This window comes from Quercus robur, chromosome 8 (genome assembly GCF_932294415.1).
Source record: "Quercus robur chromosome 8, dhQueRobu3.1, whole genome shotgun sequence".
NCBI lineage: Eukaryota > Viridiplantae > Streptophyta > Magnoliopsida > Fagales > Fagaceae > Quercus > Quercus robur.
In genome coordinates this window covers 50,774,160-51,062,517 of record NC_065541.1, presented here as the reverse complement: position 1 = coordinate 51,062,517, position 288,358 = coordinate 50,774,160, and the positions used below count along the sequence as shown (strand labels likewise).

The following is a 288,358-nucleotide window of genomic DNA, read 5'->3' as shown; positions in this document are numbered from 1 at the left end:
TGTTGTGTGGGAAAGATGTGTATGGTTTTTGATTACTATGTCTTAATCTTGAAGTCACATGTTTTTAAATGTTGGACTTGAACTTTTAGAGAAAGGCATAAATAACCATCTCACCACTGTTCACTAACCAATCATGAACACCTTAGTGCATATCATAAGATTTTGTGCTCAAGAAAGTGTAGCACATGCACAAAAAGAACATAAGGTGAAGCCTCGGTAAAAGTGCTTAATCCTTAAAATCTAATTGGTGTGTACTATTAGGCTTGATGCCAAACTCACATAAACTTAAAATTGGAATGTATATTATGAGGCATAAATACAAGAAACTTACATGATTGCAAGCTTATGATCTAGGAGATGTGGGAGTTATATGATGTAACTCTTTAGGTGATAGTCTCTTTTAAATTTTTTGTGATGAATTTTGTAGACTTTGTGATTGATTTCTATTCACATATCACCTCACATGTATCTCAAGTCTTTGCTAGTCGCACACACTACACGAGTTACTCTTTGCTAAACATTGTACATGTTATTGTGTGTGTTTATGGTCTGACCAACCAAGTTTTTGCAATCACTTTGAATTATGTGCAAACTAAATTTGTTGCTTGAAAATTTGTGGAGAATGCAAAATTTTGTTTTTGGGAATATTGGGCTTAAAATTCTTGTTTGGAAAATCATATCATCTCATACTCATGAATTTTTGTTCTTAAATTTTAATGCTTTGAGTTAAATCAACTTGTTTTTCAAAAATTGTGTTTTTCCTGAAAAATATGGTGAGCCTCTGCCTGATTCAATCGGTCCATTCTGTTTTTCGACCGATCGAAATTTTTAAAATTTTAAAATTTTTGAGAAAGGGAGTCTCTGTCTGTTTCGACCGGTCGAGGCTGATTTTCGACCGATCGAAACTCGTGAATCAGGTTTTTCAAAAAGGCAGAATTGGACTTTTTCAAACATCTTTTTCAAATAGTTCTTTTCTTTTTCTCTCTCCGCGTTGGTTCTTGGCTCCACTAGTCAATTTTTGTCGTTTTCTTTCAAGATTTTTGCAAGATTTTTGTCCTTAGAAGCCAGTAAAACCCTTTTGCCCTTTTTTTTCAAGTTTATTTCTTGTTTTCATGCATTTGTCATGCATTCTCATGGGTATTTTCGGCATCTTAAAAATTATTGGGGTTTTTTATGATTCAAGCCTATTCTTGTGTAATTGATCAATGGGTTTTTGTGCCATGATGTTATATTGATGTTCCCTATAGTTTAATTTGATCAATTTTGTGGTTTATGAAAAATTGGAAATTCTACGGTTTTGAATTTGATCCGAATTGGGGATTTTGTCATATTGGCTTCTCCAATTGATGTATTTGGTCATTATTTTTGTTATTATATCATGTGTAATGATCAATTCGTCAATTTTTTAAATTTATCAAGTGGTTTCTATATTTTGGGATTTTTATGTTAAAAACCTTAATGTGCAAGCCAATTTTGTAATTTGAACCTTTTTGACTTAATTCACTGCGTTAGCACATGCATCATATAGATTTTGATTCTTTTTTTTATTTTTATGCTAACTTGCAGTCTGCCCTTGGTTTTGGTTTGTGGTTTTTTGTTCTTTCGCTCTGTGTTTTGATCCTTATCTTAGCACCATGCCTAGGAAAACTAGAGCTCATAGGACCACTTCCACTTCCTCTGAGTCTCCACCTAGAGTAGAGCTGTTTAAGAATGATAAGTGTAGAGAAGCCTATGACACCTTAAACTGTAGGCGTAAGATCTGGTCTGAGTGAGCTGTTGTGTTAGATGTGAAAGTTCAAAAACGTGTACAAAAACACTTTTGAACGTTTAGACCCCCAAAAACCAATTTAATCAACACACGCAATATGTTAAACAACTAGTGTGCGGAAACTTAACATATGCTATAACATGGAATTGATTAAACAACTATCTAAGCCACAACAAAATAAACCACAGCAGATAATGTAAAGGCAGAGATAGAGAGGAAGGAAGATGCAAACACAGCGATAACACCAGATATGTTATCGAAGAGGAAACCGAAGACCTCGGCGAAAAACCTCTCCGCCGCCCTCCAAGCGGTAATCAATCCACTAGAAAATACAGTTGGGATACAAGGACAGCAATAGACCCTTCAAGCCTAATCTACCCAATGCACCTAAGCCCTCCAAGCTTCTTGCTCCAACGAGGTTGCGCCGAACCTTTTTCTTTTCTAGCTTTCCGGATTCCGCTACTACACCGTAGCATCAACCAATGAATATTGGCTCCTTCCTAACTGCTTCCCAGAACTCCAAACGACTGTCTCACAGAGATGATAATGGTGAGAACCAGGTTTGGTATAAAGCCTCTCAAGGATTTGACAATGGAGAGGAAGAGAGTGAGGGATTTTGATGAGACTCTAAGGTAGAGATTGTGGGTGAAACAATCTGGTTTTTCTTTAGGGTTTCTCTCTCAAAATTCTCTCTGGAAGCTCTCTTTCAATCGTGGGTTAAAAGGGTATTTATACTAGAGTGAAGAGGAATGCGAAACGTCAGGTTTTTCCAAAACAGGGGTGGCTCGCGGCTTGACCTCGCGGCTTGACTAAGTCGCGAGTTCCAGTCGCGAGTTAACCGTATGGCCAGTTGTCCTGTTTTGTCCTGTAGTGCTCCAGCTAGCATGACTGTTCATCTTCCAGCATGCTTGGCACGTGTGCATCTTCTGGCGGGTTGAAGCCGCGAGGCCAGCCGCGAGTCCCAGCCGCGACACTCTGTTTTCTTGCACACTCTTGAGCAATCTTCACACTATCTCACTCACTACCCTTACAACAATCCCACCTAAATACAGGGTTACTAAATGCTGAATTACAAGCAAATTTGGCACGGAATAAAGCCAATTAGATGGTTGAATAAATTCAACCTTACAATCTCCCCCTTTGGCTATTCCGTGACAAAACCCTAAAACAGACTCTAGACTTAACATGTGAGTTGGGAACAATTGATCAAAACTCACTCACACCTAATTCTAGAAGCTGTGAAGCACTTGAATCATATGAATATAAACTCCTGAAACACAACAATACACCATGATCATTGTCAGCAGAAAATTATAAATGCATATGAAACAGGCAATATGAGATCAAGCAAAGATGGAGTTAATAAACAAATCATGGCTTGATCAACCAAGTGAACACCACAAGGTAGTGATCACAGTGTTCATTCACACTTGGAATGAACACAAGGACATACAAGTTAACAAGCACAAAGCAAGACACTTGTATGTTCAACACTCAACCAATGCATAGCTCACATGGCATATGCATCTAGGAACAATCCTACAAGGGCACAAGAGTGACAGTACAACAATCACAATGCAGAACATTTAGATTAAAGTACTGATTTCAACATAGCATAAAGGCTGCACTTAAGCATGGTACAAACCACAAGGCCTACAAACTATGCATAAAACATAAACCCTAAAAGCTTACAAAAGCATATGGGTACAAATCAGAATATCCGAATAACAGTTTTACAAAACATAATATATCAACTTGAAGAGAAGAAGGAAACAAAAATAAAGACACTCCCCCTTAGATAGTGACACTCCCCCTTAGGGTAATATCCTCCCCCTTTTTGTCACGAATAGCTAAAGACTCTCGTCTAACTTTCGTTGAATCTCATCTAGCTGATTTTCCATAGCCTCGAGGCGCATTTGGACATGGTTGTTTGTGGAGTAAAGAAGTGCCACAAGCTCATCAACGCGTTTCTGAATATGCTCAAGGACACTACCAACTCTGTCAGTATGAGAAGCAGTTTGTGCTTGCGGAATATCAGCCGGTGAAGTATCAGGAACATCACGTGATGCAGATGTGGTATGTGCAGGTGTCTCTGAGTCAGGGGCAGATGGATCAAACGGAGAGATGTGAGCACGTCTTGGTGATTTGGAGGAGTGACTTCTGCTTGCTTGAAGAGTGAATAATGAAATGGGACGTTGACGAGTCAACATTTTACCATCTGCAGGAGGAGTAATGCCTGCATTAAGAATGAGTTTCATGACGAGACTACAAAATGGAATGATTCCTCGAGCTGTAGATCGACACGCGGTCTTCCTCAAGTTGTAGTAGATGTGAGCACATATATCAATGGGGGCTCCGGTAATGAGATCACACAGAAATATAGCTCTCCCAAGATTGATGAATGTAGTGTTGGACAGTGGGTAGAGATTGGTGAACATGATCAACTTCAGTGTGGTCAACTCAGGTGCAAACTTTGCGGTGCTGATGGAAGTTCCTGCACTAGACACCTCATGATCGTGTCCTAGGATTTGTAGAATTTCCCCAACCTCTGGATTTCGTTCATCATAGGGAGTTAAATTCACATTTTGAGGTCTGGTGATGCCGAGAAGATCTGCGATGGAGTCCGGGGTAACACTAAACTCTGTTCCTCTGACCCAGAAAACGAGGACAGGTCCAAGATCAGATGCATTGGAGAAGCATTCTTTGACTAGCTCATCCATTGGATCATCAAAGTTTCCGAACAAGTTTGCCCAGTCTCGTTTCTCAAAGATTCGAGGGATGAAAGTAGTCCCTAAGGTGTTGAACTCTACTACCCGCTCCACTATAGTTGTTGACTTGTCAAACACATTTGAGTAGGCATGTGAGTTCAGGGGAACTCTGAATCTATCCTCATTGGGATCTTGAGATGCTTGAGATGAAAGACGAGTCCTTTTAGCAACTGGGGTTGCTGGTTCGTCAGAAACAATGTCTTTACCCCTGGAAGATCGACGAGACATCTGCAAGAGAACAGGCCAACAGAAAAGAACCAAGCAACAATACCCCACAAAAGATTGTCAACAAGATTCAGTATAAACAATATTTCAATATAAAAACCCAGACTGAAAATAGTGCAGACCCAACCAATCCTTCCAACAAAACACAGAAGCACAAACTAATACGTGCATCAAACTTGGTGAAAGTGCACCAAGACAAAGAAAGACATCACAACTGACATTGAGACAGGTTAACATGACCATGATATGCAATAGGAAACAGCATTTGAATCATTTTGAACAGATAACATAAAACACTCCATCAGAGACATGAGCATGGGGAAAATATTTCAATCATGAAGAAACCAAACATCCACACATCAATATTCAGGCAAGAGTAATGAGTAAGTCACATAAACACCAAACCCATTTCAGAAAAGATTCTCAGATTCAATAATCAGCAAAAAAAAATCAGAACAATGAAAAACACATTGACTGCTCAGCATGAAAACGGGTGAGAACAATATCAAAACAGGATACTCCATACCCATTACACATAGAGATAAGAATAACGAACACAATACCAGTCCAAACAGTAACATAAATATGCAGGGAAAAGAAACTGAGATTGAGAAAGCAAAACCCATACCTTTTCTTGATGATTTGGAGAAGAAACGAAGCACCAAAGGGGTTTGAAAAATGGATTCACGAAGAGTTTTGGGAGAAAACAACAGTTTTAAGAGAAGATGAACAGTTACAAAAGTTCGAGGGAAAACTGAAAGAGGTTTGAAAACTGCTCCTGTTTCTGCAAAACACGTGATTTTCGCGACTGCATTAAGTCGCCACACAGTCGCCAGCTCAAGCCGCCAAAGCACTCAAGAGGAAAATTTTGAAAAATTTTTCTAAGTGTTTTTCGCGACTGGAAGGTCTACCCGCGAGTGAGTCGCGAGTTGAGCCGCGAAAATCTCTGAGTGAATCTCGCGACTGGACCTTCCACTCGCGAACAAGTTGCCAAAACTGACCAGCGAAGATGCGACTGAGGCTCGCGACTTGACACACCCGCGACTGAGCCGCCAAAACAGGGCAAAACTGTATTTTTGAAATTTTCAGATTTTTCAGCAAAACACTTTCCAAAAACACCTAAAACACTCAAAAATCTTTTTGTGCTTGAATTAACAAAGATTGAGCATGTGAAAACACATTTTATCAAGTACAATCACACAAATGAATATGGCATTTATCGAACATAAACTTGTGTGTTATGTGTGGATATCAACAATGAGATAGTCCTTTGTCTAATGTGAAACTTCAATGATCAATTCAACCAAGGCATACACAATTAGCACTAGATCATGTGACCAATCTCAATTATAGAAATATGAATATATGACTTCCCACACAACTTGATAACATAACTTGGAGCCTTTCATTTGACTCCACTTTCAGCTATAACATTTGATCTTTTGAGGCAATCATCTCTCATTGTGAGAGGGATAGACAACACTTTTCTTTGAAGAACAGGCCTTTGGCCTTTTTGAAAGAAATTTCACTTTTGATATAAGGTCGCTTACCCTTTTTCCTAGTCAAATACTAGAATGTGCGACAGGCTTTTGCAGCTCAATATCTCTTTTTATTTGGAGATTTACATTTAGTGAGCTCTTTTTAGCAAAAAAAATAAAAAGTGGGAAGAGATATAGACACAAGTCTATGCATGTTTCAAGATCAACATAACCATTCACTAATCATTCATGACAAGTTCGAAGATCTATTTACAACAATCACATAGATTTCAAGATTTTTCCCATGGTGATATGAGTGCATGAAAACAAGCAATGCTCGAAAATGCACAAAGCCATTAGCACAAAGGTACAAGGCAAAACGAGTCTTAAGACAAAACTCAACAAAGTCAATCAAGCTTTTTGATTTTCAAATTTTTATGTAATTTTTGGATTTTTGACTCAAGAAACAAAAAGATTGATAAAACACAATTAAGAAATATTCACAAACAAACAACCAAAATAAAAAAACAACAAGCATACCAAACAAACATAGTCACAAAGCATAGGAAGTATTAATGCATGGACATGTTGTAATGCTTATGCATGAGTACCCCTTTTCACCCACACGTCACTTGCGTTTGGGGTGATTTCCTTAAAGGATTGGGTACGGGAGTTAGGGCTTTCAAACCTTCGTGAGAAGCTTTCCAAGCAGTTGGTGAATGCACCAATCATCTTCATCACGTCCATCATTCCGGGATCTCCATTTTGCTCTCTAAGTTGATCCCCTGCCCAAGTTCTCCTATCAATTCTTGGTCCTCCTGACCTTTGAGGAGTAGCACTGTTCTTTGCTCTCAGCTTTTGGCAATTCGGTCGAGTGTGCCCTTGAAGTCCGCAATAATGGCACACATACATTCCTCTAGGACCTCTTTGTGGTCGAGGACGTGACATGGGACGAGACTCAGACCTGCCCACATACTGATTACGATGATTCAGCATCCGTTGGTCCACCACATTCTTCTTCTCCTCCACCTTGAGCTTCACACCAGTAGAGTCAGCTACAACTGGATCTTTGGCTTTGACAAACTTCACTTCTTTGGTGACATTTCCAGTTGAACTACTTTCTCCGCTATATCCCAGTCCGGATTTGTCTGAGAAGCTCTTTTGAGAAGATATAACATCGTCTAGCTTCTTGGTGGTGACCCTCTCTATTTTTGCATTTGCTTGAACAACCTCACTTTCAAGAAATCTTACTTTAGTGTAAGCTTCGGAGAGCTCACCATTCAAGGTTTCAATCTCGCATTTGGCCTCCCTATACCGGATTAGGAGACTTTTGTAGTCCTCCTCAGCCTTCTTCATCTTTCTCACAGCAGCCTTGGCCACCCTTGTGTATTCACCAGATTTCTCCAAAAGTGAGTTGTAATTTTCTTGAAGAGTTGCAGTGCTTTCTTCTTCTTCAGCTTCCGATTCTTCAACAATTCCTAGTGAGTCATCCTCACTATGTTCTCCAAGGTCTTGAACAAGCACATTCAATTCATCCGAAGACTCAACATGAGCAATAGTCATGAAAGCGGAGTAGTTCCCTTCTCCATCACAGCTCTCTTCAGATTCTGAGTCGGATGAGTCTGAATCACTCAAGGTCGTGGCATACACCTTGCCTTTCGATTTCAAATAATTAGGACATTCCTTCTTGAAGTGTCCATGCCCGTTGCATTCAAAACAAACGACACCTTGTGTGGATTGGGATTCTTTTCCATCTTTCCTTTGGAAATCCCTCTTCTCCCTTCCAGAATTTTGGAATTTTCTCTTATCATCAAATTTTCCACTGTTTTTGAATTTCAAAAACTTTCTGAAATTTTTAACAAGATAGGCTACATCCTTGTCAACCATATCTTCTCCTGACGAGCCCTGATCTTCCACCTTCTCATTAACGGTCTTTAGAGCAAGGGATTTACCCTTCCGTTGATTTGGCAGCGACATCTCATAGGTCTGTAGAGATCCAACCAGCTCCTGTACCTTGATGTCGTCAAGATCCTTGCTCTCTTCAATGGTTGTCACTTTGGCACGGAAGCTTTCCGGCAATGATCGGAGGATCTTCCTTACAATCTTAGAGTCCTCCATCTTCTCCCCCAAGTTAAACTTGCTGACAACCACTTCATTTAGCTTCCCATAGAACGAGTCGAAAGACTCATCCTCACTCATCTTGAGCTCCTCAAACCGAGTGGTCAGCATTTGTAACTTGGTATCTTTCACCTTCTTCGTGCCTTCATAAGTTGTTTCCAGAATCTCCCATGCATCTTTGGCAATAGTAATGTGTGAAATCCTGTGAAATTCATCTGGAGACACACCACAGAAAATAGCATTTAGTGCTTTACTGTTAGCATTAGATGCAGTAAGTGCTGCCTTATCCCATGTGGATTTGGCTGCTTCAGGTTTGGTCCAACCCATCTCAACAGCATCCCACACGGATTCATCAATAGAGCATAAAAAGGCTCTCATACGAACCTTCCAAAATGCATAATTACTTCCATCAAAATATGGAGGTGCATTAAGGGATTGAGACCTATCCATCTCAAAAGAAAGGGAGTCAAGGATCACACAATGGTAATGAAACCAAACAGATGTGTACCCGCTCTGATACCAATTGAAAATTCAAAAACGTGTACAAAAACACTTTTGAACGTTTAGACCCCCAAAAACCAATTTAATCAACACACGCAATATGTTAAACAACTAGTGTGCGGAAACTTAACATATGCTATAACATGGAATTGATTAAACAACTATCTAAGCCACAACAAAATAAACCACAGCAGATAATGTAAAGGCAGAGATAGAGAGGAAGGAAGATGCAAACACAGCGATAACACCAGATATGTTATCGAAGAGGAAACCGAAGACCTCGGCGAAAAACCTCTCCGCCGCCCTCCAAGCGGTAATCAATCCACTAGAAAATACAGTTGGGATACAAGGACAGCAATAGACCCTCCAAGCCTAATCTACCCAATGCACCTAAGCCCTCCAAGCTTCTTGCTCCAACGAGGTTGCGCCGAACCTTTTTCTTTTCTAGCTTTCCGGATTCCGCTACTACACCGTAGCATCAACCAATGAATATTGGCTCCTTCCTAACTGCTTCCCAGAACTCCAAACGACTGTCTCACAGAGATGATAATGGTGAGAACCAGGTTTGGTATAAAGCCTCTCAAGGATTTGACAATGGAGAGGAAGAGAGTGAGGGATTTTGATGAGACTCTAAGGTAGAGATTGTGGGTGAAACAATCTGGTTTTTCTTTAGGGTTTCTCTCTCAAAATTCTCTCTGGAAGCTCTCTTTCAATCGTGGGTTAAAAGGGTATTTATACTAGAGTGAAGAGGAATGCGAAACGTCAGGTTTTTCCAAAACAGGGGTGGGTCGCGGCTTGACCTCGCGGCTTGACTAAGTCGCGAGTTCCAGTCGCGAGTTAACCGTATGGCCAGTTGTCCTGTTTTGTCCTGTAGTGCTCCAGCTAGCATGACTGTTCATCTTCCAACATGCTTGGCACGTGTGCATCTTCTGGCGGGTTGAAGCCGCGAGGCCAGCCGCGAGTCCCAGCCGCGACACTCTGTTTTCTTGCACACTCTTGAGCAATCTTCGCACTATCTCACTCACTACCCTTACAACAATCCCACCTAAATACAGGGTTACTAAATGCTGAATTACAAGCAAATTTGGCACGGAATAAAGCCAATTAGATGGTTGAATAAATTCAACCTTACAAGATGCACTTGATCCAGCCATTAGGGCCAATTTTGAGTCTAGGGGTTGGTTGCCTCTCGTAGAGATAGATCATCCACCCCCGACCGCCCTGATTAGAGAGTTCTACTCGAACCTCTCTTGCCACATCTATGATTCCAACACCCTTGTTAGGAGTTGGATACGAGGTGTAGAGTTCACCATTACCCCTCGGGTAGTGGCTGAGACTCTTGGGGTGCCAGTTGTTCGGGATGCTGACTATCCCTATGATGAGTCACCCTCTTTAGATGTTGTCATGTCTTACATCACTGGGTCATCTATCCAGTGGGGTTCTGATCCTCGAATCACGTCCGCTGAGCTTACCGAGACTACCTATCTCTTCTTTAGGATTGCGTGTCATTCCTTGTGGTCTATCTCTCACTTCCACACCATCCCTTTAGAGCGATGTGTTTTTTTGTACGCCTTTGCTTCTGGAGCGTCCATCAGTTTTCCTCACTTGTTCCTTCATTCTTTGAACGAGGTTCATAGGAGTTCTGCCGTAGGACATGCACTGATTCATCCTATTTTCATTCATAGGATTCTGCTCTACTTAGGTCTAGATGGTTTTCCGTCAGGTGAGCCTGTTCATGTGATAGCTCCCATAGGTGCCACCTTTCTTCGTCAAAGGGCTGCTCAGTTGAGAGTTCCTCCTTCTCGTCCTAGAGGTGCGTCATCTAGTAGTGTTCCCCCTCCTCCCTCTTCTACAGGTACAGCTGCTGCTGATACTGATGCTGCTATTCCTCCACCGACTGTTTGGGATGATTTCGACATTCATCGCACGTTGGATCATGTCTTGACCGTTCAGGCGGCTCAAGGACAGATTTTGGTGGACGTACTTGATGAGATCCGTGCCTTGCGTGCGGAGTTGGCGCAGTTTAGACCACCTCCCTTTTGATGATGGATATCTTGTTTACCCTTTGGCATTCCGTCACAAAAAGGGGGAGTACTTGTAGGTTTTTGTTTTCAGGGGGAGACTGTTTGTTTTTGGTTGGAGCTTGTGGAGTTTTAGATTGTATCTAAGTGCTTCACTGTGTACTTAACTTTTTTAGCTCTTACCTTGTTTTTGATGGGATATTCATGTTAGGGGGAGTTTGATGTTTTTGTTGGTACTTTATTTGTTTCTTGTTTCAAACTGCTTATTGATTTATATTTATGAGTTATTCATTGATATATGTCTTTATTTGTGTGTTGTTTGAAATCAAGAAGTTATTTTGTTTACTTGTATTATTTCCACACATGCGGTTATGCATTTTGTTTAGTGTTTCAGGAAATATACAGGTTGATTCAATTGAGCTGCTGTCTACACTTGCAACTGATGGATAGTAGTTAGGATTGAATTTGGTTTATGAGCATTATTTTGTAAAGGGTTTTTTATTTTGTAAACTTTGAGCTTCTAAGTTATGTTTTGTCACGGATTGCCAAAGGGGGAGTTTGTTAGGTTCTAAAGTTTAGGACTTTATGTATTTAGAACTCTAATTTGTATTGTTGGCAAACCATGATCAAAATAATGTGTTTAGAAGTGTTTAAAGCTAGCTCAAAGTTGTATGTCAATGTAAAGTTGGAATTGAGTTTAATGCAGGAAGCACTGTGGCTTTCGGCCTAACTCGATCGATCGAAGTTTAGGCTCGACCGATCGAAGCTCGGGCAGATCGCTTTTCTACAGAATTTTCCAACTCAGCTCTAGTTGTTTTAAAACGTTTTTAGAGTTTCTTATTTGTCCTAAGTATAAAAGGCAAACCCTAGCCACGTTTTAGTGTTGCTCATATTGCGGTTTGTGTAAATCTCTTGTAAAATCTAGAGGAGCTTTCTTTTACACAAACTTAGGGTTTTCAAGGAGGAGATATTTTCTACACCTTGATGATCAATTCAGTTGCTGCCATTAAAACTTAAAGAATACACAAGCGGGGTGCTTGTAGCTGGTGGGAATCCAAGAAAGAAGGAGTCCGTGGATTCGGAGCTTGCACGTGGTCGTGTCAGTAAGTTCTACTGGTTGGTTGCATTAGGAAGTCAAGCGGGGGTGCTTGTAAGTCCTTTTGTATGAATTTCGATTCTTTCAAGATAGTGGATTCAAGTTTACCTTGAGGATAGCTAGGTCAAATCCTCCCTAGGTTTTTACCTATTTGGTTTCCTGGGTGATTATATCGTGTGTTATTTATTTTCCGCTGCTTTGCATGATTTGATCTTTATTATTGTGATAACCTAGATTTGTTTAATTGGACTAAGTAACAACTTGGCTAATTACCTAGGTTTAATCAATTGTTTTAAGGGGTCTAAAAACTGTCAAATTATATAATGTGCTTATGGTTTATGCCACTTTAACAATAATTTAAAAATGTCATTATTTTTCACGTGAAATCACATGAATAAACTATTTATAAAACAAAGTTCAGTTATAAAATTAGTTGTAACCTTAAGTTACAACCTTACGCAATATCATTTTATAAAAAGTGAATTTTGACAAATCCACTATTGGATTACAACTTCTTTTTATATCCTCCAAGCTTACAAAATTTTTAGAAAATTTAAGATCAATAGTTATGTCATTAATAAATTGCAAATTTTTGTAATTTAAAATTATGCATAAAATATAAACTTATAGATCATAGAGTAAATGATATCCAATTGACACAAAATTCGACATATGTATTAAGAGCATAAAAATCATGTAATTCAACAGTTAGATTTTTAAAATATATAGTAATGTTTATTTTATTAAATAAGGTTGTACCCTTATGTTACAACCAATTTTGTAACTAAATTTGAATTTTTTAGCTAAAATTTGTCCTTATTTATATATACTTTAACAAGAATTACCGAAAAATCACATGATAACATCACATGAATAAATATATATATATATATATATATATATATATATTTTAACAAGAATTGCCAAAAAATCACATGATAACATCACATGAATAAATAAATATATATATATATATATATATATATTTAACAAGAATTACCAAAAAATCACATGAAAACATCACATGAATAAATATATATACTTTAACAAGAAGTACTAAAAGAATTATAAGAAGAAGTATTAAAAGAATGTTAATTTTCTTTGTCACAAACCTAATGCCTGATAAGTTAACTATTAAAATCAAAAGTTTAGAGACTAAGAGCATTATTATTGGTGGTGCTAAAAAGTCATATTACTATTTTTAGCACCGCCAATATTAAAAAGCATGCTACAATGGTGGAGGGAAAGCCAAAAAATTTAGTTTTTGAGCTATAGTGCACAGCCAAAGATGGTTGTGCACGGTAGCTAAGAAGGTAAAAAATAATAATAATAATAATAATAATAATAACATTCTAATAAAAGTTATATTATTTTATTGTATTGGTGGTGGTGATTGTTGTTTATTATAGTAGATATATTATTTTATTGTGTTGTTTATATTATTTTATTGTGTTAAAAGTTAAAATAAAACCACTGATGTTGGATGTTTTGTAAAGTGAGGTAGTAAAATAAATAAAATAACTTTTTGTGGTACCAAATTGCTAAATTTATGACTCCACCAATGTGGATGCTCTAAAGAATGTTTGCTTTAGGTTGTTTTCTTACCAGGAGAAGCAAGATTTGTTTGGCTCAATGGGTCCTAAAACTATTAAGTTATTGTCTGCATGTAATTTTAAATCAGTTGTTGTTGTCAAAAACCTTATAGCTCAATTAGCATCTTTTTTTTTTTCAACGAAAACGTTAGAGATGAAGTACCCCTCCCTCGTTGTAACTATCAAATTATTAACAACAAAAAAAATAATATAATAGTTGACTCTTTATTATTAGATCAATCATATTGTAGAGTGATTATTGGTGATATATGATCGCATAAACTCCCCTTCTTCGTCCATTCCAAACATACCATCTAAAATTTCTAAAAAATTGATTTAATTTATTTGATTGTTTGATTATTTGACAAAGGAAAATTACATATTATGGAATCAATTGGTTTTTTATTTGTATTGATAGTTATTAAAGATAAAGGGTTGTTTCCCATGATTTCCCACTTCAATTATAATTAGGCAAAAGTGCAAAACTGACCCTCTAAGTTTTTCTAGAATTCATTTCAGTCTTTTAACTTTACTTTTGATTTAAGGTCTTTCCGTCAACTTTTGTAAAAAAAAAATTTATAAAAAAATTTTCGGAAAATATTTTTCAATCATTAATTGGATTTATTAATTTCAAATTTTTGAAGAAAAATTAAAAATTTGGACAATTAACTACAACATATGGCAAAAATTGATAGAAATGCCTTAATTGAATAAGCTTGAAACTAAGAAGATTGAAATAAACGAAAACAAAATTAGAGAACTAAAATAAACGAAAACAAAGTTAGAAGATTGAAATAAATTTTGGTGAAATATAGAAGGTGAGTTTTGCATTTTAGCTTTATAATTAATATTTTTATTGTGAAAATAGATATAATTTTTTTTAATATAGAAACTTCATAATCAATTTTTTTGGGGGATTTTATTTCCATTTTAACTTACAAATTTTAAACTTTTTTAAGAAAATGACAATTTGCCCCAACTGAAAATCCATTACAAATAATAAAATTCTAACGCAATTTAAATATAATTTACTTAATTTTAAACTTTTCAATCAGATACTCTAATTAATACAAATAAATAACTTTTTTTTCTTTTTATCTTGAAATTATTATCTAAACCAATTTAAATTCTTAGATAGAAAATTTCTTATTTTTCTTAGGTAGAAAAATTAAGAAATTGACGTAACCATAAGATAACATAATTTTTATTTTCTCTATCCCATCTTCAAGGTAGGCTATTAAATTTATCTTCAATTCATGTTGTTCATTTTAGAATAATAGTTAAATGATTAAATTCTCCATTTATTAATAATTTCCATTTCAGATAATTGGTAATCTATCAGACCTCATTTCAAACAATTTTCATTTCGAAATTATTTTGTGTGTGCACGCATGCTCATATATTTCTTGTTTTGTTTTCCTAATTAAAAGAGTCAAAAATCCAAATAGAGAGTGCTATTCTCACCTTGACAAGTTTGGAATTTGGCTCTAGAAAGAATCCCATCTCTGTGTTCTGAATCATTAGAACGGTTGCTGCCCTTTTGAGCTCATTAGCCATCATATATTCTAGACGATAAAAGGCTCCGATACCGGTTGATACTAAATGGAAGAACGAATCAGACGTAGCCAACTTCTACTATTGATAAAATGACCCTAGAATCCATTAAGGATCATTGAATCCACAAGGGAAAAGACAGACTCCCAAAAAATTATATGGATGTTGGTTTCCAGGCCCAAGTTACCACTCTCATGGAGGCTATTACATTGACATTCATACTAGAAATCGTAGATATGGGAATTAAATAAAAATTAATAAAGTGAAAGTTACTAGATAATAATTAAATTCTTGTGCTTGGAAACCATCAAAATCAAGAACAAAACTTGGATTGTTTGCTGGCTTTCTTGTTCTCCTTCCTATGATGCTTTTCCAAATAGCAAAATCCTAAGTTTCCATATATATCTAGTGGCAAACGATTTTCTGAACATGTGATGTGGAATCACTGTTTCATGTTGGAACTTGGAAGCTATTTCTGCCACAAACTTACTTCACTGGACAAAAAATTATTGTCATCACATAAAATTCATTCCTTTTTTTTATGAATGCTTTATGTACAATCTTGCAGGACATCATGCAAGATCTTCATGTGGCAACGGATGGTTTTACTTATGAAGCTGAGGTTTTGAGAGAATGGTTTGAAAGTGGACATGACACTTCACCAATAACAAATTTGAACCTTGAGCACTGCAATCTTGTACCCAATTATGCTCTTCGTTCAGCCATTCAGGTCAGGAGTGGCAACAAAAACATTGAAATCTGTAAACTCTTTCTTACGGGTTTAAATATTTTTTTGTACTTTTTCTTCTGATTGGCAAGATTGGACCAAGAATTACCCCCCATCTTCCACCTCCACCATATACCACCTGTTCCAACCCACGGGTGCATTTTGTATTTCATTATTTTTTATGTAAAAAAATAAATAGATCAATACATTTTTCATCTTTATTGAATCATTGGCTCTGCTGTAGCATAATAATGCATCATGTTGTATTACATAATGGTATTTCAACTCAAAAGTTCTGGTTATAGGTTTACACCTAAAAAAATGCAAAGATGACAAGAGCCTTATAATTAGTGTCGCCTGGTGCATATGTACGAGTACATTTAAAGATAATTACAATTATATATATATGTGTGTGTGTGTGTGTGATTTAGAATCTAATTGGATTTAGTGTGCATTTGTTTGCACTTTTAGGAGCTGAAAACGCGCATATTAGAAAAAGCTGAAGAAAAATTGCGTTTGGCTCAGCCCAAAACGCAACTTTTTGATAAAAGTTGCGTTTTGGGCTCAGGCAAAAATCGCATCCAAAACGCACAAAATTTATGGACCTCCTGAGGTCCATAAATCAAAACGCGCATACTGTTACCATTGGGCTGATGATGAATTACGAAAATACCCATAACAATTCTTCTCTCACGCCTGGAGCCTCACGCCCCTCATCTGATCTCTCTGCTCTCCCTTTGCATGAAGCTCCTCTCACGCCTCCCATCTCAAGCATAATCAAAATATAAACTCAAAAACATAATCTTAAAATTAATCAAACCACAACAATAAAAGCAAAAAAATTCTTGCTCTCATAAAACTGATATAATTTAAACAACAAATCTAAAATCAAAACAACAACAACAACAGCAGATCAAGAACAGAAAAAAAAAAATTAGAACAACAATAAATGATCAAGAAAAAAAAAAAAAAAAAAAAGCCGATATGACCCCTGGTTGCATGCACTCCGCAATGAGGAGGAGGAGCAGCGGTGGCGATGTGGTGGAGCAAAGACAATTTCTCCTCTCTCCATGCGTGTCTGTGTCTGTGTGTGTTTGAACTTTGAAGATAATGACACCAAAAAGGCAAGCAAGATTATGGAATCAAGTATCACAGAGAGAGCTAGAGAATTTATGGAATCAAGTAGGAAAAAAAAAAAAAAAGAGAGAAGAAAATGAGAGAGCCGGAGAGCTTCTGGAATCAAGTGGAAGTAAAGGAAAAAAAAGAAGAAGAAAGAATGAGGAGCTTCTCGAAAGTGGAAGTAAAGAAAAAGAAAAATGAGAGGATGTGGACAATGGTATACGTGAGTGGTGGACAAAATGCAAGAGGAAAAAAAAAAAAAAAAAGGTAAAGGAAACATATAGATGAAATAAAGGCAAAGAATTAGAAATCACAATTTAAAAATATTACCACAATATTTTCACAATATTTTCACAATAAACTTTAAGTAATTAGCCAATATTGATGAGTAAAAATATAATTTCAGTGATGGGTTCAAATTAGAATTAGTAACAACTTTCCATATAAGATTTTGTTATGATTCTTGTGAAAGTATTGCAAAAAATATTGTGGATGTAACACTTTTTGTTGAAAAATATAATTGTTGAGAATGAATAGAAAAAGAAAAAATAAATATTAAAAAAGAATAAATTTGATTACAAAATAAAAATTAAAAAAGTGGGTAGGTAAAAGATAAATGTCACTGTTGATTGTCCAAACAATACAAAAATATGTCTAACCTGCTGGAGATACTCTTATATATACATTGTCCTTTTTGGTAATTTATCCTTCAAACTGCCACTTTTATAAGTGCTAGCCAAACACTCAGTTTTTTCAAAAAGCACTTTTTAACAGCTTTTACCAAACACTCAGCTTTTTGAAAATGCACTTTTTCATTATGCACTTTTTGAAAACTCCACTTTTTCATTATGCACTTTTACAAAAAGCTAAACCAAACTCACCCTTAGATTCTTCGGTTTTTGCACCCAATAATTCACTTATCACAAAAATTAAAAAACCAGATGGAACACATGGCGCAAAATTGAACTCCAATTAAAATTCAATATAGAATCTAATTGAATTTAGACTCTTTAATTTTTGCACCTAATAATTCACTTGGCACACAAATTTAAAAATTAGATGAGACACATAGCGCAAAATTATACTCTAATTTAGAATTTAATTGGATTTTATCATTGTGGGGTCCAATAGTTTATGGGTCCGGCCCACACGCTTATGGGAAGCCCACCGGTCCTAAACTGAAGGAGGCCAGGGCCCACGCTCGAAACTAGGAAACATAAAAAGTGGCCCGAAGACACAGCCGAGGACGGTTTCGTCCTCGGCAGGTCCAAAACCTCAGGGATAGGAATGGAACACGAGTAAGCTAGAAAGATCAGAAAATATCCTGGGGAAGTTGTCTTTAATACCCTTCCCTGACATGACACTGCCCCTAGCAGAGCCGGGATCTTAGGCTTTATGGATCATCTCCAGCAATTTTGGGATTAGACTGATGGGACAGATATCTGTCCTGGAAAGATCGACCCTACACGTGGACGAAGGACAACGAACGTAGGCTAGTATAAAAGAGAATGTTATGTGACCAAAAAGGGGGATCTCCCATCTAGCTTCTGGAGAAAGACTTGATGAAAGAGAATGCCTGGATAATATACGCCGGACCCCACCTAAAAACCCACCGACGGGTGACCGGAGACAGTACCATCGCTCCTCGGACATAATCCGAGGAGCCAAATCCTCCTAGATACAAGATTGAAGGGCCTGAATATCCAGCCCAAAGCTCTTTCTCATATTGGTTCACCTATAGTCCGGCCCGAAATGTCGCCCTGTGATCCAACGCTGGCCTTGAAAGCCCACTCTCTACAAATATTATTGTGAGGGACTTTCCGTGTGCGAGCCCAACATCGTTGTTGGGCCGTTAAAGATTTTGTGCCCTTACAATTGGCGCCGTCTGTGGGAAAGGCTTGCGCGTTGGCACGGATGGCGCATGAGTCAGCTCTCCAGCAAGCAGAGGTTCACGAGGTTTTCCCATCTCCGGCGACGTACAGTTGTTGCTCCGCCATAAGCCTCTGCTAGGGGCTACGCCTTGCTCTGCCAACGGAGCGGACAGCTCTAGGGGCTTGCGGCCTCGAGCCAACTCCTCCCTCCCTGGCCTAGGGGCTGACCTTCGAAAAATAAATCAGTATAGAGAAAAGACTACTTAAAAAGAAATCTTACAAGTAATGGACAGAACCAAGGCCTTGCATGGTCCTCGGACCCAAGCCTATGGGAAAACCAAGTACAAAAAAGAAATCTTACAAGTAATGGACAGAACCAAGGCCTTGCATGGTCCTCGGACCCAAGCCTATGGGGAAACCAAGTACAAAAAAGAAATCTTACAAGTAATGGACAGAACCAAGGCCTTGCATGGTCCTCGGACCCAAGCCTATGGGGAAACCAAGTAAAAAAAAAAAAAAAAAAAAAAAAAGAAATCTTACAAGTAATGGACAGAACCTAAGGCTTGCATGGTCCTCGGACTCAAGCTAAAAGGGAAAACCAAGTACTGGTGCAGACATTGGTCTTGGACAGAACCTAAGGCTTGCATGGTCCTCGGACTCAAGCTAAAAGGGAAAACCAAGTACTGGTGCAGACAGTGGTCTTGGACAGAACCTAAGGCTTGCATGGTCCTCGGACTCAAGCTAAAAGGGAAAACCAAGTACTGGTGCAGACATTGGTCTTGGACAGAACCTAAGGCTTGCATGGTCCTCGGAATCAAGCTAAAAGGGAAAACCAAGTACTGGTGCAGACATTGGTCTTGGACAGAACCTAAGGCTTGCATGGTCCTTGGACTCAAGCTAAAAGGGAAAACCAAGTACTGGTGCAGACATTGGTCTCGGACAGAACCTAAGGCTTGCATGGTCCTCGGACTCAAGCTAAAAGGGAAAACCAAGTACCGATAAAGACACAAGTATCGGACTCAAGCCTAAGGGAAAAATCAGGTACATGAAGTAAAACGCATAAGTCCTGAACAAAACTCAGGTTTTGCAAAGTCCTCGGACTCAGGCTTCTTGGGAAATCAACTGCCTGAATGAAGAAATTTCTCGGCTTAAACACTGGAAAAGGTTAAGGCTCGCGCATCATGGAGATGGCAGAATAACCTAATGATCGTCAACCTAAGGAGGCCATTCATCCGGTGGGTAACATGTCCTCGGATAACTACTTCTTACACCTTATCGAGCATTTAACACCCATCACGGCTAATTTTAAGATAAGTCTCATTCCTCACTGGTCGGATTGTTATGTTGAATAGTAATTTTGTTAAAGTTATCGTGGCATCTTTTTATCAACGATTACTTTGGCCTTAGTTATTATTGATTCAAATGCTATACTATTATGCCGAGCAGCGCTTTCACATTTGTTAGAATATAGAAACACGACATACGAAATAGAGTAACACTAACTTTTATTGATATGAAAAATTGTTACAACGTACAAGAAAGGGCTTAAACAAGCCTATACAAAAAATGAACTGCTAAAACAGTAACAACATCCGTAATTCAAATAAGTAAACCATCAGGTGTCTTCTGAACTCGCCTTCAAAGTCTCTCTGAAATCTATGCCTCAGTGCTGCTCATATCAGGAGAAGAACCTTATACAAAAATAATGAAGGAGAAGGAAGAAGAATTGGAACACCTGGAAGCACTTCAGCAAGCTCTTGTCACTGAAGAATGCAAGGGAAAAAGAAGATGGAGGACATGAGCGGGAAGGAGGAGAAGAAGAGGGAAGCAATGAAAAGAAAGTAAAAGGAGCAAAAGAGGGAGAAGGGGAGCCTTATTAGGTATGCTCATGAGAGAGCAGATGGAGATGACAAGGGAGGTTTTCGACTCAGTCACACCAGAAATGGGGTGTGACGAGTCCCTGCTTCGGATTTTGGCTAAAAGAATGGGGAGGCAAATCTTAAGCCTCCGCCATCCTTGCCCCGACCGAGCCATCTCGAGTTTTGTTAGGACATGGCGTTTCTGGGAAAGGAAGGATTTGTTCATGGTGGATTACTATGAGAGAGGTATTATTGAATAGGGAGTAACCGGATGGAGGAAGTGGATTCTGGGAAGAACGTGAGGGATTCGGATATGAAGAAGTCACCCTCTGTCTTCTCTCTTTATATAGGGGACGAAGAGGAGGGCATGTAACGCACTCAGATCCCCAGGGAAATCCAGAGCATAATGCGCCGCTTCGTTCTCCTACACCATCAGTAACCGTTGTATCTAGGAGGTCTCGTAAATGGGAAGATATTAAAGACACGCTGCAGATAACCATGCGGCATAACGGCAACATACGCAAATCCAGGAAAAACGGCTCGTAGACCGGTACGTTCCTTGGGGAGGGGAAGAGTCGCCAGTGTTGATCAAGATCCGAAGAAAATGAACGGCAATAAGGGCTTGACATCATCAAAATCCACCTGTCCTACCATGACGTTGGACAGCAGGATCTTGAGGGGCTAATGTGGGGTCCAATAGTTTATGGGTCCGGCCCACACGCTTATGGGAAGCCCACCGGTCCTAAACTGAAGGAGGCCAGGGCCCACGCTCGAAACTAGGAAACATAAAAAGTGGCCCGAAGACACAGCCGAGGACGGTTTCGTCCTCGGCAGGTCCAAAACCTCAGGGATAGGAATGGAACACGAGTAAGCTAGAAAGATCAGAAAATATCCTGGGGAAGTTGTCTTTAATACCCTTCCCTGACATGACACTGCCCCTAGCAGAGCCGGGATCTTAGGCTTTATGGATCATCTCCAGCAATTTTGGGATTAGACTGATGGGACAGATATCTGTCCTGGAAAGATCGACCCTACACGTGGACGAAGGACAACGAACGTAGGCTAGTATAAAAGAGAATGTTATGTGACCAAAAAGGGGGATCTCCCATCTAGCTTCTGGAGAAAGACTTGATGAAAGAGAATGCCTGGATAATATACGCCGGACCCCACCTAAAAACCCACCGACGGGTGACCGGAGACAGCACCATCGCTCCTCGGACATGATCCGAGGAGCCAAATCCTCCTAGATACAAGATTGAAGGGACTGAATATCCAGCCCAAAGCTCTTTCTCATATTGGTTCACCTATAGTCCGGCCCGAAATGTCGCCCTGTGATCCAACGCTGGCCTTGAAAGCCCACTCTCTACAAATATTATTGTGAGGGACTTTCCGTGTGCGAGCCCAACATCGTTGTTGGGCCGTTAAAGATTTTGTGCCCTTACAATCATAATTATACATTTTTTTAGAAGAGATTCAAATTATACATAGTATTAACTTACACTTTTTTAAAATCATACACTTCTAAAATATGAAATGTTTTCTCATTATAAATATATATATATATATATATATATATATACCCAATAATTTATTTGCCACAAAAATTAAAAACTTAGATGGACATGTGGCGAAAAATTGAATTTCAGTTGAAATCCAATTTAGAATCTAATTGTATTTGGACTCTTCGATTTTTACACTTAATAATTCACTTGGCACAAAATTAAAAATTAAATGGAACATATGGAGTAAAATTGAGAATCCAATTAAAATCTAATTGGATTTTCTTTGAATTTTGCCTATTAATATATACTAGTATTATGCTCGGGCAATGCACAGCTTAATAAAAAAAATTATATATAAATTTTATAAAAAAATTTTTTGATAATATAATTAAATTTAATAACAAATAAAATAGTAAAAATATTTTAAAAATTATGGGAAGTTTTAAATTTCTAAAAGCCCTCAGTAGTAAAATTGTAATTTGTTTACATATATATGTAAGAGCCTGAAAAGGCTAAGCCTACTTAGAATAGTGGAATTATATTTTACAAGCCTAGTGCAATTAATTTATTAGAGTATGGGTAATTCGCTAGGTCAACTTTAATGCTCTTTTATGGTCCAACTGTTAGGTTAGTGAAGATAGGGCTAAAAGAATTGTAAGAAGAAGTACTAAATGTGGAAATAACACTTCCTCGGGTCTAGCCAAGGAGGCAATGTTCATAAAAAGATTTCAAGTCCTAATACAGGGTGGTGCTCCACAGTTTCTATGTTCTTTTTCTGATTCTTTGTTCCCCTATTTGGAGGGGTTTCCTTTCATTATATAGTACTTTAAATTGCATCCTAGCCCTTACAGCCAAGGTCTTTCCTTTGGCTGCTTGTTCCATTAGGGTTGTGCTAAAGGTGGTAATATGTGCTGCAAACTGTGAGGCTACTGTTCAGGGGTCATTCCTTTATTAATGTGGCCACCTAAATTGGTAAAGTGCATTAAATGCAGAGGTGATGGTTTCCTTATCTAGGTACTTCCTTTCTTCTTTGCTCACACATCTCTTCCACCTTCTTTGGTTTCTTGTCTTCTAGTACTATCCGCTTGTTTGGTAATTCTCGAGAAACACTCGCTCCTCAGGCTCCTCGGGAGGTCAGCCTCTTCATCTTTCCTCCTCAAGTTCTAATCCATGGGTCAAGCTAGGGTTGATACGTAAGTTGGCCTTTTTCCCTCCTCGGGCTGGGCCCACAATTTCCATTCCGTCCTCGGCCTCACCCCACCCACAATATATAAATATATATATATATATATATATATATATATATATATTTATTTATTTATTTATTTATTTATATGGCACTTAAAAAATCTTTCCATCATACTTGCTAACATGTATGGTAGTAAAAGTGCCAACCATATATAAATTTCTTGCATATATAACTAAAAACAAATTCCATAAATTACAAAAATATAAGTATTAGAGTTTCTAGACTGCAATGTAAATGTAAAATTTTACATAAATTATTTTAATGTTGCCATAAGTGAGGAAATAATCAGCATAGTCAATTAAGAACACCAAATCAAAGATGAATTGCATTATCTAAATTTTTTTATTAAAAAAATCATAGAATTTATGCTATAATTGAACTATGTTAGTATCTAGACCTTCTAGGGTCTATACCACACTCAAAATAATTTCAATAATAGATAAATAAAGGTACATAAGGAGAAAATATATATTGTATTGCAATATAAATGTAAAAGTTTAAATATGTAATACATACTTGCAAGAAGAACAGAGATTGTAGGCAGAAGAATATAAGAATAAAGAAAAAGAACTATATTGTAGGTATTCATTATGAATTATTTGAGATATATGTTCAGTCCACATTGAAGAAGTTGATATGAACAAAAAATCTAATGTTAGTTGAATAGAATTTTATAAAAGACCTTTTTTAAGTGTACTACATTGCTATTAGGTTGTTGTTTTCTTTTTACACGTAGTATTATATGTTTTTTAAAATTGTTGTTTTCTGTTTACGTGTAGTAATATAATTATAGGAGAAAAAGATAAGAAAAAAATTTCTCCCTATTTAAATTTTAAAAAAAAATCTAAAACGTGTAGTTGTGTACTACTTCTCAAAAAATAAATAAAACGTGTATTAAAAATCTGTTAGATTTTTAATTTATAAGAATTGTAGGGTCACGTTCCTCGACGAACCGCAGTAGTGTTGGGTTCGCACGTGAATGGGCCCAAACAATATCATTTGTAGATAGTGGATTCGAAAAGCTAGGCCCTAGTTACCCAGCGGTGGGTTTTTGTGGTGTTCATATGTGATTAAAGTGCCTTCACCTTTGTAGTCTTTCTTTTGGAGGCGGACTGGAAGCCCTTCCTCCTTGGCCAGTCTTCCAGCCCCCTTCTCCAGATTACTTATTTTTTCTTTTATACTAGCCTGCGTTCACTTTCCTTCGTCCACGTGTAGGGTCAACCTTTCCAAGACTGATACTTGTCCCGTCAGTCCAAGTCCAAAGTTGTTGGGAGTGGTTGATAAAGCTAAAGGATAAGGCTCTGTTAGGCGCAGAGCTATGCATGGGGAAGGTAGTAAGGGCAGCCTTTCCTAGATATTTTAGATTTCCTTTCAAGTATGTCCCTTTACCGTTTTGCCCCTCCTCTTGGTGGATCTTTGGGTCAGCCGAGGACTGCACTGTCCTCGGCTGCTTCTCCGAGCCAATTGGGCCTTATTATTCTTGAGCTCGGGCCATGACCTTTTTTCGGCTTAGGCCTTTGGACTCCCCATCAGCAAGTGGGCCTGGCCCATCAATTATTGGGCCCCACAATAGCCCCTCAAAACCCTGCTGTCCGATATCCTGGTTGGAGAGGAGGGTTTTGATAATACTGAGCATTTATTATGCCTCATTTAATTCGGCCCTTGACTAACGCTGGCGACTCTTCACCTGACCAAGGAATGTACCGGTCTGCGAGAGATTCCCCTTAATTTGCGCATGATGCTCTTATGCCGTTTGGTTATACGAAGCGCGTCTTTAATACCTTCCTTTTACGAGACTTCCCAGATTCAACGGTTTTTGATGGCGTGGGGGAACGAAACGGACGCATTCATGTGTGCAGATCTTCTTGGAGATCTGAACACATTAAGCATTCTCCTCTTCGTCCCCTATATAAAGAGAAGAAACAAGAGTTGTTTCTCCCACAGATGAATCCCTTTAATCCCACCAAAATTTAAAAACCTCAGATTCCTTCCTGAGTTTACTTTTACACTCCGGTCATACTTTAACCCGAAATATATTCTCCATAGAAATAAGCAATGAAAAAACCATTCCCCTCCCAAAAACACCGTGTTCTAATGAAGCTCGAAATGGCTCGGTCAGGACAAGGATGGCGGAGACTCAAAATTTGTCTCGCCTTTCTTTCAGCCAAAATCCGAAGCAGGGACTCGTCACGTCACACTTTCGACGTGACTGAGCCGAGGACACACATCGTCATTACTACCCGCTCTCTCATGAGCATACCTAATATGGCCCCAGTGTGTTAGGAGTCAGGACTGGGGCAGGGACTAAGTGCCCCTGCTTCTTCCTCTCTTCGTTCACTGGCGCCTCCCTTTGCCTCTCTTTCTTCCTTCTCACCTTTTCCCTCTTCTTCTCCTCCTTCTTTTACTCATGTCCTCCATCTTCCTCATTCATCTCCTCCATCTTCCTCATGTCCTCCATCTTCTTCATTCATCTCCTCCATCTTCCTCATTCATCTCCTCCATCTTCTTCTTCTTCCTTGCCCTTCATTTTCTTCTTCCTTCTCCTTCAACTTTTTCTAAAGGAAGTCCTTTTCTCAATATGAGCAATACTGAGGCAGAGATTGGAGAGACTTTGAAGACGAGTTTAAAAGGCACTTGACTGTTTACTTATCTGTATTGCGAACATTATTGTTGTTTCGGCAGTTTACCTTTTGTATAGGCTTGTTTAAGCCCCTATTTGTACGTTGTAATAATTTTTCATATTAATAAAAATTGTTGTTAGTTTACTTCGTGTGTTCTGTTTCTATGTTCTTACAAGTTTACAAGCGCTGCTCGGCCCAATAATACAGCATTTGAACCAATGACAACTAAGACCAAAACACTTGCTAATAAAAAGATGTCATCATAACTTTAATAAAATTATTTGACATAGCAATGCTGACCAGTGAGGGACGAAACTCACCTTAAAATTAGCCGAGATGAGGACTAAGTGCTCGATACGGTATAGGAAGTAACTATCCGAGGACATGTCACCCGTCAAATGAACAGTTTCCTTAAGCTAATGATCATTGGGTCATTTCGCCATCTCCTTAACACACTGGCCTTAACCTTTTACAGTATTTGAGCTGTGAACCTTCCCCATCCGAGTAGTTGGTTTCCCCATAGGCTTGAGTCCGAGGACCATGCAAGTCCTAGGTTTTGTCCAAAACTTATGTTTTTTCTTTTGTGTACTTGGTTTCCCCATAGGCATGAGTCCGAGGACCATGCAAGTCCTAGGTTCTGTCCAAAACTTTTTGAGTTCAGATTCTCCCTTTCTTCAGGTATTTCACGAGGCGCCGAGCAGGGGTTGTCCTCGGCAACGGCTATTTCTCGGCGTGGGCCATAGTCCCTGGGCCCTTATGCAGAGCGGGCCTGGGCCGCGAAGTCACTAAGCCCACGAATTAAAAGATATCTCTACAGCCTTTGGCCACGCGGTACTCTCTGACGTCCCAATGTTCGAGGTGCGGCTTTACGAGGCTTCTTTAATCTTGTGGTTGCAGTTGACGTTGGAAGTTGAGCCAGAACCATTTTGTCTGTAGTGTCCCTTGGGATGCTGCGTGAATTAACTGCCACCACCTTATTCCCTTAAATAAATGGGAGAGATAGTTGCTTTCCCTACACACAACTCCTTCAGCTTCCTCCCAAATCACAGCTCCTATACTCAGTGCTGTCCTCCCTTAGTATAACATGTTTGAGGCGAGGGTTGGGAAGAAGGAACTCTCTCCGCCACGGAAGCGCCGTGCCCTCCTGAGACTCAAAATAGTGAGGTATGGGCACAGGAAGCATAAGTTCAAGAGAATACTCCATTTCGATCGAGGGGAAAGGGTGTCTCTCCCTCTTTTAGTCAAAATCCAAAGCAGGTTCTGCTCATGCCATAATTTTGGTGTGTCAGAAGATAGATTCTCCGCCATCAGCGCCTCTGCCTTGGGGCAGGCAAATATTTAGAGAAAGCCCCTCAACTTCCAGCTCCCTGCACCTTTCCTTCAGCGGTGTCAGGCTCAAGTTGGGTTTCTTTTGTTGCCTGAGTTATGGGCATGTAAAAGCCTTGAGGAAGAACAAGGTCTTGGAGCAGTAGCCAACCTCTCCTCTGATCCACCTCCTCGGCTTTATCTTATTCTCTTGTATCTTTCTTTCCTTTTGGTTATGTAGTGAGCTCTGACATAAGCTGATTCCAGCTTTTCATTGTACGCTGTACTATTTCTTTGTTTTAGTAAAAATGGAAATTTATTTACTTGTTTTGAATACTATTCTTTTGGCAACACCACTTTGTGAATGGGTGTGCTCCATGTGTTTGTTTCTCCTCGGCGACATTTAAAGCAAGAAACCTTGAAACACAATCCAACTAATTCTAATTTGCCGACACTACCAGGCACAATAATAATAACAATTCATAGTAAGTTGAACTTAGGAAACTAACCGAGATAACGGTTGAACGTTCTGTAATAAGTGCGAGAATACTGTTTGAGAACGACAAATTCTAAATAATTCATCCGAGAGGGTGACCGAGCATCGAATGACTTCGCTTATGCTTATGGAAACATGTTGCTCCATTCCGTACTAATCCCTTTGGTGTTGAGGATTCGAGGGCAAACTAGAGAATCCATGTAGTTCAGGAATTAACCCAATTGTTAATGGAGAGTTTTCCTCGGGGAGATCCTCAGGTCCACGTAACGTAGTTTTCCCTTTTAGGTAGTTGGTTTCCCCAAAGGCTTGGGTCCGAGGACCATACAAGGCCTTGGTTCTGTCCAAAACTTGTACTCTCTTTTGTAAGTAGTTGGTTTCCCCAGAGGCTTGGGTCCGAGGACCATACAAGGCCTTGGTTCTGTCCAAAACTTGTACTCTCTTTTGTAAGTAGTTGGTTTCCCCAGAGGCTTGGGTCCGAGGACCATACAAGGCCTTGGTTCTGTCCAAAACTTGTATTCTCTTTTGTAAGTAGTTGGTTTCCCCAGAGGCTTGGGTCCGAGGACCATACAAGGCCTTGGTTCTGTCCAAAACTTGTATTTTTCTTGTAAGTAGTTGGTTTCCCCAGAGGCTTGGGTCCGAGGACCATACAAGGCCTTGGTTCTGTCCAAAACTAGTATTTTTCTTGTAAGTAGTTGGTTTCCCCAGAGGCTCGGGTCCGAGGACCATACAAGGCCTTGGTTCTGTCCAAAACTTGTATTCTCTTTTGTAAGTAGTTGGTTTCCCCAGAGGCTTGGGTCCGAGGACCATACAAGGCCTTGGTTCTGTCCAAAACTTGTATTTTTCTTGTAAGTAGTTGGTTTCCCCAGAGGCTTGGGTCCGAGGACCATACAAGGCCTTGATTCTGTCCAAAACTTGTATTTTTCTTGTAAGTAGTTGGTTTCCCCAGAGGCTTGGGTCCGAGGACCATACAAGGCCTTGGTTCTGTCCAAAACTTGTATTCTCTTTTGTAAGTAGTTGGTTTCCCCAGAGGCTTGGGTCCGAGGACCATACAAGGCCTTGGTTCTGTCCAAAACTTGTATTCTCTTTTGTAAGTAGTTGGTTTCCCCAAAGGCTTGGGTCCGAGGACCATACAAGGCCTTGGTTCTATCCAAAACTTGTATTTTTCTTGTAAGTAGTTGGTTTCCCCAGAGGCTTGGGTCCGAGGACCATACAAGGCCTTGGTTCTGTCCAAAACTTGTATTCTCTTTTGTAAGTAGTTGGTTTCCCCAGAGGCTTGGGTCCGAGGACCATACAAGGCCTTGGTTCTGTCCAAAACTTGTATTTTTCTTTATTTATTTATTTTCCGAAGGTTAGCTCCTCGAACAAGGTGGGGGAAGCTAGCCTGATGTTTGAAGCTCCTAGACTTGTCCATGCCATTGACACTGCGAGGCGTAGCCCCTAGTGGGAACTTATGTTGGCATATCAACACTGTGTCGCCGGTCACAAAGGCATCCTCATAGACCCTTGTTCGACAGAAGCTCAACTTCACCACCGCTCGAGCTAACGCGCAAGCCTTCCCCACAGACGGCGCCAATTGTAGGGTCACGTTCCTCGACGAACCGCAGTAGTGTTGGGTTCGCACGTGAATGGGCCCAAACAATATCATTTGTAGATAGTGGATTCGAAAAGCTAGGCCCTAGTTACCCAGCGGTGGGTTTTTGTGGTGTTCATATGTGATTAAAGTGCCTTCACCTTTGTAGTCTTTCTTCTGGAGGCAGACTGGAAGCCCTTCCTCCTTGGCCAGTCTTCCAGCCCCCTTCTCCAGATTACTTATTTTTTCTTTTATACTAGCCTGCGTTCACTTTCCTTCGTCCACGTGTAGGGTCAACCTTTCCAAGACTGATACTTGTCCCGTCAGTCCAAGTCCAAAGTTGTTGGGAGTGGTTGATAAAGCTAAAGGATAAGGCTCTGTTAGGCGCAGAGCTATGCATGGGGAAGGTAGTAAGGGCAGCCTTTCCTAGATATTTTAGATTTCCTTTCAAGTATGTCCCTTTACCGTTTTGCCCCTCCACTTGGTGGATCTTTGGGTCAGCCGAGGACTGCACTGTCCTCGGCTGCTTCTCCGAGCCAATTGGGCCTTATTATTCTTGAGCTCGGGCCATGACCTTTTTTCGGCTTAGGCCTTTGGACTCCCCATCAGCAAGTGGGCCTGGCCCATCAATTATTGGGCCCCACAAGAATATATATATATATATATATTAATTATTAATTATCATTCTATTACAATTTCAAAAAAAAAAAGTGTACTACTTCTTTTTATGTGTGCTTTTGTTTTTGTTATTAAACGTTTGGGTTTAAGATTTGTTTGTTGCTGTTTGTTTTTAATTAAGATTTTTTTCAACTTATATATTTGTATTTATAGGAAAATAAAAATTATATCTATTTTTTAAAAATCTAATAAAATTTCTGCAATTATAACTATTTTAAAAAAAATCTAAATCTAAAACGTGTAAGATTTTTTTTTTTTCTTTTTTTTTAATTAAGATCTTTTTTTTTTTCAACTTATATATCATAATAAGAAAAGAATTAGATGAAGAATTTAGATTGTAATTAAATTATGATTTTTATCCAAAAAAAAATTATGATTTTTATTGACTTAGAAATTATAGGAGAATAAAAAATTATATCTATTTTAAAAAAAAATCTAATAAATTTCTGCAATTTAATGAAGCCACTTGACGCAACCACGGCTTCTAAGCCCAACTTTTATTATATAGTATACTAGTCGTTAAATCATGCTATACACGGAAACCTACCTATTTGTGAGATAGACTAAAATAATTTTTTAAAATCTTAAATCGATTAAGAAATTACACCATTGCATGATTTGCTCTTGTATGACTTCAATTTGTGTTACAATTTGATGAATAAGCTATTGTTTGAACGTGCAATGGCTTACAAAAAATTTGTCAAACAGTTTCAGATACTGCAAAATAAAACTCAAAAATTTAGATATTAAAACTTCTAAAAGACCAAAAAGTATTAAAGAATCAAATGATTCACTGATTAAAAATTATTGAAACAAAACAAAATATATATAACTGAACAATAGAGAAATATAAGAGAAAAAAGAGTTAAATTCAAAGTTTTACTTTTTATATATAAAAAATTATTAAAGTTATGACTTACTATAGTTTTTTTTTTTTTTTAATGTACAGTTTCTGAATAAAGTTGTGTAAACTAATATCCAGTTTCTTATCAGTGTTCCAATTTTGTCTATTATAATTTATACTTTAAGAAAGATGACAAAAAATATACCCATTCTCTTGTTGTATACTTGTATCTAAACCATGATATATAAAAGAATATAGCTTTTGATTAAAAAAAAAAAAACAAAATTAACACAATTGAACAATTTCAATTGTATTACTCCTACTTTTTTCCGCCTTGCCGAATATGCAATTGTATTACTTTAATTCATCTTTAATGTGACCTATAACGTACAGATAGTGATGAGACCTGTGGAAGTGTGGAGTCCCATAACGATTAAGTAGACTAGTAAAAATATTGGGCTCTGCATTGTTTTTATAGTGTTTATGATTAATCTTGTAAATTTGGAGATAAATTATTAACATTTGAGTTTGAGTTTAAGTTCGACTTGTTAGAGAGATGAAGTTTCACTCCTTGTTAAGTTTGGACTAAACAAAAATAATTTTGTTTAAAAAAATAACAATAATGATGTGGCAAGCTCTAGAGAGGTCAATAAAAAATCAAAAGTTTCGGTTTTATATATATATATATATATATAGAATAGATGATATGATATGATATAGAGTGGTAATTTAACAGACACAAGCTCAAATTTATTGTGAATCTCTCAATCATCCCCTTTTTTTAACCTCTTCAAAAACATGAAATTTGATATATAATTATGAACGTTGATATGCATTTACGAATCATGTTTGTAAGTAAAAGTGTAAAACTATCCATCTCCCGTTAAAAAACAAAAATCAATAGGCAAGATTCTATCGGAAGGTCTAAATTAGAGGTTTTATTTTATTTTATTTTATTTTTTAAATGTTGTAGTAAGATTTTATTAGAAGGTGCAAAGAAAGGATTTTTTTTTTTTTAGAGAATCCTTATAGAGACTCTTATTTTAAATTAATAATATATTCTCCTTATTATTATTTTTTTTTTCTTTTCCAACAATTTATGAGTATTATTTCAAACCCCAGCAACTTATGGTTAGATATACATCTTGAATAAATCTAATTCCTTTCGTGCTTGTATGTGATTTTTTTTTCCCTTTAACAAATATCAATATTGGACTTTAATGTGAGTGATTATTTGGTCTCTATAATTTCGTTTTGATCAATTAACCTCGTGTTACAGGTATACGACAAATCAAACAATGTCATCCATCAAATAAAAATAAAAAAACAAACAAACCATGTTTGAGCAATTGTGTTAAACCTAATTGATTTAATTATATGATGTGCACATGCACGGTTTATGCCACTTTAGCAATAATTGAAAAATGTTATTATTATCACATGAATAAATTATTTACAAGACAAAATTTAATTATAAAATTAGTTGTATCCTTAAACTACAACCTTACTCAATATCTTTTTATTGGAGGTGAAGTTTGACAAATCTATCATTAAATTACATCTTCTAGAAAATTAAAGATGATCAATAGTGTTATGTCATCAATAAATTGTTTAAATTGCAAGTTTTTATAGTTTAAAATTTTGCATAAAATATAAGTTTATAGATCATATAGTTAATAATATTTGATTGACAGAAAATTTGACATATGTATTAAAAGTGTAAAGAATATACAATTAAATGGTTAGATTTTTAAAATATGTAGTAATATTCATTTTATTAAGTAAGATTGTAGTCTTAGGCTATAACCAATTTTGTAACTGAACTTTGTCCTTATTTATATATGCTTTGACAATAATTACTAAAAGAATCACATTACATCACATGAATTATAAGAAGTACTAAAAGAATTATTTATACTTTAACAACAAGTTCTAAAAGAATTATAAGAAGAAGTATTAAAAGAATGTTAATTTGCTAAAATCAATAATTTAGAGACTGAAGAATGTCTGCTTTAGGTTGTTTTCTTACTGGGAGAAGCAAGATTTGTTTGGTTCAATGGGCCTAAAATTATTAAGTCATTGTCGATGTGTTATTTTAAATCAGTTGTCATTGTCAAAAACTTTATAGCTCAACTAGCACATTTTGATATTTCAACAAAGACCTCAAATCTCTCTCCCTCGTTATAACTATCAAATTATTAAAAAAATTAGTTGACCCTTTATTATTAGACCAATTGGTCATATTGTAGAGTGATTCTTGGTGATGTATGATCTCATCACCTCCCCTTCTTCGTCCATTCCAAACATACCATCTAAAATTTGATTTAATTTATTTGATTGTTTGATTATTTCTAAAAGTTTGATTTAATTTATTTGATTATTAGACCAAAGGAAATTACATATTATGGAATCAATTGGTTTTTATATGCATTGATTGTTTATATATATATATATATATATATACAGCATTGATATATAGTTATTAAAGATAAAGGGTTGTTTCTCATGATTTCTCATTTCAATTACACCACTACGCACCCTTGGCGCGATAGTCGCTACATAAGTAAAAGTGCTTATGAAGTGTGGAGGGCCAAGAGTCTGGATTCAAGTCTCCAGAAAGAAGATTCACACACATATATACTTAGATTAAGCCAAAGTAGAATTCTATCTTGTATAAAAAATAATAATAATAATAATAATAATAATAAAATAATTAGATTAAAGTGCAAAACTAACCCTCTAAGTTTCTTCAAAATTCATTTCAGTCTTCTAACTTTACTTTTGTTCATTTCAGTTATCTAAGTTTCAAGTTTATTCAATTAAGGTCTAGCAAGTCGCCAAAGGAGGTACACGTGTGAAACATGCAGAGGAGCTGAAGAGTCACGCCAACTGGAGCACTACAGGAAAAAACTTCCAGTCTGGCCAGGTAGTTAGCTCACGACTCAGTCAAGTCGTGAGGTCAAGTCATCAAACCACTCTGTTTGGGAAAAGCTGACCTTTCGCATTCCAAACACACACCAGTATAAATAACCCTTATACCCACGATTGTAGAGAGTTTTCAGAGAGAATTTTGAGATAGAAACCTTTGAAAAAAACAAGATTAACTCATCCACAATCTTTATCCTTTGATTCTCTAAATTCCTCTACTCTCACCCTCTCCATTGTTACATCCTTGAAAGGTATATTTAGCCAAATCATTTTCTCACCATACCCATATCTGTGAGAAGGTTATTTGGTACTTGGGAAGCAGTTAGGAAGAGACCAATTAATATTTGTTGATACTATAGGCTATAACGGAATCTGGTAAGCTAGAGAAGACAAAGGTTCGGCGTAATCTCGTTGGAGCAAGAAACTTGGAGGGCTTAGGTACACTGGGTAAATTAGGCTTGGAGGGTCTTCTGCTGTTCATGTATCCCAACTTCATTCTCTAGTGGATTATTGACTGCTTGGAGGGCGGTGGAGAGGTTTTATGCCGAAAACTTCGGTTTCCTCTTCGATAACACATTGTTGTGTTGTCTTTGTATTTGCATCTCTCTTCCCTTAATCTTTGCCATTTAATTTCTGCTATGGTTGTGATTTTATTTGGTTTAGATTGTTTTATCAATTCTGTTTTAGCTTATTTTCATATTTCGCACATACATTGTTTGATAATAAGATTGAATTGGTAATTTGTAATTTGAGGGTCTAAACATTCAAGGTGTTTTACACATTATTTGAACATTCAGGATCAGACCAATAGCCGCGTTTAAAACGTGGCTATAAGTGAAAGCTATAGCCGCATTTAAAACATGGCTATAGGACATGCTTTAGCCGCGTTTTCTAAATGTAGCTATAGAGGCCATTTATAGCTGTGTTTGAAACACGGCTATAGGTGACAACTATAGCCATGCTTTTTAAATGTGGCTATATCTGTCACCTATAGCCGCGTTTTTAAACGCGGCCATAACCCCCTAAATATTTTTTGAATTTGTCTATAGCCGCGTTTGCGGCTATAGTTTTTTTTTTTTTTTTTAGGCCAAATGGCAAATGCATTTACAAACGCTACTATAAAAAACCTGTCACACACACAATTCCAACTTATTATTCCTGCAAAATTCCGGCTTGTTGCATGCAACAAAATAACAAGCCGAAATTTCAAAGGAATATCAAGTTGGAATTTTCTCAAACTTGTCACAATTTCAATCAATCTTTAAGGAATACGGGAAAATTATCAATCTTTAAGGAATATGCAATTCAATACAGCAAGAAAATGAAGGAAAGTTTAGGGTCCATTTGACACAAAAAAGATGCAGTAAGCATCAACACATGAATCAGAGGTGAGAGCTTGATGAGAAGGATAAGAGACAGGTAAGAGTCTGAGAGAGTTTTGTCTTTGATAAAGAGAGAATGAGTGTGAAACAATAGAGGGGTGAGATCAGGCTTTGAGAGATGGAGGTTGATGTGCTATTGGAAAGGCTAGGGTTGAAAATTTTTAGTTTAGTATTTATACAAAGCCTAAAGCCGCGTTTTTAACCTGCGACTATAGGCAAAATCTAAAGCCGCGTTTAAGAAATGCAGCACCATCCCAAACTAAAGCCGCATTTTAAACACACGGCTTCAGACCAAATTTAAAGCCGCATTTTAAACACGCGGCTTCAAACCATATTTAAAGCCGCATCTATAAAAAACAGCTTTTGGCTAGCTAGAGTCGTATTTTATAAACGTAGCCATAGTTAAGATTAAATAAAAAATAAAAAATTGTTTGTCAAAAAAAAAAAGGAAATAGCCGCATCTATAAAACGCAGCTTTTGGCTAGCTAGAGTCGTATTTTATAAACGTAGCCATAGTTAAGATTAAAAATAAATAAAAAATTGTTTGCCAAAAAAAAAATGAAATAGGAAGGTCCTATAGCCGCGTGTTTTAAATGCGGCCATAGCTCCACCCCCAAAAATGCGGCTATAGCTCAAGAAAACACAGCTTTAGACGCGTTCTATGCCCACATGTTTAAAAACGCGGCTTTAGTCCTTCTGTGGCCGTGTTTTTACAAACTCGGACTAAAAAAATGCAGCCTAAGAGCCGCGTGTTTTGTAGTGGGTCTAAATAAGAGGTTTTATTTTATTTTATTAATGTTGTAGTAAGATTTTATTAGAAGGTGCAAAGAAAGGGTGTTTTTAGAGAATCCTTATGGCGACTCTTATTTTAAATGAAAAATATATTCTCCTTATAATTTTTTTCTTTTCCAACAATTTATAAGTATCATTTCAAACCCAGCAACTTATGGTTAGATATACATCTTGAATAAATCTAATTCCTTTAGTGTGTGTATATGCGGGTTTTTTTTTTTTTTTTTTTTTTGCCCTTTGACATATATCACTATTGGACTTTAATGCGAGTCTCTAAAATTTTGATTTGATCAATTAACCTCATGTAATTGTACAACAGGTTTACGAAAAATCAAACCATGTGTGAGCGTGCATTTGTGTTAAACTTAATTGATTTAATTATATGATGATATGCACATGGTTTGTGCCACTTTAGCAGTAATTTTAAAATGTCATTATTATCACGTGAGTAAATTATTTATATATGTTTTAACAAGAATTACTGAAAGAATCACATCTCATCGCATGAATAAATTATTTATGTTTTAACAAGAAGTACTAAAAGAATGTTTGCTTTGTCACAAACCTAATGTCTGATAAGTTAACCTCTTTTTTTTTTTTCTTTTTTTTTTTGAGAGTCAAAAGTCCAATAAGTTAACTATTAAAATTAAAAGTTTAGGGGCAAAAGAATGTTTTCTTTAGGTTCTTTTCTTTCTTATAGGGAGAAGGAAGATTTGTTTGGCTCAATGGGTCCCAAAATTATTAACTTGTTGTCGATGTGTTATTTTAAGATTTCTAAAAAATTGATTTAATTTATTTGATTATTTGACAAAAGGAAATTAATATTATGGTATCAACTGGTTTTTATTTGCATTGATAATTATTAAAGATAAAGGGCTGTTTCTCTTTCTTTCTTTCTTTTTAATGGAAAGGGTTGTTTTTCATGATTTCTCACTTCAATTATAAGTAATATTTTTATGGAAAAGATGTATCTTTTTTTAATATATAAACTTCATAATCTCTTTTTTTTGGAGGGGGGCCGGGGGAAGGGGATTTACTTCCATTATAATTTTAAACTTTTTGAAGAAATGGACAATTTGCTAGCTCAAATTGAAAATCCATTAAAAATAATAAAATTCTAATACAAGTTAAATATAATTTACTTAATTTTAAACTTTGCTATCAGATACTCTAACTAATATATATATATATATATATACCTTTTCTTTTCTTTTCTTTTTGAAAGTATTATCTAAACCGATTTAAATTCTTAGATAAAAATATTCTATCATTGCATGATATTAATTAATTTCATATTATGTCTTCTTCTTTTTTTAATTTACATTCATTTTGTTAAATGATCCACGGATCACACAAGCTAGTTATCTAAAAATTGTCTTTCCACATGGTAGAAAAATTAACAATTCACTCTCTCAACTTCAAATTTCAAATTATTTATTTATAAATGTAAGGATTGTGATAGAGTGATACTGAAAAAGAAGAAGCTGAAGTGTTAGGTTCTAAAGATTTAGGTTTAAATGTTTAGAATAATGTTTTTAGTATGTTGGCAAACCGAGAACAAAACATGTCTAGTCTAGGTCTCTAGGCAATGCTTAAAAGTAGTTGTTTCAAGGTTCAAGTCCAGCTTATTGCAGAAAAAGGAAATGTGGTTCTGCCTTGCTCGACTGATCGAGAATTAGGTTCGACCGATCGAAAATTGTAGGTCCAATTTTTCTGTAGAATTTTTAAACAGGCCCAAGCCCGCAAAAACGTTTTGGGTTTCATCTAAACTTCTCCACATATAAAAGGGAAACCCTAGCTACGTTTTTTAGATTTTTTTTAGAAAGACTTGTATGTTACTCTTTGTGAGATCTAAGAGGTTTTGTACCTTCTAATTACACAAGAATCTACCAGAGCAAAATCTACAATCAAGCATAGGTAGAACATAGTGCTGCATCAAGATCATTACTGATAATGATCTGAAACCTTTGAGTGGGATCTCAAAGTCACAAGCAAGGCGGCTTGTGTTGGTGTAAATCCAAGAAGAGATAGAGTCTGTAGATTCGGAGCTTGCACATGGTCATGTCAATAAGTTACTACTGGAGGTAGCAATAGATTTAAGGTTAAATCTGATTGTAAAAACTTCAATTCACTAATAGTAGATTTGTTTACCTTGAGAATATCCAGGTCAAATCATCTCCAAGTTTTTACCTTGAAACGATTCATTTCATCGGTTTTCCTAGCTCATCATATTGTGGTGTTATTTACTTTTCCGCATTTGTGCATGATATGATATTGCCTATTTAACCTAGATCTAAATAATAAACCTGAATAATCACTTGGTTAATACACTAGGTTAAACAATCTAGTTTAAGGGGTCTAAACGAATAAAGTGTCAATATTTATACTAGACGTACTACTCTATTGGCTAAGCAAAACAAAATTAACATATTGCACAACAATAGCAACGTTACTGACCTAGGACTTTCTATAAGACAATATATTGAGGTATTTTTTTGTAAAAAGAAAAAAAAAAAAAAAAAAAAAGACAAATCTACACAACCTTTAAGGCTTTAATTCTTGGTATAAATACAACAACACATGGAAGGAACGGACCTAGAGAAAGTAAATACAGGCAAAACGAGAGAGAGAGAGAACAAAACATCAACAAATCCAGCCAGTTGATTGACATTGAAAGATGGTTAGAATTGGAACTCATCACAGCCCAAGAATTCATTTTTTATATTGAGGTTTTGTTTGATATCATTTTCGTAAAACAGAATTTTTCTTTGACTTTTATCAGAACCATATCTTTGAATTAAGCTATTCAACCATAATAGTGGGACAGTATTTATTTTTTCCGAATTTTTCACTTTTTTTTTTTTTTTTTTTTTGGTGTGTTATCGATCTTTCTAGATATGCATAACCTCATCTTGTCCTCATTAACAGGATTTTTTTTTTTTTTTTTTTTTGATAGGAAAAAATATAAAAAATTTGGACCATTAATTTCGTTATTTGATGTAACTACCATATTAATCTTTCCTCAAAATCATGTCAACCACGCTGCGCTGCATGCCACCCAAATCCCCATTATTGGTAAATTAATGGTGTTGTCATCATCTTTCAGCTGTGGGAAAAAAGAATTATCCAACATAACATAAGTCCTTATCAAAACCAATTAAATTAAGAATTAGGGAAGCGTAAAGAGCTTTGGAACTTAATTGATACCTCATTAATGGTCTGGGTTCAAATCCCCATCTTCTTCATTGTTGTAACAATTGAATTTAAAAAAAAAAAAATTACTCCCTCCGTCCCACTTTTTATATCCTGTTTGAAAAGTCAAACTTTTTAAGGGAACATCATTTATTGTCCTGTCTACCTTTTAAAAATGTACAAGTTTCCAAAACCACCCTTAAAAAAATTTATCAAAAGATTGAATTAGTAAATTACTAGGGGTATAATAGGAACATTAGTAAATTAATGACTTTTATTTTTAGAAATAGAACAATATTTTGAGATATCTCAAAATGGAATAGAGGTAAAAAAAAAAAAGTGGGACGGTGAAAGTAATTAATTATGAAAGCAAATTATTGGTGTTTATGAAAGCTTTGTGTAAGATATATATTCCTATAGGATTATACTTCTGAAAGCAAATTATTGGTGTTTATGAAAGCTTGGTGTAAGATATATATTCCTATAGGATTATACTTCTGACTTCTGACCGAGCATATAGGTTTGAAAATTGATAGAAGCGGTCAGTACAAACTAGCAGACTTGAACAAAAGGAGCTTATAAGACCTAAACAAAAACGTGAATTTTGCACAAAATTGGAGAGAGAGAGAGAGAGAGAGAGAGGTCGGTACAATGTACAAAATACTTGACAAGTCAAAGAATAAGTACTTCTCTTAATTGAATTTTAAGTAAATTTGACATTTTTCCTCAAACTTTGATTTTTGTTTCAAGATCGTTTATATATTTCATTTTAGTCCCACACTTTGAAAATATTTTTAAAAGGTCGATGTCATCAACGGGTGAATAGAAACAAAATTCATGTAACTCTAGTCATTTAGATAACATGAAGTCAGGTGAGGAGCTAGGATTTTTTGTTTGGAGGGGCCAAATTGTGGTACTAATATATTAGTTAAGAATTAAGACAAACCATCATACACATGCGTAAATACACATACACATACACATATATAAACCTTAATATTTTTTTTGAGAAAAATAAACCTTGATATTTTGATACCAAAAGTATGTCATAATTTGTAAATATATAAAACTATCAACTTTGACATATGTATATTTGCTAGATAATATTTTTAGGAGAACTCATCATCTTTTAAACTTCAATGAGTATATAAAAGTTGTCTAGTTTAATATTAAACACATACAAAAAAAAAAAAAAAAAAAAAAAAAAAAAAAAAAAAGGAATTTGAGAAAACAAAAACTACCTTATAGGTATAACTACTAGGCCAAATTGAAAAAATTTATTGTTTTTTAAGAGTATCATTGGACTAACTTGAATATTTTTGGGGGAGGGGGGATAAAAGAGTTTTTTTTTTTTTTTTTTTTTTGGGAGGGGCCATGGCCCCCCAAGCTTAGTTGTAGCTCTGCGCCTGTGTGAAGCTTACAATATGCCAAGGAATCTGAAATTTAGAAAAGAGTTTTTTTAAAAAACAAAAGGAAAAAAAAAAAAAAAAAAAAACCCTAATAATTAACAAACGATGTGCACGTGCTACTCAAGTCAATAAACAAATTAGGAAGAAATCAAAAATCCATATGCTTTGCTTGACAAAACAAAATGGGACCTTTTGAGTTTTCACAAGGGGGAAAATTAGGAAATTAAAAATCAGTGGTTTGTTAGCCGAAATTAGGGAGTTGAGGTTGATTAGTGGTGACAAATCGAGAAGGGATTTTGCTCTTCCTTTAAATTTTGATATGGTGAAACATTGCAAATTGTTAGATTCATATTTTCTATGTAATTAGCTAATCTTTTAACAAAACGCAATTTACTTGTAATTAGGTAGATCTAAGTTGGATTTAATGTATCAAGAAGTATGTTGTTCAAACATATCAAGTGATATCATTAAAGACATGAAGTTTAATCCAAAAAATAAGTAAAGAAAAGTTGTTTCATTAAAGCTCAACACTAGCTGCTATCGAAGATTAATGTCGAAGCTCGACACAAGCTCGATCTATCGAGAATTACGACTTTAGATTTCTTAGATCTAAATTTTGGCCCATGATGACTTGAATAATTAAGGTTTCCCTTTTTACAACTTTAGTTATATATAAGGCCTATTTTAAAAGTCATCAAGTATAGAAACAAAAACCTAGAACTCATATACTCTGTATGAAACTACTATGTTTGTATGTCTTAGGGTTTTGTAACCAAGTGCTTCCTAATATTCATCATTTATGAAATGAAAAATTTTGCAACCATCAACAATCAATCAAGTTACTAGAGTTAGTCACGTATTGAGATCCATGCGAAGGAATTAGTCACATATTGGAGATTTGTGCATAGCAAAGAAGTCTACTATAAGATCAAGTTCAATTGCATATTGAAGTAAATGTTCAACTGTAGGTTGGTATTTTGGAATAGGCCAAGGTGATGATAAGATTCCTTATACTTGTAACTGCTTGATTTTTTTTATCAGTGGATTTTAGGGAGTAATAATCTTAAATTCACCTAGTGGGGTTTTTGTCTTGCGATAGGTTTTCCCATTTGTCAACAAACCACCGTATTAATTTATTTTCCACTGCTTTTTAGTTATTTGGTGATTTATTAGTGCCTCCACGATTTGCATGTGATTTGACCTAATTAATCAACTTGGGTAATCAAATTAATTAATCGAGGTCCATATATTTTAACCCAACACAAATCAAGAAGGAATTAGGGTTTTTTTTTTTTTTTTTTTTCAAAAAGTTGTTGGACCAAAAGTTTCGCGTTAAATAGCTCTTAAGGTTGATGTGTAAACTATATATATATATATATATATATAAAAGAACAAAATTAAACATTAATATTATGAAGAGAAAGATGGCAACAGAATTCATCAAGAAACTTTGCCAAAACCACAAAGTGTTTCTGCCTCTCCAATTGCTATACACTAGACAGGATTTTACACCCCACCCCCCCAAAAAACACAAAGATCACCTACCGTGGTGTTGAAGTGCTGATTTGAAACTAAGCAAAATCTTCAAGAAGCCTTGAAGTAGTCAAGAGATTAGTTTGGTTTTCGGCATATTGACTTGTGGCATCGAATAGCTATGAAGACACAATGCTAGAGACGACAGTGGAAAGCATGAGCAGGAAGCTTACATGTAGGGAATTAAAGGCTTGTAACTGAGTTGGTAACGCAACAATTTAATAGTTGTAAAATCCCAAATTTAGTTCTGTCTTTCCTCTATTAAACTCTTATATAAAAATCACAACCTTAACTTAATCAAACCAACTTCATAAAACCCAGTTAAGATAATCATTCATGCTTTCCCAAACAAATGAAAAGGAAAAAACACGAAGACAAAACCCCAGTAGTTGCTTTCAGATGACGATGATATAATATGAAGCCTAATTCAACAGGAATACTTTAACATCCACTTGTGCAAAATTATAGCTACCCCCACCAGAAGATAAGCTTTCAGCAAAGTAATTTGCAGTTTTTATATCTTGCTGAAAATGATCTAAATTGTTAGCACCGTGTTGACCACTATTTTTCATCATATGACTAAAAATTACATAACAAACTACCGCAGTAAGATGTCCATGCATTTTTTTTTTCCATAATTTAAGAAATAATAAAATTTAACCCCAAGAGATAGCATAATTAGTAGGGGTGTGTGAGAGAGAGAGAGCTCTCATTTGGGTGATGCATGGATCATCGCTCACCCTGTGTTATTTACCTTTGAAAACAACGAGTGAGTTTAATTATTAATTTATATAGTTAATAAGTGACTAAACTACAAACATGTTGGTTGGCCTACCGGTAAGGGCTGGGCCAAAATGCCTCAGGCATGAGTTCAAGTTCCCCTACTAACTGCACATTGCAGCTCCTATCGTCAAATTAGGCGGCCATATTTTAATATGACTCAATTTATAACCTATATTCTAACAATTTTACCAATCATTCTCATTTTTAATTGCCAGTGGGAAGGCAAGTGGAGCAATCGAAGGCTCAGCAGCGTGTGATTCCTAGCCACAAACATTGAAAGGGAACCTTCATGGTAGTTTTATAGTTTTACTACAAGAAATATGGGCTTATACACATTGCCTCTCCTTGAATTGATGTTTCAATTAATTGCCAACCAAGACTGAATGTGACTTTCAACGAATTTAGTCTTTGTCGAGAAAAAAAAAACTGAGGAAAAAACAATCAAGAACAGTACCAATTTCAGAATAAGATATTTGCAAATTAAAATTTTACTTTTGATTGTTTTTATTCTTGGGGGCAGAGCTTGGTCCAAGTCTGGGTGAAAATATTCAGAGAAAGTAATAATAATACCTGTTTCATAAAAATGTACTACTTTCCAAGACTTCATTCATACTTTCTTCTTTCTTTTGCTTGAAGACTTCATTTATACTATTGTCAAAGAAAAAAAGGGTAATTGATGTGTTTGTCTCTTTCCCTAACATCATTATAGCTAGAGTTCAACTGAAATGGCCTAAACCGCGTTTTACAATTAATGCTCGTTACCATATTGGACCAGTCTTCCTGGTACACTGCTTATGGATGATTTTTTTAATTTTTATTTTTTCCCTGCTGTTTGCTTACCCATGATATTTTTTTTTATCCATAAGTAAAAGATTATGATTTATAGGAAACACTTATCGACATCTACAATTCAATTTTATTCTATAAAATTAAACTAATCAAATGTCTATAATAGTTCGTGTGTTGAAAATGAAAGATAACATGTTGGCATGGAAATTAATTTAAAGTTGTCACTTGTCAATCCAGTTTGCCTGCGTAAAATATCTCCACCTAAATTCACTTGGATGAGCAAAGACATGACCCACAACATGGGGTCCAAATCCGATAGACTCTGTACATCTAAAAGAATATAATTAAATACATTTTGTAGAGGTTTTATCTTTCTAGTTTTGGTACCTTTGTTGAGATTTGATTTGATGGGCGGTGACCGGCAGTCCCTGTTATGTGAAATAAAAAACCTCTATCGCACTATGCTAATAAAAAAAAATCATAAGGGTTTAAATTCAATGAATAACCCTTCTCTCTCTCTCTCTCTCTCTCTCTCTCTCTCTCTCTCTCTCTCTCTATATATATATATATATATATATATAGTTGTAGGGTCGCAATTCAGGGCCTAGGCCCAACAGGTATGGAATTCTGGCCCAAGGAGCTCAAAACAATGAATTTATAGAGAGTGGGCTACCGAACTAGGCCTTAACGAAATGTATATTAGTTAATATTGGGTCATACAACAATTGAAAATAAGAAAATCTCTTTCATGTCCATTTGATATACGGTCCGAGGAGATGTGGAGGATGCATCTCTATCCCTGCTCAAAGGCTATGGTTCTCACCCTATTCTTCTATTCTAAGTTCCTGTTTTTTCCTCTCCTTCTTCATGGGGACTCTCCTCTCTTATATAGCCCCCTTGAAGTCATCAGGGTCTTACATTTGTTGATCATCTGAACCTTCACTTGAGTGCCCGTCCCATCGGACATCTCCCCCATCTTTCTGTGAGTTGTGGTAGCCAAAGCAACACTGTTCACAAGTCCTCTCCACATTAATGCGGCTAGAAAAGTAGTTGTCATGCATTTAATGTGACAGTTGTAGCCTCTCCCTTAGCATCCTACACTTTCTTCCCTCTTACGGGCTTGTGGGACTCATCCTTGTTACTAATGCTCGTACGAGTGGATCTTTATAACAGGCAAAGTGCATGTTTGAGCCATATTTGGTATGTCCGAGGAGACATTTCTCCTCGGACCGCCTTTTAAATATTTTTGGGCCCATAAGAATTGGGCCGGGAGCCCTTTTGGCACCCACACCTTCTCCTCGGACGTGGTCGAACTTTTATATGTGACCCAAGGCCCATTATATGATCTTGGGCCTTTGCCCCTACAATAGCATTTGTTAATTAACTAATTTATGAAAATTTTGACACCACTTTTTGACATCCGTTAATTTAAATATAAAAAGTTATTAAAAATAATTAATTTAAATATTTCTTAAACCAATGTCCTTAAAACATCCGTTAACTTTTCTCATTTATATTAGGAATCAAAGGTTTTGGTATGTCAAATTTTTCTATCCACCATTTGTTGTATGTCTTGACCTTGCTATTGTATGTCTTAAGTCTTAACTTTCACTCCCAAGCTCTCTCTTTTCTCTCCCAAGGATCCACCCCCTCTTCTCCGTTGTGTTCCAAGGAATTTCATATCCTAAATATAGTCCATATGTGCAAACATGCGAGTTTACTTTTTTTTTCTTTTTTTTCTTTTTTATAATAAATCAAGACTACATGGAATTACAAGTGACATCAAAATGATTATTTTTACATCCATCGATAAGGACTGTTTGGATACAATAATAAAATATTAGGAACCAAACTAACACAATTGAAACGTTATGAATTATTTTAAAACATTAGGACAAAGAATAGGGACCAAAAATAATAATTAAACATAAAATTAATTAAAGGGCATGATATGTTAGCATTTAATTCTAGGCTTAATTTAACTTTTGTCATAAATTGAATCATCAACATTATCGCTAAATGTGTTTGGGTGACCATGACTCTGCATCAATCAAAGTATCTCAGCTCAGGTTTAGTATATTTATTTTTTGCTAACAATAATTGGGAGGGAATTTGAGCCCAGATTTTTTTTTTTTTTTCAAAAGAATTGGACAATATTATTAAACTAGAAGACTCTTGGCATATCTTGGGTCTAGTAATCAACTTTATAAAATTAAATAATAATAAAATTGATGTATTTTTTTTATTGGTAAGTTAACCCATAGGTTGTAGGCTGGTTGCTGCTGCTGCTTTTTTTTTTTTTTTTTGGGGTATGACTTGAGGGATCCACTCTTGGGTGTCATGACTTGTTTTTTCACAATTAACCATATAAAAGAATTAACCAACCAAGTAAAAGGAAAAAATTATCAATTAAGTACAGAGTCAGAGAGATTATGAAGCGTTTGATAATGTTGTAATATTGTTTGTATTTTTTAGAAATACGATAAGTGAAAAAGTATGTAAAAATACGTGTAATATTGTTTAAACACTAAAAACCGTTGTTTAAAATACCTTACCAAACACCCCTAAAATACCTTAATTCAAAATACATTCTTCAAAATACTCGTTACCCACTTTTACCCTCCTGCTGTTCAGTTCTGTTCACACTTTTATGTACCACAATTGACTCCACAAAGAAACTAAGCCACAAAATAATAGATAAATAATGTCAAAAACGTAAAGCTACATTTTTATTTTTTTATGTAAAAACACCTCTTCCAGAGCACCTGACAGTTAACTCTTGGTTTGAAAAACCAACACAAAAAAAAAAAAAAAAAAAAAAAAAAAAAAAAAAAAAAAAAAAAAAAACAGTTAACACTTAACACTTCAATATATCTCACTGTTTTTTTAATTTCTCTCTTCATTCTAATTGATAATTTTAAAATCCAACCCTTTAGTACTTTCTATCTGTATTTTTTTCCCTTTTTTTTTTTTTACCAATATCTGTATTTATTATTCTCATCCTCTTTGTAGTCCTTATTCTTCTTCTTCTTTTCTGTTCATACTTTTTTTCCCTCCTGGTTTTTTTTTAAAAAAAAAAAATTAATCTTGAACTTGCTGCATTATTATATTATTTTCATTGATGATGAAACTCCTCTAAATGCCATAGAATAAGTAAATTGTAGCTGTTTACAAGTCATCCATTTTGATCCAATCTTCTGTTAATAAATAGGGCGAAAAAACCTATCTTAAGCTCATGAAACACAGGCAAGAGACTACCCCAGATAATGCATAAATGTATATATTTTTTTAGAGACCATAATCTGATTATATTAAGAAGAATTGTATTAGCAGTTAGCACAAGTTGGGTCTAATTAAATATTATATCAGCACAGTTCGTACTTTGTACACAATACACAAATACTAACACAAATAACCTGCGAGCAAGTGGCATATTTATACATGGGAAGGATTATAAAGAGATGCTACATCTACAACATTCTTACAACATTTTTACAACAAATCACAGGTGATTAGTTGTTATTGGTTCAAATTTAAAACTAACACTAAAATTACTTTTTTGCTCTAACAATAACAACCAGTAACAACCTGTCACTTAGGATTTGTTGTAAAAATGTTATATACATACCATTTCTCATATATATATATATATATATATATATATATATATATATATTGATGGGTGGAAAGGATTATATTATATATAAAATACTTGACGTGATATTATAAGTTTGTCTTTATTATTTAAACAAAAATGTGAATTATAAACCTGAATTATAGAGCTATGTTAGTAATTATCATGTCAACTTGCATACAAAACCCTAAACAGATAATCTTAATCTTTATTTTATACATGTTATTAATTTATATATGGAAATGTCCTCCAATTCGAGACCGCTGATACTGTTGACCTAGCCGGACAGAACAGCTAAATTCAACGATGATATCAATATCACCTGGATCTTAATTCACGGTGGCGATTTGATTTTTGTGTTTTGACCATTGAGGTGGACATGCTGTAAGGTGACGATTATAATTATATTTATATAATTGAAGAAAATTCTTCTCATGGAATATTAACAATAGGATATTCCTCTAAGAGCAGGATATCCACCAAACTCCAAAATAAATTATGAAAAATTTAGGCCATCAGCATTGAGCTTCCTCACATGGTGTTTATACATACATACATATATATATATATATATATATATATATATATTAATCACATAGTTAAGATCAACTCTAATTTCATCATGGTAAAAAAATAAAAGCATGAACTCTATATGTCATGTCACAAATGTAACCACATAAATTCGTATTCTTATTTTGTAAAAGGACACGTTATATGTTTATATTGTACTATCAAATATGAATATATATAAACTCTAGTCTAAGAAAAAATATATTATTTTTGTTAGATAAAAATGTGTATCATGTACTCATGTTTTCACATTAGTATTACAATTGCATTACCTTGAATGACACTCGTGGAAATTACGGTAATGAAAAATACGAATACGACTGAAGTATGGTATAGTCTTTCCGTACTAAAGTTGGTGTGGATATAATTAGGTAGCCAAACGCTGTAATTAACACATTGGTGCTATCATGACATTTGGAAGAAAGCAACCAATGGGTGTACAAGTGTACAACAAAGAAACGAAGAAGTTGTGAAAAGTAAGTTGCTCTCTGTTTGAGATTGTGACTTTACATATACAGAGAGAGAGAGAGACAGAGAGAGATCATATTCTTTTTATCCCAAATTATATGTCCTTAATTTGAAGGAGATTACCTTTTCTTTCTCTCAAAAAAAAAAATTTGAAGGAGAACAATTATTAATAGATCGATAAATGAAGATTGTGTTGAATTTCATTTAATTTATATTAGAAATTTTATGAATATTGTTATCCTGAGAGAAAGAATGGTACAGGAAATTCAAAAGTAAAAACTACTTTTTCTTCTTCTTTTAATCAAAGTAGCTAGAGATGTACCTTGATATATATATCCCAATCAGAAAAATAAAATATTTAAGAACAAAAAGAAAAATAATATATATGAATAAATACAATGAATTTTTTTTTTTTTTTTTTGAGAGAAAGATGATAAATAAATACAATGGATTCAAACGCACATATCTAAACCTTGACTCATTAAGGGTTCAAATTATAAAGTTGGTAAATAGAATAAACAGAAAATCAATATATTTATGTCACTTAGATGACAATATAACAATAATTTTAACATAAAGAACACGAAATTTTGTTTTTTTAAAAAGTACTACTTGACTATCAAGTTCCAATTAAAAATGTTAAAGAGGTGCTAACCAGTTGAGTTACAGAACTCTCAACATTTTTATAATTATAATTAGACTTACTCTTTGATGTTGTTAAATATCGAGCTTTAACATTTTTGTTTCATCAAGAAAACTTGTGATATAAATTTAAATAATGTTTAATTGATATCGATAATATCATATCCACATATTAATAAGGTATAAATCTATTCATGAATTTCATCAACATAATTTTTATTTTTATTTTTATTTTTATAATGTACCTTAGCTGGAGATGGTAAATTATTGGGTAATTAGTAGTTAAACTTTTTTTATAGAAGAATTAGTAGTTATACTTTGGCTGACAATACACTATAGAGCATTTATAATTTTCTCTTAAAAATATGCACCAATATTTATGAATTTAAAATTTATTATTTTTAACTTCTTGACCTTAATATTGAGTTTTTTTATTTTTTAAGTTGGTGGTGCTAACTATAAAAAGAGGATATTATAGGATATTTAAAAAAGTAAACATAAAAGAGGAAATTATAGGGTATTTGAAAAGTGAGGATTAGCATTTTCTATATACTTTGGTAATTTTGGCAATTGCGTAAGACCCCTAAGAAAGAAAACTCTTATAACATAAAATTTTCTGTTTAACAATTTAATTAAAGTAAAACATATCTTCATAGTTGACAGTTGCATTTACATTTTCTTTTTGGAAAGTGATCATATATAGCTAAAAATTGAATAAACCTATATAGAATTTCTCTCTTATCCCATTAAAATTAAAATAGGCTTTCATCATTTTCCCAAATAAAGAAAATAGGATTTCAAATATTTTCTTCCCCCCCCCCCCCCCATCCCATCTCTTTGAAAATAACTCGTGCAACTTGCCACTGTCAAACCACATATTCTCTCTAGTCTTTCTCTCTAAAATTATATCTTGATAATCAATCACCATCAAGTCACTATTTTTCTCTCATCCTTAAACTTATTTAGTTATTCTTATTCAGTTATTCTATTATTAATATGATTTTAAGTAAATTAATTTGTGCTTGTGATGGTTGACGTCATGGTTGTCAAAATACCGATCTAAATCTTACGATCTTACAATTTTACAATCCCATCTACCCAAAATAATCTAGATTTTTCAAGAATCTTTGCGATTGTTTAGAATCGATAGAATCGTACAATTCTGACGATCCCAAATAATCTTGATTTCTTGTAATCTTTTTTAACTTGACAAAAAACTCAGTTTGACCTAAATGAAAAATAACATTCCAATAGAATGTTACGTTTTAAGGTTTTTGGCTTCTTTAAATGATGCTTACAAATGAATGCAGTGATGTATGGTAATTACATCAAATTTATGCAAATTTTTGGTTTTTTATGATTGAATGTATAATCTATGTAATTATTTAACATACTAATGTGATTTTTTTTCACAAATAATATAGGATCTTATGATCCATGATCCAATCCTACAGTCCATGATCCTACCTACCTCCCACGATCTTACATAAGATCCCAATTTTGACAACCTTAATTGACATTATATATTGGGTGATTCTATTGTTATGTGAAAATACAATACCGTGTCTAATGAATCAAATTCTATTAATCTACACTTTGAAATTTTATTTTATTATACTCAAATAGAATTTTATATTTTAGTGAGGTTTCTTATTCTGATATTGATGATGTAGATTTATTTTAAGAATTAAAAGTTCTTATAAATAAAAGAAAATTGTAATCGACGTACTAAATTATAAACGTAGATTGTATTATTTTTCTAATGTATAAATCACTTACATAATTTTATTAAAAATACACGTTAGAGTTGCTTTTATAATGTTTTTCAAGATTAAAATCAATAAATCTTACTTAAAATCAAATGTCATAAAAACATAAAGATGATTAACCATATTATCAACAAAAAAGAAATGTAAACAAAACTTACGTACAAAAGTTTAATTACAAATTTTATATCTAAAAAAGCCAAAAAAATGTATTTAAAAAAATCTATAATTTGTAAATTTAAATAAAAGTTATTTAATAGATATCATATACGAAAATACCTCACATTATAAACTTCAAAATTCAAATCTGATCGTGGTCTTGAATCTTGATAAGTTTTTTATTTTTTTAACAATAGAATTTTAACTTGTGATTTATCTTTTTTGAAAATTTGTTGCCTTTTTTTTTATTTTAATTATTCGATAAGAAACTTTATTAGTTTGGCACTTCAACTAAACCGAACCACTCAGGACCCATTTGATACGTGTGTTTAAATAACAGTTTTTAGTTTTTTTGAAAATATATGTTGATAAAAAAAATGTATAAAAATAAGTATAATATTGTATTGAAAACATGTTATTGAAATGATGTACTAAATAGAAACTTAATCTCAATAAAAATAAGTTGATAGGTATTGTCCTTTTTGACATTTTTCACTCACCAATCACGCTAATCACTCTCATCAAAGTTATCATCATTTTGGTCCATTTGTCTTTTTATAGGAAGTGAGGTATAACGTAAAGCACGTGAGGACACCCTCATGCAAGTTGCACTCCAAATGGTGATTTACAATTTGGTTTGTAGGATCACATATGTAAAGTAGTGAGTTGTGAAGGGTGATGCCTATTCAAAGAAGCTTCTTCTTGAAGGAAGAGAACTAAAAAGCAAGGAAAGTAACGTGGTTTTAAAAGAAAGAGAGAACAGTTGGACTATGGACCCGCTATTGAATTGTTAATGTAACTTTGGAGAGTTGTTGTTTTATATTTTATTTGTGAAAGACAATCTCATTGTTGTGATGGTACAATCATTTTTTAGTTCAAGACAATCCAGGCTTTTGGCTCTCTCAAATCTCTCAATCACATATCTACTATACACATAACACACCTCACTGACCAACCCCACCAGCCCTCTTTTTTGTTCTTTTCAAAGTTTTGATTTTTCTCTTTGAGTTTGAGATTCATAGCATCTACCCCAGAAAATCTTGGTGAGAAGGATAGGGTTGAAACCCAAATCCAAGATCATATAGATTGGGTTTCAGGGAAAGGGGGAGTTTTTATTGGGTGAGATTGTTTTCAGTTATGCTCTAAAGAGGGTTGGATTTGGTTTGTGAGTGTTCTAGAGAGAGAGAATTGAATTGGGTGGTAGGGGTTTTTCGGTGTTCTTAGTACCTAAGTTGAGGAATTTGGAGACATTAAGAGTTGAATTTGGTCTGTTTGAGCTGTAGAGGGAGAAGGTTGAATTGGGTTGTTTGAGATTTTTGCTATTTCTATTATCAAGTTACTGAATTAAAGATTGGGTTTTTATTTATGGTTTTTTTGTTTTTAGAGAGAGAAAGCGTTACAAAGTTGTAGTTTACTGTTGGATTTTCAGTTTAGAGAGAGAGAAAGTTGAATTGGGTAATTTCAGATATTGCTTATTAAGTTCCATAATTGGAAAGAGAAAAAGTTGAATTGGGTTGTTCAATCTAGAAAAGAAAAGAAGTTTTCATAAGGTGGAAGAGTTCTACAGTAGTTACTAGCATGGCTATGGTGAGTCCTGTGTCTGCAATCACCCAAAGGACCCATACCATTAGAGTGCAAATGGCAAGTAGGCAAGAAATTGAAGGAGACTCAGTGGTGAGCAGAATTGAAGATATAATATATGTTGCAGTAGCAAAAGATGTGAAGGATAGTAAATCTACCTTGGTATGGACATTACAGAAATCAGGAGGGAAGAAAGTTTGCATCATTCATGTTCATCAGCCTGCACAGATGATACCCTTGAGTAAGTCTGCAGCATAAATATGCTTATTTTCATGCACACACAACACAAGTGTATGGTTTGCCTCCTCCTGAATGTTTTTGTAGAATTTGCAGGTAGTATAATGTTTTAAACTGGTTTTCAGATTGGGCCTTGAATTGAATTTTTTATGGGAGAGAAATTTTGGACCAAAAAAAAATTGGCCATAGCTGAGGAGGTTCTAAAATTTGGTTAACAATTTCTGAAAAATTGATCAATCTTAATTTTCTAGGAATTGTCTGTAATTTTAAACTCATAAACTGATGATTTGATTGAATTTGGCTAAATCTTTTATATGCATTTACTTAGTTGGATTTGAGTTTGATGATCATACTGTCTTGCAGTTTCCAGCATCTTTTTTAAGGGCTTTTAGCTCCTCTAGAACTTAATATATAGTATTTGTTTTTCTTGATTTTATAGTGGGAACAAAGTTTCCAGCAAGCTCAATGAAAGAACAGGAAGTCGAGGCGTACAGAGAAATTGAAAGGCAACTTATGCAGAAGACCCTTGATGAATATCTTCTTATCTGCCGCCGAATGGGGGTATAATATGTCTTCTGTCTCTTTCTGTCCAAATGTATTGGAAGGTTTTTGAATTGTTTTGCCTTTGTGAATAGTTTGTATTCTAAAATTGAATAACTTTATAAGTTCTTTCATGAATTGGGTAAGAAGACTGAAGCTAAATGTTTTGGATGACAGTTATTAGAATGGGTATACATGATAGGATATAAATATTAAAGTAGTGTTACCTAATAGTTCCTGAACCTCTTTAACAGCAGGATTCATGATCCTAATATCTTGGGGATCATATTGAAATGTTGGATTGAAGCAGTTGTTGCACTTTCTGGTTTGTATTGAATTTGGGAACATTTTAATGTAGGTACGGGCTGAGAAAGTAAATATAGAAATGGATAACATCGAAAAAGGAATAGTGGAACTCATCTGCAAGCATGGAATCAGGAAGCTTGTCATGGGAGCAGCTGCAGACAAACACTATTCAAGGTACAAACCACTTAGGAACTGTTTTGATGTGCTTAATCATGATGTTAATTTAGTTTTCTGTACATCCATTGTGGATCTCACAAGATAAAGCAATTGGGAAATTCTGATGGATGCGCTTTATTATTTTTGTTCATTCAGCGTACGGTGATGTTATGGGTCCCAACTGTATTTGCTTTCTGCAGAACATACCAGGGTGACTGAAAAGAGAATTTAAGTAGCCTATTCAAAATCATTTAAGCATATGAATAAATAATTAATAAACAGTATTGTCAGCAACAATCAGTACACCATGCAATTAGACATGCCTTTCTAGATATCCTTCTTTAAGGGGTTGACTTTGATTGTAGCCTCTGCCAACTACTTGTTAATATTCTTTTCAATGAAGTACTATTATTACTTTTGTTTCCAACTTGTGGAATTTAACACCTCCCCACCCCAAAAAAAAACTCAATAAGTACCATACTCTTTGGTATTCACCATTTTGTTTGATGATGTTAGTGAATTCAGCATATTGTTAGTTGTAAGTAATCTGAATCAAGGATCCTCTGATTTGAATCTTGCATGTACGCCTGTATAACTAGATTTTTACCTTACTGCCTGAAATTGCAGGAGAATGATGGACCTCAAGTCTAAGAAAGCCATTTACGTACGCCAACAAGCACCTGCATACTGTCACATTCAATTTGTCTGCAAGGGGAACCTTATCCACAACAGGTTTGCTCAAAATTTGTATTTACATTTGCAATGCTGATCTGTGCTGATATGTTGAGAAAATATGTGATTAGATGAAGAATGTATTCCCAGGGGAGCAGCTTTTATGTTTTTTTAATGACGTATGGGTTATATTTCTGCCTACAAAATGCTTGATCAGCTATTTATCAGGGACATTGCAAATTGCATACTTTAAACTGCTATAAAAGCTTTGCTTGTCAGTGGCTTTAAAATTTTGGATTGTCACTTGATTTTGATGATTTTTCTACAGAAGTGAACTAAACTCATCTAAGCCACTCCCAATATGATAACTAATACAAGTACCATGTCAAAACAGGGAAGGTAATTTACATGGAGCTGATGTCGAGGTTGCTTCTCCTTTGTTTCAAGTGAGTCCAAACAATGAAACTGGACAACCAAACCATTTGAGATCACAATCTGTTACAGTGGTGCCCACTACTCGGGTAGCACTCAGTAATCCAGCTCAAGATCTTTTCAGAAGAGTAAGGTCTGTCAATATTCAGACATTTGGTTTTTCCCCAATTAACACTGAAGGGCTTTCAGCTCCAGAAAGCAATTTGGATGCAGATGGGGATTCCTGTGAATCAGACAGGTTATCTGGAAGCAGTCCTCATCAGGGTTCGGATTACTCAAGCTTTTCTAGTGAGGTAGCTCCTGTTCCGTATGTGGGAACTGAGGGAAGTGAGAATGGATTAGAATTAAGTGAACTCCATCAGTATAAAGAGGATCTTCATCAGTCTTCCCCTCCCAGTGTACTGGTACGTGCTAACATTTTTGTAGGACATTCACATTAATGTTATGGATGGACCAAGTTTATGTTTTAAGTTGTAAGTTTGGATTTTGTAAGAAACATTTTACCTTTCTCTTTAGTCAAGCAAGTATATCATTGACCAAAATATAGGAATGGGTTTTAACTTTTAATGATTGACGGATTCTTGCAGGATGGAAGTATAGATGATACTTTTTATGACCAACTTGAACAAGCCATGGCGGAGGCCAGAAATGCAAAGCGAGAAGCATTTCAAGAGACTGTCAAGCGTGGGAAAGCTGAAAAGGATGCCATTGATTCCATACGGCGGGTATTTATCTTATATCCTTGGTACTTATTTATTACTATCCATTATGGAGCTGATTTTGTTTATGTGGATTGGGGGAAAACAAAAACAAAAAACCCTGAAATTCAGTTATATGTTACAGCCTCATAGGTACAAATTAACATATTAAAGAAAGGTGATGCTTACGTCCTATGGAGTGGAATTGTCAACATACTACGCACCTTGTACTGACTATCACATACCTTAAGTCCTTTAACCATATATAGGATAAGAAGACCAAGAAAAGTTAAGTGGGCTGAGTGTATGGACATTCCTCCCTATTAACATTGGTTCTTAATGATAAAGTTAGTTTGATCTTGTTTAAATGCTTCCATGATGGTCCAACTAAGAGGTGGAGCATATATAACACTATCTAGACCAATGTTTTTAGATTATGCAAAGGAATTGGGCGTCATTTTCAATTGTATTGAGTTGCTTATATGGATATCTCAGAGTGTAAACTTAAAAAATCTCATTATCCTATGCAAATTGCCAATTATGCAATTTACAGGCTAAAGCATCAGAAATCTTTTATTTTGAGGCATTGAAGCAAAGGAAAGAAATGGAGCAAGCACTAGCAAAAGAAAAGGAAGAACTTGAAAAGGTTAATAACCTGTGTTCCGAAGTCAAGGAAGAACTTGAAATTGCCCTTGATCAGAAATCATCAATGGAGAGGCAAATTGCAGAATCTGAGCAGATGGTAAAGGAGTTGGAGCAGAAGATTATCTCTGCTGTGGAACTCTTGCAAAATTATAAGAAAGAGAGAGATGAGTTGCAGACAGAGAGAGACATTGCACTTAAAGAAGCTGAGGAGCTGAGGAAGAAACAAGGAGAAGCCTCAAGCACACACATGCCTCAGTTCTTCTCTGAGTTTTCTTTCTCAGAACTTGACGAAGCAACTAGAAACTTCGATCCATCCCTGAAGATTGGAGAAGGGGGATATGGGAACATTTATAAAGGTGTCCTGCGTCACACCCAAGTGGCTATAAAAATGCTACACTCTCATAGCTTGCAAGGCCCATCAGAATTTCAGCAGGAGGTAAGATGGTTTGAATTCTGTGTATTTATTTTAGATGAATTAAATGTGTACATCATGTTTTTATTAGGATGATTGTATGTTTTGTTGTCTGGAAGAGTTGAAAATCTAAATCTTCACCATGAGTGTAACTGCTATTCCCAAGGCTATTAGTACATCAAATACTAGGAGTCTAGGACCCAAGTGGTATGTTCTTGTAATTTCATTTAATAAATTTGTTTGCTACATTATGAACTGGATAAATGGCTTAAGCAAATATTAATTTTATGGAGTGTAATCAATAGGTGTTGGCTCAAATGAAATTGTACCCGTTTAGATGAATGCATGTTATGAAGGTTTGTTGACCTAAATTATATTACTCTTAATTTGGTTTGGCTTCTCTCATCATTTTTTATTCCTCATCTTCATAAATTAATTAAGTGTACTTGAACATGTACCATTTTTTAGTCGAATACAATCTAAAATCATTCATTAGTTACTACTTTTGTAACGACTTGAGAAAAGCACTAGCCACATCTATGCTTACAACCCAAAAGGACGGGTCAGTTTACAATTTGGACTCTTCGTAATCACTCATAAACCCAATATTCACCTAGTAAACATCCAATGTAGGACTCAACACACACTCGAACAGTCCAGTCCAATCCAATTTTCACAATTTGATGCAGCATTAAACGATGTTTTGATAATGGCACAAAATTGTTTGTATATTTATAATATATAAAAATCTGAGCTTATTTAGAAAATAAGAATTGGATAGGAAGAAATTTGTTTACTCAATTTCCTTCTTCATTTTTTTTTTTTTTTGGCTAAATTCTGTAGTAGGTAATTTTTCTACAACTTCAAAAAAAAAAAAAAAAATGTAAATTAAATTGATTGCAAGTTTGGCGTTGTGTGACATTGGTTGGTTCTATTTCAGGTTGATGTATTGAGTAAGTTGAGGCATCCCAATCTAGTTACACTCATTGGAGCTTGCCCAGATGCTTGGGCTCTTATTTATGAGTACCTCCCAAATGGAAGCGTTGAAGATCGCCTCAGCTGCAAGGACAATAGTCCCCCATTATCATGGCAAATTCGAATACGCATTGCTGCAGAGTTGTGCTCCGCCCTCATCTTTCTTCATTCATGTAAACCAAACAGCATAATCCATGGAGACTTAAAACCGGCCAACATTCTCCTTGATGCTAACTTTGTTAGCAAACTTAGTGACTTTGGAATCTGTCGTTTATTATCTCAAGATGAAAGTTTAAACAACAACTCAACGCGGTATTGGAAAACTGACCCAAAGGGCACTTTTGCATATATGGATCCTGAGTTCCTTTCCACAGCAGAGCTTACTCCAAAGTCAGATGTTTATTCATTTGGAATTATATTATTACGATTGTTGACCGGTAGGTCAGCCTTGGGGATAACAAAGGAAGTTCAATATGCGTTAGATTCTGGAAATTTGAAAGTCCTTTTGGATCCTTTGGCTGGGGATTGGCCATTTGTGCAGGCAGAACAGTTGGCTCGTTTGGCATTGAGGTGTTGTGAGATTAACCGAAGGAGCCGGCCAGACCTTGGCTCAGACGTCTGGAGGGTGCTTGAACCAATGAGGGCTTCATGTGGAGGTTCATCTTCATTTCGGTTGGGTTCTGAAGAGCATTTCCAACCTCCTCCATATTTTATTTGCCCCATTTTCCACGTAGGTTCTTCTTTCCTAATATTTTCCAATATATCTTTTAGACTGAATTAACTTTTGTGACTGCATCCTCCTAAACCTTTAGTCTGTGAGAAATATAGCAATGACCTGAATGTTTTATCAAGGAAACTATTCATGCATGATCTTTATTTACTGGATTTTGTTGTCATATATTTTGCAAACTTGCAGGAAGTCATGCAAGATCCACATGTGGCAGCAGATGGTTTTACTTATGAAGCAGAGGCTTTGAGAGGATGGCTGGACAGTGGACATGATACTTCACCAATGACAAATGTGAAGCTTGAACACTGTAATCTTGTCCCCAACCATGCTCTTCGTTCTGCCATTCAAGAGTGGCTGCAACAGCATTGAAAAATCTAAAGTTTCCTTTCTTCTTGGTACTACATATTGTTCATACTTCTTTAAAAAAAAAATACTATTCCGTATTTCTTTCATTGGTTTTTTTTTTTTTTTTTTTTTTTTTTGGGGGGGTTGAATCTTGAGAGTTAGCAACCACGTAAAATCAATCCTGTTGTATATAAAATACAACTTTGTATTTGCAAAATGTTTTGATCTCATTGTATAGAAACAGTATCTCATATCACCTTTATATGAGGATAATATTATCTTTCATTTTGTAATAGTTTCTTACTAATACAGGCCAAGATCAGGAAAATATTGAAAAGATGTGGGGTTTGCCTCTGGCTTTTACATAGCTGAGATGGCCAAGATCTCTCTCTCTCTCTCTCTTTGCATTGTGCTTAGGACTAAGTTGCCAAGATCAAAATGCTTGAGTTGTTACAATATTTAGTGAGCCTGACTCTTTGATTGGGTAATATGATCAGGTAGCTAGCACAATCCTATTTTCATGTTTGTTCATATCTTGAATCCCTTCTCCAAACTTCAGTAGGTATTCTGACAGGATACTTATATCACCTCATGTATCCATCACTTACAGAGAAAATTTTTTTGATGATTTGATAGTTAAAACAAAAGAAAAGGAAATTGTTCTAGCTAGTAATGGTACTCTATTTCCATATGGCCAGCAGTGAGTCTGTGTAAGAAAATGAACATTTGATTAGGTCATTGCACTCTATATATCTATTACTAGTATATGCTAATTTAGTATATCTATTTTTTAATATCTTTTCTATTAGCCTGCTGGTAAAACATTAATGAAGAATTTTCTAGCAGAATAAATTGGTAGTGTATCATTGAACAGAAATCTTACCACATGATTATATATGAAAAATCAACTTCTTCACTATCTAGTATCTGCATGACCAAATTAAATTTTTCTTAAGTTATATATATGGCAAAGCAGAGTGTGACACCCTCGCAAGGACACGTTATTTTAGAGAAAGTGGTGTTGCTACCTATCCGAAACAGCTTCAAGAACTTGAGCAAGCTAATGGGGGAAGACAATTTTGATAATGAGATTTCTCAAATCCAAAATGACCTCAACAAGATGCTATAAGATGAAAAAAAATGTTATGGCAACGACGCGCACTAGAGTCTAGAGTCTAGAGTCCAATGGCTTAGAGAGGGGATCGGAACACCAAGTTCTTCCATTTCAAAACAAGTCAAAGTAAGCATAGAATTGAAATCAAGTCCATAAGCTTAAATTTTTTTTAACTGATATTAGGCTCGTGTTTGGACTTGGCTTTATGTGATGCTTGGAACGAAGAATAACGTTGTTTGGGGGGCAGACTTGACAAAATTAGACTGTGGCCCGGTAACATGCCCGAACTTGAATGGAGAATATGGGTATGGATAGAAATTTTTGGGCCCATGAGAAAATGGTCAATCTGTACTTGGCCTGTTGACAACATTTTGTAAATGTGTTTCGCACTCACTTCTTTTACCCAATTTTTTTTTTCTTTCTTTCTTTTCTTCTAACAAACACTTGCTGATTCTTTATTCATGAGATCGAGGCCTGAAGTTTTCAGTGTAATGAACCTTTGTATAAAGTTAAAATTTTATATATTATTTAACTTTTTATTTTGAGTAACTTTGTTTATTTATTCTCTTATTTGTATTGAAAGGAAGAAAAATACATTATTATCAAGTTTCTTATTTATTTTGAATTTTTTTTTTTTTACACGTGAAAAAAATATGAGTCATACCGAGTTTATCTAACTCGCAAAATACTAGGTAAGGGTCAAAAGTTTTGCAATTCATTTCGACACAAACCCTTTATGATCCCAACCCCACGGCATCAAATTCAAACCTAATTAACCTGACTTGTTTTTTAGGTTTTCTAGATAAGTTTCACTGGATGGGAAGTTGGTGTTTGATGGTCGGAGCTTAAGCTATTGTAATGAGGAATTTGGCCATGGCTTGTGGTGCTAGTGGTGGTGGTGGTGATTTGTTTATAGCTTATTAAGGTTGTGTTGTGGTTTGACCATGTTTTGTTGTGTTGTCTAGTGGTTTACATGTATGTATAAATATATATATATATATATATATATATATATATACAAAGTATTATCAAGTGGTTTTGTTGTAGCTGATTTGTGGTGAGTTCCTAAGACTTGGTTGTGGCTCACGGCGGGGGTGGGGGTAGTGGTGTGATTTCAGGACTTGGTTGTGACTTATCAAACTTCAAACTAGGCTTAGACTTTTATCTTGTGTTTGGATAGATGACGAGATTTACACTCCTATCATTTAAAATTCCATCAGTCACAAGTTTTATTGGTTTTTTTTTTTTTTTTTTTGAGAAAGAAGTTTTATTGGTTAGATAATGGATGTAATATATATAGAAAATATGAAATGATTAGTATTGTAAAACGGTTTGGATATTGTTTTTAGAAACCAGTATTATGAGCATATTCAATATTACCTTTCTATTCATTGAGGAATTAATGTTCGAGAGGCTTGGGAAATCAAGACTAGCGAAGTCATACACTCTATCAAATAGGTTTAGGATATTGGTTAGGCTTGCCCAGATAACATGTCTTCGTACTTTTCAATGGAGTAAAAGGGGCAAAATTTGCTTAATAGTACTTTTTTAGAAAATAATTGGGTGAATAACATATATTTGAAGTTATTTAGTTAATTAGACTGTTTTTGGAAGTCAAGTTTAGCAAATTTGAGTTTGGGCTGGAAGTCGAGTTTGACAAACTCGACTTCCGAGCAATATTGATGCATCCTGCATGGTCTTGCTTGGAAGTTGAGTTTGACAAACTCGACTTCCAGCCCAAACTCTAGTTTGCCAAACTTGACTTCCAAAAACAGTCTAACTAACTAAATAACTTATTTTGTGTACTGCTTTCCTAAAATTTTTCTAAAAACATACTATTTGGCAAATTTTTCCGAGTAAAAGGACTCAGGTAGGTGAAGCATCTAGCTTAGGGGAACACAATGAAATTTAGTAATTCAAATGATGAAAGGAAGTCAAGGATGGAGTCAGGACATGGAATTAGGGAGGCAGCTTTGTTGCTGGCTACACGCGGCAGCTCCGGCCTCCAAATTTGTTGTTTAGCCAATGAGGGTCTTTTTTTCCTTTTTTTTTTAGTGTCTTTGATGCACACCATTGGATAAGGATCAAATTATTTTGTTTAAAAATTTTTAAAGGATCATCGGGTTGTTTATTTTGAGTAAAATTGGTTGATTGGCTTTTTTTCTTAATAATATTTTTGCTATTGGTAATTTTTGTTGTTGGACTAATTTTTAAGGACTTGCATATTTTGTTTTAAATTTTAGATCTGTAAATTTTTTATAGCCTTTAAAAAGATAAAAATGCTACAACTACAAACATTTTGAACCTACCACTAATATTACTTTTTTACTCCAACAATAACAACCAGTAACAACCTGCCACTTAAGATTTGTTATGAAAATATTGCGGGCATAGCATTTCTCTTTTATATATGGTTAATGGTTATTGTTATGTAAAAAAGTGATGTCAATGGTGGGTCAGATGCAAACTAATAAGAATTTACTACCTCAAAGTTTTAAAAATATTGTAGAAATGTTTGTGGCTATAGCATTACTCTCATAAAAATTAATGATATTTTTAAGAAAGACAAAGTGTAATTTTATAGAACAAAATTGCTAAAATTAATACATACATACATATATATATATATATACACACTAATAATTAAAAAATAATAATTGGCAGCGCCATTGCTCCCCATTGTCCAAGAGTGGCTCTGTCCTTGGAATTAATGGTCCTTGGACCAAATCGCCAAAAGGTTTGAGCTGAAGACTACCTAGTACCTACATCAAGACCCTAATCATATAGACTGAAACAATGAGTGATCACAAGCCTAATTTATTTGTGACTCTTTCAAGTTATACATATCAGACATTGCTCCAAAGGCTTGGTAATGTTTTGAAGCCCAAAATATATATATATATATATATATATATATATATATATATATATAGGGTTAGAATCAAGTTATATATGGTGTAACTCTTTTTATTATTACATAAGTCTATAACTTTTATTGAATTAATATTTTAAAATTTTCACCATTACATTATATATTTTTATTGTTCCTAATATGCATGCCAAATTTTAGGTGAATTGGATGTTATTTACCATCAAATCTATAAACTCATGTGTGTATGCCCAAATCTCGGTTAATGGACTAACTGTTTTGTTAGGCTCACAATTTACTTGTTTTAGTGGGTGTATGGATATCCTACAATGGTAAGCTCCTAAGGGCAAAAATCCTCACTGAAAGTGTAATTAATTGGACCTACCGAGCAGTCTTGCTCTTAGGTTCTTCTCTTACTTTCTCACTCTTTGGCTCCTCTCCCTCCAGTGTCTAACCCCCTTCCTCTCCCACTCTTTCCCTATTTATAACATTCCTTAGTGCCCCAGCAATGATTTACTTTTAGTAATTTTCATGCAGGTGGGGCCCATTAGGATTATTCTTGATGAATTAGGGCCCCACTTTGGAAATAGGGATTCAATCTTTGGGACTTGCATCAGACATCGAACGTTGCTCGGCGACAATATCATCTAAGGCATTACCGAGATACCCCAAAGTGGACCCCGAGCAAAGTCGGACCCCCAAGGTCTAAACAGTCCACGGCTCAAGCTATCGAGCAACATAGATGGGGCCCACTGAGGAACCATTATCTAACCCATAACATATGAGCCTACTAATAATGGGCAGATAACCGTACAATAGCCCCCCTTGATTCTTTCCCATGCCTCGGGAATAGAATCAAGGATTCTCATCAAATCACCAGTCATTTCTCGGGGATACCAATCGTCAATCATTAATTACAGACAAGACAGCCTGTGCTTTTGATACACAGGGTGACAGTTTGTCTCATCAGATGACCATCATTATCTAACGGTTCATGTATCGAGGCCACGTATGCAATGGTTACAAAAAAAAAGGATTAATGCTTTTCCCGCCTAAAATTCATTTAATGCTTCCTTGATTCTCCCCCCTATAAATTGTAGCTTTCCCCTTCGCAGATCATTTCTTACTTCTTTCTTCTCTCTCAATGTTCATAGTTCCCAAGCACACACCTCCTCCCTGAGATCATCGTCCTTAGTACTTGCTATAAGTTCTTCATTCTCTACCTTGTTTTTAAGTTCCCCTCATCTTTTCTGATATCGAAAATGGGTTTTTCACAACTTCTTAGGACCGAGGCTGCTTTAGCTACCTTTAAGGCTAGATTTAATATCCCCTTAGATGTAGACATAGCATACTGCCATAAGGGCAGTATAGAAAATAGTATGCATCCCCATGTAGTTTTTTTTCCCTTTAATGGCTATATTAGAGGGCAGGATTAGATTTCCATTGGATCTCTTGCTGCTTAGAACACTTAGGTTTTATAGCCTTTGCCCTGACCAACTTCCACCAAACTTCTATAGAGTGGTAAGTTGCATAAGTCAACTCAACAACCTGTACGGTCTATACCTCGACCACCATGACATCAATTTTATGTATAGTATGTGTGGTAACTTTAGGTCAGGGTATTAACTTAAAGGCTGAGATACCATGGTTTGGCTAATATCGTGCCTCCCCGACTCCAACAGGAACTCAATGGGAGAGTACGTCAAAGTGAGTGGCAACTGACTTACCAGAGAACTAACTTGCCCGACCTTACAACGGGAGATTGGTCGATATCTTTTTTCCTTTTTTTTTTTTTTTTTTTGCATGGGAGATGTTATTGTTCAGTATCATTATTTCATTTTTTTTTTTTTTGGCAAATACCTGTGTTCCCCTTCACCCGCGCAAATACAAAGCACTTCAAGCCAGATCCCAACGCCATACACGCTCGGGACTTAAATTTCATGCTGTGCTCCAAGATCTTTGTGTACAAGGACGGTCAACTGAAGGCGTCCCACCTCATTCTCGAGTGCACCCCTTCATATACAAGCTACCAAGATCCTGGACAGGCACTGACCGTTAGTAGTCCATTGCTTTCCTATCTCAACATTCGGCTCCGCGGCTTTCTCCTGCGAGGATTAACTCTCAGCGAGGCTCAAAGGCTCGATCCTCGACAAATTAGGGAAGGTTCTTTACTTCCTATTAAGGACGGCTCAACGAACCAAGTATTCCACAGCCAAGCCGAACACATTCCTGTCGAGCAACGGGCCTCAGTTGCTCTCATCCCTACTGCCAACCCCATTCCCATTGACGAGACAGCGTCTGAAGAGTCTGACACCAAGATGGTAGTCTGGAAAAGAATGACCACCAACCGCTTTCTACCCAGAGGATAGCCGGCCCCCTAACAACAACCTTTTCCTCCTGCTCCCTGTGGACGCAAAAAGCCACGAGATCATTCTGAATCCACCGAGCACCCTAATGATGTGCCACCAAACCATTCTCCAGTTCCTACTATCGTTCCTCTGATCATCCAAAAGACACCTTCTGACCTGAGGCCTACTAAATTGATGGGCTCTAACACTGCTTCCTCCTCTACACCCCCTTCTCCGGGTTGGCAGAGTGTCTTTATGTTGGGTGACCACCCATTTCCAAGGGACTCCTACATCCGAAACTGGGCTAGTGGACAGGGTGGTTGGATAGCAGCCCAGGCAGGCGCTTTTACTGCTCAATGTCATGCAGTACTTCACCGAGGGTAGCGATAAGATTATCTCCCTTAGGTTAAAGTGGCATACTATTGTGGTAAACTCCAATTTCCCTCTTTTTATTTACTTTCACATTATGTACATTTCTACTTCTAACTTGGTTTTCCTTTTCCCTTTGCTTCAATTTTATTAGGCTACTCAGAAGACCCACATGCTGGAAGGATGGCTCAAGAATGCCATGGAAGAGGCTAAAAATGAGAAGGCTCTCAAGGAAGTGTTTGAGGCCACTTTGCAAGATCAGATTGCCACACTGTCAACTGCTAAGAGAAGGGCAACAGAGGTCGAAAGGGCCCACGCATTGACCGAGAAAAGGGTAGCTAATTAAATTGGAGAGGAAGCTGGTTAATACCGAGGTGAAGCTCGTCCAGGCTGAAAGTGTTAACTCTGCGAGGGAAAAAGAGGTTGTCGACCTAAAGGCTGTCGTGAAGGAGAGCGAGAATAAGTTCTACGACATAGGGTTTACTAACGTCGAAAACTCAAGTGAGCCCATCATGATTAAGTAGCTCTTGAGTGTTCATAGGTTCCTTGGTGTTTGGGTGTTCTCCCTCTTTTGCCATAGTGCTAGGAGTTTCAGACTTCTTGTAACTTGAACTGTCTTGTAAGTCGAATATGGGATTGTGACGTTGCAGCAGCGGAGTATCTTCTATGCTTACGGGCTTCAGTACCATAATGGGAGTGATGGGCTTGGAACTGGAGCTACTAGCTTGAGTGTCAGCCTTAGGTTTTCTTTGCAACCTTCCTTCAGATCTTGACCAAATTCTCCCCTAATGACTAGCTTGGTCAAGTTAATCAAAGCTAATTCCCCATCCACATCAATCAATCAATCAAACAAACACACACAACATGCAATGCAATTTTGACAGGGACCGACCTAAGGGTAGGTTCTAAGTCATTACGTTGTAGGGTGGGTTTGTTGTTTCATTGTTTTCCATAGCTAGGACGTTACACCTCCCAACTTGTAATGTAATGAACATTGCGTTGGTCTAAACGGCATGATTTATCCTTTACAATCAACAGGAAATGATCCAGTGACTTTAGGCTATGAGTTGGTGAATTCACCACTAGGTACTCGAATCTAATGAAGACCGGTAATCCATGGTTACTACCACCACAAGTTGTTGAGAAAGGTGCATACATATTGTTTTGATGACACACACTATAACAATTAGGCAAACCTTTTAACAAACAATACACACAACAAAATATCATACAACAAAGTATCATACAACATCTCAACAAATATAAATAAACAAACAAGCAACAATATTATGCAAGAACATGCAAAACTAGGGTACATATTTGGTCACTTAAGTCTAATACGAAACTTAGCCCTGTAAGAGATCAGGGAAAATTCCTATTTGGTGCTCTTAAAAAAGAGATTTTGGTACTTTTAGGACACCTCTCTTTTTGGGTAAGTGGTGTGAAGTTGCCACTTATTTTTTATACAAAAAAAAAAAAAAAAAAAAAAAAAAAAAAAAAAAACTAAATAAAACTTTGCATGGCTGAATTGTTTCATTTCATTGATTGAATAAAAGAAAATACATGTTTGAAAAATTGAAAATTATATGGCTTTGGGTCCTAGTTACAAACTACCAAATAATTACATGGCTTTTAATCCTAGTTACAGTCTATCCAAAATAAAGCAAAGATAAGACCTAAGTCTACCTATCCAAATATACTAAATTCAGAGGCTAGGTTACGGAATGGAAAGGTGTTAGGCATCTATTCCGCCCAGATAGAGTCTGGTCTTCTAGACTCTTGTGACCAATGTATCCTTTTATGCATGCTATGAATGATATATTGCACATGTGAAATAAACTAAATCACAAATTTATAAATAAACTAAATCACAAATTTATTTATGAATGTATCATCTTCTTTGTTAAAAAATTCAGATCTATTGTTGTGAATAAAAAAAATTAAACTTGGTTTTTAAAAAAATCAGATCTGTTTTTGTTGGGTAAAAAAAAAAAAAAGTGGTTTTAGAGAGAAAATTTAGATCTGTTTTTATTTAATTAAAACAACGTCTTTTAATTTTTTTTTTTTTTAAAGATTAGATCTGTTTTTAAGAACTTAAAAAAAAAAAATAGTTTTTGATTTGTAAAAGATCAGATTTGTTTTATATGTTCAAAAAATATAAAAAAGATTGCTTGAGAAGAGGATTTCATTCATGAAATAAATTTATGCTACATGTATTAACTAAAACAAACACAACAAATACAACCATTCATAATATTTTCCTTTATTTCAAAATCTACTAAAAAAAATAGATCTATATCTAAGGAAGATACAAATCAGTTTTTAATTTAAGAAAATTTCAGATATGCATCAGTTTTTTATTTAAGAAAAATTCAGATCTGTGTAAGGTTGAATTTATTCAACCATCTAATTGGCTTTATTCCGTGCCAAATTTGCTTGTAATTCAGCATTTAGTAACCCTGTATTTAGGTGGGTTTGTTGTAAGGGTAGTGAGTGAGATAGAGTGAAGATTGCTCAAGAGTGTGCAAGAAAACAGAGACTCGCGGCTGGGACTCGCGGGTGACTCGCGGCTGCAAGCCGCCAAAAGCAGCACACGTGCCAAGCATGCTGGAAGATGAACAGTCATGCTAGCTGGAGCACTACAAGACAAAACAGGACAACTGGCCATACGGTTAACTCGCGACTGGATCTCGCGACTTAGTCAAACCGCGAGCCACCCCTGTTTTGTAAAACCTGACGTTTCACATTCCTCTCCCACTCCAGTATAAATACCCCTTTTACCCACGATTGAAAGAGAGCTTCCAGAGAGAATTTTGAGAGAGAAACCCTAAAGAAAAACAAGATTGTTTCACCCACAATCTATACATTAGAGTCTCTTCAAATTTCTCAACTCTCTTCCTCTCCATTGTCAAATCCTTGAGAGGTATTATACCAAACCTGGTTCTCACCATCATCATCACTGTGAGACAGTTGTTTGGATTTCTGGGAAGCAGTTAGGAAGGAACCAATCTTCATTGGTTGATGCTATGGTCTAGTAGCGGAATCCGGGAAGCTAGAAAAGAAAAAGGTTCGGCGCAACCTCGTTGGAGCAAGAAGCTTGGAGGGCTTAGGTGCACTGGGTAGATTAGGCTTGGAGGGTCTATTGCTGTCCTTGTATCCCAACTGTATTTTCTAGTGGATTGTTTACCGCTTGGAGGGCGGCGGAGAGGTTTTACGCCGAGGGCTTCGGTTTCCTCTTCGATAACACATCGCATGTTGTCTTTGTGTTTGCATCTTCCTTCCTCTCTATCTTTGCCTTTTTATTATCTGCTGTGGATTATATTTTGTTTTGGTTTAGATAGTTTTTAACCAATTTCGTATTATAGCATATGTTAAGTTTCCGCACACTAGTTGTTTGACATATTGCTTGAATTGGTTAAGTTGTAATTTGGGGGTCTAAACGTTCAAAGGTGTTTTGTACACGTTTTTGAACTTTCAATCTGCTTCTAAGAAAAATGCAGATTTGTTTTCATTTTAAGAAAAATTTAGATCTACATCTAAGGAAAATGCAGATCCCTTTTTATTTTAAGAAAAGTTCAGATCTACATCTAAGGAAGATGCAGATTCGTTTTAATTTTGCATATCCTTGAAATTAAGGAAGAGATCACAAAAATAATAAAAGAATCAAGAACATGCTTTAACAATATAAATTAACAACTCATGTTATGGATACTTGAAACAACCAAACTAAAAATATATATACAAACATGCATCATCACTACAAGAGAAGCATAAAGAAAAGAAAAGGGTAATCGGAAACAACCTCTTGCATGGAGCATTTCTTGTTCTTGAGAGGATGTTTTAGGGTTCAAAAAAATTTATGCAATTATCTTTGAAACCTAAAAACCCTAGTTTAAGAGAGAATACCAGAAAGGGGGTGAGAAATTTGAGAGTGTGAAAATGTGTCTCTCCTAGAGTGTCAAAGAGTGTACTCTCAGAGCGTAAAAGAGTGTGCTGAATTTTTGAGATATAGTCTCTATTTATAGAGGTTGGAATGCTTAAAAAATAAGCAACAATGGGTAGAATGCAAATCGGGACGCGTCTTTCTGCAAAAAAGTCGAAAAGGATATGCCTTATCGGCACCCGAAGTGAGTTAGGCCAAAGCCCAAAAAGGGGCCATTCGGCACTTTGAAAGTGCCGTTCGGCACTCCAAAAGTGCTGATTGCACTTTCGTGTTCAAGTGCGTTTTGGACTCCCTTTTTAGGTTTTCTTGAGCCGAGCCTTGCACTTAGACGTGTTTTCAATCCGTATTCTAAGATTTTCATCTCTTTTTTGGATAATTCAAGTCTCTTCAGCAACAATTATCTTGTAGATAAATTCTCTAAAATAAATCTAGATAAAGTTCAAATTATCAACAATTTTATTGTTATCCAATTATCCATTTTATTCCTATGCAAGCAATCCTATTTTAAACACTAATTGTCAACCAATCACAAAATTATCTAATTAATTTTAATTGTTTAACCAATCACAATTAATTTAAATTAATCATGCGTGGTTGACTCTACCTAGACACAATGCATGCTGATCGTGCAAATTTGATCATGTGATATCTTTCGATCTGACGGTCCAATTTGAAAACCGGACATACCGTTGCGACCGTTAGAATCTCAAGATCATTTTTATGATATGCAATGAATGAATTAATGAATGTAATGCAATCATGATTTTTTGGAGTACATGGAAGGTCATTCTAGTTATTCTCCTTAATTAAATCATGGGTGCAAAATCGAGTGTCTACAAGTACTTCATAAATATACAATACAATTGATGCGAGGAGAGTTGAATACATCATTCTTCAAAGTTTGACATATTCAATGGTAATATTTTTTTAAAATTTTTTACATTCCATGGTCGGGGAAGTGGTCTCTCTTCCATATCTTCCAAGTAATATACTCCTACTCCAACAATTGCAATAACTCTATACAGCTTCCCATCGTTCAGATCCCGAGCACCACTCACTGTCCTACGCAGCACCAAGTCTCCAACATGGAATTCTCTTAATCTCACCCATTTGTCATACCTTTGAGCCATCTTTTGCTAATAGTTTGCTAACCGGACAGTTGCCATCTCACGATGTTCTTCCAGCAGATCCAACTGCTTTGTCATTAGCTCATCATTAACGGCTGGAGAGAAATCTGAGACTCTCATGCTGGACAAGCTTATTTCCATAGGTATGACTGCTTCAACTCCATAGGTCAGGGAATAGGGGGTTTCACCAATTGATCTCCACAGCATTTGTTTAGTAGGCCTGTAGCACATTCGGCAATTCCTTGGTCCACTTGCCCTTTACTCCTTCTAACCTCTTCTTCAGTCCGCTCACAATTGCTTTATTTGTCGCCTCAGCTTGACCATTACTCTACAGATATGCCAGGGTCAAGTATCTGTTCTTAATTCCAAGATCACCGTAATACTTATAAAAAGCCTTACTATCAAACTGCAATCCATTATCTAACACCAAAGATTTCGGCACCCCAAGTCTCATCACTATGTTCTTCTAGATAAACTTCTTGACATCTACGTCTCGAATATTGGCCAATGCTTAAGCCTCAATCCATTTAGTAAAATAATCCACGGTTACCAAAAACAAACCTTTTGTTTCTAGTTGCTCAGGGAAATGGCCCAATGATGTCTAGGCCCCATTGTGTAAAAGGCCACGGATTGCTGATTGGATTTAAGCCTACTGGTTGATGTATGACCGAGGCATGCTTCTGGTATTGCTCACATCTTTTCACATATTCGGCAACATCCCTCTGCATATTTGGCCACCAAAATCCTTGGGTCATCGCTCAGTGAGCCAATGACCGGCCCCCAACATGTTGTTGCATATCCCCTCATGTAGTTCAATCAGAAGATCGTTAATTTTGTAGGGTTGAAAGGCACAATAAATAGGAACCTCTAAATGACCTCTTGTATAACCTCTGGTCTCAGGACAACCATAACCGCACAGCAACTCTGCGCACCCTATCAGCTTCCTTGCTTTCACTCAATAGACGATCTTCGACCAGAAATTCTATGATCGAATCCATCCAGCTTGATCCGAGCGTTGAAATGACCGAGACCCCCATTTGCGAGTAAATGCTAGACTCGTGTAACACCTTTATTGTGATCAACTGAAGAATTTCATTATCTAGGGAGGATGCCAATTTTGCTAAAGAGTTGGCATGTCTATTCTGTCCTTAGGAGATTTGGACTACTTTTGCCTTCTGAAACTTTCCCATCATCTGACCTACAAACCTTAAATATTCGAACATCCAAGAATCCTTAGCCTCAAAACTTCCCTCAACCTGACTAACTACTAACCGAGAATCCGAGTATATCTCCACATCGGTCGCTTCTAGCTTATGTGCAGCTCTAAGTCCCGCAATAAGTGCCTTATTCTTGACTTCATTGTTCAATGCTCGGAAACCTAGTCTCAAAGAATGTTCCAGCTTTACTCCCTCCAATGACACGATTACGATACCAATTCCCGCGCCCCTAATATTGGACGCACCATCAACAAACACCCTCCACGGCTGAGCTACAACATCATAAATCTCGCTGAGGCCCCCTTCAAGGGGAGTGAATTCTGCAATGAAATTGGCGAGCACCTGTCCCTTGATCGAGCTTTTGGGCTTGTATCAGATGTCAAATGACCCAAGTCTGGCTCCCCACTTGGCTATTCGTCCTGTAAAGTTAGATCTCTTAAGTAAAAATTGTAGGGGGGTACTCCATTAATACATACACAGTGTGTGCCTGGAAATAATGGGGCAACTTCCTGGTGGCATGGACTAATGCCAGTACGAGCTTCTTTAAAGGCAGGTATATGGTTTCTGCATCAACCAACACTTTATTGATGTAATTCTTCAACAATACTGCGTTCATGGCATGCTTGGATACTATGAGATACATATATAAATCCTCCCTTGGATCTGGGCATGATAATATTGTGAGCTCACTAAATACTTCTTCAGATCCTAAAAGGCCTCCTCGCATTCCTTTGTCCATTGGAACCCCTTCCATTTCTTCAACAACTGATAAAAAGGGCGGCATCTATTCGCCGACTTCAACACAAATTGGTTTAACGTAGCTATCATCCCGTTCAACTTTTGCATATCCTTTGGGTTGCTCGATGGCTTGAGTCACTTTATAGCACTTATCTGGTCGGGGTTCACTTCTATCCCTCGATGAGTATTCATATACCCTAGAAACTTTCTAGCCCCCACACCGAAGGCACACTTGTCAGCATTAAGACATAGCTTATGTCGCCGGAGTATTTCAAATACCTCTGCCAAATCGTCTATATGTCTTCGGTTTTCCCGACTCTTCACAACCAAGTCGTCTATGTACACCTCCATTGTGCTTTCAATCTTATCCCTGAACATCCTAGTCATCATCCTTTGATAAGTAGCCCCCACGTTCTTAAGGCTGAAAGGCATTACCATGTGATGGTAATTGACTTCAGGGGTTATAAAGGATGTCTTCTCTTGATTCTTAGCTGCTAGCATAATTTGATGATAGCCTTGGAAAGCATCCAAAAAGCTCATCCTCGAATGCCCGCACGTTACATCTACTAACTGATCAATCTTCGGGACCGGGAAAGGATCCTTAGGGCATGCTTGATTAAGATTGGTAAAATCTACACAAACCCGCCACTTGCCATTCTTCTTCTTAACCACCATGGTGTTAGATAATCATTCTAGGGAAAAGACCTCCCGAATTACCCTAGCTTGCTTCAGCCTTTCTACCTCTTGCTTTATAGCTTCAACATTTTGCTTAGCCGACCTCCTCAGTTTTTGCTTCTTAGGGGAAAAGGACGGGTCTACGTTGAGCTTATGAGTAATAAACTCTAGATCCGCCCCGGGAACATCATACGGGCTTCCGGAAAAAATGTCCACATTCTGTATCGAGGTTTACAACAGAACCACCCGATCTTCTTGCCCCATGCTCGCACCTATTTGGAAACTCCTATTCTCGTATGGAAGTATGCTTACTTTAATCAGTTCCTCGGCACTATCAGCCCTTCTGCCCTTCACGGGCTCCTGTAATTGCTATGGCAGGTCTTGCTCAGCTGACTTTTTCTATTTAATCTCCCGATTGACAACTGCTACCAAACATTGTCTTGCTACCTACTGATCTCCTCTTACCACGGCGATCCCCTATTCAGTGTGAAACTTCATCTTTACATGCAAGGTAGATGGTATAGCCCCCATAGCGTGGATCTAGGGCCAACCAAGAATCGTAGTGTACAGAGAGAAGGAATTCACCACGATGAAATTTACCATCACTTCTTTCCCTTTTGTATTAATGGGTAAGGAGACCTGTCATTCTAGGATCACCCCTCTTCCATCGAATCCCACTAATGGGGTGTCATACTTAGTCAAGTTCTCCGTTTTTAACCCTAACTGCTTGTACAAGTCGGGGTACATCACTTCAGCCCCATTTCCCTAATCTACTAATACTCTCTTCACTACAAAGCTCCCAATTCTGGCAGTGAATACAAGAGTGTCATCATGTAGCTGGGTCGTTTCCTCCAAGTCCTCGTCTCCAAACTCAATTGGCCCTCGGTTCAACCTTAGCTTCTTCCTAGGCCGAGTGTCTCCCTCGAAATCCTCCACTAAAACCACACTTAAAATCCCCTTGCGTCAACTTAAATTTGTACCCATTGAAGTCGCATGTATCACTTCGATAACCCCTAACGACGGTGGGAGCGTGTTCCCCTAGGTTCTCGAGGCCTGCCCCGTAGCGTTGCCCTCAGGCACGACCACAAACTCCTTGAAATGCTCAAATTTCACCAATTGCTCCAAATGATCCTTGAATACCCTACATTGTTTGGTAGTATGTCCCTTCTCCCGATGGTATGTGCAATACAAGTTCTAATTCATTCTGGCGGGGTCACCTCCCATCTTGCTCGGCCACCGGAAGTATGGTTCGTTTTTTATTCGCTCCAAAATCTTATGAACAAGCTCTTTAAACACCACTTTAATCTCCCCAATTCGAACATTAGGCTCTTGAATTCTCAATTCCCTTTTGTGTAAGCTCGACACCTCCTCGACACCAGCTCGATCTATTGAGCTTTACGAATTTAGAATTTCCAAATCTAAATTTCAGCCCATATTAATGTATTTGTTTAGGTTTTCTTTTCTCACAACCCTAGACATAAATAAGACTTATTTTAAAAACCATCATACATGGAAACAGAAACCAAGAGCTTTATTTTCTCTGTGAGAAGCTACTGCGTTTGTACGCCATAGGGTTATGTAACCAAGTGCTTCCTAATCTTCATTGTTAATGAAGCGAAGAACTTTGCAGCCAACAACATCCACTCAAGTTGCAGAAGTTAGTCATGTACTGAGATCCATGCAAAAGGGTTAGTCACAGATTCAAGATTTGTGCATCAAAAGAAAGAAGGCTACTACAAGATCAAGTCCAATTGGGTATTGGAGCAAGGGTTCAACTGTAAATTGATATTTCGAGATTGACCAGGGTAGTGGTAAGATTCCTTATACTTGTAACTGCTTGATTGTTGATTAGTAGATTCTTAGGAGTAGTGACCTTAAAATCACCTAGTGGAGTTTTTGCCTTGCGAGAGGTTTTCTCCATTTGTCAATAAATCACCGTGTCAATTTAATTTCCGCTAGTTTAATTGGTGATTTGTTGGTGCCTCTACGATTTGCATGCAATTTAACCTAATTAATTAACTTGGATAATTAAATTAATTAACCAATGTCAAGCTTTCCTAACCCAACAAGAAGAATTAGTTACTTAATTGATTTCTGAAATTTCAATATTTTGTGAATATGAAAAATATAATGGAATAATGTAATCAAACAATTGTTTCATTAAAATATTCTTTCAAATGAATTTTTTTTTTAACCTTAATGTAAAAATCGCATAACGTGACCTTTTTTTTTTTTTGAAATGGCATAACGTGACCTTTAAATTTTATATACATATTTTTTTTTGTTTTTGAGAAAAATTTTATATACATATATAGTTATTAATGGTCCACCCAACATGTTGATAAAGCCTAGTTGTTGGGTCCGGAAGGTCTAAGTTGAAACATTGAAATTTTACCTAAAAAAATATAAATAAATAAAAAACTTTGAAATATGGGTTCCTGTTGACTGTACCAAAATATATCTATATCAAAGACTAATATATCATCATACCAAGTCCATCAATTATAACATGAAAATAAAAAAATAAAAAAATTAACAACTCTATCTGACGTTTACCAGATCAAAGAAAAGAATCATATTCACTCTAATATTTTTTTTTTTTTTTTGTGATAATAACACTATGAAACAGAAAAAACTTTTTGTTGAATTGTTAGGCTCCTTGACTTTTTACTCAACATGACAATATAAAAATACCCCTTGTAAATAAACATGCTGTTTTTATAGAATTAATAATTAACTAAACTTATTTTATCATATTGACAGTGTCAATTCTATGAAAATTTAAAAAACTGTTTGACTGGTCTACTTACTATACATTATTGATGTTTTTAACTCCACTGAAGTCGACCTATTGAAAATCTAGAACCATACGTACTCTTGTTCAAAGCTTTCAACGCGGATGCCTTGATATTCTCAAACGCCCAAAGGTCAAAAAAATAAAACTTCAAGCAGTTAGATTCAGCGAAAGCAAAGAAAAATTTCAGCACTCCGAATTATGACTTTGAATAATAGCCATGCCAAATAATTACTGTATTCCTAGTACTTAGTTTGTACTTTTTTTTTCTTTTTTTTTTCTAGGTAATTGTTTATGCAGGAGCAGGGCTCGAACCCCTGAGCTGAAGGTCACTAAAAAAACCGGGTATCACGTGTGTGTTTATATATATATATATATATATATATATATAATTTGATTTAGTTATAACAGTGGGATTTGTAGCTTAATGGCACTTGATTTCGTTGTAACATTTAGCTCGGGGTTCTATCCCCCGCATTTACCAAGCAAAAAAACAAAATGGAACAAATGAGATTTGAACTTAACTCTCCTCCTGAATTAAAGTGGACAATGCACCGTTTATAAACTTATTAGTTATAAGATTCTTGACTATTTTATATTACTTCAAAAAAGTAAAAATCCAATAGATTAACAAGAAATTTACTTTAAAAGTATTTTTGTTTTTAATAATCCTTTTTCAATGTAAGTTTGGATGAGATTATTTTGATTATTACGTAAAATATGGTTATACCTTGCAAAATGCAATGCTTTAAAAAGCTGCACATTCTCTCTTGGAATGAATATAAACCGATTAAATTCATCTAAACTTTGCTTTAATTATTTTGATTTGGATTCTTTTTCCCCAAAGAATTTTTTCATTTTGGAAAACAATAAAAAGACTGGTGTTTAAAAGCCTATCAGCTTATCAATACGCGGCTGGACTCCAAGTAACTGAGTTACTGTTCATTTGTTAGTTTTGCTCGACAACATGTTGAGCAATGATGATTTTAGTGATGTTTAGTTATAATTTTGACTAAACGTTATTTTAGCCCCCCAAAAAAAAGCGTTATTTTAGCAAGCCTGACAAGAGCGATTTTTTTTTTTTTTTTTTTTGAGAGAGACTGACAAGAGTTATCTTATATAGCTACAAATCTCTCTTAGAATGAAAATACCTAAACTTATATTGTATATAATATGCGTACAAATTTCTCCTGCAATGAAAATATCTAAACTTTTTGGTGAAATTAACCTACTATTTTTTCTTTAAAAATAATGTAAATTGAATGTACAGAATTGTGGACATCCCTTAAAAAATTGTATACATTGTCCACATTTTTTTTCCCAAAAATTGCACATCTTAAATCTAGAAAATTATGTGCATTTTTTATTATATTCTTGATTGAAAATTTATGTGCGTAGGATTTTTTGTTTTGTTCCCCAAATAATTTTTGTCTTTTTGGAAAAAAATGAAAAGACTGTATTTTTTATGCCTATCAGCTTATCAATACGTGGCTAGAGTCCAACTATGGTACAAAAACGTGTGAGTCACTCACACGTGCGATTCCACAATTTAAAAAAAGAAATTCTGGTCACGCATGTGTTTTTGTGTGTGGATGGATAGCCTTGGACCATGAAAAAGATGTACTCTGTGTCGACCCTACCTTTATAGCACTTCCGTATGCTTTGGGAAAAATAATAATACTCACGTGCGGTCAGTTCTATTTAAACTCAAACACGTGTCAAGGAATATTAGCTGATATCACAGACACTATGACAATATTTGGAATTAAGCGAAAGTATTAGTTGACCTTTGGAATAATAACCAATAAAATATTGACGCGTGGTAACGGTAAGGTAAGCTTAGCGTAATCTAAGGTCAGTGCAACAAAGTTAATGTTTTTAAGTGTAATTAATTATTCATTTCAAAACCCAAAAAAAAAAAGTGTAATTAATTATTCGCCGTCTTATCTGTACGGGTGCATACGGAGCATTTAAACCTGTTCAGACAGTAACCGGTTACCTTTGAACAAAGAATAAATTTTAAACCCACGCGCTCTTTCTCTCTCTCCTTCACCCACTACAATAGTGCAAAAGTGGACAATGCTTATCGGTTACCATATGGGATATGGCCACTTGCATTATCACTTTTTTTATCTCTCTTTCTAATATAGCAAAATTAATAATAATAAACTCTCCGTTTCACACTTTTTTTTTTCTATTTTATTTTGAGATGTCCCAAAATATTATCTTGTTTCTAAAAATAAAAGTTATTAATTTACTAATATTTCTATTATACCCCTATTAATTTATCAATTCAATTTTTTGATAAATTTTTTTAGGAGTAGTTTTGGAAACTTATATATTTTTAAAAGATAATAAGATAATAAATAATGTTCTCTTAAAAAATTTAACTTTTTAAACAAGATAAAAAAAAGTGAGACGAAAGGAGTAATAATAATAATTAGCATCTTTTCGCATATTCTATACTCATACAAAATTTTTCTAATTTTTATTTTATTTAAAGAACCGAAAGATATCCACTAAAATAATACAATATTTAAGCGAAATGAATAATATAAAAAATATTACTACCTTTTAAATAACCAAATTTTCGTTTTTCTTATATTTCATAATATTGCTGCTCTTCTTCTTTCTTGCTTTCCCCTTTTTGCCTTTGAGTAGTTCATAGAATTTCATACTTTGTGTTTTATTTGGGATCTATTTATTTTGCTGAAACTGAAAACTTTTTGTTAAAAGTACTGTAGATAAAGGTAAAAGTTAGTTGAAATAGTATAGTAAGACCCATAAATAGTACCAAAAAATACAGTGGAACCCATGAATAGTAGCAAAAATAAGCTGAATGGTAAAATAAATTGGCAAAAATAATCTATGCCAAACAGACACTTCGTTTGCGTTTGGCATTGGCTTAAAAAGCCAAATTTTTATACTATTTAGCTTATTTTCGCTACAATTTATGAGTCACATTGCATTTTTTGGTACTATTTCATAGGTCCCATTGTACTATTTTAGCTACCTTTTAACTTTATTTACAATACTTTTAACAAAAAAATTTCAGTTTTAGCTAAATAAGCTATTCCCAAACGGACTCAATATATTTAGAAATTATGAAAAGTTTGAAGATAGAGATAATAATGTGAATGTAGAATAACCTGAAAGTGACCCATAAGAGAAAATGAAACAAATAAATAATTATAAAAAATAATTTCATGGTCATTATAGTTCTATTATATATTAAATATAACATTATATTATTATTTCCCTTTTTCACTGTATTATTAGGTTTTTTTTAATAATAAAAAAAGTTGTTATGAATTATGTAGTAAAGATATGCTAGGGTTATTTGCTCATGCCTACTTTAACGATCTTCCATCTACATTTATGTTTATTCAATAACCAATCTCTTCAAGATATTAGTTAAATTATCTTGTTAAATTTGCCTCCCTGATTTGAAGGTTATCCTGTGAATATTAGGAATGGTCCCAGATCCTAGTGGGAGTAAATTGACATGAATGCACTTCAATATCAAGAGAGTTGACTCAATTAGTTGTTTCTCAGTAAATAATATTATTATGTCATAGCTAAATTGTCATGTAACTAGGTTGAATTTTTAGTTGGACTTATAGCTACGCTTATCAAGCACGACAATAGGCCCTACCCACAAAAATGAGGCTAAAAACGCAGTTATAAACTTAATCTGCTGCAACGCTTTAAAATTGCAGCTATAGGTCAAGATTTTAAGCCATGTTTGTTAAAAATGCGGCTTTAGATTGGCTATGGCTGCGTTTTTTTAAAACGCGGCTATAAACCTATTTTTTAGTAGTGTGTTATTATCCTTAATCTCGTCCAAAACCAAGGTGACATGTCATCATTCTCCCCATCAATTAGCGTAGATTATTAACTTTACAACTTTTTACTTCATTAATAGTCATAAATCCAAAATTTAAGTTGCTGTGTCAAACTTCTAACAAACTTACATTTAATCACTCTTTGTTATAGCATAACATCTTTGAATCAAGTATTAATATTCTCACTTAATGCTATTATCTTTGATTTACATTCTCTCTCATAATGTGATAATGGTAAAATTCACCCTCATATGAATAGTGACAAAACCAATTATGTCACATGTAAAAGAAAGAGAATGAAAGAAACAAGAAGTCAAGAGGGATTTTTTTTTTTTTTTTTTAATGCAAGATAGAAATTCTACTCTAGTCTAATTTAAGTATATATGTGTGTGAAACACCCTCTTGGAAACTTGAACCCCAACCCTTACCCTCCACACCCCACAAACACTTATACTTGTGGAGCGATCACCGCATCAAGGGTGTGTGGTGATGAAGAGGGATATTCTTTTAAGAGTAATGTCATAGACACAAAAATTTTCACAACAATTAAGTTGGCAAGTTTGTACCTACCAATGATATCACTTTTTTACCAACCACTAACAAATTTTCACCTTGACAATGATGAATTTTTGTGCAACTCTAGAGTCATTATTCTTTTAATTTTAAAGATATTTTGTTATATCCGTTATATACATGAAATGGTTTAATTCTCATGATTTTTAACAGTTTCATATATATGAAAATATTTAAATTTGATTTGACATAAAGAGGCTTCAAATATTTGATCCTTGGTCCCCTCTCATGTGACTCCACCACTGCACATGAAACCATGTGAGATTAAACATATTTTTAACATTACACTTATGTGAGAAAAATATTAGGTTAAAATACAAATTGCACCCTCTAAATTTGGCCTCATTTCAACCCTCTAACTTTATTTTTGTTCAATTAAATTCTTTAAATTTCAAATTTATTCAATTCAGGTATTTTGTTTAATTATGTTTAAAAAATTATCGTTAAGTATTCAATTAACTAAAGAAAAAAAATTTGGAAAAAGAAATCGTACCTAAAAATCTATAAAAAATTTTCATTAATTTTATAGAATTTTTTCATGTAAAAATAATATTTTTTTAATGGCATCTTTTTAACAAAATTGGACAAAAGACCTAAATTGAATAAATTTAAAACTTAGAGGACTCGAATGAATGAAAAATGTTAGACAACTAAAATGAATTTTAGCAAACTTAGAGAGTGCAATTTGCATTTCAACCAAAATATTATCTTCCTAAATTCAATTTTTGCATAGTCAATCCGGACTCGAGCACCTATAAAAACGAGAGAAATAATCAATGAAAACAATATTCTTTGTGATTTTTCTCTCAAACTTGTTTGTAGTTTGGATTTCCCCCTGTATGCATGTCATTATAGTATTTTTCCCTTGATTATTATGGTCATAATTAGCCCATAATGAGGGGCAAAATTGCCTCCATTATGGGAGAAATTATATAGTCCTCATAGTGGATTACTTCACTTGTTCACTATTCCACTAAAAGACTCTTAGCTGTTTAAAATTGTTGAATTAGTACAACTCAGCAATTTTAAACAGGTGGAAGTTTTTTAGTGAAATGGTGGATAAATGACATAGTCCACGATGAGGATATTATAATTTCTCCTATTATGGGCTATATTTTGGATTCCCTACATTACGGGTGAGAATCTAGGTGTTTAACTATTACCCCCTCATTATGAGGAGTTGGTTGAATTTTCTCATGCACGTAAAACAAATATTGTTAACAAACAAATTTTCCCTCCAAATTAGGTTCCATGAACTCTTCTAATTCATAACGTGGCAACTCATAAAACCATTACGTGTATTATTTAAATAAAGTACATGACTCATTAAATAGATTATATGACTAAAACTATACATATATAGTTTTATCGATCACCGCATGGTAGGTTGAAAGAATTTTCTTTCAAACTAGTTTAAAGGCAAAGTTTTTCCATTGTTAACAATCTTATTAGGCAATCATGTAATTATGGCTAAATCAATCTCAACTGGTTTTAGATTAAGATTCTTTAGAGTTTTTAAGGTAATTCCATAGTGTACATATATAGAATTCTTTTAATCTACTTAAAAATGAATATATTGGATCTTGTCAAATTATTAATATATTTACATTAATACTAAAATTAATAGTAGTCAGTATGTATTTAAAAATACTAATAATGTGACCAAAATGAAAGGATAAATTTTTAAAAACATGATGACCAAGTTCTACTGGTTTTAGGCTTTTAGCTTGAGCATGCAAATTTAATATATTTTCACCACCAATGATTATGATCCAAACAAAAGAATAATGCTATACAAAATATTTTTTCACAATTATTTAATCCATAAATGAATGTTAATTATTATACAGGCCTATTATTTATTATCTATTATTAAAAAATTCGTACATTATGAGTTGTCAAAATTTGTTGTGACTTCGACAATTATTGATAAGAAAACACAAAAGGGAATATGCTTTAACCGTACAAAAGTCGTATTGGCTAATAATTGTACCTGCCGCCAAGCAGGTAACGTGAAAGACACGCGCCTAAACCCGCGTATGACAAATGCCACCCATTCCCAACACACTTGAAAAAGCGAAGTGAAAGTAGAAAACTAGTTCAACGGTTACAACACGGCGTTCTTTACATGTCCATGCCACAAACAAACGACAAAAGTAGAAAGCAAAGACAACTTCCTTAACAAAAATTAAAAATTAAAAAAATAAGAAAAACAAAAACAAAAAAAACAAAAGCTCTTCCATCCTCTTTCTTTCTTTCAGGGATATTTCTCTCCCCTTTACATTTCCTCTTCTTCCTCAAAACCTCTCTCTCTTTCTCTCTCTCTTTTTTTTTGCGAAACCCTAACCTTTTGCTTAGTTATATGACTCTGACAAAGACCAAATCTAAGTTAGTTCCTTTGAATTTAATGGGTTTTCAGAGAGATATGTTGTGTGTAGTGGGAGTTTTGTTGGTGATTAGTGTGACTCTCGGCTCAGCTGGAGACATAGTTCACCAAGACGACGTTACTCCCTCTAAGAAAGGATGTGACAACAACTTTGTTCTGGTACGCCTGCTATTTTTAAAAAAAAAAATAAAATAAAACCTCCTAATTTATTTTTTTAAAGTTTCTTTCCGTATTGGATTACTGTTTGGTTGCTGAGAAAAAAGTAAGGGAAAGTGGGGGTATAGTAAAGATATGATACAGAAAGAAGATTTTTTTTTTTTTTTTTAGCTTTTACTATTCATTTGGCTGAATATCAATTGATTCCTTTTTTTTTTTTTTTTGGGTTTAATTTACTTTCTGTCTTTTATTTGTTTGTTTAAAATTTTGTGGTTTATTTGATTTGGATGTTGGGAATTGTAATGCTCAATTCAATTGAGCTGAGTAGTTAGAATGGGTCTGGTGGAGTGGAAGAGAAAGTAAAGGAAACTTTTTTGGTTACTTTTTTTGAGCTGCCTCAGGTAACTAAAGATTGGTTACTTTTTTGAATTTTTGCCACTTATGTTTGGTTGCTGAGAAGATTTGGAGGGGGGGGGGGGGGGAGGAAGAAGAGAGAAATGAAGTTTTGAGTTCTTTTGATTGTGTGGTTTTTGTTGTCTTGGAGTGGCGTGAAATCATAATTTAGATTCAATTCCAGCAGATTCCTCACTTTGTCTCAATTGAGTGGAATTTCTAGTTTCTTGGATTCTTCACATGTGTGCACATACACACGTAGATGTTGCATTTTTAGGTGGCCAATTTTATCTCCGATAAATTTGTTCATTTTTGCTATTTCCTACTTCTATTTTGTTTTTTCCCAATTAATTGTTGAGAAAACTAACAAAAGTAATGGTTTACACGTCTCCAAGGATTAGAAATTTGCTCAAGTAAAAAAAAATTAAAAATTGTATTGGGATCGGTTTAGTGGATATTCTAAGGTCTTAATGGTGAATAACCTGAGGACTGAGCTTAAACTCTTTTTATATTCCAACAAATTTTCATCTACAACAACAACAGCAGGGCTTTATTTCTGTCCTGGAGTTTATGTTGCCATTTTTTTTTTTTTAAGGAATTCTGTGATATTTACAGGTTCTAAAAAATCTTGCATTTGGTAATTAGTATGAGGAATAATGTAAAAATATTAGGGACTATTGACCTATCACCTAAGTAGGAAGTGTATAACTGTATTTAAAGGTGTTAGGTAAATAAATATCCAAATCATAGAATGCTTTTGTGGAGGGGCAACAAATATTTGATTGAGTCATTATTGCTATTGAATGCTTCTATAGCAGGATCAAGAGTCTATTCTTCTAAGAATGATTTGCAAACTGGATATTGAGAGAGCATATGATCATGCTAATCAAGAGTGTTTAATCTAAGATAAAATTGGTTTTGGTGAGAGATGGAAGAGTTGGATTCCTTCTTGCATATCTTGAGTACATTTCCCTATTCTAGCTAATGGCATTGCACCTGGTTTTTCCAACAGTTCCTGGAGGTTGAGATAGAGAGGCCCATTATCACTGTTATTGTTTATCCTTGTGATGGAGATTTATAGTAGAATGTTCCAAAGAGCTATGGACAGTGGTGGTACTAATGACTTGGTGAATATATTGTGTTGCAAAGTTGATTGTTAGCCTGTGAGCTTTCTTGGCGTGCTTTTGGTCTTCATATGAGGCAATCCAATTCTAGAAAAAAGAAATGGACTGAAGTTTGTTTGGGTTGTACTTGTCAAAGGGTGGAAGGCTAACTCTTTTAAAGAGTACTTTATCTAGTCTATCAATCATTACCTATCGTTATTCACCATTTCTGTTTATATGGTAAATTGATTGGAAATGTTGCAGCGGAATCTTTTATGGGGTGACTTAAAAGATGAATTCAAATTCTATCTTGTGGATTGGAATGCAGTGTGCACTCCAATCAGAAGTGGGGGTTGGGTCTGAGAAAATTAAGCACCTTTAATCAAGTTTTGTTGGATATGTGATTGTGGTGCTTTGGAGATGAAGAAAATCATCTTTGGAGATAAGTTCTTGGCCCGAAATATAGGAAAGATTGGGGTAATGGACAACATAGGTGGTGAGAAGCATTTATGGATGTAGCCTTTGAAGAAATAACAGGGTAAGATGGGATCAATTTGTAGCAATGTTTAAAACCCATTTCGATGACCGTTTCAGTTTGTCTATTGCAACTAAAATATTGAATATCTTAGTATTGATGCATTCTAGTGTACTGTATAATATATATTAACTCCTCATTATATAAATATAAAAAATTCATGCATTTTCCTTTCAAGATCAAATATTAGAGAATTTTAACATTATTATTAACCCAATCACATAAATATATTAAAGAAGCATTTGGATTTGGAATTGGGTAATAATCTTGTTAAAAAGATATTAACTTTGGTGGATTGGTGGTGCATGTGCAAATATGTATCTGTGAAACAGTGGATCATTTGCTAGTTCATTGAGCAGTGGCCCATGAATTAGTCTTTCGTTTTCTCAGCTTTTGGAGATTATTGGGTGATGCCTAGGAGGATCATTGATGTGCTTTTTGGATGGAGAAGCCAGTTTGGTAAGCATGAAAGTTGTCCTCTTTAGAGTACATCCCTCTTTGTGTGATGTGGACAATATGGAGGAAATGAATAATTGAATTCTTAACGGTTTGGAGTTATGTTATTGAGTTGAAATTAGCTTTTTGTTTGAGTGCTTCTGTATGCTTGGCACAAGTGATATGCATATTATGTTGTAAATTTTATTGATTTTCTTTCTTTCTTTCTGATTGTAATTCTTCATTCTTGTAAAATTTTAGGAGAGCTTTCTATATACATCCTATGTACATGTGGTGTCTCCTTTGTTCTAATAAAGTTATAATATTGCATAAAAAATATGTCAAATGCTTCTTTCAATGCAGTGTGTGAAGTTCAAATTTTGAGCTCCTTTTCTTCAAAGTTTGATTGGTTGCTAGAAAATTAATGATAAAGAAAAGAAAAGAAAAGAAAAAGAATAACCTTATTTCCCTTTTTTTTTGTGAAAAGAGAGGGTTGTTGTGGGGGGGGGGGGGGGGGGGGTTTCCAAGCAAAAAATCAACTCAACTAACTCTTGCACTGGTTTACAACTTTTTGATTGACTTGTATTCAGTTTCCAGTTTCCTTGTGTAATAAACACAAGTGTGAAAAACTTGAACTTTCTTCTTATTACTCAGTTTCTTGGCTGTGAAACTGAGCCTAAGCTTGTCAAGCACATGGTGCTTAAATTGTATATTCTTTTATTAAGTATAAATAATTACCATGACTATGACATAACAGGTTTGATCCAATTTGTTCCATAGGTAAAAGTCCCAACTTTGATTAATGGTATAGAAGAGAGGGAATATGTCGGTGTTGGTGCTCGATTTGGCCCGACCTTGGAATCAAAGGAAAAGCGTGCTAATCATACTAAAGTTGTTCTGGCTGACCCTCCTGATTGTTGTAGCACACTCAAGAATAATGTATTCTCGGTTTGAACTATCCATATTATGTTCTGCCATTTCATTCTATGGAGATTCACATGTGAAGCATGATTGATAGCTTTAAGACTAATCCTTTTATTTTGTGGATTGCCTTGCCTTTTGGTAGCTTTCAGGGGAGGTTGTTCTGGTGCACCGAGGAAATTGCAGCTTCACAAAGAAGGCTAACATTGCTGAAGCTGCTTCCGCTATAGCCATCCTCATAATAAACAACCGTACAGGTATTTGCATAAATGTCATTTATCATGTGTGTGATAATGATTTTTTTAAGCTGGTGGTCCATCTCAACAATCTAGTGCAGTCAAATGATCTCTGTCTCATTTATTATTTGTTTGGCTAGCTGTAAGATTTTTTAAAAGTTAAAGGAACTCTTTTTAGGAAAATAAATAGTTCATATTGATAGATACTTATATTTACAGAAAGAGGAAGGAATTCTGAGTGAGAAATGTGCAATTGGATTTGCAGCTACAGTTTAGATTCTATTAAAAGATTGTGGACCAAACTTTGTCCAATGTTCCTTTTTGTTTTGTCACTATGGCCGAAACTATATATAGAGAGGCCATTTCACCAAAATTGCCCATGCCCTTGATGGACAACTGGAAATGTGGCAAGGATAAAGAGATTTGGGGAGACTGCAATTAGATATTTCTTCTTTATGTTCAATTTTATCCTGTCTGAACATTTAAAATTCTGCTAGAGCTGTTATCAGAAAAACCAGGCCTCTTGATTAGTATTATTACATCCTTGTATATACTTACATTTGTTTCATTCCAAGATAATCTATTTGTGGATGTTATTTCGTCCAAAATAATTATTCTGTTTGAATTCTGCAAAGAGTTATTACGTGATTTAAATTCAAAGAAAGATTAGTCCCTTCTGTTATTTTCACAGAAACTAGGAACCTCTCATCTAGGTCCTATTACTTTTTCAAGAGTTTGTCGCAGTACCATGATCTAATGATGTGTCTTCCATCAGGGATAGAGCATCAGTTTAAATGGTTATAATCAGGCTTTCGGGGAGGTTTTTATTATTTCTGAATCAATCTCCGGCCCTAGCCTAGCTAATTTGCAGTATCTTCCAATATGTGGACTATATAAGATAATTGCTTGGTGAGGTCATGCCCAGGGTTCGGATCATCAAGAATGCTTGTGAACCCATGCAATTTGAAAAGATTATTGATATTGATTCTATATATCTACAGGAAAGCTTTGTCATACAAATCTGTTTTCATTGCTACTTATGTGAATGAACCAATAATAAGGAAATTATGGTACCTTGGATGAAGTGAAAAATGCTGCCAAGATGATATGCAACTCATAAGAGTGGTGGATTAAATGTTTCTCTTTTAAAATATAAAAATTATATCAAATCAAATTGCAGTAAATGTGAAATGTGCAGTCACATAGTGCTTAATATTGTTTCTCTCAAAAGCATTTCACTGCCCTAATAAGAAAGTGCTCATTTTTCAAGATAATAATATCCTTAAATGATTCATTGTTTGCTGATCTAGATCCTCTGTCTGGTTTGATGTGATAGTTGTTCCTGCTCTTTATATCACATTTTTACAATTTTATTCTCTAATATGTCATGGCTTTCACAATGCATACTTGTAACCACTTATTATACATGTAGGAAATGCCAAATAATTTGTGGTTATTGTTATGTGCATTTCAACTACTCTATTTTTTATTAAAGGAAAGTCAAACTCACCCATTTGGGGAACTAGTGGGTTGAAGTTGAATCCTAGCTCACCCGTGGGGGGGGGGGAAGCCTGAGGTACAATGAAGCCAAGATGCTTTTGGCATGTTAACTACTCTATTACTATTGGATTTATAAAAGAAACATGTTTGTGATAAAATAAAATGCATATTGATCATATTAGTGATATGAATAAACAATGTCTGTAGCCGTTTCTGAAAAAGATCAGTCTTATGAGGATGCAGTGTTCAGTAGTGAGTACTGAAAAGGAAGTCATCATTGAAATGCCTAAATGTAATGATGATTAACGTTTATCGAAATGATTATCTTAAACCATGTTTTTGTAAGAAACTTTGGTTTTATTCTGCAGAACTTTTCAAGATGGTTTGTGAACATAATGAAACCGACCTAGATATAAAAATACCTACAGTAATGCTCCCACAAGATGCTGGTATGAACTTGAAAAATCAATTGGAAAAGAACTCCACAGGTATGCCTTTTTCTGCATATATTTGTCCAACTTAGTTTGGCAACTGCCTGTACATCCCCAATGCCGTTAAAGATTTTGTTATTGATAATACCTGATCTAGCATTATGATTTCTTGCCATGCACTTTGGCATGAACAGTTGCTTTTTTCAGTGTCTGTGCAGCTATACTCTCCTCTGCGTCCACTGGTTGACATTGCAGAAGTGTTTTTGTGGCTTATGGCTGTTGGCACCATCTTATGTGCTTCTTATTGGTCTGCATGGAGTGCCAGAGAAGCAGCTATTGAGCAGGACAAGCTATTAAAGGTTATCTTCAGGTTTTCCAGATCTTTTTTGGTATTTCTGAAGGAGGATTTTCTTTTGTTGGGCTTGAATCCTTGCAAAATTAGTCACATATTCTATCAATTGATATGTGGATTGGGGCTGTAATTGCAGGATGGTTCAGATGAAGTTTTAAATTTGGAAGATGTTGGCTCTAGTGGTTCTGTAGACATCAGTACAACAGCAGCAATTCTCTTTGTTGTGATTGCTTCCTGTTTCCTGGTTATGCTTTACAAACTTATGTCAACATGGTTTATTGAGGTTCTAGTGGTTCTATTTTGCATTGGTGGGGTAGAGGTGCGTCTATCTTCTATGTTATGCATGCACGGTTCACAATAACTAAATTCTAAGCATTTTTTTTCTTTTACGTTTTTGTTAAAAAACTTAAGAAGAAAAGATACCAAATGGTGAGAAACTCTATAGTTAAGCATATGCTACTTGTTATTTGCTTAGTTTAATTCCAATGTTACCTTCTAGAACTTGGTATTTTCTCTTAACATTTCAATTTCCTTTTTCTACAATTTTGGTCTGCAGCTCTCCATGCATAATTGTCTACAGGCAATGTAGTTTGAATATTTTATTTATTTGCGAAACCTCTAGTTTGGTCTGTGTACGATATAAATTCTTGAGGCATATGTGAGCCTCTAGGAAATGGTTTGCGTTTCATGTAAACCTCTCACTCACTTTGAGCCACTCATTATGGAGAGAGTCTAAAGGGAAAAGATTAGAATTAGATGGGCCACGTTTGCTAGATTTGTTCTGTTTGAAGTGTTGGAATTCATTTTTGTTATGATCTGTGGTGTGGTGATACAATGTTAAAGGATAGGTTTCCCAGTTATTTCTGACTGCTAGGTATAGATATGCAACAGTGGCAAATTATGTGGAATAGTCAAATGGTTTTGCTCATTGGAACCCTTTATTCCTCAGAGCAGTACATGATTGGAAATTAGAATCTATAGCAGAATTCCTGTATGATCAATAAGCTATTAGAGTTCGTCATGAGGGAGTAGACGAGTTAGTTTGTTCTCTTTAAAAAAGCTACGGTTTTCATGTCAAAATTTTTTCATAGCCCTGGCAGTGTTTTTTCTTGGCAGCCACTGGGGCTTTTTCTTCTTGAACTATTGCTTTAAGAAAATCTTAACAACAGATAATTCAAGAAAGCAAGGCATAATAATTACAGATTAGTGTTGCAAGCATAAGCTAAATTGGGAGTTCTTGGATAATTTATCTCTTTATTGTACATTGCCCAGGAATTGTGGACTCTTGTTCTTTCCTTATTTGAGATGAGTTAGGTTATGCCGAACACAGTGATTGAACTATCCGGTTGGAAGGGGGCCAAGGGGCATTTCAGTTAGCAGAGGAGTGATGAAATTTGGAAGCTATTACTTTATATTTAACATGGAGTATTTGGAGAGAAAGGAATGCACTGCATATTTTTGGGGGAAATTATATATTACTTCTTTTACAATTTTTTTAGAGTTCCTGGATCAAATGAATTTAGATAATAAACTTTCAGTTTTAGGCTCTTCCTTTGTGTACTTCCTAATGCTAGGGTTGTGCCCCTATTTTCACTTTTTAAATGATATTTATTTACTTTCCAAAAAAAAAAAAAAAAGAAGAGAGGCCTTAGGATGTTTTTCCTTATTCATCATAAGGTGATTCTGAGGTCCTTAACTTCATAAATCTTTTCAAAGACTGATAGTACAGAAATGATAGTAAATAAAATTATAAGTAAAGCCTTGGGACTAAGAAATGGATTATCTCTTTTTCTTTTTTAAAATTTGCATATCATTCTGGCCATTCTTTTGAGATACATGGTGAACCTTTGCTTTCTTTGTCTTTACAGGGCCTGCAAACCTGCTTGGTGGCTTTGTTTTCATGGTAAATGTGCTCTCTCTCTTTTCTATATTTGTTTTTCTCTTCCCATTCTGAAAGAAAGGAAAGGGAGTGGGGGAGGGAGCATTTCATCAACAGTCTAACCATTTCATTTGTTCAAGTTACTGACATCACTCAACTAGGATGATGCTTTTCTAGAGAAAGTATGTCTTTTGTTTGGCAATCAATTTTATTTGGAAGGTTATTTTTGTTCCTTCCTAGGGTGTACAGATTTCTCTCTTCCCTTGGAACCTTTATTTCTACTTTTAGAATGTGATCTATCTAGTAGAGCGATCCAGTTTTGTAAGTCGCTGAAGATTTGAATACAATCAAAGAATGGAGAACATTCAGGTGTTGGACTCATTCCCTGACAGCTTATATGCTCGTTCGTGAACATAATGAAATGTGACTCTTTGTTTGGATCCTACCACTTTGATCATCATAGTAGTAGTAATAATCAGCTTGAGACATATAGTTTTGACTACTTGTATACCCTTGGGAGTCCATTACCTTTATGATCTGTGTACAAGTTATTCCCCCCCTTTTTTTTTCTTTTTTCTTTTTTGATAAGTAGTGTATAGGTTATTCATATTTGTGAGGGAATAAAAAATTTGGGAAGACATTGGAAAATTTTTATCACATGACATGTTTCCTAGTGATGTTAACTAAAAATGAGCATCACTCATATAGTAAGGGCTGATGAATTTCAATGTGGGAATTACTTGCAAGCGTCATCTATTTTTAAGGAAAAAAAGGGAGAATTTCCTTGGAAATTGTGCTGGTGGTTGATATATTGATTTCTGATAAATTTTTGTCAATAGATCTTTGTTAACATCGAACTGACAACTAAACAATTATAGTTTCAGATGGTTTGAACATGCTGGACAGTCGTTTGTTAAGGTTCCCATCTTTGGAGCTATCTCATATCTGACCCTGGCAATTTCCCCCTTCTGCATAGCATTTGCTGTTGTTTGGGCTGTCAAACGCCAGCTCACCTTTGCTTGGATTGGTCAAGATATCCTTGTAAGAAAAAGTTTATATTAACTTCCCCTTTTATATTGTGTCGATTCTCTTTTATTTTTTAGCTTCATTGTAGTTTGCAAATGGATGAAGGGGCCAACTGACAACATGGTAACTTCCTTTTTTTTCCCCCTCCAATCAGGGTATTGCACTAATAATCACAGTTCTTCAAATTGTTCATGTTCCGAATCTCAAGGTGATGATCTAAATTCTTTTGCCTTTTCATGGTAACTGGTTAGAGAAATATGCAGGTTCTGCTATTATCTTATCTTGTTCTCTGTTGATTCTTTGTGATAGTTATGTAAGAAGATATTTGTTGTCATTGGTGCATAACCCTAGCTTATAGCTGTACACCTCAACTTCATTGTTTCAAAAAAAAAAAAAAAAAAAAAAAAAAAACACCATGCCTTTTTAATTCTTTTAGAGTCTTTAGATATCCTGCCTCTCAAGCTTATCTAACTTTAATTGTATGGTTTTTAGCTGAGAGGTTATACAGTCCATAACTGGTGAAGTGTAACTCGGAACAAAATGAGAATTCATGTATTCAAAGAATTTAATGACAAATAAATCATTAGCTAAAGTATACAATAAGACATTGCTAGTTCAATGAAACTATATTGAAGCTGATATGTGTCCCCCGCCCCACTTTCTTTTAAAGAAGTGTGTTAGCATGATGGCCATTCTTAACATGTTGAGGCAATATATGATTTAATTTAGGGATGTAGTTATATATCAACTCATTAAGCAGTTTCAATTTGGTTATTTTGTTGAAGTTTCTAAGTTGAATTTGAATCAGGTTACTATGACTATTATTAGTTGGCAAGTAGCTGAGCAAATTCCGTTTCTATGGGACATATGAGGATAATTATAATAAATTTTTCTGAAAGTCTCTCCTTCTATATGTAATCAGGTTGGAACAGTCCTTCTTGGTTGTGCCTTTTTGTATGACATCTTTTGGGTATTTGTTTCTAAATGGTGGTTCCATGAGAGTGTGATGATAGTGGTAAGTGGTTCAAATAGTATTTTTCCTTCTAATTGCCTTGTTAAAGGTTGAAGTTTAGCTTTGGAGATCTGTACCACCAAATGAGAGACTAACTTAATTTTTCCTGTTTCCTCTTCTGTACAGGTAGCTCGTGGTGATAAGAGTGGTGAGGATGGTATTCCAATGCTACTAAAAATCCCACGGATGTTTGATCCTTGGGGTGGTTACAGCGTTATTGGATTTGGTGACATTATCTTACCAGGATTGCTGGTAGCATTTTCACTAAGGTTCAAGCTCTGAAGCCATATATCACTATTACTAATAAAGTCCCTTTAAATCCCCTAAGACAGGAATTTTGACCACCATTGTTTCTAAAAATTTTCATATGCCTCAAGATCTGTTATGGAATTTTATTAAGTATATTTAAGAGCTAGATGACAATTACATGAACACTGCCTTCTATGGCAATATATGTGATTTTAATATATATACTTGTCCCGGAATATTTACGTTTATCTTCAAGTGTGTTTTTTTGCTGGTCTTGTATGCCTAAGTGATTATTTCTTTGATATGTTTTAATTTGAGAAAGAAAACAGTTTACGCTGTCTGACATAGTCACATTTCTAACAATTGTGTGGGTAAATTTGACAGGTATGATTGGTTGTCAAAGAAGAGTCTTCGAACAGGCTACTTCGTCTGGGCAATGACTGCATATGGTTTAGGTATGAGAAATGCTTTATCCAGAACCACGTTCCACTTGGACATTTAGAAAAGATTGATGTGAGGGTTGCTACAATTTTCACTAAATAAGCCTTACAAACTAATATGTCAACTTTTAAACACAAAGTAATTAGAATTTTATTTATTATTTTGATGAGTCACGAATCCCATTTATGCACCCATCAGTTTGTATAATTTGTAGTAACTTTAGCATTTTCATCAGTAACATCAAATATTAAGTTGCATGTATTATGTATGGTATACTTGCTATGATAATTGTAAAATGACTTGCGCTACTTTTACAGTAGTTAGTTAACAAATTGTCTTGTTGTGATCCCTAAAATTGTACCAGGTCTCCTTATCACATATGTGGCTTTGAACTTGATGGATGGACATGGCCAACCGGCTTTGCTTTACATTGTTCCATTCACCCTTGGTAAGCTGTAATAACTAGGGAAAAGTGCACTCATGTGTATATGATATTCACCATTTTCTTTTACTCTTAATTCTCTGGTCATGATTGCAGGAACATTTTTGACATTGGGAAAGAAGAGAGGTGATCTTCACATACTGTGGACAAGAGGAGAACCAGAGAGACATTGCCCACATATACAACTCCAACCTTCCCAATAAAAGGATCCATCAACCCACACCTGTATCATTTTTAGCTATTAGTAAAACTATGAACTCAGGGAACACTTTCACCTTTGTAAGTTGTAGGGCACCATGTAACATTTTTAGTATGACTATCACATCTTCAAAAGATTAACCGATAACAGATTAACATTTTAAAACTGTAATTCCATATAGATTTCACCATTTGGCTGTGTGCACGATTATTCTAACTAGTTTAATTCCTGCATGATGTGCGGTGCAATTTATTATTAGTTTTCTCCAATATTTTACTAAGTTTTACCAAGAATCTTATAGCTTTAACTGGTTGGTACCTCAATTTCCAATAGAGACATTCATGATTCAAACCCCTAACTATTGATGTATAAAAAAAAATTCAATAAATTTCGTTGTAAAAACTTATAATCTCTAATTATTTTATAGACAAAATAGAAAGACACTAAGTGTCTGTTTGGATATTATTTATTTTGTTGAAAATTGAAAATTGAAAACACTATAGCAAAATAATTTTTAAATGTGTGAATAGTGCTATGAGACTCATTTTTAATGAAAGTTTTAGTGAAAAAAGAGGTTTGTGAGTCTTGTGAACAGTGTACGGGATCCACTGAAACACGCTTCTCAATGAAAAAAAGCGTGAAACGCTTGAAAACATAAAGTAGTGTAATGATTTGATCACACTATATATATATATATATATATTGTGTGTGTGTGTGTGTGTGTGTGTGTGTTCACAAATTGAAAATTGTATGATATAGTGGTTAATATAGACAAGCGTGTTTCATGGCTGCTAAAAAATGCATATATCATTTGATTATTATTCTTTACATTCTTAATTGTGTCACGTAAGCTTATCCACGTGTTTATAAACTCTTGGACACTCTTCCCTTGCAAACCGGTTTTCGAGGGTGAATTCTACCCATGAGTTTGTAACATTTGATATCAGAGTCAATCACCACCCTGAGTAATCATGTGTAACTCATTGAGTATGAGATTAAATGAATTATAGTTTTATGGTAAAATCTCGAAAGGGGCGACCTAGAGGCTAAAATTAAAATAACTAATAGATGAGTGGGTCAGTGTCGCTAGAGTGAGTTGTTGTGGACGTCAGATGCGGAGCATGGTGGTATGTTATGATTCTAGTGTCACATATGGATTAAGTTTAAGTTTAACTATGTATTTATAAGCCCTTGGACACCTTCCCATTGTAAGCCAGTTTTCAAGAGTAAGTTCTATCCATAGGTTTGTAACAAAATTTTCCCCCATTTGTTTAACAGTGTTTCAATTGTTGCAAAAACAACTAAATTTGAGTAAGAATATTATATTTCATATCAATTGTTTCTCACATTAAAAAAAAAAAAAAAATTATTTCTTATATAAATCTTAGAAAAATGATATTAAAATTTCATTATGCTATAACAAAATAAACATATTTATTCTATTAGTAATCTTTCTAAGTATATAGAGTAAATACTACAATGTTAGTTCCACACACAAACATAGTTAGAAAATTTAAAGGATTAAGATTAATTTTAGTAAATTCGCAAATTTTTAAGTTTTTATGGCTTTTGTGTCAATTGTTATCAAAGCAACTAAACATGAGTAAAAGTATTCACAGTTGGGCTCACAAATGCCATATGTAAGTATATTTTAGCATTAAGGCATTAAAAGTGAGCAACATCCGGTCTTGTAAAATTGCAAAATTGTAAAAAATTTTGGCATTGTACTACAATGCCATCGTAAATGTATGATGACACTGTAGCACTATTATATAATTTTTTAAATCAAATTTATTCTCTCTCTCCTCTCTCTTCTGTCCCTCTTTTTCATTCTCAACTCTCTCTTTCCTCGTCTCTGTTTTGCTCACCCCTTTTTCCCCTCTACATCGATCATCATTTGCTCTTTCTTTCTCTCTAATGCCTCTGTCGATGACCCATTTTCTCATCACTTCCTCTCTCATGGCAGTGATGGCTCTGGTAAGTTGGTGGGTTTGCTTGAGGCTGAGGATCGTGGTAGTGGGCTATGGGTGGTGTTGGATTTGCTTCTTTTCTCTTCTTTTTTTTCCTGGTGGTGGTGGGTTTGATGAGTGTGGGTGTGGTTGGGTTTGTGACTAATGTGGTGGTGGTGGTGGTGGGGGCTTGTCATGGTGGTGATGATTAATGGTGGTGGTGGGTTTGATGAGTGTGGGTGTGGTTGGATTGGTTCATGAGTTGTGGCTCTCTTAGTGATGGGTTTTGGCTGTGGGTTTGGCCATAGGTATGTATGGCTATGGCTATGGCTTTTTTTTTCTTTTCCTGGTGGTGCTGGGTTTGTGACTGATGTGGTGGTGGTGGTGGTGGTGGTGGTGAGGGTTGTCGTGGTGGTGGTGATTTTTGGTGGCCATGGGTGATGTTTATGGGTGTGGTTAAGTTGTGTTTTGGCCGTGTTTTTTCCTGGTGGTGGCAGGTTTGTGATTGATGTGGTGGTGGTGGTGGTGGTGGTGATTTTTGGTGGCCGTGGATGATATTCATGGGTGTGGTTGAGTTGCGTTTTGGTCGTGGGTGATGTTCATGGGTTGCTTGCTAATGATGTTCGTGGGTAGTGTTTTGGGTGATGTTCATGGGTTGCTTGCTAATGAGTTGTGTTTTGGCCATGGGTGATGTTTTGGCCGTGTTTCGTGGGTCCGACATGTGGGTGGTGGCTGGGTTGCTGGCTAGTGGGTATGGCTGAATTGGGTATGGGTTTGATATGGATGGTGGCTGAATTTTATCTCTGCTCTTTCTTTCTTTGTGAGTATGGCTAAATTGGCATTGCAAAGAAAAAAAAAAATCAAGGTTTTTTTCAAGTTTCAGCAAGGCGTGTATTGTTGGGTGGTTGTTCTGGGTTTGGGTTGGTGGTGGGTGGATGAGAAAGAGAGAAAAACAAAGAGACGGAGAACAGAGATGAAGAGAGAAGAGAGAGAGATTTTTTTTTTTAATTATTTTATTTTGTAATTTATATTATTTTAATATATTGTAGGTAAAAATAAAAGTTGGGATGCTGGGTGTATTGTAAAATAGTATTGTATAATTAATAAAGTAGTTTTTTGGGATAGTAAAATAGAATAAGATTGCATTTCCGGATAGGAATGCTCTAAGAATGTCATATTCTAAATTTATTATTATTATTCAAACTAAAAACTTTCTCTTATATAGAGTTTATAAAAATAACCATATAAATTCATTTAATATAAATAATTAATGCACAATTATAAATAATTAATATATGCATTTACTCTATTATATTAGAGACATATTTTATGTAATTGACTAATCTTTTGACAAAATACATTTTACTTGTAATTGGGTAGATCTAGGATGGGTTTAATATTTCAAAAAACATGTTGTCCAAGCCAAGTATTAAAGCCATGAAGATTGGACCAAGAAACAAGTGAAGAAAAACTATTCATTAAAACTTGACAGATACCTCAATAGAAACAATCTTTATTGAGATTTAATGAAGAAAGCTGGACAGAAGCTGAATTTGTTGAGATCTATGAAATAAGAATTTCCAGATCTGATTTTCGACTCATGCTGACATGAATGTGTAGGATTTTTTTTCTCACAACCTTAGACATATATAAGACTTATTTTAAAGGCCGTTATACATGGAGAACACATGCAAAAAGTAACCTAATGCCTTTTTCTCTCTGCAAGAAGTTATTGCATCTTTTGCACCTTAGGGTTTTGTAACCAAATACTTATTGATCTTCATTGTTGATGAAGTGAAGAACTTTGCAGCCAACAACATCTTCTTCAAGTTACTGGAGTTAGTCACGTACCAGGATTCGTGCAAAGGAGTTAGTCACGTACTGAAATCTGTGCATCATTGTTGGCATTCATATATTGAAGAGTTCAGAGGTTCTGAAGCGGTAGAAGGTTTCTGTTGTAAGTTCATCTATGGGGATTGTAGAGTCTAGGGACAAAAGTTTTGTACTAGAACTGAAACTTCTCTTTACTATAGTGAATTACTTTTCGGGAAGGTTTCCCCCTAGATTTTTTATTGTGAAACTAGTTTGTTTCATTGATTTTCCTGAGTCATCATATTTTGTCTTATTTATTATTCCGTTATGCATGACATTGATATGATATTGATGTTTGTTTTTTTTAACAAGATTTATTCATAATAAATCTAATTAACAACTTGGATTTAAAACTTGTTTATTCTATTAACCAGGATCTAAATTTCCCAACATATTACCTAATTTAATGAACTTATACTTTGATATAAATTTAACTTTGTTGATTTAGAAACCTAAATAAAGAAAAGTTCAAGATATGCGCCACATGACAACTTCATACTCTCTAACATGAGGTCTCTACTTTCACATTACTCTTGGGCTTGGCTCAACACACGTACAAATTTTGCATGGGTGGGTTTAATTTGGATTGGGAAGGAATTAAGGTTGATTATCCTCTTTTATTTTATTTTCAAGAATTGTACAAGGACAAACGTTGAAACCCCAAACCAATGGGGGAAAGAAAGTATCTTGCGTGTCTAGTATGTGTCATCTTTCTTATTACATAGGTTTCAGATCTGTGAGGTCCACATGTGAGAGATGAGGTATATACCAAATGCATAAGATAATTATCGAGTTCACCAAAAAAAAGAAAAAAAAAATATTGAGAAGTATACTTTCTAGTTTGACATTTAAATTTGGGATTTTTATTTTATTTTGACTTTTTGTGTTTTAAAATTTTCATTTTGACTCTTCACATTTGATTTCGTTGTCATATTGGTCATGTTATCTGTGGGAGGATGAGAAGCCGACGACAAGAATGAGTGAGAAGAGATCAACACCAAAGAAGCACACTTTGAGAAGTATTGTCAAAGAATCCTCAGATCAAATATGACGACACAACCACAAACCCAAAAAGATTAGAATGCCCGAGGACCCCAAGGATACTAATACGTCCTCAAAAGGGCTGAAGTCCAATTATGAAGACCATTGGGCACGTACCAAGGAAAAGAAGAAAAATTTTGTCACCAAGCAAGAGAAGGAAAAGTCCAAATAAAACATCCATCACCTCTGCATTCAATGCTTTGTACTCACTTAGTTGGCCGCATTAATAGATGAATGATTCCTGAACAGTGTCATCACAGCTCAAAACCTACTTCTAGTAAGACCCTAATGGGACAAGTATCAGGGGAAATAAGTCCTAGCCCTCCAAGTGGAAGGCCAGGATACAACCTAGATGATTATATAAGAGAGACAAATCCCTACGAAGTGGGGGATGAAGCATTGAGAGTGAAGAGAAAAGAGAGTGATAGCATTGTAATCTAAGAACAAGTGTAAACCTACACCTCAGACTGAACCCGAGGAGCATAACTTAATCAATCCAAGACTTGTGTTATTTAGTTTCTTTGACTTGCATATATTCCAAGCACGTATTCTAATATCATCTGATTAAATCACTCTAACAAGGATAACTAAAGTTGATCAACATCCCATCTCTATAAATAAACCATGTGAGGTAAGAATTTAGTTTATCCAATACTGACCCGCCACATTATCCATTTTTGTTAGTAATTTGGTGACACCTAATATGAGTGACATGTTTTTATGGATAGATGACACTTATTGACACCATTTGTTTTAATGCAAGCAAATGTAAAATATTTTCATTTTACTGTGTTTAATTGTCTTCGTGATTTTTTTTTCCATATTTCTTCCAAACTCACCAGGTTCACAGACCACCCCACCCACCACCCAAAACTCCACATCGGAAGAAAAAAGCGGTCACCAAAACACCATCAGCCACCAAACCACCATCAACAATTCAAAAAACAGTCATCAAAACACCATATACTATTCAAAAAACAGCTGCCAAAATTGCAACCAACCATCAAACCACCGCTGACCACCCAAAAGACAACCACCATCAAACAAAAATCTCCATAAGCGGCAAGCCCGTATCAGAAACCAAAAAAAAATCCCAAGAGACAAATAACACAATCTGAAAATCTAATCCAACAGAGGCGAGATCGGGTAGCCACCAGAAACCCAAGACTGTCGTTGGACCTAAAGGCTGTGCGAGAGGGAAGAGAAGATGGATCAGTGTCGTCAGTTAGTGGGTGGGCAATGGTAAGTGGGTAGGCGTCGATCAGTGGGTGTGCGTCAGTCAATGGTGCTGGTGTGGGTGGGTGTCAATCAGTGAGTGAGAGAGCTGAAAGATGGAGAGAGGGAGAAGAACTAAGTGAGAAAGCTGAGAGATGAAGAGAGGGACAAGAACAGAGAAAGTGAGGTGGAGAAACTGTGGGTCGAAGTGAGAGGGAGAAGAATATGTAAAATGTTTTACCGATTTGTTAAGTGTAAAATATTTTACATTTTTTGCTTTTGGTTTTTCCTCTTATTGAAAATATTTTATATTTGACCAATCATTTTACTACAAAACAAACATCGTAAAATGTGAAAATATTTTACATCAAAATAAATAGAGCGTTAATGTTTATCTTACTGTAGACTTATATGGACAAGGTGTCTTAATTGACGACACTTATCTAACACTTGAAAAATTCTTAGATACTCTCAAAGTATGAATAAATGGTGCTCATTTTTTACACATTCATGGTGGATCTCATTATAAATTTAATGAGTAGACCCCACCTTGAATGTGAGAGGAAAGAATATCATTCTCCGTCCTCCGGAGAACCTAAGTATTACTCCTAACACTTAATGGTCAAATTATTAACATAAATGAACTTATATAGACATGAATTATCAAACATTTAATGAACCATATACATTCAAGGAACCATATATTACCAACAAAAATAGAGGACAAGACCAATACGAAAACAAAATCAATTACCAAAATGAAAATGAAAATTTTGAAATATAGTAAAATAATAATAATTACTATTATTATTATAATAATAAAAAATAAAGTTTATTTTCATAAATTCCTTTATATATATATATATATATATATATTGGTCATTGGTGGTTGTCCAAAAAAGTTGGCTGGGGGTTTTTGTTTACCAAATCAAAACCCAACTGAACTAATCCTTGAAAAAAATAATCAAAACTCCTTTGAAAAAAATAAATAAAAACAATCAAACCAAACTAAATTGATTAAAACCCAAAATCGAAAGTTTGATTGGTTGTACGACTTGACTTGGTTTCTCACGCAGTTTTGCTTACGTTATGCACAAATTGAATTAGGGGTGTCATCGGTTCGGTTCGGTCAGTTTTCTAAGTGTTGGCCAACCGAAACCAAAATTTTCGGTTTGTGAAAATCTCAATCGAAACCAATTGGAGTAATTGGAAATCAATCGGTTTCGATGGGTTTTTTTTCGATTCCTTATCATTTATTTTCTAAGAAAGCAAACAAAGAAAAAAAAATAAAGAAATTGATCCGGAGAAAAGAAATAAAGAACAAACTCAAAATATAAACCCAACAAACTTAAATCCAAGCAAAAAGAGTGGTAGCACTTCTTTTGATCTCCAATGGCTTCTCATCTAATGTTTAATAAAGAAACCAACCAGCACAAGCAACCAAGCACATAAGTTTTTTCAAAACCCTAACTTTATTTGCACATAAAAATTGAAAAAATAGCATCGATTTAATATTAAACAAACCTAGAATATAAAAAAGAGAGAGGAAATTATGGAGAAATTAAAGAGAAAGAGAGGGTCATCATGAGAATGAAAAGATTAGGCCGGCGTAGGGAGGCCGACGTGTGGAGGCGGCATGTGGAGCGATGAGAGTGGAGGGTTGACGAATGGAGGTTGTGAGAGTGAAAGTAAAATGTGTGGATTATGGGTAGGGTTTTTAAATTTTGTTTTTAAATTTAAATTAGGTTAAGTTTAATTAGGTTAATTAGATATCTAATTAGTAATTAGTTTAATTATACTTACTTACTCTAAAAATAAAATGAAAACATGGAAAAGGGGAAAGGGCCGGATCTTATTTTTATAATTGATGGATTCCTATCAAAAACAAGAAAAGGCCAGATCATATATGTAAGGTCACAATTTGGTTTCTAAGCCCAAAAGGTAAAAGGATCTAAACCCAAAAAGTCCAATACAATGAATTTGTAAAGAGTGGGTTAGAAAACTATGCTTTAATGAGTTGGGTAACAATTATAATGGATCTAGATAACAAAAAAGTAAAGATAAACTGGTTTTATCCAAAGAGAATCGTCCTTGACACAATCTGAGGAGATCAGTTCTTGTATATATCACTTGAATTGGATTACAGGCACAGTTCTTGTTGCTACAGTATTTTTCTCTTAATTCTCTGATGCTTATTCTCAATGCATTCTTTTTCTTTTATACTGCTTCACTCCTTTCATCTCCACCTTTCATGTGTTGATCAGATCATTGGTGTTGATCCCTGTCCCATCAACACCTTCCTAAAGTCTTTGGGAGTAGCTGTAAAGTTGAAAATTACTATTCATGTATTACTTCCTCATTAATGCGGTCAAAGAGTTAACTACAGAGCATTCAATGCGGTAATGACAGCTTTCTCTTAGATATTTCATAACTCCCTTTGTCCCACGCTTTCATGATGTGCATCCATATCAATAGAATCTCCCAGAATGTTGCTCCAGATGGCAAACCACACCTTCTGACTTTTACTTTGCTCAGCCGAGGAAGTATCCCTTTTTAGACCACCTTCTTAGACCATCATGGCCAGATCCTTTCCTTATTCATTAATGCCTATCTCCATAACAACGTTTATCCATCTTCGGACTACTAGGCGTCCTTAGACCAGGCCCCCGGCCCAATATATACTATTGGGCATATCATCCCTACAATATAATAGAAAAAAAAGAAAGGTCTAAATGGTTTAAAAAAAATTTTTTTTGAAAGGGCCAAATATGTAAGGCAGACCCAAATATGTATAAGAAGCCTAAGGCCCAAATATTATATATTATATATTATTTATTTAATATAAAATATATTATTATGATTCGGTTCGGTTTCGGTCAGTTCGGTGCATTCAAACCTACCACCAAAAACCAAACCGAATATTTTCGGTTTTAAAAATTCAAAACCGAACCGAAACCAAACAAAAAATTTGGCAACGATTCGGCTGGTTTTTTCGGTTCGTCGGTTTTGTGCATACCCCTAAATTGAACAAAAATAATACTAATAATTTATTTAGTAATCATATACAAAATCAGAAATAATAAATTCTTTATGAAAGGACACAAATCTAACGACAAGGAACTCCTACTAAATGCAAAATTGCAACTCATTACAGACTAATGATTGAGCAGAATTAGCTCAGAAATAACAACTTTTTTTCTTTTTTTTTCTTCCCTCAGAATACAGGTTGCACCCAGAATCAAAATTGCATCCTGGCTAAGCACAATGAACCAAAGGAAAAAAAAATTAAAAAATAAAAAATAAAGAAAGCTCACATGTCAATCCCCATTAGTGACAATAATGTCAATGACAACTCCTGTGTAAGGAACTGTAAGAATCTGGTCAAAATTGTTCAAAGCCATTGGCCAATCTCAGAGCGCAACCATATTTTATTTTACGGATCATTTTCACTCCGGGTCTGGTCCTATCAATGCAAACAAATTATCCCGTGAGTATGATAGAATATAATGGTGATAGTTGAAAAGATTAGCCTGGCTTTATCCTCAATCAAGAACCTAAAAACAGTTATCATATCATTAGAGATAATGCACCCACACAGAATGCCGGGACTTGCAGATAATTCAAAATTTTATATGACAAAATCAAAATCAGGGTTAGTAATATTCTAATGAGGAAAAAATAGATACAGTACATGAAATGGGAGCCAAAAAAAAAAAAAAAATCACTTATTCTGCAACTTCCGTACACAACCAAAAGAGAAGCTGGCAACTATTTTGGCACAAAGGACTTGAACTAGAATGGATCATGATCATGTAAAGAGCATATCTGAAGTAAACACTGCATGGAGAAACTATAAAAAGTGAGGGAAGAGTAATCGTACTAGAGTATCTCTTTATGGAACCATTTCCATTGATGGATAGATGTACTGGCCTAAGAATCTCCTGCATCCTTTTAGGCCAATCTGAATTCAATCTCCGCGCAAAATCTTCCACCTCCCTGAGTCAAAAGAAATTATGTAAGATAATAGAAACAAGTAATTAAAAGGTAGAATACAAAAATACAAAGAAAGATGCGATTCTTTTTCCATCTAACTAATTATTAGTTGAACTTGTCTCCACAAACTGAATTGAAAACAACTACAATGGGAATGGAAGGATAAAAAAGTAGAAAGGGAAGGGGGTCGCCCGGGGGGGTGGGGGGTTGGAAGGCTCCTGTGACAGGGGTAAGGATCCTAAATAATTGTGCCCATTCCACAAAAATGGGTATGATGATAACTAAAATGAGATTGTCTTATTATCAACTCCCCACCTCAAAAAAAAAAAAAAAACACATCAAATTCATCCTTTCCTGTCTGGCAAATTTCAGATGGAAGTGGTAAAACAACCCTATTTCAAATTATTATTCTTCTTCTTTTTTGGATGAGTAAAACCTATTTCAAATTCTATACATATCATATAAATTCCCACTCAGCATAACAGAATAATTGTAAAAGGCCAAACCATTGTCATCCGTGGCAAATTCACAATCCAAGTCTTAAATACAGCATCTTCCTAGAACATCAACACAGTGAGATAAAAACAATGGAACTGCAGTCAGCTTAAGCATCCACATCCGGATATCATATCTCATCTTATTTTACCATCCCAAAAAGCTACTTTATCAATATACCATACCATTTTACAATACACCTAACATCCCAACTTTTATTTTCCTATTCTACTCATTAAAATAATATTTCTACACAATAAAATAATATATCTCACAATTACCATCATTTACAATAAAACACATTATTTATTCTTTCTCTCTCTTTATTTCTATTCAACAACCACAATCACCACCACCACCGCACTACACACACCTGACACCACTACCGCCACCACCACCAGCAACCCATAATCTACCGTCAACACCCAAAAAAAACCCAGGCAGCAAACCCACACCGCCACCCACTGACCCAAAACCCACTCCGACGGAGCCACAGACACCCACCCCACCGTCAGCCCACCAGCCACAACTACTTCCACCACCTCCACTGTCGGCCCACCAGCCACAACCACAAACCCCAGTAGCTGAACCAAAAAAAAAAATCCAACGGCAACACAGCACAGCCAAATCCAGCCAAATCAAAATCAAAATCAAAATCCAAAATCAAACCCATCTGTTCTCGCCGGCAGCGATGGCAAGAGAGAGAGGGTCGCCTGTCGCCGTCTGGATTCATCCCAAACCCGTCGTCATCATCATCATCTTCGACCCAAACGCCAAACACCACCCAAATGCCACCCAAATTCGACCCAAACGCCAGAAACCCACGACCACCACGCCTCCACCACAACTTTTCTGATCGAGACGCCATTGCCTCCATTCCGTTGAAGAAGAGAGAGCAAGAAGAAGAGAAAGCAGAAAGAAAGAGAGAGAAAAGAAAGAGAAAAAATGAGAGAGGAGAGAGAAATGAGAGTATTAAAAAAAAATAATAATTTATACCATTCAGCTACAGTACCATCTTACATTTGAGATGGTACTATAGCTAAATCTCAAAAAAAATTTGGCATATGCAATATGGTCTTCCCATTGTTGAGCAGTTTTGGGGCTTAAATGCCAAATGTTCCTAACATTTGGCACATACAAGCCCCACTGCTGATGCTCAATAATCCAACTCCGTGCCATCCCCAAGGATATTCTTGTGTAATAGATCAACCAGAGATTAGACAGATGGGGGAAATCATATTAACTTCAACAGATAAAAACTATTTTGAGATCATAAAACATCTACTTGTGCTTGTCTGTTATTCCACAATTTGCTGAGTCCCTTGCGCATCAAGAGTTCTACCAGTATCATGTAAAAACCACCCCCGGACCTTTGTACAAACCAAGACCAGTTTCAATAGTCCAACCTCTTTAAGGAAGCAATAATTGCAACCCTTGTTAAAAATACACAGTATCATAAGTTTGAGGCCTATCAAACATCATTTCTCATTCCATCTCGCTCTCACATACAGAAACCTATTTGGACAAACCCTTCATCCATAGAGCATCAGCATATTTTGTTAAAAGCTAAAGTAACCACCTAGAAAACATGGACACTTCATTTGGAGTGTTGTAGTCGTATTGAACCCGTGTCAGACACGGAACACATCTAGGACACTTCTACATGTGTGTCCTAGCCACTTCTACAATTTCTAAAACTTGTTTTTGGAAATATAAAGAAAAAAATTTTCTTTTATTTTTGAAATCAAAAACATGTTTGGTTAGTTGAAATTAAAAAACAGTTTTTTAAAGAAAAAAATAGAAAATACTAAAATATACTAGGATCTGAACTCTAATGCTAACTCATTAAATAAGACAGATTCATTAAATCAAATACGTGTTTCATTGTCTTTTGAAAATTAAAAACTAAAAATAGTTTTTTGCATGTTTTTAGTTTCCTTCCCAAATTAAGTTTTGAGAACAATTTTTGTTTTCTATTCATTTTGAGTTGCCAAACAAGTTTTTTAGTCTAAAAAATAAAAAATTGTTTTTGGAAACATAAAATAAGGGAAAAAAAAAAGTTACCAAACATACCTTTAGCCTTTATTTCTTTTAAGTTTCAATCTTGAACACTTATTTAGTTATCTTTTATTTATTCTTTTGGATCTTATTCTTGGTTTGTATTCTAATTTCCGGAAAATTATTGAATACTCCGGGAGTACCATAAATGCGTACTCCCTCCTCTCACGTGAATTGTGAGTCCCACCATAAATTTAATTAGTGAGACCCACAATTATGTGAGAGGGGAGAGTACACATTTATGGTACTCTGGGAATCCTAATTTCTAAACATAATTTATTAGCCATGAATTCACTTTTTTATCCATTATTACTCTTAATCGATATATGTTTAACATTATATGCAAAAATAAATGCTTAACAATATTTAAAAATATAATTAAAAATATATTTAATAATTAATTAATATGCGCATCCCTGTTGTGTTGTGTCCTAATTTTAAAAAAAATTCTGTGTTGCTATGTTGTACCCAAATTCATACCCGTGTCCGTGCTTCTTGGGTAAAAACTCATCAAAGAAAAATTATTGTTTCCTAAACTTTGCTCAAAGTAATATTTCTATTTAATATGAACCAATTTGAGATGAGGAACAAGAACATACAAGTTAGCCCTAAACTGCATGTATGCAGGCATAAATTTTTGTGCACTCACAATGAGGAACACCAGAAACTAAAAATGGAATCCTAATTTATCTTCCCTGTACAAAAGTAGCAAGTGTATTCAATAACCAGAAAATTTGTCTGACTGACCTATCAATTATTTCCTTTAGTGCAGGGTCAATTTCATCATCAATATCACCATCATCGAAATCGACCTTATTTGCGAAAGCATCATCTTCCACATCAAGTAATTTTGATGTCTCACCAGGATGGGGCCGCAATTTATTAACTTCAGCACTATGGCATGCAAAATTAACACCATTTGAATCCTATAACATGGAAAAAAAAAAAAAAAAAAAATTCAGTTACTCGACAGCTTTGACAAATGTGTTTCAAGTTTCAATGATCATCCAGGGGGAAAAAGAAGATACAGTGACATGATGGCTCAGACCTTACGGCTTTCTATGGATTCGTCTATAGAAACACTTTTCTGTTGATCTTTTCTTCTCCGGTTCTTCTTTTTATTCTTTGAAGCTTTAACCCCCTTAGAATCTGTGAAACAGAGTTTCCTTACCTCTAATGAGGCCTTTAAAAGGAAATAAAATGGGGAAAGAAAAGGACTAAGAAGCTACACTTCACAGCCCTTTTTTTTTTCAAAAGAATCTCTAATGATCAAACATACAGTAAAAGGTGGAAGTATGGAATCCAGGAAAACACACTAGCAATAGTTAAGACATGTATATAGGTATTTATAATTTGAGTAAAACTTACTAACTGTATCTTAAGTTTTCTAATTAAATTCAACCATGTGGCGTTGGAAATTGTAACTATAAGCTGCAGTGGCCAATAACCCACATGTTTGAATTTAGTTGGAGAACTTAGGATACAACACCTAAGGAATTGTACTTAAGTTTTTCCCTTAAGCTTTTATGTAGTATAGGAAATGTTATTTTCTTGTACATCATAATCTCAGCAAAAAAAAAAAACAAACAAAGGATAAATGATACAATCAAATTATTATGTTGTATTACTTTTTTTTTATATAAGTAAGAATCATTAATGTTGTATTACTAAAAATTAACAAGCCCACGCGATTAATTAAATTTAGCTACATCAAAAATATCATTTACTAAGAAAAAATACAAACAGGTATAGTAATCAAACATTGATATGAGGAATTAATAGTGGCACACGTCAGCACCACAATAGATCCCACCAAAGCTCAACTCCCTATATACTTTGATGTGGATCCACAATTAGATGTTGGGGCATCTATGCATTTCAAGGGAACTCCACTGGATTGCTTGTATCAGCTCATGTCTTAATTAGAACTTCTAATCATACATTGTTACCAACCCCCCCACCCCCCCCCCCCCCCTTCCCCCTTTTCTCCCCTTTGGATTGCCAATATCAGTTTTTGTCTTACTCTCACTTTTTAGCCAAACATGGTTATCTCCTAGGATGCACAGACACAGGTACGGGTATAGGTACGACATGGCGACATGAGAAATTTTTGAAAAATTATAACATGATACGAGAGATAAGAAACTGTTACGACACAAGTACGGCACCCCAAATAAAGTGTCCATGCATCCTAGGTTATCTCTCTCTCTCTCTCTCTCTCTCTCTCTCTCTCAAGCTTTTCTTACTTCAGTTAAAAACTTAAAAACATTCCCAAAAATGAGCCTCTGGAAGATGACAAGAAGTTCAACAACTGGAAACCATGCCCAAAACAGTGACTCTAGAAGAAGACAAGAATCATAGAAAGCAAGTTATTTTTGTTCATTTTGTATTTTCCTAAAATAAATAAATAAATAACCAAACTTGATTCAACATGATTAGGTTGACTTCAGTAAGATAACGACCTAGAAGGGCCTACCTGATATGGTACTCAAATGTGAATCAAGTCAATCTTTGGTTTTTATCTCTATGATGAATATTGATGCAGTCTTGGAACTTCTCTTTAAATGCTTCAGCTAGGGCATTTGAGACTTGATATTAAGATCAGAATCAAAATTATTATTTTATCGATTGTCAGTTTTGTAAAGCCAATGAAAAGGCTTCTTTGCATGAAATTAAGAAGTCAATGATGAATCTCATTTTGCCATTCTACCTCTAACCTTTCAAGTTCCTCTTTTGTCTATCTCCAATCTTCTCTATTCTTAGCTCTTCATATTCTAATCCTAATCTCCTGCATTTTCTTATAGATCCCTTCTATTCAGATTAGGATCCAAAAAAAAAATTCCAACCCATGTTTCTCACACCATTTGCTTTTAATTGCAACTTTCAAACATAAAACCCTTCTCAAATAAGACACCACGAAAATCTTGTTGGAGAATAAAAACTAGCATGCCCCAACACCTTACTTTTTTTCCCATAAGTATATTCTTATTTTTCTCTTATTCCAAAGGACTAACATTACAGTATGAGGAGGTTGTGTTAATAGTAATATTAACCTTCAAAATTGAATGGTCAACAGTGTTGTTATACAGGCTCAAAAATTACAGTTTAGGCCAGTCTACATAATTCCAGATAATTGTGTGGAGGTGGTAAACTAGACTTATGAACTAAGCATACTACAAAAAGTAGACAAACTTTCATGTATACCTCCATTTCCTCCATTTATAAATGACAAGAGATCATCAACTGAACGGTCATCCACGTGCTCTTCTTCAGCCTCAACATTCTGTAACATATGGCAGGCTCATTTGTCATCAACCTCAGTATACAGTTTTAGGAATTTAATGGCACATGAACACAATTGCTCAATACATTTGAAGTGCAAATGAATGTCAAACCAAAAATTCACAATTAAGGTTTAAAACTGCAGGCTGAAGAATAATATGGAATGGACGATAGCATGTAATGCACAATCACCTTTAGTTTCTCTCTCTCTTTTAGTTCCTTCCTCTTTCTTGCATAAAGTCGATTCAAAAGTCGAATGCGTAGGTCATCCGTTGTGTTTTTTAAAGGTTCCAGTTTCTCTTCCTGGATTAATGGATTAGCATTAGAAACAACAAAGATGATAAAAAGGGCACTAAACATATGCAGTTCTCACAAGCACCAGGCACCTCTGTAAGATCATCAGGCAAATGAAATATCTCACGAATCTCCTCAGGGGTTTTCCCTTCTATTATTCGTGCAAGTGCACGACTAGTAAGATCCACCAAAGGCTTTAACTGGAGGCTGTCAGCAGCAGATGTCAACTCACAGAGCTTCTTTGTGTCCATCCTAATGAACTTTTCATCAAAAGACTTGATTTCCTATGCAAAAGAACAGCCTAAAGTCAAACACCCATTTGCATTCAGATTTGGCCATTCTTAACTGTGTCATCTTGAGTATAAAATTAAAAAGCAAGAAGTTAAATAATTGGTCCAAATATCTCAGATTTTTCTTTCTAACTGGTATATTACATATGTAGTAGGCCTTGTACCCACAATCTCATCTCCATCCCATTTGTATGGGAGGAGAAGGTGCAAGTTAGATATCATTCAAGAGCATGGAAAGAACATAATTCCAATTAAAAGGAAAATGAAATTCGGAAACACGTAGAACCTTGGGTGAGTGACCTGTCACTTGATGAAACCTACAGTAATCCAAAATTAAGCTCAACATAACAGGATTAACTTGTTGTGGAAGGGATATTGCATAGTTCTTGGACGATCCCATGCCTTTTTGCGTTATTTCTTGACGTATCATAGGAGAAAAGATGGCAACCTTTTGATCCACTTGTTGGATTGAACCATCAGCAGTCTGAAGCCAGATATAGGACTTCATCATCTGAGAATGCATATTGGCAAAGCTTCAGTATCAGTGTTAACACTAAAATACAGAAAAGTTCGTAAAACTGAGGCCATAAAAAGTAAACAGTAACTACAAGAATTAAAAGCTGCTAGAAAAAGGAGCACAACCTTAAACAGAATTAATATCATTTTGAGTCTGACACATTCTATATTATGCTGTGTCATGACTTGATTTTTATTTAATAGAAAAAGAAAGTCACAAAATATCTTTCCTTGTGGTTTGCATCTGTTCAGAAATTGGGTTCACCTATCCTTCTGAAGGAACAACAGGCCATCTTTCCTTATGGTTTGTTACGGACATCTTTCCTAGGGAAACAACATGCCATCTCTTCCAAAGGACCATCACTTATATAAAGAAAAGCATCAAAATCTGGTGGGAAACACAGGAGGCGGTTGCACAAAAGGCCCTAATTCAGATCTCCTGCCCCTGGGGCTTTGCTAAGGTTGTAAAAAGGTAGCATGGTGTTGGTAAATTTTATGTTCACCAAAAAAAAAAAAAGAAAAAAGAAAAAAGAGCATCATTGTCCTCATCACACAATAATAGTAACAATATGATATTTCACTTCCCCAAGGAGCAGAAGCCTTAAAATCTGTCTTCACCTCACCCCACCCCCTAGGCCCTAACAACAAAGTGGATAATTTCAACTCCCCGCAATACACATACACATGAACTGCAAATTTTCACTCTTGCAACCTTCCAACTTTGTACAATTAAGATTAAATTGAACATTCATTCCCCTGGGTATTAATGATTAAATCTACTTTAAAAGTATTGCCTGGTCTTTTATGGATAGAATTCATTGTTGATCATATTAACTATATTGATTGTCTTTATTTCTTTCTATTTCAAATCTCAATCCAACTACATAATTGCATGGAATATCCTTTAAACCCCTAAGCCTTAATTTACTTTTCGGAAACTAACCCTCTATAACCTACTGATACCCACAATTCTCAAGGTGCCTACGTAAACTTGGCATGCATTTACACATATTATGTTACATGGGCATCCATGATCATATATATAGTGTTAAAAAGATACAGATCCATATTATATGGTTTGACAATTGAAGAGCGCACATAAATTTATGTGCAATGATTATATCACGACTATATAATTTGCCTCATACCAAGCCAAAAAGACACAACGTTTGTTTGTGTGTGCACATGCATGTGTGTACGCGTTTTTAAAAAGACCAGAGATCAATATTCTATAGTTTGATGATTAAATTGCACGTATAAAGTATGCACAATAATCAGAAGAGATCACAACCATACAATTTGCCCGCCAAGGTAAAAAGAAAAACAAATAACAGTGAATGGACCACTCAAAATTTAGAAAACACTACCCCTTAATTGACAAGGAGCCAAGAAAATAAAAGGCCAAAAGAAAGCAGTAAAATCCCAAGGAAACTCCAGTGACTGAAAAGGAAATGAATGAAACAGAAAAAGCATCATACCTCGGGTTTAATAACTGCCATATCAACTTCTGACATCTCCCAATTATTCTAAAACACAAAGAAACATGAATAAACAAAGCTCGTTTTCAATAGAAGTACAAATCTGTTTCCTAAAACTCAAAAGCTCCAAGAAGGCCAAATGACAGCTGTCGTTCCTAAGTAATCAGAGCACAACACAAGCCATAATGGACCAAGCCCATCAATAATATAACCAGCCTCATGTCCTGATCAATATCTTTGGATTCAAAGTTGAACTGGCAAAGCAGGAAAAGTATGCAACCTTGCCAACCACAAAAGGCACAGATGCACGCTTCGAATTTCAACGATAAGTACCCAGACGAACAACAAAGTGTCAATTCATGCCCAGTGTTCTACAAATTTGCAGAAATCAATATTCAAATATTTGCAAGGAAAATAACATTAATGGGGAAAAAATGCTGAATCAAATACACAGATTTGTATCCTCATAACCTAAACAAAATGCCAAACACATGCACACATTTGTGTGTGTGCTGTGTTCATTCACTTTGTCTATACAAAATGGAGCCAATAGCTAAATCTCCTAATTTGAAGATTGAAATAATACCAATTATCAATTTATGCAATCCAATTCTACCTACGCAAAGAAATATGAAACTACCAACTTGATAAGTAAATTCTTTTTTTCAAACGATTTACACATCTCCAAAGCCAGCATCCTGTATCAATATTCCCCATTCTGACAAAATTATTCATGACCCTTGATATTCACAAGGGAATTTTCACCTACACATCCTAGCTGAAGCACCATGACTAAAAACACGGAACATATAAGTGACATAGCAGAATGCGCCACAAGTTCGATCAATCAATAGGATATTGTCAATGCAAATCTCCACTGTTTCTGAAGTATCTTACATAAATATACTCACCAGCATATAAGATCATCAACTTTCAAATAAATTTATTAAAACAAACATGCAACAAGAGGTAGCTGACTATTTTTCATATTTACTATATAGAGGTAAAAAAAAAAAAAAAAAAGACCCTTAAAAGGGTATGTAGCTGAACATGGCCTCTTTCTAATCTTTCAACAGGTTAAAATCTGCCATTTACTAACTTGCCACTTACACATATCAGCAATTGCACTTCAGCCCAGGTCTTTTTCTTAGTGGTCAATTTGATAACTCTCATCAGTATTGGGGGGAAAAAAGTCCATTAAATTAAATTAAGCCACATAGTTGATAGTTGCATTAGGCTGATTTTAGTGAAATTTCAGTGTCCCCCCATATCTTATTCCTTACATAATTGAACAATCCACATTTCAAGATTTTTAATTTCTTTCTTCTTCTTCTTTTTCCTTATCATTCCCCACACTTTTCTCAGCAGCCAAACATTCCTAATCAGGTACCAAACAAAACGAATACAAAATAACAGAACAAAAGAAAAAATTGCCCAAACAACAGGGTATTAACACAATAACCTCAATTAATTACCAGCCCATAAATGAACACTAATGAAAGGTTCACACTATTACTTTTTTTTTTTTTTTAAAACCCCATGAATCAATCAATAAAAGAAAAATACAATACAATACAATACAATAAAACCCAATAGAGGCTTATAAATGTCTACATATGCAAACAGATAGTATTACACATACATATATGTATGCATTTACATATGCATGTGAAAGCGACATGTATGATATACCTGTGACTTTTGAGTTGAGGAAGAAGAGGAAGAAGAAGAGGATTGAATGAATTTTCAGAGAGAGAGAGAGAGAGAGAGAGCTGAGCTTTGAATTGCTTTCAGGAATTGTGGCGGTTGTACTTGTCGGCGAATCCAAACCAAAGTACTATGAGAGATGGATAGACACAGAATGTTTTGTTTTTTTTTTTTTTTTTTTGGTTTTTTTAAGAAAGAAACTTTTTTTAAGGAAATGTAAAAAATATGTGACTGAAACTAATTTTGATTTTGATTTTGATTTTGATTTTGATTATTATTATTTTTTATTGTGTGTGTGGTGGTGGGCAAATGAGGAGGGTGAGTCTTCTCCATTGATGTAAAACGTCGCCGCACAGACACACAAATTAGGGTAAAAGTTAAGGATAAGGATTAAGGACCAGTTTTTAGTTAAGTTGTTTAACATTTTGTTTTCTTTTTTTTGCTATTAAAGAAAAAAACAGGTTGTTCTATTTTCAGAGCTTTTATTTTTTTTTTTAAGAAGATTTTTCAAAGTATGGGTCAGTTCTATTATGATCATTCTTTGTCTTATAATAATTTATGTTTTTCTTAATGTTTCATGTACTTTTTAAAAAAAAAAAAAATTTATAATAAAAAACAATAAAACAAAAGAAAAACAATCATTATGTTTTCCAATGAATGGATAATGGCTCAGATCAATCCAGCACATATAGATTTGCATTCAGTACAGCACTTCTCCCCAAAAAAAAAAAAAAAAAAAAAACAGCTACACCTCAATAATCTTTTGCCAAACTCACTCAAGGCTTGGTATGGCTCAATTTTTTTTTTAACACTTTATAATTTTTTTTAATATTAAAATATATATATATATATATATATATATATATATATATATTGTGAGGACATGATTTGTAACGACTCGTAACAGTGTTGGGTTCGTACGTAAAAAGGCCCAAACAATATCATTTGTAGAGCGTGGATTTGAAAGGCTAGGCCTTAATCACCAGGCGATGGTTTTTCGTGGTATTCATACATAGTTAAATCGTGTTCGCTCTAGGGGTCTTTCTCCTGGAGGCGGGTTGGGAGGCTCTGGTTTTTGGCCATTTTTCCCAGCCTCCTCTCTGGATTCTTATTTTTCCTTTTATACTAGCATGTGTTCCTTATCTTTCGTCCACGTGTAGGGTCAACTTTTCCAAGACTGATACTTGTCTCATCAGCCCATATCCAGAGTGGTTGGGGGTGGTTGTAAAAGCTGGAAAGTATGGCTCTGTCAGATGCAGGTATTGAATGGCAGTAAGGGCAGCTTTCCCTGGTCGTTATTTTTTCCAGCGTATCCTTCTCTATTGACCTAGATATTTTAGATTTTTCCCAAACTGCTCCTATACCGTTTTTGCCCTTCCCTCCAGTGAGACCTCGGGCATGCCGAGGACTGAATCATCCTCGGCTGTGTCCCAAAACTATTCTGTACTTGTATTACCGAGCCTAGGCTATAACCTTCCTCGGCTCGGGCCTTTGGGCCCCAATGAATAAATGGGCCAAGGCCATAAATTATTGGGCCCCACATATATATATCATATATATGTGTGTGTGTGTGTGTGTGTGTTGGCGCATGCCATTTTTTCCTATTTTAATCTAACCTTTCAAATAATGTCATTTAAAAGAAAATAATAATTTCTTGTCCTTTAATATGTATAAGGAAGTGGTATCTTTGGCCAAATCATTCCACTTGCCAGAGACACTCTGAAAATCCTATGAGATGATAATGTGATGAATGGAACTTGGAAGCCTCAAGTTTACAACACATCCTTTAAGCACCTTCATACGGCAAAGCACTTATTTCCTGTTTAGTTGAGATGTGTCCATTGAGTCTACCACCTTGGTGTCTCCTAAGACTAAGAGATATATTTGGAAGAAATTTGATAATGATTAAGACATAAATTGTAAAAATGAATGCATGTCTAACTATGTGTTTGAAAGTTTAGAGGGACAGAAAACTCAAGAAAGTAAAGGGCACAAGGAATAAGGAGAGAGAGAGGAGGAGTGGGACATAGTAATCAATTTTCCTTTGATGTTTTAAAAATAAGCATGGGAGGATTATAAAAAAAATAAAATAATAATAATAACAATAAAAAACTAAGTATGGGAGGAGAATTTTTTTTTTTTGGGTTAAAAAGGCTAATATATTAGACTAAACATAAATAGAAATAAGTCTATTTACAAACGTTTGTTGCCCTATTTAGGGTAAGCAAGTTCCTCACCACAGCTGGTGGGTAATCAAAAGCTATAAAAACAGAGTTCAAGTTAGCGTTTAGTTTTGCCAGTGCATCAGCACACTGATTAGCTTATTTGTAAACATGCTCAATCTGAGTCTAGGGAATGCCCATTAAATGCTTCTTGCAATTTGTAAGCAAAGGTTCCAAATGATGGTTAGAAGCAAAATTCTTCATAAGTTGATGGTTCGTTTGGATAAGCTGTTTGTAAAAGTGCGTTTTTGAAAAAGTAGCGGTTTTAAAACTGGCGTTTTGAAAATGCAATTTTAGAGTGTTTGGCAAATTTTGTAAAAGTGTGATTTTCAATTGTTGTTTTAACTTCAAATTACCAAAAAGACCTATATACACCAACATTTTTAAATTCAATCTTATATATAAAATCAAAGTATTCCATTTATTAAATTCAATCTTATATATAAAACTAAAGTATTCAATTCTAAAAATAAAAAAATAAAAAAAAGTATTCCATTTATTAAATAAAAAAAACTACACGTGGAGGGTGAAAACACCACTCCACATGAAGTACTTCACCTAACAAAGATTCCCTATCACCTGCACACCTTTCACTTGACCAATTTCATTTTACTCTTATAGTCCTACTTCTACACTTATCCTCCAGTAACACTAGCAACTATCCTCGTTGATCAAATACCCATCCTTTTGTTGTCCATGATACTTTCTAGTTGAGTCTTGAAGAAAAGAAAGAAGATGAATATGAGTGCTCCAAATTATTGAGGATTTAGCATGCTATGGTGAGAGTAAGAGAAGGGCGAAAACAAAATGGAAGGTGAAGCAGAGGTGAAGGTATGATGGAGGAAAAAATGAGAAATATTTATCCGGGTTCTTTGTTCAAGTTTGATGGGGGTATTTGTGGTAAATTGTATTTTAAAAATGCGTTTTACAGCCCCTCAGAATGGTGTTTTCAAATTCACTGGAAATAGTTTCGTTTTGAAATCACGCGTTTTAAAATCACAAACGTTAGAACATGCATGGCCAAACAGGCTGCAATTGGCGTTTTGAGTCCAAAACGCCCATTTTTATTTTTAAAACGCGAGGCCAAACGGACCCTAAATATCAGACAAAACATCCATTTTAACAATTAAATGTATAATTCCTAAATCAGATGCAAGGTTAGCCAATCCCTCAAGACCCAAAGTTATGCCAAACAACTATTAGTGTTGCCCGATCCTCTAGCAAAACCTTTAACCTAATTTTCATCGCTATTGCGGATCAAACCTCCACCTCCTGCCCTTCCTAAGTTCCCAAGAGCAACCCATCTGTGTTTAGAGTATACCAACTTTTTGGTGGTTTTTTCCAGCAAACTTGTATCATGGTTATCATTGGGGTATGTTTGTTGAAGAGGCCCAAAGCAAAAGTTCCAGCCGCCTTATTTATACAAGTCCCAGTAATTTTTTAATCTAACAAACCAGTGCGAAAGAAAGTGATTCTCGGGGTAGATTTAATTTTCCACACATGAGAAATAGGAGAAGTGCTAGGGTTTAGAGGGTTTAGCTCTCTCACTCCCTTTGTTTGAATGTTCTAGAAATTAAAATGGAAATAATAAGACATCTTATAAATCAAAATTATACCCTCTTTTTTATTCAATTTAAATAAATATATATATGAATTGATATCAAATGAGCAAAAGTTGACAATTATTATTATTTTAAATATAAGTGGAAGCTTTATTCTTTCTACTTTCAAATTTTCCCTTTTTTTATTTTAAATTTTTTTTGGAAGTAATACGGTAGAACATTTATTGGTCAAACGTAAATGAGAGGTTTGTCATCTCAACTGGTGAATTAAAACCACATCCTCTTTCCTTCTACCCCATCCTTCCAAACACATTTATGGACTTGTCGTCATAATAAATGGTTAATCACTTAATCTAATTGTTAATGGCCTTTAGATCAAGTGGCGCACCTTGAAGTCTTTGCCTAAAGTAATAATTATAATCTAATGAAAATAGTTATATGTATGAGTAATTGTCAAACATATAATTCTTTGAGATATGCAGATAAAATGAAAGGTGAAATTTGAATCATGAGCACAAAATATTACAAAATATGTCACTAATATTGGGCTATCACTTGAATCTTATTAAACATATAATTCAAGGATCAACGTGGTACATATTAAAAAAAAAAAAACTCATTCTATAATCCAATATCCTATAGACATTTATGTCTGAAGAATCATGATTTACACATAATCGAATTCCAGTCACTGGTAATTTTCGGCCCACATACATGTATAGTAGCAGCGCCCAAAGTCCAATAGTTTTTAGTTGGATCAAAACAAGGCCCATATGGGCGTGCGCATTGATGAACATCGGACTTAAGTAAAAGAGGTTCTGTGAAAAACGTCTGAAAGGCAAAGAGAAACAAAGGTCAATGATAAAAGTTTTTTTTTTTTTTTTTAAAAAGACTTCTTCACTTATTATTATTATTATTCTCTCTCACTATTCTCTTTCTTTTTTTTTTCTTTTCTTTTTTTTAAGAAGAAAATGGCTGAAAGACTTGATTAAATGAAATGAGGATATATATATATATATATACATATGGATTTTACTAATGTGTGCCCTTAGGGCACATAATAGTAAACCAATTTTGGAAAAAGTTTAGACAACTTTTTCAATTCCCAATAAAACTTTTCCAATAATGGATTTGTTAACCGGACCCAATATATATATTTTACTGGGTCCGGTTAATTGGTGTCTAAGTGTCTTAAGTATTTGTTAATGAATAATTTTAAAAAAGTTTTGATATCATTTTTTATGGAAAATAGAAAAAAAAATCAAAATATTAATTGATTTTTTTCCCATAAAAACACTTATAAAATGGTTCACTAACAAATGTCCTTAAGGCATTCGTTAACTTTTCTCATATTTTTTAAGAAGATATAAGTACAATTTATTATTTTAATCGAATGTGTGCGTGCCCAATTCTCCTCGTTGGACTGGGCCTAGTGTTGGGTTCACAATTTATTTTTACGGTGGGTTATGAGTTTCCTACTATCAGTAGCTCCCAACCGGACTACTTAGCTGCCCTTCTTTGCCCTCCCGAAATTCCCCCCCCCCTTCTCGAAGCTCCTCTTCGTCGTTAGTATTATCTCTCGTTAACTCCCCTTGTTTCGCTCAGAATGACCAACCCCCACTCTTTACTCACTTCCCCTATTTATAGTTTAAGGTTGGTGGAGTGTGCACGATTACGTTTTAGTCTCACTCGTGTGGGTGGGGTCCGATTTGATTATTCTTGACATGGGATATGCTTCTTGAAAAATGGTGGAGATGACTTTGGAATTGGTTCCTGCCTCCAAAAGGTTGCTTGGTAGTGATATTCTCCAAGGCAATACCGGGCTGCCGAGGTCATGGGTTGTTCCTGGTAAACACATTCCCTGATCAACTCATACATGATCGGTATGGGCCTATCTATCTTGCAATTAGCTGAATGAGCCTACTATTGGATTTGGGTTTGAGAATGTCTTAGTAGTGCGCTTGGGCCAAGGCCCAATGCCCAGTGGGTTCAAAGCCTTATGTCGTACAGAATGGTACCTCAAGTGCACTACATTAAGTTCACCAATTAAATTCAAACACATACATATTTCTGCACTAAATTTAATTATCCCTAGAAAAATAATAGAGTTTTCCTTTTATTGGTTAATGCAACCATGTATTTGAATTTTTTTTTTTTGAGAAATTATTTGAATTTAATTGAAAAACTTGATGTATTACATTTTAGGTGTTGTATCTACATTTTATACTTAGTCCAAAATATCTCACCCACCTATAAATACACATAAATACACACATAATTTCACCATAAATACTTAGTGAAAAGTGGATTTAATACGCTCCAATTAGTGGGTTCCAATTAGCTCAACTGATAAAGCCTCTGATGGTTGAATAAGAGATTTGGGGTTCAATCCCTCCAACACCAAAAATCGATAAGTGTTTTGGTTTAATAATAAAGATGTATTATTAGGAATAGACGTCATAGGTTGAAACTCTTTAAAAAAAATGCACCAATTAAAAATTAACACTTAAACATGTTATAAAATTGAGAAGTGTTACGTCCACAATATTTTCACAACAAATTATAGGTGGTAAGTTATATTATTGGTTCTAATTTGAATCTACAACTTAAATTACTTTTTTACCTACCTATAACAACCAATAACAACTCACTACTTAAGATTTATTGTGAAAATGTTGTAAAGATAATATTTCTCTATAAAATTATGTGTGAATTTGGGTGTAGACCCAAAGTTTTTGCAAAATATCCTCACTGACGATTAGCCTTAACCACCCTAGCAGACTATATTTACTGTTTGTGTTTAGTATTTTTCATGAGTTATCCTTGTATATTTAAGAAAAATGAATGTATGGGCTCTTTCGCTCTTGCCTCTTGGACTCATGGTGCAGTGTGGAAGCTTATTCACAGAATCACAGTGTTTTTTTTTTTTTTTTTGGAGCATCAGACTCACAGTGTAATAAGTATATATATAAACTCAATATTTTATTGTCGAGGAGCCTAAATTCAAATATCACCTAAAAAAAATTAATTCATGTCGCAAACTCCTAGCTTGAAAATGAGAAACAATCATCATGAAGTAGACTATAGTAGTTATAAAAACACATTAAACTAATTAATTACACAATAAATTAGTGATAGTTTCAATTGATTACATTAAAACCAATTAATTACACTATTGTATTTACGGGTGTTTGCGTTGTAGTGCGATGCAGTTTTGGACCATTTTTAGCACCGCACTTTACGGTTTGGTTTAACTAAAACCATAACTGCATTGCACCTCATTTTTACAGTTATATGTGCGGTGCGGTATATAAGATGCGGTTTGAAACTATGATATTTTTCAAATTTTAGGCTATTCCTGCTCAGCCCAAAAATGATTTTTCCCTTTGTTTTGGGTCAAGTTTTAAACTATTGAGCTAGTTTTTCTTTATTTTGGGTTGGCTTTCTTAATCAACACTTGCTAGGGTTATTAAACTTTTTTTTTTTTAAAAGGGTTATTAAACTATTAATAATATATTTAATATTAAAAAATAAATATATTAATATATAGAGAGGGTGCGGTGCGGTGTGGTGTGGTGCGATTTGTGTAGTTTTCTTATTTTAAAACCGTAAACTACACTGTATCATGCGATGTGGTGCGGTGCAATACATAGTTACTTGCAGTGCAATGCAATTATATCATTTTGCATGTAGTTTTAGTGCGATTTGTACAATTTGGTAAACACCCCTAATTGTATTTATAAAAACATAAAAGTCATAGTTTTAATTGACTAAATTAAAATCAATTAATTACACAATAAATTTTTTACTTTAATTATTTATTGATAATTCTACAGTTACAACAATGGAGGAAAGTGAATTTAAACCCTGAATATTTTTGTGGAAAATACCAAAAAAATATTAGTTGAGTTACAAACATTATTGGCAATTATACAAAAATTTTAAATAATCTGCTATTGATTATGTTATCTATAATTGAACTAAGACAGTTCCATTGTTCTCAGACATTTAAAAAAAAAAAAAAAAAAAAAAAGACTAAGGACTTTGGTTGCTCGTGTGTAAATTTTGTATTTAAATGCAAAATGCTTATCTTCATTCATCATAAATAATTCATCATGCTAGCTCGTGGCTGTGGCATGCATGCCAAGTGTCTTTCAGAAACAGTATGGGCATTTGGACAATACCAGAATATCATCTTATTTTATTTCTGCTTATTATTTCTTGAGCCAGAAATTTAGGTCACGAAAGCTTCCTGGGAATTTTAAACCACCACATACATATTCATTATTAGTGGGTCTGGTCGGCTCTGCTTGTTAGGCAGGTGTAGAAAATCCTTCACATCACAGATTCTCACAGGCTGCCACATGGATGGAAGTGACGTTTTTCACGGTTGATGTGAAGCTTATGGTGATGGAAAACAATTTTTTTTTAAGAGATTTACTATAATGTGTCTTTAGCGCATTCATTCATTAGTAAATCATTTTTAAAAACTTTTTATGAAAAAATGAAAAGGGAAATACTAATGGATTAGGACTGTAGGGTCTCGTTTTTTAGCCCAATACCACACGGTGGGTGAGATCTTGGATCAGCGGGTCCAATACAATGAATTTGTAGAGAGTGGACTAAAAGGCTAGGCCTTGGTGAACAGACAGTCGTTAGTCATGGTGTTCATTATGATCGCACAGAGGTGAACTGAGCTTATCCAAGAAGACTTTCTCCTCGGCATGGCCTGGGTGGCTCCAGTTCTTGGACCTAGTCCCAGTCCTCTTTCTGGACTGCTTCTTCCTCCTTTTATACTAGCTTTTTCCCGTTTCATGAACGTCCACGTGTAGATTCAGCTTTATAAGGCTGATACTTGTCCCATCAGCCCATACCCAAAGTGGTTGGGAGTGGTTGTAGAAACTGAAAAGCATGGCTCTGTCAGGTGCAGAGTACTTAATTGCAGTAATGGCAGCCTTTCTCTTGTTCTTTGTCGTTTTAGTACTTTTCCTGTTCGGCGAAATGATCCAGAATGTCATCACTAGGACCGAGTTGCTCCCTTTGCCCTCGACTACATTTATGGCCGAGGAGGGTCCTTCCCATGGCCGAGGAGGATCCTTCCCATGGCCAAGGGGTGGGCCTTCCTTGGATCGGGCCCTGGGCCCAGCGCAGACATTGACATGGGCTTCCCGGTTTTATACCCCCACAAGGACAATGGTTAATAATCCATTTAAAAAAAAAATGATGGGAAAAGAAAAAAATTAGTGTTTTGACATTTTTTTTCTATTTTCCATAAAAGTGGTCAAAACTTTTATAAAATGGATTGTTATCTATTGTCCTAATAGCACCCGTTAATATGACCCAAACGAAAAAGTAATTAATTGTTTTGACAGCTTATTCAATTTCCCATAAAATTTTTTCTCAAAAGGCACACATTAACCGAACCCTTTTTTATAATAGGGGGAAAAAAAAAACCAAACAAAAGGTAACATGAAAGATGCTTTTTTGGGAAAAAATTTGTTAAGATATTAGTTTGTAATGAAAAAATTTAGTATTGCAAATCATTTTACAATTATGACATGGTAGAGTATAAGTGATGGAAAAAATTATGAGTCTATGCGTGAGTATGAAAAAAATTATGGATTTACTATGTTAGAGCTGTGACAAAAGAGTTGTAAAATAGTTTATGGTCCTAACCCTACTCATTTGTAATTGGAGCAATTGAATCCATACTATTTTCGTTTCTTGGATAAAATTTATCAGCCTCCTCAACGTAGGACATTTTGGATCCACTCCTTAGAAGTAAACTAGGTTGCACAACTTCACTTGCTAGAATTATGTATCATGTCTAAGGGAATTTCTAATGAAGATCATGTTAGGTTCATGTGTTTTGGTATTGTCAAACCATGGTAAATTATGTGTTTTTTATTGAGTTTTGATGTGTCTTAAAGTTATAATTGAAGACCAAGTTAAAAACACAAAGTTTGCTCAAGAAAAGCTCAATAAAAACACATTTTCAGCATGTACCTTGATAGCAACTTGATAGAAGTTGAAACTTACTATCTCCTCGATAGCAACTCGATAGATCAAGATTTTGTTCTCTATAGAAGCTGGATAGTAGCTCGATAGATCGAGCTTCGCAGATCAGCAAAAATCAGCAAAGCGAAAAAGCCTGTAACGTATTTGTTTGAAACCCGAATTGAGATTCGTTTGAACCAGTATTTAAAGGACATCATAAGCCATCTATTAGAAGGTTTTTCAAAAAGAGAAACACTTCGTTTATGTAGCCAGGGTTTTGTAACCAAGTTTTCTCTATTTTGCCAAATCAAAGAGTTTCAAAGTAGATCTAAAGATTCCATTGGTGAAGAAGTTGAAATCATAGCAACCATCACAGACGTGCTATTGTGAGGAAAACCTTCAAGAGGTTCTTGAAATCAGTTGGAGGTTCCAATTGTGATGGTGGGTGGAGCGTTCATATATTGAGGAATTCAGAAGTTTTGAAGCGGTAGAAGGTTTTTACTGTAAGTTCATCTATTGGGATTGTAGAATCTAGGGACAAAGATTTTGTACTAGATTTGAAACTTCTCTTTATTATAGTGAATTGATTTTTGGGAAGGTTTCCTTCTAGATTTTTTACTATAAAACTAGTTTGTTTCATTAGTTTTTCTGAGTCATCATATCTTGTCTTATTTACTATTCCGCTGTGCATGATTTTGACATGATATTGATGTTTGTTTGTTTAACTAAGGATTATTCATAATATATCTAATTAACAACTTGAGTTTAAAATTTTTTAATTCTATTAACCGGAGTCTAAATTTCCCAACAGATCCAACATAATACAACTCATCTCAAGCTTCCAACTACTATGCTGCACTTTAAATAATTGTATAAAATAATGGTGAAAGTACTATTTTGGACTTTATATTTTGGGGTTATTGTTTTGTCTCTACATTTTGGTAGCAGTAAATTTCGTATATGTTATTGTGGGGACTATGACCCAGAGTAACGAGTTGGGCCTTGGGCCCATCCGAGGACGTCAGCCCGTCCGAGGAGGCAACATGGCTTAAGCGATCCACTTTAAATCTTATCTTGAGAAATAAAGAAAAAGGTTCGAGGAAGAATTCCTCCTCGGACACTGAAAATCCGGAGCGGAAGTGTATCCAAGCCACTGAAACACATCCCTTAAATACGTGAAAAGGAAGGAAATACAAAATATCTAAGCAAAGGCTACCACCACCACATTGAATGCACTACAGCTACTTTCCTGGCCGCATTAATATGGAAAAGACCCCTGAACAGTGTTACATTGGCTACCACAACTCACAAAAGACTGAAAGAGGTGTCTGATGGGACGGGTGCCCAAATGGGGGCTTGGATTATCAATAAGTGTAAAACCCAGATGATAAAGAAAGACCTATATATTGTATAGAAACCCCCATAAGAGGGAAGGGGGAAAAAAAAGCAGAATACTGTGGCATGCAAAGAAACCCTAATGTACTAGTCTGTATACATAAATTGATTCTTGAATCTCCTCGGACCGTGAGATTTTTCAACGTAATGGCCTTTGTTCTTGTCCTTGTGTACCTTTATCCCATGTAAAGACTCTGTCTAACTTATCTAAACCCAGTTCTTTAACCCATACTCTACAAAATTCATTGTGTTGGGCCTTTTTGGATCAAGACTTCACTAGATAGGGGCTTGGGTTCTAAAACTATGACCCTACAGTTATTTTTAACTTGCAATCAATAGTTTTTCTTGTACTTTCTTGATAACCAAACACAAAAACACAAATCAAATTTACCAATCTCCAATTCCAATAGACACATATATCAAATTAGCAATTAAAGAAACTAAGATTCAAACCCATAATGATTGCAAATTAAAAATAACAATACCAAATTAATTAAAAGTTAAAAATAACATGGACCAATTTGACAACTACTAAAATATAAAGACTAAATTGATTAACATGACCAAATTAATTGCTACCACGATATTAAAACTAAATTGATAGTGACCTCCAAGTGTAAGGAACAAATTGATATTTTTGCTTAAAATAATTTGAAAACTTTTTTGGGGGAAAAAAAAAATCTGTGGTTGCTTAAAATAATTAGTCACTAACTCGCTATGATTGGCAGAGGGCCATAATTGGCATTACATTCGAGGAAGGTACCTTCCCAGAAGAGTCCAGCGTTATTGTGAGTTGTGTAGTGCAATAAATAATAAACTTTTATATAATAATAATAATAATAATAACAACAACAACAACAACAACATTGTTTTAGCCTATAAACCATCGTATGCCTTGCCCTGCCATTATTTTAGTTGTGTAAGAGCATTCACATAAGTAAGTGTATAATAAAAAAAATGTAAAATTTATATATATTTTTTCTAAAAATAACTCACTAAATGAATGTATAATTATAGAAATTTATAAGTTTACTGCAGTAATTGTGTAAATTTACACAAGAAAAATAATGGAATGTGGTTTTTATTTTTATTATTTTTATTTTTTTTATGTGGACTGTGGTTGTTGTATGTGAAAAAGAAACAACTAAAAAATTAAGAAAATTTGACATTTTAATAAAATGTAGGATAAAATAGATAATATGATATGGAGTGTTTTGAAACCCCAATTTTTCTTATTTTTTAAAAAGTACAAATATACTTTAATACATCTTGAACAAAAAAAACTAAATAAATTGTTCCTAAACAAATACCAACATAATAAAGATATATAATATCCAAAGCAAATGATCAATTGAAAGTCGTGACTTCAAGTATAATAGAGGTATAATTACCATAACGATTTCAGTACAATAGAGATATATAGCTAAATGATTTTCAAGATAGAAAATGTGACTTCAAATTAAAATTTCAGTTGATTTTTGTTGAGTGCGAAAATGTGAACATTAAGGGTATGTTTAAATATTGTTTATTTACTAAAAACTTAAAATTTATTATTGAAAATATTATAACAAAATAATTTTTAAAAATATAAATAATACAGTGGGACCTAAATTTACTTACAAATATATATTCTACGAGTGTTGTGGAAAATAGACCGTACTTATAAAACTCACTAAAAAAAATGCAGAAATCGGGCAAAATGTCCAATCCAAATGCAAAACACTAATAAACATTCTATTACTGTATCATATGATATGGGGGTGGATATCAAAAATAAAAGTTCGTTAAGAGCAGAACGGAATTTCATGAGACACTGGTTCCTGGACAATATCCAAAAAATTTCAGGAAAAAACTACAGTATAGAGAGCCGTAAAAGCGTGGCCCACGTTATGTTGCGTGAGGTTCACTTGTTTATAATGTAGTTATGGTGTACCTAACCTCAACAGCTACCTAGCTAAAGTCCAAACCATTGATTCTTTCTAGGCATGACTAGTCAGTACTCATGCCTCCTTTTCTCAATTTCACAACGGTCTTGATTCTCAAAAAAATCACAACGGTCTTAAAAGTAACGGCTAAATTTTCTCAACCATTGAATATATTTCTGTGGTGGTGGTGGTGTTTTCACCCATCATTGAATCCTAGCCGTTTATCATTGAATCTGATCATCGACTTTACCCTAGAATCTCTGGTGTATAGCACTATAGCACAAGTGATATGACCAATTTTGTCCCCACATTGTTTCGGCATGATTGTGTAAAAGCCAACAGTGTAATGGTAAGTGATTTTAATAATGAAAAAGGTTAGGAGTGGGGATTAAGAAAAGATGTGCAAAAAGATAAGGACAGCACAGCATCCTGATAATTGTGACAGAGCTTTCTTTATCTTTTTGCACTTTCCAGAAACGTCTCTCTGGATTAATCCTCTGAATACCAAAAAAAAAAAAGAAAAAAGAAAAAGCATTTTTCCATAACATTAAGATTAGGGCCAAATATTTTAGGGCATACTTTACTACAATTCTCTTATATATCCTCTATTACAATACTAGATATATTTTTCTTCTCATTTATGATATGTCACGTAAAACAATTATGATAAAATGTATATTGTATCAAATATTTTATGCATATTTTACTACAATTCTCTTATATGTTTTATACAATAGGCGGTAAGTAATTATCTATCACGATTATAAGAATACACAATTTTTTTTTTCACGATTATACAATTCTCTTATATGTGTGTTGTACTAGCATTATTACTTTCTTAAACATTTGATATATATTAAAAAAGTTATTTAATGTCCTAAAAACACTGATTACGAATATAATTTTAGAAAACTTTTATGAGAAAATAAAAAATAATTAATTTTTTTATGACTTTTTATATTTCTCATAAAATTATAGCAAAACTTTCTTAAAATAGTTTATTAATAATTGTGCATTAAATGCTCCCGCTAAATAAAAACAAGATTTGAAATTGAGAGTGTTGAGAATACTTGTAAAAGGAGACTGTGGTGAATGATATAAATATACCTGAAAAAAATTGGCATTTAGTAAATAAAAGCACAAGAAAAGGGTGTGAATGATATAAATATACCTGTGACAATCTTTAACAACACACTCAATTTCAAATCTTGTTTTTATGATGAAAATACTTTTTTTTTTATACATAAATTCATCATTACACTACTTTTATCATGAACCTATCACATTTTAACACGTTAAATTAACAGTGAAATTATATGCCTTCTTTACTGCATTGTTAATCATTTAATAAGACACATAAAGGACACTTGCGATAATTAGTAATTACCCACTCTTTTTTTCTTTTTCTTTTTTTAACATAGTTTCCACTTTCCACTATAAATCAATCACTCCACTCAATCCCAACCATCTTCCTGCTAAGTGCTCACAAAAAAAGCTTTCACCTGTGAGAGAACTTGCTCACAATATTCCAAGAGAGAGAGAAAGAGAGAGTAGTACAGTAGAACAAGAAAGAAGAAGAAGAAAAAAAATGGAGGGGAAAGAAGAGGATGTGAAGCTTGGAGCAAACAAGTTCTCAGAGAGGCAACCCATAGGGACATCAGCACAGACAGACAAGGACTACAAGGAGCCACCACCAGCACCATTGTTTGAGCCTGGTGAGCTCCACTCCTGGTCTTTCTGGAGAGCTGGGATTGCTGAGTTCATAGCCACCTTCTTGTTCCTCTACATCACCATCCTCACTGTCATGGGTTACTCTAGGACCACCAACAAGTGTGCCTCTGTGGGTGTTCAGGGCATTGCTTGGGCCTTCGGTGGTATGATCTTTGCCCTTGTTTACTGCACTGCTGGTATCTCAGGTATAACACCCTCTCTCTCTCTCTCTCTCTCTCTGGGCTTGTCTTTTTTTCTTTTTTTGAGAAGCTTTTGTGTTTGAAACATGTACAAAATTTCTTGGTTGTGATCTGTTTGTTAAGAAACATGGTAAAAATATGGTCTTTTGAGTTTTTTCAAGCTGTTTTTTCTTCTATCAACCTACCAGAGTGGAGGTTTGTGATTTTTTTGTAGTGGATTTTTCCATTTTTAGTTGGCTTTTTGTTTGCTGGGAAAACTGGGGCACATAGAATAAAAAGGTCATGTCTTTGTGTATGTTGGAGGGTTTTTTTTTTTTCTTCAAATTTTGTCACATATTTTCTATCTGGTTTCTTTAAAAGCAGAAAAAGAAATTTTTTTCTTTGACTAGTAGAAATGGCAGATCTGAAATTTTCCGCTGTTACCTTAACAAATAACAATTTTTTGGACCCTTTGAAAATCGGAGGAAAAGTATGGATGAGGTAGATAGCCCTAGCTTGTATCGTTGGTAATTGTTTTTTTCCTTATTATTTTTTTTTAATTTAAATTTTATATTTTTGAGACTAAAAAATTTGTTTGGCAACTTAAAATAGACAAAAAATAAAATTGTTTTCAAAATTCAATTTGGGAAGAAAATTAAAAACAAATAAAAGGCTGTTTTTAGTTTTTAATTTTTCAAAGTCAATAAAAATACACATTTAATATAATGAACATATCTCATTTAATGAGTTAACATTATAATTCAAATCCTAGTAACAATATATTTTAGTAATTTTTTTTTCTTCAAAAGACGATATTTTTAATTTCAACTAACAAACATGTTTTTGATTTAAAAAATGTAAGAAAATTCTTTTTTCTTTATATTTCCATAAACAAGTTTTTGAAAATAAAAAACAAAAACTGTTACCAAACATAATCTTAATATTTTATCTGTAAAACCCTATCAATTTTTATATTAGGGAGACCCAAGCACGTTTATTTTACCATGAATCACATCGAAAGGATATAATCAGGTTAGGTTAACCTAAAATTGAACTTTTCACCAAAAAAAAACCTAAAATTGAACATTTAAATACAATTTACAAAATTAAGCATTAGTAAGCACTTTCAGTAATTTTTTGGAAAGAAAATTTGTAAGAGGTCAGATTCAAGTACTTAAGGGAAAAAAAAAAAAAAAAAAACCCAAATCCTTTCCAAACCCTACAGGGCTTAAGGGTCGGGGTCGGGTTAGAAAGCCCATCAGATCCAACCCATTCCCATCCCCAGGGGAAAAGAAAAGAAAAGAAAAAAATCAAATACATATCTCATTCTGGCTTTGAAAAATACACATCTTGGACAAATTTCTAAACTTTGTCCTACTGTTTAGACATTTTTCTAACTCAGGCTGCAATGCCTTGTTTAGTTGTTGATTATGTAGTATTAACTATTAACCTTCTTTATGCTCTTGTGGGTTTGGACAGGTGGGCACATAAACCCAGCAGTGACATTTGGTCTCTTCCTTGCAAGGAAACTTTCCTTGACAAGAGCAGTATTCTACATAGTGATGCAATGCCTTGGTGCCATTTGCGGCGCAGGCGTGGTGAAAGGCTTTGAAAAGGGACTGTATGAAAATTCTGGTGGTGGAGCCAACGTAGTGAACCATGGCTACACCAAGGGGGATGGCCTTGGTGCTGAGATCATTGGAACTTTTGTTCTTGTCTACACCGTTTTCTCGGCAACTGATGCTAAGAGAAATGCTAGAGACTCCCATGTCCCTGTAAGTATTTTTCACTGTTTCTTTGTCTATCAGTATTTAACTCTCGTGTGTGTATGTGTGCGCGTGCATGTTTGTAACTCGTTATCAATGTACATGCTTGTGTGTTTATCCCTTATGTTGTTGCTTGGATTTAGTTTCAATGCACTTTATTAATCTAGCTGATTGATATGATATCTGTCTTACAATGTTTGTTAAGGGTTTCACTTATGCTCAATATTTGGTCAGCTGGAAATAGAACGAACCCACTTATTTAATCTGAAATTTTATGGGAAAATGTTGGGTATTTGATTAAGCGTTTTGCACCAAATACACAATATATTTTTTTCTTTATTAAGAAGAAAATGCAAATCTCACCTATGGCTAGGTTATATTTGAAATTTCTAGTGTTTGAGATATCAATTGAGGTTCAATGTATCTGTACAACTTGTTCTATTGTAATGCACTTATTCAATATACCTGTACAAGTTGTACTATAGATAGTAGAAGTACATTTTAATTGTTGTTTGAATTATTCAATGCATGTGTAAAGAAGCTCTTAGTATTCATTTTGATGACATTATGATTCATTGAAAAAGATGTTGCCTCATTAATTTTTCGGTGGTGGCTCAGCTCTGCTCCACCTCTCTTTACCCCTATGTAAAATTTAGGTAGCTAGCCCAACACTAGCTTGTGAATGCTTTTATTTTTTGATAATATGTGGATGCTTTTATTGGGTTGTGTTGTTTGCACACTTTTTATATACAAAGTCTTATGCACAAAGACACGTATCACCCTCTGGGTGCATGCAGCATGCTTTGCCACCAAACACATGTTTGTGCATGCGTGAACAGCTCTCAATATCATGTTCATACCCATGTGCTTTTTTGTGGAACCCTCTAGTAATGATGACTTTCAAGCATGAGCATCTACCCAAAAAAAAAAGACTTTCAAGCATGAGCCAAATTTTGTACGTCTGTGTCTATGTGGGGTTCACCTGTGGATCATGTGCCTTGTTGATGGTCTTGTTGACTGTTTGCTGCATGTGATGACTAGGCAAAATGCCTCAGACTTGTCAATGTTTTGAGCTTTCTCTTAATCTATAAATTCTTGGCTAGGCACGTGTATTATGCACGTGTATTATGTGTATTATAAATCATATTGAATGTTCTGATAAATGATTAACATTTCAGAGAATTTTAATTCGGATATTTTTTTAAAGCTCTCTAAAACTTGTTTGAGGTGTTGCCATTTCTTATTAATATAATGCCACGTTTGACTGTGTGGTGAACCCTTTCAAATTGTTTAGTAACAACTAGGTACAACAGTTACCACAGTGCTTGGAGGGGTGCTACAGATACTAGGAGGTGTTATTTAGTTTTTGGTGCCTAGGAATATCCCAAATAATGCTTCCCTCATTTATATATATTCTGCAACATATGTTAGTCAAGTTAATATCAATTTCATATTGACTCAAACATTGATACTTTTTCACCCAATATTGTTATTTTACCAAATTCATCATTGTGATAATTTGTATAAACCTTTCTGAAAAAAAATGGTCATGGGGATTCACAATGTGGGTTCGAAACTGAAATCCATCGGTTTCAGGTGTACTGTAGCTTGAATTTAAGTTAAACATTCTATTCTATCCATTGGAAGCTCTTCTCTTAATAGCATGAAATTACTGCTACTCAGAGAAGGACCAAGCTAGTATGTGAGCTTGTCTAGTCTCTAGTCGGGCAGGTTTACCCTTTTAAAGTTGGTTGAAGTTGCAATGTGTAAATTTCAAGATGAGTTTGGGCTGTGTGTGAATTAATATGGGAACCTCCACTTGGAACCTTCAGGACAAAAAGTTGAGTCAGAAGCTAATCCTACTTCATTCTTGGACAAAAAATGCTACTTTATTCTCCACCTAAGAGTTTGTGAAAGTAAAATTTATCTGAAAATGATTTTGCACTATTTTGATTTGTTAATAATACCACCTTTTAATTTCTCATATTATTGTTCTTTGTACAATCTGGATTGAGGACCCTCTGCTTATGCATACAATCCCCTTTGCTTATATGCATACCATTTATGTTGATTTTTTACTTATTCAATGTGAAGATGTGTCTGGACTAATATTGATGATAATTTAATATCTTCTGGGTGCTACATTGCCACTTGAATTGATGTTTTGTTGAGCATGATTTTCTTCTTGTCTTCCATGATTTTGGATAGCATTTGGTTCAACAAAAGATTAAGGTCCTTGTACAAAAGTTGCTTTCAAGGACCTTAAATATGGTTTCTTTTTTTGGTTTTGAGTGGCATGGGCTGTGATCCTTAATCTTTTGCTACTGTACTGAGACTTGCTCGGGGATATTTATTACTTTCTTGCCTTCCAAATATGAATATATGATAACCAAATGGTATATGACTATGAGAAGTTACTTTCACAAATATGGTCTAAAAATATCCCATGTAATATGTGATACTTATTTGCAGCTGTATAAGGAAATATATCCTGGTTCTTAAACATTACCTTATTTTCTGAGTTCAACCGTGCAGATCTTGGCTCCACTCCCAATTGGATTTGCAGTGTTTTTGGTGCACTTGGCAACCATTCCCATTACTGGAACCGGCATCAACCCTGCCAGGAGCCTTGGGGCCGCCATCATCTACAACAAAGACCACGCATGGGATGACCATGTGAGTAAAAAAAAAAAAAAAAACGTGACAGTCGTCACATTCATAAACTTCTGGATGTGTAAATTAATTATTATATAACTAAACTAAAGGGTCTGATCACTGATATCTATTGCTTGTTTTCTTGCTTCTTCAGTGGATCTTCTGGGTGGGACCATTCATCGGAGCTGCACTTGCTGCCCTTTACCACCAAATAGTCATCAGAGCCATCCCATTCAAGTCCAGAGCCTGAGAAATTATTCATCTTGCATTTCATCGTTAATCTTTTGTCTTGTTAATACCAGTGTTGTGTTGGATTCTTCTTTTCTATGTTAGTGTTGAGATTGGAATTGATGTGTTGGTTTTGTGCATAAGATTTCTTCGCTTTGTAACAATGGGCATCTTTTTCTGAATTAGTGTTTGACTACCAATTTTATTAGCTAGACATTTTATTTGTGGGACCTTTTTTTTAATGAATGCACTGGTTAGAACTTTCTTTTATGGCTACAACAATTCTTAAAGGACTTATTGGTTGGTGACGTCCGACCAATACAAGTCCTTTAATAATTCTTATGGTTCTTCTCTAATATCACTTATATTGTGTAGCCTCTGCTGAGTTTAATGGACATTGTTGAGACCAAATTAATCAGATCCATTTAAGATAGGGTTTAGTTTACAAATTCAAAAGACCAAGCTTCCTGTTATGTCTGAACTCTGAAGGGATTTTTTTGTTTCTAAAACCTATATCCTAGTTTTTTCAAATTAATTTTCTTTCTCAATTAATAGAACCTAAAAATGAATATACCTTCATTTAAAACAATGATGCAAGTTGCAACTCTATATGCATATCATATTCGATCATGACTAAAAACAACATGAATAGGAGGCTGGTGACATTCACACCTAACCAAAAAAGTTGCCTGTGATGTTGGGGGTCTTTAATGCATGGAAACCAATCATTTTTTTTCATTTTCATAAGATGTTAATTTGGTGTAGACCTCTCCCATTTTATTTTAATTTTTTTAATGATGATGTAGACCTTAATTTGTATCTATGGATACAAAGCTTTTTTCCACAATTTGATGAAATTATCGTAAACTGTGAATAATCATTTCTACATCGATCTACTATTTATAGTTAAACCACTTTAGAAAGATATAAATAAAATTGTGACAAAATTTGTGTCTCTAAATTTATTGTAATGTTAAATTATCATTTGTGTCATTGTGATTGATGATAACCTATTCTTTTCCATTATATTCTGATCGTGTTTTTACAGCAAGAGATAATTTTTGTTTTAAACACTTGCACCTCTCTCTCCATCCACCTTGATAAATCCTTATCCAATAATGCAACTTCAAATAAAAGTGGTAGACTGGTAGCCTGTAGATTTGATTAGATAGGGTGTGCTCGTTAATTCTGAATTTAAGGTGAGAGTTGACAAAAATGAAAATTTGTAAATTATTTATTTTGCAAAATTTTTGAGTTGCTATTTTTATTAGCACCTTAATTATTAATTATGAAATGCACCAGTTTTGAATCTTTTGATTTCTACCTTTTAGGTAACAACTATGAATTCCCATTTGTTTTGTTATGGTGAAAATTACTTATGCAGCAATTAAATTCATAGTTTCATTGAAAAATTAAATATAGAGTGTTCATTTTTTAAAAGATTTATATTTCACCCAAACATATGTTTATCAATGTTTAAAGATCCATAATGGTCAAATGATTTATTTTTTAGTTACGAAATAAGTATTTAAAAGATTATTTTATACAATCACAATTTATAATTTCTAACCATTGATGATGAATTAGTGGTCCAATGGCTGACTAGTCGATGACATGCCTACCAAAGAAAAAGAGCTCGGAGTGGCACTGGTGATGCCTAAGTTAGTGAAGGGTTTTTATTTATTTTTTTATGGTACTTCACTAGAATGTATTAAATTGGAGTCTCATACTTGTCTTGAATATGAGGCTCCTCATTTATACGCTCATTAAGAGGTGTTCACCAAACTGCAAAAACCGCATCAAAACTGCCTGCAAAATAGCATAATCGCACTGCATCACATCACATGGTGCAGTGCGGTTTGAGGTTTTATAATAAGAAAACCGCACAAACCGCACCACACTCTCTTTATATATTAATATATTTAATTATTTTTAATATTTAATATATTATTAATAGTTTAATAACCCTAGTTTTCAAAAAAAAAAAAAAAGTTTGATAACCCTAGCAAATGTTGATTAAGAAACTCAACCCAAAATAAAGAAAAACTAGCACAATAGTTTAAAACTTGGACCAAAATAAAGGGAAAAATTAGTTTTGGGCTGGGTAGAAAAAGCTCAAAATTTAAAATATATACCAATTTCAAATCATTCAAATCGCATCTTATACATCGCACCACATATGTGATTGCAAAAATGAGGTGCAGTGCGGTTATGGTTTTAGCTAAATTTTTAAACCGTACCGCACATGTGACCGCAAAAATAAAATGCGATGCAGTTATGGTTTTAGTTAAATTGCACCGCAAAGTGCGGTGCTAAAAATAACCCAAAACCGCATCGCACCACACCGCGAACACCCCTACACTCATTGGTAGGACATTTCTCTTGATTAGAGTCACATTTTATGGTCATGGTCAAAATGGTCTTTCAATGAGTGTAACTGTTACCATTTTAGGTGAGATTGGCTCTAATGTGAGTGAGAATTTTTTGTCTCACTCTTTGTGTTCTACTGTATATTCTATCAATCATAATATGCCAAGTGTTTAATTAATTTTTTTTTTTTAATTTCAAATTTTAATTATTGCTAACATGGCACAACTTGGCGACAACCTTCGTATGAAATATAATAGTACTATGATTATATTTAAAATACGTTATAAATTCAAAACAGTAACCATATCATACCAATATTAACATGTCAATTTGGTAAAATTATGATTTTAATGTGTTTAAACTCTCAAAGTTAAATATAAGATTTTTCTTATATGAGATTGGTTACCTAACATTTAATTAATATTACTACTAGGTGAGATTCTAGGTTTAATTACTTTACAATGAGTAATGTTACAACCACAAACTATTTATAACATTTTTACAAATTATTATTATAATCAATTCTTATTGATTCTCATTTGGCCCTATCATTAATATCATTTTTTTACTTGCCAATAAATATTCACCATATTAGTTGTAGGGACTCGATTTTTAACGACCCATAGACGACGTTGGGCTCGCATGTAAAAGGCCCCAACAATATGATTTGTAGAGAGTGGGCTTGAAAGGCATGACCTTGGGCACAAGTGAGCGGTTTAGTCGTAGTTCCTACGGGAATTCATGTATGGACGGGTTTGGTTTGACTAGCTAAACCCTTCATTAGCAAGGGTTGTAAGACTTAGGCTTCACTGGCCCCCCTTTTAGCTTTGTTTTCTTCTCCTTTTATACTAGTGTTTCATTCCCCTTTTTGCGTCCACGTGTTAGTTTTACTTTTTGGGGTGCAGGTCTGTCTAGTCAACCCATACCTAGAGTGGTTGGGGGTTGCTGGAAAAGCACAAGGGCATGAGTTTGAGTATGGGCTTGTCAAATGCAGGATTCTGTATTACTGTGTTGGCGGCTTTTTCCCTTGCCCTGTCCCTGTACCGAGTTTGCTTCTTTTATCCAAGTGTTTTAGGAGGTGCTGAGCATAAGATCGTCCTCGGCCATGTCTTTGTGCCCTTCGTGGGCTTTCATTAGGCGTCCTCGGAGATAGCTCTCCTCGGCTTAGGCCTTGGGCTCAAACGAGGAGTGGGCTTGGGCCACAAATTATCAGGTCCCACAATAGCCCCTCAAAATCCTGCTGCCCGACTTTAATTGGGGAGGAGGGTTTTGATTATGTTGGGTTCTCATCATGACTCGCTCAGATTCTGTACTTCTTCGATGTCTGTGCCTTTCCATTTGCATAGAAGATGCACCAAATTATAAGAGGTGCCCCTTTAACTTTTAGTCACGCGGCATTCTTTGATGTTACAGTGCTCGAGACGCGCCTTCACGAGGATCTTTTAATTTTATGGTTGCAGATGGCGTTGGAGATTGAGGCAAGTCCTCCTTGTCCGTAGCGTTCCTTGGAACTCTGCGTAAATCAAATATCTCCTCCTTTCCCTTTAAATAAGCAGGATAGAAGGTTACTCCTCTTACATACAAACCCTTCGGTTTTCTTCACAACCGTAATCCTTCAGCCATAATTAGAGTCTCCATATCTAGTGCTTCCCACCCTTAGTGCAATATGCCTAAGGCACGTGTAGGGGTGAAGGAACTACACCCGCCACAGAGGCACCGGGTCCCTCCGAAACTCAAGGTGAGGTGGTCTGGACAGGGTAGACACAAACTCAAGACGATCTTCCATCTTGGTAAGGTGGGGATGGTATCTCTACCTCTTTTAGCCAAAATCCGAAGCAGGTACTGGTCGCGTCAGATTCTTGATGCGTCAGAAGTAAGGTTTTCCGCCATCAGCGCCGTCTGCTCTATCGCGGGCGCGGTTATACGGAGGCTCCTCAACTTCCAGCTCCCGGCACCTTTTCTTCAACGGTGCTAGCCTGAAGTCAGGTTCCCTGCACCTTTTCTTCAACGGTGCAGGCCCCAAGTTGGGCTCTTTGGCTGCCTGAGTTATAGGCATGTAAAAGTGTTGAGGAATGGTTTCCTTGAACAACGTCTTGGAACAGCAGCCAACCTCTCCTCTGCACTTCTTCCTCGGCTTTCTCTTTATTCTCTTGTATCTTTCTTTTCGCTTATGTAGTTAGCTTTAGTATAAGTTTATTCCAGCTTTTCATTGTACGCTGTGCTATTTCTTTGTCTTAATGAAAGATGAATTTATTTCTTTGTAAATACTTTTCCTTTCGGCAGCAATTACTTTGTGAACGGGTGCGCGATGTATGTATCTTCCTTTAGTGATGCTTAAAGCAGGAAACCTTGAAACATAACCTTACTTATTGAGATAACGGCTTAATGCCCCGTAATGCATGCGCGGTGACCGTCCGAGAACGATAAATACTAAATATTCCCTCCGAGGGGGTTGCCGAGCAGTGGGGGGCTTTGGCCGTGTTTTGATAACACCTGACCCTATAACAATTGCACCCATTCCCTTGGTATCGAGGATCCGAAGGTAGGCTGCGAATTTTAGTCGGTCTAGGAATTAACCCAACTATTAATGGGTAACTCTCATCTGGGGTAGACTCTTAGGGCCATATAACGTCCCGGCTGTGTCCAAACCCTGCACTTTTCCTCTTAAGTAGTTGGTTTCCCCAGAGGCTTGAGTCCGAGGACCATACAAGGCCTTGGTTCTGTCCAAAACTTGTGATTTTTCGTCTAAGTAGTTGGTTTCCCCAGAGGCTTGAGTCCGAGGACCATACAAGGCCTTGGTTCTGTCCAAAACTTGTGATTTTTCTTCTAAGTAGTTGGTTTCCCCAGAGGCTTGAGTCCGAGGACCATACAAGGCCTTGGTTCTGTCCAAAACTTGTGGTCTTTCGTCTAAGTAGTTGGTTTCCCCAGAGGCTTGAGTCCGAGGACCATACAAGGCCTTGGTTCTGTCCAAAACTTGTGGTCTTTCTTCTAAGTAGTTGGTTTCCCCAGAGGCTTGAGTCCGAGGACCATACAAGGCCTTGGTTCTGTCCAAAACTTGTGGTTTTTCTTCTAAGTAGTTGGTTTCCCTAGAGGCTTGAGTCCGAGGACCATACAAGGCCTTGGTTCTGTCCAAAACTTGTGGTTTTTCGTCTAAGTAGTTGGTTTCCCCAGAGGCTTGAGTCCGAGGACCATACAAGGCCTTGGTTCTGTCCAAAACTTGTGGTTTTTCTTCTAAGTAGTTGGTTTCCCCAGAGGCTTGAGTCCGAGGACCATACAAGGCCTTGGTTCTGTCCAAAACTTGTGGTTTTTCTTCTAAGTAGTTGGTTTCCCCAGAGGCTTGAGTCCGAGGACCATACAAGGCCTTGATTCTGTCCAAAACTTGTGGTTTTTCTTCTAAGTAGTTGGTTTCCCCAGAGGCTTGAGTCTGAGGACCATACAAGGCCTTGGTTCTGTCCAAAACTTGTGGTTTTTCGTCTAAATAGTTGGTTTCCCCAGAGGCTTGAGTCCGAGGACCATACAAGGCCTTGGTTCTGTCCAAAACTTGTGGTTTTTCTTCTAAGTAGTTGGTTTCCCCAGAGGCTTGAGTCCGAGGACCATACAAGGCCTTGGTTCTGTCCAAAACTTGTGGTTTTTCTTCTAAGTAGTTGGTTTCCCCAGAGGCTTGAGTCCGAGGACCATACAAGGCCTTGGTTTTGTCCAAAACTTGTGGTTTTTCTTCTAAGTAGTTGGTTTCCCCAGAGGCTTGAGTCCGAGGACCATACAAGGCCTTGGTTCTGTCCAAAACTTGTGGTTTTTCGTCTAAGTAGTTGGTTTCCCCAGAGGCTTGAGTCCGAGGACCATACAAGGCCTTGGTTCTGTCCAAAACTTGTGGTTTTTCTTCTAAGTAGTTGGTTTCTCCAGAGGCTTGAGTCCGAGGACCATACAAGGCCTTGGTTCTGTCCAAAACTTGTGGTTTTTCTTCTAAGTAGTTGGTTTCCCCAGAGGCTTGAGTCCGAGGACCATACAAGGCCTTGGTTCTGTCCAAAACTTGTGGTTTTTCGTCTATAGGACCTTGGCTTTAGGGGAGTTAGCTCCTCGACCGAGCCCCTATAACCATCTGCACGGCTGACGCTATAAAGCGTAGCCCCTAGTCAAGGATCGTAACCCCTAACGTAACTTTACGCTAGAACACCATAACCGGCTGGTAGAAATGACAAGGGAACTGTCTCGAACTATCGCCTATGCCAAGACACAAGCCCTTCCCACAGACGGCGCCAATTGTAGGGACTCGATTTTTAACGACTCATAGACGACGTTGGGCTCGCATGTAAAAAGCCCCAACAATATGATTTGTAAAGAGTGGGCTTGAAAGGCATGACCTTGGGCACAGGTGAGCGGTTTAGTCGTAGTTCCTACGGGAATTCATGTATGGACGGGTTTGGCTTGACTAGCTAAACCATTCATTAGCAAGGGTTGTAAGACTTAGGCTTCACCGGCCCCCCTTATAGCTTTGTTTTCTTCTCCTTTATTACTAGTGTTTCATTACCCTTTTTGCGTCCACGTGTTAGTTTTACTTTTTGGGGTGCAGGTCTGTCCAGTCAACCCATACCTAGAGTGGATGGGGGTTGCTGGAAAAGCACAAGAGCATGAGTTTGAGTATGGGCTTGTCAGATGCAGGATTCTGTATTACTGTGTTGGCAGCTTTTTCCCTTGCCCTGCCCCTGTACCGAGGTTGCTTCTTTTATCCAGGTGTTTTGGGAGGTGCTAAGCATAAGATCGTTCTCGGCCATGTCCTTGTGCCCTTCGTGGGCTTTCATTAGGCGTCCTCGGAGACAGCTCTCCTCGGCTTAGGCCTTGGGCCCAAACGAGGAGTGGGCTTGGGCCACAAATTATCAGGCCCCACATTAGTGGTTTGTAAAAAATGTTGAAAAATAGTTTATAGCTCAAACATTTTCCCTTTATGATTATAGATTTCCATAACCAGAGACAATGGCATTCATATATCGCATTCAAGCTTCTAGATAGAGCCTTGTCTTTCTTAGTCAAGTTCGTCTCTTGTGCTCAACTTTCCATGTTCTATTTCTTGATGCAAGCTTAGGGTGGCTTTGTGGATTGCCCCCAATTCTCATGGATTAAGGTTCCCAAATCCTCTATCGCAAACTTTTTGTATTCTACTTTATACTTACCAATCATGATATGGCAAGTGTTAATTTTTTTTTTTCATTTTAAATTTTGATAAATTCAAAAAAATCCTTGACTTATCATGATTGATGGAATATAAAGTGAAACACAAAGAGTGAGATAGAGAATTTGTCATTTGTATTCCTAAAGGAAAGGTAGCTGGTCCATATTTATGGTGATGTGGCACATTGTTTGACATACTAGTAACTTGGCATAACTTGACGTATTAATTATGAGAAAGTCTTGATATCACTTTTATGAAAAATATAAAAAACCGTTAAAATAGGTAATTATTTTTTCCTTTTTCCATCAAAAGTTTTTAAAAATATATCCTAAATCAATGCATTTAGGGCACATGTTAACTTTTCCCTATCTAAAATAGGTAATAAATTCAAATAGTAACGATATCATACCATTATTAATATCAATTTTGTCAAATTATAATTTTTATGAATTTAAAATCTCAATTAAAGTTAATCATAAGATTTTTTTAAGGTGTGAGATCTCCTATCATAGATCAAACAATAAAGCATTTACAAACCATTGAAACATGTTTGGAGGTTCATTTATGTGTGGGAAAGATTTTAGGCACCCCACAATATCTATTTAATAAGGATTATCATGTTTTAGTAATCCATTAATTCTAAAAACAACAAGATAGTTTTTAACCCATAAAATCTATGGGCAACTCATTCCACCAATTAAAATAAGCTTTTGAATAATCCAAGACATTCAAGGCTAAGCAGTTTATAGTCATACGGTCATACCCAATAACACACGGAATATATATAACATGCATTCAATATCCCAAGGAGAATTTAAGGGATAAGGATCAATCCCAAAGGACGCTAGCACACAGTTCATTGTTTCCTACAAGCATCAAAATTCGTATAGTATCTCTAACCTATCACCATCTGAATTTAAGCAATCTGAATTTAGGCAATCAGAATTCAGAAGCAAACAAAGTTTGAATCTTTAGGGTGGTAGAAATTTAAAAATGATAAATCTTTTCCTCAACTTCTAAAGAAACCTACGGACCAACTAACTTTCTTGCAGGAATCCCACACGAAATCAAATTGAAAAAAAAAAAAAAAAAAGGCAGCAACGACAACAAGGTTATGCTGGTCTAAAGTATGGCCACCAATAAAAGCTGAAAACAGTTGAACTCTCCAAGACTTCAACTGCTCCAACTAACTCCGGAAAAAAATACTACTAAAAACTAAAGGCTTCTAAATATTATCCAACTTCCAACGCTTATGTTCCTATGCTACAGTGTTCACACGGTTTAAGTTTTACAAAGCATTTTTCCCTATGCTGCTTGCAGCTGCAATAGAATAGCTTTACTCCCAGTAAATATTTGCCCATCACTATCACTGTTAAGTGTCAAAGTAATGTCTAGACTCTAGATTGAGTTTTCTAAGAGGTTCTTTGAGTTTGTGGAATTGATCTTATTTGATTGATTCATTCTATTGTACCTCTTGAAATGTAAGTAATGTCTAGACTCTAGATTTTCTAATAAGTTCAGCAAATTTGGTAGGATACAAAGATGCAATTTTTTTCACATTAATATATGGACAGACAGAGACTAGTGCTTATTTGTTTAATTTTATTCTCCTCAAGCAAAATCCAATAAGGAACTTCAAGAAAGAGAAAGCATTTTTGTTTGTGATTTTTCACCTTTTGATGAAAGCCATTATGTAATATGATAATATCATGAGGTAAGCGTTGATCAGTTTATCTAATTTTTTACTGTAAGTGTACTAAAGTATATTTGTACCTTAAATATTTTTGAAAAAGTGAGAAAAAACGAGATTAAAAAAAAAAAAAAATTTAAAAACTAAAAAAAAACCTAAAAGCTAAAAACTAAAAACTAAACTTATAAACCGATGTCAAACACACTCTTAATTGATTAAATTGGAGAGCTAGCTGGCTAGCTAGCTTATTAAACTGTTTGCTATGTACACTAAAAATGACATTTAAATAAGTGGCAGTCATTGAAGTCAAAACTATAATACACCGACCAATTAACATTGTGGAGGCCCTCCATGTTACAAGATCACAGTTTGGTTGCAACGATATCTGAATCTGAACCAAAACTCAAAGAGATGGTTGGGCCACCATACCTTACAGCTCAACAGTCTTTAATGAATTACAGAATATTTTCATCACCCCTATAGGATTGTCAACCAGATCAATAAATTAATGCCACAGTCACGGCCATCCAACTGCATCATTTTTCTATGTCCACTCCAATGATGGAAGTGTTTTAATTTTGTGGCACACAGGAATTACTTGAAACAAAATGCTTGTATAGGAGACAAGGCATATATACAAACAAAATGACTGTATTGGTTTATGAAATATTTTTAAAAAAAATTTATGATAAAATAATAAAAAAAATTAGTTTTTTTTTTTCCGTTTTTTATATTTTTTATGAAAATAGTATTAAAATGTTTATAAAATAATTTATTAACAATTGTCCTAAGAATACCTACTAACAGAACCCTATATAGAATAATTTAGTGCAAAAGTTTTGTTACTTGGAGTCAAACCAATATTTATGTTAGCACCTCTAATTTATTAATATATAGAAACAGGCTGATGAAGTACTACCCGGACGGAGAAATTTAACTCTGATCAAGAGTTTAATGTTTTCTATTAATTTGCTTTTAAAATTGGTGCCTGTGTAAATTATAGGTAAACAAAAGGAACACTACCACAGAATAAGACGTATGATAAAATGGCTGACTTTCAGGATTGATGTTATAACTCAAGAACAATTGGTATCTCTAGTAAGTCCAAAGTTGGATATGGACCACTGCTTGATTGAGCTTAAAAACACAAATTTTTATGCTTGTTGGACAGTAGAAAAATATGGATAAATCCTCTCAATTTTTATTTTCTCCACTTTAAACTTTCAATAAATTCAATGGTTCTATTGTTGTTACCTTTTGGCCACCCGGCATTTTCAAGTGAGGCTGAGACCTATTAATAAATGTTCAGCTGAATCTGATTGCAAAATTTAACGTGCAAGGTCAACCGTAGTGTGGTAGTCGCGTTTTTAAGAACCTCAGTCATAAGATAGGTCGAAAAACGCGGTTATAGGTTAAGTTTATAGTGTTTTTAGCCGCGTTTTTTTGATAGGGCCTATGAGATACAGTCTATTATCACAATTATGTTAAAGCTGTCTTTTAGTTATAATTTTTTTAAATAAAAAATAGTAATAAAATATACTTACAAACTTTTTTTTTCTTTTTTTGTGATAGATATAATATAATTTTAATTTATGGTGTTTGCTCTAAGATAATTTCTCTTTATAATCATGCTTAAAACCTATATATGTAGCTAGGTATAGGGCCAAGAATTTTTCTTTAGAGCTGAAGAATTGAAAAAATTTGATTTGAATTAATTAATATGTTCAAATCTGAACTAAGAATTAACTGGGTATGGGTGTTAGGAATTTCAACCCATTTTAGTCTTATAAGTTTCTGACTTCTACTTGATCTTGACCTGACTTGATCGTGTTGAACCCTAATGTTAACCCCTTCATCAAAATTTTAAACATAAAATTTTTTATTGACTTTTTTCTAGTGTATGTTAGTATATGAAAGATATATTAAAAGTATATATTTTAGATGAAAAGTACTAATGATTTTACAGTAATTCTCAAATATAAATGTTTGTAGTGACGGATCTACTAGTATCATTGATTAGTTCTTTTTTTTTTTTTTTTTTTCTTTTTCTTTTTCGTAAGTTCTGTATAGATTTTCTTCCAAATATTTTTATTATTTATTTATTTATATATCTAGCATATTATATTTTATTTTTAAAGTTGTATATGTTATATGTGTGTGTGTGTTTTTTTTTTATTTTTTTTTAATACAACTATAGTTTTGCCAACTTTAAGCAAATAAGATTTCAACAACAAACTAATCCCAAAGCACACTTAGGGTGTGTTTGGATACTGCTTATTTTGCTGAAACTGAAAAATTATTGTTGAAAAGTACCATAGATAAATTAAAAGTTAATTGAAATAGTACAGTGGAGCCATAAATAGTGCCAAAAAGTTCAGTGAAGTTCATGAATAGTAGCAAAAATAAGCTGAATAGTAAAATAATTTTCATTTTTAATCTTAGCCCAAACACACCATTAGATTATTAGTGATTTTAGTTATAAGATTCATCTTCCTCAACTAATTAATTAGTTAGATTTGGGTCAATATCAGCCAGATAAAAAACATTTCAAACTGATCAACTTAGTACCTTAGTACCTGTTTGGGTACAGCTGAAATAGACCCAGCATCTACGTTTTGGCATTTCCTTTTTTTTTTTTTTTTTTTTTTTTTTTTTTTTTTTTTTTTTTTTTTTTTTTTCTTTCTTTCTTTCTTGAGAACGTGCACGGGCGTTTTTTTGCCTTTCTAGTAGGTCTTGTGAATTCCTTTTGTTTTTTTTTTTTTTTTTTTGAGAACGTGCACCGGGGTTTTTTTGCTTTTTCAGTGGGTCTCATGTACTGTTTACGGGACACACAAACCTCTTTTTTCAACAAAAATTTTATAAAAATGAGTCTCATGACACTATTCACACATTTAAAAATTATTTTGTTATAGTATTTTCAGTTTTTAACAAAATAAGTAGTATCTAAACACACTCTTAGTCTCTAAACTCAAGTTGGACTTAATTGACATTAACTAAATCTCAAGAGTTTTAGGGGCTGTTTGATACCATAACTTAAACAACAGTTTTCAGTTTTTAAATAATATTACACGTATTTCTACATACTTTTTCACTCACACGTATTTTTAAAAAATACAAACAACGTTACTAGAACAATATTACTAAATGGGCCATTAATTGTACTTTACCCTTAATTAGAAAATTAAATTTAAGAGTTAAAAAAAAAAAAAAAAAAAATGAGAAGCCTGCACCGAAAAAGGGTACAATAAATTAATAATGATTTGAAAATTTTGAACAAACCGGCGCATTAATTGAGAACAATGAAAAAGAACTGTGGAGACCCAAATCCGTAAATGAACACTCCAACCCACCTCATTTAAAACCCAACGTTCCCTCTCCACTCCTATTCAGCATTCAACATTTCAACACTGCAATCACTGCCCTAAAGAAACAAACACAGCAACAGTTTACATTGGTTTCATATCGGCTGAAACACCATGGCTCCACCGAAATCGAGCCGAAACTTCCCTTCTATAACCACATGTAGCGGTTCTTCGTACGAGTCCATCGCAGCTGACCTTGATGGAACTCTCCTTATCTCTAGTAGCTCTCTTCCTTACTTCATGCTTGTTGCCATCGAAGCCGGCAGCCTCTTCCGTGGCCTCATCCTCCTCCTGTCTCTCCCTGTTGTCATCATAGCTTACCTCTTCATTTCCGAAGCCCTCGGAATCCAAATGCTCATCTTCATTTCCTTCTCTGGTCTCAAGGTCCGCGACATCGAGCTCGCCGCACGTGCCGTACTTCCTAGGTAATACTACAACTTTTCTGATGTGGTCGATCACTTTAACAAGTACTGACAAATTATGGGTTGATTAATTTATGTTTGCTTTTTTGTTTGAAGGTTTTATGCGGCGAACGTGAGATCGGAGAGTTTTGAGGTGTTCGACAAGTGCAAGAGGAAGGTGGTGGTGACGGCGAACCCTACGATAATGGTGGAGCCGTTTGTGAAGGACTTTTTGGGAGGAGACAAGGTGCTGGGTACGGAGATAGAGGTGAACCCCAAGACGAAGAAGGCCACGGGGTTCGTTAAGAAGCCCGGAGTGTTGGTGGGGAAACATAAGAGGTTAGCCATTTTGAACGAGTTTGGTGAGGAAGCACCCGATCTTGGGATCGGAGACCGTGAGTCCGACCATGATTTCATGTCAATCTGCAAGGTTGGTGTTTCTCAAATACTAATCTTTTTTTTTTTTTTAATTACTTACAAAGCTTAATCTTAGTGATTAATTTAAAAAACACTCAATTTTAATTTATTACCATGCAATACCATCTATTAGTTTTTTTTTTTCTCAAAGAAAAAAAAGAAGCTAATATGGTTTTCGTGAACTTTGCTTAATCTACACAGCTAATCTTGTTTAGTGGACTAGTGAATATTAGCAGAGAAAAGTTAATGAATGCTTAAAAGATATTAGTTTAATAAATTTTTTTAGAAATTTTTTAATGAGAAAAGAAAGCAATAATTAATATTAAAATTTTCTTAAAATGGTTCATTAACAAATATTCTATTTTAACAAATATCTTACGAGCAAGAGCACATGTTAACTAGACTTATATTATTATTAGTATTAGATAACTAGTTTTCGTGAACTTTGCTTGATCCGTGAATGTTGTAATTTATTTCATTCTCATTATCATATTCGTACTATAGTTTAGTACTTTACTCTTTTCATTTTTTATTCATTGCGTGTTTTTGCTGGTATAAATCTTATCTTTTGTTGCAATAAACGAATGAAAATCAATGAAGTATGTAAATGGTTGAGGTGAAAACGTAAGGGAAGAAGTTTATGGGGGAAGGATGTTGATGTTTGGACTTTGGGGTTTCATAAGTCGATCAGACCAAGAACAAAAGAAGACAAGAGTTATGGTTGAACCCCCATGGGACCTACAGACTTAACCCTCCTCAACTACCCGCCACCGACTATTGTGTTTCACCCAGAGAATTTGCGCGTTTTAATTAATGACAACTTACTGTGACCAAGATAAAAACAAAGAGAGTAAACCATACGATTAATTACATATACAGGGAAAAGTATGCTTTATGAAAAGCATGGAGAGTGGGTTTGTACTTTCTACTTTTTAGGGCAAACTTTGGTGCCGAAAGAGTTTATCAAACATGGGGCATTGGGGTGGGTTGGCAAATTAATATGGACCAATGAAATATGTGGATTGTGGACTTTTGATAATTGGAGTGTTATGCAAAAATATAATTGTATTTTTATTTATTTAAAAAAAAAAGTCTTTAAAAACCGTATATAAATTGGTGTTGAATGTAAACACACATTTTAGACTAGAAATAATTAGACCCCAATTCACATATGGTGATTTCATATGTTAATTTTCTCAATCTTCCATTTCACTTGGATTCCAGTAGAATGCGTTGCATGCAAATCATTTTAATTTTTTTTTTTTTTTTTTTTAAATGAGATATGCATATTTCACATTGTTTAGAGTAATTAAGAATAAACCATGGTTGAAGCCAAATCCCAAGACAAAAAAAGAGTGATTTGATTGTTTGATAGTAACTGTACCCTTTTAACTTTAACATCTAAAGCAATAACTCCTTTTGGTTAGATCATTCACGTCAAGGTTTCTAAAAATTTTAGATTTTAATATTTTAAAAACTTACTTTATTCATTATACCATTTCACTTTAAAATACATCTAACATCAAAATTTCTATATTTTTTAGCACTTCATTTAAAATAATATAAACTATTCATTAAAATAATAAAAAAAAACTACACAAAAAACCTATAACAACCACCTCCTCCACCACCCCTACCATCACTCCACTTGCCAAAACCACCATTGTAGCAACCACAACCCACCATAGCCACCACCACTACAAGCCACAGGCACCACCATGGCAACCACAACCCACTACACAAGAAGAAATGAAAAAAAAAAAAACCAAAGCATAACCACAACCATCCATTAAAATTGCAACAAACCACCACCCAACTACCACAAAAACAACCAGCCATTGCAAAAACAAAATCTGAGCCAAGCACTCACCGATGGCTGATCTAACCCACTACAGGAAGGAAAAAAAAAAGAAAAAAGAAAAAAAGCAAAACCACAACCATCTACCAAAAACAACCAGACATCAAAACAAAATTGTAACCCAAAGATCCAACCCATGCACTCACCAATCTCACCACCATGCCTCCAAATCAAACCCACAAATCACCACCACCGTGACCTACCATCGAAACCCATTGAAACAAATCAGAAGCCACAGAGAGATTGAATCCAGAGAGAGAGGAAACAAAAATCTTTTTTAAAGAGAAGAAAAGAAAGAAAGCTTTAAAATAATTTTTTTTTTATAAGATCTACAGTAAGCGGTATCTTATACAGCTTACTGTAGTTAAGGTGTTATTTCTTTTAGCTATAGCACTTTGTTGTAACCCACTTTTTAGTGTATTAATTGCAAATATAACATTTTAGCATTTATATCATCTTTAATATGAATGATCTTAGCCAACTACCTCAGTAGACACTAAGTCCATCTCTTTCTAAGCGGAGAATTATCTTATACCTTAATTTTATACATTAATCCCAGGACATCTAAAAAGAGTGATTTGATTGTGTGATGGTTGCTTTCATAGGAACTGTCCCTTTTTAAATTAAACATCAAAAGCAATACTTATCTAATTTGATCAGCCACCTACCTCATCTAAAAAGCCCAACTCTCTCTGTGGAGAATTTACTTATCAATTAAAATTTTTTTTTTTTTGATCGCAACTTATCCATTAATAGTTGCATACAACCAATTTCTCATGATTGATGAGAGTGATACACCCATAAATGATAAACCCCACATATTTTAAGACATTAATTAGTTTCATATAACAGATGCACAAAAATACTATCTTCAAAAAAAGCACCCCCACTCTTTGTTAGAATAACTCAAATCTTGGATTAATTGCAAAATTACATTACAATGCCATAACACCCCTTTTTATCTACAGATTTGCCCTTGGTATTTTCTCGGGATTATTACTTGTTGAATTATTATTATTTTTATTGGCAGTTTTTTTATATTGGTTGACTTATCCTAAACAGGAGGGCTACATGGTGCACCGTAGTAAATCAGTGACTCCGGTCCCACTCGATCGCCTCAAGAGTCGAATAATCTTCCACGATGGCCGCCTAGTCCAGCGTCCGGACCCAATCAACGCCCTAATCACCTACATCTGGCTCCCATTCGGATTCATGCTCTCAATCCTACGTGTATACTTCAATCTCCCTCTCCCCGAGCGAATCGTACCGTACACATACGCAATGTTGGGCATCAAGCTCATCATACGTGGCAACCCACCACCTGCTCCATCACCTGGGTCCCCAGGAAACCTCTACGTGTGCAATCACCGCTCAGCCCTCGATCCAATCATAATAGCCGTAGCACTCGGACGCAAAGTCTCGTGTGTCACATACAGCGTAAGCCGCCTCTCGAGATTCCTATCTCCAATCCCAGCCGTCGCTTTGACGCGCGATCGTGCGGCCGACGCTGCGCGCATCACCTCGCTCCTCCAAAAGGGTGACCTGGTCGTGTGCCCAGAAGGCACCACGTGTCGCGAGCCGTACTTGCTGCGATTCAGTGCTTTGTTCGCAGAAATGAGCGATAGGATCGTCCCCGTGGCGGTGAATTGTAAGCAGAACATGTTTTACGGCACGACCGTGCGTGGGGTCAAGTTCTGGGACCCGTACTTCTTTTTCATGAATCCTAGGCCCACGTACGAGGTGACTTTTCTGGACAGGTTGCCGGAGGAGATGAGCTGTAAGGCTGGTGGTAAATCGTCGATTGAGGTTGCGAATTATGTTCAGAAAGTGTTGGGTAATGTGTTGGGTTTTGAGTGCACTGGATTGACTAGGAAAGACAAGTACATGTTGCTTGGTGGAAATGATGGGAAAGTGGAGTCCATGTACAATGCCAAGAAGTGATAAATTTTTAGAAAAATTCTGGTGCCCCGTCTAAAACTATGATATTGTCCGCAACTCGTCATGTGGTAAGTTATGGTTGGTGGAAGGAGGTCTTCGTATGAACCCTCCATCACCTCATGTGGCAAATTGTGGGTAAAATTGTGATTTTGGGGGAGGCATGAATTACTCAAAATTTTTAAGGTTTTTAAGTTGCTAAGACTTTCTATTATTGTCATTTTGATTTGTGACTAGAATCACAGGACAGAAAGAAAGAACTCTCTGAAGAAGAGAGAGTCTGGTCTTGTTTAGAATGAAAGCTTTGTTGCTAAAGTATTAATTGTGGGGGTATATTGGTTTGTGTTATTGAAATGTTGTTATTGTTTTGCTAAATCTAAAATTACTCATTAATGAGTTAATGTGATTGATCATATATTGGATCAGGATACTCAAACCTGTTTTTGGGTTTGTCAATTGTCATTGTTTCCTCGAATTGCTAAAGGAAAGAATTTAGTTATTTGCTAGAACTAGCATGTATCTTTTAAGCTAAGAAGCACTAATATTTCATTTTTGTAACCACTGTTAGGGTATAATTTTTTTAAAATTGCTTGTATCACTGTGCAGGACCGTATCGTGTGTTTGTATCTGTGCTTCCTAGATCTCAAGTCTTACCCGGTACATTAAATAGTGGTTGTATGGCTATGAATATAGTTACTAATAAATGGTCAATCAGTGGTCCTTGTGGATGCTAAAGAGTAGTTTCAGTTTTTTATTTTTTCCCTGAGGCCCAGAGTTTGGAGCAGTGGTCACATATGTTAGCACCCACAGCCGCATTACTTATAGACCACTTAGTAATCTCTGACCGGGCCGGAAACCCAAAGCTAGCCATCCTTGTTCAACTTGAACCACCCTGGTAGAGACGGAATTCAAAACTGAAGAACTTTTTTTCTTTTTTTTTGAGGTTAATCCCATAAGTGGTTAGGAAGTTAAAATTAATATATTTTATTTTGGGCCAGCTACGAAGCCCAACAGCAATAGGCCGAAGGAGCGTTGTACGGGATGCTGGATTCCTAGGATGTGAGAGTTAGAGGTTGTATACTGTAGAGTAGATTTGTTATCCTTTGTCCAATTGAAATTGAAATTGAAAAGGAGAGTTTGTTTGGATGAACACTGGGTTGAAATTAATGAAATTGTATGTTGAAAACGTAATTACCAACCCAACAGGGAGTGTGGTTTAACTGAAACTCTCATTTCGCATTTTGGAGATACAAAAGTGTTTATTTTAAATATAAAAAAAAATGTTTTGACCCCAATCTTTATTCCATTTTATTTCCAATTAACCAAATTATGTGATGATCAATTATGAAGATCTAAACAACAAAATCAGCAAGTCATCAAAGTTGTAAAGCAAGATAATCAAAGCTATAAAAATAAGAGATACTGATATAGTGACAAAATAAAAAGTCGATGGAAAACATTCCTATAAACTAGAGGACGAGTTTGTTTTAAGTGGAGGGGTCTGATGTAGAACAAAATTTACAATTTGATTATTGTAATTTATTAATTTTGGTATTTAATTTGTAATTTTCGTTATTTTAGGTTTAGAGTTATTATTTCCTTTTTTTTAGGCACTCTTAATACTTTTTAGGTCAAATTTGGTTCCTGTTATGGTTAGATATCAATTAGGAGTTATTTTAGAATATATTTTCTTGTCTATCAAGTTTTACGGAGTCCTTAAATAGACTCCTAAGTCTATATACGTTTTTTGAACAATTATTTAATTAATAAAATTCAGACTTTTGTCTTTTTATATTTTGGTGGATTCCAAACCTTTTTTCCTTGTGGATTCAAGGAACCCTTGTAGATTCGAGGTTATTTTCAGAAGCAAACGTATTTTGTTTCTTATTTTCTAGAAGTAGACGTGTTCTGCTTCTTAACGCTTCCGCGTCCCACATCAAAAGTCTAGATAATACGTCTCATTACAAATGACTTTTCAGATTTATCTTCTCAATAATATCTCTTCATTTTTTTTATAAATAAGCTTGCAAATCAAATTTCTATAAATTTTGTCTCACCTATCAAAGGGTTATCCAAAATTGTTATTTGCAAACTTTTGTCTTAATTATATCATGAAATCGATTTGCTTGTAACCTTTCAGCAAATTCAATCTAAAAAAAGGGATATCATTGTAAATATCAACCTGAGTCTACTTCAATTTTTTATTCTTCCATTGTCTCTGCTTCAATAATTTCCTGCTAGATCTCTCTGTTTTCTACCTTTCAATCATCTTCTTCTTCATCATCATCTTCTCTCTTCTTTGTCAAAATAATAATTGTAGGGTCACAATTTGGAGCCCAAACCCAACAGGTATGGGGTCTTGGTCCAAGGAGTGTAGAAACAATGAATTTGTAGAGTGTGGACTATAGAACCAGGCCTTAGCGAAGTGGACAATAGTAAAGTTGGGCTATACAACAATTAAACACAAGCAAATCCTCTTAATGTCCATAGATTCTCAGTCCGAGGAGACGAGACGAATGTATGCTGGTCCCTATTCAAAGACTACGGTTATTTGTACTGTTCCTCTGTTCTCCTCCTCTCCTTTTTCCGTCCCCTTCCTCATGGGGACTCCCTTTCTTATATAGTCTTCTTGAAGCCTTCGTGGCCTTACACTTGTTGATTATCTGGACCCTCATTTGAGTGCTTGTCCTATCGGACACCCCCCTCCAGTCTTCTGTGAATTGTGGTAGCCAAGGCAGCACTGTTCACAAGTCCTCTCCACATTAATGTGGCCAGAAAAGTAGCTGCAACGCATTTAATGTGGTAGCTGCAGCCGCTCCTTGGACATCTTACGTTTCCTTTTTTGCCACAATTCTGTGGGACTCGTCCTTGTTACTAATGTCCGTTGGGGTGGGTCCTTCTAGTAGACAAAATGTATGTTTGAGCCATACTCGTCACGTCCGAGGAGACATTTCTCCTTGGACCGCCCTTTAAATGTCTTCATGTCCACGAGAACTAGGCTGGGAGCCCTTTTGGCACCCACGTCTTCTCCTCGAACGTGGTTGATCTTCCCGTATAGGGCCCAAGGCCCATTGTATGATTTTGGGCCTTTGCCCCTACAATAGCCTCTCAAAATTCCGGTTTTCCCCTCTTATCTGAGGAGAAAATGTGGGATTTTGATATTTAATGGATAAATTATCACAATTTCTTGACTCACACGTGTGGGAGTACAGTCTCACGTGCCTCATTATTGCTACTGGCGTTTCGTAGCCCACAAGGCGTCATTAATTGCACCAAGCGGCTCTATGTTCTCTCACATCCAACGGTGGGGCGCTTAATCAACGGTAGATGTTCCTCCAATTCTTTGGGCGGGATTAATCCCGTTTTATTTTTTCCTCGCTATATAAGGCTTCTGAGGGAGATTACTTTTCCCTTTTTTAGAAAAGACACTCAAGCGTTCCAGAGCACTTCAGCACTTTCTCTTGCAAAACACTCAAAAGTCCATAGCCATTTCTGTAAGGATTCCCGGCGAATCCTTTGAAAGCTCGGGAGATTTAGAACTCGCTTTTCCCGTAAGTGTTCGTTTCCCCGTATTCCCTAACTCTCCTTCTTTGTTGTTCTCCTCGGCCTCCTTTCATTAGCAAACCTTTTTCCATGCTACCTAGGGTTAATAGGATGGGTAAGTTTAAGAGCCTAGTAGATTCTTCGGTCAGCATGGAAGGTTTTAAGGCCAAATACCGTATCCCGCAAGGAGTGGGTCTAGAATATTACTCCTCGAACCAAATCCTAACCAAGAGAGAAACGGGGTAAGTTGTCATTCCTATGATCGCTTTCATAGAAGGAGGAATGACGATTCCCATGGGGAGGATAACTAGGGATTACTTGCGCGGCCATAGGTTGGCCCCCCACCAGTGCGCCGCTAATATGTTTCGGATTCTAGGGTGCGTAGACTCTCTAAATGAACAGATCAACCTCGGCCTCTCGTGGCACGATGTTGTTCACTTGTACGAGTGCCATTGTCTTTCCGAGTCGTATTACCTGAAATCCAGGTCCGACGAGGTGAGGCTGATATCTTGCCTCCCCAAGTCCAACAAAGGCTTGAAGGACGATTATTTGATTGTCTCCAGAGCATGGCATGACGGTATTCGCTGCCCAGTTAGGGCGGGAGCACCAGGTGGGACACTTTAGGATCAGGTCCCTCAGCGAGGAGCTTAGTTTTGAGTTTTCCTTCCACTTGTTTTGGTCTCAGTTTTGGTTGCTTGCCTTCTTGGACTGACATAACAGTTCCTTTGGATGTTTTGCAGATAAAGAACACACTACTCTGAGGATTAGTCTGGTCAATGTCCAAGCTCTCAATTACCTCTTAAGGTTCGAGATTTTTGTGAGCGAGGACGGGCAATTGCGGGCCGCTCACCTCATCTTGGATTACGAGCCTCTTTCTCATGCTTTCGTGGACGTGGGTCAGGTGATAAGGGCTGGGAGTCCTCGATTAGCCCGCATTGACGTTTCTAAGCCGGGCTTCCTAGCTCAGAGAGACTTACCACCAGTCCAACTGCCCACTCAACGTGTTCCCCAAGAGGTAGCCGTTCCAGGGGAGGGAATTGACTCCTCGCACTCGTCCCTCGATGCTGAAATCGATCATTTCCGCTTCAACGAGAAGGGCGAGGTATCAACAAGGCCTGTAGAGCTCTCAGATTCTGGCTCGGATCTCGATCGCTTCTCGGCGGCTCTCTTTCTCCTGGGCTAGTAGTTGCTCGGATTGAGACGAGCCAAGAAATTGAAGAGGAAGGCATGGACTTAAAGCCAAGATCCGGCCTGAGGGGCCTCATGTCTAATAGGAACAAAGGGCAATCCTCCAAGGATGCCCTTAAAGAGCAAGTTCCTGCCAGCCTTCCTCCTCCTCCTCCTTCTACCACTGACCCCACGCTACAACCCATTCCCAATTTGAGGCGAAAAAGGCCAATCGAAGAACTGGAGGAGGATGAGGTTAGCCCCCAAAAGGCCAAACAGCAGAAAAAGGGCAAGGAGCCCAAAAACAAGAGGACGAAGTCCATTGATAGCCGAAAGAAGGTTGCCCTTAGGAGGGAGCAGCGCATTTGGTCTCCCCGCCTGGAATTGGATGGCGCTCCCATCCCATGGGATGCAACCCTTTGAGAGTCCCAGCGGGGGCAGGCGTCGTATCTCGCTGAAACCCTACAGCAGCCACTCCTCTTGCCTCGTGACATGAATGGGCTCCGAGCCACTAGGCAAACGGACCTCTTCATGTCATTGAAGAAAGACCTTGCTATGGTAAAACGAAGATTCTCCATTGTTCAGGTTCCTTATTTTGTGCTCGCCGACTTGTCGTTTTCGCTTTAATGATTCTTCTGTTACTTCTATGCAGGTCACCCAACAAACCTTTGTGGCCGAGGCGAGCCTTAAGACCACAATGAGGCAGGCCGAGGACATGCGCCAGCAGCTTCATTTAACAGAAATAAACCTTGCGACCGAGAAGCAAATGGTCTTGGACCTTAAGGCATAGCTGCTACAGGCAAAGGAGGCGGCTCGTTTGGCCAAGAAGGAAGCTGAGGCTGCGGTGGCAGCCTCTTATGAGCGCGGGGTGAAGGACACTGAAGCCAGGCTGATCGAGGAGGTGGCTGTGGTTTGCAGGGACTACGTCACCAAGTCCTAGGGAGTAGCCATAGACCGGACGGCAATTCCTGCGGACTATGAATTTAGGAGGATTGAGAATATCTTCTTCCCTAAGGATATTCGCGAGATTCCTGGTTCGGATCCTCCTAAGGAACTCCCTTCCGCCCCGACTATTGCTCCCAATTCCATCATTCCTGAAGGGAAAGAGGGGGACAAGGAGGCATAGCCACCAACCAAAGACAAGTCACCTGAGGACGCCCTCACAATAAGAGACGTTGTCGCGCAAGCCAAGGATGCCGAACCCAAACCCAAAGCAGGAGATGATTGTCCCAAGGCTGAGGGCCCTGCAAAAAGCTCAACCCAAGATAAAGTCTAGGACATTAGTGTAGGGTTTCTTTTGCAGTTGTTTTGTTCCGCTTTCCATTTCCTTGGCTTTTGTTAATGCTTGTAAGATGACTCATTTTAGAGCTTAATGAATGATATAATTTCTTCTTTGAACTTTATTTTTACTGCTTCAACTTTTATTTTCATTGTGAATGAGTTTCGACTGTGTTACTAGATTTTCGATGATAATCCATTATTTTGTAGTTTATGTAATACGGCTAAGTACAAATAAGAGAGTAAGGTTCTTCCCCCATGACTTTGCACCCTTTCTGAGTGACTAATTTCTCCCAAGCCTGTGGTCCGAGGAGCCACGCAGAGCCTGGGTTCTGTTTAACACTTAGATAAAACTGCGTAGTGGTTAATTTCCCCCAAGCCTGTGGTCCGAGGAGCCACGCAGGACCTGAGTTCTATTTAACACTTAGATAAAACTGAGTAGTGGTTAATTTCCCCCAAGCCTGTGGTCCGAGAAGTCACGCAGGACCTGGGTTCTGTTTAACACCTAGATAAAACGCGTAGTGGTTAATTTCTCCCAAGCCTGTGGTTTGAGGAACCACGCAGGACCTGGGTTCTGTTTAACACCTAGATAAAACTGCGTAGTGGTTAATTTCCCCCAAGCTTGTGGTCCGAGGAGCCACGCAGGACCTGAGTTCTGTTTAACACTTAGATAAAAATACGTAGTGGTTAATTTCCCCCAAGCCTATGGTCCGAGGAGTCACGCAGGACTTGAGTTCTGTTTAACACCTAGATAAAACTGCGTAGTGATTAATTTCCCCCAAGCCTGTGGTCCGGGGAGTCACGCAGGACCTGGGTTCTGTTAAACACTTAGATAAAACTGCGTAGTGGTTAATTTCCCCCAAGTCTGTGGTCTGAGGAGCCACGCAGGACCTGGGTTCTGTTTAACACTTAGATAAAAATATGTAATGGTAACACAAAGGCTTTTCATAATTGAATGGCATATCAAGAGTACGAACTTTCATTAATAATAGTACATTTTCAGGTTGTTTACATTCCAGGGACGTGGCACTTAATACTCATCCAAATCTTCTAAAAAGTAGGCCTTTATGTCGGCCACCGAAGTGATACGATATGGCCCTTCCCAATTTGGTCCGAACTTTCCCTATGCGGGATTTTTTGCAGTGCCTAGAACTTTTCTTAATACCAGGTCCCCAGGTGCTAGTGGCCTTAGCTTTACCTTGGCGTCATAACCTTACTTAAGTTTGTGTTGGTAGTAGGCGAGTTTGACCATTGCTCTTTCCCTTCTTTCTTCGATAAGGTCTAAGCTTTTTTCCAGCAGCTCAGTGTTGCCATTAGGACAGAATGAGCTGGTCTTCAGTGTCGGAAAGTTTGTTTCTAGTGGAATGACAGCCTCGGCTCCATAGGTCATTGAAAAGGGGGTCTCCCCTATCGATTTGCGTGGCGTGGTTCGATACGTCCACAGGTCATGGGGCAGCTTTTCCACCTATCTCCCCTTCGCATCTTCTAACCTCTTCTTTAACCCATTTACTATGACCTTGTTGACGACTTCGGCTTGCCCATTCCTCTGAGGGTAAGCCGGTGTGGAGTATCTATTCGCAATTCCCAACTCGCTGCAGTACCTTCTGAAAGCCTTACTATCGAACTGAAGACCATTGTCCGAGATCAAGGTGTGAAGGACTCCGAACTTGGTGACGATGTTTCTCCAAATAAATTTCTTAGCATCCACGTCTCTGATGTTTGCCAGTGGTTCGGCTTCGACTCATTTAGTGAAGTAATCAGTGCTGAAGAAAAGATACCTCTTGTTCCCCACTGCTTTAGGAAATGGCCCTAGGATATCCAAGCCCCATTATGCGAACGACCAAGGGCTGGACAGCGGATTAAGGGTCCCGCCCAGTTGATGTATATTTGGGGCAAACCTCTGGCATTGGTTGTACTTCTTCACGTATTCGTGCACCTCTTTCTGCATGTTCGGCCACCAGTAACCTTGGGTTATGGCTCTATGGGATAAGGACCTGCCCCCTGTATGGCTCCCGCAAATTACTTCGTGCAATTCCTCTAAGATAAGCTCTGTGGCATCAGGGTGCACGCAGAGCAAGTACGGTCCTAAAAATGAGCGCTTATACAGTTTCAAGTCCTCAGACAACCAGAATCGAGAAGCCTTTCTTCTAAGCTTGTCGGCCTCGCTCTTCTCTTGGAGTAAGACGTCCTCCTTTAAAAACTGTATTAAAGGATCCATCCAGCTAGGCCCCGCTCTGACGCTGTGGACATGTATCATCTCGGCCTTCATCACTGAGGGCCTGTGTAGATCTTTCACAAGTATAACCCGAGGTAAACATTGAGCCGAGGAGGTGGCCAACATGGCAAGAGAATCGGCATGAATGTTTCCACTTCTGGATACGTGTAGTAGGCTAAAAGAGTTAAAACGCGACCGCATGCGTTTAGCTTGGTCTAGGTACTCTTGCATTCTTTCATCCCTTGCCTCCAATTCCCCATTTACTTGACCTACAACAAGTCTTGGGTTCGAGAACATGTTTATGGATTTCCCACCCAATTTCTCGACCATAGAAATTCCTTCCAATAGGGCTTCATATTCTGCCTCGTTATTCATAGTCGAAAAGCCTAGTCTTAGTGATTTTTCGATGGTAATCCCCTCGGGGGAAATCAAGACGAGTCCCACCCCAGAGCCCCTTTGATTTGCTGCACCGTCGACGTATGCTTTCCAACAGGTGGGCCCCTGCTGAGAGATTGTGCCAACGAATTTTTTATCCATGTTTGGCATCCCTCTCCCTTCTTCTGGTGAGGGTTTAGCAAACTCAGTCATCAGATTCACAAGGATTTGGCCCTTCACGGCGTTGCGAGGCATGTACTTGATGTCGAAGGTGCCAAGAATGGTCTCCCACTTAGCAATTCTCCCTGTGCAATCGGCACTTCGGAGTATAGACCTGAGTGGGAGTTGGGTTAAAGCAACTACTATGTGTGCCTGGAAATAATGGGGGAGTTTTCGCGTGGCCTGAACGATCGCCAGGATGGCCTTTTCCAGGGGGAGGTAACGAATTTCAGCCTTGTGCAACGACTTGCTCACGTAATTGACAGGCCGTTGTATGCTATTGTCCATTCGGATCAGCACCAAGCTCACTGCGTGAGGGGCCACGACGATGTAGGCGAATAAAACCTCATCGGCTTCAAGGCTAGACATGACTGGTGGCCGAGACAGATACTCTTTGACCTGTTGGAAGGCCAAGGCGCATTCTTCAGTCCATTCGAACCCTTTCCACTTGTTTAACAAGAGAAAGAAAGGCCTACACCTATCCGCCGAACGAAAAATAAAATAGTTCAAAGTGGCAATCATGCTAGTGAGCTTTTGGACCTCCTTGGGGTTTCGAGGAGGCTGCATGCTATGGATAGCTCTAATTTGGTTGGGGCTGACTTCGATACCCCTGTGGGTCACCATATAGCTCAAGAACTTTCCTGATCCCACTCCGAATGAACATTTAGAAGCGTTAAGGTGCAGCCTGTGTCTCCTCAGGACTCCAAAGATGTCACCGAGGTCCCTCACATGCTCGGACACTAATTTACTCTTTACTACCATGTCATCTATATAGACTTCGATGCTCTTACCCATTTGCGGCTCAAACATCCTGGTCATCATCCTCTGGTAGGTGGAACCGGCGTTCTTCAAACCAAAAGGCATCACTTTATAGTGGTAGTTTCCGATGGGGGTGACAAAAGTTGTCTTTTCTTGGTCGTCTGCAGCCAAGGGTATCTGATAGTATCCTAGAAAGGCGTCTAAGAAGTTCATTCGAGGATGTCTCGCGGTTGAGTCCACCAACCGATCTATCTGAGGCATAGGGAAGGGGTCCTTCGGACAGGCTTTATTCAGGTCCGTGAAGTCCACGCAGACTCGCCATTTTCCATTCTTCTTCTTTACCATGACTGTATTGGACAGCCACTTAGGGTAGAAAACTTCTTTGATAGCCCCTGCTTTTTTAAGTCTCATCACTTCCTTCTTGACCGCATTAGCATGCTTTTCCGACGGGCGCCGAGGGGATTGCTTCTTGGGCGTAACGACCGGATTAACGTTAAGGTGATGGCATATGAAGTTCTGATCGACCCCTGGGGCCTCGTAGGCGTCCCATGCAAACACGTCCACATTTTCCCTGAGGAAATCAATCAGCAATGCTTTCTCTTGGGGAGGTAATTCCAAGCCGACTTGAAAGAATATTTCCGGATTAGTGCCCACAGGAACCTTTTCCAAAGCCTCGTAATTTGCCTCTTCAGCTGGTCCCCCGCCTGTCATGGCTGGGGTTGTTAATTGCTATAAGCCGTTCTCGGTGGAGGTTGAGGGTTCGGCACTCGGCCGTCGTGAGATGGCGGACACCATGCATTACCGAGCCATGGCCTGGTCTCCTATGACTTCTTTGACCCGACCTTCCGACGGGTATTTCACCTTCTGGTGCAGGGTAGAGGAAACAGCCCTTAAGGCATGAAGCCACGGTCTAGCTACAATGGCGGTGTAGGGCAAGTATGCATTCACCACTATGAAGTCCACCTCCACTATGTCCGAGCTAGTTTATATGGGCAGTTTGATCTGGCCTCTTGGAGTAATGGTTTTTCCTTTGAAGCTTACCAAAGGGGAGTCGTATGCCGTCAGGTTTTCGGGCTTCAGCTTCAGCCCCTTGTATAGGTCGGGGTACATGACCTCCACAACGCTGCCTTGATCGACTAACACCCTCTTCCCGTCATATCCCCCAATCCTGAGTGTGACAATTAGAGCATCGTCGTGGGGTTGAATAGTTCCGACCTTATCCTCATCCGAGAATCCTAGCATGGGTGAGGCCATCCCCTTAGCCCTCTTAAACTCACGGGCGTCAACCTCAGCGGGGAGTCGGGCCACCGACATTACTCTGGAAGGATGGGAGCCTATTCTTTCTGGAGCGGCGAGAATGACATTTATCGCACCAATGGGCGGTCTCAAGGTGCTTTGCTGTGTCTCGATGTTCGTCCATTCTTGTCGGCCATTGGAATGATGCAAGAGATGACTTAGCTTTCCTTCTCGGACCAGCTGGTCCAAGTGGTTTTTCAGGTTCCTGCAATCATCGGTGGTGTGCGTCGGTTCTAGGTGGTATTGACAGTATAGGTTTTGGTTGCGTTTTGTGGGGTCGCCTGCCATCCTATTTGGCCATTTGAAGAATGGTTCGTTCTTGACTTTCTCCAAAATCTAATGTAATGGATCTTGGAACACAGCGTGGACTGCCTACACACCGGTGGATCCAGGTTGCTCCGTGTAATCTTTTCTCGGTCGGTTGTTATTGATAAATTGGTCCGACCTGAAGTCCCTCCTCTCCTGAGGGACAACCTTCGCTCTACCCTTACCCACCTGCTGGTCCTCTTCGACCCTCTTGTACTTGTCGATTCAGTCCATGAGCTAGCGCAGGCTGGTGACTGGCTTCCCAGTCAGGGATTTCCTTAAACCATGCTTGGTTGGCAGGCCTCTCTTGAAAGTACTGATGGCAACGTCATCATAATTGCCCTCTATCTCATTATACATCTTCCAGTACCTATCCGAGTAGGCCTTCAGGGTCTCCCATTCTCGTATGGACAAGGGCATGAGGGAATCCAAGGGCCAGGAACCCTACTGCTCGTGATGAAGTGGGAGCTGAAGGCCTGGATTAGTTGCTTAAAGGAATTTATGGAGTTCGGCTTGAGGCCGTCAAACCATCTCATCGCCATGGGTCCCAAACTGGATGGAAATACTTTACACATCAAAGCCTCGTCTTTGGAGTGGATGACCATCCTTTGGTTGAACTGACTTACATGTTCTGCGAGGTCCGTCCGACCATTATATATGGTGAAAGTGGGTTGGTGGAACCGCCGAGGAAGTTCAGCCCCCTCTATCTTGCGTGTGAAGGGTGACTGGGAGATTCGGTCCAAGGCTTTGCTCATAGTGTCGTTTACTAGGCCCTTGTAGGATGGACTTTTGTGGCTGCGTTTGTGATGTTGCTCTTCCTCATAGGAGAAGGTTTCACTTGGTGGGGTTCTTGACCTTCACCTGTATTCGTTGTCCTCTTCATCGTTGGTATTCGGACTAGTGGAGGGACGTCTTTGTTGAGCTCGGCGCAACTTCCTCTTCAGATTGTCGATTTCTTACTGTAAAGCCCTATTACCGTCCCGCTTTTGGGATGCATGGCCTTTCCCTCTTGAGCGGCTTTTGCTCGTATGGGAGGTATTCACACTACTCTCTCGTTGCTTGTCTTGATCTCTTTCCTGTTCGAAGTAAAGAAAGTTGTCCTGCCGTTGGGAGTCTACGGGCCCCGTTTGGTGCGGCCCTGATCCTTCCATATCTAACGGTTGCACTTGTTGAGGCACAAGTTCTTCCCACAGACGGCGCCAATTGTAGGGTCACAATTTGGAGCCCAAGCCTAACAGGTATAGGGTCTTGGTCCAAGGAGCCTAGAAACAATGAATTTGTAGAGTGTGGGCTATAGAACTAGGCTTTAGCGAAGTGGACAATAGTTAAAGTTGAGCTATACAACAATTAAACACAAGCAAATCCTCTTAATGTCCATAGATTCTCAGTCCGAGGAGACAAGACGAATGTATGCGAGTCCCTGTTCAAAGACTACGGTTATTTGTACTGTTCCTCTGTTCTCCTCCTCTCCTTTTTCCGTCCCCTTCCTCATAGGGACTCCCTTTCTTATATAGTCTTCTTGAAGCCATCGTGGCCTTACACTTGTTGATTATGTGGACCGTCACTTGAGTGTTTATCCCATCGGACACCCCCCTCCAGTCTTCTGTGAGTTGTGATAACCAAGACAACACTGTTCACAGGTCCTCTTCACATTAATGCGGTAAGAAAAGTAGTTGTAACGCATTTAATGTGGCAGCTGCAGCCTCTCCTGTGACATCTTACGTTTTCTTCTTTGCCACGGGTCTGTGAGACTCATCCTTGTTACTAATGTCCGTTGAGTGGGTCCTTCTAGTGGACAGAGTGCATGTTTAAGCCATACTCATCACGTCCGAGAAGACCATTCTCCTTAGACCGCCCTTTAAATGTCTTCATGTTCACGAGAACTGGGTTGGGAGCCCTTTTGGCACCCACATCTTCTCCTCGGACGTGGTTGATCTTCCCGTATGGGGCCCAAGGCCCATTGTATGATTTTGGACCTTTGCCCCTACAATAATAATAAGAATCATAGCACAAAAGAGTCTTTATAACTAAACACCTAAGAGCATCCGCAGCCCACCTTGCATATCCTATATCTTGAGATAATATACCATTAAAGGCCAAAATTCAGCAACATTCGGACTTGTAAACATTCGGAATTGTAAAATTTTTTACAATTGTGCTACAGTAGCATCTTATTTATAAGATGCTACTGTAACAGAATGGTATTTTTAAAAATTAATTTTTAATTGTCTCTCTCATACTTTCTCTCTCCTCTCTCTCTCTCATTATTTCTTTTATTTTCTCTATCTTCCTTCTTTCTCTCATTCTGCTCTCCTCTCTTCAGACTCAAAACCCTATAGCCACCACACCATGGCCTGGGGTTGCCGTGGCATCTCTACAATAGCATCTTGTTTGGATTTTGTTTGGGTTTGCCGTGGGTTGTGTGGGTTTGCCGTGGGTGGGTTGCGTGGGGGTTGCAGTCTCGGTGAGCATTTGGACTACTTGTTTGAAGGAGGAAGTGTCTGCTTGGACAAAGGTAGTCAAGTAAGGGTTGGCCGATTCGGATCTGGTGATGGGTTTTGTTGCTTGGCGTGGAAATGATGGTGGAGTTGGAGGTGGTGTGGGTTGTTGTTGCTGTTGTTGTTGTTGTTGTTGGAGTCCATTGCCACTGCTACTGGTGCTACTGTTTGAGCTGTGGCTGTTTGGGGATGGCAGAAAAGTTGGGTTTTCATGGTTTCTATGAAAGATTGTTGATTCCATTTCTATATTTCTCTCTCTCTCTCTGTGCATGAGTTTTTGAGAAAAAAAAATATAAAAGAGAGAGGTTGAGTGGGTGCAGCAATGGTGGGGTTGTGTGGGGTTTTGGGTTTGTTCACGGCGGTGTGGGAGAGAGAGAGAGAGAGAGAGAAACGAGAGGAAAGAGAGAGATTATTATTGCAAATATATATATTTCATTGTGTGGATATATTATTTTAATGTATTAAACAGGGATATAAAATTTGGGATATTGGATGTATTGTAAAATGGTATTGTATAATTGATAAAGTAATTTTTTGAGATGTTAAAATAGGATAGGATGAAATTTTCAGCTGTGAATGCTTTAGGCATTGTTAATGCTTGGCTTACATTAAAAGCATGTAGAACCCTTTTTTAAATTTAATAATAAGACAAAATCATGCCGTAAGCATTACTAGCCAAACTGCCACGTGTCAAGAAGAGAATATTCCATGGATCGTCTTAAATTCAAAACGCAACGTTTTGATGCCTTTTTTGAGGTAAGTCCCTTTCGCGGGTGACACTTCCCGATTGAAACTTTTGCGATGGAGAAAACCTCCTCAGTATCAGGATTAAAGATTTTCCTCATTTTATTTTTTTTCCAAATTTCCGAAACTACTCATGCCCTTGCCCTTTATTTACCAACTCACCCAATTAAAAAAACAGCCACAGCAAATGCGTTTTGCACGGAGGTGCATTTTGATAATTTCGTACACTTTTTGATATCCTCACGACACAATTGGTTAAGCAATTTCTAATTTTGTACGTATTTTCTAAATAAATAAAAAAAACACAGCGAGGATTATGTGCCACGTGTCAGCGTCTCGACCCTCCTTTTCTCGTGTTTAACGCCACTGAGATTTTTCCCGCTTTTGAAAAAAAAAAAAAGAAAACACAGAAGAAAAAAAAAGAAATAAAATCTGCACACAATTCATATGAAGCTCTTGTGTTATCCTCTCTAGCCTAAAACGAAGCAAACAGAAAACTGGAAACGGCGTCGTTTACTGATGCTTTGAATTCTGAAATGCTATAGCAACAATCTTCGCTAAAGAAAAATGGCCATCGGCGGTTTGATTTCGAACCGGAATTTCGGTTCGTTTCTCGGTTCAGGTACTGTTTTTTTAAATTTTTTTTATTTTATTTTTAGTGAAAATGATTATTATATTGTTAATATTATATTTTTTATTTGTTGTTTGCTTTTGAGTGCATGGGCTCGTACCATTTTTTACTGGTGTGAGCGGGTTTTGTAGCTGCATTTTTTGTGAATTCTTGATTTTGTTATTGGATTTATCGAAATTCGGTATCAATCGGACGGTTCTGGCTTTTTTTCTCTTTGGAAATTCATTTTTCTGTGCTTTTGTGGAGTTGAATTTCACTTTCTGTAGAGCAGAGTAGAGCAGTAGAGAGCAGGATTATATGGAATTTTAGGTGCTCTGTGGAATTGAGCTGAAAAATTAAGCTGCATGTGAAACTTTCTAGAGCGGAATTTGGTTTACTACTGAGTACTGACTTTTGGATAAAGTTTGTTCTATTAGTTAACTCAACGGCTTTTCAGTTGAGGACCTTTTTTTTTTTTTTTTTTTTTTAATATATTATTTATTTATTTTTAAATTTAAATTTTTATATATATATATATTTTTATATAAATATTAATTAATTAATTAAAATTTTATGTTTAAAGGCACTGATAGAAGTAGATGGGCTTTGGAGCTATGCAGTTTTATAATCAGTGATCGGTTTTGGAAACAAGAGCAGGATTTTCCATTTCCGGCTACACGCCGCACTTCTATTAGTGCTTGTTATCATTATTATTACAAGTATTATCTTCCTAATCTATTGCAGTATTTTCTGAAAATTGTTTAAGGTAATTTTGTGAATAATCAACTCATGTGCAACCTTCTATTAGTTAGGAATATCAAAACCCAACGAAAGCCCATTGTATTATACTAGTTAAGGTTTATTGTATTAGGAAAATCCTAGTTCTCCTTTGTATAAGTCATCCTAAGTATACTAGGAGTCTTGTAGCCCTGTGATTTAGTCTAGAAAGCGTGGTAATGGGTACGGGTACAACACCGAGGTATGTGCTATTTCTTAGGTTCGTTTTTTAAGATTCAGCCATGTGACTATTTAACTAAAAAATACACTTCCATCTCATGAGAAAAAATTCATATGGTAGAACCTTAAAAAGGGAACCTGAGGAACAATATCTAAGTACTGTACCTAAGTATGATACTGGTATGGCCGTACGGCACCCCAAATGAAGTGTTCATGCTTCCTAGGATTTAGTCTATTATAAATACCCTTTTCAATGGGTTCATTGTAACATATAGAGTTCAATGGTAAAGATTTATCCATTTTGAGGTTTTCGTTGTGGATGTATGACTTGTGTTCTTTCTCTCTCTACTTGTTCATAATCTTTTCTTATACTAACATGGTTTGAAAAGCTATGTCCTGCATTTTCTTACAGTTGCGAACTCAATGAATAAAAGAAGTTGGGGGAATTTCCTAAATGGGTTAATGTCTTATAATTTCCTAAGATGTTTGTTCATTGATAATTTTAGCAATACTGAACGCTGTTTGTTAATATCTGCTTTATGATGCACTTGAGGTTCTAATGTTGGCAGGAAAATTATGTCAGACAGAACATGCCGTTTCATGTCAGAGAGGAGAGCATTTGGGTTTTGCTATTGCTGTACCACGGCATGGACATGGGAATATGTTCTACAAACACATTGGTAGTCTGAGGGCAAATGGTGCTTTATCTAGATGCTCATATGGAACGTTTCTGCATGCTCTTACTCCTTCGGATGGGCAAGTTCTAAAGCCAATAGGAACATTGCATGATGAATGGAAGCAGTCTCTTCCATCTCCCTTGCAAACTATTTGTAGAAGCAACTCTAGGCAAAGAATCTATGGACGGTATCAATGCTATTGTTCTTCAGATTCTGCTCAGAGCATTAAGATTAAAAGAAGAGGGCTGAATACATTTGGCATAAAAACCAGGCTATGTCATATTTCTGAGCCTGTTAAGTCAAACAGGACTTGTGCTTATTACAAGTCTGAGGAGTATGACATAACAGAAGCGAAAGTGGACTCACTGACATCAACAGAAACATCAAGTGACGCTGTTTTAGTAGAAGGAAATGTGGAGGAAGTATCTCCTTGGTGGGAGCAGTTTCCCAAACGCTGGGTGATTGTACTGCTCTGTTTTACATCATTTCTGTTGTGCAACATGGACCGTGTGAGTATTTTGATGTTATATCTTTATTTGTATGCCACATCCATCTTCTCATGTATTTCACAGCTAGCATCATTCTTTTCCATTTCATGTATTTCTAGTTGTTGTACCTTTCATTATAAATGAGTTTCTTTAGAGAGTTTTAAGGTATCTCAAGTTTATATGGAAATTCTAGGTTTAGAAATATCTCTAACTTGTAGTAACTTAGATGTTCACTTCTTGGAGAACATGAGCACTGCAAAAAATCCAAGATGCTTGCTGGAAAAATTCATCATATTTGCATTACCTTTCTATTGCTAACTGAATTTTCACTTTAGGTGAACATGAGCATTGCAATACTTCCAATGTCAAAGGAGTTTAACTGGAACAGTGCAACAGTTGGCTTAATTCAGTCCTCCTTTTTCTGGGGCTACCTACTTACTCAGGTTTCACTCAATATACCTGTAATACTTTAGCAATATTTAGCTGTCTATATACTTGTAAGTGCATCGCGATGGATTTAGTCAAGTTTCTACCTCTGAGATTTGTGGTTGTGATGGTTTCATTTATATGAACTAGTCGCAGACCCACACGATGCATAGGAATATATAATTATTTTATAATATGCTATAATGTATAATTTATTCTCTAAAAATTATTAAAAATAATTTGTTCTTCTTAAAAGTATTATCCATTTCCGTTCTATTATTTTGGGTTTTTCTTAATAACTAAATCATGAAATCAATGAAGAATCAAAAACCAAAAACAATATCTATACATATCTATACTATATAAAATAATGGAAGTTTTGAAAAAAAACTTTCTTTCTTCTCTTAAAGTTCCTTAGAAATGTCTTTGGCCACTTAAGAAACCTTCATTGTCATACTCTCATGTATCTAGATCAATGATCCTAAACTCTGCAAGAACCAAATTCCACATTTAGCATTATCAAAATCAGATAAAAATTAAACCCCCAATCATGTTTTGAGATTTTCTATTTCCTCATAACCAAAATTTTGAGGTAGATTTTTTATTGTCTATTGAACTGTAAGATCAAATTATTATGTGCTGCACATAATAATAAAAAGTGTGCTAAACATAATATTTGTCGAAGCCAAACAGAAATTGAGAAAGGTTACACAACAAAAAAGAACCATTGAGTCAAAAAATATGAAATCAATAATTGGAGTATAATTACAGTGTATACTCTATTATTGTTTCAAAACACTCATAGGTAAATACATTAAACTCTGGTTTTTTTTTTCTTTCTTTTTTATTTTTTTTACATAGAGTTAAACAGATGTCAAATGTAAGAAAACTAAAATATCAAAGATAAACAAATTGAACGGGTAAAACACACATATAAAATAAAAATTGTACAAAATGAATATGAAGTAAGAAGTTGTTGTAGAGGTTTCTGATTCTTGAAAACCCTTCTCATAACCAACAAACCAATCCTAGCCACCCATAGCCCCAAAGTGATCACATTGTCGGCAACCCACAAAAAACTTATCATCCACAAACTTTAGAAATCCAATGGAAAAACCGAAGTTGGGGGAAAAGAAAAAATAAGAAGGGAAAGGACAAACCTCAAAGGGATTTTCCATATCTGATGCCACTTTGGCAACTTTTGCGGAGGTAGAGAGAGCAACTGGAAATTTATAGTGTTAAAAATAACATAATTAATTATAGGGGTGGCAATTGAAGGGTTTGAACTTCAAAAGAGCAAAATGGTTTTGAAGGGGAAAATGAAGAGTTGAGAATTGTAAGAATGCTAAATTAATGGTGAGTTGGATTTAATGAGTTAAAGAATGTTAAGGTTGTTCAAGGTAATGTGTAAAGTTGCACTATTTATTTATATATTAATATTGTTTAAAAAATGAAGGAAAAAAAAAAAAAAAGTTGATATGGTTGATGATGTGGCTCAATTGGAGCATAGCAATAATAAATGCTACACTTCAACTTTTAGATATATATAGATTGGCACTAATACATGTTTTGGTCTTGTGCGCACGCACACACATATTTGTCTATTGATCCCATCCACTGTAAGTGAGAAATACTACTTTCAATTCTTTGAATCTAACATAGTCTCTTTATACTTTTGTGGCATATAGATTGTTGGAGGCATATGGGCAGATAAAATTGGTGGAAAGGTAGTATTAGGTTTTGGGGTGGTCTGGTGGTCAATAGCAACAATTTTGACACCTATTGCTGCAAGAGTGGGGCTTCCTTTTTTGCTTGTTGTGCGTGCTTTTATGGGAATCGGTGAGGTTGGTCTCTTCCAATGATGCTCTTTTGTTTCTGCTATGCTTGGCTTGTCTACATCAATTAGATTTTGAGTTAGTTACAGTATCTGCTCTAAATTATGGGGCATTTGTAATGTCCTAAATACAAAATCTTGCAATCAGCACCTCAATTCAAGATAAATTTGCAATGTCCATTCTACTGTCCAAATTATGTCTAAATTAATATATTAATGGACAGATTAACCTTAAATTAGTGTTATGATTGCAGCAGTACTTTTGTAGTTTAAGGCGCACATTGCAAATGTCCACATAGTTTAGGGTGGATAGAAGTCCACTAATCTATTAATTTAGACGGTGATTTGGATGGTGGTTTGAACTACAGTGTTGATTGAAAAATTTTGTAGTTTAGGATGTACATTGCAAATGTCCCAATAGTTTTGATAGATAACTGCAATGAGCCTTTTATTTTTAATCATGTGATCAATTGAGCAACTTTCTTTCTGCTTTATGAAATGGCGGCCCCAGCTTTGTAAATGATCAGTAGTATAAAGGACAGATTATCCAGCCAGAAAAGTGTGATGAGGACAGTGTAAACCAATTTAAAATATAATTAATCATAGACCTCTTTCAAGAAATGAAAAGTTACAAACTCACATGTACATTGATAATTATTTTCTTGTAAATTTTAGATTTGTTATAGCTCAAGATATTGTACCCTTTTTTTTTTATTTTTTATAATAACTGTTCTAGTGGCACATTGAAAGTTGAAATTTTCTGATTTGAACTAAGTCATATGTAAGCTTCTTCCCTACTAGAGATAGATTTCTTCTTCTTCTTTCTTCTTCTAGATAGAGGATTCTTGTTCTTAACAGTAACAACTTTCTTCACAGGGTGTTGCTATGCCTGCTATGAATAATATACTTTCTAAGTGGATTCCAGTGTCTGAGAGAAGTAGAGCACTTGCACTAGTATACAGTGGCATGTATCTTGGTTCCGTCACAGGGTTGGCTGCCTCACCTCTTCTTATCCAAAACTTTGGATGGTCATCTGTGTTTTACTCATTTGGCTCTCTTGGAAGTATTTGGTTTGCATTATGGCTAAGCAAAGTAAGATTTTTCTCTCTTTGGCTATTCTCCAATGGAAAATGAAAGGTGTCACCCTGTTGGAAATACATATATCATTCATATCATGCACAGTGTAATAAAAACCAAGATCTACTCTTGATTTTGCACAAATCACAATTTTACATGAATCTTGAAATTTAGATAAAAACTCACATTCATTTGATGCTCTAAATAGGAAACCCAATAAAAAATCTTGCAACACTTTAGTCTTCACTTCAATGACTTGTGTTGGCCAAGAGAATGGGCTTTTCCTTTGTTGAAACTCCTAGAAGTGTTATGCTTGTGGGGAGAGGGAGAATTTTTTTATTTTCTCTTTTTCTTGCTCTTGTCGACCCTATGGAGTTTTCTCAACAAAATTCTTTTTCTATATTGGCCACCCCTAGGGGTGTTTAAATACATAGCCCGTGGGACCAACGGAAAAATAAAACCTAACTCTTTTGGACTTTGGACTCCTGTTATCTTATAACTAATCCAAAGTTACCATTATTATATTTTATATTTTACTTTGATATAAAAATATAATAATTGATACGTTAAAGCAACTTACATTTAATGTTTGAGTTTACCATCTTCTCAGGATTGAGAATTAATGCTCTTTAGCAGTCGTGGGCTTAATTATTCAAGTTATAGTAGTTTAGCATAATAACTTACAATGATCATATTCAGTGTATTCTAAATACATTAACATATCAATCAGAAATCTCTACTTCCATGATCAGGAAAAATTATTATGAATGATGTATTATAATCTTATCATATGAAATACCCAATTTCATCACCAACTATGAAAAGCTTATGAGTTATAAGGAAATATGATTTAGATCTTCTATATGTTAATCTCATTAACTTGCCTAAATCACGCACAATGTAATCCATGGATTATTTATCAAATGAATACATAGTGCTCAATGTTCATATAAGTTTAGAAAATAGAACACTCTTATTAATGAAAATGTCATACAAATTGGATTTTAGAGCACTAATCTTAACAACACTCCCCCTCCCCCCCCAAAAAAAAGAAGAAGAAGAAGAAGAAGAAGAATTATAGCAAGAAATATGATATCCTGTTTTAGGCTGCAAGATATAATTGTATTGGTTCAAGTTGAATTTCAGATGTCATTCCATGTAAGTTAACTCTACTATTCCCTTTTTTTTGCCAGGCATATAGCTCACCAAAAGAAGATCCAAAACTTAGTGTGGAGGAGAAAAGGTTTATATTGGGTGGCAATGTGTCAAAGGAACCTGTTTCAGTCATTCCTTGGAGATTGATTTTATCAAAAGCACCTGTTTGGGCTCTTATAATCTCTCACTTCTGCCATAATTGGGGAACATTTATTCTATTGACTTGGATGCCTACTTACTACAATCAGGTACTTGACCCATTGCCACTATTTGTGTTTATGTTTCCCACATTCCTGTTATTCTACTCCCTCTTTCTCACCAAACTAGTCCCTTGCTAAAAGCACAAGTTATAAGAAAATAGTAATAAATTCTTTCTGTCTACTTAGTTTTGTACTAGTTTTCCAAAATTTTCCTTAAATTTTGATTTGAAAGTAGAAAAGTAAATACGTCACTTGTAATTAAAGCAAAAACAAAAAGGTTATTTTAGGAAAGTAATGTAGTATACAAAAAGAATATTTGACCTAGAGCATAGACACTTTCTGTGAGACTTCCAAAAGGGATATATAGCCCATGTTTTTGAGACAGAGAAAGTATCATTTATATGGATATATGCTTGTTGACATAGAAATCTGAATATGAAATGTGGAAATGATTTCTTCATTTGTGACAAATTCATCCTCATTTTCTGTCTACTAGTATGATTGTTTGCTTTGAGACTGACTTGCATTAAGTTGAAATCAGCTCTGCAGTCTTTGATTAGTACTTGCTACCTTGCTTGCTTTTTGATGCATGATGGTCTCTCAAACTTTGAATTCTCTGACCTCTGCAAAACTCTTGGTGCATAGATGATGCATCATTTGTACAGTTATCAAGCCCTTTTGGACCAACAAGGCTGCTTTAAAATGATATTCAAACTATCCTTTTCCCTTTAACTCAATGTTACATTTATGTTGCCAGAAACTTAGAAGATTCTGTACAAATTCATAATGTAATAATCTAGTGCTTATAAAAGAAAAAGGAAAGTAAAACTTGGAATCTAGCCTGTGATGGGTGATGCAGATCTTTGACTAATAAACTTATGGTCGTGCCAGTATCTATTTTACTCAATTATAATGAAGGAATTCTAGAGTGACTTATCCTTATTGGGAACTGTTTGAAATTTACAATATATCCTCTATTTGGTCTCTGTATATTTTGAGGCTTGAGTAAAGAGTAACGTTCAATGGCCTGTTAATTTCTCTGGAATGAGCTAATGAGTAACCGTGACCTTCTTGTTCATCAAATGATGTCTATATCTGAGGAATGAACCAAGTCATTCTTGTCCTGCCTAATCTTGGTTGTTTTCACAGGTTTTAAAGTTCAACCTAACTGAATCGGGACTGCTCTGTGTCTTGCCATGGTTGACCATGGCTGTATTTGCAAATATAGGAGGCTGGATTGCAGACACACTTGTGAGCAGAGGTCTTTCGATAACAGCAGTTCGTAAGGCAAGAGTCAATATTCCTTAACTTTGAAATGTTAATCATGTACAATTAAATGTTGTACTATATCAATGTTTATAGAAATGGACGATGTAGACACAAACAAAAGATATTAGGACTGATTTTTATTGTAAAGTCTTATGATGGTATTCTGTACATTGGTACTGCATATATTACTGATTTGCAATTGTCTATTGCATATGGCTAGTGTCCTAATGGTATTACAAAGCAACCATTCCATGGTTAATATCAATTAAGCTACAAGTTCTTTTGGAGATGATTTCTGTTGACTCTTTTTGATAATTCGGTAGTTACAACTGGGGAGGGGGGATTTGTACCCTCCATGTCTCCGTTGGAAACACCATTTGATGCCAACTAGATGACATTTTTCCAACTAACAGTGGATAATTTTTTGAAAAAGACTTCTTGGAAGTTTTTTCAAGATGAATGAATGATTATAGTAACCCTCTTTGATAAATTATTATTATGGTAAATGAGCAATTTAGATATAATTAGTGCTTCTCCTATTTCATATATTGAACTTTAAATCCTTTTAATGTTGCAGATCATGCAATCGATTGGGTTTTTGGGCCCAGCCTTCTTTCTTACACAGCTGAGCCATGTGAAGACACCTGCTATGGCTGTGCTATGCATGGCATGCAGTCAGGTTTGAGCTAGTTTCACAACAATATCACCATAGCTTGAATTGTGTACTTTTTCCAGCTTCCTAACTAATGTTAAAAGGCACAATGTAAGAGGAAATTATAATTCATTTGAGTAATATCCCATTCAGGGAGGTGATTTGGGCAGCTAAAATGTCATCTTTCACTCCAGACTATAGAAATTGAGTGGGTACTGACATTAAGAAAATTAAGATCATATTTCATTTATGAACTCTTCTGTCAAAAAATTCTAGCACCTTTTACAAAAAATTATGAAGAAACTATTTAAGGCTATTTCTATACCTGTGGCCGACATTGATTAGTTTATTAAGGATCTATAGCTGACCTCCAAAATTTTGGGACTAAGGCTTGATTGTTGTTATTCTAATAACTAGTATGCAACCCCAATATTTATTCTGTATATCTATGGTGAGTTTTTGAACAGTTGTATCGTAAAAAATTGGGAGTTCAATTAATTTTCCTTTCCTTTCCTTTTTTTTTTTTTGGTGTTGTTGTTGTTGTTGGGGGGGGTTTTGGGGGGAGGGGGGGGGGGGGGGGGGAATTTCCCAAAATCAAAAGTTTTTAGGAAAATTGAGCATGGTAAAAGTAGCAAGGTGTTACTTTTTATAGCCAAAAAAAGTCAAAATGGTTTTTACTCAAATTAGAAACAGAGATTACTGAATGTCAGCAGACATTTCAGTAAATGAGCAGCAATATAGATTAAGCATACACACCCTGCGGTAAACGACTAGCCTTTTGAGGTATTTTTGGTAGTTTTAGCTAATACAGTAAAGGGCTTACATAAATAGATCAAGCATATCCTTTACTGATTACTGATGTTATATAGGCTTTGATGAATGTTATGATCCTCTTGGTTGTCAAGCTGCAATAGTCTCTAAGAGAAGACATGTGAGCTTTTGTCATTCTTTAGATGTCCTTAGCTAGTCTGCATGGCCCTTCTTATAGTACATTTCAGGCGTTGATAAATCTGAAAACAATTGTTTATGCTTTATTCAAATTTAGGTCATACAATGTGGTGTTTGGACATATGTTGTGTTTATACTAGTCCACTGAGTTCTGCATGGAATATGAATTGGCGGTCTAATAAAGAATTATGAATGCAATTAGTCAATTACCAAAATTGGAATGAAGCTTTGACTTTGAGAATAAATTCTGTTCAGTTGCAACTTTATGATCCTGTGGATTGCCACCTTGGGAAGGAAGGCCAGGCATGTACCTCAAAATTAGAAGTTTCTGTATCCTGCAATGATATGACACAATGTTTCTATTTAGTAAATAGAGAAGGGAAATAATTAGAAATTAAAACATATAAAAAATAATTAGAACCTATATGTTGCTCTATATAAGTGCAGAAGGGTATATTGTAAAGGCTTGTGAAGAAATGGGCATGAAGTTTCATATGCTCTTTCTTTATTTGTAATATTACTTGTAGAAGCACCACCTTTTAAAATTTTTGTTCTTATGGAAGCCGTAAAATTAGCGGCAAATTTTGATTCTGTCAAAACTTTTGTTATGTAATTGACTAACACATACTTTTTCCTCACAGGGATCCGATGCATTTTCACAATCTGGTCTCTATTCCAATCACCAAGACATTGGACCTCGCTATTCTGTGAGTTATTCCTATTATTCCTTCTTTTTCTTTTCCCCTTTTAGAATCCCATAACTACATTATGATCTGTCTTGTCCTTTAATCAAGTTCCACTTTTATTTCATTTCTTCTGCAAAAAGCCATTAATTTATTTAAATTTTAAAATGTCTATAGAATTAAAAGGTTAAAAAGTATTTATTATTCCAAAAGTTAAAAAAAGAAAAAAAGAAAAAAGCTATTGACATTAATTGCAGGGAGTTTTGTTGGGACTGTCAAACACGGCTGGAGTGCTTGCTGGTGTGTTTGGTACAGCTGCAACTGGTTACATACTTCAACGAGGTAAACAAACCATACATTCATTACATGAGAAAAAGTATGAACTTCTGCTGTACTGGTGCCATTTCATCAGGGTTTTCATCATTTGTGAGGTCCAAATGGTCCCAAAGGGGCAGTCTTGATGACAGTGGTGCTAGTACAGTGGGAGCAAAGGAAACAATTTGCCACCTAAAATTTGCTTTTCTTATGAACTTTTTGTTTCAGCTCACGTATTCTTTCCAACTCTTTTTTCTATAGGTTCTTGGGATGATGTATTCAAGGTGGCTGTTGTGTTGTATATCATAGGCACGCTGGTCTGGAACTTGTTTTCAACTGGAGAAAAAATTCTTGAATAGAAAAATGTGAGAATGGCAGGGAAAGATGCAATGGACATAACTATTGAGATCGATCAAGTTATAAAGAGATGGAAGAAACATAAAAACCCAAGCATTAGCAACACATGCAAGGGCAAAACCCTGCTGGGCAATCGAGGCTTAAGATGCTGCCATTCAAGTTTTTATACCAACTTGTGAGGCCCTTAATTTGCTCCAACATCTTTTGGTTTTGACTTCAAAATCCTTTTTACAGGTTCCATTTTCTTTCATTTCGTTTACATGGTATAAGGCAGAGAATTTACGGGTAATTTGCACCCACCAACCAAATACATTTCATTGAAGGGGACCTACTAATAACAACTCAAAATTTTCGTGGATGAATCTACATCATTCTTATTGTATGCCTCCAAAGAACAGCAATATTATCTCTACTTTCTATCTTGTTAGAGACCTGAGACATTTTAGTTTCCTTTGCATTCATAATGCTGCCTCCTTTTAGTAGTTTCTTACTTTCTTTGCATATATAAGGTTAGAAATTGTGTCAAATTCCTATTTGGATTTGATTTTTGTTATTTGGTTTTCTTGGTGTGGAAGGGAAGTTTTTTTTTTTTCTTGGTATGGAAGGAAAATTCGTTATTTAAGGATTGGAGCTTCAGAAATAGGTGTTGTTGCAAAGGTTTAGAAATAGGTATTGTTGCAAAGGATTGGTGGTTTTGGTCCAAGGGTCCTCCCATATAAGAAAAAGAGAAGATTCTTAGAAGAATATGAATTGGATAAGAGAAGATTCTTAGAAGAATATGGATTGGGTTTTTCCTAAGAATAGTTTTGAGTGTTTGTTTATTTTTATGTGAGAGTTATTGACATTTAAAATTTGGGGTTTTTTTTTTTGGCACGTTATGTTTGATTTTGTTTTCACATTGGTCCTATAGTCCATTTTTATTAGTAAATTGATTGTTAAATGCAAGATAAGTGTAGACTATTAAGACACACTACTCATTTAAGTCCATTTCTGTTAAAAATTTGACTGGGTATTGTCAATTAAGACACGTTTCTCATATAAGTTCACTTTTGTTAGTAATCTAACTATAAACTATTAAGTACGAAATAAGTGTTGTCTATTAAGACACATCACCTATATAATGTTTAGTGTCACTAGATTACTAATGGAAATTGACAACATGATCAATATAAAAATATATCAAATATGAAGTGAATGAAAATGTAGAAATGTATAGAGTCAAAATAAAAACAACCATATACCTCTAGTAAAAAAAATTGATGGTCTCAAATGAAAAACTCCAACCACCACATTTTGTTCCCTCTTCCTTTTCAACCCATTCACACAATGGAAATTGCATTTTCCTCTCTTTTTTTCTTCTTTTTTCTATCCTCCAACTTTTCACCCCACAAATTACCAAACACAGCATTCATCTCATACTCAGGGTACAATTGCACGCCCAATCTAGTCTATGTGACTTGGTCATTGCTGATTGCACTCGTAGGACTCTTTGGGGCCAGTCAACAATCCTGGGTATGGAAGAACATGCATTTGCATTTTAATTGCTGAGCTGGGACTACATTAATTATGAAGTCATCCACCTCCTATCCAAAAATTGCTGGGGTCATCGGACCTTTTGACTAGGGTTGTATAAGAGAGAGCTAGAGTCGGTAGCTTACCTTAGCTTAAATAATAGATAGAAAAGGTTAGAATAATTTAATAAAACCAAAATTGAGCAGAAAAATCCTAATACATGTACTATCTGTGGCCTGTAGGTATTTAGACATGTATAATTAATGATGACATTAATTAACCAACACGCGCAATGCTGTGGATTTGATTTGTTCTACGTACCAAATGAACACCACTCTAGTGCATGCTCAACAACATTTTAAAGACTTAAAAAGGTTAAACCAAAAGAAAAAACTAATATTATAAGAAGAATGACATACCTGTAATATAGACTTCATTCTTTTAAAATCATGCGCTTAATTTCAGATACTATTGTGAAGTGAATTTGAGATGAGAAATGCTAAAATTACAAATTATTTTAGTAAAGATTTGAAATAACTCAACTTGAGCACAATAACATTCGACATAAAAAATTATCTAACAATTATGGTGATGGTGAAATTCCATTCAAGCTAAAGGGAAAAAAAGAGAAAAAAGAAGAAGAAGGATGTGAAGCTTTATCCATTCAAGCAAAGTCATGCACCACATGTGAACTATGAATTTAACTTTATTATTATATAACCTCAGGAATTACACAAGATGGAGAAATAAATAAATAAATAAATGAGCTTGGTACATTCAACAAGCTAGAAAATTATAGAAAATTTTTGGACTTCAAAGGAGCTAGCCAACAAGAAAAAGCAGGAGTGAGTTAAAGCCATGTATATCTCTCTCTCTTCAATAATAATAATAATAATACTACTGTGTATGTGAAAAACTATATTTTATATTCGCAAGAATTGTGTACGTACGTAAAAGTAATTCTGCGAAACATATTCATGATGTCATAAACACGCCCACATAATAATAAAAGTGTAACCCCAGACCCAGTTCATCCATGTGGCTCAATCAAAGCCCACCGGCTCCACCACCCCCCTGTGACCTGACCTCTTCAAATTCAATTCCAATTCAATTCACCGATCCACCAAAACAATCCCTTAAGCAACCCCACTACTACTCTCATCAACTCTGTCACAACTTTCGCCGTTACATTTAACGGCGGCAATAACAGACTCTTTCCCATGCAACAACAGTTCACCCTCATCATTATTCCTCTCTATTTTCAAGCTAGCCACAATTCCTTGTAAATCCCTATGGTTCACATTCACCTTCAGCCCATACTTCATGAACAACGTCAATGACATCTTCTGCTCCACCTTATGCCCCGGCACCACCGCCAGCTTGTGGCGGAGCAACACCGACGCCGCCACCGACTTCATTTGCAAGTAAGCTAAATCTTTCCCTAAACAAATCCTGGGTCCGGCATTAAAAGCAACAAATCTATAAGAATCATGCATCACAAACTTGTTACCGTCCGAGCTCAGCCACCTCTCTGGACGAAACTCTAGGCAATCTTCACCCCACGTCGACCTCATTCTCCCAGTTGCGTATATTGAATATGTGACCGATGAACCCGCCGGAACAAATGTACCGTCCGGCAATACATCGTCGGAGACAACATGTTTTGAGTCTTCCGGTACTGATGGGTACAACCTTAGGGTTTCCGACAATGCTGCTCTTAAGTATATCAATCGGTCAAGCTCTTCGAACCCAAGTGGCTCCTCTACCCATTTCGCCACGTCATCTCCACGTGTCTCCATCAGGACGTTGCAAATCTCGCGTAGGATTTTCTCCTCGATTCTTGGGTTTTGGATCATCATGTAGAAGAACCAGCTGAGAGCAACGGATGACGTGTCACGTCCAGCTAGGATGAAATTGAGTGCCACGTGTTGCAGGAACGAGTCTGAGTAGGACTCCTTTTTCTTCATGAACCTTGACAGCAAATCGTCGTGTGGGTTCCCATCTTTGGGCTGGCTCAGCAACTCGAGCTTACGGGCGTCGATCACACTGGATAAATACTCCTCTACGTGAACCAAGCTTCGGCTCAGGCTGACTTCCATCCCAAGCCGAAGCCATTTCCTGAGCCGCCAAAGAACCTCAGGGAAAATAAACCGTTGAAGCGAGGCTTCTGTGGCTCGGTCGAAAGCCGATGCGAAGCTATTTTCAGGGAGCCCCGGCGCACAAGTCTCTGGGTCCTTTCCAAAAGCCAAGCCGCATATATTATCAAAAGTGAGCCGAAGCATCAAGTCTTGAATATCAACTGGCTTGGCTTCGAGCTCGGCTGTCTTTAAAACTACGCAAAGCCTTTCCTTAATGGCTCGGCTGACCCACCGAGCCATGGCTTGGCGCAGAGTCCTGGTGGTGAATTCCAGTGCGGCAGTCTTCCTCTGGAACAGCCACGTGTCGCCGTCGGAGTTGAAGATCCCATCGCCCAGTAGATCGTGGAACACGGCGTGCCACGTGGGCCCCTTCGGGTAATTGTCGAACCGGGTCTTGAGAATGTGCTCCAGATTCTTCGGGTCGCATGTGACAGTCACGAGGCCTTGCTTTTTGGCGAGGAATGGAATTGCACAGGTGCAGGTTTGGTACGTGCCGCCACACGCGCGGAGATTGTCGTAGATCCAGTCGTGTAAGCGGTCACAGTTCTCAACTAAGCCTGGAAGACTGCCCAATAGGGGCCAGACACGCGGACCCTTTAACGTCCGTGAGATGAATGTGAACCATAGTAGATACACCGTGATCGCCGTTAAAAGCAGTAGAGCCGTGGACACATCCATAGTTTCCTTTACACTGAAAAAATGATGGGAAAGTGTTTTCCCGGAAAACCACGTATAGTTCCAGCTTCAGAGGGAAGAAGAAAACGACATTTCTGAAAAAGAAAAAAAAAAAAAAAAGTTCTTTTAGAATTCCGCTTCTTCTTGTTTTCCCGAAAAACGTTGTATATGTAAAACTCACCAGGTATGTATATACTTGTTTTGAATCTGAAATCTAACAACTTGACTAAAGAAGAAAAACCAAGACTTGGTTTTCCACAGAATAATAATGATGGGTCAGTGACAAAAATGAGGTACCATTGTAGAGAAAATGGAGTTCTTGATGGGAAAAAGAAAGAAGAGTTGTTAAGGTATTTAGAACTAGAAATAATTAAGCGACAAGTGATTCGCAGAGCAGAGTAGTGGGAGCAGAAGACACTGAGTAGTACAGTATGGAGTAATGTAGAAAGAAATTTATAGGTGAGATTGCATTGAAAAGCAATAACTAAGGCCAGACTGGTCATTGTTGACACGGTATCATCTCTCTCTTTCTCTCTCTCATGAAAGCATCACAATTCACAAGTACTATAAATGCACTGTGAGGTTGTTGGAACTTTTAAAGGAAAATACAGCCATATATCTCAACTTGTAAAATGAAAAAACCACTAGCCGAAAAAGCGCCAAAGGAAATGCTCTCTCTCTCACTATTTCTCTGTCATGTGGCCCACCTAATTTGCAAGAGATAGAAGATGGATTTTAATTCATGCATTCAATGAAGAGGTATTAATGAAATTAGTTGAGGAACTAAGGCAAAGAAAACACGACGTTAATGGAAAGAAAAAACAAAAAACAAAAAATGTCACGCACTAACGTTTTGTTTTAACAATCTGAGGATTCTGCAATAACTTTTAGACATTGGTTTTTTTTTTTTTTTTTACGGTATTCTAAACAGTTTGTGATTTAAAGGGTCTTAATGAAAATAGGGTTCTTTCATGTGCACTATAGTTAGGGTTGGGTGAGAAACCCACCAACAATTTATAGCTACACCGTCTTGTTTTACTTATGTGACTTTTTTTCTTTATCTGCGTACAGATTCTCGGTGGAGACAATTCCGGGGTATTCATATATCACAGAGCAGAGAGTTGACTTCCTTTCTCTTTTAATGCATTGTGATAAAAAAAAATGTGTGCCTTTCTCTGGTTTTGGTGGTATAGTGATACTGGCATGAAAAAAAAGTCAAAAGGTGCATTATATTGGCACACACCTGTAGTTGAGGGCCATGACCTTGATTATTGTACCATTCATAAGGTTGGCTCCCACCCCGGTGTTCTTCTTGGCTTCTTCTCTTTCGATGTCAGATACTGCAATTGTTTGTTTAGCTCAAAATTTCAACCCTCCTAAATTCAAAACCATTCCTATACTTGGAGACTTGGAGTAGTTATTGCCTTATCGGTTTGCTTGCTTGTTTGTTTGTTTTTTTCTTCCTGTTGGAGTTGGGAGTGATTAACAGTGACTTTGGAAGTTTGGAAAGCCCGATGGGTTTAATTCAGAGGGACTTAGAGCAACTACTTCTATCTTCTAAATATTCTGAATATCTTCTAATTTTATCTTCTAAAGAATTAAATATCAATATATATATGGGGTATCCTCCCTCACCTAAATTTCTGACACCCTTATCAAGGTCCATGTTGTAGGTGTTGCTGAGCCTATAGAAGGTTACCAAGTTGGCTTTCATATCATTTGTAATAATCCAATAAAAAACACTAACCTTTATATTTCAAAAGATCACAATTGAAATTCATTGTAGTTGTTTATAAAACTCCAATGAATTGAACATAGTATATACGTTATAAGAGACTCAACACACAACATACACTCAACTAATTTAATATCAATGTGGGACATCATAAGATGTTTGGTGACAAAAATCTTAGATTAGGGTTCAAATTTCCCCTTCTTCACTTGTTGTAATAATTTCATTGCCAAAATACTTAAAAGATTAAAAACACTAGAAACCTAAAATAATTAGTTGGCTTCTCCCATGTTAATATATATGCTTCCACTTGCCTTCAAGTTTTCCAACATTATTCTCGTTTGGAAATGTTAGGATGTTATAATAGTTGCATACCATATATCAACTTGGAAAAAGTTGTCGGATTTCCTAAGAATATTAATTTAGGAAGTGTTTTTAGAAACTTTTTATGCAAAAGAAAAAATTGAATTTTGGGGAAAGTTAATGTATGTCCTAAAGACATTGGTTTATGATATATATTTTTTAAAATTTATGGAAAAAGAAAAAAAAAAGTTAATTTTTTTGATAATTTTTTATATTTCTCGTAAAAATAATGTCAAAATTTTCCTAAAATTATTTATTATTAATTTTCCTCAGAGCGTTCGTTAATCGAACCCTATCAACTTATACCCTAACTAAAAAAAACAACAACCTACCCATTTGATTTAGTCATCTATTCTCAAATATTTAAGGTATTATCTGCTAACTTGAATGTTATACATTTTGGTGTTGAATTATTTAGATTAAACCATTTGTTGGTTTGAAATAACTGAAGTGGTTGATTGAAAAAACTTTCATACGAGCTTAACAACCAAAAAGAAAAAAAGAAAAAAGAAAGGTGATTGGAAGATTAGAGTTAACTGTAAATAAAATTGTATGATGTAAAAGTGTATTATAACTTAGTAATATTATTTAATTCTCTCTGTAGGAAGAATCTACATTCCTATCATCCTATCCTCACTTGTAAGCCAAAAAAAAAAAAAAAAAACAAATGATGTTAAATATTATATATATATATATATATACAATGTTCCTGTGTGTATTGAATTTTTATAAACCCTTAAATATGGTTTTTTTTTTTAATAATATTTATTTATTTTTTAATACAAGATAGAAACTCTATTATAGCTTAATCTAAGTGTATACATGTGTGAAGCTCCCTTATGGAGACTTGAACCTAGACCCTTACCCCCTACACTTTACAAGTACTTATATTTATGGAATAACCATCGCTCAAAGGGTACGTGGTGGTTTATTTTTTCAAACCCCTCACATTTGTGTGCCTAATTAATTTGATTGAATACCACCTTAATAAAATAAAAGATTTTGGTGCTGCATCATAACTCTAGCAACCTATTATATAGCTAGTTCATTCCCCGAATATTCCTCATCCAAGGCCGGCTGAATGTTGGAGCAAGAAATGCGGTTGCCTAAGGTCCCAAGTAAAAAAAAGACCCCCGAATTTTAATCAATAGGGTTATTTATAATCAATAAATAAATTTTTTTTTTACCAGATGAAAAACAAATAAAAAAATAGAGAAAAATGCAACGTCCATAATATTTTTCACAACAGTTTTACAACTAATGCTAAGTAACAGGTTGTTACAGTTTATTGTTGATGGCAAAAAAATAATTATAGTAATATTTTCAAATAGAAAACAAAAAGCAGTTTAAAATCTAGAATTTGTTGTAAAAAAATATTGTGAATGTTGCACTTCTAAAAAAAAAAAAGAATAATAATAAGAGTTTAGTTAGCAAACTTTTACTAGTTTTCATCTAAGTCTACCACTAACACCACTGTTTTACTTACCACTATCAATCTACCACATCAACAAGTATGAAAAATTTTGTCAAATTTTTTCTATCTATAAAATTTCTAAAAAAAGAAAAAATTCTACATAGTTCATGTTAATTAGTAGTAATTTTGTATCTAAAACAAGATGATCAATTTTCTCCTTAGGCCCTCAAATGCATCAAGTCGCCCCTGTCCTCATCCAAATTTCACCTATAAGTCTGTGTGGTCCATTTTAGTGTGATAGTTCAAGATGTGCAGATTGGATGAGATTGTATAAGTTTATATTGTGCGGATATGTATTAAGTCTCACATTAAACGTATACATCAAACTCAACTTTTTTTTTTTTAATAAAAAAATGTCAAACTCAACTTATATAAGTGATTATAATGAGTTTTAATTATGAATATCCTTAGGATAATTGTTAATAAACCATTTAAAAAAAGTTTTGATACTATTGAGAAATATAAAAAATTGTAAAAACAATTAATTTTTTTTTTCTTTTCCTATAAAAAGTTTCTAAAAATATTTTCTAAATTAATGCTCTTAGAATATCCGTTAACTTTTTCTATTATAATTTTGGGGGGGGGGGGGGGGCGGGGTGGGGACACATCAAATGTCATGAACTCATTATAATTGATATTAGAACATAACATGGACCCTGAGAATGACATTAGAGATATAGTGAGGAATTTGGGCTTCCTTGGGTTGTGAGTTGTGACACATCTTATCACTTATCCTCTATATGGTGCAAACATGTGGCCATACTAGAGTAATTGAGATGATTTAAGAAATAAATGGGAGAAGGGACCATATTTGTAGGCACATGCAACACAAAACTATGGAATGGAAATCAAAGTCTAGAGCTAACTCATTCCTCCCTACCCTAAGTCTTGAAAAGTGATTTTTAGGGTGAAAAGATTCTTTTTGTTGTTGAAATAACATTTCTCTCATAGAAGAGTTGTAATGACCCAAGCAAAAATCTACGGACTAGTTTAGTTACAAACTTTCAATAGTTGTTTTTAATGCCTAAGTCAATTCGGTATATATTTGATGTGTGTCTTAGCACACAACACACACACACACATTTAATTAATTCAATATTTTGTTAAATATAAAGAATTAAATATCAATATATGGGGTATCCTCCCTCACCTAAATTTCTAACACCCTTATGGGGTGGGGGGGGGGGGGTGGGGGGAGCACATCTAATGTCATGAACTCATTATAATTGATATTAGAACATAACATGGACCTTGAAAATGACATTAGAGATATAGTGAGGAACTTGGGCTTCCTTGGGTTGTGAGTTGTGACACATCTTATCACTTATCCTCTATATGGTGCAAACATGTGGCCATACTAGAGTAATTGAGATGATTTAAGAAATAAATGGGAGAAGGGACCATATTTGTAAGCACATGCAACACAAAACTATGGAATGGAAATCAAAGTCTAGAGCTAACTCATTCCTCCCTACCCTAAGTCTTGAAAAGTGATTTTTAGGGTGAAAAGATTCTTTTTGTTGTCGAAATAACATTTCTCTCATAGAAGAGTTGTAACGACCCAAGCAAAAATCTACGGACTAGTTTAGGCTGCGTTTGAATCGGCTTCAAACCAATTTCAGAAATCAATTTCCGGAAAATGCATGCGTTTGGCTGTCACGGAAAATGTTATTTTCTGGAAAATGATTTCCTGTTGACCGAAATTTTCAGTTTGACCACGGAAATGAATTTCTGCCTTCATTTTCACTTCAAAGGATTTCCGGAAAAAGAGAGAGAGAGAGAGAGAGAGCGCGCGCGTGCGAGAGGAGAAGACCAGTCCGAGCTCCAGTCCACGCGCGTGAGAGGATAAGAGCAGTCCGACGACGGCGATCGACACTTCGCGAGATCGCGTCGGATCGAGATCGCGATCGACGGCGCGATCTCACGAAGCGTCGTTCGCGAGATCGCGCCGAATCGAGATCGCGATCGACGGCGCAATCTCGCGAAGCGTCGACCGCGATCTCGCGAATGCGAGATCGCGACGTTGATCGCGAGATCGCACCGGCGGGTTTTCTGGATGTGTTTTCTGGGTTGTGTTTTCTGATTTGTGTTTTCCTTTCTTATTTTCCAAACACTAGAAAATATTTTCCGGAAAATTTTTTGAAATGGAACCAAACACACAGAAATATTTTCCTTTTCCAGAAATTAGCATTTCCGGAAAATATGTATTTTCCGGAAAACGTTTTACGGCAACCAAACACAGCCTTAGTTACAAACTTTCAATAGTTGTTTTTAATGCCTAAGTCAATTCGGTATATATTTGATGTGTCTTAGCACACAACACACACACACACATTTAATTAATTCAATATTTTGTTAAATATAAAGAATTAAATATCAATATATGGGGTATCCTCCCTCACCTAAATTTCTGACACCCTTATGGGGGGGGAGCACATCTAATGTCATGAAATCATTATAATTGATATTAGAACATAACATGGACCCTGAAAATGACATTAGAGATATAGTGAGGAACTTGGGCTTCCTTGGGTTGTGAGTTGTGACACATCTTATCACTTATCCTCTATATGGTGCAAACATGTGGCCATACTCTGCAATCGAGATGATTTAAGAAATAAATGAGAGAAGGGACCATATTTGTAAGTACATGCAACACAAAACTATGGAATGGAAATCAAAGTCTAGAGCTAACTCATTCCTCCCTACCCTATGTCTTGAAAAGTGATTTTTAGGGTGAAATGATTCTTTTTGTTGTCAGAATAACATTTCTCTCATAAAAGAGTTGTAACGACCCAAGCAAAAATCTACAGACTAGTTTAGTTACAAACTTTCGATAGTTGTTTTTAATGCCTAAGTCAATTCAGTATATATTTGATGCGTGTCTTAGCACACAACACACACACACATTTAATTAATTCAATATTTTGTTGCCAAAAGCCTTACAGCTGAATTGGCACCTCCCCATGCACAAAATGCTTGGGGGTCTAGGGGGGAAATGGTTCAAGCTGTGGGGTTAGCAGCATGTTATAATTATTTTCTCAAAAAAAAAATTGTTAAATATAAAGAATTAAATATCAATATATGGGGTATCCTCCCTCACCTAAATTTCTAACACCCTCATCAAGGTCCATGCGGTAGGTGTTGCTGAGCCTATAGAAGATTACCAAGTTGACTTTCATATCATTTGTAATAATCCAAGAAAAAACACTAGTGTTATAGCTCAAAAGATCACAATTGAGATTAATTGTAGTTGTTTATAAAACCCCAATGAATTGAACATAGTATATGCATATAAGAGACTCAACACACAACATACGCTCAACTAATTTAATATCAATGTGGGACATCATAAGAGGTTTGGTGACAAAAATCTTAGATTAGGGTTCAAATTTCTCCTTCTTCACTTGTTGTAATAATTACATTACCAAAATACTTAAAAGATTAAAAACACTAGAAACCTAAAATAATTAGTTGGCTTCTCCCATGTTAATATGCTTCCACTTGCCTTCAAGTTTTCCAACATTATTGTCTCTTTTGGAAATGTTAGGATGTTATAATAGTTGCATACCATATATCAACTTGGAAAAAGTTATCGGATGTCCTAAGAATATTAATTTAGGAAGTTTTTTTAGAAACTTTTTATGTAAAAGAAAAAATTAATTTTTGGGGAAAGTTAATGTATGTCCTAAAGGCATTGATTTATGATATATTTTTAGAATTTTTTTATGGAAAAAGAAAAATGCAGTTAATATTTTTGACAATTTTTTATATTTCTCATAAAAGTAATGTCAAAACTTTCATAAAATTGTTTATTATTAATTTTCCTAAGAGCATTTGTTAATCGGACCCTATCAACTTATACCCTAACTAAAAAAAAACAACAAACTACCCATTTGATTTAGTCATCTATTCTCAAATATTTAAGGTATTATCTGCTAACTTGAATGTTATACATTTTGGTGTTGAATTATTTAGATTAAACCATTTTTTAGTTTGAAATAACTGAAGTGATTGATTGAAAACACTTTCATATGAGCTTAACAACCAAAAAAAAAAAAAGTGATTGGAAGATTAGAGTTAACTATAGATAAAATTGTATGATGTAAAAGGGTTTTATAACTTAGTAATATTATTTAATTCTCTTTGTAGGGAGAATCTACATTCCTCTCATCCTATCCTCACTTGTAAGCCAAAAAAGAAAATAATAATAACGTTAATTTTTTTTTTTTTTTTTTTTTTATATACATTAATGTTCCCGTGTGTGTTGAATTTTTATAAACCCTTAACTACGGTTTTTTTTTTTTTTTTTTTTTTTTTTATAATATATATATATATATATATTTTAATACAAGATATAGATTCTATTCTAGCTTAATCTAAGTGTATACATGTGTGAAACTCCCCCTGGAGGTTTGAGACTAGACCATTGCCTCCTACACCTCACAAGCACTTATATTTGTGGAGTAATCATCGTGCGAAGGGTACGTGATGGTTTATTTTTCTCAAGCCCCTCACACTTGTGTGTCTAATTAATTTGATTGAATACCGCCTTAATAAGATAACAGATTTTGGTGCTGCATCATAACTCTAGCAACCTTTTATATAGCTAGTTCATTCCCCGAATATTCCTCATCCAAATTTCGCAAAAAAGTCTGTGTGGTCCATTTTAGTGTGATAGTTCGAGATGTGCGGATTGGATGAGATTGTACAAGTTTATATTGCACGAATATGTATTAAGTCTCACATCAAACATATACGTCAAACTCAACTTCTTCTTCTTTTCTCTTCTTTTTTTTAATAGAAAAATGTCAAACTCAACTTATATAAGTGATTATAATGAATTTTAATTATGCATATCCTTAGGATAATTGTTAATGTAAGGGCAGGTTTTGGATCCTAAGCTCACAAGGTAAAAAGATTAAGGCCCAAAGAGCCCAATACAAAAAATTTGTAGAGAGTGGGCTAAAATCTAGGCTTCAATGAATTGGACAATGTTCCCAATGAACTAAAGATGGTGAGAAAGCAAGGAAAAGACAAAGGGAAACAATTTTTTGCAAAGAAATTCTTCCTTGGCTAAGTCCGAGAAGAGTAGTTCTGGATTATATTATTCTTAGATTTGAGTACAATTTTAGTTCTCAATGTTACAGTGTTTCCTTTACAAATTCTCCGATCCCCTTCTACAATGGGATTCTTCTTCTTTATATTACCCTTCTTCGCTCCATTCTCAGCCATCCACGTGTTAATCAAATGTCTAGCTTTAATCCTTATCCCATCAGCACATTCCTGAAGTTTTTCTAGAGGTAACTGTAAGGCTAAATATCACTATTCAGGTATCACTTTCACATTAATGTGGTCAGAGAGTTAGTTACAGAGCATTCAATGCAGTAACAACAATTTTCCTTTAGATATTTCTTACTTTCCCATTGTCTTATCCCTTCCTGATGCTCGTCCTTACTAGTAGAACCGCCCAAAACGCTACTCTTGGGGGCAGGCCCACCCTTTTGATCTCTGCTCTGTTAAGTCGAGGTGGCATTTGTCCTTGGACCTCCTTCCTGGACCCTCATGACCAAACTCTTTTCTTCATTCACTAGTGCACCTTTCCATGATAACGTTTACCCATCTTCGGACTATTAAATGTCCTCAGACAAGGCTCACGGCTCAATATACATTTCTGGGTCTGTCATCCCTATAGTTAATAAATCATTTTTAAAAAGTTTTGACACTATTGGAAAATATAAAAAACTGTAAAAACAATTAGTTACTTTTTTTCTTTTCCTATAAAAAGTTTCTAAAAATATTTTCTAAATTAATGCTTTTAGAGTATCCATTAACTTTTTCTATTATAATATGAGAGATGCTACGTCTACAATATTTTTACAACAAATCACAAGTATTTAGTTGTTATTGGTTCAAATTTGAAACTAACACTAATATTATTTTTTTGCCCTAACAATAACAATGACATTAGAGATATAGTGAGGAACTTGGACTTCCTTGGGCTGTGAGTTGTGACGCATCTTATGAATAGACTGAAACCCCTTTATTATACGCATATTTAATCGTTAAGATTGAGTAAGCTCCTTTTTAATGCTACAGCTTAATTTAATTGTTGATCTTTTTGAATGGCTTAGGTTGACATATTCAAGAGACAATTTATATTCCGGGTGGTTGGAAAGTCAATGACTTGGGTCTTCTCTGTGGCCATGTTTTTTGACATTAAAGGCTATTCTTGACAGAAACTGAGGTAGCATTCTCTAGCCTGTTGAACGTTCCTAGCAATTCTTCATATTCAATAATAAAGTGTTTGCATAAATTGGAAAAAGAAATGTCGGTGAAATTTTCCAACCTAGATTTTGAACAAATTTATAGATCGAAGCTTTTGTCCGGTGCTTTTAAAAGTCCCGTGCTTTTAAAATACAGACGTGTCTAAAATTGAACATGGGCCTGCATCTTAGCATGTGCAGTGCAAAAATCCATTAGGCACAAGCCCATGCATCTTAATGTGTCCAATGCAAAAAAGCATTAGGCACAAGTTGTATCCCAAATTTATTAGGTCAGCAACTAAATAATTACAAGTTATTTAAGGATCACAAATAATTTTACATCCATTTTTACAACTATTTTCCATGGACCAAAAACTTTTTTTTTTCACCACTTATAATCAGCCACATTGAATTATTGTGAAAATGAGTATAGAATTAGTTGTGGTCTCATAATTTTTTCATGAAAAAAGTTAAACGGATGTTCTAAGGTCATTAGTTTATAAAATATGTTTAAAAACTTTTTATGGAAGACAAAAAAACTGATTTTTTATTATAAATTTTTATATTTTTCACAAAAATGATATCATAATTTTTAAAAAATGGTTCATTAACAAATGTCTTACGGTTATCCATCAATAGTTTAGTTCTCTCTCTTCTATTGGCAATTCTAGACATCACCACATATACAGCAACCTGTGGTTCGAACTCAGATTCCTCTTGTGGGGCTCGTTGACACAGAACTACAGCTATTCACTTAAATTCGTGTATGTTATGTTAAATTATTGCAATTATTATTTAATTAAGGTACTAGTGCATATAAAGGAAAGTGGTAATAAAGAGTTTCTAGAGTATGTAGGCCGTAAAGATCATTAAACACTCTTACATTCAATGACTTCTAAAGAAACTAGACTTCTTTTCCCAAATTATTATCCTCGGCACTTCTAGTTTTCCCTAGACAATGACTTCTAAGAGTGTTAGTATCAGGAAATGCTACTCTATCCCACAACCAGATTTGTAACCCTCCACAACTAGATCCGTCTCACTCCCTCTCTCTGCTATCTCGGATTCTCCCTCTTGTCTCAGCCATGGCTGAATCCATGGTCTTGTTGGTTTCTGGGGGTGACAAAACCATCACCGATCTCCGTGACCCACGCCGATCTCCACCAAACCCATCACCAATCTCCAACCCAAACATTGGTGATCTTCGACCTAAACACTGGCGATCTTCCTTTAAGCATCGGTCACAGCAAGCAAAAAAAAAAAAAAAAAAAAACCATAGAACCCACCAAACCGCAACCCACTAGAAAAAATGAATCACTGTGATGTGTGATGTTGATATTGGGAGGTGGATGGTGTTTGGGTCTGAAGAGAGGAGAGAGCAGATGAGAAAGAGAGAAGAAAGAGAGAGAAGAGAACAAATATGATGACAGAGAGGACAGAGAAATTTTGGGGAAAATTGATTAAAATATATATATATATATTTTTACAATACTGTTACAGTGCAATTCTACCTTTAGAATTGCACTGTAGCAGTATTGCAAAAAAATTTGCAATACTTTGGTTTTGCATTCCCTGATGCTGAGTACTTTGGGGCTTGAAATGCCAAATTCTCCTTACATTTAGCATTTGCATTCTCCAGTGCTGATGCTCTAAGGAAACAAGACTCTGGTAAAAGTAGTTTGTGTGTTAATCAAAATTTAAGGGTAGTAGAAATTGAAATTGATGCAAAAGTAGTTTGTGATTTGGGTTAGTAATATTTCTGCTGATAGTAATTTACATCGTGCATCTCTTTTCATTGACTACAGGAACCTGCTCAGTTAAATAGCTCTGGTAAAGATAAAGTATTGCTTCCACAAGACTAATTAATGTGCGGATGCTACCTAGAAAGCAGATCTACACCAAGACTTTATTGTATTTGATAGTTGACATTGCATTTTGCTTTGCTACAACAATGTCGGCATGTATTATGAATCTATGATAGGCTTTATCCCAACTTTTGTTTAAATCTATGCAATCATCTAATTACCAAAAAAAAAAAAAAAAAAACCATCACTTAGGCTACGTTTGGATAGGGAGTTTACGTTTGTGTATGCGTTTTCCATTTTTTTTTTTTTTTTTTTTTTTTCACGCGTTTTTGAACTTTTTGAGTGCTGCAGTTACTGTTCATGTACTGTTTAATGAACAGTAACCGCAAATTTTGACTTTTTCAATTTGTTTCATCCAATCACAGCACATCGTGTACTGTTCATGGACCCACAAATTTCACTTTTCAGCAACTTTTTCATTAAAAATGGGTCCCACGATATTATTCACACATTTAAAAATTATTTTGTTACAGTGTTTTTCAATTTTCAGTTTCAGTTTTCAGTTTTCAGCTGTATCCAAACGGACCTAATGTTGTTGCCCATATTCTACACCATTATTCTTAGGATGTAGTATGTGATATTTCTATTGATCCTCAATATTGTCACAATTTCATTTCACACTGAACTCATTATTTTGATAAATTCTGAATTTCATTTCTCTGATTTGTGTTCCAAGTTTGGAAAATCCAAAAAGCAAGAAGCAGAAATAACTTGAAGATATGCGGTCCAATGATTGGACTCCAATCATCTTGGCTTATTTTTGGGAGGATTAGGCTTGGTGCATGGACCAGCATAAGCACACCAATTTTATTTGTGCTCCATACATGTTGCTATGAATCAATGATGAAAGAAGCAAGTTCACCCCCACTTCTTGTCATATATATACTGCAATCATGTGACCATACTATTGACAACGGCATGATCTTAAAGAACATTAAAATGATGTTTCTTGATTTGTTTTCAGTTTAGAAAAAATAAAACCATTAAAAATGTTCTTATCCTAGAATTTTCATTTTGATATTGCTAAGCAATTTATAAAAATAAAAACACAATTAAACAAACCGAGTGTCTTCTTCTGGTCGTCCTTCTTTCTCTCTTTCCTTTTGGAACTATTTAATCATAAGTTTAAACAAATCTTTGGTCAATAACAGTCTCTTTTAAAGCAGTCAAACTTTCAATTAAACAAGTGTCATATTATTAATAACTACTTTAATGACAAATTTGTTGTCACTAAATTCAAGTTCACGAGTAGAGAATTAGGATCAAAATATTCTATAGTTCTTAAGATAAGTCATCAATACTTAAACAAGCTTGTATTATCATAGCTTTGGATAATTTGATATTAAAAACTGAGTGATGGAATTTCAATCCCAGTTAAGAAAGGAGAGAGATCATAGCATCAATGGGTACTTGCTACTGAGTCAGGGGATGGCATGAAATTTGTGGACAATGACTTTCTTCATTGTCGCGTAGAAAATGGAGTTGTTAGAGGTTGCATTATAGCTTGTCTCATAGTCGGAGCTAATAAATGAATTTTACAAGTGCCAACCATTCTCGTGACAAACTCACAAAAGAAAAAGTCTCATTTCTCTCTCTCTCTCTCGTGCAAGCCCTCTTCCCCCAGCACAATTATTTTTCTATCCCATGGAATCGTGGACAATTGCGAAAATACCTCAACATCCCTATAAGTACACCTTTATTTTGAAAAAAGAAAAAGAAAAAGATAAAGGATAGAGGAGTTAGATTTTAAAAAAATAACTAAATAAATACCCAAAACTTTTTGAGAAGCTTAATTGGATCCATCATCCGGGAATTAACCTTTGATCGTCATTCAACCTAACTTGGCGTTTAAACAAGATATGTGTCAAGAAATGGGATATGATTATAATGTATTTTCTCTAATGTATTTAAGAGTCGAAAAAACAAAAACAAAAATACGCATATTGTATTCTGTCGATCTTTTGTTTGCTTTTCTCATCGTGGGGACATAATCAATATGTAAACTCTATTTTATTAAAGATATGGACGGATTTAGATCTTTTGTTTGCAATTACATCACACCCACTCACATTAATTTTTACCACTTTCATTTTTTAACTTTAACTTTTTAACTTTTTCAACTTTTTTTTATTCAATAGTTGAAATTTATTTTTTGAACTTTCAATCTCAACCTTGTATTACTATTGCATCAAGCGCAATACCTTAGGTATTGCACCTAATTTGAATCTGATATGGACCTACTACTTCACAGGAAATGCTAAGCAAGAAGTGGAATGGTATATTCCTAAATTCTGAGTAAGTCTCATCACCTATTTTTCTTTTGAAGGATCAAGTCCCATTGGCCATTGCTTTTAGCAGTGAAAACTGAAACCCCATTATCTTTCCAAGACTCCATCAGATGCAACCTGTTTGGTAGAAATGTTCGACAATTGTTATTCAAAATGATGTGAAAATTGTGGTTTAAAAAGTACTGTAAAAACATGTGTTTAAAATATTCATAATGCAAAAAAATGTGTTTGGTATTATATTTCTAATAACGTCTTTTCAAAAGTGAAAAAACATAATTATGTGTATGGTACGTGTGTTTTTTTTTTAAAAAGTGATGACATGCAGTCTAATCAGTGAGACCTACAATTTTTAAAATATTTATAAAAGTGTCATTAAATAATGTTATTTGAAAACTGAAAATTGTTAAGAGACGTTTTCTAAATTTAGTGTTTAAACACCCTAAAATGAGAAACGTAACTCAGACACTCTTAAAAAAAACACCCTGTACGTGCAAGTTAGATTACCAGTAGTGTAAAAGAGTGGATGACAGATCTAACAGTACATTTAAGTGAAAAAGATTAAGAACACAAAAAATGAAAGCTTTTAACACTTTGATGTCAAGAGAAAGAGAAAGTATAACATAAAAAGTAAAGGAGACATGAGAGATACATGGAAAATCCTTTTGAAAGGGATGAAAAATCACTAGTGAGCAAGAGGAATGGCCCTTGCTCTCTTTTGTTTTTTATTATATCAAGAAAATTAAAGTTTTGTACAATGGTGATATTCCTTCCCAAAGGATACCTTTCTCTCTACCTCACTTTCCCACCCCAAACTTTCTAGTTGTTCTCTTAGGTTCTCTTTCTTGGTTCTTACCCTAATGCTTCAGCAACATGTTCCTCTTATAGTTCAAGAAATGCTACCAAGTACATAAGGACGGGTGTCAAACTGTGATTCCTCCATTTGAATCTTAAAATAGCTACCACTACTATATAGTGGTTAGAGGTGAGATAAAGCATGCCAATGTCAGGATAGTGGGACTGAGGGCGGCTCTGTTACTACGTGGGGGGCAAACCTTGGACAAGGAAAGGGACATCAGGGATATTAGGAGTAATACACGTGTCTTTGACTATGGGGTATTCTATAGCATTTGACTATGGGGGGATCGCATTCTCCCATTTTGTGCAAGTGTTGGTTGTCCATGTCAGGTGCAAATCTCACTCTTTCTCACGATAGTCACGCCATTGGCATGGGCCAAAAATCCCTTCTTCAACTAGCGTCCCTTTCTTTTGCTCACATCTATTCCACGTGTACGGCTTGGTTCCAACTATGCCAGCATTCTCACATGCCTTGGCTGGTGTAATGTACACACTCTACCAAACATGTTATTTTTTTTGGAGCCCACAATTTTCAGTGTTTAAACATTAAAAACTGTTGTTTGAGTTACATTACCAAACAATGGACTCATGAGTCCAAGGGTATCCCTTGATTTTATACTTGTCCTGTTCTTTGAAAAGCAACTGCATTCTCATCTTCCAATCATATTTAAAGGTTCCATTTTGTGCCCATGCCCCCCAACACACAACAAGCTGATTACAGTGGCAAAGATACATACTCTCTCAAGGTATTTGTGGCAATCTCTTCAGGTGAAATTGAAAGAGTAATGATTATCATACTGGCTATTGCACACTCACAGTACACACACTACCACGTGGGCTAAAATCATGTTTTCAGTTAAAATTGTGAAATCATTTTGAGCGTGCACAGAGTGTGCAATGAGAGTGTGTAACAAGATTCAGCCAAATTAAAATATTTAATTTAAACTGATAACGTGATTTCAGCGTTTATGAGCTTAAGATTGAGGGAGCTGGCAATCATTAGTAACTCTGTGCTCTTGCCAGCACATTAAGATTTGTGAGAACAACTTAATTAACCAGCATATAAAATAGCAATAAGAAAGCATCTAAACCATCAATGTAGAAGGCAATCCTCGATACTCAATGACGCGGCCAAACCAACTCAAAAAAAGTTCTTAAATACATGAAATTAAAGAAAATGACTAGGTCAAAAAGTAGAAGTTCAAAAGAACAACTTGCATAGCCATGAAGACAATTTGCCAAATTGGTTCTGAACAAAACCAAGCTCTAACATGGGCACACCAGATCCTTTTACTTTTAAATTTTTAATAACCTTAGCATGTAAAGCATTTAGTCCTTTGTTGACATTGTGACACATGGCCCAAGCACACAAGGATGGCAAACTTGACATTTTTCAACCAAGCAACAAACTGAGAAAAATAACGAACTTACAAATAAACAATGCTATTAAAATGGGCAAGGGAATATGATATCTGCTTCATTGCCATGCCTACATGAAAGGGTTTGTCTTATCTTGACAACGCAGAAAATGCAGTTAGTATGTTAAAAACCAATTATTAACATAAGCTAAAGACATCAATAATGCCAAACTCATTTACTGGCAAAAATAATATACCAACAACCAGATTTACTAAATTCTACTTGGGAAAAGTATCGTAGTGATTTGACAATTCAAAGTACATTAAAGCATACACAAAAATAGGCAGTTAACTCTTTGGTATGTTCTTCCCTACAATCTTTGCTGGAGTTATACGCAAAAGATTTCCAGGCTTACCAGGGACAGCACCTTTAATCATGACAACATTAAGATCGTTGTCAACTTTGACAATCTTAAGCTTTCTGATTTTTCTCTTGGTTCCTCCCATCCTACCAGGCATCTTCTTTCCTTTGTATACATGACCTGGTGTTGTTCCAGCACCAATGGATCCAAGAGCTCTGTGACTCTTGGAACCATGGGTCATTGGACCCCTTTTGAAGTGGTGTCGCTTGATTCCACCTGTGGAAAATTAAACAAAAATGAGGTGCAAATCAGAGAAAAGCCTGAACATAATTATAAGATATTGTATGGTCAATTTAGCCGACCCCAAACTTTTGGGACTAAGGCTTTGTTGTTGTTGTATAGTCAACTTACTACATTATGACCCCCAGTATTGGACATTACAAGCTTAAACTAGAGAGATGTTGGAGATAAACAGTTTATGTTTTAACTTAAATATGGATAGTTCCAAAAGATCTAATTCTCAATTCTGGAAGGACATTACTACAGCACACATTCAGAGCTCCTCATAACAATTTAAAATGTGTCTGCCTATACATGTTGTATAACTAGAGGATAAAGACATGAGAAATTGGGAAGTTTAGCAAGACCTACAAATTAGAATCCAACCTATTTTGATCTTCTGTTCATGGAAAGATCTCAGCAACATAAACGGAAGAGTGGTTCATATAGCTAAACCTAGCTACAGGAGTCTTTTCAAATGTTCCTTCTCCTGACTGTTTTCCCAGGATTGTGGCCATACATAATCCCAGGATGTTTCAAATGATTGTATGGCTATTTTTGGATAGAATGTTACATTGTAAAAGAAACATGAGTTTGCAAAGCCAATGTCATTGCAAAAGATTTCTTTATCACCATTCAAACATGAGTTTGAACGGCTATTTTACAGAGAAACAAACATACCAAGTTTGAAACAGGCTGCATGTAACAATATGCCCTTCTAAACCTGTTTTGTTTCCCCTTTGAAATTTGGCATGATTGAGACTCCTATGACGAATATCATTAAAGAAACAAGAACTAAAAGAATAAAAATAAACATAACAACAAAGACGAGTGATAGAAAGTTCCATATTCTACTCTGATTTTTGATTCAATCCTTGCCTAAACTAAAAGAACCTTTTTATAACAAGGAACAGAAAGTTGTGAATTGATCATATTTTCTTTCAGTTTATAATGCAATAGAGAAAAAAATTATAAAGCTTGAAGAAAATGTTGCCTATAAAGAAAGATGAGAGAGATATGTTGTTAAAGGAATCAAACATATATTTTTCTTTTTGAATAAATATGCAAGCACAATATGTTCTCCTGAGTTTTCTTTGGCATAGTTTTTTTGATGCAGGACAATGAAGTCTCGAGGAGAACATGTGTTTGGAAAATATAAATAAGAAAGAAAAAAGTTGAAAAACTTAGGAATAAACCCATAGGATTTGCTTGGAATTAGAACCAAGAGATGAAAACAAATAAATAGAACCTAGGATTGCTTGGAATCAACACAAAGAATGAGATAAAGATAGGAACCTTAGCATCAACACCTAGTCTTGCTTGGGATCCGCACCAAGCTCTGAAAGCAAACTTCCAACCCAAATTTCATTATCTATCTACAATAGTGAACCTTAGGCCCTTGAAAAGGGTCCTCAAATAACATCCCAACATAGAAAGGAAATAAACTCATAATAAGAATATTACATTACATATTATGTTAAAATAAAATAAAATAGAATAAAATCCCTAATCGCACCAATCAGCATCCATAGCATCAGTCACAATCAATTAGGTCCAAAATCAATCAACATTAATAGGTTTAAGTTGGCGTCTAACCAAGTTTTCTAGGTCACCACACAATACTTTACATAAGAATGAGGAATATAGAAAAGCTACATCATCTGTGCTCAATTCAGTTTCATATCTTCTTAGAAGCTGTTAAAAAGCAATAAAAGAATGAACATTGAATTTTGCTTTCCTCAAGTTTCCCAACAAAGGGGTAACAATGAGTTCTAGCTCGAATGTCACTTCCTCCGCCAACAAAATTTTGATAGAGGGTGAGGTTGTTGGTTCAAAATTTGCTGGGTGCATGTGTGTACCTTAACAAATAAATTTAAAAAAAAAAGGCAAGGGTGGGGGTGTTACCAACAAGGGGGTATATTGTCATGAAAATTTGGCAAGATGCAGCATTATGACATCATTTATAATAAAAAAAGGAGTACACTAGAAGTCTACCCCTCCAAGTACTATGAAAGATATATGTTGAAGAAAAATTTGACAGAAGTCTACAACCTTCTCTCCAACCATCTTGATGGGAGAAGTTTCACTAAATTATGAGTTACAAACCATGGCCGCTATTCAAAGGATAATCTATAATTGACCCTATGTTTCTTTTTTCCTCACAAAATGCAATGTTCTTGAAAGGTATCTCAGCAACAAATCCTCACACTAGAGTCAGTCACCATTTCTAGATAGGGCACAACAGCTCAAACTAATAAAGCTTGGCGAACTTTCCATGCAATGCACAACCAAAATTTCCCCTTGTTTAACCCATATATAACTGAACAATTTCATGAATCCCTTGACACTACACTCAACCAATTTGGGAAGTTAGAATGAATGAGAAAACTTCATACAAAGTGAACATCCTCAAACTCCAATAAACTCTTGAAAATACACAAGATATTTCAAGAAAACCAGTTGGTGATAATGTATTGAAATTAGAAAAGGTTGCAACTGCAAATTTTAGGCACACGTGATAAATAACCGCAAGTCACTATATTGGAAAAAAAACCCTAGAATACATACACTGCCCTTGCGCTTACCATTCCTTCCCCCTTTGTATATTTTGAAACATATTGCGTTGAACAATTGTAAAAGGTCAATTCCTCAAATGTAACTTCCAGGATTTATGGTAATATCTGACTCTTAATTTCTAAATTCCCAAATATAACAAAAATCTAAGTTTCCTCCACTGGTGACTGCTAATGATCTAGTCCATGGCTCACTTTCGTCACACACTTATTGTTAAGTAAAAATGGAAGGATATAGCACTGATTTTAATGGGGGTTATGGCACAATTATTACAAAGCGCATATTTCAACAGAAACATCATATGACAATTCCCTGGTGAATTCAAAATTTCAAAATCCCTACTTCTTTATCTTCAGCTCAATATATTCTCTCTCTCCTCAGCAATTAACCAAAGCATAATTCACATAACAAGGAAGAACAGAATTTCAAAAACTTAAAACATATATCTGTCAAAAATGAAGTGCAAAAAAAAAAAAAAAAAAAACCAAAGTTGTAAAGACAAAAAAAGAAACCTTGAAAACCCTTTCCAATGGTGGTGCCAGCCACATCAACAAGATCACCCTCCTTGAAAAGATCATCAAACACAAGCCTCTGGTTAGCCTCAAACCCATCCACAGAAACCAAACGAAACTCCTGCAAATGGCGCATAGGAATAGCACCCGCTTTCTGCAAATGACCCATCTCTGGCTTTGTGAGCTTGCGGTCCCTGACCCTTCTGTACCCAACTTGGACACTGTTGTAGCCATCAGTAGCCTCAGTTTTCACCTGGGTCACAATGTTTCCTTCCTTAAACCCCACCACAGTGACTGGAACAACCTTGCCATTGGGCTCGAAGAAGCTCATCATGCCTAGCTTCGTTGCCATTACTCCCACACCGGCCTCATAGCTCATCCTCACAACCATACCATTCTTTTTGCTGTTGGGGGCTCCTAAAAATTTCAAATTGACAAGTGGGTTGTTGAGAAAACTGGTTTTCAGAGAAACATTGCTGCGAGAAATGTGGGAATTTGGGATTGTTGCTGAAATTGATACAGACAAAATTGCCATCTTTCTTAGTTTCAATGGTTTCTACTCAAAAAGAAAATTCACTCACTCATATACTCCATAGAATGGAATGGATAGCACTAACAAGAAAACACTGAGAGTACTCTCTGAGTGTCCTTATCTTTAGGAATCTGATCGGAGAGGAGATGGGCCGAACAAATATACTATGAGGCCCATATCAGAAACTGAACGGCCCAGTCGAAAATCTATTCTGGGCTTTACCTTGTTACTATAAAACCCAAATCAATCGTAGCTTCAAAAGTCAAATATTTGCTGCAGCATAAAACTCAGGCTCAGGCACTCCGATTTTATTTGTTCTCTCTCAAGTCTCTCCTCTTCCTTGCCGCCAATTTCAGGTACCTTTCATGTTTTTTTTTTTTTTTTTTTTTTTCATTGTAGTTGAAATCGATGTGTGATACCCAGGTTCTAAAAAATAAATAAATAAATAAAAAGGAGTGATTTATACCTAGTTGTAACGTGTAAACCCTAAGGATTTATTTGTGCTTTTGCGTCTTACGGCTAAGGATTTGGGTTTCTAGAAGATTAAGCCAAAACCCAATTATTTGAAGATTTCTTCTAAGGACGTGTGTAGCATCTTTGCTTTGTTGTCTCCATGGTGTTGGACTTGGATGGCATTGAGACTTGAGGTCCAAGGATCTTTAGTGACAAATTTGTTGGAGTAAACTCTTTATTTGGTTTGAAATGAATAGGAATTGGATTGATGTGAGTGACCTTTCTTCTAATTGGTTTTATTTTTGCTTATACTACAGTATTTTAGCTACTGGAATATTGTTTTACAATTGTTGCAATTTTATTTCAGTTGTTTTAACTACATTGATTTGAAGTAAAGAATAAAGAATCATCATAAATATTTTTAATTACTATATATATGATTTTATATATCTATTTTTGTATGGGATGTATATTTATTTGAACTATGATTTTGGACAATCTGACCATGTATTGACTTTGCTACCCAACCAATTTGGGATATTCATTGGTACCGAAACTAGTTCTATCTATCGTGTTTTTGTAAATATCTAATGGAGGATATACATTAGCACGAAACTAGTTTCATTTGAATCTGATGCTCAGTCACGGGGATATAGCGTGATCATAGTCATAAAAGATTATTAAGAATATGAATTATGATTGAGTATTTGAATTGTTTTGAGTCCTTGAAACTGCTTATGTGTTTTTGGAACAGCTTTTAATATATGGAAAAATGATTATTTTCTAATCCATCTATGATATATTTGTAAGATTAAAATATTTGATCTATGTATAATTTATTGTTTTACAGATCTATTTGCTTGATCAAACTTATTAGGACTTTGGTTACTTATTGAGTTGTCAACTCACCCCCTTTTTTCCCTCCAGATTTAGATTATGAAGAATATCAAGTTTTTGAACTTTTACTGAGGGTGTATGCTTGAAAGGAGATTAGGAATTTTTGAGATGATCTTGTAATAATTAGTATATCTTTTTTTTTAATGGCCATGAGGTTTGGATTGTTGTATCTATTGGTGCTTGGAGATCTTTTGACAATTGCATTATTGAGGATGATTGTGGATTTATTGATGAAATTTTCTTTGAGGATAAATTTTAGTTGCTAAGAAGACCTTGTACTCTTGTGGGGTGAAAACTTTATAAGCATGCGGCCATTGTCACGTGCCTATCTTTATGGTTGGGTTCGGGACGTGACACAATGTTTATGCTTTATGGTAGTTTTGGGTTTTTGTCTTATAAAAACTTGGTTTGGCATATGAGTTTTTTTAGGTTTGAGTTGAACCCAGAGATATCTGCGTTTGTGCTTTATGGTAGTTTTGGGTTTTGATCTTAGCAAAAACATGATTTGGCAGATGGTTTTTTTTATAGTTTTCCGACATAGGAACAAGGAACTGGTTGATAGTGTTGTGGTACAACTGATAAATCCATAGTCAAGGACTGCAATAAAATTGAGAGAGAAGACCAAAGATTATAACTTTGGGAATTATGAGCTTATATATCGATTGGAAGAGTTGTGAGTCAACTGTGGATTCAATATGCCTAGAGTAACACATGACAACCAACTGGACAAGGAAGAATATCATAAGAAATTTTTATATATCAAGTGGCAGCCTATATACTATTTTTCAATTTGATGATTGCAGTGATTATTACATTAGGGTGGTCTGTTTGACTCAAATTCTGCATCACATTGAAACCTTTCAGCCTTGGTAGTAAACTAGTACTATGTTTTGCTGGAAATTTCCTTAAAAAAAAAAAAAAAAAAACTATTCTTGGCTTAATTTGAGTGTTTTGTTTATGACATCTTTGAGATCTCTGATGAGATTGTGAAATTTCATTGTGTTAACTTTTAGAGATCAAATGTTATGTGAACCTATGTATCTTCCTGTGAGTGATTTTTTTTTTTTTAAAACTGAAATTTCTGCTGATATCAATTGACAAAAATAAACCTGGAGGTGAATAATGTATTTTTCTACGTGTGAAATTTATTTTTATGTTTGTTGTGGTGGATAACTGGATATGCTTTTCAAATGTTTCAAAAAATTAATGCTCTCTTTTAAAAGGCCATATATATATATATTATTTTTAGAAATTCTCTCATTGAAAGAGTAAGAAAAATTATTCCCGGGTTCTGAAATTCATTGAGAGTCCCACTAAGAATAACTTTTTAAAATAGCTGAGAAGATATATTAATGTAGCTTTTTCTCTGTTTTATGGAGATGGAGGAGACAGAGGACATGTTTGAGTCCTCTCTAAACCTAGAAGAGATACACTTCAAGGAAGGCTATGCTGAGGGCTACGGGCATGGCCTAGACCAAGGCAAAGAGGAGGGTCAACAAGTGGGCCTAAAAGTGGGCTTCGAGGGTGGTGAGGAACTCGGGTTCTATCGAGGTTGCATCAATGTCTGGAACTCAGTGATCCAGGTCGACCCAACACGATTCTCAGATCGAGTCCAGAAAATGATCAAGCAAATGGACGAGTTGGTTGCAAAATATCCAGTCATGGACCCAGAGAACGAGAGCATCCAAGAGGTGATGGATGGGTTGAGACTCAAGTTCAGGGCAGTTTGTGCTACACTCAATGTCAAATTGGAGTATATTGGGTATCCCAAAACAGCGCAAGATTCTGAGTTTTGAGTTTTAATGGTGCCTGTCTCTCATTACTTGGGTGCTTTATTCTAATTTAGATGGTTGAGTTTATTCTGCCACTGCATTGTTCACATGAAAAGAAAATTTGAAGTTATTGTATAAGATTCAACAGGAGAAAGCAAAAAAGTTATTGGCCAAACATTTTAGTTTTGGATTCTCCTTAGATTGACATTTTAGTTTGTGGCTACCATAAATGTAAGCAGTTGAGGATTATAATTGTAAGTTACATAGTACCTCTTACACAAATAACTGGAATTCATTCAAATTCACTAGAAAATAGGACTTTTCATCTGTAAAATTTTCTGTAATTTATACTTCATGGTTAAACGTGTACAAAATTTGAATCACTATTCATTTTCAGTTTCTAATATTGTGATCATACAATGTTGTGAGCTCCAAGGTTTGCTTCTAAAAGGGTTTTTTAGGGTGCATTAAGTGCATGATGATCCTTTGAATGCGCACCAGTTGATGGTCCTACTCATTTCATGGGCAATTTTCTCACAGAGTTTGCTTCCTTTTAAGGTTGCTTCCTAATAGAGAAACTTTTAAAGATTTCTTCTTATTGATAACAATAGCCTCTGCGTCATTTGGAAGAACTGTTACAAGAGCTTGTGGCAATTGCTGTAAGTTTATTGCCCCCTCCTTAATACGGGTGGTCATTCTGTTAATTCCTATATCACAATGATAAATGACTCTTGTGCAATTCCATGGACTTTACAGATGTGTGATTTGATTCTTCACACTTCTGTAAAGTCTGTGTGTGTACAATTGTTGTAATTAATATCAATTGTTTGTTGTTGCTGTTGATGTTGATGTCATACCAGACTACTAATGCAATATATTGTACATTCAGCATCCTTCTTACTTTATTCTATATATTCTCTCTCTTTATGTGCAGCCTTCCTTCTCACATTGAGTGTATTTTTAATTCCGCTCAAATTTAACTAATGAGTTAGCCAGTCACAGACATGAAATTGAAGTCTGTTTGTCTGACATCAATGCTTCTCAGTTTCAGAGTTGTGATTGAATCTTCCTTTGTCCTTCATTCACCCATCTGTCATTGCTTGTGGAGCTGGGAAGCTTAAGTCACATACCATTCTGACGTTTGTTGTAGGATGAGAATGAGACTGAAGAGCAACAATCATGTTATACCCAGTTTGAAAGAAATAAATGAGAAGTATAAAATGAAAGAGAAAAAAAGTATTGAGATGCAGGAAATTACTCATGCAAAGGAAGAGAGAGAAGAGAATGAAGTTTGGAGGAAGGCTGTGAGGGAGAAGATGTTCAAAAAGACGCTGGCAGGACAACCTGTTAATGGAGTACAGAATTGAGAATCTTTTGGAGACTATTCAAAATTCAGCCAAAAACCAAGTGAACAAAATTCCTCACTTAGTACTGAGCATCGTTTGTAGTTGTACATTGGTTATTAACTTATTATAGAGCTGGTAGTTTCCTTTGGGGAAAGGATCCCCTTCCATTTAATACAATCTTTTCCCCCCTTGCCTTTTCTTCCCCTGCAACTGCAGAAATTTAGCTGTTGTAGATTTAATAGAACAATTACTGAAAACAATTTTAATTCATGGAGGAGAGAAATTGGTAATCTGCATTTTAATTCCACAATATTGTTTTATTCATCACTAAAATATATAATGTAACTGGGTATTTGGTTCAGTTCATGTTTCTAACCAATTGTATCTCTCTCTCTCTCTCTCCTCTGCAAAGTGTAAACCTCCTCATGCTTCTTGAGAAGCAGTAAATGCTTTGTATTTTGTTTTTGTTCTTTTGGGCTTGTTATGCTTTGTATGTTATAGTCCATAAATTGCATTCCAGTGTGACAGTGGATAATAATATCCCTCTTTTTTTTTTTTCTTTTTTTTTTTTTTTTTTGATAACAATAATATCCCTCTCTAAGAGAATTCACATCTGATTATGTATAGTTTTTCCGTTATGGCTCTTTAAAAGTTATTTTTTCTACTCTAGATTACTACTTTTAGAGCATTCACAATGGGTTATTTAAATAGAGTTTAAAGAGCGCAGAAAGCTAGATGACGATAAGGAAGGCCTAGGGAGAAACAAATTTCGGGACGTTGTTCTATTTTAATTGGCATGGCCCCTACCTGCTGACTTACTAGCCTCTTCCGGTCAATCAAATCCAATGAACTTTTATTGATATTTACAAGTACATCCAAATTAGTCTTGAGCCACATAGGCACATACTTCATCTTACAGGGAAAGAGTTAACTAGAAAGGGCTCGAATAGTGCTCCATTTCATCTGGCAACTTTCCAAATAAAAAGGAAAAGGAAAAGAGAGAAAACAGCTATAAACACATAAATTTTCTCCTGGATATTCCTCTCGTAATTTCGATTCATTAGTTTGCTTTTAACATCCAATATAAAGATTAGGCAATAGAAATTTGGAAGCACGGCATACTCTCCACTCTCCAGCCCATTATGAACTTGTAATTAGGTAAATGAATTTTCAGATCTTTTTTTTTATTATTGGTAAGTTATACATGCACTCACTGGGTCTTGAATCCCCAAAGACGAATTTCAAATCTGACTGAGGCTAATTAAGCACGCAGGAAATGGGCCAAAAGAACAAAAGACAAAATCAAGCATTCAGCCGCCAAGTGGTCTCTTAGGGAGCCCCAATTATATGGTTAACATAGGGCGACCATCACTTGCGGCAAAAACATGAAATCAGTCAAACTACAGACTAACAGTGATGGTAAAACCCAAGTGAATTATTGCTCCAAGATTTTAATGCAAGGGAGCTTCTTCTAAGGAAAATCTGGTTTGAAGATTATTCAGTTTTGCAGACTATGAATCCTCCCCCTGGCTAAAAATAATTATCAGACTTGATGCCTGGTGCTCCCACTCTATGCTGAAATGAATGCTGCAAAGCGAATGGAAGCTCCAGCTGTGTGTTGACAGAAGCTCTTGCTGCCTCTAAATGAAAATGTTCAGCAGCATATCCTGTCCACCAGCTCCTTGCAGCTTCTCCAGAACACTAATTAACTCCTCAAATGTCAATAGGGTCACTGATGTCCTGTATAACAAAATAAAACAATGTTGATTTCAAGTAAAAAGTGAACTTAATGACCAACTCCCCCCCACCCCTATTATCTGAAAGTTATATTTCCTCGAAAGAAGAAAGTCACTCAAGATATTGTAAGTTGGTGACTTACCTTATTATGGAGTACTGCTCTATCAGGAATTTCCAATTTCATCCCAGGTTTTGCAACAATATTTACTCTCCCCTTCAAAAATAAAACCATCAAAGGATGGGAAAGAAGTTGAAGAGACAGTAAAGTGAAAGAAACTCAATATAAAGAGTGGCACAAGAAATATAATCCTCTGAAACCATTAACATGCATAGATATAAGAAACAATAAAATCCAAGAAACTCTATGAGTCGTACAAAACTTGCATTTTGCACTAAACACAACAAATCTTATTTTCATTGATATAAACATAACTTGCATTTTGCACTAAAATTAACAGATGTATTATATGCAAACATGTAGGCAATGCAACAACAAATTTAAGATGTAAAAGAAGTCTCATGCAATGGTCACACCTGGACACACACAGATAAGAGAGAATCAGAACAGTTCCTAATTTATAAGTTATAACAAAACCCTCATGTCTGGAACAGAAACATGACTTCCTCTGGACAAACAGGCAAGATGAAATATTCTCCTCGTGTCTTTGGTAAGGGATAAAATAAAACTCAAATAACTAACAATTCATATCCCAGCAATAGAATCTGCAATTTTTTATATAAAAATAAATGAAGATACAAGAACTTGAAAATTAGCATATCGCCAGACCAGACAATGAAGTAATCAGAGCACTCCCTTACAGTTCTCAAATTTTCATTCAGAAACAATGGAGTGTAACTACGCAAGGAAGATAAAACAAGCAATAATTCCAATAAAAGAAGCAAGAAAGTGGGGCAGATACCTTGAGCGTTACATCAGCTCCAAACCACACATCACCTGTTACCTTCAAGCTGTCCAGTTCAACAATGCTAGGAAAGGACTTGAAGCGACTTAGGAGGTCACTAACCTGAGAAAGAATGAAATAACCACAAAAATATAAAGAATGCATTCATAGAGACAAGGCAGGAGCCACAGGAAAATGAAAAAAATCTTCACCTTTCCAAATTCAGGCCCCAAAATAATTGAAGGATTTAATGGATTTGTTCTAGCTGAATTGCGAACTAAAACGCCATTGTTGGAGGTGTACAAATCTGACTGCAGAAATAATTAGTATGCCTCAATCAAAGATCCAAGAGAATTCCAACCCTCCCCCACCCCCCCCCCCCCCTTTTTTTCATTAGGGGAGTCAGAGCAAAATATGATAGTTAAATATGCATTTTTGTCACCTGGAGAAGAAGTAAATCTGACGTCGCATTCATTGGAAGATAACGAGATTGGGGGACATTAATACCAATTGCATGATCAAAGAACTGGCATAACAATAAATGTGATAGTCACATAAAATAGCAATAATTAGTAGCAAATAGCACAAGGATTTTGTACATATGACAAATACCTGTATTGCTGAACCAGCTGCTGTTTTTGGTGAAAGAATTTTATCATTCTTTCCTCCCTGGAAACAATTGTAACTTCATCAAATAACTTGTTTATTTAAAGTGCCCCTCAATGTATTATGAGTAGAAATGGTACCTTAGAAACAGTATAATTCTCAATCTTCAGTGCATCTGTATCCACAAGACTTTTAATGGCTCTCAAGTTCACCCACCTGTAGGAAGTAGCATAATCCAAAGTCAAACTATATTCACAAAATTTAGAAGGCAAATACAAAAGGGTTCATGCTGGACTCACAGGCTTCTTGTATCGGTAAGTTTGAACTTGTCTGCCAACTTGAATTTATCAATCAATAAAATATACAAAAGAAGATTGTAAGTTAAACAAACCAAAAAAATGATGTTAATTACATCAACCAGATTATTAAATATCACCAGTATATGCAGCATTTATCCCCAAAAAAAAACAGTATGATTAGCATTCTATTTTACAATTTGATTTCAAAAGAAGAAAATGACAAACAAAATGGAAGCAGTCCCATAATAAATAAATAAATAAAAGAAACAAATAAATTATGACATACATGTTCATTAGAATTCCTTGCGATCTCAGCAAGCTGCATGATAAAGGATGAGAGAAATTAATTGAAGCTATTACCAAACATATATAGCATAAAACCTACTTATCAGATCTCAATCACTACCCCAATGCCCAAGTACTATGTCAGTACTTAACATCAATTAGTAAGGTTTGAACCCCAGGTAGACATAGCCAGATAAAAGAAAGGGCTCAGTTCTAAAGATATACCATTTTTGGGTCAGACCAGATTTAGATCTGCAACAATATTTGTTTTTTTAAGATTGCTTGGGGTAGAACTAGAAACAGTGTGCTCTACAACTGCTGATATTCACATCTTAACTTGGCAATCTCAATAATTGGTCATGCTTCTTCTCAGTAGATGGAGTAAGGCAGATAACTGCTGATATTCACATCAACTCCAAATTTGGATCATAATAAGTGGTCAGAACCCAGACAAGGACCTGACAGTCATGCCTTTTTTTTTTTTTTAGGACCTGACAGTCATGCCTTGATATGCATAAATACAATCCCAGGAATCACATGTATTATAAATTACGGAAAGTTTTTTTTATTATCCTACATTGATGATGCAAAAAATTAAGCTAATATGAGCTATTCTTCTTAAGATTTTGTTTTTCCACCCATTACAACAATGCTCTGAGTTTGACTCTGCATCAAGCTGGCTGCCTAGCTTACAGGGGAGAAGGAGGTGTGATTTGAGCTACAATTCATTTGCTACATGCTCAATAATGTATCTAGATTCTAGAACCATCTGAACTTGGTTTCAATCATTTCAGGCTTATCATTGCACAACATTAGTAATATTTTACATTTTTCAAGCATTAACATACATTTAGAATCATTTTATTGAAATAAGAAGTTAACGCCAACTTGTTGACCAACTCACTACCAAAGAAACATAAGCAAAGTCTGTGTTGATCAACTAAGTCCTCGGTCTAAGCATGTAGAAATTGTGTCAGTCAAAATCACTTTGAAAATTAAATTTGTGAAAATGAAAAATCAAGCATATTGTCAGCACAATTATAATATTGACCATCCCATGCCTCACAAGGAGAAAATTGAAGGAGAAGTAATGGAAAAAGAGAACCAGAAGCCAGGATATGAACTACCTGAAACTTTTGTTGGTGTGAATTAAGAATACTATTATTCGTATCAAATAAGGTGGTCAGCGTAACCTAAAAAAATGAAGATTTAGAGAATTAAAAAAGAAACAATTGGAGCCAAAGAGACATAATGAATAGCAATCATCCTTTTATACCTCCATACAATATTCAAGCTTGTTTTGAATCAAATGATTTAAGATGTCTACAGCATCCACTTAAGGAGCACAATGATCAAAATGATTCTCTCAATGAATGAATAAAGCAATGATGAACAAGAATTTCATTAAAAAAACTATGACAAGGATACTTGGGTCAACAACAGCAGCAACATTATCTGAGCCAACCACAAGAATATACTCCTTACCCTGGGGAAAAAAAGGTTGAAATAAGTTAAAATTTACATTAGGATCCCTCCTTTTACCATTGACTCTTACATCTTTTTGTTATAATCTTTGTTCATTTTACAAAAATGAAGAGAAGAATGTGTAAACATCTCATAAAAAAGTATACCTGGGATAATAATACATCAAGGGTTCCACCATTCATTAGGGAAAGGAACACCATATCATGGTCAGAAGGATACCTTCATGTGATTGAAATTAGCAGGATCAATTAAAATTTCATACTACTCATCAAATTAAACCAAATACAATTACTCAGAAAAAAACGAACTGAGAAAAAGAAAAGGGGGGGGGGGGGGGGGGGAAGTTCTCAGTTCATACATTTTATCCCAAGTCATAATAAAGAAATATTCAATTTTGAACATAAACAAGAAATACATAAGGGACAAAATATCACTAAGATAGCCATTGGTTCAAAAAGAAAAATGCAAGTTCTCTTAAGGTGGATAGGGAAAAGGTATGCATAATGCTTGACATATAAATAAGTAATTTGGGGTGGTAATAGCTATAGCTTTAAGGTCACATTGTATTACAAAATAATCAGGTATAAAATTATTAACTACTATAATATATATATATATATAAGGTAGGTTATACTATTAAGGATTAAAAATTCTTTTACTAAATAAAATTAGTAAATAAACCTTTCATAAATTTCAAACCAAGACAACTATTGAGGCATACCAACTAGAAGACACTATATAACATATAAGGGGGGAGACATGGGTTATGAAGTTGAAGTATGCGTTTTTTTTTTTTTTTTTTTTTTGATAAGTGAAGTTAAAGTATGCATTTAAACTTCATATTATACAAGAAACTTATACCATTCAAGAATTCACAAAATCATAACTATAAACATGACTGATACTGCCTTATCAAACTAATAAAAAAAACCCAATCTATGTATCTCTATTCTCAGGAAACGGGTTATCCCTCGCAGGTGGTCTCCGCCGGCAGCCGGTTCAGTTAAGATTAATTATGACGGAGCAATGTTTGGGGAGTCTGATAGGGTGGGTTTGGGCGTGGTAATTCGGTCTTGTGAGGGTCAGGTGGTGGCAGCTCTATCCGAGCAAATTGAAAAACCTCCAACAGTGGAGATCCTTGAACTCCTTGCGGCAAGGCGTGCGATATTTTTTTCTGCAGAATTGGGACATACTCAGTGTGTCTGCAAGGGTGACTCTCAATCAGTGGTTAATGCTTTAAAGGGATCTGGTTTGGACCATTCTAGTGGGGGGCATCTTATCTTAGATATCCTTTCTCATTCAAACTCTTTTCAGAGTATTTCTTTCGCTCATGTAGGTCGGCAAGGCAATGCGGTAGCGCATGCTTTAGCCCAACGAGCGAGATCCTCTCTTTCGTCTCAAATCTGGTTGGAGTGTGTTCCAACGGATATCATGTCTTTTGTGTTGGATGATTTTCCAAACTCTTGATTTTAATATAACGAGTAGTTTTTCTTCTCAAAAAAAAAAAAAAAAAAAGTAAGTCACATCTTCATCAAATGAGTTCAACAATACAACTAGACCAACAAGAATTTTTTCGGATAACATTCAGGCCTCAGTACTTTATTCCTAGATTAGCAATTTTTGGATAATCACACTCTTCACAAATAAGCTTGGTTCCAGAAAGACCTAAATAACATTTTCAATACACAACATCAGCTCTTGCAACTATTACTGTAAATGAGCCCAAGACTCGAAAAGAGGTTTAGTAGCAGCAGAAGTTTAATCATGCAACCATCCTTAAAAATTACCATTTACATAGAAATGTCTAAAAATTTAGGTTTGGAGAAGGGAATGCAACTGTTATTCCAAGGCCCTTTCTTTCAATGAACAATCATGTACAATTGAAATATAAGTGTGTGTGTGTGTGAAAGGTCCAGCAAGGGTGGGGGGGGGGGGGGTGTGGGGGAGTTATTTTCCTTGGTTTTTTGTGGGTAAATAAATAAAAGAACTTGAAAACCATGGTTCTTAGTGTTTATTGAGATGACTTGTGTACAACATTTTCCAATTTAAGGGAGATTACCAGCTAATTCAAAAGCAGGAGAGGATGTAACATAATTTGCAACAGCTCAAGGGAGGTAAATGTAATTTTCCCAAAACAAAAGGTAGCTGACAAGATGGATCTGAGAGGACTGTAAAGCATTAGAATACAGTAATGGACTTCTTCAAATAGCAGAGAAGCATCATTTTCATACCCAATAATCATATGCTAATGAATAAAAAGAGAGATACAGATTAAAGCATGACATACGCTTCATTCTCACTAGCCTGTCCATCTGATGTATTCAGCGTCACAATGTTTGAGTTGGGATATTTCTCTACAACCTAAATTACATCAAGCTTGAATAAGTAGATTCTGACACTATCTGAAAAAAGGAAACAATATGGGAATGACAGAGAACATTCACCTTCACGGTATCATCATTTGTTTTGGCTGTGTTCATAAGAAGCAAAGGAACATTGCATCCATACTTGGAGTTTAGAGACTGCAAACAATTAGAATGGTACAATATGAGAAAGAAACAACTAGTGGACATTGACTATGTACAGTGGAATGAGCAAAAAAGTGACCTCAATTTGTTTAACAATCAAGTCAAGAACTGTTGACCCCTTACACACTTCAATCACTGACCTGCATTAACAAATAAATAAATAAAATAATGGAGTTGAAACACATCCACCAAACGACTCAAATGCAAAAGATTCTTCTATGTAACAATCAAACCCCCACTCTTTGAAATGTAAGTGACTAATTTGAATTCATCTTTGTCTATCGAAAAGTAGCATCAAATGTTTCAATTATGCAATGCCTATCATTGTCAAGATTACCAATAACACTAATGCTTACTTAGGGCCATTGAAACCCATCTCTTTCCCCAAAGCTCCATTGAACTTCAACACGACAAGCTTCTCCAGAAGCTCCTTAGCTTCCGCTCTATCTGCATCGACATAAAGACTCACGTTAATTGAATCCCGAAGCTCATCTTAACCATCACAAAACTAAGACATTCATTTACCTTGAGAAATGGGTGCCAAGCTCTCATAAGGAACAACAACCACTTCATCCTTAGGAGAAACCCCAACATTCTCACTCTCCTCGACGCGTTTTGCTTCCTCACTGTCCAAATCCACCATTCAATCACTTCAAATTAAGAAAATAGAAACAACAAAGAACTAACACAAACAGCTACAATTCAATTTTCATACGTATTTTCGATCTTCGAAGAATCATCGTCAACAGCAATAGAATCATGTTTCGCAAACCGCTTCTGCTCCGCCAAAAAAGTCTTTGTAATCAAATTACAGAACAAATACACGAACTGAACCGAATCATTGGCCGGCACCGGATACGCAATCCGCTTATAAATATCCAAAGGCATACTCGAATCAACGATCGCCACCACCGGAATCTGAAGCCGATCGGCCTCTAACACGACCGACGATTTCCTCTCAGTATCGAGAATAACAACGCAATCCGGCGGCTGAGGAGGAGCGAAGCAGAGCTTCTTGTTCCGAGATCGAAACTTCTTCGGGCTCCGACTGTTGGTGAGGAAACCACCGGTGCGCCACAGAGTGTTCTGGTTCGGATTGTAGAGGTGGATCTTCTTGGTCATCTGGTCGAAGATCTCATCGAAGAGAGGGTTGGTGTTGACGAACATAAAGCGAGCGTTGTTGCGAGCTAGGGCTCCGATGAAAGCGCAGGCGGTGCGGAGAGAGATTAGGGTTTTGTCGGAGTCGAGAACGGCCATGCCATTGCGGATGCCGTAGGCGTAGGGTTTCAGGTGGTCCGCCACGACGCGGCGGCCGAGGTGAGCGTTTGTGCTCAGAAGCTTCTGGATCACCACCGAGTGGATCGTCATTGTTACTGTCTCATTCGGAGGTTTGGGGGTTTAGGGTTTATGGTTTTGGGAAATGGAAATGGAAATGGATTGTGAAAGATGACCGTTGGGTTTGATTTGACCCGTTTCAAACAGGGTCGGTTTGTTTAGAAAATGAATAATCATGGGCCTTTGTATTGAATCGTAAATTCTATTTTGGGCCTTTTCTTTGGGGGTCTGGATTTATTTTGGTTGAGACATTTTGTTTTGGAACTGTCTAATTACCTTAAGAAAAATGTTACGTTTATAATATTTTTATAATAAATTCTAAGTGATAAGTTATTACAAGTTGTTATTAGTGGTGTAAAAAAGTAATTATAACCAATAAATTCAAATTATAACTAACCACCTATGATTTATTATGAAAATATTGTAAATGTAATACTTCTCTTAACTTAATCATGATGTGACCAAAGGTGTAAGACAATGATTTTGTTAGTTTTTTTATTGACCAATTATGTTCATACAATCCATATTTTATTTGAGAAAAATCAAAAGGCATCAAAACATGATGGTGTTTGTTTGGTTTGTTTTATTTTCTTTATTTGTTTATATATAATATTTTTAAAGTTTTATGTACTTTTAGACAGTTAAATTTTTTTTTTTTTTATCAAAATGATTTATAAGACTATTTATATGTATTAATTCAGGCAGTTATAGGTTCTCAAAAAAAAAAAAAAAATCAACAAGTTATATTACTCATTAAAAATGTTTTTAAAACTACATGTTATTTATCTCTTCAGTCATCGCATAAAAATCTGTCAATCTCCAAAGGATCAACCATCAAACTCACTATCTCCATGACTCCATGCTCTATGCTACATGAATATTTTGCCAATTTAAGCCCCACCTTGTTCCAAATCATGCTGCTTGCCACTGCAAACTCGAGAAAAAGATAGACTTCTGTTTCTCTAACACACATCTCCTCCTCCCAATCTATCTGATAGTCTACTTCTCAAAGGGCAGGGCTCCTACAACATCCTCCATAATTGGGAAATGTTAAAGTGCTTGTTAAAGATGAGTTATTGTAGGATCCAGTTAATAAAAAAATTGGTATGAATTGATGATGGGACTGGTAATACTACTAAAATAATAAGTCAAACTTAAAAAGTTAGTTCCATTTGCTCAACACCCTATAATAAGGCTAGTAAAAAATATAACATAAAGCCAAAATATTTGACATAAAGCAATTTCTTAACAGACACCTCATGGTGCCTGTTAACACTACCCTAACATTTTTAGTAGAAGAAAATGTTTGCAGCTAAAGTACTATGTTTTATATCGTTATATAACTATTCCCCTTGATCAAAAAGTAATCACAAACAAAAAAACAAGAAAGCATTTCAATGATCAAACTTTTGATAAACGCGTGTACGATTTTCTCATTAATATTTATGTGCATATAATAATTAATAACGTTGTACTTTACTCAATATGAAAAATTGACATAACAATTGAGAGAGACAGCTCAGGAGAACTCATAATTAGAAGAGTTGTTAGTACCCTTTTACTGGTTCCATCATCCACGGCAGCCAGATACAAAAATAATCTTTTGAACTTAATGAGAGTGCATTGGCTCATAATAAGAAAGGTTTTATCCAGCATTTTAGTATATTTAGATACAGCTTATTTTCATAAAACTAAAAAATTATTATTGAGAGTACTATAAATAAAAATAAAAATTAGTTAAAATAGTACAGTGAAACCTATGACTAATATCAAAAAGTACAATAAGACCTATAAATAATAGCAAAAATAAGCTGAATAGTGAAATAATTTAAATTTTACATTTGGATACACTTAATCCTTTTAAGGCTCTCTCTCTCTCTCTCTCTGAACTAGATTCAACCTGTAAAAAAAAGGATCACTTTTAAGTTTTTCGGTAGTACAACTCTCATTCTTTCTCATCTTTTCTCAAGTGCCCAACAGAAAATTATTTTCCTAAAAAATAAAAGAAAAACATAAGGGTCAACTACATTCGAAAAGTAGAATAATTGGTCCTTATGAGGTTTAATTTTTCAAAATTGAAGCCCCCTAACCACATGGCCTTAATTGAGGATGGCAAGCATTTCTCTGAATAAATAGTAATAAAACACCAAGGACTTTTAATGGTACCCAAAGAGCATGAGTAGGATACGAAAAGTTTCTAATCAATGCCGCCACAAATCACATAGCACTCATTCAAGAACACCCCACCCCCCTTCTCAGTCCTCTCTTTAGTAAGTAAGTAAAGAATACACAATGACATTCAAAAATATGTACGCATCAATTAACTAGTCATTTTAAGCCTAAGAGAAATTCAAAATGACATAAGTTTCACCCCAAGCTCTTCCAGCCCCAAAGCAAGGGTGACATAACTATCGCTATCACCTGTATATATAAATCTACAGAAATGACCATACTTAGATGAAAGATGTAGACCTCCATCCTGTCTTAGTTAAGAAATGGCATCAGTCATTTTGAATTTTCAGAAACAGATGCAGGCTGAATCTCCTCCGGCGTAGATGCTTTGCGAAAAGCAGATCCTAGCTGAATTCCCGTTGAGGTAGATTCATGGGAACTTCCCTGGCCAGAGCCATTGCCAGCTGCCCTAAAACCCTTCTTTTTCTTTGCCTTCTGAGCCCAACCAACGAGGCCCACTTGCACATGCTCATCAAATATTGCCTTCTTGTAAGAAGTTCCCATCTTCATTTCAATGCAGTGAACAGGTAAGATCAACAGCTTATTAAGAAAAATCAATTAATTTTTTAAAAAAAGGTGAATTCATTTTTAAACAGCAACTAAAAAGCACCTGTGTGACTATTGCATAAAGTGGCAGGGTGCTGGAACTACAGAGGACCTGAATGAAGACCCTAAATAAGAACAACAAAAGAAAAAGTATAGAAAGACATCAGTACTAAGTAAATAAAAGATCCAACATACTTCGAACCTAACAATATGAAAAAGTAAACAGGGTCTTTCGCTTCTACCCAATAATGAGCCTTGGGACAATATAACGGACTTGTCCCATTATGCAAGAGTCGAAGCCATATTGAACCTACATATGCAGAGAAGTAGGTTAATCACGTTCCGTCTCAATTACTAATCTCTTGTTTATTACAAATAGATTTGATGCATGGTGGTTGAAGAATTTCTTACCCATATCCAGAAAAAAAATGCAATCTCAAAAGAATTCTGGAAAAGGATAAAATGGATCAAGAAGAGGACGATGCGGGGCCGACCAAGCCAAAAGTGCTCATCAGATGGTTGAACTACCAATTCACCTTCTATGGCTACATGTTTCTCAGCAACATCATTAGCCAACTGGGAAATTACATGCTCCAGCTTAGTCCCCACAGCAAGTAGAAGCTGGAATTTATATGAATTAGCAACATATGAAGTGAAAAGAAAAGAGAACAAAAAAAAGGCCATGCAAGTACAAAGTTGTGTCAGGTCGCAAATTTTACAAGTGGACATGATTGTATACATGCCTGTATATGCTATTTAATATGAACAACTGATTAACAGGACAAATTTCTACGCATAGATTATGCATCTATGACATACCAATTGAATAACATGCGCATTAAGAATTAGCCTGACAATTATCATTGAAAATAGGGAGAAAACAAAAACAACACCCCCCCCCCCCCCCCCCCCCCATCCTCCCTCTCTTTTCCTCCAAAAAACAAAAGAAAAGAATAGTGGACAATAGCCCATGCAAGGACACTCAGCCAGAATTCATAAACTAGTAAATTAGAGCAACAGGGTTGAAACAAACAAGAAAATGGAGATTGTGGAGACATAAAAATACCTCAAGTGTCTAGAGTCTATAATGCAGATGCTTACTAACAGCATTCATTTTAAGGAAAGACTAACTGCAGGCAGCAAATCTTTGCATTACAGACGGTCCAAATGTATTTCTTGTCTACTGAGGGTAAGAAATGCATCAGTCATTTAACTCATTAAGCAAAAATATTGCTGACTCAACTACATCATTGCTTGATAAGAAACGAATCTCAGACTGACAATCTTTAGAAAGTTTCTGATGACATTACTTCTAAAGGATGATACTTTTTTTCTCCTTTTTCTTTTCTTTTTAACAGAACAAAAAGGAACTTCAGTGAAGATTAATACACACAGAGCAGATCCGTGTACCCTAAACATAGTAGATTTCATGAATCACCTCATCTTTTCTGTACCAACGTAAGATCTAATGTAACCTTCAAATTTTCTTAAAACAGAATTTTATTTATATAAGTAATAACTTTGGTTTCATTTTTCAAACAGAAGAATGAAACCAAATGGATCTCTGCATTGAGTGGTAATTGTTAAGCAAGACAAGAACCATTTCCCCCCCGTTTTCTCTAAAAAACAGTTGCAGTACAAAGAGAGAGAAAAACAGTTGCAGTACAAAGATGAGAATCTAATTGGTGGATGACAATGAGAAGAACCAATACATAAACCATAATTTTATATAAATTAGAGAGGGTAAAAATGGGTTGAGCATCTATACTTGGCTTCTAAGGAAAATTAAGAAGAAAATCATTTAACAGATAAAAATGGTATGGAGACCCGTGAATCAGATATAGAAATTTCAATCAATATCATTAAAATAACCAATTTCAGGATGACTTAACATCAACTGTTTTTACTTGACAATACTTTTTGCCGAGTGTTTTTGACTTGAACATATCCAGTAGATTAAGTAAGCAAGCTTTGTGCATCATCTCTTTTTAAAATACAAAATGGTAAATAAAAGACACACCTGGTGGGTCTTGAACCCATGACCTCACCCTCCACCCTATTCTTAAAGGGCGAGGAGGTACCCGTTTGAGCTAAAGCTCTTGCCTTGCCCATCAGCTCTTATGTTATTGACATATTCCAATCAAACTAAAGGTAAACTTTTCTGAAATAATTGTATTGAAAGATTTCTTTCAGGTCAATTACTTGGACAGCCTGGGAGATGCCATGCTCACATTAAAGAGAAGCATGAAATTATCATATAACACAGGGTGAATGGATTTGGAAATATTCTAATGTCATTGGATTATTCCATTCGTTCCTTTAGCTAAAAATATGGTAACTAATAATGAATCCACTTTACCAAAGATCTCCCCATTCAATCTCATCCATCCATAAGATACTGAAATTGCATGAATTAAGAATTTCACACTTTTGAAAGCAAGGGCAAACAGATAAGAAACCGTGCACATGCGCATGGATGCAAAACTAGAGCAAGGGATCACAAGACTACTCACAACGAAAGGAAGGAATGCTATCCAGAAATACGTATGCCAACCTGCATAAGTAAAATAGAAAATACCGTTGTTTATATAAGTAATGCCCATCACATGGGTGTCCAAATCCTAAAAACAGTAACCCTATGGCATAAAAGCAAAGGAGGATGACTGTGAGTAGCCAATAAGTTGGAGAAAGTAAAAAGTATTCTTGTGAGCCCTCATTGAGGATAAATTTAAATATCATCTAGTTGTTTGGAATACGTATGTTCACCTATTAAGGCAGTTGAATTGGAAATTCGTAAAATGAAACCTTTTAATCAATCATAGTTAAATGGTTTCTAGAAATCAATTTGGAGGCAAGTTATTTCTGTGAAATATGGGGGGGGGGGGGGGGGGGGATCTTGGGGTGAGTGGACCTCAGAAGAGATGTGAGGTTCCTGTGATGTGAGTTTGTGGAAGAGCATTAAGGATTTGTGCAAATGTTTTTCAGAGTTTGTTTTAAGATAAGTTATGGCAATAAAGTGTGGTTATGGTATGATTAAAGTCTAATGTTGAGCTGAAGGATAGATTTCTGAACTAATTCTCAACTGTCATAGATAAGGATTGTTTAGTTGCATCACAGCTAGGAATGCCCGGTCAAGGAATCCAGTATTGACTTTCATATTTGTGAGATCTTTGCAAGATTGGGAGATTGAGTCAGTTAACATTTTATGAAGTTAGTACTCTAATCTTCCTTCAGGTGGAGGGAAAGATAGAGAGAGTGTTGACTGCATTCAAAGAAAGGAAGTTTTAATTTCATACATAGTACGAGGCTTTTAAAGGGCCATTAAGAGTTTAATTTCCATGGAAGAATATTTGGTGTATAAAGGCACCAAGAAATGTAGTGTTCCTTGGATGGACAGCTACTTTGGTAAATTATAGACAATAAGAATTTCAAAAAAAGAAAAGAAAAAGGAAAGGACATTGTGGATAGATCTTGCTTATGTTAGAATTTTATTTTATAAGTAATAAAATTATATAAATCAAAAAAAGAGCCACCCAAGTATACAAGAAGTATACTGGGGTAAACAATCGGTTACAAAATTGCATAAATCTAATAAATCAACAATAGAAAATAAAGAAAGGTTCCTCACGACTAACAGCCAATCCAATAAAATTCTAAAAAAGAACAACTTGAAATCAGGCATAGAACTTTCGGTATCTTCAAAAATCCTACTATTCCTTTCCCCACAGATGCACCACATCAAGCAATGGGGGATAACCATCCAAATATGACCATTCTGATGACGACCAAACCGACTTTTCCAGCAAACTAAAAGCTCAACAACAAATTTTGGCATCACCCAATAAACTCCAAACAAACCCAAAATCATGGACCATAAGTCTAAAGCAATAGGGTTCTTAAAGTATTGGGCTTAATATGTTGATGTAATGGCCTAAGGAGCCTAGTTATGTTGTAAGCCCATATTGAGCTAACCCTAGCTTCCAGTCTCTATATATACCTTATTAGGGTTCACTGAAATAGTGACTTGAGTATACAGTAAAGATGTAGTCGCTAGGGCTTTATTTTGTGGATGTAGGTTGTTGGCCAAATCATGTAATCCCTTATGTTCTTTTCTCTTTCTTGCTTCCGCTTCTCTATATTATTTTATTCTTGTCTTTAACAAGGGCAATGTAGCAAAAGGTGATCAACAGATTCACTATTGCTTTTGCACATATAACACCAATCTATAATCCTTACCTTTCTCTTCCTTAAGTTGTCAATAGTCAAAAATTTACCCAAAGCTGTAGTCCATACAAAGAAGGCTACTCTCAAAGGGGCCTTTGATCTCCATATGATTTTCCAAGGGAAAGAATGATCACTAGTGATTGCAGCGGCATCCAAAAGTCGGTAATAAGTACCAATCTTGAAGCCCTTTTTCTTGTCTGGTTTCTAGCACAATCTTGCATACGTTAGAATTATAAGGACACACTAATGCTGCCAGCAAAAAGCTCTCCAAAAAGTATGATCAAGGATAAAAAAAATATATATATATATATATATTTTTTTTTTTTTTTGTTGCTACGTTACACACACACCCAATGGGTCTTGAACTCATAACCTCATCCTCCACCTAGAACTTATCAAGGGAGGAGGTGCCAGTTGAGATAGAGCTCATTTGCAAAATTCAAAACTGTAGTCTAGCTTTGATGTTGAGTCTTAAAGTCACCTTTGACAGGCTAATTTAGTTGCTATCAACTCGTACTCTTAGTATTAAGTTTCTTTAGGTTAGAAAGTTACTGGTTCAGTTTTAATTAAGTTCAACTAAAGTAGGGGGTAATTTGGTAATTTCCAGATTTTCTGGAATGATCTATAATGGGATGTACAAGAGGTCCATGAGTCTTATTTTAAGTTTCCAGATTTTATTTCCTATTTCGTTTTGTTGGAACATCTAGTATTTTTTGGAAAAGGATTAGGAATAACTTTATCTAACCTTCAAAACAGAAACTACACTACAATTTAAATAAAATTTCTACAGCCTTTCTCAAATTTTGAGGGAGTGATTGCTTTCTTCTTTCTAAGTGTGATTGCTTGGGGAACTTGGGTGCAATTGCTTAGGATTTATCCTTCTTTTTTTCTTCGAATTGTTCAAAAAGACAAAAGAAGAGTAAAAAGTCAAACTGAAAGCCACAATTCAATTCATTGTTGTAACGCCAACAATCATCAAATTCTTTCAATATCCAATCAATATCCAATTTTCTATGACCCACCCATCTGAAAATCCTTAAACATCAAACCCCATTCAAGAATCTTTCAAAAAACTCATCAAGGAACCTAATATAGTGCTAAATTTGTTAAAGATCCTGCATCAAATTGGTATGAAAGCCCATCATAGCTTCCTTCCTGTGTTAGATGGTGAACCACCTCCTTTTACAATGTTGTGGCATGAGAATTCTGGTCACTGGGTTTTTCTTTATTTGGTGTGCATTGGGTGATGCCTCGGACCATGCTTGAAGCATTGCAAGGGGAAGGGAAGATTTAGGAGAAAGATAGGATTTGTGGGAGTCCCTCTCTCTATTATGTGGACAGCTTAGGTTGGAGGGAGAGATTCAAATATGGAGAGCCAAATGTGAACTTGTTTAGGCAATGTACATTGTGATTCTTTATTGGATTTCATTGCTCCCCTGAATTTTTATTGTACTTTGTTAAGATAATATCTTATAATCATCTCACATATAAATTCTTTTATTGTGTAACACCATGCCAAAAGTCTTCTGGCTCTGTTGCACTGCCTGATCCTCCCAAAGAGGAGAACTTAAGTTCAAATCCCTTTCCTCCACCAGTTGTACGCCAAATCTATCTATCTATATATATACACCAATAATTATTAGAAGTTACTTTCTCCTCAACATTAGAAGAAAATTTTAAAATGATCTAAGCATGTTAATAAAAAAAATGTCTTCCATCAACTAATTACTAGACTGTCATATTGGGTCTTTTTTTGGTTTTGTTTGGGGGGGGGCGGGGTGTTTGGTAAGTAGAATTGACTGGAGTTGACAGCATATACTAGAAAATGACCCAATGAAGAGGAATTAGCAAAGCATGTGCATATGACTGAACCCAACTGTCAAGATGTCTAAATTGAGCTCTTTCGGATGAATGTGACATATACTAGTCTTTTTTTTTTCTTTTTTCTGACTGTTGTACTCCTGATGCCTATAAAACAATGAATTGTCCACTCCTACCCTTTGAGTTTCCAAGCTAACTCTAAACCTGTTTGAGCAAGAAACCTAAATTGACTAGACCAAAATTTTTTTGCTATCAGGAGTACTAGACACGGGCAAAAAAAAAAAAAAAAAAAACCAACATTGCTCAGTGATGTTTCGAGCATGTAAGTTATTATTCAATGCAGTAGCATACCGTTTACATTAAGCAACAAGAAGATGACTACAAATATCCAAAGATACCAACTGCAACAAAGAAAATCAAACAGTGAGTCAAGGATTATCCGTAAGCAATTGGTAAAAGACACAACTCACAAATAAAAATATACTACAAGCCATAAGAAGCAGTAACACCACATGGTATTCTCATATGTCACTTGCCTTATACCAACGACTTTCTTAAAATCATCTTCAAGGGCCCGTATCATGTATTTGTGAAAATTAAACTTGGGATTGCTTCTGCAGTGGGTCTACAACAGAAATAATATATATAGTAAAGAATTCCCCGTAAGAGATAACAGAAGAATTACTATACTGGTGAATGAGAACAGCCTCCTCATATTAGATACCTTACCATGATAAAACCTAGTCGTAGTGTTGTGTAGTCTGATTTAGTCACGGATCCATAAAATTGCTTTACAAAAGAATACTGAAGGGGGAAAAAGAAAGTGTCAGAAGCATGGTTAAACAAACTTGGCAAGCTGATAATAACTGTTCTCCATCTAAAATATTTTGCAGTTCATACTTTAGGATTATTAGAATAATGGTTAAATGATTAAATTCACTCTTTCCCAATAGCTCAAGTTTTTGGGATAAGTGGTAGTTTATCAAGAAGGGAAAAACTCCAAATATGGTTTCCCTCCCAGGGTTTAATAATTAATACTATAGGCCAGGAAAAGAGAACATTGCTTTTGCAAGGAACCAACCCTGGGAAAAATTTAGTGATTGCAAACTAGATCAGTAATGCCATCACAAATGCACACCAGTACGTAAAATTTGTCAATTCCTTTTATTTTTTATTTGTTCATACTGTGTTTTATATTATAAAAGAAATGCTACAGGTGAAAGCAAGACTAAATTGAAAGGGAAAAATCCATACAAACGTTTTTTCATGCAGGCAAGCATAATTTTATGTCAATTCTCACATGTTGCATGGAAAAGGAAAATCTTTGAACATTTTTCTTTGATGAAAATTTTTCTATATTTTTTTACAGTTAGAATTGATGGTACATACCTATTCAAAAATATAACTCATAGCCTACATTTAAGATACAAGTAGAATCTAATAGAAATAAGATAGGAACTTACCAACCAACCCAAAAGAACTGAGTTTTTACCAAGACCCTGAAAATGTTCCTTGATAAATGCATGTTGATGGACATCGGTAACTGTTTTTGATTTCGGAACTGCACTATCACAAGTCATAAATTAGAAGCAATGAGGATGCTGATTAACTGGCAAAAACTTTATTGAGTCAGTCAGTTCTCTTTGCCACTTTAAGTAGTCAATCAGGAGAAAGGTAATGCCATATAAGGCTTTGTTGGGTTAACTTATTTGAACCATCTTATTTCAAAAGTCTACACAAGCATAGCAAATGGATCCACTAGTTAATGAAAAATAGCCAAGACAGACAGCACATAACTTATTGATAATGATCCTTACCATTCCGAGAATCATAATTATTTTTGGCAATTTCATCCTCCCAACGTTTCCATTGGCGAATCTATATAATGACAAACAAAATATTCCAAAAAAAAAAGATTAATAAAACAATGGTTGTGTAACACAAAGAAGTTGAATAATCATATCAAATGCTCACCCTTAATCCTCCAAAAACAACAGTGAGAACACAGAAGGTCACATGGACGATGGCCAGGACGAAGATAAAGATATGCAGATGATGCAACGCTTCAGTTGATAATAATGGTACCTTATTCTAAAAGGGGAAAAAACAATTAGAGCACATAATTATGGCATATTTGTGCAGCCATAAATAACAACATAACATCAATAATTTCCCCAACCAAAAAGAGAGAAAGAGAGAGCACCAACAAAATCATTAAATGCCTGAATCAATATAGAATGCAATGCATGGAATACCCCATGAAGTAGTTTGATTTCATTGCATCAGATTTAAAAGTAAATTGGCTAGGATAAGCTGTGGCTATTACCAAACTATATGTGAAGTGTTCCAAAAATTGAAGGAAATTTTAGTGTATATATGTCCTCAAGGTCAGTTCAGAATATCTTGATGAAGTATTTAAATTTCCAATGATATCTCTGTCAACAGTAATATCAATATGAACAAAATACACATAATGAAGGTTATTGATTTAAAAATAAGCAATAACATAAATGCAAAACAAGCGAAAGTGTTGACTTATTTCCTGTTCAGTGTGTTGCCTCTTCTTTCTGATTCTTCCCTTCCCCACTTCTCTCCATTCTAAATCAAACTTCAAAATAGATTCATGGACTAGAAGCTCTCAATTCAGAGGAAAGTTACAACCAGATTTTGAAACAGATAAGACAACGACAGCTAGTCCTACTCAAAGCAACAAGAGCAAGCATATTAAATTAAATCAACCCTCTCTCCTGAACATGCATTGTATCATCAATTAAGTTCTTGAAATCCAGAGCATGAACCTTGAGAAAGTCACTATTGAAGGCTTGAATGCAGTAATACCCAAATGTGTGATTTTTGACAGACAAGAGTATCCAAACCTCTTCGAGTATCTGACTATTCCCTTGGGCATATGCAGTACCCAAATGTGTGTTTGGATGAGCTTAAAAAATTAGTCATATAAAAGTATAGTTGTACAACTGGTACTCGTACCTTAAAAGAATGAGGCCTTAAAAAGTTGTACATAAGCTGTGATTTTAAACTAAAAAACAAACAGGCATTTACTGATTGGTACATCATAGATCACATATTGATAAGTAATTAATAAATAAATAAAAAGGCTCTGGCCGCGAAGGGGAAGAGGATAAAGATTCCCCAGTCGTAGGGGTTCTTCCTCACGTGAACCGTAAGAGGAAAACACCATAAGAGAATACAAATTTACAAACAGAAATTGACAAATATGAATCCAAAGTATTAGAAAATTGTCTCCAATGAATTCAAGTGTACCATAAGAGAATACCAAAAAAAAAAAAAAAAAAGAATCCAAGTATCAGAAAATTGTCTCCATTTGTTTCCAGCAATAGTATGGCTCCATCCGCCGTACTATTCTTAAGATCATAGAATGAATGAATTCAAAGTTTACCATAAAGTGAGAACATCTTGTAGAATAATCCTCAACTTAAAAACATATTATAACAATAACAAAATAATAATTATGGGTCTGACAAGATCAAATGGCAAATCGCAACAAGTTTCAACTTTTGGCCATTATTATAGTTTATTAGTTTCCATAAATACCATTCAAAAACCAATTCAATATACAGTGACCAAAATCAAACCAAAAACCATTACCACAGACGAAATTTAGAATTAAGAGAGTTAAAGAGACAGTGTTGGATCGAACCTTGCTACACGTGGCTGATTTCTCAAATTCATGTCCTTTCTCGAGTTTACAAGGAAGCATGTGACGTGTCACGTCGGCGGGGACACAGATTTTATTAATCACATTCTGGAACACCGTCAGAAGCAACGATATGAACCCCAAAAGCATTAACTCTGCCAAAGAATTCAGACTTCAAATTTATTAAGAAAACAAACAAACGTAGAATGAAATCGAATATATAATATATAATAGAAAGAAAGAGAAAGACCTTCTTTAACTTTCTGCAAAGCCTCAAAAAGGGGTTTCTGGTGCTTCCTTTTCAAAGTTACGCCTGTGTAATGAAGGACACGTTCGGCGGCAAGAGAAATGGCGACAATCACAGTGCACACGCCTGCAACCACCCACGTCGGTGTGTACTCTAACGTCACCCCTTCTTCTTCACCCATCGTTACTTACTCCTTAAGTCTTCTTAATTTCTGCTCTCTTTTCTTAAGATTACAATTCGAATCTCTGACTCTCTCTCTCTCTCTCACTGTGTGTGTGCTTAATTTCAACAATTTCATATGTATGTAAAGTCTTGTCTCATTGTCTGTCTGTACCACACTACAACCAGTCTACAACAACGTGTTAGTTTTTAGTGACTTTCTGCAACCACTAGTACGATTCTTGTCTGTGTCTCAGAAATATAAAATCCAAACATGTGATACTTATTTAAATAAAGAAACTAACACAACCCTATTACTATTATCTATTTCCGCGGACCATACGTGTTTTTCGGTTATCGGGTACAAAACCAGTGAAATATCGAAAACCACTGCTACTTTCTATCTATCTTTTTTGACTGAAGAAGGTAGAGCTACTTTTCTATCTTTATCTCAAAAGAAAAAGAAAACCACTACTACTAGTGTGTCGTACTCCATATTTAACGAACCACATTCATTTAGGCGGAGTTTGGATAGCGTATACGTATGGTGTCGTCTAGCGTTTAAATATTGAATTTCATCCACGGTTTACAAGGCTTGTAAGTGCAAAATTTAATAAAATATTTATTAAAATTAGAACTTACGAGAGTATTTATATATTAAAAAATCATTTTATTACTAAATTTTTATTTTTCAATAATAAGTAAGACTTTAATGTTTTTTATCAGTTTATCTACTACAATTCAAATATTATTTTATTTTTATTGGAAGTGGAATTAAAATATGTTAATTAATAGAGACCAATAACTTCACCTACTTTATCACAAGTTGCCATGCGATATTGTAAATAATGTAAAAAAAAAAAAAAAAAAAAGTAACGCGTGCTTATGATTCATACTTTCATCATTTACAATTCATCCTACGATAAATTATGATAAAAATTATGTAAATAATTACGATAGTCGTCGGTAAGTTAAACTTCTAAGTTTCACTTTAGTCTTATTGTAATTTGAAATTTTTTTGAAATTCTATGGGTGGTGGACCTAGTGGTACAGACAAAATACGCAGTCTCCAAGAATCTAATTTGGACTAGAATTTAAAAAGTGCTACAAGTGAGTGCGAACAGTAGAAATGGAAATTTCTTTTGTTTTTTTTTTTTTTGGGTAAAAGGGGAAGACCTCGTTCAACTAAAAAGTAGAAGAAGAAGTTGAGGAGTGTGTTTCGTAAACAAGACTTAAAATTCAAACGTAAAAAGAACATCAAATCAGAAACGACAAAAAGTAATCACTGTCCTGGAATATAAATATATGTAAGCAAAAGCAGTTAAGCATCATCATATTCGATATTCCTGCAGTCCACATAAATATGTAAATCATAAATTATGAGAGGATACCGATGGTCTCTAATGCATTTTTGCATTGAATATAGTATGATATAGACACTTGTTTAAAATTGAAAACATGTCCAAATTGTGTCACGTACTGCAACGTACTGTGTTCAACGCAAAAATATATCGGCCACAGGCTTTATCGGTTATGAAATATGCAAATGCAAGCGGAGATAAGGAGTGAGTGATGGAAATTAGGTAAGATGGTACTGTTCATCTTGTGAAGCACGCGTCACGGGCGAGGGACATAGAGACCAATAATATGTCATTGCCAACTCAAACTCATCTTCTTTTTCATTTTTTTTCTTTTTTTTTTTTGAAGAAATTGAAATTGCCACTTGAACTTGATCGTTGATAGTGACTAGTGAGGGGGTCTGTGACTGTGAGAGTGACACTTGGGCCCTAAATTAGACATAATCAAGTTTTTTTTTTTTTTTGCTAGAAGACATAATCAAGTTATACAACTTGTTGCTACTTATTTGCAATTTAGTGCACTGCAATTATTATGGCATTAGATTTAATTTATCCACTTCGTCCCACACTCCCATGTGCCCTCCTCACTGTGTTTTGTTTTTTCTTTTGACTTTGATTCAACTTTCTATGTGCGCTTGACCAAATTTGTAAAAGTTTATCTCCTTCTTTTTCTTTTTTTTTTTCTTTTTTTTTTTCAGTTCCTCAAAAAAAAAAATCTCTTTTTCAATGAATAAGATTTATAAATATAAGCCCTACTCGTTCCAATAAATTAAAAAAAAAAAAAATAATAATAATATATGAGCCCTACCATATATAACATGAAGTGACCGATGAAAGTTGTCATTTGTCAGAAAGAATAATTAAAAAGGACAAAAGGATCATGGTACAATAATGGGACTTTAATTTTTTTCCAGATTCCTTTTTATTGTCCATGAAGACATTCAGGCATAGTTAGCAAAACGTGATTCTATTGCGAATCGATTTTTTATGAGTAGTGTATCGTAAGATACATATACTTAATAAAAATTATAAAAAAATTATAAATATATATATATATATATAAAAAATGTATATTTATTATAAATTTTGGATGTATTTAATTAATGACTAATTTATTCATCATTTATATAATAATATTTATCAAGCTAACTAAATAAATTAAACTAGCATATGTTCATAACATACATATTCAAATTATTTAAATTCAAAAATGACAATATATTACAAATGACCCAAAAATAATAATTTATTTTCATCATATTCATCAAATTGCTTAATCAACCTCATCTAAATCAATGCTATCATCATGTTTATAATTTTGCAAATTTATTTCTTCATTAAAATTTTCTTCATTGTCATTCATCATTAACATTTAGTATCTCTTCTTATTTTTTTTTTTTAATAATTTTTTATAAATTTTTTTTTGGCATTCTAGTTTCCTGGACTTATAACAATAACAATAAAAATTAAAAATATTAAAGTGAAAAGTAAGTGTATACTGTATAGTCCAATTGTAGGAGAGGGGGAAAAAAACTTATGAATATGTTATTTTAGTAGGTTACATTAAGTAAACTAATAATAAATTTTTGTTAAAAACAAGTCTAACATCTTGTTAGATTCAAATAAAAGTACAAATTTTAACAAAAAATCTCATTTTAAAGTATTTGTCTATATATCGTACGATACAATTATACAATACACACGTTGTATCATACGATTCATGAATACTTATGATACATCGATACTGTAGGGTCACGTTTTTCAGGCCAAGTCCAAAATGAATGTGACTTTAGACCTGTGAGCCCGGTACAATGAATTTGTAGAGAGTGGGCCAAAGAGCTAGGTTTTAGCGTATAAACAACGGTCATCATGGTACTCTTTACGATCAGGTGGAGGCGGACTGGATTCATCAGAGAGGATCGGTCCTTGCCACAGTCTGGGGAGCCTTTTCTTTTCGGTGCCTCTGGTGTGTTGAGGGGTCTCCGCCCTACCCTTTCTGTCTCACTTTACTCCCTTTTTATAGTAGTTTCCTTCCTCCTGAATGGGGCCCCTAGGGTAGGTACTTCTCTCATCAGCCCTTCCTTCTAGTTGTTGGGAGTGGTTGTAAAGATAGAAAGGTATGGCCGTGTCAGGCACAAGGTACCAAATATGATAATGGCAGCCTTTCCTTTCAACACTTTCATTGTCCTTTTCTGCTTTAGTACTTTTCCCGCTCCGTGAGATGATAGGAAGTGTCACTACCGATGGCAAGTTACCTCCTCCATCCTTGGCTACATTGTGCCGAGGAGGACTCTCCCCGCGGTCGAGGAGAGATTTTTCCCTTGGGCTGGGCCTTTGGCCCAATATAGTCATCGACATGGGCCTACTGGTCTTTTACCCCACACAGATACGATATGGAATTTTTTACACATAATACAATACATATACTGACAACTATGCATTCAAGTATTACGCAGGTCAACTAATAAATTTTTTGATGATTGATAATAAAAAAAAAAAATATATATATATATATATTATATGAGGTGAAATATGTCCACATCCACAGTATTGTTAAGGTGTGATAAAATAATCTCTTACTTACCAAATTCAATAACCATTTCACTTTATAAGTTTATTGTTACACCTTACAACAACCTCATTTTGACAATGTGAAGTCTAAATTTTTACATATTTCCACATTCATTCACTGTTTAAAATGCATACAAAATGGCTAAGAGTTTTGTAACTTAATTTATTGACATTTTTAGGTGTTTTTAACAGAGACATTCAAGATTCCAATCTCTCTCTTCCTCTCCTAGGTCCCAACTATCTACTTAAAAATAAACAACAAACACACACATAAAAATGAAAATTAATAAATTAATTTTTGTGATAAATAAAAGAGTAACTTTAAGAGAGACAAATAGAAGGTTTTAAACTAACAAGTAATAACCTTCGCATCATAAAATGCAGCCTTAAATCAATTGTAACATGAATATAAGCTTTCTTATTTTCAAGATTAATCACAAGGTCACTATCTTACAGAGAAATTTTCAAATTGATAGATAATATGGAAGGTAGTAGTGATTTATCAACCCTTTAGCGAGGATACATTTATTCACTTGTTATGTTTATGACACATGATCTCCAATCAATTGTAATTAGCGGCAGAGCTAAATTTAGATATAGGGAAGATAAAATTTATAACTAACACTCACACACACATATATATATATATATATATATATATATATATATACGTCTCCATATATCTGCAAACACCCGTAGATACACATATTGTACACAATCACAACACGCACATCTTATATAATTTGTAAAATGTACAAAGCACTCATGTGAATACTTAAGACTAATATGGACAATAAAATGTCCCTCATGTGAATACTAACTGGGATTTTAATGTTGGAAGATCCATAAAAGTATATGATATCCATTATATTGTGTTTATTTGCAAGGTTCTTATACCCAAACTGGACTAGGAGGTCGGATCGTGAAAACCGGAAACTGGATTGAAATCCGGTTTTTAAAGCATAAAGAACCGGGCATATGTGGCAATTCTGTGAACCCCTAAAATCGGGGTTGGACTGCACGGTTCATGCAAAACCGATGGCAAGGAATAAAAAAAATTATCCATCTCTTACAAGGAATAAAAAAAATTTATAATTAAAATCCCTCAAAGATATTCAACTTTACTTCAAAAATTAATCATAAATTTTAATGTTTTCATGGTTATTATTTTATTTTATTAAATTTCTTATTTAATTATGAAATATATGCTTGAAAATCATTAAATTTCTCTCACATATATAGATATATTAGTCAATTTTGCTAGTTTTATAAATTTAATATCTATATTTAAGCTTTAATTAATTATTAAATTAATTATGACGTTATCACGGTTCGACCCCAATTCGACCTCGGTTCGACCTCAAAAACCTTAAACCTCTCATTTTTACGGTTCAATGAACGGTCCGGATCTGAAAACCTTGTTTATTTGTTAGTTAGTTTTTTAATATATGAATAAGTCATGTTATCCTTTCACAGCCAAAATTCCATTTATATTCCTCATGTAATGATTTTTAGTAATTAGATACCATGTGTTGATTTATTTTTTAAAACTCATAAAATAATAAAATTTTAATAATTTTATACTATATGTTAACCATTTTTGCATCTAAATTTTTTTCAAGTTTAACTTTAAAATAATATCAAATTATGGAGTTTATTATATAATTATTCAATTTTATGAAAATAATAATAATAAATTATTACATAAAGAATCAGGGCTCTTAACACTGTTGAAAATTTTATATTTCTTTTTATTTTTCATCTTCAATTAAAACTTTTTTTTTTTGTCCTATCCATATTTTTCTTTTCTCTCATTAATGAAATCTAACAGGTATGGAGAGGAGGTGGAGGATATTTCTGATAGGCCTGGGTTGCCCTCTTTTGACCCTCCTGGGCGCCACAAAATTTTATGTCAATGTTTTTTTTTTTTTTTTTTGGTAAAAGAAATGTTATGTTCAGAACATTTTTATAGCATTTTTACAACAAATTCTAAGTAATAGGCCTGATGACAAAGAGTACAGTTATCAGAAAACGTACGTCATAGGTTGAAACTCTATCAAAAAAAAATTATAAGAGATAGGTTGTTATTTGCTGTAACTAGTGAGTAACAAAGTAATTTTAGTGGTAGATTTAAATTAAAAATTTGTAACAATTTAGTACTTAAGATTTGTTATGAAAATGTTATTGACAGTTGCATTTTTTTTTTTTTTAAATTTTAAGAAAGAACTTTATGTCAATGTTCTTTCTCCAAAAAAAAAAAAAAAAAACTTTATGTCAATGTTGATTTAAGACATGTAACAACTCTTTGATGAGCATAATTTCTATGTCATTATCATCTTCGGTGAATGTTGGCTTATTTATTATTAATCATTAATCTCTTCCATGAAAGATTTATTAATTTGGATGCATACTTAATCGAGAAGGTGTTAGGTCATGCGAGTAACTCTCTACAAGCAAATGGAAAAGGTTGGAATTCAGCTAAAATAAATAAAAATGGAAAGGTTGGAAAATGATAGTACCTAACGATAGTCTTGTGCCAACTATGGAATGCAATTATTTGAAAGCTTCAAGGAAACACAAACCCCACAAGTGGCATGTCGTGCAGGGAAATTAGAGAATGAATTAGATCTCTAGCCATCTCTACGACTACTGACTTCACTTTGGGCTACTCTTTGGTTGGATTGGACAGAGACTTCTATAAAGATCTTTCCACTCATGCACCATACTCAAAGTCGAAGTCACGGCATGGTAGGCGCTGCCCGTATTGGTAGCATTGGTTCTTGGAACATAGGCCATTCTCGTTGTGCTGACTACTCAGAGAGACTCTTTAGGAGTCAAATTATCCACTTCGGCTTGCCTCTTTGGAAGCTCTATTTTGATATCTTGTTCTTAATGACCGGATCTCGTACTTCCTTCCCAACCCACCTACCCTCTTTACCAGGTAAATTTCCCTCAAATTCAATGAGACAAGTCCCTTCTTCGCTATTCCCAAGTGTTTTTCCATTTATATTTGATAATTTTACATTGTATACAAATCGGATAGGCTCATCCAATTTGGTTTAAGACATCTATAATTTTTATTTATCAAGAAAAGAAAAGAAAAAAGACATCTATAATTTTTAGAATTACTTTATTCTGTACAGTAATATCTAAAATCTTATCAATTTATTATAAAATGAGTTGAGTAGGTTGTCATTATCCCATTTTGACTTCTTAAAAATTTTCAAAATTATTTCCTATAAATTGAAACATCTAAAAACACTTTTTTTTTAAAAATCAAATTAGTACTCAAGGTATTTAAAATTGAGAGTAATAAAATACATTTGCTGCAAATCATGGCCAAACGGCAAATCCTATAAACCAAACACTTTGACTAAATTGGGTTAAAAAAAAAACCAACTTTGACCGAATCTCATCTACTTTGATCAGGCTTAATTGAGGTCCAAACACATCCATTTCTTGATGAAGCATTGAAATGTCAAATTCTATCAATAGATATAACCAAGTTTGACCTAAATTTGTCTGGACTTTGGCTAGAAATCGTATTGTTTGATTAAAAAAAATTGTTTTTATCTTAAATAATACCAAAAAACCTTCAAATTGGTAATTTATGATTTGCAATCATATTTGAAACAAGTGAGATGTCGCAAAATCAATGGAAAATTGCTCAAACTTTTCGCAAAAATTTTCTAAGGAAGTTTGATTCTAAAATTGATTGCGGTCAATCAAGATCAAATATCATTAGATTGGCACAAACCAGGAATCATTGGAAAGATCAATGAAAAAAACTTCAATTTGGCAAGTTTTGAGCACGGAACTCTAAGCAAGCTGCTCAAACTCATGAAAATACAAGAACAAGAAACTTTGATCAAAGCTAGTTTGGGTTGCCACACTTGGCACCATCAAAAAATTAATATTGTAGGATTTCCAACGGTACATCATTTGAGCCAAATTGATATTAGCAAAAGTTTGTCAACTAAAAGAGTGCAAAAGTGGAAAGATTCATAGGAATTCTAAATCTTTTTGCAAAAGATGATCTTGGTACTATGTTTGTTCACAAAGTTGCTCCAAACCACACACACACAGGCGATCCGAAAAGCCAGCACCTTATTAAAATAGAAAAATAAAAGAAATTATCTACAACTTGATGAGGTCATCTCCTCCCAAGGAACATATATATATATATATATATATATACACACATATTATTTTAATGCAAGTCCAGATTGTTGGGGGGAGTGTAAAACATTTTCTATCATTTCAATGTAATTTTTAGTTGACTAACATTTTCAATCACAACAGATATCATAAGACACTAAACATTTTTCTAAAAACATATTTTACGTCAAAATAAACAAAACCTTGTTTATCAAAAAAAAAAAAAAAAAAAAAAAAAAAACAAAACAAAACCTTAAACATCGCAATTTAATAGAGTATGTTTTGCATCGAAAGGGTCCTAGATTCCAGTGTACTTGCTTAAAGAATGGTAAACTAGGCAACAATTTTCCTAGATATAGCTTTGTACATGGAAGATGTCTAATGTTTTTTTTCTTTTTCTTTTTGGGATAGAGTAGGGAACTTTTCTAAAGAATAGCCCTTTGAACTCACCTCTAGCCAGTACAAATTACAAGCAACTGACCCATGTCTCTAATTCAGTACTTAAGACTAGAACAGTAAATTCCCTTATCATGCAATTTACGAAACAGATATTTGTAGAACTTTTTCGAAGCAGATACTTTTTGCCATTAACAATGTGTGTAAAACTTTTGGCGCCGTTGACACTCTATTCTTCATTTCCTTGGTCAACCCCATTAGGTTGGTTATCCTCATCAACTCCATCTCCATCCCCATAATGAACCCATGGTAACAATGACTCGAACAAGACAGCTAATGCATTCCGATTTGCAACATCACGGGGAGCATGGCCATTGCCGGGTGGATTGGCATCTTGGATCTCATTCTGTATACCTTCCCTCATTCTTGGGTCAACCATGAAATTTTGCAGGTTTTCAGGTGGAATAGTTGGCATTGAATCAGAGAAATCTGACACCAATAAATGGGCATACCTAGCAACAAGAAAAACATGTAAACCATATTCCCAAATACAACAAACCTAACTAATGTAAGAGAATAAGAACCAGGTCTATCTTAGACTCTAGGCCTAGTGCAAGATCATTTGTTTGATACAAGCCTATGAATTTATTCAGTATTCTGTAATGGATAAATTAGCACACAACTATGCCTACCAAAAATATTACATAGCAAAGAGTAGACTTGTAGTTAAAAAAAATGCAATGCAAATAAATTTAGATACTTACTCATTTTTTTCAGAGGAGAACACTTCTTTTCTCACACAAGCCCAATCCTTGGCATCACTGCTATTAGTTTCCTGTGTTTCAATAACCTGTTTTGCAGCATCCCTGAGCAATTTTTGCAGATCTGGGAGCCTCCAAATGATGTAATTCCTCTCTACATATATATTAATCAAGTGATCCAAGGATGGGATTCCTGCTTCATCTGATCGAAATAAAGCATGCTTTAGTATCTCTGTCCACACCCTATCCTTCAAAGGTACCTTTGCTACAAGTTTCTTCAAGACAGAGGGGTAAAGCATCAAAGCCTGCTTCATAAGATCATTCGAAGTAGCCTTTGTATTATCCATATGAGAATCTTTTGAGGATTCCTCTTTCTCAAGATAAAACCGGCAAACAGCAAGCGAATATGAGAAATTTGGAAACAACCATAGAGAGTTGTCACTTTTATAGCCCTCAGAGAACTGTTCTAGCCATGCATACTCCTCTGCCCTCAAAGATAAGTAGTCAATGCAGAACATGGCACCCATTGGATCATCCGAATCCAGTGACAGCAACAGTTTACAAACTTCCAGAGCAGACCGATGACAGCCACGTCTATCCATATTTCTCATGTGAGTGAAAAGTGCTGAGAATAGTGGTTTGTTGGTTTCATGGCTGAATTTTAATTGGCAATTACCCTGCAAAGGAGTGAACATTGGATCCCACGCGCATTCCAAGGCATATAAACTCTTTGCTATAGCATCTGCTGACATTTGATGTTCACCCACAAACTTGAAATATTCCGCCATCGTTATCAGTGAATCTAAGTGATAAGGATGGTGTAACAAAATACTTGCAATACCATTGAGATCATGAATAGCCTTGTCAGTTTCAAATTTTCTCTGAGCTTGACCGTAGGACAAGGAATGTACATATCTACATCATGAGAACAAAAGGCAAAATTAGGGTGCATGGAGAAATTAAAACAAATTGCTATGGGGTCAAATGTTACTACACATTGTGATATTGATCGTGTACATCTGCTCATTACTCTAAATCAGGAATGCATTGCAGGAAAAAATATGAAGAAGAAGAGGAGAATTTCGAATTAAAATTAAAATTTAAAGAATAAAACAAAGGAATACGAACATGAAGTAGAAAATGAGACTATTAGTCACAACTCACTCAAATGAACCCTAACTTTTAATAATTTGATAATTGGGGGAGGGGGGACAACTGAACCCTAACTTTGAGCATCCATCATGTTAAATTACAAGCACTAGGAAAAGTCAAAAATTACTTTTAGGTGTCCATCAAAAGCTGAGAGTAAGTTTAATCTACGTATGAAGATGATGGTACTACACTACTACTTGTATTTTTCCAATTGGTTACAAAAGATCAGCAAAGCAGGAGTATCAGCATATCAATAACTGAAAAAAGAAATCACAACTAAGCAACTAAGGATGATGTTTACAACTCACCCAAAATAAACTAAAAAGATGATGTTCAAAGCAGCGCCCCCCCCCCCCCCCCCCCCCCCCCACAACACACACACACACATCAAAAAAAGAAGAAGATGATGATGATGTTTACCTAAAGTAGTGGTATCCATCCCGTGTTTCCAGGAATTCCATGGACACAGAGCCATCCCAGCGAGGCCAGTGGTCGGAAGGAGTGACAAGAATAGTCTTTCTATGAGGAAGGATCCCACGACGCCCACCTCGTATCTGTCTAGAACTGCCAGCTTGATGACTTTTCTCAAATGACTTCACCACCTTAGAACCAAATATTCTTCGTAGCTCATTCTCGGCATTCAAATATTTGGAATCCACTTGTAGTATGCATTGTTTAACCAGCTTGCCCCCATCTTTTGCATTTGCAGCTTTGGCTTTTGCAGGGCCACCTTGGTGACCAGAAGAGTTAGCCTCCAAAGATAAAGTTTCTAGAATCGCATCCAAGGGTTTTTCTACTTTATCAGCACTCGACAGAGAACCCTCCTTGCCTCTCTTCTTTTTCTTTTTCTTGGACTTTTGATTGGATGTCAAAACCACATCAACCTTATTTTCCAATGCGGATGGTTCTTCTTTAGTGCTATTTACCTCCAAGGGTTCATCAATAACCTCCGAATCATCCCCCTGCAACCAAAATGATCATTAAAAATTCAAAGCAAATGAAACCCAGATGCTACATAATTGCCCTTTCTTTATCCACCAATTTTTTTTGAAAGGGAAGAATCACTCTGGAAAAGTGGTATCTATGAACTAAAGCCAGCAGATGCACAAGCAGTGCTGGAATATTTGGATTTTATGCTGCCAATAAGCTTGAGCTCAAATGTCACTTTGCCCTATCATGATAATAGAATAGAAGATTCAAGAATTGAACCCTGGCTAGGTGCGTGTGCAACTTACCAATCAAGAAAAGAACATTTGTAGTATTAAAGATACTAAATTGGTATTGAAGTTTTTGCATAAACATGTACATAGGTAAGGAAATACGAATTCCAAATCCAATTTAAGCTTAATAAAAAAAAAAAAAAAAAAGAGAACAAAATTACAATGTATTCTACTCCGTGCCTCGTACAATTAGCGTACACATAAGATTTCCAGGTTAACTGTGAGTGTCTTTTGAGATAGCAAAACGGTGGCGTTATAGAATAGTCCGAGGATATTGAGGGTTAAAGGGGGCTGTGAATTTATTTGCATGAAACGAAGCTGTAATTTATTAAAGTTACAAAAATTGAATCTTAAAAAGCTCAAAATAACAAAAAGAGGGGGGGGGGGCAACCTGGTACCTGATCAGGGCCATCTTGGTCGTCATCGTTGAGAAGGTCAAAGGGATTGATTGAGGGACGAGTACCAGAATCGTCAGATTGATTGCCACTCAGATGGTTTTCTTCTTCTTCTTCATCATCATCATCAATTTCTTGTTGTTCTTGTTGTTGCTGCTGTTGTTCTTGTTGTTTCAAAACCTTTCTCAGATATCGAGCCGACATCGTTTTCGTTTTCCTAATTGATTTGAATTATTAGCTTTTTTTGTTTTTGTTTTAATAAATAAAGAAGAGAAGAGAAGTGATACCTGAAAATGAAGAAATAGAGGGAATGGCGGTGCGTGCCAGATAGATAGTCGCTCAGCCCTCAGCAACTTCAAGAAGAAAGAAAGCGTTGCGAACAGCTAATACAGATACTTGCTACAGCCTACAAGGCTTCTCCTCTTCCTTGACCTTCAACCGCTGCGTTTCATGCCTACGTCTTAACTTATTGGCCTCACGACTTGTAGCACTGGCGAAACTTGAGGCAAAAGCTTTGTTTCTTTGGCACTGATTTTCAACAAAACGACTTGCAGTGCATATGTCTTATTCATTATCTTAAGGCTACTCTCTTTTTTTTTTTTTTTGTGGGTAAAGTGTGAAAACCTTGAATTTGGGGGGTTTTGGATTTTATCTCATAAAATTATATTTTATTTGCATTAGCAGGCATTTTGTTTATATTTTTCATTAGACGTCGCATAAGTTTACCACGTGTGTTTAGTTCATCTAATAAAATAATGCCACGTGGAATAATAAAAATAATATGGCATCATGTTATTTGAAAAAATAAACATATGTGACATTATTTCATCATTTACTTTTAAAAATTAAAAGAGTCAATTTTATGGTTCAAAAATCAGTAGATAAAAGGAAAATGACGTGGATTAGTTGGGAAAAGCTGTGCACTCCTAAGGCTTGTGGGGAATGGGTTTTAAACAATTAAAGCAGTTTAATTTAGCAATGTTGGCTAAACAGGGATGAAGACTTCAAATCAGGAAAGACTCTTTGATGTATTGAGTTTTCTAACTGTGATTTTGCTCATGCAAGTTTGGGGAGTAACCCCTCTTTCGCTTAGAGGAGCATTATGGTGAGACGAGGTATCAGATGGTAAGTGGGCAATGGGCGCAACATCTAGATTTGGAGAGATAAGTGGCTCCCTACACCCTCAACGCATAAAGTTATCTCTCCTCCTTCTTGTCTTCCTTTAGAGGCTCAGGTTGAAGAATTAATAGACCAAGATGATGGAGTATGGAAAAATGATTTAGTCCAACAGATATTCCTTCCCCATGAAGTTGATGCTATATGTGGAATCGTCCTAAGCACTAACTTACCAGATGATAAGCAGATTTGGGCTCCAACAGCAAATGGTATCTTCAGTGTTTGAAGTGCTTACAAGATTGCTGTTGAAATGGGTTCAGGGGATGCAGTAGGGGCTATGTCAGATGATAGCAATCTCAGGAAGTTTTGGAAATATCTTTGGCGATTAAATGTCCCCCATAAAGTCTGCCATTTTACTTGGTGAGCTTGCAAAGATATTCTGCCTACCAAGGAGAATTTAGTGAAGAGAAAGGTGCTGATGGATGCTTGCTGTGAGGAGTGTCAGGCGGTGAATGTCCTAGAGCCCATGACATTTGGTTACTGTCAAATCTATTTCACGACAGAAATAGACTGTTTTTTAATTCCTTTATGGACTTGATGTGGTATGTAGTTATGGTGGCTCAGTGGGAACATTGCCGGGTTGAGAAGTTAATAATGGTGGGATGGGCAATATGGACAAATAGAAATGAAAGCAGACATGGGGGTGTGAAGAAAAACAATCGGGCTTTACTTCAATGGTCGTTGGACTATTTATGGGAATATCAAGCATGTTCTGACATCCCTGTTACGCCAAAGACAAGTGGTGCTTCGAGCTGGATTCCCCCAACATCTAATCGTTACAAAATTAATGTGGATGGGGCTGTATTCGCATCGCAGAAAATGGCTAGTGTGGGGGTATTAATTAGGGATGCAGAAGGCAGATTGATTGGGTCTTGCTGTAAGAAGATTATGGCCCCTCTTGGTGCCATTAAGGCCGAAGCAAAGGCTATTGAGGTGGGGCTTCAACTTGCTAAAGACTTGTCCATCCAGGACTTCACTCTTAAAGGTGATTCACAGATATTGATAAATGCTCTGAAGGATACATCACCTCCTCCTGCATCTGTTGTTGCTCTGGTGTATAGCTCTGTGGCTACTTCCTATGGCTTTCATCATGTGAACTTTTCTCACATTTGTAGATAAGGTAATAATCTAGCTCATTTGCTAGCAAAAACATGTTCTAGACATTGCTAATTTCTTTGTATGGGTTGAGGAGAATCCTTATTTCATTGAATAAGCTCTTAATCACGAAATATTCGTAGCTTTTCATTCTTGATAAGTCTTCCCATAAAAAAATAAAATAAAAAATCAGTAGATAACAAATTCAAAGTATATGGTATAAGGTTACTGTCATTTTTTTTTTTTTTTTTTTGGATGGGAAGGTTACTGTCATTTAAAATGAATAATTTGTTTTTATTTAGTGGAATTGAATTTTACATGATATGTCACCATGAACATATTTACATATTTAATCTAAACTATAAAATGTATTAATTCAATTTTGAAATAAATGGAGAGAATCTAAATTCGAGTTGGTGAGATTACCCTTAAAACCCCACCATTCGGCCCAATACAAATTGGGCTCATAATTTCTTAAGCTCTGGCTGGGCTGAACTTGAAAAAAAAGGCCCCTATTTAAATTCAGGCCCTGCAAGCCCCTATCTGAGTTTGGACTAACAGTTTCACAGCCGCAATGTCCAAGCCTGACCCCTATGTTGCAACCATATTTGGATTTTTTTTTTGGGGAGATCAGGTCCATTCACTAGAATCACTACTAGTATCAAATCTTTTTTGGGACCAATAGTATCAATTTCATCCTCAAGAGTCAAGCCCATGCATGCTAAAAGCAAAAGGGCGTTTAATCCGCCGACCTATGCATGCAACGAAATTAAAATACAAAAATAAAAAATTTACCAACTTTTGTGGACCATGGTTTGTGCCGTTTAAGTTCATGAAGTGCTGTGAGTAGCGATCATGTTCCCTCCAAAGTCCACTCCAAGCGTGGCACCGTAAAGTGAAATAGTAGTAATAGCTACCTAGTTTTTCTTTCGGCTAATTATTGTCACACGTGCATTTTTTAGCTGAAATTGTGTTTTCAAAATACAATTTTACAATTATAACAAAAATCTCGTTTTTAAACTAAAAATACGATTTTTATAGTCTCCCAGTATACGGTGAATATCTATCACTACTTTTTGTGTTCTTTCAAACTGTGAGAGAAATTGAAAGAAGAGAGAAATTTGGATGGAGGGAGTGGGGGCCCAAGGGCGAAGGAGCAAGGTTAAGTTTATAGAATATAATGTGGGTGCCATGTGAAATGATTCGAGCATATATCATGATTAGGCACACCACTGGAGGTTGCAAACATCATTATAAACACCACAAGCATGGTGGTAGCGACCTCATAATTATATTTTATGTGCGGGATTTGTTAGATTTGGGGTGTGCATTAGAGAAGCACCTTATCATTGCTGTTTGTTTAATTGTCATTTGTCAATTGTCAATGTCATAATCTAGTCTAGATTGTACGAGGCTCCTAGTTCAATTGCTAACCATTGCCTTCAACCTGGAATTGACAGGTGCCTTTTTGTTTCTCGCATGCTATTAGTAATTGTAGTGGCACTTATGAAGCATGCATGTTGAAATTTTGCAGGGAGAGGCAGATACATCTCCACGTTTCAAAGTTTTATCTTTAAATGTATATGATAGGAATTTTCTTTTATTCAATAAGCTCAATCCAAAGCTATCTTAATGAGAGTACTTTAAGTACATTTTTTAAAAGATGAAAGAGAGGGAAAAAAAATGAGAATCTATCCAAAAGAAGTACAGTAGTAATTCCTAAGATTCAAAATTTATATTTAGTGATATAAGATAATAGCAAGCATAAAACCCAAAGGAGACGACAATAACTGTACAATGTTTATTTTTATTTTGTTCATGTTTCTTTGTTTATAAAAAAGTTTAAGTTTGAGCTTTAATTTTTCTTGAGATAAACGATAGAGAGCTTTAATTTTTTAGCTTGTTTAATAAATGAGCCTAGCTCCAAAAAAAAAAAAAAAAAAATTGTTCATGAAAAGTAGAAAAAGCTTGTGAACACTACAAATTGATACAAAATAAGCTGAACCTAAACTCTTTTATGACTTTGATAATAAACTTGATATGAGCTTGACAATTAAACTCATATTTTATTATGACTCTATTAATTGGGAGTTAAGGTCACTTGTCCGATCCAAATAGGCTTGGAAATAAGTTTGATATGGGCTTGATAATGTACAAGTGTTGGATCTTAAGCTTAAAGACTTGATATTCATCTTGAGTTTGAGTTCATTAATCAAGCCTAGCTTAAGTTTTAAACATTTTGACAAGCTCAAGCTTAAACATCATTTATAAGTTTGGTTTGAGCTCAAGTAAAATTTAAACATTTTTTCATTGTCAAGCTAAGCTTAAAAACTCACAACTTAACAAAACTCGGCTCATTTATAGTCTTAAATGAAAAAAGCTTGAAATAAAAACCACAAAATAGTTAATGAGTAAAGGTTAAGCGGATAGAAGAAAAGGCTTGAAGTAGGGAAAAAAGGTAATGTTATTCTAATGAAATGGTTGGATTGATCAAATGATTAAGATTCTTAAAAGCATTGGATAAACAAGCTGGAATTAGACATGGTTAATCATTATTTGGACCCAGCAGCGCGATCTTCCTACCTACTAGGTGACCGAGTGTTGTGGGGACTGGGGTACCGAAGCCACCAAAGCCGAAAGAAAACTCATGCTATTCTTTCTTTTTTGCTAAACAAAATGCTAATCTTTCTATCCATCATGTTGGGTCAACTTTTTATTTTCAACCATTAGTTCAGACAACAAAGAGCTGCCACTGTGCCTATTTAAAGACTAATAATTATCGTATTCTCGCTATTGCACGCTCATCACGTACTCGCAAAGACTAAAATTGTGTTTTGAAAATACGATTTAAGAATACTTATGCCAGCATGCAATAATAAGTGCGTAATGGCTATTTAAATAGGCCTCTCTCTATAGGATATAGCTACCAGCATCAACAGGCAATTCTAACTATACTAACACAAAACACCATGGGTTTTGGTGGAAGTGGCCATGGCCATAGTAACCTGAAATATGTTGTGACAGCATTCTTAGCTCCCCTTCCCTCCATACTCTTCTACCTCTCATTCCTTAACCACATCAACAATAGTGATACTAGTGGGTCTGAAAGTGAGAGTGATCCGCTTTCTTTGGCTAACCTTTGGACGTGGTGTTATCACCACCCTCTTCTATTAGCCAATGCCCTCTTCTTCCTCAACGTCAATGTACTCTTCTGGGTCATCAGCCATATCCAGAATAGCCACTGGGTACGTACGTTACATCGTTGTTGTTTTTTTTTCTTTTTTTTCAATTTTTTTCTTACCCTGTTGACTTTCTTTGTGTGCAAATTGCAGATGATAGACTTGTTTTGGACGGTGATACCTTTGATGCTTGTTCATTACTATGCCACTCACCCTTTGGGCCATTATAACTGGTGGAGGTCGAGGATCGCAATGTTGATGACTTGGGTGTGGAGTCTAAGGCTTTCACATAACTACTTCAGGCGTGAAAATTGGCAGTGGGGCGCTAGGGAGGACTGGAGGTTCACTGATATGAGCCGACAGTACGGAAAACACTGGTGGTGGGTTTCATTCTTCGCCGTCTACGCCTCTCAGCAGGTAAATTTGGTGTTTAGCCATTTGCATTAGTTGATGAGCTTGAAAGTTAGAAAGATTAAGTCTGAATCTGAATGCTCGGTAACTGGTTGATGAATTGCCTGAATGGGGGATTTCTATTAATTATTTCGACTAAATTATACTTTTTATCCTTTAAGTTTGGATTGTTTTCATTTTTTGTTCCTTAAGTTTGAGATTTTCCATTTTGGTTCACTAATTTTGATTTCAATTTGGTTCATCTCCGTGACTTATCTAACCATAAAGTGTCAACAAAATGATGTCGTTTCTTTTGGTTTTCCTCTCTCTTAACAGCTAGATTAGTTAGAAATATGGACAGAATGACCATTTTGAAAACAGAATCAAGCTTAATGGATCAAAATGAAAAATTTTAAACTTTAAGGGATTAAAATGAAAACAATCCCAAATTTTAAGGGTCAAAAGTGTAATTTAGTCTCATATTTTATACTATGCCACCATGTAATATGTGGATGCTTTGTTTTACTGTTTCTTTTTTGGGTTGTTCGAACCTTTGCAGGTGTTTCTGATTGGAATATGCCTCCCATTGTATGTTGTTCATTCAGTCGATAAGCCATTGAACAATTGGGATTTTGTTGCAATCATTGTCTGTATGTGCGGTGTTGTTATCGCATACTTTGCAGACACTCAACTCCATGAATTTGTGACTAGAAACAACAAACTAAAGGAGCTTGGAAAGCCAGTGGTGCCCAACCTTGACAAGGGCTTGTGGAATTATTCGCGACATCCGAATTACTTTGGAGAGCAGTTGTGGTGGTGGGGGCTTGTTATATTTGCACGGAACCTGGGGCATGGATGGGCCTTTGTTGGAGCACTTATCAATAGTATGTGCTTAGCTTACGTGACTAAACTTGTGGAGGAGCGGATGTTGAAACAAGATTACAGAGCCGAGGCATACAGGCTGTACCAGAAGACAACTTCTGTGTGGATACCTTGGTTCAGGTCATCCAAAATAGGAGGAAAAGATAAAAGCACTTGATTTGATATTTCGTTTGTAAGCTCTGTTAGTTTTCTTTATCAGCATTAGTATTTATATTCTGTGTTCCTGCCTTGATATGTCAAGAGTCAAGACTTGCCTATGTAATTTCTTTATTTCAAGGAAAAAAAATGATGGATTGTGCTTAGCCAAATAGATCTTTGTATGATATTGTACAAAATCTTTCTGCGTATGCTAAAGAAGTTAACTCTATTATCTGCTTTTTTTAAAGGTATATAACAGTTCTATTCTGGTATTTATAGAAGATTTAGCTTTCTTGTCATGTAGTGTTGTAGAGATGCAAAACACGATTTATACAGCTCCTTTTAAACAATAATTTACAAGAGAGATTAATTTTTATAAATGAATAGTGAAGCAAAATATTTAAGTATATGGATTTTTTTAGCTAGTTGTTTATTGTATAATACAAAATATCAAGTAGATTGGATTTCAATGTCTGAGTGAGAAATCATGGTATGAGCTTCTCTTTGTGCATTTGAAGCCAACATAAATAAATATATTAATTCAGACAAGCACTCTGATGTAGACAAAAGTGGCTAAAGTAGCTCATTTATTTCTCTTTTTAGAAGCTTGAGCAATTGAAGATTGGGATCCTATGTGGAGTGGGCATATTTGGTACGGTTATAGTCCTCAGAGAACTGTTCTAGCCATGCATACTCCTCTGCCCTCAAAGATAAGTAGTCAATGGAGAACATGGCACCCATTGGATCATCCAAATCCAATGACAGCAACAGTTTACAAACTTCCAGAGCAGACCGATGACAGCCATGTCTATCCATGTTTCTCATGTGAGTGAAAAGTGCTAAGAACAGCTGTTTGTTGGTTTCAATGGCTGAATTTCAATTGGAAAATACCCTGCAAAGTAGTGAACGTAGGATCCCACACACATTCCAAGTCATATAAACTCTTTGCTATAGCATCTGCCGACATTTGATGTTCACCCACAAACTTGAAATATTCCACCATCGTTATCAGTGAATCCAAGTGATAAGGATGGTCTAACAAAATAGTCGCAATACCAGCGAGATTATGAATATCCTTGGCAGCTTCAAATGCTCTTTGAGCTTGACCGTAGGACAACAAGAGCACACTTTTGTAGTAAGTTGAAGGTTGGACTTGGAGTTTTTAAATACTTTATCTTGGTATGTTTGGGTACTAGATCTTATTTACAGTGAACAGGACTGACTAGTTCTTTCTTTGTTGGGAGTGCTACTGTTGTTTCTGTTCAAAGTTGCATACTGTGGCTGCCTAGTAAGTTTTATGGAGGGAATGGAAACGGGTATGAGATAATATTGGTAACTATTGAGGATTCAGGACTCTATGATTGAGGATTCATATAACTGCCTGAGAAGTGCCCTTTATTAATGATCTGTCTTTTTACTGTCTATTCATATGGAAAGAATGTGGAGGCTTTTCCATGCCTTCTTATGATTGGCCAGATAGCTGCTATGCTACTAGGAAGTGGAATGGTCAAGCCTAGCATGTTGTAACTTCGTTTTTGAGTGTAAAATCATCTTTTATAAAGATGTCCTGGCTTTCCCATATGGCTTTCCTGCCCTATAAGTATCCTATGTTTATAAACTCTCGTTTTCAATTATACCTCGCAATAATTTTGGTTAGAATCTTAACGATACAATCTATTGATGGCACCACCATCACCAGCGATAGACTTAAGAATTCTTTTTAGGATAGTCATTAAAAAATTTAAATTTTTACAAAATTTAATCAAAAGATAACTTGAATATATTGACATCACAATAACTAATTAAAATGCAAGTACACAAAATTTTACAATTTTCTCCTACTAACAAAATGAAAAAGCAAAATGAAACTGATGGGAGATAATGAGAATTGCTAAGATGAAAGTAATTAAGTCTAAAATGATGGTACATAATTAAAAAATGAAGAGAGAGAGAGAGAGAGGGAGAGAGAGAGAGAGAGAGACAGAAGATACATACGGCGAGGGCAAGCCATTATCAAGGAGAGTAGATCTGTTATGATTGCAAAGCCGAAGAGAGCAAAGATACAGGTGCCGAGAATTCATGGCTCACAATATTTCTCTTGATATATTTTTTTAGGAAAAATGAAATTAAAGACTGTTTATTTGAAATGAGTTGAACGAGTTATAGATATAATTGATTAGAGATTTTTATTTTTTTGTTTTTGAATGGGTTATTTGTTGAATATTTTGTTCAATTGTTATTGTTTTGCCTAATCTTGTCGTTATTTGGGCTATTTGTGCTGTTATTTGAGCTAAATTTTAGTGCTGCTTTATTTTAAATTTTATATATTTATTTTATTTAAGGGATCAAAGATTATGATTGCGTAGGGGCGCCAAGATTATTATTGTTGAACCCAAATATTTGGATTCTCAAGTAAGGCCGTAAGGTTGTTTAAAAATAACTAGCCGCGAACTCGCGTGTTGCGCGTGATAATTAATTTTATGGTGATTTTATTAATTTTTTTTTTTTTTTTTACAATTTAAACTAATCTAATAATGAGTAATGTATTTCGTAATTATATTTTTATTCATTACAAGAACAATCATAAATGTAATATAGGAACAATCCAAAACACCAAAAAACATAAACTAAAAAAAAATAATAAAACTTGACAATGATTAATTGAACCAATATGAGGATAAAATTTTGTTTTTGATAATCTATTAAGGTTATTTTTTTTGTAGAAATTATAATTTTGGCCGCCCAAAACATATTATCAAATAAACAATTATTAGCAAAACCTAAGAATTAAATTTCTATACATGCATTGTTATAAAATAATAATAATAAAAAAAATTGCAAAAGTTAAAATTTGTCACTTATCCGATTATTTTTGTTGGGCTAACCTTTACTTTTCTTTAAATAAATGGCATTATAGAGTACTTCTAATACAACTATTAAGAGTACTTTGTCTACCACAAAGGATTAGAAAATAAATAAAAATTAGTAAAGTCTCATAGTTCAACATCTAAATTGAGCACTATAAAAAATCATGCTCTGTAACAGAATAAATACCAAATTATCCAAATCATACTATGTAATAGAATAATATTATATTTTTATATGTTATATTTAATTCTTTAGAACGCAATATGATAACATTTAACAATCAAAGAGAATAAAAAATTAAAAAAACAACAACAACAATTTAAAAAAAAAAAAACTAAATCACAATTTTAAAAAAAAAACTAAATCGCATTAACCCAAAATAGAGTTTTAAAGAATATAAAAAATTATCAACCTAAAGTAGAGATGCAAGAAAAGTAAAAAAAATCCATTAAAAAATTTAGAGAGAGAGAGAGAGAGAGGGAACCTTTTTTTTTTTTTTTTTTTGTGAGGGAAAACTATGCATAAAATAGAAGAGATAGTGACAAATTTATAGTAAGAGAGTGTAAATAAGAAGAGACAAAAATAAAGGAAAATGAAGGAAAAGAAGAAGAATGATGTTAATGTAGAGGGTAGTGGGGAGATGAAAAGGTAAGGGAGGGAGAAAGATTGAATAAGTAGTGGGAAGATGAAAGCGAGAGAGAAAGGTTGGAGAAGTGTAAATATTAAAAAAATAAATGTTAAAAACAATTATATATAAAAAAAAAAAAAAAAAACCCCTAAAGCTTGAAAGGCTTCAACTTTTTTTTTTTTTTTTTTTTTTTTAAAAGCTGAAAAGGCTCACACAAAACTCTAAAACTGAACTGAAAAGAATTTGGGTTGGACTTGATAGTGGAACTAAATAAATAAGAAGTGGACTGGATTAATTATACAGATTTATTATAGAGTGATAGTGGGCTGTGGGCTGCATTTATAGGGTTGAAAATTGTAAAAACCATTTTAAAATTGTAGGGTAAATTATATTTTAAAAAAGAAAAGAAAAGAAAAAAGAATGATATGGCAACTAATGTGATGCAACATAAGAACAGTGGTATTAAATACTACGCTTCAACTTTTAGTAATATATATATATATATATATATATATGAGAGTAATCTGACTGCCTCTGCCTGACTGCCACTAACAACTTTGAATCTTCAATTACGCTGATTGGCTCACCTACAGGCTAAACTTTAAGCAGTGATCTGAACAGAGGACTTGCTTGTATTATATATGACTTCGGAACTTTCCCTTCGGTTTCACAAACGCTTGCTTTTATGGACTTTGACGGAGTCTTGCTTGTATACTTTGATGGAGTCAATTATGAGTTTAATAAGTATATATGTATGACCACTGAGACTTGCTTCAAAACCCAGTAGAGCAGAGCAACAAAGTGAGATTTTAGAAGGGAAGGAAAAGTTTCTGGGGTAATTGGAGAGACAAAGAAAATAACGCTATCATCAATCAAAAGTTATAACAAGAAAGAAAATGAAAGTAGTGGGTGGTTCAAATTTCTTCGTGGAGGTAGTTCTACTGTGTCTCATTTTGTTTCCAATCTGTAGCTTGGCTGAGAAGAAGCCGCTACGGTTTGGGAAAGGTGGGAGCTTTAAGATACTGCAAGTGGCGGATATGCATTATGCGGATGGAAAGACTACGCCTTGTAGGAATGTGTTTCCGGAGCAAATGGCTACTTGCTCTGACCTCAACACCACTGCCTTTCTCGAGCGCATGATCCATGCTGAGAAGCCTGATCTCATTGTTTTCACTGGTATTCCCCTTTTTGTTTTGTTTTGTTTTCCAACTCCTTTCTCTTTCTCTCTATAATATTTACATTTTTAAGTATTGAGCATGAGAGTATATTCAATTGCATGTTTCACGTGATACCCTATTATGGGTTTCGTTTGAAGTGTCTTGTGTGTTGTATGAGCGTGTGTATTGGTCTCATTTCGGAACTGATCTATTTTAGCGTACTATTTCGAGATTACAACTAAAGTTTATATATATATCACCTAAGTCAACATTACACGAAATTATACCCTATCAAATTATTAATTCAAAATCAAATAATGTCTTACTTAATATCATCATTACATTATATAAGTATATATCATGTCACATATGAGTATATTAATGAAGAAAAAAATGTCATACGTCAGAAAAGTAAATAAGAAAAACACATTGTTAAAATAAAATAATAATAAAATGCCAAATGTAAGTGAAGTAATAGAAGTTTCTAAAAAACAGAAAGTGAAGTAATTAAAAAAAATGGGTTTAGGGAAAAAAATGATTTGTTTACATACGGATCAAAATCACCGTACCAGGTGAAATTTAGTGGAATTGACCGAAATGGGTAAAATGGAATGGAATGTGTCAGAATTTGGAATGAGATGGGTGATTTGTACCAGTTAACTAATTGGAATGGAAAATTTAGGTCATCGGGTGGAACTGAACATAATTCATAAGTATGCATCCAATGACTGTTTGGAAGAAAAATATATAAAAAGATGGGTTAGTTTCATCTTACTGGTCTATGTTTAATCTTTTAAACTCTTTTACTTTGGGGGCATATAGCAATACAAAATGCAGTCTATTATGCTTGCAAATTCCACCCATGACACTTTATTAAGCTTGTTAAGCATGTTCAAACAATTGAAGCATTTGCTTTTGTGTAACAGGGGATAATATCTATGCGAGTGATTCCACAGATGCAGCTAAGTCTTTGGATGCTGCATTTGCACCAGCAATCTCATCTAACATTCCATGGGCTGCAGTTTTGGGAAACCATGATCAGGAATCTGCACTCTCAAGGGAAGGGGTAATGAAACATATAGTTAAGTTAAACAACACGCTGTCTCTAGTTAATCCAGTGGAAGCACATGTTATTGATGGCTTTGGAAACTACAACCTGGAAGTTGGAGGAGTTGAGGGCTCTAGCTTTGAAAACAAGTCTGTTCTTAATCTCTACTTCCTTGACAGTGGCGATTACTCCACGGTTCCCTCCATCCCTGGCTATGGTTGGATCAAACCTTCTCAACAATTTTGGTTTGAACGCACTTCGAAAAGGCTTCAGGTACTTACTGAGCATAAATTTTCATTATTGGCAAATTAAGACAATTATTTGTTTATATCTTATGCTCTCTCCATCCCAATTTAAAAGGGTACCGTCCTTTCTTGAGACACGCCAAAATACATGTTCACTTTATAAGAATGGAAGTTCTTTAAAAATTCAAGTCTAGAAGGCATGTAAGGATTATCACTATGCTTTTATCTTTTATTTTAATAATTATGCCATTTTGAAAACAAGACATATATAAATTAGGATGAAGAGAGTTAGCTTTTGCCTAAATGGACACTTGTGTATTAACCATTTCCCATTTTTTATTGCAGAGAGCATACACGGCCAAGCCAGAGGCCCAAAAAGGACCTGCACCTGGGCTGGCATACTTTCACATCCCTTTGCCGGAACTAAAAAGTTTAGACAAAACAAACTTCACTGGTGTGAAACAGGAGGACGGCATAGGCATTAGCTCTGCTTCTGTGAACTCTGGCTTCTTCACAACAATGGTCTCTGCAGGAGACGTGAAGGCTGTTTTCACTGGCCATGATCACCTCAATGACTTCTGCGGTAATCTAACTGGTATACAACTCTGTTATGCTGGGGGATTTGGATACCATGCTTATGGGCTGGCTGGATGGGCAAGGAGAGCAAGAGTGGTGGCAGTGAATTTGGAGAAAATGGAAAAAGGTGGTTGGGGAGCAGTCAATTCAATCAAAACATGGAAGCGCCTTGATGATCAGCATCTCACTGCTATTGATAGTCAGGTCCTCTGGAGCAAGAGTTCTGCTGGTAAGGTTTCCTAAAATAGTATAGTTGCCTTTTGCCTCAATGGTTGTATGTAGATTATAGAGAAAATCAAATGTTAGGAACATCTATATGATAGTATTCAGGTAATCTATGATTCAATTTATTGTGTGATGCCAACTGGACATATATTAGGAAACTCCTTCCTCTTATGCTTGAAGAGTGTGTGTGCGCGTGCATGGGGGGAGGGGGGTAGCATAAGATGTGTCGAGTTAGTGACTACTTAACACCATTGCATCCATTTAAATCATTAACTGATTTCATTCTCTCCTTTCATGGCCATATGTGTTGATTATTTCAACAAAATCCTTGGAGGTAGGCCTTGTAGGAAACTCATACATGAAACATGACCTTCATTGCTCATCTTGTTGGAGCATCTGTATATTGCAGGATCTTCTTTGTCCAAAAGCTCTACTGATATAGAAAATTGGAGCTGTAGGCTGCAATGACTTAATACATGATTTGAACTTCAAAACCATGTTTGTTTGTAAGTGAGGAGGTATTGCAAGTGTGCAGTTTGTTAGTGTTCTGACCTTTACTCTTGCTTAGCATAATATTTGTCCTTATATTTTGTTTCTTGGTGGTATACTCCAGACCTAGAATCAAATCTCCTAGGCATAAATTCTGTCTTTCCCCTATTTTCATACCCAAAATTTATGTATGAAAAACGAGAAATAGAATCTGCAACATTTTGCTATTGTTATTTAATATTAATTTGTTGCTTTTATCTTAATTGGTAAGTTTACGCATGCACTTGGTGAGTTTTCAATGCACGACCTTACCTTCCATCCTTTCTTATGACTCATTGGAAAATGGTGTTGTTAGACAACCTTTTGACTACTGTAATGTGTTAAACTACCGATTATTCCAAAAGTTTAAGCTATTGAGATATGATAAATTTAATCATTTAACCAATACTTCTAACATGATGTCTCACAATTTATTTGTTGCAGTTTACTGATGTTGAAACTTGTACTAACAAGTAATACCAAACATGAATGGTTTTTTTAGTGTCATTGTTAGATATATATGCCTTCCTGTATTCCATTCATACGCATTCTTTCATTTTCTTATTCTAGTTTGCTCTGAACAGGTACCCCATAGGAGGCAACAAATCGGTAGCACCATGAGTAGTGGTGACGTGAAATGCAATTTAGATATACAAGTTTATGGCTAATAAATTGGCTGAGGGGAATATTTTCAAGTATTTTTTACAATAAATTTATCTAATGATTCTGTCTTCCCTACGTGTCTTGAGAATAATTGAAAATTATTATATGAAAGTAGGACGCCTGTGTTTGAAAGTGGCGTACGAGTCTTGTTAGTTTGTAAGTTTTCCTTGATTTTTTGGAGAATAAAATCGTTTGTCCCATTTTGCGAGTTTTATCTATCAATCATAACTTGTCAAATATTTTTTTTTTCTCTTTCCTTATAAAATAACCAAAATTTTAACCAGAAAAAGATCATTCACACTAAAACTGAGATAAGATTTTCTATTCAGTCTGTGGATGTATCAAGGTTGTTTGTCCTCTGAACATTTGCAAAAAATTTCATGGTCAGTTACTATAATATGTAGATGTGAAAATCTGTGAGTGGTGTTATACAGTGACAAGATGTGATTTTATTTTTTAATTTTAGCATGATCTTTTCATTCAGTCATATAGTAAGGTCACGGAGTCAATAGCTACTACTTGCTAGACTCCAACTCCATATTTACAATGAAAATTTACACATTCAAGTGATTAAGACGACAAACGTTCACGGTTCTTGTCTTCAACATGTGAATGCAAATCAAATAGCTGGCAGGAATTAATCAAAATAATCACGTTCCTCTATCAAGTGTAAACCAATAAGTTAATAGAAACACATTTAAGCTCGATGATTTCAAGTGTTGCTTTAATGGCCAATTCAGATGATATATAAGGTCCACTTGGTAACAGCTTATTTAGCTGAAACTGAAAACTTTTTATCGAAAAAAAGGAAAAAAGAAAAAGGAAGTTAAAATTAGCTAAATAATATAATGAAACTCATGAATAGTATAAAAAAATGTAATAAGATCCATAAATAATATCAAAAAGAAACTAAAAACTAAATAAGCTGAAGGAAATAAGTTCATCTCAAATACATCCATAATATCTTCTCACCAACTCTATTTTACTCTCTCTCCATCCAAATTAGCCACAAGTGTTCATTTTCAAACTGTATCATCCATTCATTACGCTTAATGAAAAATAATATTTTCTATCTATAAAAATATAATCGTTGCCAGCAATGCTTCCTAAACTTCAAGGGGGAGCTAATCAGCTAATATTATAATTTTGAAGAACGTCAACGAATTAATGAGGTCCGTGATGAGATACGTCATATGTGTTGATTTTTGTTAAAGAAGTTTAAAGATCTGCAAACCCATTATTTTATGGCTGAAACATTGGGAAGGTCTTGAACTCTTGATCTGCAAACCAATTAATAAGTTGAAATTGAGAACCTCACCAATGCATTTGCACGTGAATATTTATACACACACGTTTGTGTTTGTTCAACTAATGAAAAAGCAATTTTCAAATGCACAATGTTGGTTTTAGCACCACAAATACTAAAAAGTAAGCTACAATAGCGGTGGTATATCTAAATTTTTTTGCAAATGGCAATTAGTGAAATGCTATCTTTACAAGCTCACTGACACGGTAGCTTCAAAGGGAAAAAAAGAAAAAAAGAAAAAAGCTATTGTTTATTTGGAGGTTGTGGGTAGGGATGGCAATGGGACGGGGTGAGTTCGAAGGATGAGGTCTTTGCCCACCACCCTGCATGATGGAGAAAATTTTCTTACCCCATCGTTGCCCCTTGAGACCTCGTCCCATCTCGTAAAACTCTACTTTTTGTTAATTTGTTCACAACTATACAATTGTTTTTAATAAAACCTATTTTGTTAATAAAAATATACTTGAAATTATAAATAAATTTATCCCATCAAATCAAACTAATTTTTAGCAAAAATTGAATAATATTATTAAAGTGTTTAATAAGACAATATCACAACAAAAACAAAAATTTCATAATACAAAATCATTGATTTAATAGTATATAAATTTGTTTATAATAAAGACAAAAGAAAATGTTAAAATTTGTACCTTATTTCCAATCTTGCTAGAGAAAAAAGAGAGGCAGAAAGCCTTGTTGGGTAGAATAAAATAAACTGATAATATGTTTATTTAAATAGTAAGGTTTTAGGGTGTGAAAAATTTACAATTTAACCTTTATCAATGCAGGGTGGGGTGGGTTAGGTCTAAAAAGTCTAAACTCATCCCCGTCCCGTGATGCGGGGCTAAAATCTCGCCTAATCTCCGCCCCACCACCTTTGCGGGGTGGGAAAAACTCTTGTGGGGCAAAGCGGGAAAGGACGGGTCAAGCAAGGTAGGACAAAACTACCATCACTAGTTATGGGTGATAAAAAGACAAAAAGGAAGAGAGATAAAGAGACAGAATAAAGTAAGAATAAAAAAAGAATAAAGATAATATTTAAATAAGGTGGTAAAAGAAATAAAACCATTGATGTTGAGTATATTGTAAAGTATAGTGTTAAAATAGATAAATTAGTTTTTTAAATTACTAAAAACTAAATTTTTTAGGACTATCAATGTGAATGCTCTTAAAAAGGATTAAGGTTTGGCTCCAAATATGTTTGGAATATTTGGCTCTAACCACCAATCAGATACGAATTAAATTTTTTGTTAAAAAATGTTTAAAGATTTAAAAACCCATTAGTTTAGGGCTTAGACTTTGGGAAGGAAATCACCTTGTCTATGTTTATTTTAGCTATTTTTGTTGGTTTAATACTTGAACTTGTACGTGATTCACATAGTTTCATTTGTAATAAATGGGCAGTTATTACACAAGTGAGCAGCAATTTGATTTTTTTCGTGCTATCTTTGTCCTGCCTGTCTCTATCTGACAGATAACGTTAACTTAACTTGTCCCCTTTTCCTCTATTTGGATTTGGATTGTAGTGGAAATAGAGAATCTCACCATTCGTTAATTGCACGTGAAATATGAATATTCATACACACACGTTTGTGCATATTCAATTAGTAATAAATCAATATTCATAGATGTCAAATTGGATCCTGAGAGATAGATCTCAATCCATTTAAATCCTATCATAAATTACACTACACTACTGAAAATCTTCTCCCTTCTTTTCGTGGGTGTGTTAAAATTGAGAATCCAATTAAAATTTAATTGGATTTTCTCTAAGCTTCAGTTTATATATATATATATATATATATATATTTATATTTATATACTCACACCCTCCCGAGTATGTAACGAAAAAACTTGGTTTTGGATGTAGTGAGACATCTACCAAGAAAGGAAGCACATGGAAGCAAAGAAGCACTAGAAAACATTTGATACTAAACTTACAAGTGAAACTTGGGAGATAGCCTGGTTTTCTTTGATTTATGTGAGGCCCATTAGGCCTTGGGTACAATACATTGTCAAACAAGAGCTTACAAATTGGGGAAGAAGAGTGATTCTCAATGTATATATATTTTGGTTTATTAGTGACACGACAGGTTCTGGACCCATTTGATTGTGACCTTATCTTACAAGGTACCATTACTTAAATTTGATTGGTATCATCAAATTTGATTATAAGATAAGGATAAAGTTTATAGAGTAGTATTAGGAAACACAAATTATTTTACAATTTTTTTGTCACAATTCTAACGTAACAGATTGTGGATGGTTAACCATCACTTACACATAGATTCAATATTTTTTCTTCACCATTTATACTTTGCCATGTCACATTTGTGGAAAGGTGTTGTGAAAAATTTTGTGATCTTATAATTTTTCAAGTTTTTTTGAGTGTGATCTTGTGAGATTTTATTAATGTAAATCAACCAAATCCGATTGTAATATAGAAAATAGTTGTGATTGGACATCTTCTTATAATTTTTCAAGTTTATAACATTCTTTCATCCTATCACTTAGATATTGATAAAATCATCAATATATACTTTTAGTCATGTTATATAGTTAGAGTAAAATTTTCTAAATCCGACTTTTATTATATAATTAATATATATAATTTAATAAATACAATATAATTTTAGGTCGATAATTGTTATTTAGAGTTTGAACTAGAGATCTTTTATTCGATAATAAGAAATTTTGTCAGATTAGTTAACCGGAATTCACATTATGTAGTATATATGATTATAGATTATGTTGTAGCATTTTAATATTATATTATATAATTAAAATGAATAAAAATTACAATTTAAATATAAAAATATAAGAGATTTTTTTTTAGAAAAATAAAAATATAAGAGTAAATATGGAAGATAAAAAATTTCGTGTTGAATGACGAGAATATGAACAATAAGTTTTTTTAATGAAAATGAAATTTAGGTACAGACATTGCAATAAGATTATTAATTGATATTTGATAATGACATGGATTGAAGGAGGACATTAAATTTATCATCTACCAATTACAAAGACTCCAAGTCTCCAACCATGCCGGCGAATATTCTATGGCATATATGATTTTTATTTATTTGTTGACAAATACTTCTAACAAAGAATTTGATGGTTAAAATGACATTTTTATTATTATTATTATTTTGTCTTCATATTCGATGGTTACAAGTGTCGTGACAGATAAGAAGCAATACAAGGAGCTGTTTCTGTTGGTATATTCCGACGTCGAAGATTGAAGAGGCTGGTTTCCCATTTGAGCACGACATTATTATAAAAAGGACGAGAAAAAAATATGATGATGAGGCTTCATGGTTCATCATCCATCATTCATCATTCATCATTCGTCATTCAGCAACATACCCATCAATGGTCATTAGCTAAAATCAGCTAACCCATTCAGAAATCTGACACCACCGACTCACATACATAGTTAAAGCCCCAGCAGAGCATTTAGCTCGGGGTTTTAAAAACAAAAAGACAAAAGACAAAAGAAAAAGAAAAAAAGAAGTGCTTCTGGGCTTTTTTTATTATTGAGGGTATCATCAATGAAGAGCAATAACGGGAAGAAAATGAAAGTGGGTGGTTCAAATTTCTTCGTGGAGGTAGCTCTGCTGTGTCTCATTTTGTTTCCGATCTATGGCTTGGCTGAGAGGCCGCTACGGTTTGGGAAAGGTGGGAGCTTTAAGATACTGCAAGTAGCGGATATGCATTATGGGGATGGAAAGACCACGCCTTGTGAGGATGTGTTTCCGTCCCAAATGGCTACTTGCTCTGACCTCAACACCACTGCCTTTATAAAACGCATGATTCTTGCTGAGAAGCCCGATCTTATTGTTTTCACGGGTATTCCCTCTTTCATTTTTCTTCTTATTATTACCAGTTTTTTGTTTTTTTGTTCTTTTTAATAAAAGAGGCAGAGTCTGACAGATCAAATTGACATTGTATGTGTACTGAATTTACCTCCTTTCCAAGTAGATTCAGTTCTATCATTATGTTTCTGTAATACCTGCGTTTTGAAGATAAGATTGGATAAGTGTTTTGTGAGTTGTGTGGCCATGTGTGTTGAGTCTCGCATAGAGTGTTTTTCTTGCTAATAAACCGAGCATATTACTAAAACAAACCAGAAGCAGCATCCTTCCTGCAGGCATCCAAGACTGTAGCAGGAAGAATATGTGAATAACAACAAACAGTAGACCTATGAGCAGCTGCAAATTTAGCTAGACAATGAGCTGCAGAGTTAAACTCTCTCCTAACCCAGTTAAAGTTGAGTCTCACATAGAGTGTTTATTAGGTCAAATTGGACTATATAAGCGATTTTGAGAAACTCCAATTGTAACTCACATAAGTGCGGGTAGCACTTCCTCTAATGACTACTTGGAAGAAAAATATGTAAAAGATGGATTTGTTTCATGTGATTGGTCTATGTTTAAACCTTCGACTCTTTTAGTTTGACACTTGGGGGCATATAGCAATACAAAATGCAGTCTTGTTATGCCCATAAACTCTACTTTCCCAATTTACCCCATGAAACTTTCTTAAGCTTGTTAAGCATGTTCAGACAATTGAAGTATTTGCTTTTTGTGTAACAGGGGATAATATCTTTGGGTACGATGTCACAGATGCAGCTAAGTCTTTGGAAGCTGCATTTGCACCAGCAATCGCATCCAACATCCCATGGGCTGCAGTTTTGGGAAACCATGATCAGGAATCTGCACTCTCAAGGGAAGGGGTAATGAAACATATAGTTAAGTTAAAGAACACACTGTCTCTAGTTAATCCTGTGGAAGTCCATGTTATTGATGGTTTTGGAAACTATAACCTGGAAGTTGGTGGAGTTAAGGGCTCTAGCTTTGAAAACAAGTCAGTTCTTAATCTCTACTTCCTTGACAGTGGCGATTACTCCACCATTCCCTCCATCCCTGGCTATGGTTGGATCAAACCTTCTCAACAATTTTGGTTTGAACGCACTTCTAAAAGGCTTCAGGTACTTGCCAAGCATAAATTTTCATTACTGGCAAATTAAGACAATTATTGTTTATTTCTTATGCTCTCTCCATCCCAATAAAGTCAAAATACATGTTCACCTTATAAGAATGGAAGTTCTTAGAAATTCAAGTCTTGAAGGCATATAAGGATTATCACTATGCTTTTATCTTTTGTTTTAATAATTGGGCCATTTGAAAACAAGCCATATAAATTAGGATGAAGAGAGTAAGCTTTTGCCTAAATGGACATTTGTGTATTATCAATTTCCCACTTTTCATTGCAGAGAGCATACATGGCCAAGCCAGAGGCCCAAAAAGGACCTGCACCTGGGATTGCATACTTTCACATCCCTTTGCCAGAATTTTCAAGTTTTGACTCAACAAACTTCACTGGTGTGAAACAGGAAGGCATTAGCTCTGCTTCTGTGAACTCTGGCTTCTTCACAACAATGGTTTCTGCAGGAGATGTGAAGGCTGTTTTCACCGGCCATGATCACCTCAACGACTTCTGCGGTGAACTAACGGGAATACAACTCTGTTATGCTGGGGGATTTGGATACCATGCTTATGGGAAGGCTGGATGGGCAAGGAGAGCAAGAGTGGTGGTAGTGAATTTGGAGAAAATGGAAAAGGGTGGTTGGGGAGCAGTCAAGTCAATCAAAACATGGAAGCGCCTTGATGATCAGCATCTCACTGCTATTGATGGTCACGTCCTTTGGAGCAAGAGTTCTGCTGGTAAGGTTTCCTAAAATAGTACAGTTGCCTTTTTTTCTCAATGGTTGTATGTAGATTATAGAGAAAATCAAATGTTAGGAACATCTATATGATAGTATTCAGGTATTCTAGGATTCAATTTATTGTGTGATGCCAACTGGACATATAAAAGGATTCTCCTTCCTCTTATGCTTGAAGAGTATGTGTGTGTGCGCGCGTGCTAGCATAAGATGTGTTGAGTTAGCGACTACTTAACACCATTGCATCCATTTAAATCATTAACTGATATTGATCACTCCTTTCATGGCCTTATATTTTGATTATAATCAACAAAATCCTTGGAGGTAGGCCATTTAGGAAACTCAGATATTAAACATGATCTTCATTGCTCATCTTGTTGGAGCATCTGCATCTTGCAGGGTCTTCATTATCCAAAAGATCTACTGATGTAGAAAATTGAAGCTCTAGTCTGTAATGACTTGTTACATGATTCGAACGTCAAAACTATCATTGTTTGTAAGTGAGGTGGTATTGGAAGTGCGCAGTTTGTTAGTGTTCTGACCTCTGCTAATGCCATAGTATAATATTTGTCCTTAACATTTCTCTCTTGGTGGTATACTGTATACCTCAGACTATGAATCAAGTCTCCTAGGCTTGAATTCTATCCTTGCTGCTTTCTTCCACTATTTTTGTACCCAAAATTTATATATGAAAAACCAGAAATGGATTCTCCTACTTTTTGTTATTGATATTTAATACTTATTGCCTTTTTGTTTATCAGTAAGTTTACGCATGCATTCGGTGAGTTTTGAATGCACGACCTTACCTTCCACCCTTTCTTATGATAGGAGGTATTGTTTGAGCTAAAGTTCATTGGCAAATAGTGTTGTTAGACACCCTTTCGGCTACTGTGATGTCTTACAATTTATTTGTTTCAGTATACTGCATGCTGAAACTTGTATTAACAAGTAATATTAAAAATGAATACTTGTTTTAGTGTCATTCTTAGATACATTTATATGCCTTCCTGTATTCCATTCACATGCTTTCTTTCATTTTCTTATTCTAGTATGCTCTGAACAGGTACCCGTAGAAAGAAACAAATCGGTGGCACATGAGTAATGGGCATATGAAAAACAATTTTGATATACAAGCTTATGGCTAATAAATTGGCTGAGGGAGAAATTTATCGAACTGGTTTGATGGTAATATTTTCAAGATTGTTGTACAATAGCTTGTAAGATTCTGTCTGCCCTGCGTCTCTTGAGAATTACTGAAAATTATAGGGTGTAATTTACAAGACGTGGAAAATAATGTTATGATGTATTCAAATGCCATGTAATTCAAATTATTGAAAATTATAGGATGTAATTTACAAGACATGGAAAATAATGTTATGAAGTATTCAATGCCATGTAATTCTGTGTTTGAAAATACTGTGCAAGTGTTGGTAGTTTGGAAGTTTTGTTAGTCTTCGGAGAATAAAACCTTTTGTCCCATTTTGGGAGTTTCATTTTATGTTCCACCAATCATAACTTATCATCATATTCTTTTTTCTTTCCTTATAAAATAATCAAATTCTTAAATGGGAAAAAAAAAAAAAAATCATACACATGGCATATAACAATGTGGTGCATAAAATAGAACACTAAAACATAGAAGATCTCTAGTCAGTCAGTGAATGTATTAATGTTGATTGCCATCTGAACATTGCTGAAATCTCATGGTCAGGCATATTGTGACTAAAAGTACTAGATTCAAGGAAAAGAATTGGTTAAAGATGACAAATGCGAAAAAGGAATCGTAAACTTGATTGCAGCTCTTGATTACTCCGTTTAAGATGTAATTTTTGTGACAGAGCTAAGCTTTTAATATTCACAACAAATTCATGTAATGGCACCAAATCTGCCCTTTTAATAAGGCTACCATCATGGAGTCGGCAATTTTTTCTGATCCAGCATTTTACTTCAGACATTTTTCTTTCGAGTCATGAAATCAATAACCAGAAAATTTATTTGGTATGCTACCCAATGCGAAATCAAGCATAATTATGAGAAATTTTGTTTTGAATATGGGCCAAAAGGGTACCTAATGAACAACTGTATCTCACACACTCATACTACAAGAAAATAAGTACAATAAGCTGAAATTATTCTTTTGCAACTAGTACAACAGTTCTTATTAAGCTTTAACCAGTCTTATCTGCAGAATTTCCTCAAGAAGAATCATCCTTATTTCTCATGATTGATGCCTTTTGGTACCTCAATTTCTCAATCTCCTTTCCCAGGAAATCCAAAGTCGTGTCTGTAACATGGTTTGGCAAGCAGCCTGCATCCAGCATCATTTTTAAAAATTTATATGCATCCTTCAATCGACCTGCCTTACTATGAACTTCAATAAGTGTGTTAAAAGTAACAACATCGGGATTTATTCCACTAGTCCTCATCTGCTCAAAGAGCTTGTTTACTTCATCAATCCGGCGGGCCTTCCCAAGCGCATTAATCAGGGTGTTGTACATAACTATGTCAAGATAACCACCATCCTTAACTAGCTTATCCAGAACAGCACTAGCTAGATCTGCTCTTCTCATCTTCCCCAAGCCTTGTATTATCACATTGTATGTCGCTATGTCTGCCGGGCAAACCTTCTCGCCCATTTCATTGAGGACACCCCATGCCTCATTAAAATATCCCTTCTTGACAAATGAACTCATAATAGAATTGTAAGTGTAGCTCACAGGGTTGACACCCATATTACTGAAAATTTCAAACAACTTGCAGGCTAAGCTCAACTTTCCCTTGGCCAGGAATATAGACAAGAAAGTATTGACCATGTCAATATCAAACGAGCCCATCCCTTTGGGCTGAACTCGTTGGCCCCTAGATGGTGAATATGGTTGAGAGGAATGATCAGCAGACTTCATTTGACTGGCTAATTGATCCATATAAGGGGAAGATGACCACTGATCAATGTCACTGGATGAAGTCTCTTCATCACTAATTCCAGGGTCATCTGAAACAAAGTTTGCATCCACCACATTGTCTGCAGAACTTATTAAATCCATAATCTCACCAAAGTCACCTTTAGTTTGGAACATTGGTGTATAATCCTTCCTCTTGCTCTGTGGATTTTTCATCAAAGCCTCCATATCGGTCTTCCATTTAAGAACATTAGGAACCAGATTACCATCCCTAATGTGCTTCATAAGTCTCTCTGTCCAATCCCACCGCCCATGCTTATGAAGCCCTATCAAAAGCGACGTAATAGTAACTAAATCAACAACAAATCCTCTGCCTTCCATTTCTTCCACCAATTTCAGTGCTTCCTCAAGCAGACCCTCCCTACAAAGTTGCAACACAACAATACTGTAAGTAACACCATCCACAAACTGACCCTTCTTCTTCAAGTCACAAAACAGAGTGTAACCAGCCTCAGCCCTCCCATTCCTAAACAACCCATCAATCAAAATATTATACGTCCAACACGAGGCTCGTACCCCATCTTGAACCATTTTCTCAAACAGTTGGCAGGCATCCGTGACATTCCTCGCCTTGAACATCCCATCAAGCAGTGAACTATACACAACAGTATCCGGGATAAACCCGTTATACTGCATCTCATTAAAAATCCTGGTGGCATCATCAATTCGATAAGATTTACAGCACCCTTGAATCATTATTCGATATGTAAACTTATCGGGCTCATGACCAGACCCTTTCAATTCCTCCCAAACAATCAGTGCATCCTTCACCTTCCCAACCAAGCACAGCACATGAATCAAACTATTGTAAGTGCACAAGTCTGGACCCAGTGATGTTTTATCCTTCATTTCTTTGAATAGGCCTAAAGAGGTAACCAAATCACCCCAACACCCAAATGCATGAATGCATATATTGTAACCCCAAGTATCAAACTCGAACCCATTCTTGTCCCTAAGTTTATCAAACACTTGTTTGAATTCCACTCTCATGTTTGCTTTCCTAAGAGTGACTAACAATTCGTTACAGGCAATAGAGCTAGGGACCGAAGAAGCTGAAGCTTCGAGAAGCTTAAAGAAGATTGACAAAGCCAAACCCAGTTGGTTTTTCCTAAGCAGAGCCACGAGAACGGTGTTATACATGTGGGGATCGAAAATCGTGGTACCTAGCTCAACTTCAAGCTCTTCCATTTGGTCCAAAATCTGAAGAGCGAAGTCGATCTTACCGGAGCGAATAAAGGCGTCGAGCAAGAACTTGAAAGTGGCGGAGTCAGCAACGACGCCGTCTTGCTTCATGGAGAGCAACAGAGTGGGGATGTGGTGGTGTTCATTACCGAGACAAGCGATGCGGAGAATGTGAGAGTAAGCGCATGCGGAGTGTTTGTAAAAATGTCTGAGAGAAGAGGAGCACCAAATGAAGAAGTCGATTTTGTTGGAAGGGTGGAGAGAATTGGAGTGGAGGATTTGGAGGAGGAGAGATTGGGTGAGAGGAATGGAGGAAGGGTCGAGGTTGCGAGTGCCGGACTCCGAGATGGTTTTGGTGAGAGAGGCAATGAGGAGAAGGTCTCCCATTTTAGATAGGCTGTTTGTTGTTGGCGGTGGTGGGGTTTTGGTGAGGAGAAATTTTCCATGGCGCATTGCTGGGTCGTGCTTTGCATTGCGAAAGTGTTAAAGAAAAATTTTGATCTTCAGCCGAACCGAAATTATGCTAAGGCCTAGGTAGAAGAACCAGATGAACCAAGCGCGCCAGTTTTTTTTTTTTTTTTTTTTTTAATACTTTTTAGTCCTTATATTTTGGTCATATTTGTAACGTGGTCCTCAAATTTACACCGTTTTCATTTTGATGCAGGCTATCATTTTTTTTTTTTTTTTTTTTTCCATTTTGGTCCTTATATTTTCATTTTACCACTTTATCCGTTTGGATACAGCTTATTTTGCTAAAAACTAAAAATACTGTAACAAAATAATTTTTAAATGTGTAAATAGTACTGTAAAACCTATTTTTAATATTTTTTCCTGAATAAAGTGGTTGTGGGTTTCATGAATAGTGCATGGGTAGAAAAGTCAAAAATCACGGCTAAAAAAAAAAAAAAAAAGGAAATACGCAGGATAATTCCTATCCAAACAAACACTTAGGACACGTTTGGTAGACTGTAATAGGCATTTTAATGTAATAGTTATTCATTTTAAAGAATACCTATTCATAAGGAATAACTATTCCTCTCTAAAAAGGTTGTAATAGCTATTCCTTAGTAGATATAATAATTTCCAACACTAATATATTTCCAAATAAATCAACTTTCCATATCCACATAGCAATTATGGAAATAAAAAAATCATTAAAAAAAACTCATCTCTCTAAAATTTAAAATATATTATTTTCTAGAAAATATAATTGTATGAATGAGATATTTCCTAAAATAAATCATAAGTTTTATTCAAATGTTACAACTCACAACCAAACTAATGAATATGTTTAGTTATTCCATTACAACATATTTTATTCCTGGTAATAAAAATTATCATTCATATTGTAATCCACATTCAGTGTACCAAACGTACCCTTAGTCCCTAAACCAATTAACATATGACATTTAAGTTCTTATCGTCACTCAATTAACTGAAAAAACTGACATGACAAACAGAGTTTATTGTTGATACACTAAAGGCTGACATGGCCAATAAAATTAGATTTAAAAATGCTACATCAACATAAAATAGTAATTAAAAAAGACACATAAGCATTCACACAACCTTTTATTTTTTTAAATTAATTTATCAATTTAAACAAAATGAAAAATGAAAAAAATAAAATAAAATTAGAACCAAGAATACAGACACTAACCCCACAAACCTAGACACAGCACAGGCCGCCACAAATAACACAAAGCTCAAAGAAACCTTAGCCCGGGTCCAAAAATCCGGCGATACGAAATCCGAAGAGTCCGAAACGAGAAAGAATCGGACGACGCCGAGAAAGAGCTCAAGAGGGTAAGTAGGGGAATGGGGATAGGGTGAGAAGACGAGTGAGAGAGAAGCATAGAAGAGGAGCTGTGAGAGGTGGAATGTGAAGAAAGTGAGGAGTGAAATGAGTGATGGAGCAAAAGAGAGTAATGGGTTTTTACTAGTGGAAGTGGTGGTGGGTCCGATCTACCACCACAAGGGTCCGATCTGCCACCGCCACTACAAGGTTCGAAGACATCGCTGAGAAGATATTGTATTCCATCAATTGATTGTTATTTGATCGAACGGATCTAGAAGCTTCTCTTCGAAATTGAATTCTTGTTAGTGTTTGGGTTTGTGTTTATTTTTTTGTGTTTGGTTGACAAGAAAGATCAATTGCCGGGTTTGTGTTTTTGTGTTTGGTTGACAAGAAAGAGCAAGAAAATCCTAGAAAATTTGGGTGTGTGATTCTTATATTTAAACCTGGGTTTGTGTTCATTGTGTTCTTGTTGAAGATAAGCCCAGATCTTAATTTATGTATTGAATTTTAATTCTATTGTTTTCTTTTTTTAATTTGTTGAATTTGATTGATTAATTTTTTTTTAAAAAAAAAAATTAGATGCATTCACGCCTAATTTTGGGTTCTAATTTTGTTTCGTTTTGTTTTGTTTTATTTTTTTATTATTTTTTTTCATTTTGTTTAAATTGATAAATTAATTAAAAAAAAAATTTAAAGGTTGTGTGGATGCTGATATGTCTTTTTTAATTACTATTTTATGCTGACATGGCATTTTAAAATATTATTTTATTGGCCATATTAGTCTCTGATGTACTAAAAGTAAACTTTGTTTGCCACATCAGCCTTTTCAGTTAGTTGGGTAACGGTAAGGATTTAAATGTTACGTGTCAATTAGTTTAGGTACTAAAAATGGTAAAATGAAAATGTAAGGACCAAAATGGAAAAAAGTCAAAATATAGAGACCAAAAGTGTATTTATGCCTTTTTTTTCTTTTTTCTTTTTGGTAATTGCAGGCTATCATTTGACTTATGGAAAATACCTGCTAAATTTGTGTTTCTATTAGTAAGATGACAACATGATCAAAATAACAAGAAGTTTAAAAATTTATGTAACTTGAGGATTAAATTGAAAATTTGGCCAAAATATAGGAACTCAAATGACGTGGGTGTAGTGTTGATTGGATTATTTTTCACTAAGTGTTAGTGATAGACCCATGAATAAGTGAGTACATCTAATTAAAACTTGACACACGTGAAAGTTGTAACGTGGCAAACTATATAAGAATTCTTTTTTTTAGCCTATACTTCATGGCATTGGGTTTGGATGGAGAGGCATAGCATCATCTCCCTCACAACATACTATAACTCAATAAAAATCCTAATTTCTACTTTTAATATTTCATTTTAAGCAAAATACATTTTTTCGTCCCTATATTTAGAGTTTATTTTCAATTTGATCCCCAAGTAGCATTTAATTTAGTTCTTACATTTTTGAACTTACAGTTAATTTAGTCCATATGGTCATCTCACTTATGAAATGACTACTTGACAGACGGTCTACATTGCTGTAGCCTTGCCTAATATTAAAAGATTAAATACAGTATTGACTTGTCTAAATTTTATTGGTAGTATCGATGCTTAGATGGCAAAAAGGTCACATCAAAATTTTAAAAATATTTTTCTTCTTTCTTTACCAATTTACATTCTTTTTTTCACTTATAATCTCTCTTCATAATCAAAAGAAACCCTAGCTACACATTATCATTCATTTTATGGTCTACTAAGTGCAATATATATAACATGCTGGTTTTTTTCAAAAGGATCCTTATTTGTCCATAATTGCAAGGAGTCCACCTTTTGTGAAAAAGATTATACATATATTGAATACATGAATACATGAGATATTAATTGGGATGACTTTTTTGTTTTAGCTTACTTATTTATAAAGTAAGTTATGTAAAAGTAAAGGATATATTTGGTAACTAATTTTTCCTTTTATTTTCTGTTTTCAAAAACAATTTTCTATTTTTGAGACTAAAAACTTGTTTGGCAACCCAAAATAGACATAAAACAAAAATTATTCTCAAAACTCAATTTGTAAAGGAAACTAAAAACATGCAAAAGGCTATTTTCAATTTCTAATATTCAAAAGTCAATGAAAAAATGCATTTAATTTAAAGAATCTGTCTCATATAATGAGTTAGCATTAGAGTTCAAATCCTAGTAACAACATATTTTAGTATTTTTTTTTCCTTCAAAATACTATTTTATTTAATTTCAACTAACCAAACATGTTTTTGATTTCAAAAATACTAGAAAATTGTTTTTTGTTTATATTCCCCAAAACCAGTTTTTGAAAATAAAAAATAAAAACTGTTACCAAATATGACCTAAGTTTTGTATTGGGAAAAAAATTGTACCCAACAAGTGGGTTATAGTTAACTCATTATGTTGTAAAGTGTAGTGTCTCTTGACCTCATGAAAAAGACCAACCAACATGGGATAGAGGCCACATATTTCAAATCCACTAGTCGCAGACCCGCGCATTGCGTGTGATAATTTTTTAGACAAAATACTATTTTAGTCCCTAGACTTTATAAAGAGTTTTTTTTAAATAAAAATTTTTTTTTTTTCATAATCTTGTCTATAATGTTTTTTACCATTATCATATATTTATTGGTTGATGATTTGGATAACATAGAAATTAAATAAGAGGAAGAACTATTCATTAGATCTTTTTAAGTCATGGTGTATGAAGATTATGATTATATATATATATATATATATATAAAAGGTTAAATGAAATGTCAAAAAATGAGATTATAAAATTTTCCAACTTTATTTCTAATATAATTTCTAAATTACTGAAGAACATCTCATTTTTAGTTATGATAAGAAATATAATTTCTCTAGTTAGAATTTGATTAGTTTTAAGTTTAAGTTTTGTATTATATTATTTTTTATTGTCGATTATTGATTTAATTAAGTGAATGTAATGGTTGATTTTATTGCACTACAAAGTTTTCAATGTCCATTATATAATCATCTTTATTTTATTTCTTACTCCTCTTGACCACCTTTTTATAATTGTGACTGACAAAAACTATAAAGATGTTAACCTACAACTATCATAATGATAAAAAAAAAACAAAACCCATTGTACAAAATTTAATATTTAAATAAATAAAAAAGCAGCACCTAGTGTTGCATTCAAGTCTTAAAGGTGTAATTTTTGATGTGTATACCTGAAGTGAATCATCGAATATTCAGTTTTTTGATTTTTTGAAACCGTAAAAGACATGAAGAACAAAAGGAGGAGACAGGAAATTAACTTTGGGGGGGGGGGGGGGGACATAAAATTAGTCGACTAACAATTTTCACTATAAAATCTAAAATAGTAATGTACATACAATTTAATAATCAATATACAAGTTAAGTAGTTTATAATTCAATATATGCTACAAAATGTGTATCTAATTAAAATTAAACAATAATGAGACAAAATTGACAAAAAATTTAATATCTTTAATCAACTATGAAATGGGCAAAGTATAATGACTAAGATTAAAAAAAAATTAAAAAAAAAATAAAAAAACTAATAATTTAAAAATAATCATTCAAATTTCAATGAATAAAAATCATCTAATAAAATACAAGTACAACCAAATACATGTTATATTATTTTTATCTATAAGTTAAAAATTTTTTCTTTGAAGGTTATCTATAAATTAATTAAATGATAAATAGAAGTAAATTTTAATTAGGTACATTTATAAATTATAATGTCATATGATATGTTGATTAATATAAAAACAAAAAAATATATGAAAAAAGAAAAAGAAAAAAAAAGGATACCTCTGTACGGTTGTACCTAGGAAAGTGGGAATGCTTGAATATGCTTCACAATCAAAGGACCTACATGGCTACAGCAAACACAATTGCTTTTGTAGAAAAAATTTTAACCATACACGTGGGTGGTTGTCTCTAGTTTGCTGCAATATTTATTCACTGTTCACACAGAATAGATGCTTTGCTACGCTTTACATTGTAAATGATAAAACATAGAGGAAAGTAAAACAGGAAAAGAAAGAAAAAGAAGAAGGCAGAGTTGAGCTGTTGAGAGAATGAGAGCTAAGGCGCCATGCCAGAGATAGAAGCAGTCAGACAAGAAAGCGAGAGAGAGAGAGGGAGAGGGAGGGAGAGTTACCTGTGTATAAAAATGTCTGCAACTGTTAGGTGGTTGTCTCTAGTTTGTTGAAATATTTATTCACTATTCCCAAAGAATAGAAGCTTTGTTACACTTTACATTGTAAATGACGAAACATAGAGGAAAGTAAAACAGGAAAAGAAAGAAAAAGAAGAAGGCAAGTTGAGCTATTGAGAGAATAAGAGCTGAGGTGCCATGCCAGAGATAGAAGCAGTCAGACAAGAAAGCGAGAGAGAGAGAGAGAGAGAGAGTTACCTGTGTAGAAAAATGCCTGCAACTGTGTGCTGATGCGGCGCCTCCAGTCTTCAATTTTACTACTGCTGTGGGGCAATTAAGCCCTAGAAGTGTTAAAATAGTTGTGCATCTCAAAATTCTAAATGTCTAATTATTTATTTATCATTAATTAGATTAGAAAGCCAAAGGTCTGAAGTTTTGAAACTGTCTTTGGAAGAATTGGCGTTGGCAAGCTGAAGGGCTTACAGTTTTGAAACCATGAAACACAGGTAGAGGAAAAGGAGGGGAGCAGAAAGGATTGCCGTTAAAGAGTAAAGACTATTCGGATTGGGTTTGGGCTTTATGAATTGGTGGACGTACAGCATTAACGTGAGGATTTTCATTTTAGCAGTATTTTAAAATTTAGGAAAAGTAATTTAAAATTATAGGAAAAATTAAGAAAAAAAGAATGATAATAAGATGACTACTGATGTGGCTCAATGTGTGCATAGTAACATTAAATGCTACGTTTCAATTTTTAGTAATATATATATATATATATATTTAGAAAAAGTATTTTAAAATTATAGGAAAAATTAAGAAAAAAATAATGATAATGAGATGACTGCTGATGTTGCTTAACGTGAGCATAACAACATTAAATACTACTTTTAGTAATATATCGATTTATTTCTATCTATAAACGTACCCAACAGATTAAATAAGCAAAGTAAACTAAAATTAAGCTAAAAGCACCCGTCCAATCTAGCATTAGCATATGCACCCAAATAGGAGTTTCAAAAAAAGTTACATTATTTAGTTGCCTGAATTCCGTGAAAAGTTGTGTGTTTGCTACACCAGAAAAGAAACGCAGCATGTTTGGAATAATTTTTTTTTCTTTTTGAGACCAGCATGTTTGGAATAATGAAAAGTACTACATTGATACAAATAAGATAATAATCAAAACATACACAAGCATATATACTTGGACAACTATGATATTTTAATTGGATATGCCACCTTCAATCTCCACCCTTTACACCAAACCATCCCAACATCTTTATAGCATTAGGAATAAATCAATGCAATGAAATATTGACAAGTGATACAAATCCCAGAGAGTGCACACGTAGGGAACTGTAGAAAAAAGTTCAGTATAGTTTCTCCATATTTAATTAACGAATGTTTCATGTAGAACTTTATAGCTGCATTCACACACGCACAATATAACAATGGCATTTGCAATATGCAAACTTTACTGGCGTATATGAATAGAAAATTTCCTTGCATAACGAGTTATAGTCAGCAAGCATTCATTTAGCTTTTAACTAAGAATAGACATAATGTTCTCACGTATATTACACTGATAATGGCCAATTTATTTCCATTAAGTATTAGATTCCACTAATAAGAAAGGGATGCTAATTTGTCATGTCTGTCGGACTTTAATTTTATGATTCTTATTGCTTCTATGTATGATATGATTAACAACAAAGAAAATTTGAGTGGCACAGAGCTCTCCTGTTCTCATAATGGTTAGTATTTAAATGAAAAGTAGAGTATTGATAAAACTCTTGAGGTCATATAATGATGTGTATCGTATAGTTATCAGCTTAGCAACTTATGAAGTAATCTCACATATGCAAAAGTTAGTGGCAATAGAGGATTACAAAATTCTCTCAAGGGTCACAAAGTTCATTTCTAAAAAGGGGTTGATGTGTTGCAGATTCTTATTCATGTACATTCCCATTTTGGAGTGGTTTTGCCTATAAATCCAAGCACACAAATAGGCCTTATTATTGCATTGTGTTTCTAAGCAAGAAGGTAGAAGAGAGAGTAGGCTGTGCATCTAGTTAAGATGAACTGCTCTAGAGAATGGAAGCCTGTAGTTATCATGTTAGCTGTTAGTTTTGCACTGGCTGTGGTGAATTTGTTTCTTAAGAAGGTTCTTGATGAAGGAATGAACCAATTAATTATTGTTACATACAGACAGTCAATTGCTGCTATTTTCTTGGCGCCCATTGCCTACTTCTGGGAAAGGTAATAGCTTCTTAACGTTTCCATCTAAAGATTGTATTTATCAGCTAGGATATATTATATTCACTTGCATAATTTCATTCAGCTCAATGGTGAGTTGGTAACACATGTCAACTAAAACGTTTCACTTGAATCAAAATGCTCCCTTTTTTACCGTAATATGTATATATTAGAATTCTCTTATTCTTTTGGACAAGTTTAATGAAGAGGCTAAATATGGTAAGATTTCCTGCAGGAAAAGTAGACCAGAACTTACAGCTCGTATATTATTTCAATTTTTCTTAAGTGCTCTAATCGGGTTAGTAATGACATTCTACATTGATGGAGTTCTGCTAATTGTCCATTTGAATTATAACCATTATACTGTTGTTGAGAACCTCAGACAATTTCTGATGTTTTTTCAGAGTAACATTCACGCAATACTTCTTCCTTCTTGGACTCCAATACACATCTGCCACATTCGCCTGTGCTTTCTTGAACATGGTGCCTATTAACACATTTCTATTGGCACTTCCATTTGGGTAAGTAAAATAAATAAGACAATTTATTACTTTTATTGACTGAAGATACAATATTTTCATCTCTGGTTTGTAATTGCAGTCTAGAGAAAGTAAACTTGAAAAGCAAAGGAGGGAGGGCTAAGGTGTTAGGTACTCTGGTATGCGTCAGTGGTGCTTTGTTATTAACCCTTTACAAAGGAATGCCCTTAAGCAAAACTCATTCACAAGCCTCAACTCACATAACAAACCATGGCATGTTGATTCCAGCTACAAGAGAGAGGTGGGCCATTGGTTCGATATTTTTGGTTGCAGGCTCCCTTATGTGGTCTTCATGGTTCCTCATACAAGCAAGGATTGGCAAAAGATATTCATGCCAATATTCAAGCACAGCAATTTTGAACTTCTTTGGTGCCATTCAGTCATGCATCTTGAGTTTGATCATCAAGAGGAACCTGGCCATGTGGTTTTTGAAAGGTAGTTTAGAGATACTAAGTGTCGTGTATGCTGTAAGTACTCTCTTTAAGATTCAAATGTTGCAAAGCATACAATCAAAATGACTTGTCTTTTAATTTTGTAGAAACATTCTTTTCAAATTTCAAATTCATATCTCTTATTAGTTATTCTTTGAGTAATATTTAATCTAAACTTAGGATGCATACTCCATAAACCTAGTTCAATTTTGGATACAGGGGATGGTGGGATCAGGCTTGTGCTATGTGGCAATGTCATGGTGTCTCAAACAAAGAGGTCCAGTCTTCACATCAGCATTTACCCCCTTCATACAGATATTTGTGGCCATCTTTGATTTCTCTGTCTTGCATGAACAAATGTACCTTGGAAGGTTAACACTTTTGGCCACTTTTCATTAGTTTCTTGTTTATCAGATAATTAAACTGTCCTTGACTTAATTTTTTCATTGGTATTGACAGTATCTTGGGATCTATCCTAGTTATAAGTGGCATGTATGTTCTTTTATGGGGCAAAAGCAGTGAGGGAGCAGAATGTGCGAAGCAAGGCCAAGTAGCTGAAGAAGATCCAAAATGTAATCCAATGTTACCTGTCACAAATCAACCCAAAGGTGTCGTTGACCAGTTATGATTAGTTGTAATCTAATTCACCCACCTATAATTTGCAATCTCACCTGAGTGAGTATTTAACATCTTGTGCTACTGTAAACCATTCCGCTTAGTAATATGATTGAATGCTAAATGAGAACATTGTTGTGTTAGACAACTTTTTTGTACTGCAAGCAAGGACTATAGCCAACATTTAAAAAAAAAAGGAGAGGAAAAACTAATAAAAAAGAGGAATGGTTCCTTGTCTACCAATTATGTATCTCATTTGATATATTCAATATTAACCATTAAAATTGTAAATGTGTCTTCAACTCACGATTTTGGTTGTTTTTGCACTTTTGTACGTACATGTGTGCAAGTTGGTGATATTTGATACCATTTACTATAAACACGACAATTGAATGGTTATATAAATTCTTTTTTTTTTTTTTTTTTCCTAAATAATTAAGAAAGAGATGAGTAGATAAAGGTCTGACAGGCATAACTGCGTAAGCCCTAGGGCCTCGCGGCCCATGCCAAAACTCCCAAGGTAGCTTAAGCACATATATCTTTCTCAAAAAAAAAAAAAAAAAAAAAAAAAAAAAAAAAGGCCTAAGCACATATAAAGCCATCATCCAATTCCAATATGCAACTCTCATGTGGGATAAGTATATATAGCACTTGTTAAGTCAGTTGATTGATGTGAGATTTCTTAACAGTAAGATATGTGCCCAAATATACAATTTAGAGTATCAGTGGGGGTCGGGGGTATCATTTTGAATGGACGTAAGACGACAATTGAATGGTTATATAAATTCCTTTGTTTTTTTTGCTAAATAATTAAGAAAGAAAAGAGTAGATAAAGGTCTGATAGGCGTAACTGCGTAAGCCCTAGGGCCACACGGCTTATGGCAAAATTCCCAAGGTAGCTTAAGCACATATGTCTTTCTCAAAAAAAAAAAAAAAAAAAAAAAAGCCTAAGCACATATAAAGCCATCATCCAATTCCAATATGCGACTCTCATGTGGGATAAGTGTATATAGCACTTGTTAAGTCAGTCGATTGATGTGAGATTTCTTAACAAGGCTATCATTTTGAATGGACGTAAGACGACAATTGAATGGTTATATAAATTCCTTTTTTTTTTTTTTTGCTAAATAATTAAGAAAGAGAAGAGTAGATGAAGGTCTGATAAGCGTAACTGCGTAAGCCCTAGGGCCACGCGGCTCATGCCAAAACTTCCAAGGTAGCTTAAGCACATATATCTTTCTCAAAAAAAAGCCTAAGCACATATAAAGCCATCATCCAATTCCAATATGTGACTCTCATGTGGGATAAGTGTATGTAGCACTTGTTAAGTCAGTTGATTGATGTGAAATTTCTTAACAGTAAGATATGTACCTAAATATACAATTTAGAGTATTAGTGGGGGCCAGGGGTATCATTATGAACTTAGTCCAAGGCTTTGGAGAGTGGGCAAGTTGAGTACGAACTCAATCCAACGCTTTGCAGAGTGGGCAAGTTGAGTGGCTCTATGGTGCATGTGCATCTATTCTTTTTCATGAACAGGGAAGAAAATACACAACGAATACAAAGGTGATAGTCTGAATTTGGTTAGATGCGATGATATATATATAGTTGATTGATACGGTACATAGAGGACGTGGCCTTGCTCATTGCTATTCGAGAGAAGTGGAGGAATGTGGTTACTGTCGAAGGTTGTCTGCAGCAGTAGAGCCCACTAAGGCCAATAGTTGTTAAAAATATTTGATTAAATTTATTATCTCCTAATAGTTTAAAATTTTGAAACAATTAATGGGTCTCCCAACGTCCATATAAGTTTTTCTTTTAAGTTTAATATATTCATGTGCTAAAATTTTTAAATATATATGTGCATGTGTAATTGGTTAGAGTTTTTTATTTTGAATATATAATATAATTAAGTTAATTTGCTAGGTAATAATTTTATGAACAATTGTCTACTAAATTGTCACTTTAAATCTTTTAAAAAAATAAAAATAAATAATGGTTCATAGCTCACAATTTTGTTACTGTCCAACTAATAAAAATAAAATAAAATAAGACTAGAATGACCTAGTTCTCTTATGACTTGACCAAAAAGTTGAATAAATTTATGTTTTACTATCACGCTACGCTTAGGAGATTAAATCAAGATAGTTCACTTTTTTTTATTTTACACTTTGATTTTAGATCAAAAAGAGGGGTAAAAACTAAGAAGTATAATATTTTTCTTAATTTCAGCACATATTTATCAAGTTTGTTGACATTTTTTTTTATGCATCTGTTATTTTATAAAATATTTCATTTCCATGTTGAAAATGTTTATAATTTTTTGACATTACTATTTTTATTTATTTATTTATTTTTATTATTGCGGATGTCCAAAGCTATTTGAGAAACTGAGTATTCCTCCAAGTATGTGTAGTTCCCCTCTCCCATGCACATTAGCTAATTACAGGAGGAAAAAAAAAAAAAAAAAACCCTTCAAGTAATCCTAAGATGCCAGTTAGGAGTTTTGAACTCAAGACCTCATTGATTTTATGTGGCCTTAGGAATCACTAGACCAACACCTTGTGATTTTTTTACGCTAGTATATATAATATATGTGTGTGTGTGTGTAAATAATTTAGGGTCCGTTTGGATAAAACTTATTTTGCTGAAATTGAAAACTGAAAATACTGTAGCAAAATAATTTTTAAATGAGTGAATAGTACCTGGAACTCATTTTTAATGAAAAAGTGACTAAAAAGTGAAGTTTCTAGGTCTGTGAATAGTGCACCCGTGCACTATTCACGAAAGACTTGGTCAACAACTGTGGGTCTGTGAATAGTGCACCCGTGCACTATTCACGAAAGACTTGGTCAACAACTGTGGCTGGGAAAAAAAAAAAAAAAAAAAAAGCTAAAAACGCACTACAGTGCCAAACGCGGACGTGGACTTGTATCCAAACCCACACTTAATCATTGCATTTTAACTTGACCCCATAGATAAATTCATGATTCTACCGCCATTGGATGTATGATACCACAACAAAGGAGCTGTATTATGTGAAGAAAAATTTTAAAGCTATTACAAAATTATAAATTTGTGTGGTAATGAATCCAATTAGTAGATTTCAACAAAATAATAAATAAGTATCAAAATTGCTTTTTTTTTTAATAATTATTATTAGTGTCATATCAATTTGTAAGACATACATATAACATTGATATTTAACATTTCACTCACATGAAAGAAGAATAAAGAATAATACATATCACGATCATATTAACTAAAAATTCCCGTAAAGGAGTTTTAAGTTAAAAGAAATTCTAACATTAATATAAAATTTTAGTACAAAATTTTTTGCAAACTAATAAAACAAACGTTAGTATTTCCCTTGTTTGCATGCCCAGATCCAATGGGTAAAATGTTACTATGGTAGCAGCCGGTAGGAAAGCCACTTTCATAAAAAAAAAAAATATATATATATATATATATATCTTTTTATTTTAATAAGACAAACGTGGCATGGTGTCACATATATCTTCGTCGGCGGACATCAGTGGTTCTTAACTTTTCAATCTGACGTTTGGGGGAGAAGAGACTAGAGAGACAGCCAGATAGGAACATTGATTTTCGTTAGAATAATAATACGAAAAGCGGTTGCTTTTATTACAAAAAAATGCTACTAGGAACGGAAAATGAAGAATAAAAAACAACTTTAGGGAGATTTTCTATTTTGCACAGTCATTTAGAAGACAAAAAAACAAAAATGTTTTGGGAAAATAACTTGCCAAACAATTTAATGGGACTAACCAATTTCTAAATTTAAAACAAATTTTTTTTTTTTTTTTAATAATTTGGCTACAAAATCCATAATTTTTTTTTTTGCTGAAAAATAAAATTGGGTAGGGGTGATTTGAGTTGTCGTCTTCCACTTGGGTGTGACCATAATGGTGTCGAGCCTGGGCATGCAAGAGTAAGAAATCTAGATGAGCCATAACTGTACACTTAGCCCCATTGAAGAGACTAGTGAGCAAAATCAATAATTGTAACAATGAAGTCTTTGGTTGTGCGTGCGTGCGTGTGTGTATATATATATTTCAGAAGTGCAATATGATTATAATTTATAAGGCTAAGCACTAAGCTATGAAAATTAAGAATGGGGAAAACAGAAAGAATAGCAAAGCCAAATAAAGTCAAACATGCAATTTTATTATTAATGCATGAAATTTTCTTGTTCACTTATATAATATATATATATATATATATATATATATGTAGGGTCACGTAGAACGAACCAAAATTGTAGTTGGGTCAGGACGTGAATGGGCCCATACAATATCATTTGTAGAGAGTGGGATCGAAAGGCTAAGTCGTGTTTACCCAGTTGTGGTTTTTGTTAAGGTGTTCATACATGGCTTAGGTGTATTCACCTCAGGAACCCTCTTTTTCCTAGTGGGACTGCCCCCCGGGTCCTTTAGGTTACATATTTTTTTCTTTTATACTCGCATGCGTTCAATTTCCTTCGTCCACGTGTAGGGTCGACATTTCCAAGACTGATATTTGTCCCATCAGTCTCAGACCCAAGTCATTGGGAGTAGTTGATAAAGCTAAAGGACATGGCTCTGTTAGTTTTGTCTGGGAAAGGTAGTAAGGGCAGCCTTTCCCAGATATTTCAGATTTTCTTTCAAGATTATCCTTATGCCGCTTTTGCCCCCTTTTCTTGGTGGAGCTTTGGGCCAGCCGAGGGCTGCACCGTCCTTGGCCGCTTTTCTGGGCCCATTTGTGCTTTGCGCTAATGAGCTTGGACTACCACCTTCTTCGGCTTGGGCCTTAAAGCTTCCTGCGAACAAGTGGGCCTGGCCCATATATTGTTGGGCCCCACAATAGCCCCTCAAAATCCCTGCTGTCCGACCTCTTGGTTGGAGAGGGGGGTTTTGGTAACTCCGAGCCTTTATTACGGCTCAATTAATTCGACCCTTCCCTGGCGTTGTCAATTCTCCGAATGCCCAGGAAACGCTCCGATCTACGAGATATCCTTCTTGATTTAGCATTTATACGTTCTGTCCGTTTGGCTACCCGAAGTAGGTCTTTAATGTTTTCCCTTCACGAGACCTCTCAAATTCAATGGCTACTGATAACGTGGGGGAGCGGAATAGGCGCATTCTTGCTGGCAGATTTCCTTGAAGATCTGAACACATTTAAGGCCATCCTCTTCGTCCCTTATATAAAGAGGGTGGACATGAGTTGTTTCTTTCATATGTGAATCCCTTAATCCCCCAGAAAACTGAAGTCCTTAGATTCCTCCCAGAATTCACATTTACCCTCTGATTATACATCGACCCGTAATATGTTCGCCACAGTCCTAGGCATAGTTTTAAAAACCGGACCGGACCGGCCGGTCCGACCGGGAACCGGCCTTCAATCCGGTCCGGTTATGTTAAAAAACCGAAAATAATGAAAAAACCGTGAAACAGTAAAAACCAGCCGGTTCAACCGGAAAACCGGGAACCGGCACGGTTAAACCGGTTACTGACCGGTTATTTATTTTTTAATTTTTTTTGTCCTTTCCCAGCCTAAAACGACGTAGTTTTGTTGTTTTAGGCCTAAAACAACAAAACTACATCGTTTTAGGCTGGGATCCTAACCCTAAAGCTCACTCAGTCACTCTCATTTTGTGTTTGTCATTTTCATTTTTCACTATCTCAAACTCAGACTCTCCAATCTCAATATCTCCGCCTCACCCAAGCTCACAGCCTCTCTTCCTCACCGCTCACAGCCTCTCTGCCTCGCCGCTCAGAGCTCGCCCTCTCCGCCTCACTCTCTCCACCTCACTGCCTCGCCAGTCGCCGCTCGCCCTCTCCGCCTCACTCTCTCCACCTCACTGCCTCGCCAGTCGCCGCTTGCCCTCTCCGCCTCAAACCATTTCAACTACCCACCCAAAACCCACAACTCAGCCACCACCAAGACCCACAAAACATCCCAACCATCCACCACAACCCACAAACCCAGCCACCACCAAGACCCATAAACCATCCAAAAACCCAAATCGATAAAGCTTCACAACAATAAAGGAAAAAAAAATCCAGAACTGAGATTAAAAGAATGAATCAACGATGGTGGAGGTGGCCAAGAAACAGTGGGGCCGACGACGATGGAGGATAACGGAAAGAAAAAAGAAAAAAAAAAACTCAGTGGATCGGTGATGATTGGATCGGTAATGAATGGCGCCGATGGCAGTGGAGATGCAATCGGTGATGAGTGGCGCCGATGAGTGGATCGGTGGTCGGTGATGAATGGCACCGATGAGTGGATCGATGGCCGGTGATGAGTGGCATCTGGGAGTGGATCGGAGGCTTTGGATCTGAGATTTGCCGATTTGGTCTGTGGAAGGGAAACTTTTTTTTTTTTTTTGTTGTTGGAGAAAGCACAGTGTCGAGAGAGTAGGGACTAGGGAGAGATGAGTGACTGAGTGATTTTGTATAATATTTTACTGTTTTTACACCTGTTTGACTTTTACACACACTTGTTAATATATATATATATATATATTTTTATATATAATTTAAAAATTATTAATTATTTATATAATTTAAATAAATAATAATTAAATTATTTATGACGTCACCGGTTCAACCATCGGTTGAACCTCGGTCCGACCAGAAAACCGGTAATTAGCTCCTCGACCGGTTCTTTCATCGTACCGGTTTTTAAAACCATGGTCCTAGGTGATGAAGAAACTTTCTCCGTCCCAAAAACACCTTGTTCTGACCAAGCTCGAGATGGCTCGATCGGGGCAAGGATGGCGGAGACTCAAGATTTATCCCGCCTACCTTTCAGCCAAAATCCGAAGCAGGAACTCGTCACGTCGCACCTTCGACGTGACTGAGCCGAGAACACACAGCATCATCACCACCCGCTCTCTCATGAGCATATCTAATGTGGTACCGGTGTGCTAGGAGTCAGGACTGGGGCAGGGACTAAATGCCCCTGCTTCTTCCTCTCTTCGTTCACTGGCGCCACCCTTTACTTTTCTTTCTTCTTCTTTCCACCACCAGATCCTTCCTGGTGCTTTTCCTTCTCCCTCTTTTGCTCCTTTTTCTTTCTTTTCATTTCTTCCCTCTTCTTCTCCTCCTTCTTTTACTCATGTCCTCCATCTTCCTCATTCATCTCCTCCATCTTCTGCTCATGTCCTCCATCTTCTTCTTCTTTTGCGCTCCTTGATGACAAGAGCTTGCTGAAGTGCTTCCATGTGTTCCAATTCTTCTTCCTTCTCCTCCATCTTTTTCTAAAGTAGGTTCTTCTCCTGATATGAGCAGTACTGAGGCAGAGATCGGACAGACTTTGAAGATGAGTCCACAAGACCCCTGACTGTTTACTTATCTGTATTGCAGTGGTTATTACTGCTTCGGCAGTTCACCTTTTGTAGAGGCTTGTTTAAGCCCTTCTTTGTACGTTGTAACAATTTTCCATATTAATAAAAGTTGCTATTCATTTATTTCGCATGTTCTGTTTTTATGTTTTATAAGTTTACACACGCTGCTCGGCACAATAATATAGCATTTGAATTAATGACAACTAAGACTGAAATATTTGTTAATAAAAAGACGCCACCATAACTTTAATAAAATTATTATTCGATATAACAATCCGACCATTGAGAAACGAGGCTTACCTTAAAATTAGCCGAGATGGGGGCTAAGTGCTCGATAAGGTGTAAGAAGTAGTTATCCGAGGACATGTCACCTTCCCAATGAGCAGTTTCCTTAGGCTAACGATCATCAGGCCGTTTCGTCATCTCCTTAGCATACTGGCCTTAACCTTTTCCAGTATTTGAGCCGAGAAACTTCTCCATCCGAGCAGTTGATTTCCCAAAAGGCTTGAGTCCGAGGACATCGTAACGCCTGGGTTCTGTCTTAAACTTAGATTTTTTCTCATTACTTGGTTTCCCCATAGGCTTGAGTCCGAGGACCATGCAAGCCCTAGGTTCTGTCCAAAACTTAGGTTTTCTCAGTATTTGGTTTCCCCATAGGCTTGGGTCCGAGGACCATACAAGGCCTAGGTTCTGTCCAAGACTCTTTGAGTTCAGTTTCTCCCTTTCCTCAGGTATTTCACGAGGTGCCGAGCAGCAAGTTGTCCTCGGCAACGGTTATTCCTCGGTGTGGGCCATTGCCGCTGGGCCCCCATGCAGAACAGGCCTGGGCCGCGAATTCACTTGGCCCATAACTTTAAGGGTATTTATGTAGTTTATGGTTACGTGGTACTTTCTGGCGTCCCAATGCTCGAGGTGCACCTTCCAGAGACTCCTTTAATCCCCTAGTTACAGGTGGCGTTGGAGATTGAGCCTAAGCCATCTTGTCTGTTGCGTTCCTTGGGGCGCTGCGTGCATTAAATGCCACCACCTTATCTCTTTAAATAAATAGGAGAGAAAGTTACTTCACCCTCGCACCAATTCTTTAGTTTTCTCCCAAATCACAGCTCCTATACTCAATGCTGTCCTCCCTTAGCACAACATGTTTGGGGCGAGGGTTGGGAAGAAGGAACTCTCTCCGTCACAGAAGCGCCGTGCCCTCATGAAACTCAAAATAGTGAGGTATGGGCACAGGAAGCATAAGTTCAAGAGAATACTCCATTTCGATTGAGGGGAAAGGATGTTTCTCCCTCTTTCAGTCAAAATCCGAAGCAGGTTCTGTTCATGCCAGAATTTTGGTTTGTCAGAAGAAAGATTCTCCGCCATCAGCGCCTCTGCCTTGTGGCGAGCAAATATTTAGAGAAAGCCCCTCAACTTCCAACTCCCTGCACCTTTCCTTCAGCGGTGTCAGGCTCCAGTTGGGTCTCTTTTGCTGTTTGAGTTGTGGGCATGCGAAAGCATTGAGGAAGAACATGATCTTGGCACTGTAGCCAACCTCTCCTCTGATCTACTTCCTCGGCTTTACCTTATTCTCTTGTATCTTTCCTTCTTTCTGGTTATGTAGTGAGCTTTGACACAAACTGATTCCAGCTTTTCATTGTACGCTGTACTATTTCTTTGCTTTAGTAAAAAATGGAAATTTCTTTACTTGTTTTGAATGCTGTTCCTTTGACAACACTACTTTGTGAATGGGTGTGCTCCATGTGTGTGTTTCTCCTCGGCGGTATTTAAAGCAAGAACTCTTGAAACACAACCCAACTAATTCTAATCTACCGACACTATCAGGCATAATAATAATAACTCATAATAAGCTAAACTTAGGAAACTAACCGAGATAACGGTTGAACGTTCTGTAATAAGCGCGAGAGTACTGTCTGAGAACGACGAATCCTAAATAATTCATCCGAGGGAGTGACTGAGCATTGCATGACTTCGATTATGCTTTTTGGAAACACGTTACTCCATTCCATACTGGTCCCTTTAGTGTTGAGGATCTGAGGGCAAACTAGAGAATCCATGTAACGCAATTTTTCCCTTTAAGTAGTTGGTTTCCCCAAAGGCTTGGGTCCGAGGACCATACAAGGCCTTGGTTCTGTCCAAAACTTGTATTCTCTTTTTAAGTAGTTGGTTTCCCCAGAGGCTTGGGTCCGAGGACCATACAAGGCCTTGGTTCTGTCCAAAACTTGAATTCTCTTTTTAAGTAGTTGGTTTCCCCAGAGGCTTGGGTCCGAGGACCATACAAGGCCTTGGTTCTGTCCAAAACTTGAATTCTCTTTTTAAGTAGTTGGTTTCCCCAGAGGCTTGGGTCCGAGGACCATACAAGGCCTTGGTTCTGTCCAAAACTTGTATTCTCTTTTTAAGTAGTTGGTTTCCCCAGAGGCTTGGGTCCGAGGACCATACAAGGCCTTGGTTCTGTCCAAAACTTGTATTCTCTTTTTAAGTAGTTGGTTTCCCCAGAGGCTTGGGTCCGAGGACCATACAAGGCCTTGGTTCTGTCCAAAACTTGAATTCTCTTTTTAAGTAGTTGGTTTCCCCAGAGGCTTGGGTCCGAGGACCATACAAGGCCTTGGTTCTGTCCAAAACTTGAATTCTCTTTTTAAGTAGTTGGTTTCCCCAGAGGCTTGGGTCCGAGGACCATACAAGGCCTTGGTTCTGTCCAAAACTTGAATTCTCTTTTTAAGTAGTTGGTTTCCCCAGAGGCTTGGGTTCGAGGACCATACAAGGCCTTGGTTCTGTCCAAAACTTGAATTCTCTTTTTAAGTAGTTGGTTTCCCCAGAGGCTTGGGTCCGAGGACCATACAAGGCCTTGGTTCTGTCCAAAACTTGTATTCTCTTTTTAAGTAGTTGGTTTCCCCAGAGGCTTGGGTCCGAGGACCATACAAGGCCTTGGTTCTGTCCAAAACTTGAATTCTCTTTTTAAGTAGTTGGTTTCCCCAGAGGCTTGGGTCCGAGGACCATATAAGACCTTGGTTCTGTCCAAAACTTGAATTATCTTTTTAAGTAGTTGGTTTCCCCAGAGGCTTGGGTCCGAGGACCATACAAGGCCTTGGTTCTGTCCAAAACTTGTATTCTCTTTTTAAGTAGTTGGTTTCCCCAGAGGCTTGGGTCCGAGGACCATACAAGGCCTTGGTTCTGTCCAAAACTTGAATTCTCTTTTTAAGTAGTTGGTTTCCCCAGAGGCTTGGGTCCGAGGACCATACAAGGCCTTGGTTCTGTCCAAAACTTGTATTCTCTTTTTAAGTAGTTGGTTTCCCCAGAGGCTTGGGTCCGAGGACCATACAAGGCCTTGGTTCTGTCCACAACTTGTATTCTCTTTTTATTCATTTACCTTCCGAAGGTTTAGCTCTTCGAACAAGGTGGGGAAAGCTAATCTGATGTTTGAAGCCCCTAGACTTGCCCATGCCATCGACTCTGTGAGACGTAGCCCCTAATGGGAACTTATTTTGGAATAGCAACAATATGTCGCTGGTCATAAAGGCACCCTCATAGACCCTTGTTCGACAGAAGCTCAACTTCACCACCGCTCGAGCTAACGCGCAAGCCTCCCCACAGACGGCGCCAATTGTAGGGTCACGTTCCAGAACGAACCAAAATTGTAGTTGGGTTAGGACGTGAATGGGCCCATACAATATCATTTGTAGAGAGTGGGATCGAAAGGCTAAGTCGTGTTTACCCAGTTGTGGTTTTTGTTAAGGTGTTCATACATGGCTTAGGTGTATTCACCTCAGGAACCCTCTTTTTCCTAGTGGGACTGCCCCCCGGGTCCTTTAGGTTACATATTTTTTCTTTTATACTCGCTTGCGTTCAATTTCCTTCGTCCACGTGTAGGGTCGACCTTTCCAAGACTGATATTTGTCCCATCAGTCTCAGACCCAAGTCATTGGGAGTAGTTGATAAAGCTAAAGGACATGGCTCTGTTAGTTCTGTCTGGGAAAGGTAGTAAGGGCAGCCTTTCCCAGATATTTCAGATTTTCTTTCAAGATTATCCTTATGCCGCTTTTGCCCCCTTTTCTTGGTGGAGCTTTGGGCTAGCCGAGGGCTGCACCGTCCTCGGCCGCTTTTCTGGGCCCATTTGTGCTTTGCGCTAATGAGCTTGGACTACCACCTTCTTCGGCTTGGGCCTTAAAGCTTCCTACGAACAAGTGGGCCTGGCCCATATATTGTTGGGCCCCACAATATATATATATATATATATATATTTTTTTTTTTTTTCTCTCAGGATATTATTATTCTACAATCCTTGAAATTTTAGAATATCAATAAAAAAAATGTGAATTTATATATTCTCTTTTGTATATGTAAGGACACGATTCGTAACGACCCGTAACAGTGTTGGGTTCGCACGTAAAAAGGCCCAAACAATATCATTTGTAGAGCATGGGTTTGAAAGGCTAGGCCTTAGTCACCAGGCGGTGAGTCTTTCGTGGTGTTCATACATGGTTAAGTCATTCTCGCCCTAGGAGTCTTTCTCCAGGAGGCGGGCTGGGAGGCTCTGGTTTTTGACCATTTTTCCTAGCCCCCTTTATGAATTGCTTACTTTTCCTTTTATACTAGCCTGTATATTTTATCCTTCGTCCACGTGTAGGATCGACATTCCAAGACTGATACTTATCCCATCAGCCCATACTCAGAGTGGTTGGGGGTGGTTGTAAAAGCTGGAGAGTATGGCTCTGTCAGGTGCAGAATATTGAATGGCAGTAAGGGTAGCTTTCCCTG

At 35.6% G+C, this 288,358-nt stretch overlaps 18 protein-coding genes across 29 annotated transcripts; 10 read left to right on the top strand and 8 right to left on the bottom strand.

Moving 5' to 3' along the window:
• The first annotated feature begins 51,695 nt into the window (after positions 1-51,695).
• On the top strand, positions 51,696-59,077 carry LOC126696902 (U-box domain-containing protein 33-like). 2 transcript variants are annotated; one of them, XM_050393653.1, is made up of 9 exons: positions 51,696-52,831; positions 53,267-53,388; positions 53,726-53,847; positions 54,457-54,561; positions 54,896-55,337; positions 55,521-55,658; positions 56,215-56,712; positions 57,629-58,393; positions 58,580-59,077. In XM_050393653.1, the coding sequence occupies exons 1-9, from the start codon at positions 52,588-52,590 to the stop codon at positions 58,760-58,762; spliced, it is 2,619 nt and encodes an 872-aa protein (XP_050249610.1). In that variant the 5' UTR covers positions 51,696-52,587; the 3' UTR covers positions 58,763-59,077. The 2 variants fall into 2 exon arrangements, with proteins under 2 accessions (XP_050249610.1, XP_050249609.1); XM_050393652.1 differs by having other exon boundaries at positions 51,698-52,831; positions 56,185-56,712.
• A 23,518-nt stretch (positions 59,078-82,595) lies between these two features.
• LOC126696900 (signal peptide peptidase-like 4) lies at positions 82,596-94,236 on the top strand. Its single transcript, XM_050393646.1, has 14 exons — positions 82,596-82,895; positions 86,139-86,297; positions 86,425-86,536; positions 88,384-88,503; positions 88,654-88,805; positions 88,935-89,117; positions 90,667-90,701; positions 91,556-91,718; positions 91,858-91,911; positions 92,626-92,718; positions 92,842-92,984; positions 93,349-93,419; positions 93,770-93,853; positions 93,944-94,236. The coding sequence occupies exons 1-14, from the start codon at positions 82,713-82,715 to the stop codon at positions 94,048-94,050; spliced, it is 1,659 nt and encodes a 552-aa protein (XP_050249603.1). The 5' UTR covers positions 82,596-82,712; the 3' UTR covers positions 94,051-94,236.
• An 8,994-nt stretch (positions 94,237-103,230) lies between these two features.
• Positions 103,231-114,427, bottom strand: LOC126696899 (SKP1-like protein 21). Of its 5 annotated transcripts, XM_050393642.1 has the most exons (11): positions 114,222-114,426; positions 112,810-112,900; positions 112,530-112,577; positions 110,822-111,046; positions 110,338-110,529; positions 110,144-110,254; positions 109,874-109,952; positions 107,718-107,818; positions 107,417-107,595; positions 104,004-104,119; positions 103,231-103,586 (listed from the first exon to the last, which is right to left on the bottom strand). In XM_050393642.1, exons 3-11 carry the CDS (start codon positions 112,563-112,565, stop codon positions 103,570-103,572), a joined length of 1,056 nt encoding a protein of 351 aa, XP_050249599.1. In that variant the 5' UTR covers positions 112,566-112,577; positions 112,810-112,900; positions 114,222-114,426; the 3' UTR covers positions 103,231-103,569. The 5 variants fall into 5 exon arrangements, with proteins under 5 accessions (XP_050249599.1, XP_050249602.1, XP_050249598.1 ...); XM_050393645.1 differs by having other exon boundaries at positions 103,231-103,580; positions 112,530-112,900; positions 114,222-114,427; XM_050393641.1 differs by having other exon boundaries at positions 112,530-112,900.
• Positions 114,428-128,790: 14,363 nt separating this feature from the next.
• LOC126696898 (aquaporin PIP1-2-like) lies at positions 128,791-134,145 on the top strand. The gene is made up of 4 exons (XM_050393640.1): positions 128,791-129,253; positions 130,706-131,001; positions 133,528-133,668; positions 133,802-134,145. Exons 1-4 carry the CDS (start codon positions 128,926-128,928, stop codon positions 133,895-133,897), a joined length of 861 nt encoding a protein of 286 aa, XP_050249597.1. The 5' UTR covers positions 128,791-128,925; the 3' UTR covers positions 133,898-134,145.
• Positions 134,146-146,468: 12,323 nt separating this feature from the next.
• LOC126696897 (glycerol-3-phosphate 2-O-acyltransferase 4-like) lies at positions 146,469-151,528 on the top strand. The gene is made up of 3 exons (XM_050393639.1): positions 146,469-146,886; positions 146,980-147,292; positions 150,200-151,528. Exons 1-3 carry the CDS (start codon positions 146,576-146,578, stop codon positions 151,076-151,078), a joined length of 1,503 nt encoding a protein of 500 aa, XP_050249596.1. The 5' UTR covers positions 146,469-146,575; the 3' UTR covers positions 151,079-151,528.
• A 7,360-nt stretch (positions 151,529-158,888) lies between these two features.
• Positions 158,889-161,339, bottom strand: LOC126696446 (uncharacterized). The gene is made up of 2 exons (XM_050393190.1): positions 160,971-161,339; positions 158,889-160,880 (listed from the first exon to the last, which is right to left on the bottom strand). The coding sequence occupies exons 1-2, from the start codon at positions 161,337-161,339 to the stop codon at positions 158,889-158,891; spliced, it is 2,361 nt and encodes a 786-aa protein (XP_050249147.1).
• Positions 161,340-165,860: 4,521 nt separating this feature from the next.
• On the top strand, positions 165,861-177,542 carry LOC126696895 (ascorbate transporter, chloroplastic-like). 3 transcript variants are annotated; one of them, XM_050393636.1, is made up of 11 exons: positions 165,861-166,094; positions 167,627-168,225; positions 168,540-168,647; positions 170,319-170,474; positions 171,341-171,556; positions 172,735-172,944; positions 174,046-174,183; positions 174,743-174,844; positions 176,407-176,472; positions 176,706-176,790; positions 177,025-177,542. In XM_050393636.1, exons 1-11 carry the CDS (start codon positions 166,040-166,042, stop codon positions 177,120-177,122), a joined length of 1,833 nt encoding a protein of 610 aa, XP_050249593.1. In that variant the 5' UTR covers positions 165,861-166,039; the 3' UTR covers positions 177,123-177,542. The 3 variants fall into 3 exon arrangements, with proteins under 3 accessions (XP_050249593.1, XP_050249594.1, XP_050249592.1); XM_050393637.1 differs by having other exon boundaries at positions 165,862-166,094; positions 167,623-168,225; XM_050393635.1 differs by having other exon boundaries at positions 165,862-166,094; positions 167,609-168,225.
• A 1,778-nt stretch (positions 177,543-179,320) lies between these two features.
• On the bottom strand, positions 179,321-181,889 carry LOC126696896 (cytochrome P450 86A8-like). The gene is made up of 2 exons (XM_050393638.1): positions 181,627-181,889; positions 179,321-181,540 (listed from the first exon to the last, which is right to left on the bottom strand). The coding sequence occupies exon 2, from the start codon at positions 181,446-181,448 to the stop codon at positions 179,769-179,771; it is 1,680 nt and encodes a 559-aa protein (XP_050249595.1). The 5' UTR covers positions 181,449-181,540; positions 181,627-181,889; the 3' UTR covers positions 179,321-179,768.
• Positions 181,890-197,863: 15,974 nt separating this feature from the next.
• LOC126696893 (50S ribosomal protein L3, chloroplastic) lies at positions 197,864-202,007 on the bottom strand. Its single transcript, XM_050393633.1, has 2 exons — positions 201,374-202,007; positions 197,864-198,284 (listed from the first exon to the last, which is right to left on the bottom strand). The coding sequence occupies exons 1-2, from the start codon at positions 201,906-201,908 to the stop codon at positions 197,995-197,997; spliced, it is 825 nt and encodes a 274-aa protein (XP_050249590.1). The 5' UTR covers positions 201,909-202,007; the 3' UTR covers positions 197,864-197,994.
• Positions 202,008-202,150: 143 nt separating this feature from the next.
• On the top strand, positions 202,151-205,410 carry LOC126696894 (uncharacterized). Its single transcript, XM_050393634.1, has 2 exons — positions 202,151-202,261; positions 204,635-205,410. The coding sequence occupies exon 2, from the start codon at positions 204,635-204,637 to the stop codon at positions 205,049-205,051; it is 417 nt and encodes a 138-aa protein (XP_050249591.1). The 5' UTR covers positions 202,151-202,261; the 3' UTR covers positions 205,052-205,410.
• A 2,117-nt stretch (positions 205,411-207,527) lies between these two features.
• LOC126696892 (UTP--glucose-1-phosphate uridylyltransferase 2-like) lies at positions 207,528-215,677 on the bottom strand. 2 transcript variants are annotated; one of them, XM_050393632.1, is made up of 19 exons: positions 214,931-215,674; positions 214,741-214,841; positions 214,572-214,662; positions 214,295-214,355; positions 214,132-214,209; positions 213,975-214,048; positions 211,834-211,906; positions 211,631-211,688; positions 211,479-211,525; positions 211,330-211,395; positions 210,204-210,236; positions 209,918-209,955; positions 209,759-209,834; positions 209,625-209,681; positions 209,455-209,538; positions 209,225-209,323; positions 209,031-209,135; positions 208,253-208,324; positions 207,528-208,113 (listed from the first exon to the last, which is right to left on the bottom strand). In XM_050393632.1, the coding sequence occupies exons 1-19, from the start codon at positions 215,581-215,583 to the stop codon at positions 208,087-208,089; spliced, it is 1,893 nt and encodes a 630-aa protein (XP_050249589.1). In that variant the 5' UTR covers positions 215,584-215,674; the 3' UTR covers positions 207,528-208,086. The 2 variants fall into 2 exon arrangements, 1 of the variants encoding a protein (XP_050249589.1); XR_007646111.1 differs by lacking the exons at positions 207,528-208,113; positions 208,253-208,324 and having other exon boundaries at positions 209,101-209,135; positions 209,225-209,319; positions 214,931-215,677.
• Positions 215,678-217,848: 2,171 nt separating this feature from the next.
• Positions 217,849-228,735, bottom strand: LOC126696891 (MLO-like protein 1). Its single transcript, XM_050393630.1, has 13 exons — positions 228,300-228,735; positions 228,053-228,204; positions 226,348-226,464; positions 226,191-226,251; positions 225,837-225,934; positions 225,103-225,177; positions 224,910-224,998; positions 224,725-224,774; positions 220,842-220,882; positions 218,740-218,949; positions 218,571-218,638; positions 218,393-218,453; positions 217,849-218,286 (listed from the first exon to the last, which is right to left on the bottom strand). The coding sequence occupies exons 1-13, from the start codon at positions 228,475-228,477 to the stop codon at positions 218,056-218,058; spliced, it is 1,431 nt and encodes a 476-aa protein (XP_050249587.1). The 5' UTR covers positions 228,478-228,735; the 3' UTR covers positions 217,849-218,055.
• An 8,050-nt stretch (positions 228,736-236,785) lies between these two features.
• LOC126696890 (uncharacterized) lies at positions 236,786-240,924 on the bottom strand. Its single transcript, XM_050393629.1, has 5 exons — positions 240,754-240,924; positions 240,470-240,683; positions 239,272-239,813; positions 237,703-238,614; positions 236,786-237,450 (listed from the first exon to the last, which is right to left on the bottom strand). The coding sequence occupies exons 2-5, from the start codon at positions 240,668-240,670 to the stop codon at positions 237,168-237,170; spliced, it is 1,938 nt and encodes a 645-aa protein (XP_050249586.1). The 5' UTR covers positions 240,671-240,683; positions 240,754-240,924; the 3' UTR covers positions 236,786-237,167.
• A 1,270-nt stretch (positions 240,925-242,194) lies between these two features.
• Positions 242,195-242,761, top strand: LOC126696445 (uncharacterized). The gene has a single exon (XM_050393189.1). The coding sequence runs from the start codon at positions 242,195-242,197 to the stop codon at positions 242,759-242,761; it is 567 nt and encodes a 188-aa protein (XP_050249146.1).
• A 2,772-nt stretch (positions 242,762-245,533) lies between these two features.
• Positions 245,534-247,582, top strand: LOC126696889 (uncharacterized protein C594.04c). Its single transcript, XM_050393628.1, has 3 exons — positions 245,534-245,982; positions 246,070-246,333; positions 246,866-247,582. Exons 1-3 carry the CDS (start codon positions 245,707-245,709, stop codon positions 247,343-247,345), a joined length of 1,020 nt encoding a protein of 339 aa, XP_050249585.1. The 5' UTR covers positions 245,534-245,706; the 3' UTR covers positions 247,346-247,582.
• A 3,986-nt stretch (positions 247,583-251,568) lies between these two features.
• On the top strand, positions 251,569-263,793 carry LOC126696887 (probable inactive purple acid phosphatase 29). 3 transcript variants are annotated; one of them, XM_050393627.1, is made up of 4 exons: positions 251,569-251,998; positions 252,906-253,300; positions 253,618-254,077; positions 255,186-255,472. In XM_050393627.1, the coding sequence occupies exons 1-4, from the start codon at positions 251,719-251,721 to the stop codon at positions 255,194-255,196; spliced, it is 1,146 nt and encodes a 381-aa protein (XP_050249584.1). In that variant the 5' UTR covers positions 251,569-251,718; the 3' UTR covers positions 255,197-255,472. The 3 variants fall into 3 exon arrangements, with proteins under 3 accessions (XP_050249584.1, XP_050249583.1, XP_050249582.1); XM_050393626.1 differs by lacking the exon at positions 255,186-255,472 and adding an exon at positions 263,359-263,793 and having other exon boundaries at positions 251,579-251,998; XM_050393625.1 differs by lacking the exons at positions 251,569-251,998; positions 252,906-253,300; positions 253,618-254,077; positions 255,186-255,472 and adding exons at positions 259,822-260,419; positions 261,166-261,560; positions 261,846-262,296; positions 263,359-263,709.
• Positions 263,794-264,079: 286 nt separating this feature from the next.
• LOC126696886 (pentatricopeptide repeat-containing protein At4g01570) lies at positions 264,080-267,002 on the bottom strand. The gene has a single exon (XM_050393624.1). It carries the CDS (start codon positions 266,888-266,890, stop codon positions 264,491-264,493), a length of 2,400 nt encoding a protein of 799 aa, XP_050249581.1. The 5' UTR covers positions 266,891-267,002; the 3' UTR covers positions 264,080-264,490.
• Positions 267,003-274,268: 7,266 nt separating this feature from the next.
• LOC126696885 (WAT1-related protein At3g30340-like) lies at positions 274,269-276,332 on the top strand. 2 transcript variants are annotated; one of them, XM_050393622.1, is made up of 6 exons: positions 274,270-274,673; positions 274,906-274,968; positions 275,075-275,191; positions 275,271-275,676; positions 275,860-276,011; positions 276,100-276,332. In XM_050393622.1, the coding sequence occupies exons 1-6, from the start codon at positions 274,492-274,494 to the stop codon at positions 276,266-276,268; spliced, it is 1,089 nt and encodes a 362-aa protein (XP_050249579.1). In that variant the 5' UTR covers positions 274,270-274,491; the 3' UTR covers positions 276,269-276,332. The 2 variants fall into 2 exon arrangements, with proteins under 2 accessions (XP_050249580.1, XP_050249579.1); XM_050393623.1 differs by lacking the exon at positions 274,906-274,968 and having other exon boundaries at positions 274,269-274,673.
• The last annotated feature ends 12,026 nt before the right edge of the window (positions 276,333-288,358 follow it).

Bases quoted from the DNA above. Each gene is read 5' to 3' on its own strand.
- LOC126696902 (XM_050393652.1), top strand. From the start codon at position 52,588: ATGGCTATGGTGAGTCCTGTGTCTGCAATCACCCAAAGGACCCATACC. The intron at 53,389-53,725 runs GTATAATATGTC...ATTTTAATGTAG, and splicing joins TTATCTGCCGCCGAATGGGG to GTACGGGCTGAGAAAGTAAA. The intron at 54,562-54,895 runs GTTTGCTCAAAA...ATGTCAAAACAG, and splicing joins GGGAACCTTATCCACAACAG to GGAAGGTAATTTACATGGAG.
- LOC126696900 (XM_050393646.1), top strand. From the start codon at position 82,713: ATGACTCTGACAAAGACCAAATCTAAGTTAGTTCCTTTGAATTTAATG. The intron at 86,537-88,383 runs GTATTTGCATAA...TTTATTCTGCAG, and splicing joins CATAATAAACAACCGTACAG to AACTTTTCAAGATGGTTTGT. The intron at 93,854-93,943 runs GTAAGCTGTAAT...TCATGATTGCAG, and splicing joins CATTGTTCCATTCACCCTTG to GAACATTTTTGACATTGGGA.
- LOC126696899 (XM_050393641.1), bottom strand. From the start codon at position 112,565: ATGTCAGAAGTTGATATGGCAGTTATTAAACCCGAG. The intron at 109,953-110,143 runs GTGATTGTGCAT...CATATGTTACAG, and splicing joins AAGAGAGAGAGAAACTAAAG to AATGTTGAGGCTGAAGAAGA. The intron at 107,596-107,717 runs GTCTGAGCCATC...TCCATGTTATAG, and splicing joins AATCCATAGAAAGCCGTAAG to GATTCAAATGGTGTTAATTT.
- LOC126696898 (XM_050393640.1), top strand. From the start codon at position 128,926: ATGGAGGGGAAAGAAGAGGATGTGAAGCTTGGAGCAAACAAGTTCTCA. The intron at 131,002-133,527 runs GTAAGTATTTTT...TCAACCGTGCAG, and splicing joins CTAGAGACTCCCATGTCCCT to ATCTTGGCTCCACTCCCAAT. The intron at 133,669-133,801 runs GTGAGTAAAAAA...TTGCTTCTTCAG, and splicing joins ACCACGCATGGGATGACCAT to TGGATCTTCTGGGTGGGACC.
- LOC126696897 (XM_050393639.1), top strand. From the start codon at position 146,576: ATGGCTCCACCGAAATCGAGCCGAAACTTCCCTTCTATAACCACATGT. The intron at 146,887-146,979 runs GTAATACTACAA...TTTTGTTTGAAG, and splicing joins GCACGTGCCGTACTTCCTAG to GTTTTATGCGGCGAACGTGA. The intron at 147,293-150,199 runs GTTGGTGTTTCT...TATCCTAAACAG, and splicing joins ATTTCATGTCAATCTGCAAG to GAGGGCTACATGGTGCACCG.
- LOC126696446 (XM_050393190.1), bottom strand. From the start codon at position 161,339: ATGACAGGCGGGGGACCAGCTGAAGAGGCAAATTACGAGGCTTTGGAA. The intron at 160,881-160,970 runs GTAAAGAAGAAG...CCTATGCCTCAG, and splicing joins GGCTGTCCAATACAGTCATG to ATAGATCGGTTGGTGGACTC.
- LOC126696895 (XM_050393635.1), top strand. From the start codon at position 166,040: ATGGCCATCGGCGGTTTGATTTCGAACCGGAATTTCGGTTCGTTTCTC. The intron at 172,945-174,045 runs GTACTTGACCCA...TTGTTTTCACAG, and splicing joins TGCCTACTTACTACAATCAG to GTTTTAAAGTTCAACCTAAC. The intron at 174,184-174,742 runs GCAAGAGTCAAT...TTAATGTTGCAG, and splicing joins CGATAACAGCAGTTCGTAAG to ATCATGCAATCGATTGGGTT.
- LOC126696896 (XM_050393638.1), bottom strand. From the start codon at position 181,448: ATGGATGTGTCCACGGCTCTACTGCTTTTAACGGCGATCACGGTGTAT.
- LOC126696893 (XM_050393633.1), bottom strand. From the start codon at position 201,908: ATGGCAATTTTGTCTGTATCAATTTCAGCAACAATCCCAAATTCCCAC. The intron at 198,285-201,373 runs GTTTCTTTTTTT...AATTTTCCACAG, and splicing joins CATTGGAAAGGGTTTTCAAG to GTGGAATCAAGCGACACCAC.
- LOC126696894 (XM_050393634.1), top strand. From the start codon at position 204,635: ATGGAGGAGACAGAGGACATGTTTGAGTCCTCTCTAAACCTAGAAGAG.
- LOC126696892 (XM_050393632.1), bottom strand. From the start codon at position 215,583: ATGACGATCCACTCGGTGGTGATCCAGAAGCTTCTGAGCACAAACGCT. The intron at 211,689-211,833 runs GTATACTTTTTT...TTTTTTCCCCAG, and splicing joins TTGATGTATTATTATCCCAG to GGTAAGGAGTATATTCTTGT. The intron at 209,835-209,917 runs GTGAGTCCAGCA...TACTTCCTACAG, and splicing joins CTTACCGATACAAGAAGCCT to GTGGGTGAACTTGAGAGCCA.
- LOC126696891 (XM_050393630.1), bottom strand. From the start codon at position 228,477: ATGGGTGAAGAAGAAGGGGTGACGTTAGAGTACACACCGACGTGGGTG. The intron at 226,465-228,052 runs GTTCGATCCAAC...TTCCCCTTTTAG, and splicing joins AATCAGCCACGTGTAGCAAG to AATAAGGTACCATTATTATC. The intron at 218,287-218,392 runs GTGCTTTTTAGT...ATTGAAATGAAG, and splicing joins TTTATGCAATAGTCACACAG to ATGGGAACTTCTTACAAGAA.
- LOC126696890 (XM_050393629.1), bottom strand. From the start codon at position 240,670: ATGTCGGCTCGATATCTGAGAAAGGTTTTGAAACAACAAGAACAACAG. The intron at 239,814-240,469 runs GTACCAGGTTGC...TTTTGGTTGCAG, and splicing joins ACCAAGATGGCCCTGATCAG to GGGGATGATTCGGAGGTTAT. The intron at 238,615-239,271 runs GTAAACATCATC...CTCATGATGTAG, and splicing joins GATGGATACCACTACTTTAG to ATATGTACATTCCTTGTCCT.
- LOC126696445 (XM_050393189.1), top strand. From the start codon at position 242,195: ATGGTGGCTCAGTGGGAACATTGCCGGGTTGAGAAGTTAATAATGGTG.
- LOC126696889 (XM_050393628.1), top strand. From the start codon at position 245,707: ATGGGTTTTGGTGGAAGTGGCCATGGCCATAGTAACCTGAAATATGTT. The intron at 245,983-246,069 runs GTACGTACGTTA...TGCAAATTGCAG, and splicing joins ATATCCAGAATAGCCACTGG to ATGATAGACTTGTTTTGGAC. The intron at 246,334-246,865 runs GTAAATTTGGTG...GAACCTTTGCAG, and splicing joins CCGTCTACGCCTCTCAGCAG to GTGTTTCTGATTGGAATATG.
- LOC126696887 (XM_050393625.1), top strand. From the start codon at position 260,122: ATGAAGAGCAATAACGGGAAGAAAATGAAAGTGGGTGGTTCAAATTTC. The intron at 260,420-261,165 runs GTATTCCCTCTT...TTTGTGTAACAG, and splicing joins CGATCTTATTGTTTTCACGG to GGGATAATATCTTTGGGTAC. The intron at 262,297-263,358 runs GTAAGGTTTCCT...TGCTCTGAACAG, and splicing joins TTGGAGCAAGAGTTCTGCTG to GTACCCGTAGAAAGAAACAA.
- LOC126696886 (XM_050393624.1), bottom strand. From the start codon at position 266,890: ATGCGCCATGGAAAATTTCTCCTCACCAAAACCCCACCACCGCCAACA.
- LOC126696885 (XM_050393622.1), top strand. From the start codon at position 274,492: ATGAACTGCTCTAGAGAATGGAAGCCTGTAGTTATCATGTTAGCTGTT. The intron at 275,677-275,859 runs GTAAGTACTCTC...TTTTGGATACAG, and splicing joins TACTAAGTGTCGTGTATGCT to GGGATGGTGGGATCAGGCTT. The intron at 276,012-276,099 runs GTTAACACTTTT...TGGTATTGACAG, and splicing joins GAACAAATGTACCTTGGAAG to TATCTTGGGATCTATCCTAG.